Source organism: Sus scrofa, chromosome 1 (assembly GCF_054392235.1).
Source record: "Sus scrofa isolate SSC_HxYL_T2T_F1_AM1 chromosome 1, Sscrofa_HxYL_maternal_Yorkshire_Landrace_v2.0, whole genome shotgun sequence".
In the NCBI taxonomy this organism is placed as follows: Eukaryota; Metazoa; Chordata; class Mammalia; order Artiodactyla; family Suidae; genus Sus; species Sus scrofa.
The window spans coordinates 230,413,325-230,657,117 of record NC_139383.1 but is presented as its reverse complement, the minus strand read 5'-3'; the positions used below and the strand labels follow the sequence as shown (position 1 = coordinate 230,657,117).

Sequence of the window (243,793 nt, the reverse complement as noted above, 5' to 3'; positions counted from 1 at the left end):
AAATGAAAAGCTTATATTACCTAATGTATTAAGCTCTGTCACCATTAGGTTAAAACCATTTTATAGATGATTGGGTTATCTGGCTATATTATTAGTTGCAATTTATTAGCAGTTGGCTGTTGTAGTTTTACTACATTGCAAATTTTGTTTAAGATGTCTTGCCTGGTTAAGAGTTATACTGGCATATCCTCAGGCAGAAAAACAAGTTCTTACAATAGATTCTTCAGGGAATACTATATTCTATTTCTCTTAGATGGGTTATCTTTTGTTGTCCTGAGGTTCACTTTGGGAGAGACAGAAAATTATGAAGCTCAAGTTAACAAGCAAGTAGCAAAGCCTTAGAAGACTACAGGGTTCATGATCCTTGACACTCCTTGCCACTTGAAAATGGTGCCCTTGCAGACTCCTTCTACTAGCAATGGACCAGCAACAGAAACAATTCTTGACATTTAATGACCACACGTAGCACATTGCAGCTGGTGTTCTATCCACAGCTTCTTGTCCTCAACTTAGCCAGTACATAGTTTTAAGCATCCTAGAACTGTATTTCAGACCCATAGCTCAAATAGTCAATTTTGCAACACTAAAATGGTCTTAAAACAGGATTTTACTCTGGGGGGAAAACTCTCAACCAGATAGTCACAGTGTACTTTGAATGACTAATTTAAGCCATTACATTACAAAATAAGGGATAAATCATAACACTACCATATAGGAACAGTTTTAATGTTAAGAGTCAAGCGCCTACATTAATCTGAGTCTAAAATAATAGGTCCTTGATTTAAAATCTCCTAACATTCTTTCACACTTCATAAAACTAAAAATAAAATCGTCTCAGCAAACACTGACCTGTTAGTCCAGCCAAAGTACTGTATTTCAAGGAAAACTGGAGCAAGAGGTCTCAAAACTACTAAGTGCCAGCAGTTTACTGTTTGTAGGCTTAACTGGTCTTAAACGTGGCCTGGAGGCCAAGAGACTATGGACTGGAGAGAAAAAGAGATTTATTCCCCTTCTTAAATCAAAAGCAGATTCCATGCTTCAACTGCCCCCTAACTCGCCCGCCCTGCCCCCACGAGGTTGTTTTCACCTATTTTTGTATATATTTTACGCGAAGATGACAGGTGAGGAAAGGTTAAAGTGCTGTGTCTGGTCCACAAAGTAAACAGAGGGGTTAGGGCGGTGTTATTTATTTACAAGGCATTCAGCCTCTCAGCTGTTTTTCCCTTTTTGGCGTTTGGAAGCTAGCAGTCCTTTAGAAAAAAAAAGACAGTTTTGGCAGGAATGTTCTTTGTGCCCGCCTTCCTTTTTACGGGAGAGAAAGGGAACAGATTTATAATTACAGCCTTGTGGCGGGGGGGCAAGAGAAAAAGTTTCGTGCGGGACATCGATGCCTCTTTTTTTTTTTTTTTTAAATGGCCAATACCTTGCCACAAGCAGCTTTGGTGCCACTCGGAACCACCCGCCCACCCCACCCTGTCGCCCCCTCCCCTTCCCTCTGCAGGCTCGCTCAGGCAGGCGGAGGCGCAGTTAAATTCCAGCACCTTCTTTACATACCCCCAAACTACTACGAGCTATTACTACGGCTGCCCTCCCTTTCGCTGCCTCCTCCCCTTCCCAGCGTCCCGGGAGGAGCCTCGCAGCGGCCCTGGGAGAAGACTGTCAGCATGGGATAACGGGCGCCCAACTCCGTCAAGGCTCTGGGCTTTCCGCATCCTGCGCAGTTTCTCTGCTTCAGGCGCAAACACAGCTCAGAGCCGGCGCCTTGCAAACCCACACGGATCCACGCATACAGTAGAGCTGTCTCGATCCACATTCTTGCACACCGCCCCCTCCGCTCCCCCCCCACCCCCCGAGCTCAGGGAGTCGCTGAGCGGGGCGAGTGACAGACGCGTCCCGCCAACCCGCGTCCGGGCGGGCAGGGAGGAGCGGCGCGAGGGGCCAACAGCGGCGCGTCTTCCGGCGCCCAAGGAGGCGGCGAGGGTGGGACACGGGGCGGAGCCGGAGTTTAGGAAGAGGAGGGGATGGCTGTCATCAATGAAGTCATATTCATAATCTAGTCCTCTCTCCCTCGGTTTCTGTACTCTGGGTGACTCAGAGAGGAAAGAGATTCAGCCAGCACACTCCTCGCGAGCAAGGTAAATATAACTTACAACTCCTTTCTCCTCTTTCCCCTCCCTCTGGCCTCCCGGCTGCAGACGCCGCATAAACCCCTCAGGCACCGCGCCGCCTTCGCCGGGGATCGTTCATTATTATCCTAATTATTATTTATTGTGCATGCACGGAGACCAAAACAAACAGGCGGGCCAACCGCCACAACAACAACAAAAAAAGCCCGCCTCCTCCCCGCGGGCCTCAGGTGGAATGCTCTAACAACAGCTCCCGGGCAGCGGTGGAAGGAACGGGAAAGTTTCAACCGAACCTTACTGTTCTGATAATAACAGTAATAATTATTACTTAAAGGAGGCAAGGGGAGGAAAATCCCACCAAAACACAGCCTTGACCCTAGGTAGGCAGTCAGCGATGCACTGCCAACTCAAGGTTGTAGCACACACATACACTCGGCAAGGTTGCAATCCCTCCATTCCCTTAAAAGCTGGGGTGGTGAGGGAGGAGGCAGGAGGATCGGGGGAATAGGATGGAAACGCGACAGTTCTTCCAGAGCAGTCCTCCCCGGAAGAGTTGGAAGGAGAGCAGGAGAGGAGGGCGAGAAGCCCGGGCTGCCGGCGGGGATCCAACGAACGCGGCTGACACCCGCTTCCTGGGGACTTGTTTAAAGGGCTCCGGCTGCGGAGACGCGAGAGGATCGCGGCGGGAGAAGCCGGAGCTGGCGCGCCAAAGCGGCGGCAGTCAACGCCGCGGGGCCGGTGCGTGCGGGATCTGAGGTGTCACCTCCACTTTGCGCGTTCCCTCGGGCGGGGATGGGGACGCTGACCGGTAGGCAGGCCTTTAGGCAAAAGGGCTGCTGGGGGGCTGTGTCTGGGGCACTACGGACGTCCTGGTACCTGGCGGCCGCGCGGGCTCGGGTGTTGAAGTTCGGGTGTCCGGCCGGGGCCGCACTGCTGGGAGGGAAGAGGCCGGATAGAAGGAGGTCGGAGGTGCCCGCCGGGCTCAGTTATCCGCCCTCTCCCTTCCCGGGTTTGTTTTCTTTTGCTTTGCGCCTTCCCCTAGCTTGAGCCGCGGGAACCGAGGGCGTGGGTCGCGGGTGATCATCCGGGTGCTAGGGGCGCGCTGGGGCCGGGGAGAGCCACGGTGACTGCGGGCCGGGGAGGCCATGATCCGGATAATCCTCTCTGCCTGACTGTCACAAACAGGACCCGCGCGCACCCGGCAGCGGCGGTGGCATTCGCCTGAGAAGGGGAAGGGCTGAGGGGTGGGGGGTGGATAGGGTGGCTGGCGAGGGCGGGAGGCGGGGAGACCGGGTGGGAGCCTCCTCCCAATGATGACACGCTCCCCTTCCTTCTCCTTCCTTGCTTTCGAGTTTGATTTATTCCCATCCCAACCTGGTTTACCCCTTCCTCCGCTCTCCCCCTCCATCTGGCCGTCTTCCCTCCTTCTGTTTGCGTTGCAAAACACGGCCATGCCATCTGCAAAGGTGTCGCGATGCACTTCCCCAAATAACCAGTCCTGCGCGCCAGCCCCTACTCGCCCTCCGTCTGCGGGCGCACACCAAGCAGGGCGCCCCGGGTGCCCCGCAGCAGGCCTTGCAGCCTGGCGCAGTTGCACCGCGCGGGGCGGGGTGCAACAGTGCGGGCTTAAGAGGGACACCAGCGTCTGACTCCCGGCACTCGGGTCGGTTTCCGGTACACGCGGGGAAATAGCCTCCTGCCTATGTCTGCGCGCTCGCCCCCGCCCCTGCCGCCTGGATTGCATTATTATTTTTATCCGGGTTGCAGTTTGCAGCGGATCCTGGTGAGCGCGGGGCTGGCCGGACTGCTAGGGGGGTGGGGGTGGCGGGGTGGAGGGAAGTTGGACGTGGATCAAGCTGGAAAAAAAAGTTTGGCAGGGAGGCTAAGTAGGGAGGGAGGGAGGGAGGGAGCAGCGAGCTCCCACAGCTCGCGTCTCCGCTCGGGGTCGGCTCGAGTGTGTCTGCGCGTGAGTGTGAGTGTGTGTTGTGCGCGCCGGGGCTAGTGCGTTGGGAGCAGTGGCGCGGGCAGCCGCTCCTGCCCGCGCCCTGCCCGGGAGCGGAGGAGGACAAGGCGAGGTTTGGTGGCGGGGGATGGTGGGGGTGGCGTGTGCGTGTGGCTGTGAGTGTGAGTGTGCGCGGGCGAGCGGCAGAGAATCAGGAAGTCACAGCAGCGAAGCGCACACAGACATGTTTGATCGCCGTGACATGACGCGCGCGAGGGAGGAAGCGGCAGCGGCAGTGGCGGCGGGGGCCGGGCGGCGGGCTCCGGCGCGGGCCTAGGAATCCGGCGGGGAGACCCGCTCCGGGCCGCCGGCCGCGCCGCCTCTGTAGGCTCGCAGAGCCCAGTGCCTCTTTTTGTTCCGCGTCCCCCAGGTAAGGAGCCTGCGCCGCCGCCGCCGGCCGAGTGTGGAGCTTTCCACCTCTTTCCCGGCGGCCCCCTCCAGTCTCCCGGCTCGCCTTTCCTGCAAAGTCAGGCAGGCTGGGGAAACCCAGTCCCTGCCCTCAGATCGATCGCTTGGAAAACTTTTCAGCGGGAGGTACAACAAGGGGAAGAAAAAGGCCGCACTGGCTGCTGTCCCTTGTCAGTCCTTTCTCCTCCCGGTCCAGAGTAGATTCGCGGCGCCCTGGGGCTGTTGCACATTCAAACTTCGGGCCTAAACGCGCTTGCAACTCTCGCAGGATTTACTCCAGGAATAAAATTAATATTCAAAATCGCCCACTTGATCCTGCCAGGCTTTGGGATTTTTTAAAAGCAGGAGACAGGTTGGGGGGTCGAGGGAAGTGGGGGTGTCGTGCAGAATCCATGCCTTCTTTAATGTCTGCAGCGGGTGTTATGTAATTTTAGTAGCACATGGGTGCAAAGCCCATACTGGGCTTCTTCCCTTCTTTGTTTATATAACTTCTGGGAGAGTTTTGCAAGGTTGTCGCCTCCACCCCCCCTTCACCTGATGGAGGTTAGTGCTTGTGCTAAAGCAAAGCCACCTGGGTGAGTATTTTATGGAGAGGTGTCATCGGTATCTCCTGGTTATTTTGTAGATTGTGTTCCTAACTGTGTGTGATGTTAGAGCATAAGAAAGACTTCAAGGATACACGTTTGTCTACTGCATTGAGTGCTTATTTTTTTATTTTTTATTTTTTTACTGTCTCTGCATTACCAATAGCAGAGTTAAATTTTAAACTTCCATTTCAAAGGACTTTTTAATTTACACCTGGCTGTGCCATGCTTGTAGGAAGAGAATGCTCATAGGGACAGAAAGATTGTTGCATGTTGAGTGGAAGAAAATTCCTGTCTCATCATCTAGGTAAGACTCAGAAATCTCTGAGAGCTGTCCTAAAATAGAAACCATGCCTAGCAGTTGCTTGTGTATTCTTATATGTGCACATTGAAATGTTTCAGTAATATTTCCCCTCAGTTATAGGGGGGACCACTACCCCAGGCTTGTTTGCCAACACTCCACTTGGTAGACTTCTAAGCCTATTTCTAGCACACTGGTGAAATGTTAAGAGGTGTGTCAGGTTTGAATCCTCCTCAGTGCATTGTTATGCAAATAGAGGCACACTTTCTCTTTTAGGAATCTAATTGCCCTTTTATTCTCTTGGACTTTTTTTTTTTTAATGCTCCCTGACAGCTCAAATACTTGCTACCAGAAAGAGAGGATTTGGAAATACCCATAAGGTACAAAAGGTATTTACTGATGTGACTTGAAGGAAAAAACCAACCTGTAGACAGCCTCCTCTCTTCCTTGTTGGGGGCCTTAGAGAGAAAACCCATCTTGAAGAACATTGTGAAATAAATTAGGAGTTTGTGGTATCAGAACCCTTAAAGAATTGGCAGAAGTGAGGAAATGCTCCCTTCAATGCAGCTTTTCTCTCCTGAGTGACACCAGTTACATCCCAGCTTTGGGACTAGCTGCACTGTGGTGTTTCACAGAAAATATTCACCGCAAGAGTGTGTTCAAAGCAGCCTTAGATCTTTTCTTTTGTTCGTTTTTTTTTAAAGTGGTTTTTGAGCATTTCTTGTCAAGTTTCTTAAAAAGTGCTTTGACCAACACTTGAGGCTTGGAATTGACCAGAAAAAAAAAAAAAAAAAAGTAAAGTGCCTCTGTGCCTGTTAATGTTTGGATTCTGTTTAAGCTATTTCTGACAGTAGAGAAAGTAACACTCTGACAAATAATTGTTTAAAACTTTTTTCTTTGATTAAGATAAGTTATTTTACAGATGAGCATAAAAGCACATCCCATGCTTTTCTAGAGATAATTGTAATATACCCCTTATATTACGGTAATATTTTGACATTTCATTTTAAAGGCTTATTATGTATTGCAACAAGACCATAAAAGAGAAGACTCATTTATTATAAAAGCTGCCATTCCCCAGTGTTTTCATGTTTTTTTTTTTCTTTTAGAAATCTTCCTTTGTAAACAAGGCCTTTGTCAAACTCTCCTAGGTCAGCAGCTTTTTGATACTCTAGAGAAATAATAAATCACTATTTAAGACATCTTGACATGGTGCCATGAGAACAACTGAATTATCACAAATATAATACCAAGGAGTGCTTCCCAGAACTATGTATTGAGACTGTGTTGGTAGAACCTGATTTAGCCACCAGAAGTTTTGATTTTCACTATTTGTGGTTATGATGATTTTAAGGGAAATCGTGGACAATTCATTGCTTAACATGAATGGCATTAGAAAACTCTGTATAAATGAGTCACGTTTCTTCTTTTGCAGTATTTTTTGGTGAATAGATGAGAAAGTTTCCCTAATGTTAAAAGCCATTTTGAGGAGCAACTTCTGATTTTTTTTTCTTGTCACTCTTTTCTGTTAAAAAATGATCATTTCAATTGCTCCTTTTTCTTAAATATGTTCTGAAGATTATTTTTGAACAACAGAGGAGACTGAATTTTCTGTCATCTTTGGAAGGGTTTGTTTATGGAACTTGAATCTCTAGTCAGTTAATAAAGTCATGGATCATTCCAGAAGTAGTTGGGAATAGAAAATATAGATGGTTGTTAAGTTATTTGGTAGAATATTTAGGGAGGCCTGGGATGTTTATTTTTTCTACTTAAAAAAGTCCTGACTTTATATTAACCATGGAGGATAGGAGACTAAAACTTAGTTCTGCCAGAGTCATTATGGAAGATAGAATATTTATTTGCCTAAGATATTTATCACCAAGTTAAATGGGTTCCTGCAACCTGGGTTTGGAGAACTTTACAAATGTATTACTGTTTATTATTACTTTTTTCATATTAATATAGCGCTTTTCCTTGAAAGTGTTTAGATATATTAGAGATTTTAAGTATTACAAGTTTTAAAGATACAATCAAAGATACTTGAATAATTACACTTTAGCAAGACATGTAATACTGCTGATGAAATTCAGGAGCTAAATAGCTGAATCTTTTGAGTGTTGGATATAAACATTAATTAATTTTAATTATGTGTGAAAAAGTAATTAATTCACTCATTTGGAATGATGCTTTAGATGTGTAATACAGGATTTTTGCCTGAAATATTGACATAAGTGGTGCCCTCTGGACTTCGTAATAGATTATGTAACTGAAGCCCACTCTGAATTGTGATTTCTTAGATATAAGGCTTTCAGAACATTCAAACAGTTATCAGAGAATATCCCTGTATGATTTTTAAACTTTTTAAAACATCACAATATTCTGTTTAGTTCTAGGTTTGTAAGCATCCATCTTTTGCCAAAATATCATCTACCTCTGTGCAAGTGCTAATATTTTAGAAACTTTTTAAGAAGCCGACCTAACTTCAACATGGGCTGACTCTTTTATAAACTGATGAATGGAATTTATAGAAGTGACATAAATTTGAAGTTTAAAAGCCATTAAACATAATTATAATATCCCCTCCCCCCTTTTAAAAAAGTGAATTCAGAATTTGGCAATTAAAATTACTTAAAAATAGAAAAAAAATCTTCGGCCAAAAAGGATTGGGTTGTTTTACAGGTTAACAGTAGTTCAAGGGAAATTATCTATCAATTTGTGTTAGGATTGCGTTGTCTTGGTTAGGATGACTATATATTTCTTTTCCTAGTTGATGCTGTATACTCCGGTTTTTACCATCCTACTGGGATTTAAGTCATCAAACTTGGAAATTGAATTTCCATGAGGAAAGCTGGGCCTATAATAGCTTTGCAAATATTTGCAGCTCTTTTGCAGCTTGGTGTTGTGATGTATTCCTACATGTACTAAAATGCTATTAAGCAAAGTCTATAATTCCATAAAAAAATGAACCACTTGCAACTGAGACTTTATGTGTTTTAAAGAATGTGCCTGAACATGTATAAGTAGCATGCACAGACCATGTGATACAGGGGGAGATCAAGGTGTGCTTTCTTGAGTCCATGGGATAGATGAAGTCAGGAGGAGGCCAGGTGTGGGGGTGGTTGGTGCTGATCCTCTGAGATCGGAAGTCCTGAGGTCATAGGCACCCAGCCTAAAGAAACTTTGAGAAGACCAGTGTATCGATTTTGACCTGGTTGCCCAGGGCAAGAGGTTCTAGTTGGGAAGAATTTTCAAAAGGTAAACTTGGAGAAGGTAGAAAGACTTGATTTCCAGGCTAAAGCATGAATATTTTATCCACTGTGTGTTGGAGGCTTTTCTCTCAGAAGTTTGGAGCAAGGGAATTCTTGAACAAAAAGATATGTTAGATTAATCTAGCAGATTGCGAATTCAATCCAGGGTGGGAATTGAAGCCTTTAGAGGGATCTTCATGATAATACACAGTTTTATACGATAGCTCACAAGGTATTTCCATATGCAGTGTTTTCTTAGCTTCATATCAAAATTGAGATTGTACCTGGCTACTCTTATGCCTGTTTTGTAAAAGAGGAACTTGGAATTCAGAGGTCAAATAAACTACGTGGTGATTTATTTTTTAATGGCATATTAACATTGTAAATGGTCATCATTCATTTTAATTGCAGTGAACTTGAAGGGTTCATTCTTGAATTTTTTTGTTGCGGCTCTGAATGTTGGGGAAAGTAGGGCATATCAAAGCTGGTCTGTCACATAACTGGGGTTCATTCAGCATGTAATAGTCAAGTTTACTGCTAAGACAGTGTGTGCCATCTCAACCAGAAAAAGTTTTGAAAGTATGTATTTTTATTTTATTTTTGGCTACGGCTGTGGCATGTGGAAATTCCTGGGCCAGGGACTAAACCTACACCACAGCAGCGACCTGGGCCCTTTCAGTGGCAATGCCTGATCCTTAACCTGCTGTGCCACAAAGGAACTCCTTAATGTACATATTTTAGACTCTTATGTGTTTATGTATAGGTAAAATTACCTTAGCTGACTGAGAAGGAAGTGGCTATCACTGATTCTTATCAGCATCCCAAATGAGGTTGCCTTGCAAAGGCGCCTAACAGAACCTAGGGAGAATGGGTGTATGTGCAAATGCACACGAATTACATTTCAGGGTGTAACGCTTTGCCACTAACTTTGGTTGCTTTGTTTTGGTTTGGATCAATGGCCTAGTAGTTTGGGTTCAACTGAATTTTAGAAACGATAGTTATCTGTGATTGCCTTTGTGACTTACACCGGACACAGGTCCTAGGTTAGAGGAATGCTCCCCTGAAGTCCTTCTTTGCTGGGTGGCTTCTAGTACTTTCGGGTTTTCTCGTAAACGGCGTTTTTAAAAAGAATTTTTCCTCTGTGGAAACATTGGGTGTCCTCACTGAAGAGGTCATCAAATTGCATCACAGGTAGACTCTTCTGAGAAAGCAGCTCATGGTATGTGCAGGGTGATAAAGTCAAGAGCCAGGTTCCTGTTGAGGCAGTGCCTGGGGGTCACAGGACTGTAATTAGTCCGTCAGAGCGTCAGAGCTGGTTGTTCTCTCTCTTCCTGCACAGAGCTGCCAGGTCTGACTCTGGGCAAGGACCTTCCCAAGGCTTTTCCTTTCAAGTGAGGGCAGCAGCTTGCATCTTAATTTGTTTCCTTGACTAAATGATGACGAGCTCACAGAAGCCCTAAAACAGCACACTTCATCCAACCACTTTGTCAAAGGTGCTCGACTTTGAATGGTAAACCTACAGGAATCATTCTTCCTGTTGAGGAAAATGTTTTCGATACTCTTCCAGACGTTTGTGCCAGCCATGTAGAATATTCTCTTTGAGCCCAGGGTGGTTTTTATCTGTGGCACAAATCATATGGTGCACGTCTCAGACCCAGAAGCATGAGGGCTTTGGGAATGTTTCCCCACCTACCTGGAAAACTTTGGCCTCTAAAAAAGAAACTTCTGGTAGAGTGTATTTCTTTTATCTTCCTTGCTGTTCTTACTGACTCTGCTCCCCCATTAAGAACAGCAGCGCTTGTGTTCTAGCTTTTAAGCTGTTGCTACTTGTGAGGAAATTATCAATTAATGTAAAGAGATAGCTACACTAAAAACAAGAAACCCTTCAGGGTCAGGCGAGACAGTCTGAATAGGCAAGCAGACATAAAAAGAACTCTTATCTTAACTATCTCCTGAGCCTTATCTTTCTCCAGAATAGTCAGAAAACTTTAAAAATAAGAGTTATTCTTAGGGATACAAACTGACTCTAACTTTTATTTCTAATATTCCACCTTTGACCTATACCCCAAAGTCTTTCTGAAAATCCGGCCAAGATAAAGATTGCTTGGAATCCAAGATTTTCTGGTGCTTCCTTATTACATTCGATAAAGAGGTGTTGTCTAGTCAAAGGGGCTGTGCTTCCCCCTAACTCTTTTTGTCACTAGAAAATAAAAGTTTCTAGGAAACATCTATTTATTACCTATTTTTACTTCAAGGCCTGGTTCAAATGCCACCTTCTCCAGGAAGCCTCCTGGAACTCCTTTTCCTTGCCTCCAAGCTCTAGGTCATTTCTCTTGCCCTGTGACTACAGTGCATGACCTCTTTTGGTCCTGCAGGAGCTTGCATTTTTTTTTTCCCTCTCTCTCTCCTTCTGATATTTATGGATAAATTCTGGGCAGACTTACAGAGCCCTGGCAAGTCAGCCCTCTGGTCATTTTTGTACATCCTACCTGCCTTGTGCCCAGTGAAGAGCCAGGACATTTGGGAATAGATGGGTAAAACCAGCTCTCTGGATCTTTGATTAAACCTCTTTAATTCATAACATCATCTCCCTTCCTGTTCCCTCGACAGCTTTTCTTCATTTCTCTGTCCCTTCAGAAATTAACCTAGGATCACAGCTAAATCCTAATCCTTGCAAAATCTCCCATTGTTTCCACCTTTGTTTCTCCGTCCTTCACTTCCTCCTGTGCATCCTTGCTCATCCTGAGTGAAAACTCTCTGCACTGCTGGATGGCCTTGCTTGCCTCACCGTGCCAGAGATAAAAAGTTCTACTGACAGATGTGACTTTGGGCAAGCTAGGTGGGCCCTTCCTGCCTTCCTCTTTTAAATGGGGACAAGACAAAACGTGCCCTCAAGTCAGGTCACTAAAATGACTCTGAAGCCCATGTGGGTGTGTTTAAGTGTTTACTCCTGCAAGTGCGGGGGTCTTTCACTTGATTGGAGTAGACAGAAAGGTAGACGTTGTGTCATGGTTGTCATGGTTCTACTGGTGACCCTTAAAATTCCATGAAGTTGAACTCCTTTTAATATGCAGATGGGTGTGCTAAGGCTGTCAGCTAAGGGGAAAGGAAGGACATTGGGGCTGAGGGGACAATGTCTACAGTGGTTGGAGTGGTGAGAAGCTCTGGCAACTTTTATTTTTAAAAGCACACACTCCCCTGTTGTAAAGGCCGGGTCAGGACAAAAAAAAAAGACTGCTGAAAAATTCTTGGCTCAGTACGCAGTGGCCTGGCCCTCAGGGAGTGCTGGTAGAGGGAAGCACCGGGGGTAGGATGGTGGCCTGGCAGTGCCAGTGTGTGTCCCACGTCTGTGTGCTTTACCTCCTCCCACACAGACACATTTTCTTCATTATACTGGCCCCCTAATGGTGGAATGGGTCGTTCTTTTCAAAGTCAATGCAAAAACTCCCTCCCCGCCCAACACAAATTAAAAAAAAAAAAAAGTTAATCTTGAGTGTTGTCTTGTGGAGAGTCGCAGCACTCCTGCCCTGTCAAGGTTACTGGACCTCTCCCGCATCCATCCTGTGCCTCCCCTGCCCCTTCAGCATCCCATCTGCATTGCTTCTTTGGTACCTGGAAGAGGAAAGAAAGGGGTTCGTCTTCCTAGAGACACCGGTGGGGTGGGTGAGGGAGAAGCTGAGTTGGCCAGTACTGGACTAGCAGCCTTAACCACAGTGACTTGGTAATGACCTGCAACTCTCTGCTGGAGACTCACACCTCTTTGTAATTTACATTCCCAAGTCACTTGACTCCATGGGAAAGTTTAATTGTGTGTTGGAGTTGTACAGTGAAGTTGCCACCAGAAACAAGGGGGACAGACTAGGAGGCCAGGACCTGGGGCTTATCTTTGAGAGGTGCTCCTCTTCAGTACACTTGTGTGAGAGTGGGGTGGCATCCCCCTGGGACAGCTGGGTCCTGCCCTGGAGGTTCCCTGATGAGCACCCCATACCCAAGATCAGGGATGCTGCAAGTCATGGACAAGCAGACGCAAGAAGCCTTAAGATGCTCCAATCCAAGCCTCGGGGAAGCCAAGCAACCCCAGAAAAAAGCACTTTGCCTGGGACCCCCGGGTTGGTGGTGGCCCTGAGACTGGCACAGAACCCAGGTCTCTGGGCTCCCAGTGAGAAGCCACTGTCACTTCAGGTTGTATGGTAGTCTAGATCCCTGCCATCCATTAACTGTGTGGCAGGGGACAAGTTTGCTTACTTGTTAAACTATGCTGTTTCTCTGAGCTGGCTTCTCTTGTGTTCATCTCTGCTATTTCTTGGACTCCTTCATTACGTCCGTACTTCTAAGGGTTCTCTTCTTTGAAAAAGTTTCCTATATAACACCTTTCTGTATTAACATCCCTGTACTTGCCCATACTTTTCCGTTTCCCATCTCATTTGTTTTCCCCCTAAGTTTTTTGTAGTTTCTTATAACAAAAAGTGAGGAGCATTTTTATGGAGCTGCATACAAGTAATTACAACATTCTAGGAGATTCCCCAATGAAAGTCATCCTATATGCGGAAGTCATTAGTATTGTGGGATAATTTGTATTATTAAAATGTAAAACATGAACAGTAGGACTCCCAGGCTGGCTGAGCACTTGCTTGTGTCTTCATTGTACAAACTTGTGGTATCTTGCCCTTATAGCTACTGAAGCCAATTTCAAGGTAAACCATAACAGGAAGTAAGCAATTTCCTTTTATTCACTAAAAAATAAAGGCGTTTATTAGTTTGCTGATACAGATGAAAGAACACTGTAACTTGTAGTATCCCTGAATTGACGTCAGCTTCCTAAATTTAAAGTGCTAACTGAATGTTTGTGTGTGTGTGTGTGTGTGTGTGTGTGAGAGAGAGAGAGAGAGGGGGCGGGGTGGGATGCAAAAAAAAAAAAAAGTTACTTCCGCCTGCTTTGTTAATCACAAAGAATAAATAATAACATTTGTCTCTCTAGTGAATTCAAGGCTATAATTCACCTTCCAAGCTTCCCTGTTGTTTTAGAAACCACTTGAGCTGGGTTCTCTTAGTCCCATCTTGTATCAGCAAAACCGTTTGAGTGATCGCTTGCTTATAATCACTCCAGAGTAACCTTTCATCGCTTCCTGTTTTAGCCTCATTCATTTATCAGAGTGACCTAAATTCTTGCCTCCACTTTTAAGCTTTCTTTGTTTGGATGCACCTCAAACACTGCTTGCGCTCTTCATTTTTTTATTTTTTAGTCGTTGACTCTCTGAATAGTTTGCCCTTGCAATTTTGTCTGTAGTTCCTTCAGATCTCTTTCGAGCACTGACCCCATGCTGGATAGAGGTGCTGGGGCTACAGGAACAGGAGTGGAGAAGAACCCTCACTTTCTAGAGATTCCTCCAGAGGTTACAGCAATTAGCTAAGAATGGAAGTAATGTGGGCTTTTGGGTTTTTTTGTTTTTAGATTTTTTTTGTTTGTTTTTCCCCTCTGACCTTTCATTTCACTATGGGAAGATCCCTATTGTGGGCCCTTGTCTGATTTCATCCTTGCCACTAAGCAGGGGTTAAGCAAATCCACTTAGGATTTTGTGAGGTTGGCAGCAGAGGAGGTTTTGTGTGGTCAGGTGTGTACCTCCAGCTGACATACTATGTCACCATGGCTATTATGGGATCGTTGCCCTCCATCAGGATTCAGAAAACAGCTTATTTATTCCTTTTGCTTTAAAACCAAGGTGGAGTTGCACCCACCCCATGAGGCGGTTCTCCAGCGGGGATGCCAGAAAGTCTTGGGACCTGAGCCGTGGTATAGTGCTTTGCCAGAGAACTGGGATTTCCACACCTCGTGTGTGGCAGGCCCCTATCTGGGAGTCATGGAGGACTTCTCTTGGGAATCTTGGGGCCCCCAGGGAGGCCTGGGATGAATCCCTGGCTTCAATTGTCCATGTGGTCTTCAATTCACTGGCCTGGTGGGAGGACCACATCTTAATGTGTCCCTTCTGGTCATTTCTGGTGCAGTAGAGGTGGCAGGGGAGAGGAGTAATGCTGACAAAGAGGGGCTGTTTGTTGTTCCAGGCATAGGGCTATGGTGTTACATGTCCCGCTACATTTCAGTCTCCGCTCATAATTGTATACATGAGTATTTGAACCCATATTTGTCTGACTCCCATAACCTCTGCTTTTCCCATGAATTCCCACAATTTATGAAATTGTGCTTTCCCTCCATTTTAACTATCTGGAATTCCCTATGAAATTCTGAATGCCCATGGCCTTATGAAAATGGGTCTTGGTTGGATATTTTAAGAGTTTTATATTTTAATGGCTTTGGAGGGTTAATGACTTATAAGGTGCCTAAGTAATGGAGAGCATCTGTTGACTTCAGTAATAAATTTTAAGCTTGTTTAGAATTCTGCATATGTGTTAAATCTGGGTTTCTCCAGTGACCCTTTTTTTGGTATCTTAGATGATTTACATCTTTCTGGGGAATCATTCAGAGTTGTTTTTTTCTTTTAAACAAGTGGTCTTCGTAAAGACTAGGGCAGATGGATATAGATCATACTCTCTCAAACATCTGGACCAGATAGGGCAGTTCTTTTTGATGTTTGATACAGAAATGGCATGATCAAATATGAAGGACTGTTTTATTTTTATCTTAACATCATGTTTAAAATGTCCCTTTCTCTTTTCTTCTTTGCAGCGCAGTATCACTCTACCGACTGGCAGAGACAGAAAAGTAGATGTCCACGCCCACAGACCCTGGCGTGATGCCCCACCCTGGGCCCTCGCCAGGGCCAGGACCCTCTCCTGGACCAATCCTTGGACCCAGTCCAGGACCTGGACCATCCCCAGGTTCCGTCCACAGTATGATGGGGCCAAGTCCTGGGCCTCCGAGTGTGTCACATCCTATGCCGACGATGGGGTCTGCTGACTTCCCACAGGAAGGCATGCATCAAATGCATAAGGTAAGAAGACTTCCTTCTCCCTCGTAGTCCAGTCTTGTCTTCTGAGTCATGGATGGCTAATAATCCCTGATAACCTCGTGCTCTTTTTTTCTACTATTGTTAACAAGAGAATCAACCTGGGTCTTTGTCTTATCCTCTGCGTTATTAAAAACATACATTCTAAGGCTCCTTTATTGTTACAGATGTTGCACCAGTCAGGAAGATCAGATCTTTGCTGTTTAAAAATACTAGATACAATATGCAGTTCTGACAGATTCTGTGAATTGTGGGTTGCAGGTATTTTTGGCTTGGTGAATGAGTGTATTCATAAATAAGTCTTGCTTTTTTTCCAGATATATATGTTAAGTAACTTATAGCACCCATGAGTAAATATGTTGAAAATTACTCTTTCCTAAAAAGATCCTGTAGGTCCCAAAGAATAAAAGGAAAATGAGTCCTTTTGAAAAGGATTTTTTCAAAAAAGGCTTGATGTAAATTAAATCGTTTCTAGGTAATCCCTAAAAATGCACTTTGCTTTCTCTGTCTGTGAAATGGCTTTATTCTGGTTTTAGAAGAGGGTTCTGATTTTACAGAGTTCAAATCCAGTTCAGTTGTTTGTTTCTGGACTAAAGTTACAATAATCTTCCATTTATGAAATCCAGATTGTTGCTTTGGGGATGACCATATTGGTATGATTTTGGCATTGTGCCTTTGCAGGAGATGCAAATAGAGAATGGCCTTTTGAGAAAGCAAACAAATCCTCTGTGACAATTTGTTTTGAGAGTTAGCAGTAGTCAAAGAAAATCTATGAGGCCATTGTTATAGTGCCTGAAGGTTAGGCCTGATGAGATGAATAGAGGTTTCGCCTCTTTTTTTGGGTGACATCACAGGTGGAATATGGTGGTGGGGATGCCAGTAGGCAAGTCAAGGAAGATACTGGTTTAAAACAGAAAGATCATCACTGAAAAGAGCAATTTTTTCCTTCAGTTGTATAGGACTGGAGGCTTATATATTTATACATATGTATATATTTATTTATCTATTTATTGGCTGCACCTGCAGCGTATGGAAGTTCCCAGGCCAGGAACTGAATTGGAGCCACAGCTGCTCCCTAGGCCACAGCTGTGGCATCGCCAGATCCTTAACCCACTGTTCCACAGTGGGAACTCCAAGGTCAACTTTAAAGTAAGGTATTGGAACCCAGAAGAGAAGATGCATTTTTTTTTTTTAACAGATTTTGTTATTTGATGTTTTTCAAATCAGGAAAATAATGTATGCTTATTTTGAAAAGTAAAACATATTGACATAAATAAAAGAAATGGTTTATCCCAAGTCACAGCTTATTGCATACGTTTTTTAACACCTTAACTTTTCTCCATCTTCAATAGAAATACCATGTGAGCACGGGTGTGCATATTCAGGTGTGATTTAAAATTTTTTTTCTTTGACCATAACAGATTCATATCATTGCTGTTAATTACTCTGAAACAACTTCTTTTTCATTTAATAATACATCATAAATAGCCCTATAATATCCCCAAGTTCTCTCCCTGCTTTTTTGGTTTATTTTAGACACATTTTTAACTTGTCAGGTATGTAAAGAAATAAAGCTGCTTGTTTTCCATATCATATTCTTCAGGGGACATATCGAATGTACAGACGTATCAAAGTAATTAAATTGTCTTGTATTCATATTAAATTAATTTGGGAACTTTTTAATCTTATTTGATTATAGATCAGATCTGTCCCTTGTAAACCTTAGTCCGAGTGGGTTAAATAATTTTGGAATGGGTTAAGGGTGTTTCACCTCCAAAATGATAGATAATATTTGAAGGAAAATATATAGCTAGCCTTTATTATTATTTAAGCATTCGAAAGTTCGAGGTATGCATGAGTGTTGGGTAAATGTTATGTTTTTATTTATCATTCTATCTTCTGATCACTTCAGTTTTGTCATATTTTCACCTCTTCTCTACCCCCATCAGTATTCTTTTTTGTTTTGCTCTCATTCTGCAAGGTTTGCTTTTTCTGATTCTGCTTTTCCTCAGCCCCTAGCCCCTCAGATAACTTCCTGAGTGAGGACATGGTTAAGTGCCTGGAGTTCACACCTGCTGACCAGATGCCTTCACTATCTTTTTATAGGCAGCTTTATTCCTTGTCTTTCTCCTCTGTTTCCCTCTGAGCTTCAGCTTTTTGCTTTTCAACATTACTGGAAATAAATAAACAAGTGGCCTAAATACATCTGCTGTGTTGCTTTGATTTCCTCTCTATTATTACTATTTAACAGACTCAGAGACACTCTTTATACCAAATTCTTCCCATTTTTCTTCTGAGCATCCTCTTTATGGTAAATTTCTCCTCTTTTCAAGTGCATGCTTTTGACTCTGCAGAAATTAACTTTCCTTTCTCCAAAACTGCAGACACTCATACTTTCTTGCTTGAAGTCATTTGGTTTCTATAAACTCCTGGAAATATTCCTTTCAGGCTGTTTTAAAAATTGCTCTTCCAGTTTGGGGAGGAATAGACTTTTCCTTTCTCAAGCACATGCTCCATTGCCCAATTCTGGATTGGATTAGCGTCAGCTCAATAGCTATTTATTGTGTGTCTGTTGTGTACAGGGCTTAAAGTCCTGTTTCCGGCCTCTGTGGTCTTTATTTTTTTTCCAAACTCTCCCTTTAACCTTTTCGGTCTTCCTCCCGCTATAGTACAGCTTCACCTGTTTCACTCTCTTTCCTTTTCAGTATTTAACCCCATTCTCTGCTCTACCCTGTCTGTTCCTCTTTTCCCAACTGCCATGGAACTTTCTGGTTTCAACTTTTAAACTTTCCCTGGGTCTCTTCCCTCTGATGAAAAAAATAGATCATCGCAGGCATTTCAAATAGTCTTCCTTCAGACTTTGGACTGGCTTCAGCACACAGCAGATTTCGGGACTTACTTAAAAGGGCGTGGAAGCATAGCTGATATCTGTCCATCTTTTGAATGGGACTTCATTTTTATGTGTAGGTTTTGACATTACCAAAAAAAATTTCAACTGTTTGAAGCTTTAACTTTTTACTTACAGGTAGTTTTGCTGACCCTACGGGTATAGTCTTTCTTATTTTATCTCTGGTCCTCAGCTATGAGGTAGTATATAGGATATAGTAATGGATGTACTGTTGGCATAAAAATACACGACCGTCTTGTGGATAATCGATGATTGGGCCACAGTCTTGAAGACTTGATAGGGAGGAGTCTTTGTACCTTGAAGAAGTATCTAACTGATGTCCTGTTAATGTTTCAGCCCATGGATGGTATGCATGACAAGGGGGTTGTGGAAGATATCCATTGTGGATCCATGAAGGGCACCACCATGCGACCACCTCACCCGGGAATGGGCCCTCCCCAGAGTCCGATGGATCAACATAGCCAAGGTTTGTGTCAGCTGCTGACCTGATTTTGGCTTCCCGCCATCGTCTTTCATCTTTCCTATTGGTTACTTTCAATATGGCTTCTCAAGAAAGTGTCTAAGGAGGACTGAATCTGGCAGGTTTCCTCTCCCTGTAGCACTCTTCCCCTTGCCTCACCAATTCAGCTTTATGGTCGATGGGAGCAGTTTTCTTTCCAGAATCTTATAATAGTTTTACTGGCCACCCTGTGACCAAGCCCTCTGTGCTTGGTGCACTTTATGCAGAGTCTTTACCCTGATCTTTCAAGAAAAATTGTTACCCCAGTTTTTTAGACGGAGAGGCTAAAGCTCAGAAATTTAGTTTGTTTTTCTAAGTTTCCGCATCCAGTAAGTGACAGGGCCAGAGGAGAATAGACATGACAGCATAGGCATGAAGGTGGAATGAGCCTGCCGTGCCCCTTGAATTGCACACTCACACTTTGTAAGGTGGCTTTTTTCTGGCAGATTTACCTGTCATTGCTGGTAGGTGGCTGCGTTAGTGTTTTAGCGCTACCATAACAAATTACCATAAACTGGGTGGCTGAAAACAGTAGAAATGTGTTCTCAAATTTCTGGAGGCCAGAAGTCTGAAATCAAGGTGTTGGTAGGACCATGGTCCCTCTGAGGTCTTTAGGGAAGAATCCTATGCCTTTTCCTAACTTCTGGTGGTTTTCAGCACTGTTGGGCATTCCTTGACTTGTAGATCTGCCATTCCAATCTGTGACTTGGTCTCCATAGGTCATTTTGCCTGTGTGTCTGTGTGTCCAGATTTCCCTCTTCTTATAAGGACTCCAGTCATTGGATGAGAGTCTACTGTAATCCAGGATGCCCTCATCTTAACATGATTTTATCTGCAAAGATCCTATTTCTAAAGAAGGTCCCATTCACAGGTACTAGGGGTTAGAGCGTTCACATATCTTTGTAGAAGACAGTTGTTGAACCAACAATAATGGCCAAATCAATATATGGTGTATTTCTCTTCTCCTGGGTGCCATTTCCCTTCATTGTTAAAGGCATATTAAAAATATTAAATATTATTAAATATTAAAAATAGCTCAAAGTTGGATACAGCATAACCTCATTTCAGAATCATTCTATGAGCATTTTAGCATGCAAGAGGCATGGTTAATCTAGCACTAATTAATCCTAATGTGTTACTATCTTAACTCGCAGTGTATACTTTATGTGTTGCTGTACATACGTTTTTGTAATTTAATGTACGTGAGTTTTTTTCTCCATCCGTGGTCAGACCACCTTCCATCCACCTGCGGGGAGATTTTTGACTGTAAGAGAATGGTTTGGTTTAGAGAAAGGTATTCGTGTGTGTGTATATATATATACACACATATGTATAGGGGTGCATCTTTACTAATATTCAGGCAGATTTTTGAAGATCCCAGACTCTGATCTGAATTTCGATAGTAGACAGGCATAAGTGTTGCAAGTGACTCATAAAAATCTTGACCCTGTTAGAAAAGCAGCCTGAATCATTGGGCCTTTTTGCAGTATGGCAAGAAAAAAATTGACCCATTCAGTGTTAAGAATGAATTAAGACAACACTTCCATGTTTATCATTTAAATTCTAAAGAGCCAGGTGTGTTCACAGAGCTAATGTGGATCTCATGTTTAATACCTTGGAGGTGTTGATGAGTTATATTCAGTGATTTTCAAAGCCAGGTGCTTGCTCTGTCTGCTCCTGACTTTGCAGTACCTCTAGTAGTGGAGTCCTAGGAAGACTCCAAAGCAAAATGCTTGAAATGCATGAATTACAATTGAGCATTCTTACTTTTATTATTTAAATATTTCTTTCATGGCTTGATTCCTTTCTTCAACTTCTAGAATGATGATTTTTCTTGGAATTGCCAACTCTCAACTCTCGGCACAGTGTCTAGCCTATAGCTGAATACTTAGTAAATTTTTTTCAGTTAGGTAGAGAAGGGAACTTATGCATTCAAACGTCAACATTTTTAAATAGATCTTAATTTTTATATAATTTCAGTAAGTTATGATTACTTTGAAATGCAGAGGTCTGCTTGAAATGGAATCAGAATTAGCACATAATATTCTTCTCTAAAATAGTAAAGTGCCTTATAAGCTTGGGAATTAGTTATTTAAAATATGCTTTTGAATATAAAGTAGTATTTGTATAATGCAGCTTTATTCTATATTATGATCTAAAGAGAATTTAGATCCCATAATGGCATGTATCTTTAAAAACTCCATTATAGGAAGCTGCTTATAAACACACAGGTACAGAGAGGTGTGGTATTGATTGGAAAACTGCCAGCTTTTACTACCTAGCAACCTATTAGGCTATTTTAAGGTATTGGTTGAGAAGCAAAACCATTTCCTTCAATAAATACTGAATTGTGTACCTTATGGTCCCAATGATAACATTGTTTATTTTTAGTCCATTGGATAGAAAAAGCCTCCAAAGCAAGTATATAATATTTAATGTTTGTATGTGTGTGTATGTGAAGAGAAAATTCATATAAAATTGGCACTTAAAAGTTCAAGACTATTAAAAAGAGAGAGGTGATTGCCTCTCTCAGAGGCAAGGTGAAACTGGGGAGATAATGGCCCTTGAAGATGAGGGAAGGAAAACTGTCCCTTTCTGACTACTTTTAAATGAGCAAATCAAACCAGATTTCAAAAAGAGCAGATTCTGCATCAACCCTGTCATCCTACAGAAAAGTGTATAATCACTCTCGGGCAATTGTGTCACTGTTTTCTCAAAGATAATTATGAAAATATGTTATGTTGTTTTATCATTTAGATTCAGATTTTTCTGAAGTTTTATGGAATGCTAGTCATGGAGACAAAAAGAAATCTCTTTGGCTGAAACACTGTCACATTTTTAATGTCATACTGTGATAGAATGATTCTATTCACATCCCCTAGAAATGCTAGGAAACAATTTTTCCCACCCTCAGTTTCTTCTTATCACATTGGGGGTAAGATTTTGTTGTATTAATTAATTCTGGAAAATGATTTTTATTCCACTCTTAGTTTCTTTCTTAGCAAATTTGAGGTAAAATGAATTATTGAATTTAATGTAAGTGTCTCATCTTGGTAACTTTGCCTTGCAGGGGAGTTCATAGTTTAAACGAGTGATTTGATGACCAGTGTTATACAGTTGCATTTAGATTGGATTGTCTAATGTTCTAGTCCATTGTATTGGGCATCCTATGATTTTTTTGTTCAAGGCTAAGCTATGATGACCTTAGGGAAGAGAAGGGACCAAAAGGCAGGAGACATGACCCATTTTAACACCTGGTTGTATCCTTTCTACCACAAAAATGTCAGCAGCTTTGGTAGGAGGTTTTTCCACCTGTGGTAGATGCAAGGTAGGCCAGAAAGGTGTTAGCCAGGTGCTTTCGTAATGAACAAACTACCATTTTGCACCAGCATTACAATTAGGGGATGAATGTTAACTTCATCAGAAGGAAGAATGTTGATGATGAAGTTACATGTATGATATCGATGGTCTCTAAATGTTTATTGTTAGAAATAACATCCTGGGATTTAAATTTCTGCTCATCTTGCAGACTGATTTCAGGGGCATTTTCTTGGCTAACTTTTGTGACCAACTTGAACCTTAATGACTGTGTGATTTTTGTGCTCCCTTATAGAGTGGGGATTTGGGGAACACAAGTTAGCAGTTTTCCCATTTCTCTTCAGGGCAGGATGACTCTGAACAGAGTTCTACATTTCACCAATTGATAGAACAAAACCTACTCTTGTCTTGGGGGATCCGGCTGAATTTGTTTCCCCCTCCAAATAGCAATTTGAGATAAAAGTAACTGTATCCTTTATTTTCCCTAGTCTTGTGAGCAGTGATGCTGAGTCCTCCGTCAGTGGGGGTCAGATGTTCTTGGACCTCTGATTCCACGTACATGGTGAGAGCTGTTTCAGCTCAGCCTTGAGATAGGTTCAAACACACGGCAGATGTGTGATGATCTTTATGATGACCTTATTACCCGTGTGATGACCTTTATATAATGGTGATTCAGGTGCATTTATTAAAAGCAAATACCTCTAATATTTTATGTTGTGTGTTAGGACACCTTTGAATTGATTAATCAGCACCCAGTTTAAATCGAGGACAACCTTTTGGATTGCAGTAAGCCACTCTATCCTTTCTTTCCTCTTGGATTTCTCTTCAGCAGTGCTCAGTCATATGTTTTTCTAGGAATTCTTTGGCCAAGCTATACAGTTCAACTTTTGAAATAAGTTCCTTGCCATTTTCATGCATTTTGACTTCTTTCTCATGAAAAGTAAATTTCCCATTTAGACTGCTTATAACCCAAGCAGATTAGTCTCATTCTGATATCATATTGTAAGTGGTTCTAGAATATTTTTGAAGCTTTCAAGCCTTTGACTTATTTTTATAAAGCCGAATTAATATTAGACCATGGAGAGAGCCTCCACCTTGGAATCAGACAGACCTTGATTTGAATCTTGGAGTTGCCAAGATCTAATTGTGTGACTTAGGGTAAGTTGCTTCCTCTCTGAGCCTGTTTCCTCATTTTAAAAAATGAGGTGACACAACTTGTCTTCTGGGGATGTTGTGAGGATTGAAGAGAAAGTATATCCTCCACTCACATGCCCTTAATTCTTACCATTTATGTGCTCCCACCAGCCTTTCTATCCACTGGCCGGACTACCATCTCTGCGTCAGTTTACTTGAATCCATCTTAGTCACATATGGCAAAGTCCCTGGGGATGAATGGTCCCCAGAGTCATAACCAGTGACCCATGATCCTGAAACTATAAATATCCCAGCTCCTTCCCTTGGATAGTTTGGAGGCAAGTTATGTACCTTAAATCCCAGAGCTTCTGTGTGAGATTAGTCTTCAGGTACCCACAGCAGCTGGTTTAATCGTACACCCATTATTGGCTGCTGTTCCTTCCTTTTATTACCCTCCCATGCACCACCAATGTCCCTGCACCTTCCAGATGAATCAGCTGGCTTAATCCTTCCATCAGGCTCTGTTCCCGGGAGAACTCAGCTCAGATCGAGTGGCAGTGCTTTGCATGGTGCCCACAAGAGTGGAGGCCTCAGTAATGGCAAATTATTCATAAAGTGCATTATAATGAACAAGTAATAGTGCCATGAAAGACACCTCATTCCCTATTGCAACATAGCAGACACCTTAAGCTTCTGTTCCCTAGGTTGGAGCTTTTTTTTTTTTTTTTTTGCTTTTTAGGGTAGCACCTGCAGCATATGGAAGTTCCCAGGCTAGGGGTCCAATCAGAGCTATAGCTGCTGGCCTATACCACAGCCACAGCCAAGCCGAGTCTGCGACCTACACCACAGCTCATGGCAATGCCAGAGGATCCACAACCCACTGAGCAAGGCCGGGGATTGAACCTGCATCCTCATGAATACTATTTGGATTCATTTAGGCTGTGCCACAATGGGAACTCCCTGGAGCTACTTTTAGTGTGTAACACTGCCCCCCCAATGCCCTTCTTTTAGGTGTACAACAACCACTACCTATATACCTTCTAGGGCACACGTGGCTATTGGTCGCTTGAAATGAAATGTGGCAAGTCCCGGTGGAGACATACCGTAACTTAGTATGAAAAAAAAGAACGTAAAATATCTCTCTTCATAATTTGTATATTTTGAAATGATAATATTTGGGATATGTTGATTGAAATAATATATTATTAAAGTTACTTTTGTCTGTTTCTTTAAAATATATATATGTATATATGTTTGAGACACATACATTTGAAATTATATATAATCCCATAATTATTAAATCACATATGCTTTAAATTTTTATCAGACGGTGCTGTTCTGGAAAATGATCAAAATATTCAGGCGTGCTTCTCTTTCAGGGTCAGTGGGGGCAGCCTGTGATCTCCCCTTGTGTGTTTTGTTCTAGGTTACATGTCGCCACACCCATCTCCGTTGGGAGCCCCAGAGCACGTTTCCAGCCCTATATCGGGAGGCGGCCCGACCCCACCACAGATGCCACCGAGCCAGCCGGGCACTCTCATCCCGGGCGACCCGCAGGCAATGAGCCAGTCCAACAGAGGTCCCTCGCCTTTCAGTCCCGTCCAGCTGCATCAGCTGAGAGCTCAGATTTTAGCTTACAAAATGCTGGCCCGGGGCCAGCCCCTCCCAGAAACACTGCAGCTTGCAGTCCAGGGGAAAAGGACGTTGCCTGGCATGCAGCAACAGCAGCCACCACCGCAGTCCCAGCCTCAGCTGCAGCCGCAGCAGCCGCAACAGCAGCAGGCCCTTGTTAACTACAACAGACCATCTGGTAGGTTAATGTACAACCAAATGAATAATGCCCTGGTCCAACTTGCAGAAAAAGGACTGCTCACTGCACGGAAACACTGGGTCGGTATCGGCCCAGGGCTAGCATATCCTTCTGTACCTCACTGGCCCCCTTGTCTGGCTTCCTTCACTTAGTTGGCCAAGATTCTCGGTCTCTGCCGGGGAGTCCCAGAGCAGTGCTTCTTAACCTTTGGAGACTCTGGTGCAAGCTGTGGATCTAGAAAAAAGCGCACTACCCTGGTGATTTTGCATTCTCTTTCAAGTCGTTCATCGTTTGTTGGAAGCCCATTCACGCACCCCGGGTTCAGAACCCAGTGCATTCTATGGCCCACACATAGGCCTTGACTCTTCTCTCCGTAAGCCATTTCATGTCTGTTGATTTATTTATGTCTACCCCTTTGTGTTGTGAAAAGCATTTGGGGAGGCTTCCAAAAAGCATACCTGAGGTAAAGGAATTCTCAAGTAGAAAATCAGAAACAAAGGGAAGTAGAAACCAACCGAGGTCAGTGAGATCAGGAATGTGGGGGCCACAGGAGCGCTCCTGGTTGCTGCACCTGAGCTTCCAAGTCACTTGAGTCCAACAGTCAGGAAAGGAGACAGGGTCCAGTACCTAATTTTCATCATATGGAAAGAAGTTACTGACCAGTTTTTCAGAGGATGCAAGGTCCTTTCTAGCAGAGAGTATAAAGTAGCTTTCCCAGGTGGGATTATTTTTTAAATTATTGCTGTTATTATTCTAAGAGGCACTGCATGATAGAGGCATGGGTAAGATTTATTCAGAATAAATAGACTGTGGCTTATTTCCTATATATGCGGGCATCAGAACTGAAGCAATGACCTTATGTCATGGCTTCAGATGGGCTTCTCCTTTATATGGCCTTGGGTGGTCTGGCTTGATCCCACTGATAGAATTCAGAGCTCTAGAAAGCTGGAGCATGACCTTCCACCAAGGTTGTTTTCTCTGGGAGGGTTTTTGTCAGCAACTGGATAAGCACAGAGTTTATGGTTCTATTCTAACTAGAGCTTTGAATTCCAGAGAATTTGAATCCTAGGGAATTTAAATTCCAGAGTGCTTACTTGTCACTGACACTCATTCCTGTGAAAGGTTTCCTCTCATGTAGGTAAGCCCTGACATCTGATCATTGTAATGAGTTTGGGATATTGATCCTCTTCCTAGGATTTGGGACTTCTACAGTGTGAAAGGGTTCAGATGACAATTCTTTTTTTAATATTCTACCTTTGGCGTTTGTAAATGTTTCTCTTCTGGTAGAGGAAGCCCTAAGAGTTTCCTTTGTGAACAATAAATTTATCTTGTTAGTTGTAGATGGAGCCTAGGAATGTGTTTTTCAAGAGCAAGAAAGTCTTGTGTAATCTCCAGATTCTCTGTGTGACAGAGGTACTCTGGTAGGTGGAGGATCACATGGGACCACAATAGTGTAGACTACAAAAGCTATACAAGTAAACTGTGCATAAAGTGGTGGTTTGAACACTCTTTGTTTTTAGAGGCTTTAAAACCCCCAAACTCGGAATTCCCATTGGGGCGCAGCAGAAACGAATCTGACTAGTATCCCTGAGGATTCGTGTTCCATCCCTGGCCTCGCTCAGTGGGTCGGGGATCTGGTGTTATACTGTAACGTGGCATTGCAGTGTACCACCACTACAGCTGTGGTGTAGGTCACAGACATGGCTTGGATCCCTTGTCTACACGGCAGTTTTAGCTCCTATTTGATCCCTATCCTGGGAACTTCCATATGCTGCAACCCTAAAAAGCAAAAAAGAAAAAAAACCAAAACCCCACAAAACTCTAGCTCTCAGGAATGCAGCCAGAGAGAAGAAAATACTTATATATGTCTGTGTGTGTATGTGGTGTGCACGTATTGAGTGCTAACCTGGTACTCCATACTAAGCAATAAGCACCTTGCCCACATGGCCCATCCAGAGTGTGAAGAGTCAAGATTCCAATGCCAGCAGCACCACCCGAAAGCCTGGGTCCTTATTCCCCTCCCCACACTGGCTCCTCTGTGACCAAAAGGCTCATTGTAAGGGAAGGACTGTGTCTTGAGGTCTGTGTACCAAATGCAGGAGTTTTTACTCCTGTGTATAGGAAGGAAAAGTGTCTCAGCTCCTTAACTGAGAGGGTTTTTACTAGTACTCCAGACATAATAGCAACAAAATTGGTGATCTGGCTATCCTGCATCTCAGTATATGAGGAGCATTAACTGAGAGTTCCCAGTAGAGGCTGAGTGGTAACAGTCAGATGGTTGGTAATTTAAGGAGGAGGGACCAAAATCTGTGCTTCCCGAAAAAGGTAACAGAGAGGGACCTTGTCACATAGGCATTATTTAAGGAAGCAGGAAGCTGAATGCTTCAAGAATTCGTTTGAGAAATGTTTTCGCCCAAAGTCACAATAATGAGATCAGAGGGAGAGTCAGACTTAAAGGATGAAGTATCAGTTTTCTGGACACTGTGCCTAACAAATACTGCACATCCTAACCAACAAAATCCTGAGTGCATTTTCTGGATCATTTCTAGAAGAGAGGGCTCCATTTTTAAATTTTTTTTATTACCCCAGTTCTAATGTCTATATCTTCCTCGCCATGCTCCTGTCATTAGGGGGAGACAAATTTTCTGTCTAACTCACTGCTCATGTCTTTTGTATTTCCAGACCTTACTTGACAAAGACATCTTTTTTTTTTTTTAAGTTGGCATTTAGGACAAGTCAAAATAAGGCAAAATAATTTTTCTACATTAATATTACTTTTATTAATTATTATTAATTTTTTATCTCCCCTCCCTTTTTTTTCTTTTTTTCCTTTTTATGGCCATACCTGTGACACATGGAGTTCTTGGGCTAGGGGTCTAATCAGACATCCATCTGTGATCTACACCACAGCTCACAGCAACACCAGATCCTTAACCCACTGAGTGAGGCCAGGGATCGAACCCTCATTCTCACTGATACTAGGTTGGGTTCTTAACCCACTGAGCCACAATGGGGACTCTCCTCTCCCACCCCTTTAAAATAAAGAAGTATAATTACCTCTGCTAATAGTGCAGGAAAAAAATCAATTTAATCATGTCTCCTTCTCTGGAGGTAGCTGCGATTCCATTTTTCTTTTGTCCCATTTGCTAGCCTTATTCATGTGTGAAGAGAATCTTTTTGGCTGGGGTGATCTACCTCAAACCACTCCAAAGTTATAATTCACCAAAAATGACAGCATCAGAGCCACCAGCAGAGAATTACGGTTTGACTGGAGGAAGTGTACACTGAACAAATAACTCTTTGGTCCTTGCCTGCTGTGGGCTCTGCTCAGATCGAACCCACCATTTTTTCTTCTAGTTTTGATACATTTTTCTCTTTAGAGATGAAAGCAAAATTCAAAATAGGAACTGAGAAAGTTTGGGGTTTTTTTTGTGGTAGGTAGGAAGGACTTCATGGTAGAAAGTAAAAGTTTTATTGCTGATTTTTTTCAGTGCTTGTCCCTTTCCTGCTTCCAGCATCTCCTTTTATAGTTATCTAAAATTTCTTAGTAAGCTTAGTATAAAAACACTTCTTTATTACATTTACTTTTTCAACCTGTGGAAACCACTTAAATCATTCTTTAATGCCCAGACTGTTATTTGCATAAATATCCTTGTTTGCCAGAAGGTAAAGTGGGAGCTCTGTGCAGAAGATCTGTACAGTGAGACTTAGGTAATTTAGTAAGTTTGTTCACCTGTTTCTTAAAATCAGGCACCTCATAACCTCTCCCCACCCCTCGCTTAGCTGCAGTGAGAGGCCCCTCAGGAGTGTCAGGGCATGTTTCTACCTTGTTCTAAGATGAGGAACACATTTTGTACCTCTGACCATTAACCCTAAATTGTTTATGTTGGGGAGGGAGTAAGAGATAAGCTAAAGAATGTAATTTGTCTTCCATCTGAAGATATCAGGGTGTGTTCTTATCATTTTGCAGACCACGAGCATCTGTTGTTGAGATGCTTTCTGTTGATAAAAAGCAAATCCAGTCAGGCAACTCAACGCCTGAAGGACCAGCAGAGCTAGGGAGTTGTGTTGTGGGTGTGTCTAATGGCAGCTGGCTGCATTCAGTCCCCCAGCCTCTGTAAAGAGAAGGTTTATATCATCTGTTGGAGGGAGGAGAGAATAGACCCAGGCAGTAAAGGAACTCAGCAGTGTTTAGTTAGAAAGGAGTTTGCCTGTGACTCTGATGGGGGATTAGCAGGAGACACATGGCAGGCCGATTTATCTGCGTATTTGTGCTGAGTTGTATTAACTGTGGAAACACTTTGAAGTTTGCTTTCGAATAGCTCATTTGCAATGCTGCTAGCTAATGCAGTACCAAATTTCTTTGAAAGCCTTTTTAAAAAAAAATTATTGAAATATAGATGATTTACAACATTGTGTTAGTTTCAGGTGTACAGTAAAGTGACTCAGTTATATACACATACACATACACATATATAAATGTATATATTCTTTTTTTACACTCTCTTCTATCATAGATTGCTTTAAGACATTGAGTATAGTTCCCTCTGTTATATAGTAGGTTTTTGTTGGTTATTTTGTATATAGTCGTCTGTATTCTTTTGTCATGGAGTTTTTCTGAAAAGCTGAGTAATTAAATGAGATTTCTTTACTTTCATGCCCTTGGTGGCTACAACAATGACCAGAGCTGGGGGTTGAGCATATAACCATGTTAAATCCTTAGAACCCCCCAGGAGGTGGGTTCTGTTATTATCCCCATTCTGTTCGCAAGGAAACTGAGGTACAAGGGGTAAGTAACTTGCTCAGGCTGATAAGGTGCAACTTATCAGTTCTTTTGCAAAGATGCAGGGTACTTTAAATCTGTTTTGTTCATAACAAGTTGTATTTTTAAATTGGAGATTTGAATATCCAAGTCCCTGTTTGGGTTTCTCTTTGCTTCTCAATTTTAAGGGTCCTACAACCAGATAAGAAATGTCTGTATTTATAGATTAAAGAAGCCTAGCTGTGTGTGTATCAGATATAGTTCGTAGTCCTAGGCTGAAAATGACTAGATTCGGAACCAGGGATGTCAGACATGCTCTGGATGCCTTCCTTTGATTGTGTGATTTTAAAAATAGTGACTTGAATATAACTCAAGGAGTCGGTGTGGACTTCTGCATAGGTATTTACAAGCTATAATGCTAAAGAAAGCACCCAGAGTAAGTGAAATGTGTTGCATTGTTGCACTGTTAACAGCAGGAAAAATGCTTGAGAACTGAAATTAGGTAATTAATTCATATGATATTATCTTATCAGCAAGATATGGATTTTCTTTTTATTAAAGGTGCTGGTTTTTGTAGACCGCCTCATTGTGTTAAATTTATTATTTAGTATGCTTATACCAAGTATTCAAATATATTTAATTCTATCAGTTTCTCGAGCTTATTAAGGAAATTCATGGAATCACAGAGAATTTAAATGATTGTTAGGAATCTCTGTCTCCTCTCTTTTGGCTGGATCACATCTAAAGCAACCTAAATGAACGACCTCAACAGGAAAAAAACATTTGAAATGTTCCTCCATAACTCATTCCAATGCTTAACAACCCTAAGATTTAATGTTTAGAAATTGGTTTCTTACATATGGATGAAAGAAACTCTAAATCTAAAATATTATGAAAAGCTATGCATTCTGTAAAAAGCCTCCCATTCAGGAAAAAATGGGAACATTCTTAGCTGAAAAGAATCTCTTTATTGTGATCGTGCATCTACAATGCCTAAGATAAAAAAGGTAAAAAATAAAAAGAAATGCATTTTCCCTCCAGAATTTTTCATCAATCCTAGAACCGGGGCTACAGATTACCTTAAGAAGTCTTATCTAGCCCTAGGTCTTTTGGAAAGTTTTACCTAATTTCAGAAGGAGGGGGAAAAAAGAACAATGCTGCGCGTACACACACACACACTGTAGTTTCCTAAGCAGTTTGTTCTCATTCTTCCCATTCCTTCTATCAAAATATTTGATTATCCTTGTGTTGTCATTTAAGCCCATTTCTAAACAATGTTTGCTGGAAATTGAATAAATATGTTTAATTTTTCATAATGTATGTCTTTGTATGGTTGATTATTAAGTCACTCTGAAGTATAGAGATGATTATTTTTGTTATCATTTAATAATTTTAACTTTTCTCTGAACAGATACAGAAAATATTTGGAATAATGCCTGTGAGAGGTTTTTAACATCTGCTTACTAAGTTTTTTTTTTTTTTTTAATTTACTGACTCCTTTGGTAGCATCACTAATCTTATTCATTACTTTGAAATAAGTAAAAAATCACCTCAGAGGAGAGATGGAACACTTCTTATTTTAGGTCCAGACCTAGCAATCAACTTAAACTCCTAAAGTTTAATGTGGAAAATTGCTTTAAATTAACTTATCAAGTGCATTTTGATAAGCTTAATGAGTGCATATTCCTTTATTCTGATAACATGAGAAAAATGCTCTCTTGAATGTTAATATTTGCTAGTTTTTATTCGATGGCATGAGCAGGTTCTTTCTTGCCTCTACACTGAATGTTTTTAGAAATATTTTCTAACATGTAGTTAAAAATGTAAGTTCTCTATGCACTAATTAAGCCTGAAATACACTTTAAAGCTCATTAAGGAAAAATGGGGTGCCTCTATCCTTTCACATTCAGAGAACCTGTGAGCTGCTGTACCGCATGAGTTCTAAGGGCAGGGCTCTTCCAGATTGGGATAGGTGGGGGTTTACCACGTGGTTGGCAAAAAGACACCCAAATTGCGCCTGACTGTTGGGTGGCTCCCTTGCTTTTTCAGAACTCTGAATGCATTTGTAATTCTTTTTAAGAGCCCACTGTAGACCTACATTAAAAGCAGGGTGTCCATTCTTAGCAGTTTATTACCTAAGAGTCATCTGGGGGCCATTTTGCCAACGTTCATTAATGAGTGGCATTTCCCTTTGGGATAGATGCCAGCTCATTTTTTTCCTTCCTTCTCCTTTCCCCTCTTCCCTTCTTTTTTTTTTTTTTTTTTTTTTTTTTTGTCTTTTTGCTATTTCTTGGGCCGCTCCCGCGGCATATGGAGGTTCCCAGGCTAGGGGTCGAATCGGAGCTGTAGCCGCCAGCCTACGCCAGAGCCACAGCAACCGCGATCCAAGCCGCGTCTGCAACCTACACCACAGCTCACGGCAACGCCGGATCGTTAACCCACTGAGCAAGGGCAGGGACCGAACCCGCAACCTCATGGTTCCCAGTCGGATTCGTTATCCACTGCGCCACGACGGGAACTCCCCCTCTTCCCTTCTTTTCATCTTCCTCCCTTCCCTTCTTTTTTCTTGGGAGGTGGCAGGGGGCGGTGGGCAGACAGGGGGTGGGCAGAGGGCTCCTTCCTTCCTTCCTGAGCTGCCCATGTCGCTCTTTGTCCCGCAGGCCCGGGGCCAGAGCTGGGCGGCCCGAGTCCCCCGCAGAAGCTGCCTGTGCCTGCGCCCAGCGGCCGGCCCTCGCCCGCACCCCCCGCAGCAGCACCACCGCCTGCGGCCGCAGTGCCTGGGCCCTCCGTGCCGCAGCCCGCCCCAGGGCAGCCCTCACCCATCCTGCAGCTGCAGCAGAAGCAGAGCCGGATCAGCCCTGTCCAGAAACCGCAAGGCCTGGACCCTGTGGAGATTCTGCAGGAGCGGGAGTATAGGTAATGCACCCCACCCCGGGGTGTCAGCTGCTGGGTTCTTGAAAGAACCAGCCAGCCTAGGGGGTCTGGTGTCTCCTGGGTTGTGGTCTTTTCTTTGGGGCCAGGGAAAGGTCTAATGGAAATCCCAGAGGCTGAGACTAATGCCTGAGAATGATTTTAGAACAAAGTCACAGAGAAGAGTTTTTTGGCCACTGGGGAGGGGCGTTGAGGGCCCTCTGGGAGGTTCTAGATTGGCAGGACTATGATTTTCACCCATTCTATCAGAAAAGTTTTAACTACCCCTATGACATGCTCAGATCCAGAGTCCAGCCCTCAGTTCCTAAAGATGGAAGAAAGTGGTCAACCCACACTTAGATTATGTAGTGTTTCCTTTTGGTTTGTTGGTTTGTCCTTCAATGGTAACTGAGCTGTTTACTTGTTGAGTGTGTCTGTTGACCTGACCTTCAGGTTAATACCACATCTGGTGATACTAACACATACTTCAGTAGCTTGATATAATGTATTTAATGTATTCTTTCTTTCTTTCTTTCTTTTTTTTTTTTTTTTTTTTGAGCTCCCCTGGTATGTAGAAGTTCCCAGGCCAGGGATCAAACCTTGCCACTACAGTGACCTGAGCTGCTGCAGCGATCATAAACTTGCTGCGTCACAAGGAAGCCCCTGTATTCTTTGATTTAGTTAAAGCCTTTGCTGTCTACGGCTTAATCCAGCTTTTGGGGTAGGCCTTATGTAAGTGTCTTCATATGGGGTCCTTTTTTATTTTTAATTTATTTTTCTTTTTAAGGGCTGCACCCATGGCAAATGGAGGTTCCCAGGCTAGGGGTCTTATTGAAGCTGTAGCCGCTGGCCTATACCACAGCCACAGCAATGCCAGATCTGAGCCCGGTCTGTCACCTACACCACAGCTCATGGCAACGCTGGATCCTTAACCCACTGAGCAAGGCCAAGGATCAAACCTGCATCCTCATGGATACCAGTCAGGTATTTTCACTGAGCCACGACAGGAATTCTGATGGGGTCCTTTTTTAAACTCTTAATCCAGAAACTTGATTTTCATCTGACTTGTCACATGTATCTAAATCAAGCATTGGCAAACCTTTTCTGTACAGGGCCCCAGAGTCTATGTTGTAACTACCCAGGTCTGCCCTTACAGTGTGAAAGCAGCCGTAGATAATCGTGGGCTGGCTGTGTTCCAGGAAAACTTTGTAAGAATGGGCTATAGGCAGGGTTTCGCCTGCAGGCTGTAGTTAGCAGATCCCTGATGTAAATAGTTAATGTCAATCAAAAAGAGAGTCCATTATATTGAGTTAAGAGAAAATGAAGCTAAGATCTTGGTTCTGGAGTTAGCCAGAAAGCATGCTCTGCTATTAACTAGCTGTTACCTTTGTCAAGTTACATCTCTTTTCTGTGACTCAATTTCCTTCTCTGTTAAAATAGGGTATTTATTTTCTATTTCTAATGTTCATTTTTTTTTTTTTTGGCTATGGCCTGCTGTGGCTTAATGTGAGATCTTGTTTCCCGGACCAGGGATTAAACCCAGGCTGCAATGCTGAAAGCCCTGAGTCCTAACCACAAGACCACCAGGAAACTCCCAAAAGAGGGTATTATAGGATCTCTTGTAGGGGGAAGATAAAATCATGTAAAGACTTCCAGAAGTTCCTGCTATGGCATAGTGGGTTAATGATCTGGCTTGTCTCTGTGGTGTAGATGGTTTGATCCCTGGCCCAGCTCAGAGCATTAAGGATCTGCAGTGGGTTAAGGATCCGGTGTTGCTGCAGCTGTGGCATAGGCCGCAGATGCGACTCATAGTCAGTCCTTGCCATGGATGCGGCTGAAAAAGGGAAAAAAAATCTAATACATATTAACTGTTTTCATTGTTTTCCAGGTATGATTTAATTTAAAAGATCAGAGATTAAAAATTATAAAGAATGTTAGTAAATAAGGTCTGTGTTCCCTTTAAAAACATTACCTTAATCTTTACTGGAAAAAACATGACTTACCTGAGTATTAAAATACTCAGTTATTAGCTTTGAGCATTTACTCCAAAAGAAATCACAGTAACTTGCCATTCAATGTGTGTAGCTTTTTGGATGAAAAGTATAACTTTACTCTCATTGCTATTACTAATCCTCAATTAAGAGCTTTTATGTTGCTGTTCCCAGCTTTCCGTTTATCCCTAGAGAGCTAGATACTCAAACTCAATTGATTTTTGAATGTTGGTAGGCAGGTTCTGTTGGGTGAGTAACTGCTGTGTGGTAGAAAGTCAGATATTAGCACTATGCACTCATTTGGGGCAGAAACACTATATTCATATGCAGCCTTTTTTTTTTTTTTTTGATGTTGCTATTGAATGAAAAAGTCAAAAGTGCTTTTGAAAAGACAGTAAAAGGGATAGAGAGAGAATGTGTGGTTACTCTAAAATTCTGATTTCCCAAGAGCTAACAATTTTTACCTACCTTGAAGGTTAGAGAGCTATCAGTCCTTTTGCAAAATCATGTAAACTACCCTCATAACCTAGAAATACATCCGAATTTTCTTCTTCCTTTTTCAGCCTGTGCTGTGTTGTGTGTGTGTGTCTTACTGACTCCTAAATTTTATCATTTTTACCAGAGTTTTATATACACTTCTTTTCTTGTAACGAGCTAATTTTAGCACTTTTTGGGGGGGGGCAGGAAGGGTGGGGAAATGATCTTAGTGGATGGTCTCCTAGAATAAACAGTGTTAAGTAGTACTGTTTGTACCATTTCGCCTATTCCAGTGTGTGAAAAAGCTTTTGTCTTCTATACCTGTGTCAGTTTTTTAAACAATGTGTCTGTCAGTATCTTTTAAATTATAAGCATTGGGGAATGTGGTGGAATGCCTATTTTTCATATTATTATTATTACTTGATAAATGTCTCCTCTTTGGTAAAGCTGCTTGGCTTTTGAAGTGATTGATCTGGTAACCCTGGGTCCAAAAGTCTGGAGGGTCTTTTGGTCTGAATTTTCCCATGGCCATCTTGAAAAGAAGCTTAGGTTTTACATGCGCATCTTTAACTTCTTTACCTCAAGAGCCGTAGCTGGCTTCTGCCTGTACGAAGGTAAATTGTCCAACTGCAGAGGTTAATAAAATTTATTCCTTAAAAAGGGTTAGATCAAGCCCCTTAGGTACCTGTAAAAGTTAGCTAAAAAACCCTTTTCCTTCTGCCCCACTTTGAGAGAATTGCTTACCAGCCTATAGCACTAACAACTGAAAGGGTCCAGTGTATCTTTCCCTCCTGACTGAGGATTTGAGTAAGGTCTTTAAAAAAAAAGAAATCTCTTTTATAATTTCATAAACTTGGTTTGAGCAAAAATCATCTGTCGGGAATGTTCATTTCTTTATGACTGTTGTACTATCATTTACCTTGTCTGTGAAAATTGAAATTGTCAGAATTTTTAAATTTTTTTTTACTTTTAAGTCACTTGACTGTTCATCATAAAATCAGAATTTTGACAAATTGACCTTCTTTATTCAGTAATAGCATAAATAAGATTCTGCATATGAACACCTTGCCTCAGATCTATACAAGCTCTTCAGTGAAAAACATTTTATTCCCATTTACATTGGATCCTTTCTTTTAGACCATCTTTTTCTTATGATAGAGCCTTATTATTTTTTTGTGTTGGTGCCTTTTTTTTTTTTTTTTAATATTTTGGCACACTTTCTTTGCCCTGTCAACATACCTAACTTCAGTTTTTTACATCTCGAGTTAGAGGGCTTGTCAGAAGTGCTCCAGGAATTATCATGCTAGCATATAAGTTAATTCCACAGATCTTTGCATGAGAAAGAAAGGGGTTTGTTTGAGAAGAGAGAGCCTCTTCAATTTATGGGAGCCCTCTTTGGTATCAAGTCAGAATTTAGTATGAAAACTGTAGTGTAGCCTCCTTGCCCTGGGAAGCAAGCATGGTCCACTTTTTTTTTTTTTGGTCCTGCCGTGGTCTCCATCACAACCCTGAAAATTCCTTCTCAAAAACGACCAAGAGCTGCTTCATCAGCAGAGTTACCAAAAGTCAGTTTCCTTCTCTCTCTCTTTTTAAAAGTGTCACTCAGCTCCTTGAAGGAACAAAATGTACCAGTGTCATTTTCTGTTCAAATAACTCTCCTATAGGAATCATAAACTTCTCCTCTGGACCTGAACAAATATCTGTCGCCTTTAATGGAACTCTTTTTCTTGCCAGAACAGTAACCCCTCTTGATTTACTGTTCAATCTGTATGAAAAACCTGAGTGACCTAATTCTGCTTCAATTTTCGGTCCTCGTGAGGACACTAAATGAGTCTCCTGCAGTTATGCAGTATTACATCTGTTGTTGTTTCGGGAAGTTTAGAATCCTGAATCTCTTTAGCGGACTACCTGCTGAATCCCATTGATGGGAAGATGAAATTGTCTGGAGAGAAGCATTATTTAAAATGAAGATTTCTATTAACAACAACAGCTACCACCACACAAAGATAAAATTTCCTACGTAAAAGAAGCCCCTCCTGGACCTTGGCTACCCCTCCCCGCCCTGTACTGAATTGAATGCGTATAATTTTACTTTAGCATCTGCCTTTTTCTCTTCTATCATTCGCACATTGGCAGTTTGTACTTCTTGCCTCCCTTTCATAAAAGAAAGATTCTTTTGTGCTGGGAAATCTGAGATTCATGGACAAATTACTAGGCCCTTTGGAGAAACAGTCATTTCAGGTAGAAGTGCATCCGTCTCCCGCTGCCCGCCCACTCCTAGGCCAAATCACCCAAGGCTTCCTCCACTCCATGCCCCACCTTCCCTCCACTCTGCAACTCCCACCCTCCCAGTTTCTTGTGATTTAATCTTTACACTGTCAGCCCGGTTGTCCTAAGATTATTTATTTCATCTTAGCTCCACAGGTTCTTTAGAAGATGAAGGAAAAAACAGCTATTCCTCTAATATTGCCCTTGACCTAATTTGTCAAAGGGAGTAAAACAATACCAAGGGAGAATTTGAGTTCTGGGCTATTCAAAAGAAAAAGATCTGCAATAAATCTAGAACCAAGGAAGTAGAATAACCATAACATTGACCCTTATCTCATCCTGCTATAATATTTACATTTCCCTTAGTATGGCCTTCATGCCACAAAAGTGAAATTGTTTCAGTTTAGTTTTTTTTTTCCCCTTTAAATTATGTATTTGAGAAAAATCTATAATACTTTTAATATTTTAATTGTTAAGATATATCATCTGCTGCTGTATTTGGGGATTTGGGGCTATGTGTGTATTTAAGAAATTGAATTGGGAGTTCCTGTTGTAACTCAGTGGTAATGAACCTGACTAGTACCCATGAGGATGTGGGTTCGATCCCTAGCCCCACTCAGTGGGTTAAGAATCTGGCATTGTGGAGTTCCCGTCGTGGCGCAGTGGTTAACGAATCCGACTAGGAACCATGAGGTTGCGGGTTCAGTCCCTGCACTTGCTCAGTGGGTTAAGGATCCGGCGTTTCCGTGAGCTGTGGTGTAGGTTGCAGACGCGGCTCGGATCCCGCGTTGCTGTGGCTCTGGTGTAGGCCGGTGGCTACAGCTCCAATTCGACCCCTAGCCTGGGAACCTCCATATGCCGCGGGAGTGGCCCCAGAAATAGCAAAAAGCCAAAAAAAAAAAAAAAAAAAAAAAGAATCTGGCATTGCCATGAGCAGTGGTATAGGTTGCAGATATGGCTCGGATCTAGTGTTGCTGTGGCTGTAGCATAGGCTGGCAGATGTAGCTCTGATTCTACCTCTAGCCCAGAAACTTCCATATGCCGCAGGTGCAGCCCTAAAAAAGAAAAAAAAAAAAGAAAAAAAAAATAAAGGAAGTAGAGGTTTGTTTCATACAGAGAAAACTAAAAAAAAAAAATGATTAAGAATCCATGAATGTAAGTTGTAAAGGAATATGAAAGAAAGCTGGGAGAGTTTCAACAATTTGACCAAGAGAATAAAGCTTATTGCAGTTTGAACTAAGACATTTTTAGTCTGTTGCATGATTAAACTATTTAAAAGTGCTGTTATTTGTGTTGGTATGCATAGTTGAAGTAACAATAACAATGATAATACCGGTAATAACACATTATGATGATAAATCATTCAGTGAATCGAATTAATAACGTATATACCAAATAAAATAGGAATCTGTCATAATATGATATTCAGTGAAGTCAATGAAAAATGATACATTTCCCTTACTGTCATTTTCAAGTTTTGTTTTCATTTTATTTATTTCTCTACCAAAGCAAACAACTATAATTTTTTTCAAAAGCACTCACTTGACTGTAAGAAGAATTAAGATATTTTGCAGCATCTAAGTCATAGAATGTTTTACTTTTTCATGTGAATATACAGCATCATAGAGTTTGACAAAACTATGATATTAATTTTTAACAGAATCTTTCATTATCAAATTTTATAGTTGAGGTCCAAGAGAGTTCACAATTATAATGGATATTTTAGGAGTTCCTGTTGTGGCTCAGTGGTTACGAACCTGACTAGGATTTGTGAGGATGTGGGTTTGATCCCTGGTCTTGCTCAGTGGGTTAAGGATCTGGAGTTGCTGTGAGTTTTGGTGTAGGTCACAGATGTGTCTCGGTTCTGGCGTTGCTGTGGCTGTGGTGTAAGCTGGTGGCTGTAGCTCCAATTAGACCCCTATCCTGGAACTTTCATTTGCTGTGGTTGCAGCCCTAAAAAGCAAAGAAAAAAAAAAAGAAACTGTATTTTAATTATCTGCTATATCACTCCAGTGGTGTTGGCATCAGGTGAATGAGAGTTTCAGTCTTGGCTCTCTACTGGCTCTGTGAAGTCCACATCTTTCTTAATACCTGTGAACTTAAGTTTTCTCATTAATAAAATGGGACTGTTGTAGCATTTACTTTGTAGGGTTGTCTATGTGTGTGAAAGAGAGATACAGAGAATTAAATTGGGCTTTAAATGTACCTAACTCAGTGTAGTTAATGTTAGTTTAACTTACTAGCTTTTACTGTTACTTCTTTATTGAAATCTATCCAAGACAGCCTTGCCCCAAATTTAGGGGGAGGTAATTCTAAAAATAGATTTAGATGGCATATAATTATTTGTGAGAATGAGATCCAGGGAAACTCCAAAACCAGTTTCTATGGCTAACAGTAATAGTATCCCAAATGGATGAAGTCGGTTGTCTTTTATTTTCTCTTCTGCTTTAATCTCGAGGAGATACCTCCAGCTCTATTTTTTGATGATGTCCAGAAAGAGAATCTCTGGCCATTCTTTTCTAGAAACTCTTAGTTTTTAAATACTGTTTACTTTACACTTTATTGCTGCTCCAAACCTGATTTTTAAAAATGCCTGATTTGCTTTTTCTTTTCTCAAGCAAGCACTGCTCACAGAGGAAGTGGTTGTGGTTGGCAGGGCTTTCTCTCTCTCTGAATGTTTTGGGTTGGCTGATTTCTGTGGCCTCAGCACCTAAAACTGCTCTTGTTCACTCAGCTTTAACGGCTGTCATCATCAGCATCTTGGCAAGGAGGGCAAATGGCCTCGTCGCCTTAGGACAGAACTAACTAGAAGTTAGAAGGAGCACTCTGTTGTCTCAGCTCTGTACTCTGGCTGGCCAAGCACTTGGGAACAAGTCAGATTTTCCTGTCTCTGATTTTCTCTCTCTCTTCAGAGGGAACCATGAGGCTTGACTTTGTTCTTATGTAGTCTGAGTCTTCCTGGCTGTTAGAGAGAGGTTGTGAAGAAGGCCAGAGTGTTAAGTCACATATAGCACCCATCTGTATTAATGCAAAGGTAGCTTTTCTCGGTTTAACCTCAGATAATCTGGTTGGGTGTCAGAAATCCGCCATCAGTATCTGGAAGATGTTTTGCCGTGAACTTCAACCTAAGGTTGTTGTCTATCACTTAGGACCAGATCGTAATGTCTATTCTCCCCCCCCCCTTTTATTATCTCCTTTAGACTTCAGGCTCGCATAGCCCATAGGATACAGGAGCTGGAAAATCTTCCTGGCTCTTTGCCACCGGATTTACGAACCAAAGCAACTGTGGAACTGAAAGCACTTCGGTTACTCAATTTCCAACGTCAGGTAATAATATCTTTTCCCCAGCACGTCTAAGATGTAGGAAATAAATGTAATTGTTCCAGAGTGTAATCTGTGCATTTCCTTAAGTCAGCTCAGTATTGTTATAAAGATATAAACTTAGTAAAAGAGTATATCTTTTCGACCAGCAGCATAGAGCTAAAAGTAATGAAGATGAACTGCTTATTATTCTATTTTCCTCTTCTGTATATCAGAGACATTTTTTTTCCTCCCCTATTATGGTTTCCAAAGTCAGAGTTATGGCATTTTGTTAGTGGAGAACAAATGGGGTAGCTCATGTTTGCCTTTATGACTTCAAAGAAAAATAAGGCGATAGATCAGAGCTTCTTTGTAAACAGAAATGTAAAATCCTAGCCATGACTATGAAAATCATTTTAACAGATATGAAAACCACTCTGCTAAATTAATAGCTCATCATTTATAGAAATACATAAAACTATGGTTTATAACAGTTGACTAGTCATCACAAACTACTTTTGGAATATTTGATCAGATCAGACCCCCCATACTGAGTAATCAGTGAATTAATATGTTTTGTTTTTGCTATGGTCTTAGTAGTCACTGATTAATAAAGACTAGCATAGCAGTCTGTTTTATATTTTCTAAATCTGTAGGAGATTAGTGCAATGAAGTAGAGCTGATTTTTATTTTGATGAGTTTTGCCTTCTGGATCCAAAGGCTGTAGGTTTCCTGGTCCTCACACTGCCTCATTTAGTCAAAGGGTGACAGGAATGCTTCCTAACCAGTCAGATGGGCTTGTTGGGTGAAGGTTTTGGGTCATATAAGATGAATTGTCCACGACTAAAAGTAGTTTGAAAGTATGAATTATATGACTTGGTCTGTTGGAGGGTGTGACTAAAATCACAAGGCCACCCTGCCTGCTATTGTCATATGAGTTTGGAAATACATTTGCCTCACTGGTTATAAGATCATAAGAGGACATTGTAGTGACTGGTGGCTATTTGACCATAGGTTTGTGAGAGTAGATTAGAGCTTAAATCTTTTTTAAAAAGAAAAGAAAAAAGAGAAAAAACTTTCGTTTGCTTCTTTCTTAGAGGTAACTTCATAAAATGCATTGATAAAGTATTTAGTAAATTTTATTGAATGAGTATGAATCTGGAATATTTTCAGGAATCATGTTATATTCAAATTAGCTTCACTCTGCTGCATTCTTATTGGTTTCTGATTTTTGCTTCGTATTACTGAAAAATCTCTTATTTATGAAGTTTTCCAATGAAATGAACTATATTGATGCTGATTTCAGATTCAGTCGAATTATTTTAATGCATATTTCCAATCCCCCTCCTTCTATCACCACGTAATATATAATATGGATATTACATTCATGATAATCTAAAAGAAGTCCATGATATAATAAAAAAAATTAAGTATCTTGTGAAGAATATTGTTTGGAGTGGGAAGAAGCCACTGGTATTTCCCTTTTTTTTATGTGAGACAGTGAATTAATATTGTTTCAGTATCTGCAGCTCTTGCACATGAACAGGAAGTGATTCTATTCTTTTTTCACAACACCATGCATGTTAATCTTTAAACTCAAAGAGAATGTTAGCATGGCACTTAAGGTGAAGTAAAAGAGTACAAAAGGCTTATTAGCTCATTAATATCATTAGAATAATTAAATCAAATCAATTGATTTATTTACAAACCAAGACGACCTCTATACTTTTTTACACTGTTAACAGTTCTGTACTTGCTTCTTATCTGAATTATTTGTAAAGAAAACTTAGAGCATCTTTGAAAATACCACATATATCTGGCATGATGTAGTCCCTTCCTTAACCAAAAGAGCCAACTATGATGGAGAAACTTGGGGGAACTAAACTAAAGGGAAATAGGAGCAGGGCCAGGGACAGGGGCCCAGCCTCCTCCGTCTGGGGGAGGGGGTGTTCTCACTGTTCCTCTCTTGACAGCTGAGACAGGAGGTGGTGGCCTGCATGCGGCGGGACACAACCCTCGAGACGGCCCTCAACTCCAAGGCATACAAGCGGAGCAAGCGCCAGACCCTGCGGGAAGCCCGCATGACAGAAAAGCTGGAGAAGCAGCAGAAGATCGAGCAGGAGAGGAAGCGTCGGCAGAAGCACCAGGTGCGGGGGGTGGGGGTGTGTGCAGGTCCCGGGTGCCCTCATGGGACGGCTGCCCAAGCAGGCAACTGGGTGGAGTCAGAACCACTTGAGAAAGGGATGTGGGCAGTGGGGACATCACAGAAAGGATCATGGGAGCATCCGTGGTCCGACCACTCCATTTCCTAAAGTTGAGGAAGCTTAGGCCAAGCCAGAGGCCTGAGTGACTTGCCCCAGGTGACACCAGCAGTCACAGCAGGATAAGGTGGAGGACTGACCCTGCTTTCTGAATTTCAATACGGTGCCTTATTTCTAACCCCATGGGAGGCTGCTGTCTGGGTGGGCATAGGCAGGTTTCCTAGAACAGAATCCTAGGGGAGAGGGAACTTGGAAGAGGAAAGAGGAGGGCAAACAGTTATTTTTGTAACAAATATAAATATAGTATACAGGGGCTTTCAAGGGCCCAGTTGGAGGTTTTCACAGGGGCAGATATTTTAAAACATCCCTTTCTAGGGATTTGGAAATATTTTGATGTAGGATTTGATTTCATGTCATAATCCTATCAATTCTGTTTGGGTTTTTTTGAGCTTAATTTCTGCAATGCTTAGTTTTGTTTTGAAAAGTGTTGGACTTTCGTGTAAATACAGTTATGCGTTTCCTCTCCTTTATTTAAAAAGCAGACACAAATTATGTCTGGTGATTTTACCTTCCTATAAAACTTATTTTGAGTCACAATTCTGAAGTATTTAAGTTAGAGGAGAAGAAACACTACTTCTATAACATGATTCTCACTGGAGGGACTCCTCTCCCCAAGGTTTATTTGAATGTTATTTGCTTTAAATTTTGTCGTCACCATTTTGTGGGTTCCTCTCCATCTTTGATCTTTCCATTGTCATGTACCCATGCCTTCAAGGCCTGGGAGGCTTCTCTTCCATAGGCTGGCATCAAAACAAGCTTTGAGGAGTTGTGGCTCAGCAGTAATGAACGCTACATGGGTTCAATCCCTGGTCCTGCTCAGTGGGTTAAAGATCCAGTGTTGCCGTGAGCTGTGGCCTAGGTTGCAGATGTGCCACCTTGAATCTGGCGTTGCTGTGGCTGTGGAGTAGGATGACAGCTGCAGCTCTGATTCAGCCCCTAGCCTAGGAACCTCTGTATGCATGGGAGCAGCCCTAAAAAGACAAAAAACAAACCAAAACTAAAAAACTTTGAGAAATCATCTATTCTACCATGTGTAGTCCACACCTAAGCTGTGGAGACATACCATGGTATCTATCTCAAAATAGGTTTTAGTTTTCCCTCGCTTTTTGGTCCACACTGAGAGTTTTCCTGGACTATGTTGAAACCTTATATGATATTGGAAACTGGGTTTTAAGCATTCCTTCTCCCTGCTCTGAATCCTTTAGGAATACCTGAACAGTATTTTGCAACATGCAAAAGATTTTAAGGAGTATCATCGATCTGTGGCAGGGAAGATCCAGAAGCTTTCCAAGGCAGTGGCCACTTGGCATGCCAACACCGAAAGGGAACAGAAGAAAGAGACCGAGCGGATTGAAAAAGAGAGAATGAGGAGATTGATGGTAAGGGGCTTGCCTACAGGAATCCAGGAAAATCCCCCCCCCCCCGCCGACCTGTCTATACTGAGATTGTTAAACATGCCATATTTGAAGGAGAAAGTAGAAGCTGCTTATCAAACATGTTAATTCATTCCTTTGAACTTCACAGGGTGGAGTAAAAATATCTTCTCTTTCGTAGACAATGCAGTGCCACAAATCTAGGGCTACTGCTGATGAGTATAGTATTTCCATGTCCTAGGGTGGCACTGCTGTTCAGATGATAGCTTCTCACATAAAGGCAGGTGCTGTATATTGCAGGAGTTTCGATAAGCAGACCTGGAAGGATAGAAACGACTTTTTTTTTTTTTTTTAAAGGATTACCTCTTGGAGACTAATGACAGAAGTTGTTTTGAATGAAGATCTCATTAAGTTGTATCCTAGAATGTAAGAAGTTCTCTTTTTTTGAAGCCTTGGGTGCTTTTTTTTTTTTTTTTTTTTTAAGTGGCAAGAATTTTTCTCTAACAGTGTAAAAAGTGACTTTTAAGTTAATCTTGAAATGTTGCTCTTTTGGTTATAGTCCCGTTACTGTCAAAGGCTGTTCATGAATCACTTCATTTCCACTTTTATTTTCTAGTAGATGTATAAACCTAGAAGGGATCGGCTTATATCACTGACCCGCATATTTGGTTTTATTGACCATTTATTTTTGGAATTGGACCTCAGAGCACACTGTGGGTTTTAGAAAACTGTGTGTGATATCTTTTGATAGGAGACCTGTACATTCTTTCTGGAACATAATGCCTGAGTATTGGATGAAGATAAAATCATTAGCCTTAACCCATAATTATGTCCCTGGAAAATTCTAAGTGACACAGTCTTCCTTGATAGTATTACGGTTTGCATTGTGTTGTCATTCATTTTTTTTTTTTTTTGGATTTCAGAGAGTAAACACCATATTTTCAAAGGCTCTGTGGCCAGGTACTAGTAAATCTTACCATCTCCTCCTGATTTCCTCTCCTTTTTGGGGGAGGGAGGAGACTGTCCAAGAGATCGCTAACTAGCTGGGGAGACCATTTTATAGTAATTTGAGCAGTAAGCAGTCAAATTTGTCTGATTCAACTGAAGTGAAACTAAATTAGAACTTCAGTAACAGATTGGTTTGACACTAATGATTAGGCATTTGCAAATCATTAATTTTTGCAATTAAATGATGGAATATACAGATAACAGAGAAACTGAAGTTTTTTATCACTCTTTCTTCAAGTGAAATCAACCATAGCCAAAAGCAATTAGAGTTATAATAGCATTTGAGATTCACGCTCATCCATGGGGCAGACAGCAGCTAAACGGAGTGATGAAGCCACTGTCATGCAGTCAAATGCTAGAGTGACACCTCTGGCTGAAAACCCTATGCTTCTCTGGAATGGAGCTGCTTCTTAAAGATTTTGCAGTGTGTCCCTTTTATTCTGTATCATGTGAAGAAAATGTTTGTTAGATGTCCTTTTCTTGGGATATGTGAAGATTTCTCTTGAAATCTTCCAGGGTACATTAGAGTTTTTATTCCATTTAACCTCATAATGCTGCTTAATCAGAAGTAGAAGTGGGAATTACTGTGTCTGTTTCATGGCTCAGCAATATCAGCCCTCAGATGCTCAATGACTTGTCCCCAGTCAATCCTGCAGTGCCAGTCTGAGACCAACGTCCCTCTAATTGGACCTTTCCTATCAACAGCAATGTTTGTAACACTTTTTAAGTATAAGAAGTTATTTTTGGAGTTCTTGTTGTGGCTCAGTGGTTAACAAACCCAACTAGCAACCAGAGGTTCGATCCCTGGTCTTGCTCAGTGGGTTAAAGATCTGGCGTTGCCATAAACTTTGGTTTAAGTCACAGACACAGCTGGGATCCCGCATTGCCGTGGCTGTGACGAAGGCCAGAGGCCACAGCTCCTATTTGACCCCTAGCCTGGGAACCTCCATATACTTGTAGGTGCGGCTCTAAAAAGACAAAAGACGAAAACAAACAAACAAAAAGAAATTATTTGTGCAAAGCCTGTTCAATTCGTTCCCCTGGAAATACTTATCAAAATACTTACGAATGAAAGATTATGTCTGGAATTTGCTTAGGACAGCCCAGTTTGGGATTGCAGTGAGAGGGTGGGAGAAGGATAGCAATGAAACCAGAGTCATCATGAGTTAATTTTTGTTGCTTAGTGTTGGTTCTCTGAGAAATTATGTTATTTTCTCTGTTTTTGATTATATTTGGAAATTTCCATAATACAAAGGACAGGCTTCAGATGGTGAATCGTTAAATTTTAACACTTTATGTGCAGGTAAAGAAACACAGAAGAACAAAGAGTTGGCTTAAGATGCTTGATCACGAGCTCCCTTTGTGGCTCAGTGGTTAACGAACCCAACTAGGATCCATGAGGATGTGGGTTCGATCTCTGGCCTCTCTCAGTGGGTTAAGGATCCAGTGTTGCCATGAGCTGTGGTGTAGGTCGCAGATGTGGCTCAGATCCCATGTTGCTGTGGCTGTGGCTGTGGCATAGGCCTGCAGCCATAGCTCTGATTCGACCCCTAGCCTGGGAACTTCCATATGCCAAGGGTGTGGCCCTAAAAAGCAAAAAAAAAAAAAAAAAAAAAAAAAAAGCTACCTTGCCCTGAACTGGTATCCAGGGATGTTGGCATCCAGTCCTAGACTCTTTCCATGCTCCTAGAGAGGGTGCAAGAACTCTGGCAGCTGGATCCTTCCGTTGCCATGCTTACCACCAAAGTTCAGACTGTCAAAGGGAGGGGTGCATGGGAGAAGGCATTGCCTACAAAATTTTGTTATGCTCTGATCATGCTCTTCTTTCCTTAATAGGCTGAAGATGAAGAAGGCTACAGAAAACTGATTGATCAAAAGAAAGATAGGCGTTTAGCTTACCTTTTGCAGCAGACTGATGAGTATGTGGCCAACTTGACCAACCTGGTTTGGGAGCACAAGCAAGCCCAGGCAGCCAAAGAGAAGAAGAAGAGGAGGCGGAGGAAGAAGGCAAGCATCTGAGGGGTTGCGGCTGAATTGGGGATGTGTGATCGTGGACCAGTTTAAGGCATGGCTTGGTCTTTAATAAGTATCCCTTACTCCGTTAATGGGAGACTTAGAAGATTGTATTGCAAACATTGCTGATATAAATGGGCATGAAAGTGCTGATGAGGTATCCTCATCAACATATTGGAGATGGGGGTATCATAGTCAGAATGTATATGTGGGTCATATTTCCACCGCTTTACACAGTATTCAAAAATTCAGTACACATGGTCAGTAAGAAAAGGAAAAACATCGGCACAGAGAAGTGTTTGCTCAAGTGCAGTGCCAGTGAGAAAGGAGACTGTTGATTAAGAAACTGTAATGAAAAAGAAGATGAAAATGCAATGTAGAGATTGAATGTTGCTGGAAGAAGATGTGCAAGATAGCTTTAGAACATATTTAAGCCTCTTTCTTTGAACAAACAGTAATGCCAAGATTGTTCATTCAGCTCAGTTGCCCTGGAGTCAGGGTTTTAGGTAATTACAGAAAATAGTAAATAGTCTGAGGTACAATAATCCTAATTATTATGAGAAGTGAAGCTTTAGAATCTCTGCTCTGCAGATACTATATCTCAATTCAAGTAGAACCTGCTTCCCTGTGTAGACCTATGAATATAGAACCTCTTTGAAGCTTAAGTAGGCTGGCAATGTCTCGGTGGATAGTTTGTTTCCATGGTCATTTCTGATTGTCCCCAGGTCCAAACAGCAACAGGAAGTCTTCCTTAGAATTGGGAAGACTGAGGATTGGTAGCATTTAATCATTTCTTCTCTGGGCCGAATAATTGAATAAAATGTTTTTCAAAAAAATAATTAATTTCATGGCTCCTGGATTCTCATACCTGATTCATAATTAAGGAGGAGGAATAAATGATTGAGAAGGTGCCTTCCGTGCCTGATTTCTTTAGTTTAAGATAGTTGCCCTTATTGTGAAGGTGACTGAAGGATGACTCAGGGTCACCATTTCAACATTTTGTTAGTGAGGAACACCTCATTTTCTTGTCAAGGTGTCATTACAGACGTTGCAAAATCCCAGTTCCCAATTTCTGACTTAAAAAGACATTACCGAGTTTTCAGAATTGCCTACATGAAGAATGCCTGATACCATATAGTATCCTATAAGTGGACCCCATGAAATGGCAGTTTTAGTTTTTCCTAATCCAGGTGTATTTTGCGGAGGCTGTCACAAAAAGGTCACTATTACTATTTGTAGCACTAATGTTCATATTCTGCATTTCTTTGTGATTAAAAGTTAATGGCCCAGATTTGAGCTTCTGGCTTTTAATTAATGGATTCTAGCCATTGTATTAGATTACATCATCATAAGCAAAGATACGTAATTGCATGTCAGTGATTACACCTTTATTTTTGTGTTGATCTGTGCAGAGCGGGGAACCTGTCACAGTATTTTTCAGCTCTGTGTCATCAATAGGTTGGCTCTCTACCTCCTAACTCTTGCTTTCAGGTTTGCTAGTAGCACTTATTTTTTTCTATTTTATGCATTTGCTCAGCAAATATTAGCTGAACGCTTACTATGATCTAGGCAGTGTGCTACATGCTGGGGGAGAGGGAGTGCAATGGTAAGGTCAGTCATTCTTGCCCTCTTAATTTAACCAGAGAGAGAGAGACAGAGAGAGAGAGGGGGATATTAATTAAATATGCACCCGAGTATATACTTATAAACTGTAATGAATGTGGTGAAGGAAGGCAGGTGTTCTAACTGGAGCCTGATTTCCTGGCAAATGAATAATAGGTACCCAAGTGACTCCGGTCGGCCTGGTGACTATCTTTGGGCATCTCCCACTGATGATCTCACATGATGGAATGTGCAGATTTATGACTTTATCATCAGCCCTCTCTTCCCTGGCATGTGCTCAGGATGCCTAGCATCTTTGCCCACTCTGCCCTTAGCAGGACCAAGGATATCAGGCTGTATTTCCTTCCCGGGCCATCTTGCTGGGAGAAGTGGGGCAAAGAAGAACAAAAGAAACTAGGCTCCTTCATAGTCCTTCCTGAAAACTGTCTCCTGAGGTTTTAGGACTTAGTTCAAAGTGAGTTACTGAATTCCAGATGTACCTTAATTCAAGTGCAAAGAAAATGGATGCTTTCAAAAGCTGATTATCTGACACTTTGGATTATCTGCAGTTCTTCTCCCCTCCATTAGAGTGAATGATTGAGAGTTGCTTGTTCCAGCTTCTCTGTAGAGGAGGGAAGCTGCAAGCAGATGCTGCAAAATTCTATGCTGTCCTTCTCAGCATTTCCCGCTGAAGTGAATACCATGCTGTACCTATCTGCTGGGTTTTTTTGTTTTGTTTTGTTTTAACTAAGGCATACTAAATCTTTGTTTTGAGAAAGGCTTCTTTTCCCAGTGAACTAATAGCATTGAGCTGGTGGCAGCACTTGTAGGACAGTTGAGAATCAGGCAACTGGAAGAACTGTGCATTAAAGATGACCAAGGTGAACATTTGTAATTTAATTGGAGAAGGGTAACTTTTTATTTTGTGTTAAACTAGTACATAATTTTTTTAAGAACTGCACCAGTGTGACAGAGACAGTGTTTTTCTTTCTTGGGGAGTTGATTGTGTTTACTTGGTGTTAGTGAATAATGGAGTGGGTTTCCTTTAACCTCTCATGACCTTGGCTTGGTTTTCTCTTCTCACCATTAGAGCTGCTGCTATGAAGCATGCATTTATAAATCACTCTGCAACTTCTCCTTCTCAGCTGGGCCTTCCATTAATGCCCTCGAAGTGGAAGAAAAAGAAGTAAACTCTATGTATCTACTTAAGTGTTAGAGGAGGGGTAATTTTTCAAGTATTGAAATATCTAATTACATGACAGCAGTCTCTACAGTGTGACAGGATGAATCTGCTGTTATGTGCGTTAAGCATGACCCAGAGGTCTTTGTCCTCTGCCTTGAGAGTAGATGTTTCTCCTGGGGGACTCTGGGTTGAAATGGGGGTGTGTTCAAGTAGGATTGACCATGTTAACTCATGAAATTAGAGCGCTGCGTAAATCGCATTTGTACGCAATCTTTTAAATTCATAACTGCGTAAGAAAACATATAATACTGGTTAGATTTTATTCCTTTGTAGGATATTTTATTAAGAGGTCTGTTACTTGATCCCGTAAGAAGGTGATGGGAATGTAGCTACATCCTAGATTTGTTGTAAGGATTATGTAGGAAAGTTTATCCAAAGCACTTAGAATGCTTTGTAGGACATAATAAGTGCTCAGTTAAATATTAGTTATTTTATCAAATGATTTTTTTGGTATAAATGTAGATCATGATGATTGAAAAGGGTTATATCTTTTTTTGAAAAGAAAATCTTTTCCGCCTTTATTGTATATTCTCTGCAATGTTGAGAAAATAAATGGACACCATTTTTTTCTAGTTGAGGATCAAGTAGATGTTACTAGGTAGCATATAATTTAGGATAATGACAGGTCCCTCGGCTGCTGAGACCTGCAGTGGGAAATGAGGATTTATCATATTTGGCAGACACTGCCTACCTGTCCCTCCTCAGCTCCTACAAAGAGAATTTTCTAATTACGTGGCTTCCAATATCCAATGGCTCCTAGTGATAATGAGGTATTTCTTGCAGAGATTTAGGGTGTGTTTTTCCTTAAGTTGTGTGTGTGGGAGCCCACTCCAACCCCCTGACCCCAAACCTACAGCTTAGAAGTCAGGTCATTTCAGGAGTTCAGCTTGCTCAACTATTGACTTAAGGCCAAAAATAAATAACTGATTCACTCTTCCTGATCTTTCAATGAGGTGTATACTAGCAGAACTATACCCTTATTATTTATTGAGACATTTCTTGGAAACCCATCATACTAATGAAAACATAATTAGAGAATCTATGCCTACCCCCTTCCCCACCTGTTCCGGAGCTCTTTTTCATCATGGTCTTGGTTTTCTTTCCGAAACTTACTTTGTTTTCTTTCTCATCAAACACTGTTATAAATCAATCTCAAGTCTGTGATATTTTGGAGGGTAAATCTTTCTGGCATAGTGTGTTTATCAATAGAGTGATAGAAAATGTTGTTTTTATTTTTCGTTTAGATATCCATCAATTAGAAAAGCCTCTTGATATAATTTTCAGTGAAAAGAGCATCCAATGCAAAGTAGTAATGTTGAGACACATGTTTGAAATTCAAGTTACTCTCCAACCCTTCTCAATTCTTTCATCTCTTTTCCCCAAAGATGATTAATTTATTGCAGTTTTCCTCTACAAGTTGATTTTTGTAGGCGAAAGAAAAGTTCTAAGGCAGTTCTGGGCATTTGAGTGTAGGTGACTATTATAATGGTAGGTGAACACAATGCATGATGACTAGATTTATTTGATAAGTTCATTGTCAAAATGGGAGAAACCAGAAGTTTGGATTGAAGTCCTGCTTAATTGGATGGACCAGTTACTTGAGTCAAAATGTTAGAATTGGTTTTCTCTGGAAGGCACAACCTAAGTAACAAGCAATTGCCTGTTAATTTGATATTCTTGGCTATTTTTTATTGCCTGATCACCTATGTTAATGCTCAAAGGTCCTCTTAAGTGGCAGTAAAAATAAGCTAAGTGATTTCTGTAAATCTTAGGTTTCTCTGAAAGCAGAATGAGTCTTTAAGATGCCAGCACATTTGAGTGGTGTTTCGCCGTATTATAACAACACTGCTGGGGATAAAATGTGTTCACTTGACAATACCGATTGTAAAATATTTTGGTGCAAAACTGTTTCTTTACAAAGTGAGGCTGTTTGTGGCCTGTGTTGTGATCTACATGAAGCACCTCATTGAAGCCCATTTTCTAGTGTTCAGCTTCCATGGGATTTGCATATTTGGGAATTCTTTTCCCTCCTCACCCCTTCATTAATTATTTTATATAATCTCTGGAAGGAAGATGGGTAGCTGTGCACATAGCTTTGTTCATGAACATTCCTAAAAGGAAGGTTGACTTGACTTTGGCCTTGGAAATCAGGAAGCCAGTTGTCTCCCAACTTCTCAAAAGTAGGGAGAAGCCAGTGCAAAGTTTTTTTAGTCTTGATTCATGGATGAACTGCAGTGGGTTTGGTTTTTTTGTTGTTGTCGTTTGTCTTTTTAGGGCCGCACTTGTGGCACATGGAAGTTCCCAGGCCAGGGGCTGGAGCTTTAGTTGCTACCCTATGCCACACCCACAGCAACTCGGGATCCGAGCCATGTCTGTGACCTACACCACAGCTCATGGCAACACCAGATCCTTACCCCACTAAGTGGGACCAGGGATCGAACCCGAGCCATGTCTGTGACCTACACCACAGCTCATGGCAACACCAGATCCTTACCCCACTAAGTGGGACCAGGGATCGAACCCTCGTCCTCATGGACACTAGTTGGGCTCGTTACCACTAGGCACAACGGGAACTCCTGGTTTTTGTTTTAATCAATGGAAACAAGCTCAGACATCAGCCAGTGACACTGTCAGGATGTATTTGTAGTCACACACTACGGATTCACTGTATATGATGTGTCCTTAGGCAGCAGATCCCACATTAGCACCAGGGCATTTCACCAGGTGCTCAGACTCTGTCCAAGGTGACCTCCAGTGGTAGCACCACAGTCACAATCTGTTCAGAGTTCTTTTTTTTTTTTTTTTTTTTGCTGTACCTGTGGCATATAGAAGTTCCTGAGCCAGGGGTTGAACCCATGCCATAGCAGCGGCCCAAGCTGCTGTAGTGACAAAGCCAGATCCTTAACCCACTGAGCCACAAGAGAACTCTTGGAGTTATTCCTGAATATTAAAAATGCAAGGGTTTTTTATTTTTTATTTTTATTTTTTGTTGGGGAGAGGACTAGAGTGTTAAGCACCAATTAGATGTGAGAATGTGGATTTATGAAAGCATACCAACAGCATCTCCAAACTGAAGGGATTCAAAGCATGATGGGAGAACTTGACCTCTCTTGCCATAGAGGAGACTGCCATCTGGCTTCCACCACATATAATAACATAGCTGAACAGGTTTTAAGTACAGGGCATGCAAGGGAAATCTCATGGAGTGCCAGTCTGGGAGAAATTGTGCGCGTGTGTTCTTAACTCTTTTATGACTTGCAAATATATTGGTGCCTAATCACAATAATGATAATTCATGGAATGTATGTTGTGTGGAAAGCATTGTCCTTGGTGCTTTCACTCATTCATTCATTCATCAAATGTTTATTTAGTGCCATTTAAGTGCCAGGACCCCTTGAAGGTGTGAGAATACAGGAGTGAACAAAGCAGACAGAAATCCCTGTCTTTGTGACCTTATGAAGCAGTTTTCAGAGAGTGCTATAGCCAATTGTATATAGTTGTAAAAGAATAATAGCCTTGGGACTATCATTGATTCTTTCACATTGTGGAAATTGACAGGCACAGTGTATATTACTTTTAACATTGGATTGTACAGGTTGAAATAGTGATCCAGTCCAGCAGCAGCCAGATGAGGTAGGCGCTGTTATGGTCCCTATTTTACAGCAGAGGGAACCAAGACACAGAGAAGGTGGGCTCAAGATCACGTAGCTAAGTTCTCTTGCACGTAGTGACAGAGCTGGGATTCAAATGTAGTTCGTCTAATTCCAGAACCAAGTTTCTTAAATCTGGTATTACATTGCCTCTCAAGTTTTAAATTTGAGAAGCTATGGGATTGTAAAAATTAGTTTAGAGGGTTTTAAGTAAGGAAAGGGCCTGATTATGAGGCAGTTTTGAGATAACACTCTAGCTATTCTATAGCATTTTCATCGAAGAGTATTCTTTAGAATATTTTTTATTCTATTTTTTATGGTCCTTCAGACCTTTTAATGAACTATTCATTGAAATGATGATCCAGTTCTACTAGCTAGATATTAGAAATTGGCTTATTCATTGTCTCGTTTGATTTTCTTTGTTGGCCAAATTTGTAGCTTATTTCTGATTTGTATGGAAAGAATGGTGGGATTAATTGACTTTCTCCCATTAATTAAAAGAGTTGCCTGAGTGTAGTTCCTGAGAATTCCAAAAATGGAATCTTCAGGGCGGCTGGTAAAAGGGACAGTTCCTTTTCTGAGCCTTTCTGCTGTTGATTTCTGTATCCCTAACCTAGACATAGGGCCTGGTGCTTTTTGATGCTAGTCATTCTTTTTGAGCTTATAAGTATTTTCACTTTGGGTGGCATAAATAGAAAATTAAATTCTTGGGAAATCATAACCAAAGGGGGCATTTCATTTCCTCCTCTTAAGTAGAAGCTCTACATTATGCCTTGTGCTCTGGCATACATATATCCATGGATTTTTTTGGTAAGAAAATAATAAAAGAACTTCAAAAATTTCAAACATTTAGGGAAACGGCCCTTCTTCACTATGGACAAAAGGCTGGATTATCAACACTCACCATTTTCTATAAAAGCTGTTTTGTCAAGTGGCAATTGTGTTATTTTCATGAGAAGCAAAAATGCATTGTACAATCAATGCCTTAAGTAAACAAAGTGGACTTAATATTGATTCTGTATCATTATGTATATTTTTAATTAACTAAAGGGCCCAGGGGAGGAAAACTCATTTTCTTAAATGTCTTGATAAAGAAAATGACTAAAGTTTTTTTTTTTCCCTCACCACACTACACAGAATAACTTTAAAATAAGATTTCTGTAAAGGTGATATTAAAGATTTCACTTGTCAGAGAAGTTGTTATACATGTAAGAAGTTTTAGACTATTTTGTGTTTATTGCAGATGAAGCTCTCTCAGATATGTTCAAAATGTGACATAATCCTAGCTTTTCATTTAGGCTGACTTTGAGGCACATAGAGCTTAATGGGCTAAGATATTGGAATATTTAAGAAATGGAGGATGACGGAATTTTTCATGAGATCATAGTGCCTGCATCAAATTTCCTCACGTACCCACTTTGGAAACAGTATATATTATGAAAGCCAATTAAGTAAAATGAAAAATATTCAGAGAAGTCACAGAATTTTGTATTTTTATGACCCAAGAGCGGTTCAGAGTTCATGCTTCTTTTTTTTTTTTTTTTTTTTTTTTTTTTTTTTTTTTTTTACTGTGCTCGCAGCATGTGGATATTCCCCGGCCAGGGGCAGAACTCACACTAAGCAGCGGTGACCTGAGCCATAGCAGAGACAACACCAAATCCTTAACCACTAGGCCACCAGGGAAGCCCCACAGTTTATTCTTTTCTTTCTTTTTTTTTTTTTAATCCTTTCAGGGCCACACCTGCAGCATATGGAGGTTCCTAGTCTAGGGGTTGAATCTGAACTACAGCTGCTGGCCTACACCACAGCCACAGCATAGTGGGATCTGAGCCATATCTGCAGCCTGCACCACAGCTCAGGGCAACAGCGGATCGCTGACCCACTGAGCAAGGCTAGGGGTTGAACCTGCAACCTCATGGATACTAGTCAGATTCTTAACCTGTTGGGCCACAATGGGAACTCCCAGAGTTCATTCTTTAGTGGGCATTTTTAGAAAATTTGCTAAGGGAATGGGGAAGTTGAGTAGATTATGTAGGATTTTTCTTGGTAGTGCCAAACATAAAGACATTGCAAATTCTGACCTCTGCCTTGATGCTGCCACAACCTAAGTTCTTTGGGTCCTAGAAGACACAGTCCACTCATCTCTAGGAGGCCAGCCCAGAGTCACACCTCGCTTTCAGTAGCTCTCTGCTGCCAGTTGCCAATAAAATATGCACTCTGGGAGTTCCTCTCGTTGCTCAGTGGTTAATGAACCTGACTATCATCCATGAGGACGAGGGTATGATCCCTGGCCTTGCTCAGTGGGTTAAGGATCCGGCATTGCCATGAGCTATGATGTAGGTCGCAGACGTTGGGATCCTCCATTGCTGTGGCTCTGGTGTAGGCCAGCAGCTACAGCTCTGATTTGACTCCTGGCCTGGTAACCTCCATATGCCACATTTTCAGCCCTAGAAAGACCAAAAAAAAAAAAAAAAAAGAAAAAGAAAAAGAAAAAATGCACTCTGTCTAGGTGAAGAAAAGCACAAATAAAAGGCACTAATACTTAAGCTTTGTTGGATGATGATAAGTAGTGATGAAATGCTGTCACACACCATGAGGTCCTTCCTATCCCCCTCTCCTTGGTTCACAGCTAACACTTGACATTGTTTTGCAGAAAGCTGAGGAGAATGCAGAGGGAGGAGAGTCTGCCCTGGGTCCAGATGGAGAGGTAAGGATTTCCAGCCATTCCTGTTTCTACGTTTCTACCATGCTCTGCTGAATGAAGCCCTGCCATTTCTTGCTGCACCATTCTCTGTGTATACTAATTTTATTTTTACTCCGCTCTTCACTTTTAAGTAAACATAGCACTACATTACCATAGTAGAAAATTAGAATAGTCTAAAAGGGATACACTGAAAAATAATCTTCTGTCTCAGACTGCCAATCAGCCGATATTAAATTTCTTGTGTACCATTCCAGAATTTTTCGTGCACATATAAGCATGTGTTTATGAATATACAGAATGTTTAAGAATCTTAAGTGATTCTATAATTACATTCTCCCTGTAAATGATACAGAGGCATAAAATACGAGCCAGTTTCCTTTGTTTACTGCCAATTTGATATTTCATAACTCCATAAGCCAAACAATTTATGTGTTTGGGTAACTATTTTTTGACATTTGCTATAGGCTTAACCCTATAGCTTCTATTTGTAGATTCATCAGCATGTTTTTTAAAATAATGTCTTTACTGAGATATAATTCATGTCATGCAATTCCCTTTTGAAAGAGTACAATGTAGTGTTTTGGGGGGGGGTTATTTGTTTACTTTTGCTTTTTAGGGCCACACCTGCAACATATGGAAGTTCCCAGGCTAGGGGTCGAATTGGAGCTGCAGCTGCTGGCCTACACCACAGCAACAGCAACGTTAGATCTGAGGTGTGTCTGTGACCTACACTGTACCTCATGGCAATGCCGGATCCTTAACCCATTGAGTGAGACCAGGGATCTAACCCATATCCTCAAATCCTCATGGATACTAGTCAGGTTCGTAACCCACTGAGCCACAGTGGGAACTCCCTTATTAGCGTATTTTAAAATTTTATTGCCTAAGATGTCCAGTATTCTCCTGAATTCCAAGACTACAATGATCGATTGATTGGATTTTTTTTTTTTTTTTTTGCCCTCTGAAAATTCCAAGTTCTCTGACAGTTGTTCACACAAGCAGGCATGCCCCCTACCCCCCCACCCCTCAGAGCAGAATGGGAGGGGAGTTTGTTTCCGACTGACTTCTCTCACAAATTCTGATAAACCTGGAGGATTGGGGTCGGTGGAGGATTGCCTCTTCCTGTTCTAGAAGCACTGGGCACAAGAGACGTATTGTGAATGTGAAAAGTCTGGTTGCAAGAAAAAGGTTGAAACCACTATTCCATGCAGAATTCTCTTGAACAATAAATGTTACTTAACCGCTGTAATTCATCATGCGGGAAGAAAGGATCGGGATAAATGTCTCATGGGTAAGCAACGCTCAGTGGGCTGTGTTGGGGGAGGAATGCTGTATATTCGAACACTTAGAAACAACTCTAATTTCTCAAAGCCCAGCCTAACCTAAGCATGCCTTGAGTCAGTCTGTAATTAACAAGCACACAGGGAGAGATTTCATGTGGGAGTGTGATAGCTCTCTTATCTCATATTATCTCATATTATTTCCTGGGAAAATTAGCCACTGACCTTGGGCCTGTGGCATAATACTTTTTCAAAAAATTCTTAACACATGCGGGTGCTATATTTGAAGTGGGCAAAGTGAGCAAATGTTGCCCAGTTTGTTTTGAAATAATGTTCTGATTACATTCTGCTGTGCTCATTCAGTATTTTTGCTGAAGTTCAAACTCCAGCTATAGAGATCCCCAGTTTTCTTTGAGGTATGACATAAGCAATGAAATAAGCTATGGATAATAGTTCAAGATAAAGGAATTGGATTTTTCCAAGGGAGATGGTAGCAGATGGTAGATTTCCTATGATACCACCTGAACCTATACATGACCTTCTACATCAATGAGGAAGAAGCTATCACCTTGACATTCAAAGTCACAGTGTTCATGACCATTGTTTCAGCACCCACAAATGGAAAAGAAAGTCTGGAGTAAGCCTTTTCTCTTTTTTTTTTTTAAGGTTATTTTTGTGGATAATTCCTAAAGTATTATTTCTTATTCTGATAGTGCTTTGTTGGGATAGAAGGGGGAAAGAACCAATTTTTTTGGTAGGGGGGTCATTTCCTACAAAATATAGAAGATAATCTACAGTGTTCTGCTTTTCCTATCATTTTTAACTCCAAATAAGAATAATCTGTGGAAAATTCTTTGGAATTAATGAATTGTCTAAATGTTGAATTTTATTACTTGTAAGAAAATAGATAATGTGAACTACTCACACAACCAGCCTTTCCAAACAAACGTCTCGCCTGGGGGTCTGCTCTTAGAACTACAGTCACCCTATAATCAGTAGCATTCATTTGCATAGGATTACTCCATTTTTAGGAGTAATGTGTTCTCTGAAGTAGGTTAAACACAGCCTCTGCAATTTCATTTATTCCCTTAATTTTCCGAGCAAGCTGTTTTTCATTGAGAGTCTAACAAGGAACTTCAGCTCTGACTTGGTCGATTTACCAGGCTTCCAATGAGCAGAGCCTTTTGCTTTATCACAGGCCCCCATGGTTGGGCAGGTACCTGGTAGTTTGGATTTGGATAAATGCCATTGTTTCTGCAGAAGCCATAGCAGCCAAAATGAGGTGACACAAGTTACCGTACCTCGTTTTTTTCCCCATTATTCTCTCTGAAACCGTGACTTGGCAGTCATCCTTATCTGGAGGGGGGATATTTAGGGGTTGGAGGTTCTTATTTGGAAATGACAAAAATCGACTCCACCTGATGTAAGAAAGAAGGGGACATATAAATAGGATCATGGGTGAGTCATCAGATCTCTGGAGGACTGGAGGACCTGATTGCAGGCTGTGCTATTATTTCAATTATATATTACCTAAGTGTATGCTCCACCTGGCGAGTGAGGACATGATGGCCCTGGGAGTAGAGAGGAGCTTTGCATGGCCATTACCACTGCACTGGCACCCCAGCCACTGGGGTCTGCCTTCCCACCAGTATGCCTGCTGGCCTCGCTTCCCTCTAGGTCCTGACTCAGAGCCTCAGTGAATGTGCCCCATTGGTGGAGCTTGTGCCACTGCCTTAGCTGCAAGGGAGGCTGGCATTTTCAGTTTCTTTAATAGGAGATGACCTGCCACTTCCCACCAGGACTCATTAGGGGATGAAATTTCTAATCACTTGAAAGGGTTGCAAATACTAGGCAGCCAAAAGGCCAAGAAACATCCAGGACAGAATTGGCAGATGATCTTAACACTAAGCAGTGCTGTGTTTTCTCTTCTTTCTAGCCAATAGATGAGAGCAGTCAGATGAGTGACCTGCCTGTCAAAGTGACCCACACAGAAACTGGCAAGGTCCTGTTTGGCCCCGAAGCACCCAAAGCAAGTCAGCTGGATGCCTGGTTGGAAATGAATCCTGGGTATGGCATTAAAGCAGACTTATTGATGTTCTTTGGCTTTTTAGGTTTTTGTAGTCCTTATGAAATCTTGGAACTAAAACAGCATTTAGATTTTCGTGGCACTTATAAAAATCTTGGAACTGAAACAGCATAATTTTTGCTGAGCTGGTTAAAGTTATTACCTGCATTTGTCAATGTGTACATAGAATGTGTCATATCTATATTTGTGTATATATATATATATACACACAGATACATGGTTTTATGATTTAGAGAACTAATCCTCTTCTTCCTCTCCACTCCTTTCTCGTAGTTACGAAGTTGCCCCTAGATCGGACAGTGAAGAGAGTGATTCTGATTATGAGGAGGAGGTATGTATGTATGTATGTATGTATCTCTGATGTTAATTGGCTGAAAAGTTCATGGGGAGGCACCTGTGACTTTCCGTCTCTTCATCCTCCAGTGTTGGCCATTGGCTGACAACTGGAAATGAGGGTTTGCCAAAGCTTTGATGGTGCACGCCAAGTGGTATGGTGACTTCTTGGGGGCTCCTGGCCAATGGCAGAACTTGGTGAATTCTATATTTGTTTGAAACCAAAAAAAGAGAAGCTGGCATTAAATTGGAGATGGTGGAAAGGTTTTCCGAGGAAAATTGGAGATGGATTATCTGGAAAAGGCAATTCCATGCCTCTCAGTGGTTTACACTGAGATTTAACAGCCTAAACATGTCTCAAGTTCTTTTGTCCTTGGACTGTTTGAAGTTGTAAATCTGGAAACTTTGACTAAAAGGGCAACATGTACTTGGTTTAATGAGTTTATTGATCCTCTTGGTTTTTCTTTAAATGTGATTCTTGTTTGAATTCTTTGGATATGCTTGTTATCCATGTATCTCAATCTCTTGGAAGGAATACTCAATAAATCTAGAAACTGAAATGGTCATCTTGGATACTTTTACTAGAAATTAAGGAATAATAAAGGTATTTTTAGATAGAATTGAAAATGCTTAAAATTACATATAGAGGGATTAAAAGAAGATTTTTATCTCCTTGATTAGAGCATGGTTAGTGTGTAGTCATTAAACCTGATGTTTACCCGTGTAGAGGAATCTTGGTTTAAAGAATGCCGTGGTGGGAGTTCCCATCATGGCTTAGTGGTTAAGGAACCCGACACAGATCCTTGAGGTTGCAGGTTTGATCTCTGGCCTCACTCAGTGGGTTAAGGACCCAGTGTTGCCATGAGCTCTGGTGTAGGTCACAGATACAACTCGGATCCCAGGCGGCATAGGCCGGCAGCTTCAGCTCCGATTCGCCCCCTAGCCTGGGAACTTCCATATGTGGCAAGTGCAGCCCTAAAAAGCAAAAAAAAAAAAAAAAAAAAAAAAAAAAAAAAAAAATGCTGTGGAGCAGAAATTGGGGCCCATGCAGAGGAGCCATACCCATGACAGCTAACTAGAACTTTCAGACAGTTGTTATTTCCTTTTGTGTTCTCAAAATTAATCCACCATGGACATTTATTGCTTTTGCAAAGAAGATAATAAAAGTTACTTTTTTTTTTCATTTTTCTTTTTTGGCTGCCCCACAGCATATGGAGTTCCCAGGCCAGGGATCAGATCCCGCCGCGATCCCATTTTGCCACAGCAGGAACTCCAGTTATGTTGTTTTTTTGTTTGTTTGTTTGTTTAAGGCATGCTATTTACAAACAAAGACTTTTAGAAACATGCTTTTTTTTTTTAATTAGGCTACTGTTTCTCTGAGGTATGAAGCTTACAAAATCAATTTTTAAAATGTTCCTTGTTTACTTGGATGAATGGGCCCATGAATGAGCCATTGGAGGAATCTTCTCATTGAGTCTGAGAGCCAGGGAGGGACAGAGACGAGGTGAAGAAGGCTGCTCAGCCCACAGGTGGCATCCCAGGACTGACTGCTGCAGATGGCTCCAGATAGTTGGGACCAGCATGAACTCTGACGAGGGCCTCCAGAGACCAGGTCCCCTCTCATTGCTCCCCTGGATGTGAAGGAGCTGGTCTGATGTCTCTGTTTACCCCTTGTGACTCAGTGATCTGTTATTATAGATTTCATTTTCAGCATTATCATGTCAGTTTGTACAGCCTCATTCAAGAGTGATGGAAGTGCATTGTTCTCATTAAGCCTACTTTTAAAGGAAATTCTCCTGGATTTTCTGGAGGGATGCAGCCTTCACTACCAGTGGGTTAGAGTGGACATTATGGATATTCAGTGAAGCTTTCAAACAGGCTAGAAGGACAAAGTACACAGTTGAGAGGTGGGGAGGTGATGCATCCTTTGCCAAGTTATTCACGGTTTTAATCTAAGTATCCAGAAATGGGAGTTACCCCTTTGGTGCAGAGGGTTAAGTATCTGACTGTAGTGGCTCAGGTCATTGCAGAGGTAAGAGTTCAATCCCCAGCCTGGTGCAGTGGCTTAAAGGATCTGGCATTGCTGCAGCTGCAGTGTAGGTCTCAACTGCAGGTGGGATTCAGTCCTTGGCCTGGGAACTCCACAGGTTGCAAGTGCATCCGTTAAAAAAAGAAGAAAAAAAAAGAGGGGGAGGGAGGAAGAAAGGAAGGAAGGATCCAGAAATGTGTGCTGTGAAGTAGCCATAGAAAACACCCACAGAAAGGCGATGCTGTGAGCTGTGGTGTAGATCACAGACACAGCTCAGATCCTGCGTTGCTGTGGCTGTAGTGTACACTAGCAGCTACAGCTCTAGCCTGAGAACCTCCATATGCCGCAGGTTTGGCCCTAAGAAGACAGAAAGGAAAGAAGGAAGGAAGAAAACACACAGAAAGGCATGTGCTTACAAGCTCCACTCCCTCCACAGTGCCCTGTGGCACCAGAGAAGGACAATGTTAAGAGCTCTGTAGTTGGCTTTGGAAAGAAGGGTATAGAATGTTGCTGGATTAGCAAAAGCAAGTATGGTCTACAGGACTCTGATGACCAAATAATGATAAATATTTGGCTTTTTGGCATGATGTTTACCAGTTTATTCTTGGGAGCAAGGGTTCCAGAGGGTGCTCAGTGGGCTCCTTTTGTTGTTTCATTCTGTGATTAAATAGCAGTGGAGCAGTAGGTGTTGCCTGTTTTAGGTAAGGGTTACGTCCTCCCTCACTTGTACTGACTTCACTTGTGATGCCAAATACTGTTCCCTCTCTTTTTGGAAAATGTCAATCCTAGAGATTCTCTCTTTTTTTAAAATTTTTAAATTTTTTTACGGCCACACCTGTGGCATATGGACGTTCCCAGGCTAGGAGTTGTTCGGAGGTGCAGTTACCAGCCTACACCCCAGCCACAGCAACTCCAGATCCTTAGCCCACTGAGCAAGGCCAGGGATCAAACCTGCATCCTCATGAATATTAGTCGGGTTCTTAACCTGCTGAGCCACAATGGGAACTCCGAGGTTCCCTTGTTGAAACAAGATTTTCCCATGTCTTTTGTTTTCCCAGGATGAGGAAGAAGAGTCCAGTAGGCAGGAAACTGAAGAGAAAATACTTTTGGATCCGAACAGTGAAGAGGTTTCTGAGAAGGATGCTAAGCAGATCATTGAGTATGTATCTCTCAGAATTTTCTCTCTTGTCAATGGCATTTCATGAGAGACACTTTATGAATTTTCTTTCAGAGGATTTTGTCTAAGGAAGGAAACCCACTTCATGCCCACACTGCATGTGAAACGCTGCCCTCAGAGGTCCCCACTGAGCCCCTGGTCGCCAGGCCCCAGAGTGTCACGATGCTGCCTCCTTCTGCCCTCCTCTCCTTCCTGAACCCCTCCCTTCTGGGCTGCTCACCTGTCCTGTGTGCATCTATCCCAGGTGAAATTTGCCCCTCCTGCTGGCTGCCTTCCTGCCATTCCAACCTCCCTTAATGGCATCAGCACTTGCCCAGAAACCCAAGTGAGAGACACCCTTCCTCTTCTGTCCCCGCTGCTATAGGTCATCAGCTTCCAACTCTCCACCCCGCCCCCAGCCTCTGAAACCCCCCAGTCCTGTCCTCCTTACCCCACCTGGGTGCCCAGCTCCATGCCTCACCCTACTCCTCCTCCACATCAGTGGTCTGCACAGGTCTTTGCTTGCACAGCTCTAGTATTAAAAGAAAATTGTAGTGAAACAGTACGCAAGATGAAACACTTTTAAAGAGATGAGTTTTTTTTTTTTTTTTTTTTTTTTTAAAGCAGAAATAGACATTGTAGTGTTTTCTCCTATTTTATTCCAGGGTTGTATGGATGTTATACTTCAGGAACTTTTCTTTTATCCATCTGCCCCACCTTCCTCCCTGAAGGTTTCAAGACCCCCTCAGTGGTTCCTCACTGCCTGTAGAATAGCACACCGGTTCAGGAATAGGGTGTAGGAAGTAGCAAACTGCCTCTCCTCTTTCCTGTCTTCTTACTGTCACCTTGGGTGCCCCCTCACCTGTCTCCCAACCTTTAGGCAGTGTTCTGCAGATAGGATTTATCCTTGTATGTCAAGGGCCTGGGACAGCTTCACTGGAAAAGTGTGAGTCTGCAGGTATGAGTGCTGCAGTTTTTGAGGTCCTGCAGACTGGCATTCAAATCCTGACACCACCACCTTTCACGTGATCCCGGGCAAATTCACAAACCTCTCTGGGTCTGAAGTGAGGATGGTAATCATAATGTCTACCGTAGCTGCTTTTTGCAAGGATTACAGATAATGTGTTTTTTTGTTTTTTCAGGGCTGCACCCCGGCATATGGAAGTTTCCAGGCTAAAGGTCAGATCAGAGCTGCAGCTGCTGGCCTATACCACAGCCACAGCAACACTGGAACCCAGCCACATCTGTGACCTGCACTGCAGATCGAGGCAATGCCAGATCCTTAACCCACTGAGCAGGGCCAGGGATCAAACCCACATCCTCATGGATACTAGTCAGGTTCGTTTCTGCTGAGCCACAATGGGATGTGTTTTTAACTGCCAGGCATGAAGTGGGTGATAAATAAAAGGCTGCTTCCTGCAGCTGTTTTAGGCTCTCCACTCGTGCACAAAATTCTCTTTGTGTGACTCTCCACTCTCTCTGCCCCAGGACAGCTAAGCAGGATGTGGACGATGAGTACAGCATGCAGTACAGTGCCAGGGGCTCCCAGTCCTACTACACGGTGGCCCACGCCATCTCAGAGAGGGTAGAGAAGCAGTCCGCCCTCCTCATTAATGGGACCCTGAAGCATTATCAGGTAACTGGTGTGGTTTGTGTTTTCTTGGCAAATTGTGGTCTTTCACTTCATTGTGATAAGAGTATACCATGCGCATGCTGAGTGCGTGAGAGATTTGACAGCAGCAAAGCATTTGGAGTCACATTGTTTCTAATATGGCGATTCTCTCCATTGTGCCTGTCACTCTTGTTTTAGGGCATTCCATTTTACCATCTTCACTGGGGCATTTTCATCTTCCCTTTCATGGCTTTGGGATGACTTGCGTTTTCAGGAAATTCTGGGTTAACATTTGGAACTATTTTATTGTGCATCTCTTCAAAATGAAAAACCCAGCCACAATCTATGAGTGTTGGATACATATGTGTCTCTTTGTGAAGTAAATGAAATATGTATTTCTTCAAAAATTTTAGTGGTGGCTATAGTTTAACACTATGGATTCATTCTCCTAAGAGTCACTATCCACTACATTTGTGAGTTTTTTTGTTTGTTTGTTTATATTTTTTAAGGCTCAATAAAATGGTGACCATCTGTGCTTTGATGAAAACTAGACTGTAAACATAACAGATGTTTCATTTGACCTGGCTGGAATGAGGTCAGCTCCTGGCTTTTACCTCCTTCTGCTTCAAAGTGTTTCCCAAAGTGTGTTCCTTAGAACATTTGTCCTATGAGATAGACTTCAAAAATAAATAAATAAATAAATAAATAAATAAAGGGAAAAATAGATTCAGTGGTTAAATAAATAATGGGAATACTACCATCTGAAACTTGGTTTGCCATATACCTTTCCATCTGGATACTTAGGAGAATTAACAGGGGCCCTTGTTATTAATTGCAGATGTCACCCAGGACTGTTCTGAGCCAACCAGATATAAGGGCACCCTGGCAGTGACCCCTCTTGGTAATCCTTGATGCACATCAGCACAGTCAACGACTGCAAAAAAGTAAATGCATAGTCTATAATTGCATGTCAGCATCCTGCATTGAGGTAGCTTTAGCTTCACATTTCCCAAGTTTTTTGACCACCCAACTTTATTTTCATGCATCACCTGCTCACATCGAGTAAAATCAGTGTCCTCTGGCATATACTTCAGGAAGTATATGCTTTAGGCCAACAGTTTTCAAACTTTTTGAGCTTGGATCCACAAAACTCTTAAAACCTGGCCCTGTGTTGGCTGCCATTGCATGGGGGTGAAGGACACAGTGGATGTTACCACGGTGCTGCTGTGATTTGTATTACAGCAGTTTATACCCACTATTGCTTTTGCATCTTCAGTGCAACTATCAACACAGTATCAAAGGCAAATAATACCCTACTGTTAATAAGAAAATCATTTTGACCTTGTGGATCTCTTGAAAAGGTCTTGGGGAGCCTCAGGGATCCCTGGAACACACTTTGAGAACCACTGCTCTGAGGGAGTACAAAGACCATGCTACTTTCTGGGGGTTCAGAGTTGTTTTCATCTGACTTGGCCTACCTGACATAGACGTTAACTTGTTGGTTCTGATGGACTCTTGTATGTCTGTATATGGAAGGTGGGTTCTTTAGATTATTTGTAAGTAACTTTTAAAAGAATTTTTTAATTAAAGTGTAGTTGATTTATAACGTTGCGTCAATTTCTGCTATACACATAAGTAACTCTTAATGCCACTTTGAGTTCCTCCAGCCATCTGATGCTTTTTAAGCATTTTTATCGCTGTCTTTTTAAACCCATCCCTCTCTACTTCCATATATGAATTTTATGGCCTTCTTCCTCTCCTGGGCTGAAGTAGGTCTCCTGACATAGCTGAAGCCTTCCTGCTGCTTCCTGTAAAGTCACATAAATTTGATTCAATACCCAGCCCCTCTAATTCCATGGTCTAGGAAAGCCCAAATCACTTCCCACCTTTTGTGCGTGTGTTAATTTCTAGTCCTGTCTGCTGCCAGTTTCTGCCTCTGTTTTATCTGGGATTAACACAGACGCAAAATTCAGCCCCTTTGCCAATTTTCATTGAAGAAAAAAAAAAAATCCACCACCACCGAGTGTCCAAATATTTCTGGCTTTTAGCTGACTTTTCTAAAGATCTGGAGGTCTTGGGATCAGGTTGCAGACATGCAGCTCCTCCCACTCCCACTAAGGGTTCCGGTTGTTCCCCCTCTTCCCTATCTTGTGTGCACCACTCGGAGCCTCCTTTTCTTTCTCTTAGTATTGCTGTTGTTCTCCAAAAGTCTAGGATATATTAGAGACTTGCATGGTATCAGGCACCCTAAGTGGCTTATCCAGGTATTTCTTTAAACCATTGCAGTGCTCTTCCTAAGAAAAACTCTGGCCCATACAATCTCTTTTTTGGCTACCCTGCTGTACATGGAATTCCCAGCCCAGGGATCAGATCTGAGCCATGGTTGTGACCTATGCCACAGCTGTGGCAATGCTGGATCCTTAACTCACTGTGTCGGGCCGGGACTCGAACCTGTGCCCGGTGCTCCAGAGATGCAGATCCCATTGTGTCACAGCGGGAACTCCACAGTTCATACAATTTTACATGTGTGATATTGGCACTGCCAACAGCTTCCTGATATAGGAATGGTTTACTGGCTCCTGTTTGACTGCAGGCTTCTGGAGGGAGGTATACATCTAACATACCGAGGTATCTATCTGCTGGAGCTCATTGCGTGGTCCTCTGCGCAGAATAGCCATTTAGTAGATATTGAAAATAAAAGAATCACTTGCTTTGTTTTTACATAAAGCAAATTAAAATGAAAACATTTTGCTAACCATAGCTTCATTAGCAAGCTAAATTGACTTCGGCAAATATATATATATGTATATATAGAGGGAGAGAGAGCACTCGAGAGTGTAATAATAATAGATTGATCCTGTTATTTAAGCTGGCATCTGTGATGTGGTCGTACAAGGGAACTGGTGGTTGGAATAGGAAAGTTGAACATTTTTGTACTTTCACTCAACCTTCCTTGTGCTTAACATAGGAAATCCAACACTGTGACCCTGGTGCTGTGCTTTTGTACTTAAAAAAATGTTAAACACATTTCCAGGCAGTCAGCTGCCCTTGGGATGCACCTGTATTGCAGAGTTTCCCTACCATGCCTGGGAGCTTTCTTTTCCCAGAAGTGCCAATCTGTGGCCCCAGCAGGTGCCGTTGGCTCCCTGGTCACTCTCTTTCCTCACTTGAGAGGATCCCACCCTGGGCGGGGCTGTTTATGACCAAGAAGGCTATTTATTTATTTACTTATTTATTTATTTTGTCTTTTTGCCTTTTCTGGGGCCGCTTCCGTGGCATATGGAAGTTCCCAGGCTAGGGGTCTAATTAGAGCTATAGCTGCTGGCCTATGCCACAGCCATGGCAATGCAGGATCCAAGCCGAGTCTGCAACCTACACCACAGCTCACAGCAACCCTGGATCCTTAACCCACTGAGTGAGGTCAGGGATTGAACCCAAAACCTCATGGCTCCTAGTCGGATTCTTTAACCACTGAGCCACAACGGGAACTCCCCAAGAAGGCTATTTCTAATGAGTTGTGATCTCTGTGCCAAACCTGCCTTCTGGTTTGTTTTGTTTTAATCCTCACATTGGCTTTTTGTTCTTAGAGTGGTCGGAATGGATTTTCGTTTGGGTTTTCTTCATCTATAATAATCCTAGAATGTCCTATACTGTGAAATGCTAAGTAGGGATGAACGGCAAATCGGATTCAAATCCCGCTAGTAGGCTCCAGCCCATCATTTCTAAATCTGATTAGCACTCCGCACCTGCCAAGCACCAGCGACTCATATTTGAACTTCTTGTGCTAGTGCTTCCCCCACATTCCTACGGTGGGAAATTCCCCCATCCAGCACCGAGGAGTTAAGAAGTCACAGCCTCACTTGAGTTGTATTAGTATTAATTACCTGTGCAGATCTTGGATAATTGAAGCAATTACTCTTCATTTCAGCTCCAGGGCCTGGAATGGATGGTTTCTCTGTATAATAACAATTTGAACGGAATCTTAGCTGATGAAATGGGGCTGGGAAAGACCATACAGACCATTGCACTCATCACTTATCTGATGGAGCACAAAAGACTCAATGGCCCCTATCTCATCATTGTTCCCCTTTCGTAAGTAAAGCCATTTATTCTGAGGTTATCTTTCTTTATGTTGTAGCTAGCTTGCCCTATATTTGTCGTTTATCTGTGTTTTATACTTAAGGCAAGAATTGTAGCCTATAGTGGGTTTGCCAAGAGTGTGTAACCTGGATTTAAATTTTCATTGCCCACCCCACCCCCTAAACCTGCCTCTTTGACTGGCTACTTAAGCGCAGGATGAAGTGATTTTTTTTTTTTTTTTTTTTTTTTTTTGTCTTTTCTAGGGCCACACCTGCAGCATATGGAGGTTCCTAGGCTAGGGGTCTAATCGGAGCTGTAGTTGCAGGCCTACACCAGAACCACAGCAACACCAGATCTGAGCTGCGTCTGCGATCTACACCACAGCTCACGGCAACATTGGATCCTTAACCCACTGAGTGAGGCCAGGAATCAGACCGGCAACCTCATGGTTCCTAGTTGGATTCGTTAACCACTGAGCCATGATGGGAACTCCTGATGAAGTGATTCTTATCAGCCCTCAGCCTAGAGGTCTTCATAGCCAGCACACTGCACAGTGAGTCTCATTCCTCTTCGTGCCCAAAGTGGCTGATGAAGACAGAAGATTTTGATTTTTTTAAAAATAAGATTTCTCTGATTTTTCTTTTTATTCCATTTCCAAAAGGTTACATATATTCAAAAATTATATATTCTTAAATCTCCCTTTAGTGTCTCTTTTAAAGCATATAAAGCAAAATTATAACTGTGAATTTTGTGTTAAACTGCCCTCAGGACGTGCAGTTTACCTTCAGTAATTTTGCTGCTTTATAAAGATGGGTCTTTGTTGTTCTCCACTAAATTCCTGGGGCCTCACTCAGTGAGTGGTTCCTCCTGGGTCTTTAGCAGATACACCTGAGGAAAGGAACACCTGTTTAAATGCCCTCCTTGGAGCGTCTGGCTGTGGGTGTGAGGTTGCAATTCTCTTCACTGAGATCTTTTAGATCTCAGTGCTCTTTACAGACTTGAGAAAAAAAATGAAAATTCTGTTGCAGTATTTCCTTCCAGTTTTGTCTAAAGAGTTACTTGCAGACCTCTTTAATCCATATTATTTGAATCCATGGTATGTAGACATCTTTTCCATATTATCTACATTTTGAAAATATATTTTGCTTTGTATCTGTATTTTGCAAGTTCTGACTTACCTATTATGTTGATGCTTTTAGGGATTTTTTTTCTTTTTAACGCAATCAATATTTTTTCCCTTGCTCTCTCTTGGCAGATTTATTTAGTTTTTTTTTTTTTTTTTTTTTTTTGTAATTTTGTAATTTCTTTCTCTTCGCTTTTTTTTTTTTTGATTTTTAGGGCCGAGGGGTCAAATTGGCATTACAGCTGCTGGCCTACACCACAGCCACAGCAACCCAGGATCTGAGCTGCTTCTGTGATCTAAGCCACAGCTCACAGAAATGCCAGATCCTTAACCCACTGAGCGAGGCCCAGGGACTGAACTCACATCCTCAACAGAACGTAACCCACTGAGCCACAACAGAAACTCCCATAATTTCTTTTCCTTAACTCAACTTTTCTCTGAACTTTACATAGCAGTTTCTAGAGTCCCCATATCACTCTGGCAATTGCTGTTTTTCAATATAACAATTAAGATTTTTTTTATCCTCTATGTTCATGCATTCTTTAATTTTTTTTTCATGTGAACCCACAGATAAATCTCTCATGCTCTGTGGCAGCTTATTTCTAACTTGTACCTCATTTTCACACCTTTAAAATAAATACGTAGTTGAGATTTTTTTATATTCTCTAACTCCTTCTAAGGGGAGGTCTAAAAGTAAGAACATCTTTTTAACCAATAATTTTTATACAAATGTCTCTCTATTTTTTGGTTTGTTTTGTTCTATAGGACTCTCTCTAACTGGACATATGAATTCGACAAATGGGCTCCTTCTGTGGTGAAAATTTCTTACAAGGTTTGGAATACTGTATTTATACATAAATGTGGAAAAGCAGAAAATAGACTCTATTTTCTTCATTCCATATGCACATCTGTGAACTGTATTTGGTTGTAAAGTTTTGTCATGTACATCATGTACTAAACAGTGAGAGTTAATCATCCCAAGAAGATTACTGTAATAAACCATAATTACTTTCAGATAGTGAAATGCAGAAGAAAATTGTTAATTATCATATTGCGAGGTTTCTGATGAGAGTAATACAAATGACAAATATCACACATCCCGCGTGCTGCCACTGGGCCCACTGTTCCTGCAAAGTTGGGCAATTACCCAGGCGCCTGGGTGCTGCTAGATGCTCCTGTAGAGAGGGAGCCTTTCAGCAGAGCAGCAGGTTCCCTGCTACCTTGAGGTCGCCGTAATTTCCTTTTCTCTCCCTGCCCTCCTTTGGTCTGCATTGGGAAAGCCTCTCCATAAGGGTCTGAAAAGTGTCCAGATGTGTGTGCAATTTTGCTAGCCACTTTCTTCTTGGATAATGGATCCATATATGATAATTGCATGTATGTGCAGTCCTTAGTCATGTGACTGGGCTCCATTAAGCCATGAATAGCGAGAGACAACTCACAAGCACTTCCATCGGGTAATATATATATATATATAAAATTTTTTTTTCCTTTTTTCCTTTCCATTCAGGGCACCCCTGCCATGCGTCGCTCCCTTGTCCCCCAGCTACGGAGTGGCAAGTTTAATGTCCTCCTGACCACTTACGAATACATTATAAAAGACAAGCACATTCTTGCAAAGGTAAGTTTAAAAAAATTCTTTTCTCTATAGTCATGAACTATTGCACTGGAGTATAAAGTCTCCTCCAGATTATTCTCACTGGTGTAATTTGATCGTTAGATGGCTTATCTCCCTCCCTCCGTCCTTCTCTCTTTTTTCCCCAGAGTCAGAAATATTAGAGGCATGGGGTTTTAACTTTATGCACGTTTTTTGGGTGGTTGTTGTGTATCATTGATCCTGGGACTCTTAGCTACCCTCTCATAGTTAATGACTTTGCATTTCTTAAAAAAAAATTCGCTTGGGTTTCTTCTGCAACCCCTTTTCTCTCTAACAGCCCTGAACATTGTGCTTGTGGAAGAAGTAATTGTTTTTGTTGCCCTGGGTTATTGTCAGTAGCATAACTTCATTCCTAGTGCCTTTGTCTCTCCAAAGATGAGCAGGCGTCTCTCCATATGGTCCTCTCCATATGAACATTTATCCAAGCCTGAGCTTTCGTGCTGTCCTTGTTTTATGTTTTTCCGAGCAAAATAGTGGGTTATTATCTTTTGAATTACTCTGGGCTGTTTCTGTGACTGTATTTGGCGCTGGGAAAGAGTTTTTTTTACCTGCAACCTACAGGTCTGCTCATTTCTGGGTCCTAAGTTGTCCTTTAGCTAAAAAATAAACATTTTCCCCCATTTATAACATCTTCCTTCCTAATATATTCATATAGAATGGTGGAAGTAGTTTCTGTCATGGAGCAAATATGAAAGCTTAATTTTTTTTTTCATTTAGTAATTTTTTTCTTTACCCTGTGGTGTTTTGAAAGCACTCTAATCTGAAACTAAGTTATGGCCGAAATTGAACAGAATCTCTATTTCTGGGGTCTTTTCTAACTCTGCATTAAACCTTTGCTCTGGGGATGAAGAGTTCCCTTCATGGCATCCTTGGAAATAACATAAAGGAAATGGGTTCCCAGGGGAGGTTTAATAATTGAGATGGCACCAGCGACAATGCTGTGTTCCTATTCTTCATACTCAGAGATGAACTTGGCAGTGTCAAAAATGATATGTTTTCAGTGTAACTGTGGGAATGTGCTTGTACATTTCAGATCCCTTAAAAAATTTTCTTTATTGTATCTTCCGCATACATATTTCAAAACTCATCAGAGGCACCTGGTAACAAGGTGTATGGCTTTTATTTGCTACTGGAGAAATGAAGATCTAGAAAAGGGCAGTAATTTTTTTTTTTCTGAGTGAAAGACCTAATTAGTAGAAGACCCAATAGCAAAATCATAGGCCTCTGATTCCTTGTTTATTATTTCCTAAGCTAAATCAGGCAGAAAGGTAGATTTGGAATATTTATTTAAATATATTTTTATCCCCTGGCATCTTTTCATGCTATTGGCAAGTTTGGGAGAATTGCTCATCTAACTTTATTTCTTAAAACCATTTTCTTAGAGACAGTGGAGGAAGAAAAAACCAGAATAAAACCCTGGTAGTTTCTTTGACCTGCACATTCCAGCCTGGCTGATGATTTTATTCCTTTTCTCTGACTTTTCTGGTGCTTCTAATGAGAAAGGCGAGGATATTATAGAATGCTTTGCTGTCTGCCTCCTCTCTCTAAGAGCTTTGTAGCGGGATCCAGGGACATCTGAGCACCAGATGCTTTTCTTGGCCATTGCCACCGTTTTGTAGGGAATGGATAGGCTTAGTGGAATGTTTCTCATTGTTCTCTTTTTATGAAACAGTGACCTTGAAGAGGGCTGAAGGGTCAGGTGTGAGCCAGGAAGGGGACCGTGTGTACACTTAGGAAGGAAGAGCATGTCATAGGGTCATTGTTCATCCCTGAAGTGATGGTCAGGCTGTAGGAATAGATTGTGTTTCATGCTGAAGTTTTGGCATAAACAGAGGAATGATATTTTAGCACTGCCCTGTCTGCCAATATCCTTTCATTTTAGCTACTTGAAATAGGGGTCCTAAACCTGGCAGGTCAAGAATATGTATGAACTAAGAGAACCCAGGTTGCCAGATCTTGTCATTTTTTTCTTTTCAAAGAAGCTGTATGTCCATGTTTTTGGATTTTTCTTTTTCTTTTTTTTTTGTTTTGTTTTGTTTTGTTTTGCTTTTTAGGGCTGCACCTGCGGCAGATGGAGGGGACCAGGCTAGGGGTTGAATCGGTGCTACAGCTGCCGGCCTATGCCACAGCCACAGTAACGCCAGACCAGAGCTGCATCTGTGACCTACACTATACAGCTCATGGCAACACCAGGTCCTTCACCCACTGAGCGAGGCCAGGGATTGAACCCACAACCTCATGGTTCCTAGTCGGATTCGTTTCTGCTTCACCACAACGGGAACTCTGTGGATGTCCAAGTTTTTGTGTGAAGTAGTCCAACTTTTTAATATTAGCAACTAGTTCAAATTTAAAAAAAAAAGAAAAAGAAAAAGAAAAAGGAACACGAGCTGAACCCTGGAGGTAGTAGTCAGCCAAGATAATAGAAGAAAAGAGTTTTTGGCTCCAGGTACCTGCTGGCGCCATCTTGAAGAAATCAGTCATTCACTTCTGCTTCAGGTGAAGAGCTAGAATCTCTCTACTTACTTTGAGCAGAGGTAACATATCCATTAAATCTGGGATAGCTGTCATGATACAGCATTAATTGGAGTATTGGATGGGGAGACATGGGAGCTAGTCCTGGCCCAACCATTTCATTCTGGGTCCGAGTTTCCTTTTCTGTGGAAGGGTGATTTGAAATCACATTCCACTAGTCCATTCTGCTATTACATGATGTATGCCATAATCTGTCAGGTGTGGGAAATAGACTATTCAGATCCTCTTGTCCTAAGGAGTATCATGCCATATCACGCAGCAAGCATGGGTTCTTTGGTTTTCTGCACCACCGCCTCCCTGTTGGAAGTAGTTGTGTTTTTCCTTGCTCACCCCATGTTGGTCTTTCCTTTTATGTTATAGATTCGGTGGAAATATATGATAGTGGACGAGGGCCACCGAATGAAGAATCACCACTGCAAGCTGACTCAGGTCTTGAACACTCACTACGTGGCCCCCAGGAGGATCCTCTTGACCGGGACCCCACTGCAGAATAAGCTGCCGGAACTCTGGGCCCTCCTCAACTTCCTCCTCCCCACGATTTTTAAGAGTTGCAGCACATTTGAACAGTGGTTTAATGCTCCATTTGCCATGACTGGAGAGAGGGTACTAGTCTAATCTTTATTTTTTTCCCCTGCATGACAAGGAAATGTAATTAAAGGACCTAAAGCTAAGAACATTGGAGCCACAGCAAACCCAGAGGGTGGTTTACATGTTGTAAAGTATTAGGAAGCCAGTCAGTGGACGGGTGGGTTCTCATTCCAGAGATCTTTTTCCATCCTAAGGAAATGGGTCTAGTGATGGACCTGTGATCCTAGGATCCAGGATCTAGGGTATCTTCATCCCATTGTCTTTTTCCAGTGTGTTAACCAGGCCAACACAGCGTGGTCCTGATTGGTGGAAAGCTTAACTGCTATAGGAGGATGAATGCAGAGATATTTGTTGAATTTATCTAACAACAACTCAACCAACTGAATATAAACTTAAATATATATATATATATTTCCTTCAGAGTTCCTGCTGCAACATGGACAGTTAAGGATCCAGTGTTGCACAGTTGTGACATAGGTCACAGCTGCAGTTCAGATTTGATCCCTGGCCTGGAACTTCCATAGTATGGGTAAAAAAAGGAAAAAATATATGTATTTCCTAATTATAAACTTGGGCTTCCCTTCAAACCATTCTACATTAAAAGTGTGTGTAAAATCCTTTTGAAATTGCTGAAGGTGGCAAAATGTGTTCACTATCCCCTACTGATTTTAATGCATCTTAACGTTGGAGAACCTCTGACTTATTTCATAGGATGCCTGTGAGGATTAAATGAAAAGTGAACATGGATACCAGAAACACACTGGACATATAATAAATAATCACTTCCCTCAAAAAAAAAAATAGTGCATAAAACTGAAGAATTTTACACTGATATTCTTTACATGTTGTTTTCAGGTCTTAGTGTGAGCCTCGGTTTCATGTGTATATAACTACTCCTCAAAATTTTTAGAGTAGCCATTTCTGAATTTTTTTATTATCATTCCTTCCATTATCTTCTCTTAGAGCTCATTTATGAAAGGAAACATGGGCCATAGACTGCAAGAAAAGAAGTAGCGGGGGAGTTCCTGTTGTGGCGCAGGGGAAATGAATCTGACTAGGAACCATAAGGTTGTGGGTTCAATCCCTGGCCTTGCTCAGTGGGTTAAGGATCCAGCATTGCCTTGAGCTGTGGTGTAGGTCACAGACGTGGCTTGGATCTGGCGTTGCTGTGGCTCTGGCCTGGAGTAGCCCAGCAGCTGTAGCTCTGATTCAACCCTTAGCCCCCTCCATATGCTGCGGGTGCAGCCCTGAAAAGACAAAAAGACAAAAAAAAAAAAGAAGTATGTGCCTGTCCTTTTGATTAGTGATTTCTTAACGGTAGGAATGGAAAGCCACTTAAAATACTTTGGAGAAACTTAAGTTGGAACTATGTGGCTCTTTAAATCTGAGGTATGTTATAGGTACATTTGCCTTTTGTCAGGAATTCATTGGCTTGCCCATTTGTAGAAAGTAACATCAATCAGCTCTGCCCCCTAGAGGTTAATAGAGGAAGGTGACAGAAAAAGCAAAGGATTTATAGTTGGGACTAAACTTGAAGATCAGAGCAGAGTCAGGTAGAGGGGCTTAGAAACCCACCAACACAAACTAGATCTACTCTTCTTTCCGTGTTCATAACTTGTTCCCTTGGTGTGTTTCTGCATCTGAGACAAAGTTGAGACTGTAACTTAAGGCTTTAATTTTAAGAAAAAACAGATTAACTATTGCCCTTTTACTCATGTTCCACCTCAGACTTTAGTCGGCCTTTATTGCAATCATATCCCATAAAATTCTGAGCTGTTAACACTACTGATCTAAACCTGGTGGCTCTGGGACCTTTTCCCCAGAACTCAGCATTAAGACAAAGACACCCTCTTAAAGGCTTTTTATTACCACCTAGTAGGCAGGTGGGAACAGAATTCTGAGATATATGGGATGGGCATAAACCTGGCCTAAGTGCACATAAAATTTCAATCATATATTGAAACTGATAATACATGTAACATAGTTATTACACAAAACATCCTTAAAAAAAAAAGATCAAATTCATTGAAGTTTCTCTTGTAGGTGGACTTAAATGAAGAAGAAACTATATTGATCATCAGGCGTCTACATAAGGTGTTGAGACCATTTTTACTGAGGAGACTGAAGAAAGAAGTTGAATCCCAGCTTCCAGAAAAAGTACGTTGCAAACACAGAAATTGTGGTTCCTTCCCCTGCCGATATATTTGAAGTACCTGCACCTGCAGTGGTGTTTCTGCAACAGCAGGCTTGTATTTTAGTTCCAGGTATCTGGGGAATCTCCTAAAGAGATTCTTACTTTGTTTGTTAGATAGAAGCCAGAGGAGTTAGGGTAGAGAGAGAAGGGAAATTTCAGCATTTCATCTTGAAAAAGCTTTGGGGCAGATTTTATAAACTTAACCAAATTCACTTTATCTCGTGACACTTTAACTTGCATTAACTTATTATATGAATTAACGTTCTGTCTTAACTTTAAATTTGTTTTTTAATTTTTTTTATTAATCTCCCTGAGTTCACTGTTGCAGGTGCCGTAAAAGGGTTCTGCTTGTAAGCCAAATAAAGTTATGAGTTTTGAGATGTGTGTCATTATCAAAAGGCCTAGTAAACATTTGCCAGGTTTCCCGGAAATGTGTTTAATATTTGATGCTTGTGATGTCACCATTCTGATAGTAAGTGAAAAATAGAGATCCTGCAGATTACAGACACCTCAACCAGTTAAGCTCCTGAGAACATTTTTAGCAAATATTTTTCAAATTACTTTTTTCAGATTAGTGTTCAGTCCTTTAGAATGTCTTTTGAGCCCTTTGCTCCACATTTTTTGGTCAGATTTGGTCATTTGTTTAATATCTTTCTGATTATAGTTTGGAAACACACGTATTAGATGTGTAAATTTCATTCTCCTAAAGATAGTTTGGCATTGTGAACTCTTTGTTGCATGAGAGTTTGATGTGAGTTTTTTCTTCAGACAGGCTAGTTCTGAAATGTGTGTTGTACATCATTGTGTTTTTCTGGGTAATGACTCTTTTGGGGGGGGACAGATTGGTTCATCTTGTTCATTTTAAGTGGGAGTTGACAAGATAGTGTACAAAGTTGATCACTTTGCTAGGAGAGGATTTTGTTCCCTAATCCTCTATTCATTAGCAGTTGAAAAAAAAATTTAAATATTAACAGATTCTTATACCATGCTTATCCCAACAAAAGCCTAAATATTTAAGTATTTTGCTAGGAAATGCCTCTTGGGGATTGAAGATTGTTGATGTTTCTTTGTCTTCCCATGGTTGTGGCATCTGTGGGTAACTCCCTTTCTGTTCAGGGTGGACCTTAGTTACTGAATAAGCTGAGGAATGAGCACAGTGGTCATGTGACTGCCTGGAATTATTTTTTAGCATAATGTTACCAAGACCCTGCAAGTTAAAGAGATGGAATGTTAAAGATTTTAATTTGTCCCATACTTCCTTTCATTTCTTTAGAAGAGTTATGAAATAAAAAGGCAATTAGCTGAAGTTCTTCCTTTATTCACTCCATAAAACTTCTTAATCTGGTTTACTTATTTCCAGGGATGGCTAATATGGATAGATTTTTTTTAAAAAGCACATTGCAAGTTGAAAGTAGGCTCTGTTTTAAGAAAATCTGTTATGTTAAAATCCAAACTTTTGCAGCATGAGGATTATGAGGTGAGTGGTTATATCACAAAGGAATTCTTTACTACAGTATTTCGTGGCGCTTTTCACAAGAAAGCTCCCTCAGTGTTGGTAAATTGAAAAAAGTACTAAGATTAGATTTTCAAGAGCATGTTTTCTGCATAAGGTACTCTTGCACTCTTTAATACCCAGATCACTATATTGAGGTCTGTTAAGCACCCTGTGTATGATATGCAGGCAGATCTCATTTTATTACATTTTGCTCTGTTGCCCTTCACAGATACAGTAGTTTTTACAGATTGAAGGTTTGAGGCAACACTGCGTCAGGCAAGTGTATCAGTGCCATTTTTCCAGCAGCATTTGCTCTCTTCATGGCTCTGTCTCATGTGATTATCTCAGTATTCCAAGCTTTTCCATTGCTGTTTTATTTGTTATGGTGATCTGTTATCAGTGATCTCTGATGTTACTATTGCAAAGAGACTGCCTCATTGAAGGCTCAGATGATGATTAGCATTTTTTAATGATAAAGTACTTTCGATTAAGGTATGTACAGTGTTTTTCAGACATAATGCTATTGTACACTTAATAGACTAGAGTACAGTGTAAATATAATTTATATGCACTAGGAAGCCAAAAAAAATTGTGTGACTCGCTCTATTGCAAGATTCCCTTTCTTTTCTTGGTCTAGTCATGAACCCACTTTATCTCCAAGGTATGTCTGTATTATCTCTGAAGAAGCTACCTTTTCCTGGAGGCAGTTTGGTAGAGGGGAAATCAGGGGCTCTGCCTGTCAGAGTGGACCTAGGTCCTCCCTGGATTTTCTGTCTGTTACTGTGTGAACTTAGGCAAGTCACTTAACCCAGTAGGTCTCAGTGTTCTCATCAGTGACCTGGAAAATACATAATACCTGCTCCATAGAAGAGGATTAAATGAATACAGTCCTTACAACACTATGCCTGGCACATACGTGGTAAGCACTCAACTGGTAATAGCTGCATCACTTGGCATGTGTATGTAGCTGTTGTTGATGTGGTTTAGCCAGTGTTCACTCTTTGCTTTTTCTGCCTTGTTCAGATTTTTTTACCTGGGGAAAATTGGCCATATAAATGTCATGCTTGGGGGTAAAGAGTTTTCTTCTACCACCATCTGCTTGTAGCCACAAACAACGTATTTGTCTTTCTCAGGCTGTACAAAGAATCTAGACAGGGATTGTGGCTGATGGCAGGAAAAGACTAAATATTTTATAGAAGTGATATTCAGTTGTTTTTGTGAAAAAGAATAAGTTAGGGAAGTGGTTTTCCATTTTAATTTTAATCTGCATATAGTAAAACTCACTTTTTGGTGTATAGTTCTCTGAGTTTTAACAAGTGTACAGCTACGTTAATTGTGCCCACAATCAAAATACAGAACATTTCTGCCTGCCTGGTGCTATCACTTTTTAGTCAACCTTCCCTCTATCCTTAGCCTCATGCCTCTGCTAATTTGTTCTCCATCCCTACAGCTTTGCCTTTTCCAGAATGTCATATGAATGGAGTCAGACAATATATCTCATCAGACCTTTTGCATCTGGTTTTTCATTCAGCATAATGAATTTGAAACACATCCAAAGCATTGGATGTATCATTAGTTGGTTCATTTTTATTGCTGGAGAGTGTTCTATTATATGGATGCACTATGGTTTGTTTATCCATTTCACTGAGGGACATTTGGGTTGTTTCTAGTTTTTGACAATTATGTATAAGGCTGCTATAAACATTTGTGTAGAGGTTTTTGTGTAAACATAGGTTTTCATTTCATTTTAGTAACTATCTAAGAGTGGGATTGCTTGGTCATATGGTAAAGGTATATGTAACTTTGTAAAAAACTTCTGAACGCTTTTCTAAGGAGTTTGAACCCTTTTGTAGTCCCACTGGCAGTGAGTGTATGAGCATTCTAGATTCTCATTCAGTACTTAGTACTGTCAGCTTATTAACATTGCTGGCCATTTCAGTAATGGTGTGCTGGTATCTTATAAATTAATTCACAGTTTTCTAATGTCCAGTGACATTGAGCATCTTCATGTGCTTATCTGGTACTCATTTGATGAATACTATTTTATTTTTGGATTATTTCTTTTTTATTTTTTGACTTTTATATATATAAGTCATAAAAATAAAAATAATAAAAAAAAGAACCAACTGTACTTACACCTGACTGTACATATATGTGTGTGTGTACACACACATATGTGTCTAAATATGCTAAAATATGTATATAATGTCTGAGAAGAACTAGAATTGGCCATACCTAAAATTCACCCTGATTTTGATATAATCTGTGTAAAAACAATCAGAAAGCTTTGTTTAGATGGGCAACTTTTATATTCATTGTATAAACATTTGGAGTGCTGATGTAATTAATCATTGCTTTGTTCCTCTCTCATGCCATGGATTCCAGAACCTGGGACTTTCATAAATTTAATCTTCATCGTTTAGAAATCTCAAATCACAAAGTAATATATCACACACAGTAGTTTGGGTTCATTATTCTAGTAATATATCCTTTTGGGAGGAAAATTATAAGTGAGGAATAGTACTGAGGGAGAAACTATGAATAACGCTTAACTACTTCTTCAGGGTTATGTGGGAGGAGGTCTGGGCCAATGGAACCACCTGATTCCACTCCTTGAAGGAACTTGTTTGATCATTTACTAACATAAGAATTTTTTTTTTTTTTTTTTTTTTTTTTTTTTTTTTTGTCTTTTTGCTATTTCTTGGGCCGCTCCTGCAGCACTTGGAGGTTCCCAGGCTAGGGGTCAAATCGGAGCTGTAGCCACCGGCCTACGCCAGAGCCACAGCAACGCAGGGTCCGAGCTGCGTCTGAGACCTACGCCACAGCCCACGGCAACGCCTGATCGTTAACCCACTGAGCAAGGGCAGGGACCGAACCCGCAACCTCATGGTTCCTAGTCGGATTCGTTAACCACTGCGCCACGACGGGAACTCCCTATATTTAGTTTTTTAAGGAACCTCCGTACTGACCTCCATAGTGGTTGTACCAATTCACATCCCCACCAACTGTGTAAGATGGTTCCCTTTTGTCCATACCCTCTCCGACATTTATTGTTTGTAGACTTTTTGATGATGGCCATTCTGTCTGGTGTGAGGTAATACCACATTGTAGTTTTAACTTGCATTTCTGTAATAATTAGTGATGTCGATCATCTTTTCAAGTGGTTTTTGGCCATCTGTCTGTCTTCTTTGGAGAAATGTCTAGATCTTCTGCCCATTTTTTTTGTGAATGGGTATATATATATATATATATATATATGTGTGTGTGTGTGTGTGTGTGTATATACAACATCTCAATGAGATGTTTGTATATTTTGGAGATGAATCTCTTGTCAATTGCTTCATTAGCAAAGATTTTTCTCTCATTCTGTGGGTTGTCTTTTTGTTTGTTTTTTACGGTTTTCTTTGCTGTGCAAAAGCTTTTAACTTTAATTAGGTCCCATTGGTTTACTTTTGTTTTTATCTTCATTCTAGGAGGTAGATCAAACAAGCTATTGGTGCAGTTTATGTTAAAGAGTGTTTTGCCTATGTTTTCCTCTAGTTTTATAATGTCTGGCTTTACATTTAGGTCCTTAATCCATTTTGAGTTTATTTTTGTGTATGGTATTCAAGAATGTATTAATTTCATTCTTTTGCATGTAGCTGTCCAGTTACCCCAGCACCACTTATTGAAGAGACTGTCTTTCTTCCACTCTATGTTCTTACCTCCTTTGTAATAAATTAGTTGAACATAGGTGCTTGGGTTTATTTCTGGGCTCTTTATCCTGTTCCATTGATCTATGTGTCTCTTTTTATGCTAGTATTATGCTGTTTTGATTACTGTAGTTTTGTAGTGTAGACTGAAGTCAGGGAACCTGATTCCTCCAGTTCCAATTTTCTTTTTCAATATTGGTTCTTCGAGGTCTTTTGTGTTTCTCTACAAATTTTAAATGTTTGTCCTGGTTCTGTGATGAATATATTGGTAACTTGATAGGGATGCCCTATTTTACATATAATTTGAAAATAATATCCCAATGGCTCTCATAAGCCTAAGTTGTTGGGAGAATCATCTGTATTAAAGAGTCATAGATTTTATTTCCTACAGCACCAGCATATTTTGAGGCTAATTAAGTGCCATCCCATTTTTGGGCTGTGGACTCAGATCCAGCAGAGTTTAAGATGGTATGATTATCATGGAAACCTACCTCACCTTGACACTGTCAGTCTGTGCGTCTGCTTTAGAAATGTTGAGACTGCCCTTTTCTCACTGCATAGCTCTGGCAGGTTGCTCTGGGCACTGTACAGCGCTTGGGCCAGGCTGGAGGGTGCAGGAGCTCTACCAGAAATTGGAGGCATGGTGTGAGATGTCACTAAACAATGACCTGGCAAGCAAAGGCAGTGGCATCCCACCCCATCGAGATGAGGGATCCAGGCATTCAAGTGCCTTAGGGCAGGGGTCTCTGAATACACACACAGGTGTACCTGTGGGAGTTGGGGTGGGGGGAGTGCTTACTAGTAATCCATTGAGGTGTAGAAAAAAGATTTTAGGACCTCTATTTATATTAATTTTTCTCTTAAAATTAACCAAAATTAAGCATTATTGATTTAACATATAGTCAGACACTGACACCCGTGTGGTATGTATGCACATCGAAAAGTCAAGGTACCTGGCTTAGACTGTGTAGGCTGTGGGGAGACAGGGACAAAATGTGAGAGGGAGCACCCCCACCTTTGGCATCGGTCATCCATTCACCCTCTCAGCCTGGTTCCTTTGCTTTTTGCCTTTTGTGAGCATCGTGGGTTTTCCCATATCCAGATGAAAGAGTTTTAGGATGATCTCATTTTAACTGAACTAACATCCTTGGCCCTCAGAATGGATGAAGGGTTTAAAAAAAAATCTGCGAAGGATCACAGGTTAAAAATAAGATAAGTAACATAAGCATAGGTGGATAATGGGAAAAGGGCAGTCCTGCCACTTTTCCTATCACAGAGAATCAGGTTGGCCAAACTGCCCAAAAAAATTAGATGTCATCAAATTGGCTGCTTGAAATGTAGATATAAATCAAGTGCCTATAACATGGACCCTTGTCTTAAAAATAACTTGTGTTTGAGACTTAAATATAGCACATGCATCTAAGTAATAACTACATTTATGGGTGTGTGGGAAGAGGTGCTTTAGCGCTTTCTGTTAAGGGATTGCCATGGGAAAACCATAATAACCACTTCTTTGAGTGACATGAAAATTGACTTTGGGTGATAGATTGAGGAAGATTTTACACAAAGCCCTCAGGGGAGAGTAAGATTTAGAAAGTAGGCATTACAACTAAGGACCCTCACCCTGGGCCTAGAGAAGAGTACAAAACAAGCAAAAAAAATGGAATGGCTTGGATTTGTTTGGGAAGTTACAGGGAGCAAATGTAAAATGTAGTTGTGAAACTAACCAGCTTCTAGTATCCTAACAGTGCAAGGGAGGAGGGTTGGCAGGGACCTCTCCTTCCTACAGCAAGTCCAGGGATGAGCTCATTTCTCTGCTGACGTGGCTGACGTAGGGATATCTGACATCCCTGTGTGTGTGTGGTGCAGGCCTCCTGCTCCCCAGACTCCCTCCCTTCCAGCTCTTAGCGGCCTCTCACTGATGGGAAGGGGGTTGAGGGTCCAGTCCCTCATTCTGGATCTGCTATCTCCTAATGCGCTTACAAACAAGCCTTTGACATCTTTTCCACATTCAGGAAGGTGTGCACAAGCTGTCTGGCAGGGAGGCCCAGGGGAAGATGAACATCGGGGCAGAACTGGGAAGCCTGAACATCTCCTTGGTCATCCTTAGCTTAAAGCTTGAGAAGTGGGATCTGGTTCGATCCTAACTGCACCAGTAAATAGGTGCATCATTTCAACCCATCACTTAACCTTTCTGATGCTCAGGTTCCTTATCTATAAAGTTCAGACACCAACAAATGTATCTCCTATAGCTCTTGTTTGGTGAAATGAGAGAAGACACATTGAGCACTTTTCACGTGGCCTGGTCCATAGAAACAGCTCAATAGTATTAAGCCTTGGGTGTCTATTTTTTTCTTTTCTTTTCTTTCTTTTTTTTTTTTTTTTGTCTTTTTAGGGCTGTACCTGTGGCATATGTAAATTCCCAGGCTAGGGGTTGAATCAGAGCTGTAGCCACCAACCTACACCAGAGCCACAGCAACGCGGGATCCAAGCTGCGTCTGCAACCCACACCACAGCTCATGGTAACGCTGGATCCTTAACCCACTGAGCGAGGCCAGGGATCAAACCCGTGTTACCACTGAGCCACAACAGGAACTCCATCCTGGGTGTCATTTTTATCATTATACTCGTTAAAGTCTGAAACGGTTTAATATTTTTCTTCGCCATGATCAAATTTCTTTGAAAGTTAACGTTGACGTACTTTACAAACATGATGTGATCAAGTCTGTAAAACACAGAGTCTTTATTAAGTGCCTCCTTATTTATTAAACTGGGAGTTTTTTTTCCCTCCTTTTAATGGCCAAGAAGATCATTCAAAACTAAAGCAAGTTTATGGCAGGTCACTTGCTTTTCTTAACTTTTCTGCCAAAGCACCAAGCTCTCTGCAGTCTGATTTGGTGCATCCAAACGAGTGGCAAAAGGCTATTAATTGCAGTTCCATCTGGCCTGACAGGTTCCTTCTCAGCAACAACTGAATGAATATTCAACTTCTCTTCATCTGTGACCTCCTTGCCCTGGCCCTCAGAGCTGAAAATAACCTGATCATTTTTAATCAGTTTGTTAAACATTAGGCAGCTTGCTGATTTACTTTTAATCACATTCTGCAGATTTCTAGGCATTAATCTGACATTTATGATGAAAATTGCACATTTGTATTCTGGGGATTTTTTTTAATAAAGAAAAACAATAATAGGAAATAATCAAGGAAGACTTTATGCGTTAGGAGCATGTGAGGAATATTGCAGGTGTGTGCGAAGCCACCAGCACGTGAATTCCCTTTAACTATTTTAAATTGGATTTTTCAGTTATTTCGAGTGGGAAGCACAAGAGGCCTTGCCTCTAAAGAAGATGATCATAAAATTGCATCCAATTGTGCCTGTTATCCTTACTAGACGGTATCCTCTCAGCCTTCAGAAGTGGATCTTAGTTATGTGTGGTCAACCTATGGCTCTTATCAATCTGCTTTTAGGCTCAGTATTGGGGATAGCCAACTATGACTATTTTAAAAAATGTCTTGCACAGTTCCCTTTGTGGCTCAGCAGGTTAAGAACTCACTTAGTATCCGTGATGGTGAGGGTTCAATCCATGGCCTCACTCAGCGGATCTGGCGTTCGTCATGAGCTGTGGTGTAGGTTGCAGACACGACTCATATCCTTTGTTGCTGTGGCTGTGGCTGTGGCTGGCAGTTCCAGCTCCAGTTTGACCCCTAGCCTGGGAACTTCCACATGCTGCAGGTTCAGCCCTAAAAAGCAAATACATACATACATACATACATACATACATACATACATAAAATAAGAATTATCTTCCAAAGAAAATCAGAGGATATTGGCCAGGTGGTGTTTCTCTTAAAGCTATTCAATTCATAGAAAAGAATCTATTGGGAAGCAGAGTTAAGATTCAAAACAAAACAAAATTCTGTATTGAACATCTTTGAAATTGAACAGTTTGCAATCTACTCTCTATTTCTGTCTCTCAAATGTGGACCAAGTCAAGAAGTTTCAGAAAACATGACCCCAGCCTCAAGGACATATGTAACCTTTGAAGGTCCCTTCGTTATCGTGTTTCCTTTAGTGATGACTATGGTCTCCTCCATCACCACCATCATCGCACCTTCCACTCCTTGAATCCAAGAACAGGAAAGAGCAGCCCCTTCACGGTTCCAGGAGTGCCACCAGCAGCCATGTCTCCATGGTCTTCTCCAAACAGGTACCTTTCTTCTCCTGCTCTCACCTACTTGTGTTCTTTTTTCTCCAGGTTGAATATGTGATCAAGTGTGACATGTCAGCTTTGCAGAAGATTCTGTATCGTCATATGCAAGCCAAAGGCATCCTCCTCACAGATGGTTCTGAGAAAGATAAGAAGGTACGATGCAGAGGATAATGCAACTGAAGGTGCTGTCATATATCTTCTTAGGGCTGTGATGCCAGATGCTCCCAGGAAACATCCCTGCTGTGGCGTATTAGTCAAAGCAAATTACTGGGCTTTTAGGGGGAGCTCTTGTTGCTGCCAAAGGCAATCTCTTAGCCTTGTACCTGCAAACTGCTTTGGGGCGGTAAGGCATAGACACCATTTTGGTGTTTATATCACCCAAATAGTTACTCTGCTCATGTCAGTTCTGCACAAAATACATCTGTGGGTGGCATTTCAGAAGGTTTTAAAATCCATTTTCATTTCCTGGGCATCTGTTCCAAGCTTCTATCTTCCCAGAATCCTAGAGAATAGACAGTTACTTCACAAAGCCATCAACTGGACATAATTCCGTCTTATAGAATAAGTTATTTGCAAGGAAGATGTTATATCTAATTCAGAAACTACTTTGTAATAGTAACAGGAACTTTGGACTGCAGGAGATGTAGTCACTGAGAAGACCTGTGGCCTTTTGCTCTTTGTATAGAAGGCTACTTTTTAAAAATTGGAAGTAATCTTATCAGTTACTAACTTCTATTTTGACACCTCTCTACTTGTCCTTAGGGGAAAGGAGGTGCTAAGACACTTATGAACACTATCATGCAATTGAGAAAAATCTGCAATCACCCCTATATGTTTCAGCACATTGAGGTAAGTCTGCCTTCTCTGTTGGGACCCTGATCCTGATTGTGCTGTTCCTACTAATGCTATATAGTAAATAAAAGAGGGTTAAAATGTGTAGACATGGAAACAACATGGTCTGATAGCTTGACAGCAGAATTAACAAACCTGAATTTTCTGGATATGGATTCTCATTGGCATCAAACACTTGAGCATCTGGAATTTTATAACCAGGAGTTTAAAGTAGTGAGAAAATGTTGTAAGCTCTGGCTCATTATGTGGGTTTGGATGAGTACTGTGAATTGCACTGTTACGGTAGGAGCTCTGAAATTGAAGATAATGATAAATACATCCAGGTTCCCTTCAGAGGGATGCTGTGAAAATTATTAAAATAATGTATTTATACCCCTTGAAGAGAAAGATTTTCCTGAAATATTTTCTCTGTAAAGGTCACTGACTTTAATCTGTTACTTAAATTTGTATTTTTTTCCTTTCTGGCTTCTGTCATGATGAGGTACATCTAGGCTTTTATCCTGATGCTCTGGTCTCTAGGAAGCTATTTTTAAGAGAGAAGACATTTTCTGCCCTGTTCACTACAAGTTAATGTGTTTCCTAAGTTGACAAAGTTCCCCCTCAGTAGGAGCCATTGAATTGAGCGGGAAGGAAAAGGAGCCACAGTTGTAGGCTCTACTTTTCACTGTTGCCCCTGAGGCATATGATCCTGGTGGCAGTTATTTGTCAGGACGGAGCTTACTTTCCACTATAGATGAGCAGGAGGCATGGGGCAAGTCTCTGCAGCCTCCATGCCTGCACCAATTTAGTAATAAATAAATAGAAGTTTCAAGCATCTTTAACTTTCAGGAGCATATTCCTGGAAATGAGACTTTGACATATTCTTGACTTTGAAGATGCTTTTTTTTCTCTCCTTTGTTTTTTGTAATCATGCTTATTATTGCTCATTCTCTCCCTATCCTGGGTTCCTGGCCCGACTGTGGTGGGAAAGTAGAAAAACTCCTGATGCTGATGGTGCCTTAGGGACAGATATGACCTTTTTTCTTTCTTTTTACAACCACACCTGTGGCATCTAGAAGTTCCCAGGCTAGGGGTCAAATTGGAGCTGCAGCTGAACCAGCATAGCACCACCAGATCCAAGCCGTATCTGTGCCCTATGCCACAGCTTGTGGCAATGACAGATCCTTAACCCAGTGAATGAGGCTAGAGGTAGAGACTCTGTCCTCCCAAACATTATGTTGGGTTCTTAACCCGCTGAACTGCAATGGGAATTCCAGGGACTCGACGACATTTTATAGAGTTAAAAAGCCATTAATCTAAGTCAAGTGACAACAGCAACTACAGTAAAGGGAAAGAAGGAAGAAAGGAAGGCAAGCAGGCAGGCAGGCAGGCAGATTGGTCCCACCAACAAGCCTATTTAGACATGGAGTAGAAGGAGAACCAACTGTGCAGTATTGCGTCCATACCCCAGGCCTCTTTTAGCTGTGATCTGGTGTAAGTCACTCAGCATCTCCAAGCATAGCATATTTGACTTATCATCAGATGGTACTAGATTATAGGACCGGCAGAAGGATAAACTTTAAAAAAAATCACATATGGGAAGTTCCTCTTGTGGCTCAGCGGTAACGAGCCCGACTAGTATCCATGAGGATGTGGGTTTGATCCCTAGCCCTGCTCAGTGGGTTAAAGGTCCAGTGTTGCTGTGAGCTGTGGTGTAGGTCACAGATGCAGCTCAGATCCCACATTGCTATAGCTGTGGCATAGGCTGGCAGCTGCAGCTCCAATTCAACCCCTAACCTGGGAACTTCCATATGCCATGGGTGAGGCCCTTTAAAAAAAAAAAAAAAAAAAGTCACATATGAAGTATCTGGTGAACCAATACTGTGATAAACAGGATGTAAGCCATTAATAAACGAGTGGGAGGGGTGTGCATGTTGAGCTGGGGATGCCAAAAAAAAAAAAGGTCTAATGATGAAAAATGATTGGGGTCATGTCCGGTTAACCTGTCATCCACTGTCTTATTTTTCCTAAAAGCAGTGTTAAGATATTTACTCTGCACAAGTATAGAGGGGTTTGAGAATTTAGAAAAGATGAAAATGAAGTGTCAATCTGACTTCATTTTTATTATCATGCAAAAAAACATCTTGGGCCAGGTCAGGAAGGGGGAGGAGGCCTTCTAGCCTCAAACTTCTGTCTGAAGCACCTGAGAAGGGGTATAGGAGGAGCATCAAAGAAGCTAAGTTTAAGTTTAACACACCCTCCTCTGCCTGCTTAGCTACATTTTAATGAGCAGTCAGTAGAAAGACCAATTTGATTTGCAATGTTTTTTGACATAAAAAACTTTCAGGAGCATGTTCCTAGAAATGAGACGCACAGTTATTGGCAGATGCATCATGGTTGTGAAGCAGAGATGCTGTGTGCCTTTTGCTTTTGTCTTCATTTTGTTTGCTTACACATCCTTTGTTCGTACCATATCATGCCAGAAACCCAGCCTCACAACCAGGCACACTGCCTCCCCGGGTACTTTCCAACCAGCAACATGAAGACGGTGTTTTTAATATGCTGCTGATATCCGGCCTTATCACCATCCACCGACATGTCTGTCATCTTAGAGTCAGGGATGGGGCCTAAAAATCTAGTAAGGAATGGCCACCTATAGAGAGGGAAGGCATGGTTCTTGGAGTCAGGGTAGGGTTTTGGCCCTAGTCCATGGTTGTTAGTTTTGCCAACAGGGCAGCTTCCTGAGGTGCTAGGGTCCAACATCAATGATGGACATGTCTGGGAGTAGAGCCCAAAGGGAAAGATCTGGTTCCCTTGGAGGAAAGCTTCAGTGCTCTGGGAAGGAAGGGGAACAGAAAAGGGAGACAGCTGGCAGTTAATGTGAAGGTGTGACGTGCTCTCCTTCCCCAGATGGTCTCCCTTTCCATGAAAATCACACGGAGAACCACCGTTTATTTCTTCTACATGGTCAGAGAGGAGAGAATTCTGTGATTGAATTCTGTATTTACAGAGTGGAAGCCGGTCATCTGAAGGGGGGTGTACATTTAAGGCCTTATTTGTGTATCGTATAGAAAAGCACAGTACAGAAGAGATGTTAGGATTTCACTGGCCTAAGATTTACAATATATAGCACACAGATAATCATTACTTTTACTGTTAAATATTTCCTTGATTAATCTTGATTTGCTTATAGTAAGCTCTTTCTCTAGTCTAGACAATAAGCTCCTTTGGGTAGATACTTTATTTTTTTTCTGGGTTCCCCAGTACTTGCCTAGCCCAGCCCTGGGCCAGTAAACACTTAATCACAGTTGATGTGTGAACTAACTCCGTCATCTCAATATGAGAGTCTAGAGACTTTTGGCAGCACAAGATACATTTGGCAGAACTGTAGTCTGAATTCAGAGATTTTTGGTTTCTGGTTCATGCTATAACAAGTATTTTCTCGCTTATTCCTTATTGTATTGAACTGGGCTATAGAAATAGGCTGACCTCACCTGGAGAATAATAATAATAATTATTATTATTTTTGTCTTTTTGTCTTTTCTAGGGCCACACCTGCGGCATATGGAGGTTCCCAGGCTAGGGGTCGAATCGGAACTATAGCCGCCAGCCTATGCCAGAGCCACAGCAACTCGGGATCCGAGCCGCATCTGCAACCTACACCACAGCTCACGGCGATGCTGGATCCTTAACCCACTGAGCGAGGCCAGGAATTGAACCCACAACCTCATGGTTCCTAGTCAGATCTGTTAACCACTGAGCCACAACAGGAACTCCTAGAATAATTATTAAGTTAAAAATTATATACCTGTTTTTTAAAATCATGTTCTCTTTCTTTTAAAGGAATCCTTTGCAGAACACCTGGGCTATTCAAATGGGGTCATCAATGGGTAAATCTTAATTTTTTTTCTTCCCCCAAATAGTTTGTTAATCTTACGTAAACTTTTCTCGCTACACTGTTTTCCCATCACACAAGATACATATTGCCAGTCTCCTCAGCCCTCCCCTCTCCTTCGCAGAGGGTACAGAAGTTGTTAACCAGAACGATATCAGCATTCTCTTTTACTTTACTAGCATAAATTACCACATGCCTTGAGCAAGTGGCTATTCAGAGAACATAGATCTCCTTTAATAGACTTAATAGTGTCCTAGTGTCCTAAAAACGTCGTCCGAGCTTCAAAGGGTCATTACTTATAACTAGTAGTATGGCTTGAGCTCAAGGAGAATTTATCCTATGAAATTTCAAGTTGATAGTTAACATGAACATGCATGAGAGGAAATGTCTGATCTGCTATAAATATATATGACTTCACAGTGATTTGTTAGAGTATGATCTGTGTAAGAAATGTTTTTCATTACCTGGAAGAGAATCATGCCTGCAGCACCACCAAAACAGAGCCTTGCATTAATAGAAATTCTCTGTCTGGCTTGTTTGGTACCAGGAAAATTTTTATGAGGATCATGGGGTCCTCTGTGGATCCCAAGGGTAGGCTGTGTCCCCGGTGTAAGCTCCGGGAATTGGAAGCCATCCAGAACCAGTGCCACTAGGCGCTCCCACTTCTCCTTTTCGTCCTTTTCTCTGGGTCCTCTGTTCACTCTTGGTGCCATCACATGGCCTTGGGGTGTTTGGAGGGTGGTTCTCAGCGCAGGGAACACTTGAAACTGTATCTCTTCACTGTGTCATAAAAGCAGCTACCAGTGATACATTTCAATGTCATAGACTAGACCTCACGTGCACTGCTGAGCTTTCCCAACAATATCATCTCTGTAACACATCCCTGTTGATAAAAGAGGAAAGCAGTTTCTTGTGGAAGAAAAAAGCTGTACTTTAGCTCCTTGACAAGCTTCTCTATTTGACAGCCCTCAGCCATCATATTTCCATGTGAATTTCTATGTAACCCTGTCCCCTCCCCAATCACAGTGTACATGGTGATCATTTAAAAAGATGTCACATATTGTCACTGCCCTGTTTAAAACCCATTGATGGCTTTTCATTGCCCTTAAAACTAAAACTAACAGAGCTCTACAGCATCAGTTCTCTCCTCCTACCCTCTTTACCTCCGCTCTCATCCCCCAGTCCCCGCCCCCAAAACACACACACATTTATGCTTAAGCCACACACACACACACACACACACACACACACACACACACACACACACACACACACTGTTTTTTTAATTCCTCAGACTCACCAGGTTCTTTTACTCTTCCGGGCCTTTGCACACTCTCTTTCTACTTCTTGGAATCTCCTGCTCTCTGCTTCCAAGCCTCCCTTTTTCACCTGGTTGTATTTTGCTATTTCAGATTTTACCCTTACTGTTGTCTCTTCAGTGGGGTCACCCTTGATAGTCTAAACCAGTGGCTGCCATTTTTTTTTTTTCTGCACAGGGCCAGATCTCAAATGTTTTCACCTTTGCTGGCCAGAAAGTCTGTGTCTCACCTGCTCCACTTTGCCACAGTAGCAAACTGGAGCAGGTGAAAGCAGCCATAGGCAAGCCGAAATGAGCCAGCATGGCTGTGTTCCAATAAGACTTCATTTTCAAAACAAGTTGCAGTCCAGGGCCAACATTTTGCCAAACTCTGATCTAATCTAAAGACGGTATCACGTGTTGTGATGAGTTCTCATAGCCACTTGCTATTTTTGTGTTTAGTATTTATCACAAGTTGTCATGACCCATTTGGAAAGCAGGGATTCTATTTTGCTTCTACACATGCCAAGCATTGCGCTTGGCACATAGTAGGTCCTCATTTAAAAATGAATCTTAAATGCCCTTAATTAGTAATTTTATGTACTGAATAAGTAGAGATTTAAGGAAATGGCAGTATATAATGTATGTCTGTATTAGAGAGAGGGAGAGAGATTTGAGAGAGACAGAACATATTAGAAACCTAAGGTTTCCTTTTCTTCCTGGACTCTATTAGAACCCAGCATGTATAATGCACTCTTTATGGGTTTTGTTTGAATGTATTTTCTTCTTCCATGAAATACTGTTGGTCATTTGGGGAGTGGCTATTCATTCATCCATTCCTTCACTCTGTAGCTGTTCATTGAAAGTTTGCTATGCACAAGGCACTGTGAGAAATTCAGAGCTCTACTGGATCCTTCAAGAAGACAGCAGTAATACTGTCTTCTTGTTTTGCATTTTTGGGTTCAGGGCCGAGCTGTATCGGGCCTCAGGAAAGTTTGAGCTACTTGATCGTATTCTGCCAAAATTGAGAGCGACTAATCACCGCGTGCTGCTTTTCTGCCAGATGACGTCTCTCATGACCATCATGGAGGATTACTTTGCTTTTCGGAACTTCCTTTACCTGCGCCTTGATGGTGAGTGCATAAAGGAATTATTAGGCTTTGAGTCCGCACTACTCAGTGCAGGGGTGATGGGCACTCAGCGGAAAGAGGGGGAAATTGTTGAAGAATTAACTAGTGGGGTGGAGCTTCTCTCCATAGCAGTTTTTATGTATCCCAGCCCACAATAAGCTGCAATCATTTGCACAGCTGATTATCCCACATACAAGTCCAGGCAAGTGGACTCAGAATCATTTATAAGAACCACAGTTAAACTAAACCAAACTAAAACGTAAAAACCCTCCTGTCCTTAGACCTGTCTGTTACCTATACCCCATATAGAATATATTGATAAGCCTTTAGCTTTTTCTCTGAAGGCATATTTTAAAGGGATAAAGGCTATGTCTCCTTCCATCGGTAACACTGCAGTAGTTCATTTAAGATTACTTCTGTCGTTAAAGCTTCTCCTTTTTTTCTAAGTAGAACATGCTTACATGCTATGTTAAGAGATGGGGCTTTATTGTTTCCTGAATTTCTGCAAACTGTAAAATATTTGCCTGATTGTAAGAGGGAAATTTAAATACAATGTTCTAAAAAAAGTTAATAAGAAAATATGAATGGAAGAAAATAAGAGTTTAGGAGAACTTCCTAAATTGCTGTATGATTTGGATGGCAGCCCTAGTGTTTCTGAGATTAAAGATACCAACATTTTCATTCTAGGGCCAGAGGATGACACTTTTAAAGAGTGGTAAATTGGAATAGGGGCTAATTTACAGCCAGGATGGTGTTGAATCCCTGCATATTGTTACTAATACCACTTTTTTTTCTGATACAATATTCAAGTTATTGTTAAATGGGAAATTTAAAGTTTATGTTCCATTAAAAGGTTTTGTTTTATTTTCAGTCTTACATTTTTGTCCCCTTTTGCCATGAGTTAAGAGATAGCTGAATATATTCCCATCCTCGGACGTGCTGTCTGTTCTCTTACTTGACTTTTTAAGTGAGTTCTCTGTGTAGTCTGCCTCTTAGGGCATTATTGATTTTTAAATTAATTATACCTTCTGACAGACTTGATTTTTTTTTTTTTAAGTCTTAGGAGTTCCCACTGTGGCTCAGCAGGTTAAGAACCTGACTAGCATCCATGGATGCGAGTTCTATCCTTGGCCTCACTCTGTGGGTTAAAGGATTTGGTGTTGTTGTGAGCTCTGGCATAGGTCACAGATGTGGCTCGGATCTGATGTTGCTGTGGCTGTGGCATAGGCTGGCAATTGCAGCTTTGGTTCAATCCCTAGCCTGGGAACTTTTGTATCCACAGGTGCAGTCTTAAAAAAGGAAAAGAAAAGAAAAAAGGGAAGAAGAAAAAACAACAGATAAAAGTCTTTTAACCTCTGCTCCTTAAAGTCTCTGAAAAATACATTCATAAATAAATGTTATATATAACTATATAACATTAAGTTATACAACTATAGTTATATCTGCCACAGTCTGTCTTTTGGCAAATCTGCCTTGTGTCTTGTCCTCTCAGCAGAGGTGTTCGTTCTGCCCTTTCTGTGAGGAGAAAGTTCAGCCCTCCTTCAGCCCCTCACCTGAGCCCTCCTGTACTGTTGCTCAAGTGAGGGGCAGCCAGCTCTATTCCCCTGTATGTATAGCTCCCTGCAGGTATCTTGTAGAACTTTTGTTTACTGCATTGTGGGATTTCTTTTTCAGTCTCTGCTCTCTGGGGACTGCAGCCTTGGAATATTTGAGTCTGGGAAGCTGGCAAGAAGTGAATTTCCTTAAATCTCTCTAATATGTGCTTGCTAGTTTGAGAGAGTATCTTTAGTAGTCTGTTGGTTGCTGTCTTTATTGTTATCAATAGTAACAGTCATGAAAGCTAATGCTTATGGAATGCCTACTATGTGTGGGATGCCAGGCAAAGCACTTCATGTGCATTATTTAACTTTTTCAGCAAACAATCTATTATTATCCCATTTTACTAAGTTATAACTATTAGCCCCATTTAAAGATGAGAAAACAGAGGTTTAGAGAGATAACTTGCCAAAGGTTGTACTTGAAGCAAATGACAAAACCAGGTTCTGAGATCTCTTTGATTGCAAATTAGTTTAGAATCAGTTTTAGGAGATCCAGCGAGGTTTATTCCATTGCTGAAAATGCAGCCTACTTTCCTAGAGACAGCGTTTTAAGAATGATTTTGAACTTAGATTTTTTAATTGATTCATTGAAAATGGCCAGGCCATTTCAAGAGAATGTGCCACTCACTGATCCTGCCATTGAAGGCCTTACTATTAGGCTGGAGGAAACAAGTAAGCACATTCCATTAGGTGTTCCAGGTGGCATCGAGAAGGCTGTATGGGCTTCTACCCAAAAGAAACGGTAGCCACTTGTTTTGGGGTTAGAGGGAACTCATGGGCATCAGTTAATGTACACCTGAATAAGTTAGTACACACACTTCCAAATGTACTACCTTCCAACCACACCTCTTAACCCAGTTATTAGAATGACTTCAGATTTTCTTTTTTTCTTTTTTTTCTTTTTCTTTTTTTGGCCATGCTCATGGCACAAGGAAGTTCCTAAACCAGGGATTGAACCTGCATCACAGCAGCAACCTGAACTGCTGTAGTGAAAATGCCGAATCCTTAACCCACTGGACCATAGGAGAACTCGTGACTTCAGATTTTCATTGCCAAATTGGATGTCCCAGATTTTTGACCTTTGGGGGGGGGGAATTTGATGAGAGCTAAGTATATTTTTTTTCTGCAAAGAGTATGGTTGCATGAGTAGATTTAACCGCTATTCCATTATAGTCTTTGTTTTCACTGGAAATGATTTTTGAGTGAGAGCAAGTGTTGAGGTTCCATCCCAGAAGACATTTTCCAAAAGCAGCTAAAACTAAGTTAAAATGAGTAATCATGAAAGCCTGGCAGTGTGTTCCTTCTGGCAAATTCTGCAATTTTCAACACAATTGTCCTTATTATTAATTGTATTCTTGGTTAGGTTCTACATCAAAGTCTAAAAGAACGTGGACCTGACACACTTTAACTCCTGTGCCACCTGTGAACAGCATTTATTTGCCTGGGGATAAACCCTGACACAGTGCTTTGAATCTGCCTGAGCAACATCCCGAAGATTGCTGATGATCAGCAAAGATCATGGCTTGAGAAACCTTAGACTAGTGGAAATAGTAATCCAGCAAATTCTGAATTGTGTTTTTTTTTTTTTTTTTTTTTTTTTTTTTTTTTTTTTTTTTGGTCTTTTTTGCTATTTCTTGGGCCGCTCCCGCGGCATATGGAGGTTCCCAGGCTAGGGGTTGAATTGGAGCTGTAGCCACCGGCCTACACCAGAGGCACAGCAACGCAGGATCCGAGCTGCGTCTGCAACCTACACCACAGCTCACGGCAATGCTGGATCGTTAACCCACTGAGCAAGGGCAGGGACCGAACCCGCAACCTCATGGTTCCTAGTCGGATTCGTTAACCACTGCGCCACGACGGGAACTCCTGAATTGTGTTTTAAGAAATTTTACAGCTTTTAGAGTTTCTGCTGTGGTGCAACGAGATCACTGCCATCTTGGGAGCGCTGGGATACTGGTTCGACCCTAGCCTGCCACAGTGGGTTAAGGATCCCGCATTGTCACAGCTACAGCTTAGGTCGCAACTGCAGCTCAGATCTGATCCCTGGTCTGGAAACTCCATGTGCTGTGGGGCGGCCAAAAAAGGAAAAATTAAATTAAGCCATTCAGAAAAAAAGAGAGAAATGTCATAGCTTTGCATGAAAAGTAATTCAGTCGTATTTTCCCCTGGCTTTATCATGTGCCAAATTCCAAACTACGTATACACTTTAAATATATACAAGGTATCTGGTCAATCTGTTTGCTTGAGGGATCTAGCATAGTCCCTAAAAACTCTTCAACCAAATAATTTTGCAATTGGTTTCGTATTTCAGTGCTTTCTTTTGCATTTAGGGTTATTTCATCCCAAGTCAGCATATCCACGAATTAGTTTTATTCATATGTTAATACATGTGATTGTCAACTGATTTTTTTTCAGATCAGTGGATCGCAAGTGAACTTCTATCCTCATAGTATAAAGATGCATAGTTTTTGTACCCTGATGTCAGAAAAAAGATGCAACTGGTCCCTCATCCCTTGGTATCCAAGCGGGGATTGTTCCAGAACCCGCACAAATACCAGAGTCCACAGATCTTCAAGTCCCTGATATATAATGGTTCAGTATTTGCATATAACCTGTGCACATCCTCCTGTATACTTTAAATCATCCCCAGATTACTTATGATACCTAAGATTACTTATGGTACCTAATACGATGTAAATACTGTGTGAGTAGTTGCTGGTGCTCAGCAAATTCAAACTATGCCTTTTGAAACTTTCTGGAATTTGTTGTTGTTGTTCCAAATACTTCTTTTTTATTATTTCTTTCTTTTTATAGCCGCACCTGCGGCATATGGAAGCTCCCTGGCTAGGGGTTGAATTGGAGCTTCAGCTGCCGGCCTACACCACAGCCATGGCAATGTGGGATCTGAACAGGATCCTTAACCCACTCAGCGAGGCCAGAGTTTGAACCTACACCTTCGCAGAGACTGTGCCAGGTTCTTAACCCACTTAGCCACAGCAGGAATGCCTATTCCAGATACTTCTGATTTACTATTGGCTGCATCCCTGGATGTGTAACCCATGGGTGCAAAGGGCTGGCTGCACCATTATCTCTAGGAACTCCTTCTTCTTCATTTTAGAGGCTTTTTTGGTGGTGGGAGGGTATTTGTTTCTGTGGCTTTTCCTTCAGTTTACTGGCCCTGGACCATGTGGTGTAGCCAAAAGTTTTCATGATAGAACAGAACATGTTTTCTGTTAGTATCGTGAACATCGATTTCACCATGATCTCACCAAGCCGATTCCGAAAATCACAGATAAAAGGACACCACGTGTTTGAAACCTCACTCCACAAAACACATTTTGTGTCCCTCCTCAAAAATCTAAATTCTTACAGTTCATCCTTGCAGGATTTGACCGGGTTGCTAAACTTGAAATCTGCTTTGCAAAGTAAAATGAGCTCTGAAAAACGTGACTTCGTTGAATGAGGAGAACTCCCCATGCCCCTGGCTTCTAATCCCTATTGGCAGAATTCTGAAATTTTCTTTTTCCCTCCTCTGGAGGGTACTTAACTATTTTTATTAATATGAAAAACAGATTCCCCCCCCATATTTGGGAACTTGAACCTCTGCAGTAACTTGATTCCATTAGCTGTAGTCACTTAAATGTTTTAATCCTTTGAAATAAATGGCTGGTGTATTTTCATCCTTAAAAAAAAGAACACTATGTAGAAATAATATTTGTATAGCGGGCAATTGGGGACTATCATGTAACATGCATATAGATTTCCCAACAGCCTGAGGTCTTTTTCAAAAGTGTGATGCTACACTTTGCTAGTGAAGTATATATATTCACATGAAACATTGTAGGGCTTTTCGTTTCTTTTCTTTTCTTTTTTCTTTTCTTTTCTACAATGCAGTTAATGAAATGACCAGGTAAATACATTACAAATATACATAGTGTGTGAATGAGGGGCTGTTTAAGATGCAAGGCCTTTGTGCCCTAAAAGCGAGCACCATTCTCTGGGATTTGGTGCTCTCTGCTTATTCACTTTTGTGGAGTCTCATCAGCCTCCATGGCTTACCCACTGCCAGGTGTATTACTTGCTGCTGTGTTTGGTTTTAGTTTATATCCTTTGAACTCAACAGTGAAGAATGTCAACATGAGAAACCAACAGACAGATTGCTTTTTTTTTTTTTTTTAAATAATTTTGGCTTCAAGTCATGCTAACAAGGATAAAAATATTCCATTCCCATTGTATGTTTTTTACCAGCCAGATCATGCTCAGTAGCCATCTGAATGGTAAAATACAGGAGAAATCGATTTCCTTTTGTTTCCATTCTCTTGGCATAATCAAGTCCCCACTCCAAAGCCTATTAGCAAAGTAGCTTTAAGCCATTATAATAATCCTTATAGACACGTGTGTGTGTTTAAAATTATTTAGTGTTTTCAAGGATAAAAATAAGTCCAGAAAATGTTTTCATCAAGGTTTAGGTTAGCACAAGAATGTTGTAGGATTTATAAAGTTTCATGGGTGCCCAGTCAGAATGTTGAAACTGCAACATTTTGGAGCAATGAGTAGTAGGCAAAGCATTCCTTTGTGATTTGAGCAAAGTTCCTTACTATCCCTCTCTCTTTTTTTTTTTTTTTTTTAATTTTCAATTTTGTCATTGCAAGATATTCAGGGTTCCTTTCAAAAGTGCAGAAACCTTAGGGGATTTCCTCACCATTACTGAGAGTCTCTTTCTCAAGAAAGCTAGCCTTTTTGTCTAGATTTGGGCCTTTTTCAGACAGGAGTTAATTGGCAAATTTATTTTTCCTATCCCCTCAGGCACCACCAAATCTGAAGATCGTGCTGCTCTGCTGAAGAAATTCAATGAACCCGGGTCCCAGTATTTCATCTTCTTGCTGAGCACGAGAGCTGGAGGCCTGGGCCTAAACCTCCAGGCAGCTGATACTGTGGTCATCTTTGACAGCGACTGGAATCCTCACCAGGTCTGCATATTTCTGACTTGGGTGCCCAGGAGAGAAACTGGAGGATGAGCAGTTCCCTCATACACCTTCAGGGGGCAGAGCACCTTTCTAAACAAGTAGATCATTTCTCCAAAGGGAAAATAGCCCTGCACATTATATGGCTGTTTCCTTATTTCCCTTGGATCATAGATATTAAGATGTCTTACACATGCCTTTGGTGTGCTTTTGAGGAGCTCGAATTTAGGGGACAAAACTCATGTTTCTGCTTAGTTTTAAACCTCTCATACCCCATCTCCTGGGATTGCCACTGAGCAAAGTACATGGGGTTAAGGATAAATCAGAAATGTTCCAAGAAAAAAAGGAAAAACATCCAGTGTTTATTGGACCCTCCTTCTGTGCCAGCCTCTTTATGGTCATAGCTTCAAGTTTTCACAACAACTCTGTGAGGTTGTTATTATTACTACTTGTATCTTTACAGTCAGGGAAAATGAGTCCCAGAAAGCTTTAAGTAACTTCCTCAAGGCCAAACAGTTTGTATATGTTAGTCTTTTATTCTGTATGTTTTGTTTAAAATCATCAAAAAAATAAATTCTATAGAGTGTCTAGTACTACATTGTCTTAGGCAGTTAAGTTTAGAGTTTATCCTTTGAAAGGAGGACTTTGATGGCTAAGAAAAAAACCAAACAAAATAGGTCCCCTGTGGCACAGATTTCCTAAATTAATCTGGGGGTTGTGCACCTGCCTGTAAGATATTGGGTGGAGTGACAGACGTGAGAATTTGATTCACATTGGAACAAAGGTGGATTCAAAAGCAGAAAAAGAACTATAGCTGTCACACAGGAAGGTGAATTCTATGTCAGCCTACCCTGGGCTCTCTCTGTGTCTTGGTTTCCTTACTAAGTTGTGAAGATTGGATGGAAAAGACCTAGGGAAGTTGTTCTTGGCAGCACATGGGGTTCAGAGGTGCATTAGAATTATGAGGGAGCTTTTAAAGAAAACACTCATGCCTGCTTCGCCTTCCCTACCACTCCACCCTTAACTTTGTAGGGTTTTCTATGTATAGTCTGTGTAGACGTCTCCGTCTACACAGCTCAAGCTCCCAGCAGATTCACACACAGGTGTTCTCCCACAGCTGAGGAGCACTGATTTGAAGAGTAAAGCAGTGGTTCCCAACCTTTGGGTAGCCACCAGTCATTCTCTCTAAGTGAAGACATTAAAGTCAAGTTCCTCTTGAAATGTTCTGACCTTGGAAAGGGTTGTAAGTGACCAGCAAAAAGTATATATATTTATCCTATGTTGCATCCCAGAGCACAGGTAGAATTCATAATCCTATAAGAGACCTGCAGTTTTCCTTTTGCCTTGGCGATTCAGTGTCTATTCCACAGACATTATTGAGGGGCTGTTATGTCACAGGCACTGAGCTAGGCTGGTTATTTAAGGGGAGGGCTGTGTGATTTCCCTGCTCCCAGCACTCTCAGATTAGCCTCCCTGCTGCCGCCTAAATCTTCACTGAGAAACAATAACCTGAATACTGGTGAATGGAGAGTTCACTAGGTTCTATCTTTCAAAGTAAACATTTCTGTGGTGTCTCAGTTGTCCACCTTCATTTGCACAGCACTAGTGCTAAGAGCCCAAGGACATCACTGTTCCTAGAAATGCTAGTTTACCACGAGAAAGGATGCTGGGACATCTTTGCATCTCTCTCTGCCCTCCTCTCTCTTTCTCTTCACACACACACACACACACACACACACACACACACACACACACACACTTTTATGACCAGTGGCTAAAAGTGGGACTCCAGAGTCCAAGTAAATTACATCCATAACCAACAGTTCACTTTTAACTACATGTGGACTAAAGTAACAGTTCACTTTTAAGTGTATGTGAACTAAAACTTAGGCAACAAAACACAGAACCCATTTGCTCAGGTCTCATTTACCACAGATTCCTCACATGGGGCCATATATTTCTGCAATGATTCACTTCTATCTGATTTGGTCTGTTAGACTAACCAGATTTTTCACACCTGTCACTTAAACATGGCCATTTGTTTGGGCAAGTTTTTTTTTCTTCTAAAAATCAATGATCTTAGAATGACATAGGAAAGGAGTTCCTGTGGTGGCGCAGTGGAATCAAATCCGACTGGTAACCATGAGGTTGTGGGTTTGATCCCTGTCTTGCTCAGTGGGTTAAGGATCTGGTGTTGCTGTGAGCTGTGGTGTAGGTCTCAGACGCAGCTCAGATCCTGTGTTGCTGAGGCTGTGGCATAGGCCAGGAGCTGTAGCTCTGATTTGACCTCTAGCCTAGAAACCTCCATATGCCATGGATACGGCCCTAAAAAGCCAAAAAAAAAAAAACAAAAAACAAAACAAAACAAAAAAACAAAAAACAAACAAAAAAAAAGATACAGGATGAACACTGGTTGTTCATTTAAAAGGTAGGAGGACTAACTTTTGTTAAGTGACAAATTCTTCCAGATACCTGTGAGGCACTTTGCCTACCTCAAATCCTCAAAGTATTTCATACATAAGGAAACCTGGCAATATATTTTTATATATATTTTTATTCGAGTAGTTGATTCACAATGTTATGCAATTTCTGCTGTATAGCAAAGTTGTAACTCAGTATATATATATGTATATATATATATATATGCATTGTTTCTCATACTATCTTCCATCATGTTCTATCCCAAGAGACTAGATATAGTTCCCTGAGCTGTACAGTAGGACCTCATTGCTTATCCATTCTAAGTGTAATAGTTTGTATCTACCAACCCCAAACTCCCCATCCATCCCACTCCCTTCTCCCTCCTGGCAACCACAAGTCTGTTCTCTATGTCTGTGGATCTGTTTTTATTCTCTAGATAGGATCAATTGTACCATATTTCAGACTCCACTTATAAGTGATATCCTGTGATATTTGTCTTTCTCTTTCTGACTTACTTCACTTAGCATGAGAATCTCTAGTTGAATCCATGTTGCTACAAATGACACTCTTTCATTCTTTTATGGCTGAGTAGTGTTCCATTATGTATATGTACCACATCTTCTAATCTACTCCCCTGTCGATGGACCTTTAGCTTGTTTCCATGCCTTGGCTATTGTAAATATTGCTGCTATGATTATACGGTTGCATGTATCTTTTTGAATTGTAGTTTTGTCTGGATATATGCCCAGGAGTCAGATTGCTGGATCATAGAGTAGTTCTGTGTTGAGTTTGCTGAGGAACCGCCATACTGTTTTCCAAGTAGTTGTACCAGTTTGCATTCCCACCAATGGTTTAGGATGGTTCCCTTTTCTTCACACCCTCTCCAGCATTTGTTATTTGTAGACTTATTAATGATGGCCATTCTGACTTGTGTGAGATGGTACTTCATTGTAGTTTTGATTTGCATTTCTCTAATAATTAGTGATGTTGAGCATTTTTTCATGTGCCTGCTGGCCGTCTCTATGTCTTGTTTGGAGAAATATCTGATTAAGTCTTCTGCCGTTTTTCGATTGGGTTGTTTGTTTTTGTTGTTGTTGAGTTGTATGAGTTGTTTGTATATTTTGGAGATTAAGCCCTTTTTGGTTGCATTGTTTGCAACTATTTTATCCCATTCCATAAGTTGCCTTTTCTTTAATTTGTTTTTTGTTTGTTTTTGGTTTCCTTTGCTGTGCAAAAGCTTGTAAGTTAGATTAGGTCCCATTTTGGAAACCCATCAGTATTAACTGGCCCAGAAGCACAGCCAAGATTCAGTCTGGCTGGGTTTGGGTTTGAATCCTGGCTTGGGGCTCTTTCTACCTTGTAGTCTTGCATAAATGTTGTCTGGCCCCCAAAATGAGAGCTGTAGAGTTCTTTTTATCATGTTGGTTTCAGCATGCATTGAAAAAATTTTTTACCTGTAATTATTCTTTATCATGTTCAGTCAAAATTAAGCCACATTGTTGAAATAGGGGGTTTATTTGACATGGGTGGACACACTGAAGATACAGATCTTAAAGTTGCTAATTGAAGGCCAGCCTCAACGTCGAAGATAGAACATATGAATGTGGAATTGGCCTTGAAACCCCTCAGGGTTATCAGAACTCTCTTTTCCAAACTGTTAGGAGAAACATGGGTTAATACTTTTATGTATTTTGTTCATTTTAACCCATTGCGATGGAGTTGTGTTGTTATTACAGAATCCTCAACCCTATATTTACCTTCGAGGCCCTTTTCTCAGGCTCTGTTCTTATCTTTAGATATAATCACATCTAAACCAGTGTGATGAGGTTTCAGACCACTAAGACCGTGGACATGCTGCATAATCCATTCAGCAATTACAGCCCTTATTTCTTTGTCATAATATCTCCCCCAATATTTGGCTTAGGGGCCCACTGGCTTATCTTGCATAAACTTCTTCAGGCTAGAAATAGTAAATTTTGCTATTTTCTAAATAGATAGATCATCTTAGATATACAAAAAAAAAAAAAAAACAACAAAACCCAGAAACAAAAACATAACAACAACAACAAAAAAAAACCACCTTACCACCACCACCAAAACAAAACAAAACACTAATGGCAGCAAGTACCCAAGGGTTCAGGAACTTGTTACCTTGTTTGTAGATGGTGCGTGTCCTCTGCTTCCTCACCCATCCCATTCTGCTGCCACAGTACTGTGGTATATTGTGGCTTATCAGCATCTTCTGGAACAGGGGTCGGAAACTCCGACCCAGGGTTGAGTCTGGCCTGACATCTGAGTTTGTACCACTTGGCAAGCGAAGAACTGTTCTCACATTTTAAAGTATAAAATGTAACATGGAAAAAGAAAGAAAAATGAATATTAGCCTTTTGATGAGAACAGTTGCCCAGTGTTTTTATTCTAAGCCCAGACAGCCTGGAATATTTACCATTGTGCCTATTTTGGGGATGGTGTATGACCCCTGTCTAGGGCGTCTAGGAAATAAGCAAGAGGCTGATATAGAACTTCCCAGCTTGGCTGCTGCTCAGCCATTCTGGTGAAGCTGTGTGGGGAGAGATGACTGAACTCAGAGCTCAAAGTTTCGTTTCCCCTGCCCCTTTGGATTTGAATGATCCATCTCACTTTCTTGTCTTTGGAAAATAACCTAACTTGAATGAGTCCCAACTGCATTCATGGTTTAGCCCTCCCATATTTATAGTCACTTATTCAAATATCTTCTGAGGAAAAATGTTTTCCCAATTAGTCATTTAATTGAAAGGTCCCTGTTGCAAAGACAGGTATCCAGGAAAGACTTTGGCCTGTTGTGTCCTTGTGCTGCATGGTGACCAGAAAGCTCCTCTGGTCAAGGTGATGGGCTTGCATTTGTGGGGTATCAGCTGTATGCAAATAGGCTGCCAGGGATGCAGGATACCCTAGAAATGTATATGGGTCTAATGGGGGACACATGGAAACGACTGATTAGTACTAGCCTGGAGACCATGACATGGCCCAGGAAGAATGAAACACATCAAGAAGTTTTTATTGCATAGCCTTCAAATTAGGTAACTTTGCTTCATAGCTTTATGAAAGTTCTTATTTAAGGATTTCACTAAAACCATTTTTAACATTATAACAATAATATATGTTCAAAGCAGAAAAAAAAAACACACCACATGAAAGTAAAAGGAAGAGAATTTAATAACACCTATAATCTTATTACCTGAAGATATAAATATTATTGGCTTCTTGGCATTTGTCCTTCCTGCCTTTTCTTGGTAGAGATAAATATAGACATGTATAATCATAATGTATGTACTCATACATAATTTGTGGTTTTCATTTATTATAGCTTTGTGTCATTAAGTGTCTACAATATAATTTTAATGTACTATGTTTGTACATACATACTGTAGAAAACTGTGATTTATTTAACCAGTTTGTTACTGTTGAATTTTTACTTAATTCTCCCTTTAAGAAAACCATTATAGGAGTTCCTGCTGTGGCACAGTGGGTTAGAATCCAACTGCAGTGGCTTGGGTTGTTGTGGACGCATGGGTTCAATCCCCAGCCGGGCTCAGTGGATTAAGGGATAGAGCATTGTTGCAGGTTGTAGCTGTGGCTCAGATTCAAACCCTGGCCTGGGAAGTTTCATAAAAATTTTAAAAATATTCTAAGTAATATGTAATGCTGAGAGGTGCATCCTTATTGTAAATCTTTGTACATATCCATGATTATTCCTTTAGGATACATTTCCAGAAGTGAAATTTCTGAATTAGGGGCCATGCCCAATTTTAATACTTTTGATACACAGTGACAAATTTCTGTCCCCTAAAAGTGGTTTACTACTTGATCGGCAATGCTTTTCATTCCCTAAAGTAAAGATTGAGTCTTTCATGGAAGTAAATCCTATGAATTTGCTACAGTAGCAATCACTATATGTGCAGTGTGTGTATATATTTATAATGTGTGTGTATAATTCAGTGATTTCTGATGAATTAAAAATCATCTTTAACACCTTCCAATTTAAGGTTAGCTAAAGGTTAGTTATAGCTAATATCAAAATCATAATTCTGACATCAAATTTACTTTATTTTTAGTTAGGGACTAATTCTGATGCTGAACCTAGGGGCATATAAAAACATCTTGAGACCTGGATTTCAAAACCTGGAATGTATTTCAGTTGGCTTGGCTAATTTGAGCGTCACCTCACTCAACTAGGAATGACCTTGAAACTTTCCAAGGAGGGTAGCCTGTATATTTTCAAAATATAGGTGGATTGAATAACGCTTCCATAGTTCCCTCTTGGGTGGGCGATGTGTAGGTCCGGTTAATCCAGGTGCAGAGGCACTCAAGTGTTATCTTTCTCTCCAACAGGACCTGCAAGCACAGGACCGTGCTCACCGCATTGGCCAGCAGAACGAGGTCCGCGTACTGAGACTCTGTACCGTGAACAGCGTGGAGGAAAAGATTCTCGCAGCCGCCAAGTACAAGCTGAATGTGGATCAGAAAGTGATCCAGGCGGGCATGTTTGATCAAAAGTCTTCAAGCCATGAGCGGAGGGCATTCCTGCAGGCCATACTGGAGCATGAAGAGGAAAATGAGGTATCAAAGAAAGCCAAGCCTATGTAATCAGTGACCTTGTGTCTCGAAAGGATTAAGAACCTTTTTGTTCTCTAAAGAATTTCCGGGGCTGGCGTTAATTAAAATGAATAAATTAATTGCTATCTTATACCCCAAACACAGAAAGCCTGAGAAAGTTATCCAAAGGACCATCTTAAAAGCACTTACTTGCTAGAGAAACCTGAAGGCTTGGCCAGCAAGGCCAAGCCTTCCTTTATTCCCCTCCTCTCCCCGCCCCAGGTGCAACCCATCTTTGATTGTACTGAGTGCTGCCCCCTGTAGGGGAGATGTAGAACTGCGAAGAGGCCACTAGGAGGGACAAAATTGCTAGATGAGACAAGAGAACACTGGAAGGGTCCCTCCTTGCCTTTTCTTTCTCCATCTTCCAGAGCCCTCTTGCCAAAATAGCACTCTTGCCTTTTGATCCGGGATCACAGCACTTTAATATGTTTGAGAATAAGCCCTCACAGCTTGTCTTTAGCTCTTTGAGTCATACTTTTACTGGAAAAGAATGACCTTAACCTCCACTCCAAATTCTCCTGTAAGAGCTGACCAAAGGCTGAGAAAATTACTGGCTAAAAAAATAATCTCTTTTTACTTGCCAACATTGTTCAAAGAATGCACTGATTATGTTTCTTTTAGGGGATCTTTGGGTGGTTGTATTTTTTTAGCTTGCCAAGCTTAGTAACTCTGTACTAAATTTTTATCCCCAAATGGATTTGAAATAGATGAAAAGACATATATAATTATGTAATCTCAAAAACTGTACAGAATACCAGCACCAATCCTTATAAAATTGGCTCGGGATGGACAAATTTGGTTTGGTGTGCCCCTGTTTGTAAATGAAAACACGAGTTTATCTTATATATTCATGTGGAATACTATTTTCACTGCGTACATTGTATATACAATTGACCCTTAAACAATACAGTTTGAACTGTGTGGATCCACTTATAGGCAGGTGTTTTTCTCTAGTTAACAGCTCTACGCAGGTCTGAAGTTGGTTCAATCCAAGGATGCAGAGAAACTGTGAAAATGGAGAGCCAACTATAAAATAACATGGATTAACCCCAGGATGGTTAAGGGTCAACTGTAGTTTGATTTTTGCCTTTAGTGGGGTGTTTTTGAACAAACCAAATTCTTTTAAAAGTCTCATGTACTTTCTTTTTCTGAAATAAGTCTATGGTGAAGTAGTTGTTGATATTTAAAGGAATCCTGAAATAATTTTTCTTTTTTGCAAATTGAAGAGCCCTTTTCTGTTATGCCTCCTAACTTGTCAGTCTTATGTATTTGGCTGTCTATTAGATTTCATTAAGATGATGGAAATGCATCTGTATGTACATTCATCCATTCACACATATTTTAAAAATTTTGATCTCAGGTAATTCACCATGTCTGATTCTGAAAATTGAATACTTGATTCAGATTTGATTCTTTTTTTTTTTTTTTTTTTTTTTTGTCTGTTTGTCTTTTCTAGGGCCGCACCCATGGCATATGGAAGTTCCTAGGCTAGGGATCCAATTTGAGCTGTAGCCACTGGCCTATGCCACAGCCACAGCAACGTGGAATCCGAGTTGCATCTGTGACCTACACCACAGCTCACGGCATGCCAGATCCTTAACCCACTGAGCCAGGCCAGGGATCAAACCCCCAACCTCATGGTTCCTAGTTGGATTCATTAACCACTGAGCTATGATGGGAACTCCCAGATTTGATTCTTTACATTGAATATTTGGTACAAACTTAAATTAGATTGATTGTCAGGTGATTTTTTTGGTTAGCGTTTGCACATTTGGAAATTTAAAAAATAAAGTAGTAGGGTGAGTGCTACATATTGTCACAAAGCAGCTGTGGGCAGAGCTGTTACTCAGCCCCGAGTCTCCATGACATGTTTCCTTGTTCTATTTTGGGCAGGCCTGTGAAATACTACTTCACCTGGTTTAGATGGAATGTAGGATTTCCTGGAGCCTTCGCACCTTCCTAGGTTTCAGAAATATGTTGAGCTCACCCAGTCCTGAGGGCCCTTGCTGTCCTAAGCATCCAAGGGACATTTAGTCCAAAAGACAATTGGTTCACACCAAAAGGTCCCTGACATTTGGGCCTGTCCAAAACCACATGTCACGGATCAAATATGCTCATGAACATTTTGGATAGGGCCAGATTTCAAGAACCTTTTGGCATGAATCCTATGTCTTATGGACATTTTGGACAGGACCAAATGCCCGAGGGCCACCAGGTGGGGCTGCAGTGGAATCTGGTGCCAGTTGCTTCTGGCTATGAGCAGCCTTGCTAAGGCTCCCCACTTCTTCCAGGCCATCAGTGCGTCAGACAAACATAACCAGTTTCTGAATGGCACATGTCCTGAAGCGAAGATGTTTAGGGACACTGATAGTCTGCAGTCAGGGGCTCTGGTCCTAAAACTCTGAGGCAGCCATCACTGCAGTTGATGGACCGTGGAGCACTAGGGCACAAAGAACCCAGGCAGGTGACTACTTTCTTGACAGCCAGTTTGTCTTCTGTGAAGGCTAGAACACTGTGGGCAGGCTTCCCACCTGTTTAAAAGAGAAATGTCCAAACCCCCCCCCCCCCCGCCCCATTGTAGAGGTGATGAGAGGATAACGTAGTCCTAGGAAGAAGGTAGGCAAAGCAGGACCTCTTTTACCAGAGAATTGACCCGATTCTTTGTATCTTGAAATCTTAGTACACTCCTGGCTAGTCTTTATCATTGTCTTTGTCAGATGAAATGGAATCATATACTTGGACAAACTGCCTTCCATCTAGAGATGAACTAGCATGGAGCATTTTTAACAAGTAATGATTATCTTGAGCCGTTGGTTTTTACTCTGTTGAGTTCCATTCATTTCTGACACCAGGTGTAAGACCTTATCTGGGAACCGACAGAGTCATCTCATTTGAGCTGTTAGTACACTCACACGCTTTCTAGAACAAATTGTCTTGTTTTGAAAGTAGGATTTGGGAAGTTGGATGTTTGAAGTTCTGGGTTTTCCTCTCCTCTCTTTGCTGATGCACTGAAACTCCCCCGTTTGATTTTTGACATGCTCGACATATGACAAAAATAATTTTGGACGGTAAGTTCTGTAGTATCTGCCCAATTTTTAGAATCTTTTTTAAGTGTGAAAATCATAGCATAACATTCCTAAAAAAAAAATTGAGAACTGTTGGCTTCTAAGGAATTTTCAAAGATTTAATATGCCTTGGTATAATATAAAATGAAAATGTGAGGCCTTATGTAATTTTTTTCTTTACATCATTTAAATTATTTTCATTAAGTAGAATTTTATGGGGGCTTGTTAATTGATACCTTTTGAGTTGTCAGGTGCACAGCTGTAATATGAGCATAATAGTGCGACTGAAATACTCTAATTTAATATATTTAAAAAGCTATATATTTGACACACAACATATGCATATGGATGTGTGTGTATTAATGTATGTATAGATAGATATGTGTATACATATCTATGTACACACACACACATATGTATGAATGATTTTTTATGGTCTTTCTCTGGGCATAGTCACTAAGTTTCATATAATTATATTCTTTGTAAGGCTTTGAAAATAAGCATTTATATTGGTGATAAGGTTAATAGAGTTAAAAGAATTAATGTTAGGTCCTTTCTCATGGGGATTTCCTTACTTAAATCCTCTAGCTTCTCTGTGAAGTAAATGTCACACCCATTTTACAGATGAGGTCATTGAGGCAGGCAGGCAGGGAGACATTAAGTAACTTGTTTTAAAAGTAAGAGAATCAAGATACACCCCCCCCCCACCCCCGACCCCAGGAGAGCCAGTGCACCACAATTTCCTCCCTAAATAGATTTTGCTCTGGGAAGATGCTCTGAATAACTTGCAAAATAATAATGCCAAGTGCTCTACCTAGTGAGCCTTCTGTTTTCTCTCTGGCTTGAGAAATGGGGTTGCTCTGGTCTGGAGGACAGAATCACCTTACTCATTGTTAACTCACCCCAGTGGTCCAGCCTCTGTCCCAAAGCCTGTTAAGTGGTTCTCTTCTGTTCTACACCCCAGGAAGAAGATGAAGTGCCCGACGATGAGACTCTGAACCAAATGATTGCTCGACGAGAGGAGGAATTTGATCTTTTTATGGTAATGTCACTGAAAATCCTGGAAACAAATGCCTGATCCCTCTGTCCCTTTTTCTTTTAAATGCAAGATGTCTGGAGCCTTTGTGCCCAGGCTGAATTTTGTTTGTGAACCCCGGGCCTTTCCTTCAGTTCAGAGACTGGAGACTGGCTGGATTTAGCCTGCAGACATATTTTGTTTGGCCTGTGCCATGTTTTTTAAAATTCAAATCTCTTGCCAACATAAAAAGAATCCTGATTTCTGGCTTCTCTTGAAAATTGAGTGAGGGCAGTGATACCAGGCCTGCATCTCTCTGTGGAAGCCTTTGGCTAGGGCAGGAGTAGCAGCTGTGCCCTCAGGACAGGCCATGTGGTCTTTAGCTTACCACAAACACACCCTCACTTCCAGCTCATGTCTAATCCCCGACCAGCGGCCCTGCTGGCCCTCCGCAGAGTTCATAGCTCTTCCCTAACTGACTCCTGAGGGATCCAAACGAATATGCTCCCTGGGGGTGGGTGTGGACAGCAACTCAAATGACAGGCTCCCACCTCCTCATACTGTTGAAGAGACCCTGCTGAAGTAACCTTCCAGCTGTGCATGAAGGTCTAGCCTTCACTTTAAGATCAAAATTGATTGCATTTCACTGATACAAAGTACTTGTAAAACAGCCTTGACATTTGACAATTTAGCATCCAGGATTTCAACCTTGACATCCCAGGATATGTAGTCAACTGTAATTTGGCTGCAACCCACATTTGATTTATGTGGTACTTGCCACAAGTCTAGTGTGGACAGGAGCACACCCCTTGGCTAGTGAGGGAGGCCCTCAGAAATCACATCTGACTGTGTTCTTAAGACATCTGCTATAGCTATTTTATTTACCTCTGTATCTTCAATGCTCAGAACAGTTTCTGACACGTGGTGGTTGCTTAATAAATATTCATTGAATCAGGGGTGGCATTTGCAAAATTTCAAGCCTTGTGTGGCTGTAAGCGTGGGTCGGGATGTGTAAAGTTGTCAGGTCCCCCCGGTACCTTCAGTCATTTTGATCTTTCTAACATTTAGCCCGATCGTGGAGTAAATAAGTATAAACTGTAACTCTGGTGGTCAAACGCTACAGAACCCACCAATTAGAGGTCCCAAATTGGAAGCTCCCAGGTCTCAAGTGATTTGCATAAGTGAAGCAAGTGGACAGGGGTCAGTGGATAGTGATGAACAGGTGGCGCTTTGTCTAGAGGGGCAGAGCCGCAAGCCTCATGTAGCTGAAATTCCAAACTTTCAAAAGAAGCTAGAAAGTGAGGTTTTTATATTCAGTTTCTGGATTTCAAAATCTTTGCAGCTGAATTCAATTTTTTATTATTATTTAACACTTCAAGCCAAACAAAATACAACTTTGGGCCAAATATCACCCAAGGGGTTTGCAATTTCCACCTTTTTAGCCTAGACAGCCTGAGAAGGGTGCGCAGCTATGTGGAGGCTTACGTTATTTTTGTGATTTGTGTCTTGGGAACAGTGATAGTGTTCACACAATGACTGAAGATAAAAGACGTGTAATTCTTTCTCAGGAAACTTTTAGGTAGCCATGGGAATAACTCCTACCTCGGGCTGTGCGCTATTTGTCTCCCTCCTAAATTAACCATCCTACCCACGTAAGCCATTTGGAAGAGAAATGACAGGAAAAAGACTTTACCAGCATGGTCAACATAAGGAGTTCAAAGAACTTAAATTTCTTCATTCATACTGCCGATCAACACCTTTATAGGTTATTCTCTGTTTGGGGAGATTAGAGATGCACACAGGAAATAGACATCTTTTCTCTCCTTGAGGAACTTATTAAAATGTAGATTACTGGGGAATACCGGGGCAAGAGGCCCTTAGCTTCCCTGCCTGATGGCTGATTGGCAAGAATTCAGCACAGCCAAAGCCTCACATACTCTTGAGACCCTGGAAAGGATCAGCTGTCTGCCACTATACAAATTAGATTAGGCCCAGAGGTGATTGCCATCATCAGCCCCAAAATAAGGAAAAAAGAATACTGCTTTCTTACTTTTGGGCTGGATATTTGCAGACATTGAAAGCTTTGGCAGTGTGTGATGCAGGGAATGGAGTGTCTGGTCAAGGCACAGCCTTCTTTTAATTTGGGAATATCTTATCCTGCAAACAGGCTTGGAACAGGTGGAGGTGGTTAGGGAATCCTTTTCTGTAGGCATTTTGATTTTGTGCGTGTTGTGCTTGTTTCTTAAAGGTTCACTTCTCATTTTGGGGTAAGACAGATTTTTTGGTTTGCTTCGTGTTGGTTTTTAAGATTCTCCTCATCAGCCAGCTGCCTTTGGCCAATTCACTATTCATTAGCACCTCCACCAGGGGGCAGGAAATCAAATTGAATCCTTGCCAATTCCCTCAGATTAAAAACTGTAGTGAGAAACAAGAATGGAATGTAAGCTAGATTTGGAATTCAAATATTTAAACTCTTTCTTTATCCCCTATTATTTTTAAAAAGTTAGTTCTCTGGTAAAATTAATACAAATGTGTTATTTGTTATGACATGAGCCACAGGGTAAGTCTGAAATGTAATATTTGATTTTATATCCTGGACCCTGTAGTTAAATAATGCATTAAGCAGATAGTCTTTTTAAAAGAAAACCTTTCTTTTGAACATTTTTATTTCCTCCTTCTAAAAATGTGGCTTCAGAAAGTTATCTCTTACACTGATTACCTATGAATTTTACCTAAAAAAGATCTTTGACCGGTGAAGATACACATCTGAAATACTTTGTTAACATACAAACGTGAAGCTTTTAGCTGCTCTGTTCAATGAGAAGTTTTAAAAATAGTTGTACTTGTTAGCATAAGGTTATTGGGTCTTAAGACAAACATATGCATGTAATATCTGAATAATAAATCAGGCTTACTTGAATAAGCCTGATTTATTATGTAAACTTCAGATTTTGTACTAGTATTCCGCAAGTAGAAATCTCTGAGAAGAGATATCATCATGAGAACTTTAAGCTTATTAAAAATTGCAATAACCCTTCCTAAAAGAAAAAAAAAACAAGTGCAATTTATTGTATATGTATTAGAAGAGATTTATTTTCTCTATTTTTTTTTATGCATGGCCTAAGTCATTTTACAGGTGTTGGAATAGGAAACGGTAATAATCTAACCCAAAATTGAAATGGCAATCTTCTGTCATCTCTGTGCAGTGCATTAACAAAAAATGGGTTTTCTTCTTAGCTTTCTAATAACTATTAGGAGATGACCTAGAGAAGTCCCTCTTTAGATTGCACTGCAACAAGGCATCCTCTGTGTGCTAATTACGAAGGTTTGCTGGATCCCATTTCTTTTTTTTATTTTTATTTTTATTTTTTTATTTTCCCACTGTAAGCAAGGGGGTCAGGTGGATCCCATTTCTGATACCAGAGCATTAGAAGGCAGGATTAAGAACAGCCTCTTCAGCTAACTATAGCACATGAGAGAACAGAATGGCCACATTTATCTACTAATGGGACTCCACCATGCTCCAAGCCTACCCCAATGTTCAAAATACAATCATTTTCAAAAATGTTTAAGCCTAGTTTAAGGAACTTTGAACTTTAATTTTTAAATAGACTCTAGAGGATTAAGAACAGCCTCTTCAGCTAACTATAGCACATGAGAGAACAGAATGGCCACATTTATCTACCAATGGGACTCCACCATGCTCCAAGCCTACCCCAATGTTCAAAATACAATCATTTTCAAAAATGTTTAAGCTTAGTTTAAGGAACTTTGAACTTTAATTTTTAAATAGACTCTAGAGGTCAAATTTGGACATGAAGAGAAATTTCATTTACATTCATTTACATTTTGTTACCAGTTTTAGCTCTTAAAAAAAATTACATTGACTCCCTGTTTCAGTTATGGTAGAACAGAAGGAAGAAAGGGGAAAAGGTAAATCATTTAATGGTTAATGGTCTATTTGCTTATAGAAACTCTCTAGCTAGTGATATGTATATGTAACTAATATATATAGCGATTCAGTGGAGGCTTTATTTGCTTTTTTTGGCTATGAAATTTTTTAGTTATAGGTTAAAGCCAAGTATGTGGCACTTAATTTATGTACTAGTGCACTGGATTGTTCAAAAAGAAAGCAGGAAGTGGGGAAATAGGCATTTTGAAGGCTATGAAAGGATATGAAGGGAAGTCCTTTCATTTGTATCAGTTGAGGTGAGATTACATTTGAAGTCTGTCTCTCTGTGACATAATATTTTCATAAGAGGTAAGCTTTTTAAAAGCTAAAGAATTGAAGGACATTCCTCTTGCAGAGCCCAGGGTGCACCAAAAATTTAATATGTTCGTGGCCAACCAATAAATCAGTTATGTGCCTCATGTCCAAGTCCAACCAAGGGTGGCTATTTTATAGTGACACTTGGATGGCTGATTTTTTTTTTTTTCCTGGTTGTTTAATTAAAAGCAAGAGCCCTATTGTGTAAAAGGAAATTTTCTCAATGAACTCTCTTTCTCTCTTTTTTTTTTCTTTTTAGGGCTGTACCTGCAGCATATGGAAGTTCCCAGGCTAGGGGTAGAATTGGAGCTGTAGCTGCTGGCCTATGTCACAGTCACAGCAATACTGGGTCCAAGCCATGTCTGAGACCTACACCACAGCTCACAGCAACGCCAGATCTTTAACCCACTGAGCAAGGCCAGGAATGGAACCCACATCCTCATGGATGCTAATTAGGTTCATAACCTGCCAAGCCACAATGGGCACTCCTAAACTCTCTCTTTTATATATGCTTGAAGGTTACCTTTATGCCAGTGTAGCAATGAGTTGTATCACCAGGGCTCATGATTTTAAAATACACCCTCCCCCCTTTGAAATGTTCTTTCTATTACTCAAGGGGAAGCTTTGGCACCCACAAAGACTAAGAAAAGGAATTTTTTAAGGAGTATTTTTTTAATGCATAAATAAATTTCAAAGATGGGTACAAAGGAAGAGATTTTGCCTTTGGGATAAGCTAGGACCAGTCAGCCAGGATACAGAGGCTCCATGGGGGAAGCTGAAAGGGACCCTGCAGCCATGGGAGACTTGTGAAAGTCCCATGTACTACCAAGTCTACACTGTACAGAATCCCCTTTCCCTTTGGTGAAACTTTTGTTTATGCCTCCAGCGCATGGACATGGACCGGCGGAGGGAGGATGCCCGGAATCCGAAACGCAAGCCCCGCTTGATGGAGGAGGATGAGCTGCCTTCCTGGATTATTAAGGATGATGCTGAGGTGGAAAGGCTGACATGTGAAGAAGAGGAGGAGAAAATATTCGGGAGGGGTTCTCGCCAGCGTCGGGATGTGGACTACAGTGACGCCCTCACGGAGAAACAGTGGCTGAGGGTAGGTGTGGCTTGCTTCTTGCTACGTGGAGTGTTGTTGGCTTGGAAAAACTGGGGGCCTGAGGCTGGAATTCTCTGAGGGGGGACCAGTTGCCAAGAAAAGGGGAAAGGAGTGTTGGACACAAATAAAGTCATTCTGCTATTTCAGTGGAGTCATTGTATATTTCAGGTCAAGGCCTTGGAATATAGTGAAGAATTGTTTTTTTTGCAAGAGCAGAATTGGCCATTGATAACACTGGATTACTAGAGCTATGAGACCCACTAATGTTTTTATGACTGATGGCCTGGTCATGCCTCACTGTCTCAGAGTTAGAATCAAAATGTGGAAGGGGACCATAGCGGTCTTTTGAATTGTTCCCCCTCATTGATGGTCTTTTCATCAGAGTTTCGGAAGTCTTGAAGAGAGTGTTCAGGATAGCAGCATCTTCTTACTGCCTTGTTATTTCCTAGTCCCATAGAACATTAGCTCTGGAAGTTGCCTTTGTACTGTCTTGGTTTTGCGGATGAAGCAGTGGAGGCCCAGAAAGTTTAGGTGATTCTGTGGGATCATACACCTGGCCAGAAATAACAGAATCAGTGAGTGCTAATGCATTCTCGGCCTCAGTTTTGGCTTGATTGGATCCATCCATCCCAAACACAGACTAGGGCCTCGGACTTGGGTTGCTGATACTTGGAAATGGTATTCTTTGGGGGGGGGATTGTTTTTGTTTTTCTTCTTTGAAAAATGTCAATTTCTCATTTTGACTGAGGAATGTCATCTCCGACTGTTTAAGCACAGAAATGTCAAGGTGCTCCTTGGAGCCACATGCGTGCATGCCTAGGCCAGTGTGCATTTTCCCTTTGAAGGTTTAGCCATACTTTCCGCTCTTGGAAGCAGACGTAGTACCTAGACAGACAGAACAATCTGGGATATGAATTCCAGGCAGGGCCGGTAAATGCACACTGGAAATAGCAAGCGTGATTGGGTGAAAACCAAACAAAATAGAAGCTGTTTTTGTGAGTTGTTCATTTTACTGAAAGGGAATATAATTCCCAAGCTTCGTAAAACATGGATTTTAGGACCCAGGCTGCAAGTAGGTAGGTGGGTTGAAAGATGATGGGGGAAGGATTTTGAGATTGGATAGCAGAGGCAGACAGGTCTTGGCACCACTTGAGATGTGATTTACTCAGGATGTTGTATGATGAGAGAGACGTGACCTGAATTTCGAAAAGATTGAAGTCTGTGGTGTTCTGCAAAGAAAGAGACTAAGAAAGCAGTGCTCATGTTTATGGTTGAACAATGGCATATGAAATGTAACTTTTGTGTGATGGTTTTACTGTCACATCCAAATCTTCTAGTGGCCTCAGAATATGTTTTACAGATTTCTTTGTTTCACTATTGTGAGGTTGTAGTTGTATAATGAAAATTCATTCTGTAATGGCAAGAATTTTTGTTTAATATTCATTTCTGAGCTCTGGAAAATTCTTTTCCCTTTTTCTGTTATTTAAGCAATAAATTAAGCACCTGGAATATTATTACAGGAAATGAGACAACAAGCTAGACCAATATTTTAAAGTCAGTCTTTATTATATATATATATGTGTGTGTGTGTGTATCCAGACACTACAAACAAAATAATCTTGTTTATTGGGCAAGAAGGTAGCTGAATTTTTCTTTTTTATAATAGCTAGTGGAAAATGCTCTTTAAAAAATAACATTACGAATCTTAGGAAATTTTAAAGTTTAGAATACATCATTTTTTTTCTCCCCTTTATTCAGTTTATATCACTGATGATTAGCATAGTACATAGCACACAGTTGAAACTCAATAAATACTTGTGAATATGAAATGATAACCTTATAAGAGGAAAGTGGAAAGTTACTAATTTACTGGTGATGTGAGGATAGTATTTCTCTTTATAGTGTATCTAGTAAACTTCCTTTTTTTCCTACATGGTGCTTTTACTGGACTCACATCTTTTCATCTATAACATGTGTTTCTAAAAGTGGAAAACTGTTTTGTTTTGCAAAATGACATGGTTAAATTGATGTTCCTCATTTTCACCTTAAGGTGCTTTGCAAAGTTCCAAGTCACCCAGGAAGGCCGAAGCTGTTCTCAGTACAGCTCTGTTGTAATGTATCTTTTTGTAATCCAGTCTCCTGTGTCCATATTTGGTATGTCTGGTAGGAGCTGGTAACCTGCTTTGACCAGGCCATGCAGTTAACGCAGACCACCTCGTGGCCTAAGCCTACAAAATAGGTGCTTACTGTCGTTTGTTCTTTTGCTCACCAGCAGCAGTCCTGTTTAATACCAGCCTATTATGCTTTTTTGATAATCAAATGTTATTCAAGGGGTTCTCATGGGCCTGGATATGCAGAGCTATTCTCCACTGGCTGATGATGGAACACGTTGGGCAAACCCAGCCAACACAGCCTTGAAAGGAAATTTGGCAGGGACCGTTGTGTAAGAAATGCTGTAATGGGGCTAAAATAATTCTTCTTTCTCCTGGCAATGTTGTACAACGCCTGTTGGCAGAGGCATTGAAGATACATAGCATCCCAGAGTTGGAAGGCAGCTGAATGGAGCCGCTCCTCATTGCACACTTAAACCACATTCTCTGCAGCCTCTGTGCCAAGAGGCTGGCCGTCCATCAAGGAGGCACTCTGCCTTTTGTCTGCACAGCCCCTCTAGTGGTCAGCCCCAGCTGTCACTTCTTCCTCCCTTTGATTGGAACAGAACCGTCTTTCCTTGCAGCAGCTCCTCCCTGGTCCTGATCCTATTCCCTGGGGTGAACAGAACAATTTTTTTTTCTGTCTTTAGCATCACCTCCCACTGGATAAAACGAGGACTCACTTGCCATGTAAAATGAACTTTCCTCCCCTCCGATTTTGTTTGGACTTTCTTCATCCTTCAGGGCCCAGCCTAATTACCGCTGCTTCTGTGATGTCAGCACAAGTAAATCCTCATTGCACTTTGTCCTGTGCTCTCATGTTTCTCTGTTCTTTGGTCACAGCACAAAGTTTCCTAGTATTCTTGGTAGTTGCTGATATGCCTGCTTTCCTGACTCATGCATTTGTTGGACCTTGTTAGCATTGAGGACTTCCATGTGCAAATAGTAAGTGCCTATTGATTGCCAAGTTGAAATACATCAGCTTGATGTCTAAGACTTTAGCCTCTGATAATGTTCATTCCTGCAACAGATGGACCTAGGCATGCCCTATTCATGGGTCCATCTAAAAAAGACGTAAAAACTCTTCATTTCTCACATAAAAGTTCAAGATGCCTGTTTCTGGTTAGTTGGGGCAGCTGTTCTCCACATGGCCATTCAGGGATCCTGGCTGGAGACCCTGTCAAGCTCAGTCCTCCCCATCCCAATGGGCTGGAAGGGGAGGAAAACAGCATGGAGGGGTGAGTGCTGAGTGCAAAGGACCAGGCCTGAATGGTTCTTCTACTCACATCCCATTGGCCAAAACTCAGTCATCTGACCACATTAGCTGTCAAGGTAACTGGGCCACGTGGTCTGGCCTTGAGCCCAGGAAGGTAAGCTATTGGTAACAAGATAGCAGTCTCTGTCTCAGAACACTTAGGTTAAATTTAAATGATGTGGCCAGTTTCTCTGAACTTTTTCTTTTTTTATGGTTTCATCACAAACAGGTTTTATTTTATAATCATAGTATGCTAAAAATTCCCGCAGTGTCCTTTAGACAATCTGTTTAGTTGGAAGGTTTTTAAAATTTTTTTGTATTCATGTGATTTTAAATGAGGAGGATCACAGTTTCAAACATGGCTCAGTTGTTTTTTTCAAGGATTTTAAAGTTGTTTTGAAACCCCTGTTTCCATTGAGGAAACCTGCATTTCTTTGGTGTTCACCAGTCTCAGGAGAACTTCGTCTTTTGGAGATTGTCAGTTCAACATGCGTGCATGCTATGGGCTGTTTCTTTCTTCTAGAGGCTCCTGTCCCATCTTCCATCCACAAACGGCATCTGGATAAAGGTAGAAGCTCATGTTTTGTCATGGCATTGGGGCAGGTGCCCTGTCCTGTGGATCTCTGCTAGGCTCAGTTCAGGACTACTGGCATGTCCTGTCCCTAGAGGTCCTGACATGTGGCCGGTCCCACCTTATTCTTTTGGAGCCTCTGATGACATGTTCTGTTGAAGTCTGGGGTCCTGGCCAGAATCTCCAGAGGATGGCTTTTCTGCAGGCTCAGAAAACTCCTCATGAAGACTCCCTGCTTCTCCATTCTTGTAGTGATCTCAGCTCTTTTGTGCTTTTGTTGGGAATCTGCAAACTTATGGCTGACTTCTTCTCAGTATGCTAGAACACACAGGCGAGTCTAGCCTCTTTTCTCAGTCACCACCAGGGGGTTTCAAGCTTGTAGCTTCTCAAATCTGAAGATTGGGCAGAGCGGGGAGCTCTTTAAAACAAGCAATATGAAAATGCCTTACTTTGGCAAATTCTGTGAAAGAATGTGACTGTACAAATACATAGTGAGTTGACCCTCCCAGAGCCTTGGAATGAGCTTGTAAAGTGAGAGTCCTAAAGCTCATGCTTCATACTTTTGTAATAAATATACCTCTGGGCATTTTTTGGGCTTCATTCCTCTTGCTCCCTGCACCCTCCTCCCCACAATTACAGCAGGTTTGGAGCCTGATGGGTGGGTATTCCATTTCAGCTCCAGCTAAGTGTACTGAAGTTCAGTTGCCTGCAGTTAGCACAGACCCCACTAGTTAAAGGGCTCTATCCCCAAGAAGACAGGGCTTATTACTTCAGACACCAGCCACACTTTGGGGTCCCTGGGCTACCTGCACTACTGACCAACTGGCTGTAAATTCAAGGGTTCTCATAACCCCTCAGATTCAGTCATTTGCTATAATGAATCACCAGCTCAGGAAAGCACTACTGATGATTATAGTTTGTTATTAAGGATGCAAATCGGGTGGACCAGCCAAATGAAGAGGAGCCACAGGGTTTCGTCCAGGTGAGGACAGTTTCTCTGCTCTCTCCTCTGGGAATCAGGGAGCATCACACCTCACCCTACTGGCACATCAGGAAGCTCCACTGAGCTTCAGTGTGCAGAGTTTTTATTGGGTCTCTTTCCCATAGGTGGGGCTGGCCTACAGCCTATACTGCAGGTAGCAATAGCCTCAGGGCTGACCTTTTACCTCTCTTCCTCTTTGCTTCCTTCCTGTTATATCACAGCCTCCCAAACACACATGGCCTGGCCAGGGGTGCTCTTCACTGTGGCTTCTAGAGCAGTTCTGGGAATCCCCATCCACCAGACTTAGCTCTTGATTGCAAAGAGCCTTTGTAACTGAGGGAGCGCCTCTCCATCAGGGCAGCCTGATTTAGACTACTGTCTGATGGTAGCCTCACAGATCCTATTTTGGAAGTCAGAGTCATTTTGCCTTTTTTGCCCTTGCATACCAATTTCATCCTGTTCTTCCTTAAGGCAATGGATAGCTCTCCTGAAGAGGGAATGATCCCTTTAGAAAGTGTGGAAGAAAATATTAATGGGGTTTTAAAAGTATTATATCCATCACTGTTTTATAGCTTTCCATTGGGGTACCCAAGATGATGACAGTGCCCTATTATGTATTGTGTGTGTGTGTATACGTGTATATTTGCACATACACAATAACTGGCTCACATAAATCATTTCTTGGGAAAACATCTTTATTTATATGAGAGGGCAGGCATTTGACCTAAATTAGCAGACATCTGATGTGCCCAGTGGGCCAGGTGCTTTTGGTTTAACTTTAGCCATGTGAGCACAGACTGTAATATTTCTAGTACTGTAATCATTATTGAAGCAGGGGCTCATAAAAATGGGGTGACTGTAGAGCTAAACAATGGGCAGAGCGTGGATTCTGGAATGTCTACTTTTTCTATTCTTCCTGTTCCTTTGGTCCCTCTGCCAACTTCAGAAATCCCTCCCTGCCTAAACATTTGGTGACATCCCAGAATTTATTTAATTGCTGAGTGAGTGATCTGTGCCCTCCAGCACTTGAAGATAATTGGAATGCATTCTAAATTATATGCTCCATATAGTATTTAATTGCCAGCCTGATGAAGGGAACCAACTTTGGAGAGTCTGCGTTTGTTTCACAGTGGATCTGATGTCTTGCAGCTGTAATCTGGGAAAGGCTCTCCTTCTTTGCTGGTCTCTCGGTGTGGTCCTTACGTGTAAGTTTGAGGATGCTGCTTTTGGTATACTGTATAAGCTCCTGGTGATCGGTTAAGCTCTGTGTTTCTGCAGTGCCCTGTATTGTTGGGTCCCATATCATGTTACATAAATAATGGGGATAAGATGCACTTCCTCAGCTCCTTAAATCTCATGTTAGATAGCTAGTTTTAGAAGTCCTGGAACTTCCAGAGGGATCTTAAGGACAGGCAACAGAGAACACCTTTTTTTCCTCAACCAATCTAGCACAGATTAGAGTTTGAGTTTCCTGTGATTTCAGTGCCTGAATGACATCTCCATAGTTAGGGCAACTAGAAGGATTTGGGGGGGGGTTCCCCCTTCTCACAGATCAATGTGGCGACAACAGAGTAAAAGACTTTTAATCCATATCATACTAGGGGGACCATTAGTAAAGCAAAATGTGGCACGTCTCAGGGGAGTTAACCCATGTGTCTTAAAAAGTTATGTAACCCCAGGTCCAAATATAGGATGGGACCCCCCTGAGTTGGGTTTCCCTTACAACCAGCCTGAAATAAACCCTCCACAGGAAAAAAAGGCAGAGAAATCCATGGAGAGTTAGTCCCAAAGAACTGAAAAAAGTACCAAGAAAGTTGAAAGAAGTTGGGATTTCAAACACAGTATTTGAAGTTGTGTTGAAATGCACAATGAGAAATAACAAATTCTGTCCTCATCTGTAGGAAGAGGATTTTTCTTGCTCCAGAAATCTTCGAAACAGGGTGGCAGCTCCACTCTTTGGGTTGGATTAAGTGGGATGTGATTCAGCCTGAAATCAATCAGGGGCTGGAATTGCCCAACTGTAGTCACAGCTGACAGTGTCAGTGATTCTGGGAGATGTCTCTTTTCCCTAAAAGACCTTATTTTATGCTGGCAAGGTTTGGGGGTTTTTTGGATTTGTTTTTTGTTTCCTTTATCTAAAGCGTAATGTGAGTAATACCTTTATGTTGCTACTTCTCTTTTGTTTTGTCACTTTATATCATCGTTTCTTGCTTTTTGTTAAAAGACATACAAATGCATTTTCATTTTCTTTTACCAAACGGTATTTTTGGCTTTTAAAATCAGGTCAACAGATTTACGGGGGCAAAATGGCTAGCAAGCTGCATTTCCATTTTTATACACAAGGGAGAGCTAAGGCTCTAGAAAATGGATTTGGGTTTTGCCAAATTCCAGGTCCTTCAGCACTTCAGGAAGGAAGTACTGAACTAAGGAATGGCGTCAGAGTTGTGAATTGTCTGGGGAAAACACTTGACTGTAGTAAAAGGATTTTGATAACTGTCTATAATTTTTATTTTGCTCTTAAATCCATCGGCTAGATTGTTGGTTCACAGCGATCGGACCTAATGTGTTTCCTTTGGTCAAAACTCAGTAGGATCGGTTTAATAGAACAAAGTATTCTCAGAGGGCCAACAAAAGTACTAAATATTAAAGGCTGAGACGCAAGAGAGACTTGTTTCTACTGACTTTTAAAACCATGATGCCTGGAAATTCTAGGCTCAAGTTTTTAACCCTTTGAAATCAGGACTCAGTTCTGAAGCATTGAAAGTAACCATCAGAAATTGGTTCTGGCTGACAGATAACAACAAGCCCAAGTGAGTTCACGTTACCTTACCTGGAGCCAAGGCACTGCCTAGAAACAGATGGTCTTAGAAATATGGCTACTTTTCTAAATCAGTATTTGTTTTTTGTCCTATGTATTTTTGCTTTATTCCTTTTTTTTTTTTTAATCTGTGAAGCTACAAGAAGAACCCTTTTGATTTTTTAATTTTTAGCAAATAAAAGGTGTATGTTGGAGTTCCCGTCGTGGCGCAGTGGTTAACGAATCCGACTAGGAACCATGAGGTTGCGGGTTCGGTCCCTGCCCTTGCTCAGTGGGTTAATGATCCGGCGTTGCCGTGAGCTGTGGTATAGGTTGCAGTCGCGGCTTGGATCCCGCGTTGCTGTGGCTCTGGCGTAGGCCGGTGGCTACAGCTCCGATTCGACCCCTAGCCTGGGAACCTCCATATGCCGCGGGAGCGGCCCAAGAAATAGCAAAAAGACAAAAAAAAAAAAAAAAAAAAAAAAAAAAAGGTGTATGTCCTTAAGGTATATTATGTGATGTTTTGAAGTAGGTATTCATTGTGAAATGACTTCATTCTCCCAGTGAGGGGTGAGATGAGTACTTTTTTTGTTTTTTTGAAGTTAGGGACAGGGCAGGGGACTTTGCTGTCACTGTGTCTGGGTGTGAGAACAATGATTTTGATGGCTGTCTCTCAAGGAAGTTTAGGATCATGGTTAAGAACATAAACCTTGGAATCTGATGAAGTAAAGTTCAGACCCCCTGTTCCACTTACTTTGCTGAGTGACCTTGAGTGCCTAGTGAAAACCCTCATGGCTTCATTGGAGAATGGGGACAATAATAGCTCGTTCTTTATGGAATTTTCTGAGGTTTAAATGGGTGTAATGTAGAACTGTGTATATAAGGATTACCAGACAATTAGCTATTGAGGAAAAAGCATTAAATTATTTCAGAGAAAACCTATTTGGTGATAGGAAAAGAAGAAAGAAAATATTTCTGTTGTATGTCTTCAATGTAAGATTTGGGTGACTGGACAAAGGCAAAAGGGGTAAAAGAGGCCCCCATCCTCACTCATTAGTGGAATGAAGGAGGATGAAACATTTCCTTGCTGAATGTGTTCTGGGACACACCCATGGGCTTATTCATCTCAAGCCTGCCAACCTGTACTCACTCAGCTATCAAGTCTCTAGTTTTCTCCTTAACCCCCTGTGGCTGCAGGAAGAGCATGGGGCTAGCGGTCAAGAGGCTGGCCTGGGCTCCTCGCCCTACTGCCAGCTAGGTATATGATCTGGGTCCAGCCTCTTAATCCGGAGCAGAGTTGCATTCTCTTGGGATTTGCCAGATCCTTTCACCCATCTAAAGACAACCTCTGAAATCACAGGAAGCTGCCTTGCTTTTAACTTTTCACTGTGCTTTTAGTAATGATCATCCCTGCTTTCTGATTGGTGGGTCCATTGGTGGAAGAGGCTGTTCAGAAGCACATTCAATGCAAAGCCCATTTATCAAATGTCAAGTAGGTCAGGCTACTCTCAGTATATGGATGGGGAGAGCAGCATTACCTGTCGAGCTTGGTTCCTCGCCATGGCTGGCCCACCTTATTAGTGCAATTAAGAGCCAGAGTTGAGTGACGCTATTAGAGATAATATTGCACACTTAGCCACCTTAAAGAGCTTGTCAAGAGCAGGTCTCCCAGTGTACACAGATGGGACTTAATAGAGATTAAAACAGATTGTGAGATGCTCTAATTTGTAGGGCTTTTAACTATTCAGGAAATCAGGAAATCATACTTTAAACAACATGTATCCTACTTCAGACTAGACTTTTAGTGTCATGTCTTTCGGGACGTTGTTGTGGGTTTTCCCTCCACTCATCCTCAGGCTCTGGAGGACAGAAGGGCAGCTGCCTCTTTGGCTTACGGTATGGCCTCCAGACCCGGTTGACAATGGCATTCATCTGGCGGCTTCTGGGACACCCAAGCCTCCCTAACAGCCACATCTGTGCTCCTGTGGGTTTCTCCCCACCCTGCTTGGCCTCCAGGGGGGTAGCACTCCAGCACAGCACATCCCCCATCCTCCTTAACAAAAGAAAAAGCAGATTGCTGGTGTTTTAGAGAATAGCTTTCCTCTTGTTCAGGATAGTTCATGTGGCTACTCAGAAAGGTCAGAGGGCACTTTCCAGAGCAAACGCCAGTTCTGATAACCCTCTACTCCCAGCCCTACCCCCTGCATCCAGCCCACTAGAGCCCTCCCATTGCAAGTATAATTGAATCAAAGCACTTAAGAAGGTCTCCAAGGCCATGGCCATCTGGCCTCTGACTGGCCCTCGGATCTCATCTTCTCCTCTTGCTCTCTGGGTGGCTGCCACACTGTGCTGTCTTTTTGTCCTGTTCACTTCCAAGAAGGCTCTTTTCCAGGTGGTCACATAACTGTCTCCATGTGCTAATGGTCTGTTTACAGACAGAGGCTTCCTGACCACCCTGGCTGAGTGAGCCAGGCCCTGCCAGTAACCATCCAATATCCCACATAGATTTTCTTCATGGCCCTTGCCATTATCTAAAGCTTATCTCATTGGCCTGTTCCACTGGTACTAAGCTCCAAGAAAGCCAGGACTCTCTGTCTTCTCCACTGATATATTGTAGCACTAAAGCAGCAACTCATATGCATGCCTAGCAGTCCATCAATCCCTGTGAATGAATGAACATACCAGCCAGAGACTATGGCTAGGAGAGGATATTCAGTTACACTCCTTGTCCTTTTGGTAAAGCTGGCAGAATTCTGCATTGTTTTTTAACCAGTACTGATCAAGGTAAAAATTACTGGCATTCCTTCCCCTTAGATTCATGATCGGTGTCTTCATGTAAAGATTTCTTACTTAGGGAGTTCCCATTGTGGCTTAGCGGTAACAAACCTGACTAGTATCTGTGAGGACATGGGTTCGACCCCTGGCTTCACTCAGTGGGTTAAGGATCTGGCATTGCCGTGAGCTATGGTATAGGTCACAGATGCGGCTCAGATCCTGCCTTGCTGAGGCTGTGGCATAGGCCGATAACTGCAGCTCCAACAATTTGATCCCTAGCCTGGGAACTTCCATATGCCATGGGTATGGCCCTAAAAAGACCAAAAAGAAAAAAGAAAAAAAAAAAAAGAAAAAGATTTCTTACTTAAAAGAATTCTAAAGGCATGTGCTTTTGACATAAATGCTCTTGAATGTCTCATGATTTTGAAAGTTCTGTTTTAATTTCAAAACACATTGATGAAGATTGTTTAAATATGCATAAATTGCTTCAATCCAGCTATTCCCTAGGAGTTCTCATAGATTTTACAATAGCTTTCTTCTGGCTTAAATCCTCATTTCTTTTTTGGCAAAAATGGGATCAATACTTTTAATCTAATTCAAAATTAAAAGGCAAGAAAGAAGGCCCTAAATTAATTGGGTCTTCATTTCTATTTTTGTACAAAAAAGTTTCCAACAGAGAATTTTAAGTATAAGGTCCTATACCTTTTAGATGGCTTCCTTTCTTATTTTCTGAAAGAATGTTGAATTGTCAGAATCGTGAAAAATTGTAGATGGAACCATGAAACTTTGCTGTAGGCAAAGCTTGATGCTTGTTCTGCTGCTCCTACTGAAATCCAGTATCAAAGGCCACTGTGTTCATAGTCCATCTTAAAAAATATATTCCACACACATGGCACCATTTTATTTGTTTTGGGGATTTTTTGTTTCTTTTTTATTTCCTTTTGGTGCCATTTTTTAAAAAAATATCTTTCCCTTGGACCTCGTAGACTGTTTTCCAAAGATTATTTAAAATGATAGCCTCAAAACTCCAGTTTTCCTGAGGCTACCAGTAGTTCTCTCCTTCTCTTCCATGCTTGCCTCTCATAACTCAGTGAGCAGACACAGGCCTCAGGCATCAGGAGCTCCGGGCTCTGGTTCCACACCTGGTATTGTTTTGTTGTGTGATGTCTTAGATAAGTCACCTCACCTCCTTGGGCCAGGTTCCTTGTCTTTACATTGGAGACGTGAAGTGAGGGGTGGAGTGAGGAAGTAAGCACGGCCATCTCTCCCCTGTCCCTCTTTGACTTTGTCATGGGTGGTTCTAGAAAGGACTACATGGGTTTGTATTGGTCTGGCTCCCACTGAGACTCTACTCTCAGCAACTAAAACTCAGGGGGATATGGGTGAGAGATTTTTCTCCTTCTCCGTAGCCAGGCTTTCACTCAAAACTGCAGGTTGACCAGGGGTTCTACAGCCCATTGATGGACTCTGTACACCTTCCCAGTGTATGGGACCAGCTGGTTGTTGGTAGCATTTAGAGACTGAGCTGAGTCCTGTGTGCTGTTAGTTTACAATGGACAGGATAACAGTGTAGTAGAGTTGGTGAGGGGATACTTCCGTGCCTCAGTGAGCTGCTTTCTCTACACAGGTGGGTAGGGGCTTCAGCCACTCTGTGCAGATCAAGACCAAGAATTTTATAGCACTTTGTCATCAAGAAGAAACTACCCACCTTATTTTTTTTTTGTAATCCCTTCTACCAAGTAGAGTACATAACAGCCGCTAGACGGATCTGTTTTATTCATCGAAACATATCAAGTCTCCCCGCCAAATTATCAAGATGGAATCTGTTTGCATTCACTTTAATTAAAAGAAAAATACACTCATGTCGTGGGATATTATTGGAAGGTCTGGGAAGGATGTTGTGGCGTCCAGCAGACTACAGTGTCAACATTCCAGGGGAATCCCTGGCTTGAACATTTGTTTTTCAAGAGAATTAACAAACCCAGCATAGGGATTTTATTTGCCACCATTTTATCTTGTTACACAAATCTAATGAATGACTGTTTGTTAGTAGTTTCATCAGTCGTATCTTTCTGCATTTTTATCATCAGCACCCTGGAGCTTAATATCTTTCTAAAAAAACTGGAGTTTAAAGTAGATTTTGAGGGATTTTTCTCCATCATAAAAGTGCAGTGAGAAACATGGAAGAGTGAGGGGAAGAAAATAGAATCACCTGTAACCTCATTGACCTTCACATACCCAGCTTGGAGAAGGAGCCAGGGAAAATCATAGACAGGGATTACTCTGGTGCCATTACGTTCAGAATTATTTTTAACCTGTTATGAGGCTTGGCTCTTCTGTAGCAGTTCCAGTAAATCCTAACCCATGATGTCCATCAGGCCCCAGCCTGTTGTTAATAGTATTTGCATGTCCTTCCACTTGATTTTGAGAACACCCTGTTTTCCTGTGCACCCGCTGCCAAAGGACTGATTTTTTTTTTTAGGATCATTAAGGGATTTGTGGGGGCATGCCTTCCCAACACTGGATAGTGATTTTTGCTTCTTCTTACAAACAGGGCTTTTCTTTTTCCACTTTTAAGTTTCACAGGCTGTTTTTCCCCTCTCTTCTAAAGATGGATTTTCAACTCCATCACAAAACTGTTAGAACTCAATATTAAGTGAATTCAGTCAAGTGACAGGGTGCAAAAAACTGGTTCTCAAAAATCGGCTGTCTGTTTCTATTCACTAACCACAAATTATCAGAAAGAGAAATTAAGAAAACAATCCTCTTTACAATTGTATCAAAACCCATAAAATATCTAGAAATAAATTTAATCAAAGAGGTAAAATACCTATACACTGAAAACTATATGTCACTGGTGAAATAAATTGAAGAAGACTCAAAGAAATAGAAAGCTATTTCATGCTCATGAATTAGAATTAATCGATAATATTAAAATGTCCATATTACCCAAAGCAATATACAGATTTAATGCAAAGCTTGTCAGTTCCAGTGACATTTTCTTACAGAAATAGACCAAGCAATCCTAAAAAATTTTTTGGAACCACAAAAGACCCTGAATCACTAAAGTCCTTTTGAGAAAGAAGAACGAATCCAGAGGCATCACTCTCCCCAATTTAAAATATATCACAAAGCTGTAGTAATCAAAATGTTACTGGTATAAAAACAATACACAGATCAGTGAAACAGAATAAAGAACCCAGAAATAAACCCATGCATGTATGGCCAATTAATTTATGACAATGGAGGCAAGATGGGGAAAGGAAGGTCTCTTCAATAAATGGTATTAGGAAAACTGGACAGCAGAACTGAATTCTTAATCCAAGTTCATTCCCAAGACTTTTCCTTCAGGACTCTTCTTGAGCCAGACTGTTTCTCTCAGTTCCTACACTGTCCCCTCCCTTTTCTATACCAGACAGTGCTAGGCTGGGTATTGTAAATACACTTCACATTTTAATCCCCTAAAGACTTGGAATAAGTATTATTTCTCCCATTTTAAAGATGAGGAACTAAGCTTCACAGGTCTGGAGGATGTTTTGTTTTTTGTTTTTCATTTTATGCTGCACCTGCAGCATATGGAAATTCCCAGGCACGGAGTCAAATTGGAGCTGCAGCTGGAGCCTGTGCCACAGCCACAGCAACATCAGATCTGAGCTGCATCTGTGACCTATGCTGCAGCTTGTGGCAATGCTGGGTCCTTAACCCTGAATGAGGCCATGGATTGAACCCACATCCTCACAGACACTCTATTGGGTTTTTAACCCTCTGAGCCACAATGAGAACTCTGAGGATGGTTTTTGGATTTACCATTTAGTATATGGCAGGTATATTTGTGTAATGTTGAATGTATTGCCTTTTGGATCTTGAAAATGTACATCAGAGCACGTCTAAGGGAGTATGGGGTTTGGCAAAAGACAGATCACACCCCAGTTCACAGCCCCTTTGCCTGCTGAGGTTGCCTCCTCCTGGCTTGTGAATTCAGCTGCTTCTTGAAAAGGTGCAGGAGTTCAGGTTACATCAGCAACATGTGAATCGCTTGGTGACCCTGGGGGATTGTTCCACTCAAGACAGCCTCCAGGAAGGGATGTAGGACATGCCTTGTGAAGGCTATTAGTCCCTCAACTCAAGCAACTCAACTTGGAAAAAGTCTTCTTTGCAGACCTCCTTACCCAGCAGCAGGCTCTGGGGGCTTGCAGGGACTCAGGTCGGTATTTCCACCCAAATTGTTGCTCGTTTCTAGGGAGGCCGGAGCCCTCCCTTTTTTCTCCTCACTGGTTCACTTGAGTTGCCCACATGGCTCTGCCTCTGAGCTGAAAAGGGCCGTTGAACTTCACTGTTAGTCCATGTTAGAGGGTCCTTTCTGCCTGGGGTTGAATATCTATCTCATTTAAACCATTTAACTCCCAAAGCGGGAGCAAGACAGAAGATTGTATAATTACTTGTTAAAATAGAAGCATTTTAAAGAGATAGGCTGGAGCCAGATACATGAAAAACAAAAATCTTCATTTTGTCTCATTTATCTGACTTAGTTTAATTCACTGTATAATCCTATAGCCCTCCCTTGAACAGTGATCTTTTAAGCCAGACCTTCAAATGTACTGCCTGATAAACCCTGTCATTTTGAGAAAGCAGAGGAGTAAACAATAAAGACTTAATTTTATTTCAACAAGATTTTGGGGTCCCGCTGGTGAGCAAGGCATCAATCTAAATGCCGTGGGAGGCTTTATTTTATTAAAATGACTTTTTAAAAAAATTCCAAAAGAGATTTCAGACTGATAAGAGATTCAGACATATTTTAAGACAAAGCCAAGAACTCATCCCAAGCAGATTTAAATAGTGAATAAAAGGACCTGTAATATGCTGTGAAGGATAGAGGAAAGGAGAGATCAGATACAGTATTAGGAATGAAAGGGCATTTTAGCTATTTCTTAAAAGATGAGCAGGATTTGATGGGCAAGAGGGATCAGGAGAAGCAGGGTGCCAGTGTAAGGGAACCACAAAGAGGCATGAAAGTGTGACTTATGCTTCTGTGACCCTGTGTGTTAGGAGTGGAGAGGAGAGTTTCTATAAGGACAGGAGTGGAAAAGAAAAACAAGGTGGAGGCTGTGCACTGACCGAAGAATCTGGGCTTCATCCCCTTCTATAGAAAGAACATTTCCAAAATTAGAGAATGAATGATGTGTCCCTCCTTTTAGGCAGAAAGAAGATAACTATTTACATTATAAAGGATGAATTTAAAGGGTCTGAGAGAGGGGGAGAGAGAGAGGGGGGGAGAGAGAGAGAGAGAGAGAGAGAGAGAGAGAGAGAGAGAGAGAGAGAGAGAGAGAGAGGATGCAGGAAACCCCTAAGGGAGGCAATTGTATTTGACCCTGGGGAGAAAAGACCAGACCCAGAACAAGGAGACAGAAGGGAAAAGACTGTTGATGAACTATTTTAAAGTGCAGTGACTGGCAGGCCACGGAATAATAAGGGAAAATGATGACTTCTTTTTTTTTTTTGTCTTTTTGTTGTTGTTGCTATATCTTGGGCCGCTCCCGCGGCATATTGAGGTTCCCAGGCTAGGGGTTGAATCGGAGCTGTAGCCACTGGCCTACGCCACAGCCACAGCAACGCGGGATCCAAGCCGCGTCTGCAACCTACACCACAGCTCACGGCAACGCTGGATCATTAACCCACTGAGCAAGGGCAGGGACCGAACCCGCAACCTCATGGTTCCTAGTCGGATTCGTTAACCACTGCGCCACGACGGGAACTCCGGAAAATGATGACTTTAAAGGTATCTGGCTGGGATAACTGAGGCGGGTAGTGGGGTGGGGGATGGTGCTGCCTTCCCATGAAATAGAAGGATCCAGAAGAGAAGTATTTGTTCTGCTGGAAAAAAAGTAACGGATTCAATTTGGGACTTCCAGTAGGAGGTTGGAAATCCTGATGGGTAACTCCAAAGAGAAGGCCAGGCTAGAGAGGACTTTTGAAACTGAGTGCCTAGAGTTCACTTCTGAAGCCAGGGGCGGTTTGGATTAGAAGATTCTACACCCAGAAGAGGGGATTAGACTCTTCACAGATACCGACCATCAGTAGTTAGGGGAAGCTCAGAAAGCACTGGGCACACTGGGGGCTCTGAGTCTGCATTCAGGCTCCCCGGGGGAAGGAACCCCCATCCGGGAGTGGTGGGGCTAACACAGGCCTCGTGGGGTGAATCTCATTCCCCATAGGAAAGTGGTTTGGAGGTCTGAGCAGCAAGTCCTCCCAGACTTATTAGGGGACATCTCACCTGTTGCTGATCAGGACATCAGACCTTTTAACAATGCCTGCTGTGTGCTCAGAATGAACAGCTGACCACAGGCCTACTTACCATCAGTGAGATTGAAAATAAGAGGGACCAGGAACTACTTGGGGAATCTTTATTGAATGGAAGGAAAATGTGATGAAAAAAGGTAAGGAGTCCCAAGACCAGAGTGTTAAAGAGATTTTTAAGGAAAGAGCCATGGAAGAGAAAGTAAATAAAACAGGCTTTAGAGGAGATGGACAGATACGGGATATAGGGAGCTTTGGGCAATTTTTGAAAAATATTGGTGTCCTGATTGCTCAGGGAACTTTACTGTGTGGTCAGGAAGTGGACACATCAGGATGGATGACTCTAGAAATTGATAGTAAAGGGAAGGTAAGAAGTGAGATGATGACTAGAGGGTGGTGTACGGAAGATGGAGTTTGACCCTGACCTCATGTTTGAAGATTAACAGAGAAATACCTAGGACAAACACACCTGAACTCGATACTACTATTCAGTGAGCTGGTAATTACCTAAGAGCAGTTTTCTCAGGGATCCCTGCCTCAAAGGTGAATTTGCATTCAACTGTATTTTTACTCCCTCATTTGCCACCCCCCCACCCCGCCCAATAGTATGCTAGAGACCAACGGGGAATAGAGGACAATAAGGCATGGACTCTGTAAGGCCAGAAATGACCTTTCACAGCCGGGGAGTTTCTGAGGAGAGGGTTGATCATTGCAGCAGGGGTGGGGTAGGGGGACCGTGAACTTGGGTACAAGGGGTTGAGAAAGGCACACAGGTGCAGGCTGTGTGAAATCACAGAGTGGGAAGGAGCATGGCGGGGCTTGCGTGGGGAGGCTCGGATTTGTGGCCCTGTTGTTCTCGATATGTTCATGTACCAGCAAATCAAGCAGGTCCCAAGAGGGAAGATCAGGTCCTGGAGATCCCCGGGGCCCAGGCAGGAGACTTGAAGTGACACACTGGGGAAAACCTCAGAACCTGAGTAGTGTGATCACAGGATGCAAGAAGGATGTAAGATCTGGCCAATGGAGAGTAGCCCATAACTATTTAGGAAATAGAATAGAGCTGTTATGTCCATAGCAAGGGAGAAAAGGACTGGGTGACATAAAAGAACAAGTAAATGTGACTTTCCTTGTGACCCCATTCCAAAAGAATAAAACAGCAGAAGCTGCCTTCACCAAAATAATCAGAGCCAGTAGCAGATCTGTCAGTTAAAATACTGGTTGAGGTGAGAAAATGATGCCTACATTACTTGTATGTAGATGAAAACTGTAATGAAAAACATAAGGTACCTGACTTTTCCACATTTTTGATATAAAGCTGGGATTTCCTCTGAGTCTGCTTACTAGAATGCCGTAGTCTATCTCGAGTAAGTGACACCCATTATGTATCACCAAGGATTGCCAGTATTGCTGTTTTTAGAGTGAAAATCCTTTTTCAAAATTTCAAGCTTGATTGAGGTATAAACCGACAAAATCGTTAAGATGTAACGTATACATTGTGATGATATGGTAAGTGTATACATTGTGAAAGGAGTCCCCTCGTTTAGTTAATTAACCCATCCATCCCCTGAGCCAGTATCCCGATTCTTTAGAGCACACCCAGCACAGGCTCTTCCCCAACTGTCTACCCCTTGCTGAAGTCAACCGTATTTTGTTTTGTTTTGAAGCACCTCACCTTTTATGGAGTCATTGACTGTACTCACTGTTTGTAGAAATAAGAACCCTATTTCTTTTCACAGCTGTATTTAGTTTTATGTAACATTGAATGAATTGAATTCTGTAGTTCCAGTAACAAGCATAAATGGCATCAAGATTTGGGGCAGCACAGCTGCCTGTTAGTACAGAGCCAGGTGGAGAGAGCAGAAGGTCCCCGCTGTGGGCAGTACCTCAAGTGGAGGTCCAGGGAGGCCCCCTTCACATTTGCTCAGATGGGCACCCTCTCTAAGATTTTCTCTCAATGCTCTGTATCGGGAATTCACTGTAGGGGGTATCTTCTCTATAGGAATGCCCCTGCCCATTAGAGCCAGTCTCTTTGTTTGTCTGTCCCATTGCTGACCTTGTCTGAGCAGACCAGGTCTCTGACTCCGCTCATGTTGATTTCAGCCTGGTATTCCCAGCAGAACTGCTAGTTCTGGCTTAGGATACCATGAAGCTGTGGAAACCACACAAGGCCATGAGAATGCTCAGTGTGTTTACTAGTAAAACATGGTCATAGTTACCTATGTTCGTTCGTTCTTTCTTTCTTTCTTTCTTTCTTTCTCTCTCTCTCTCTCTCTTTCTTTCTTTCTTTCTTTCTTCCTTCCTTCCTTCCTTCCTTCCTTTCTTTCTTTCTTTTTTTTTTTTTTAAAGGGCTACATCCACAGCATATGGAAGTTCCCAAACCAGGGATTGAACCTGAGCCACAGCTGCAACCTATGCCACAGCTATGGCACCGCCAGATCCTTTAACCCATTGCATCAGGCTGGAGGTTGAACCCAGGCCTAAGCAGTGACCTGAGCTGCTGCGGTTTCATTCCTAACCCTCTGTGCCACAGTGGGAACTCCTGTTTTTGTGGTTTTTTTTGTGTTTTAAAATTTGAGATTTATTTTAAAGTTTATTGCATTGCAAGTTGTGTTTGTAGTATATATATATATATATATGGCTTAGCTATGGCTTAGCTAACTAGGGATCGAAATTTTGTTTAGAATTTCTGGCTTTGTTGACTTGGCATTAAATAAAACAAGACCTTCATCTTTGACAAATAACCTTGTGTATAACGTAGTAGTACAGTATAGATACAACTTGAGCAAATCCAAACCTGAAAATATTGTATATTTCCCAGTTGTCTTCTCCTCTTTACCTGGAATCAGACATTCCTCTATTAACACTCTAATTGTGTGTATGTGTGTGTGTACCTACATATATTTTGGTGTAGTCAAATGCATGCATCTATATAGCCTAACCAGACACTTGTGTGTTGTGTATATGCAATTACAGCCTCCCTGCGACCAGCTACTCTTTCTCCTTCACATAGAATACTCTTTATTTATTTTTTTTTCTTTTTTAATTCATTTATTTTTTTATTTTCCCACTGTACAGCAAGGGGGTCAGTATACTCTTTATACATCTCTTGTTGCTTCTGTTTGTTGTTGGCTCTTACGCAATGACATCTCAGGACTATATGCAACCTCATGACTTGACTCTTCATTTGGCTTCAACTCCTGCACCAAGGTGGACATGCTTTTTAACTCCTGTAGTTCAGATTCCTAAGACAAGTAAACTGACTCAGCTAGTCACTTGTGTTTTTGCAGAGACCCTCAGGCCAGGCCCTGCACAAGCCTAGAAAGAGGCTATCCTGAGAACAGGGGCCCATTCCCAGACCCACCAGCTGAGACTAGGGCAGGGAGAAGTTGCCTGTTTTAGAATATAGCTGCCAGGCAGTAAGTGCTGAGGGCGGTGCAGTTTCCCTTCCACTCCAGGATGTCAAGAAAGACAAGGTTGCCATCACTTATTCAAAGGAGTGTGTGTGTGTGTGTGTGTGTGTGTATAGACAGTCTTTGCTTTGCCCCATTGCAGTACCTACAAATTTCCACTATTGTGATAGTTAAAAAACATCAGTCTCCCTGTAACAAATTGCAGTTATCATATGTATTAGTTTGCTAGGACTGCCATGACAAAATACCACTGACTATTTGGCATAAACAACAGAAACTGATTTTCTCACAGTTTGAGAGGCTAAAGGTCTGAGATCAAGGCATTGGCAGTTTGTGTGTCTGTGTCCTACTCTCCTTTTAGAAGAACACCAGTCCTGTTGCATTAGGGCCCACCCTGATGACCTTATTTTGCCTTTTTTAACCTCTTTAAAGGCTCTGTCTCCAAATACAGTCACATTGTGAAGTACCCTGGGTTAGGACCTCAACAAAAGTATTTTTCAGGGGCACACAATTCAGCCTCTTACACCATGGTGTGCTAACTGTGAGTGATTTTCTAAATGACAAGCTTTGTTACTAGCTCTTCTGTCCACAAATCACTATGTAAATTACGTATGCATATTATGGTCAGTGACCAATCACATCACTTCCCAAGTGTGCTGGTGATTGGGTGCTGAACATCTCTTGTGTGCAGTCCATTTACAGACACCAGAGCCTGTGGTTCTGATGCCTCCTCCTTATCTCCTAGTGATAAATCTGCACAACGTACTGCAAAAATAATCAGAAAGGAAATTGGCCACCAAATATGAAAGTGCAGCAAAGAAACTAAAAGTAACAGCGCAGGAAGTGAAATTGGATGCATTCAGAAGATTTGAAAAGTGTAACATCCAAGTGAAGATAGGAGTCCTGCATGAAACTATAATACATACCATCTTGAAAAAGCCCAATGAATATAAAAAACAAGCTAAAGTCACTTTACCATATTTCAGTTTAAATTGCACTCAGAACATGAAGCCATTTATGGTTGAATTGGGGTGTTTACCTTGGATTGAACACTATAATAATGAAAGCACCCCAGTCGATTTGCCTAGTGTTCAGGTCAGTGTTGAAGTTAGTTGCTGCATTGAAAGAGGATGATAATTACAAGGATACTAGCGAAGAACATTTTCCTATCAGTAAAGGCTGGTCTCATTATTTCAGAAACTGGCATGAATTGCTGGGTGGGTTTGGTGGTGCTGCCAAGACATGGCTGTGAAATTTGCACCCAGGTTCCAAAGATGAGTTAAGGCAAGAGGTTATGATGATTACAAATGTTTACTGCTGATGAGACACATCTTTTTTTGGAAGACAAACATATCAAGGGCTTAAGTGAAGAAAGATGTAGGATCATGAAGTGGCCTTTTGGAAGTGACTCTAGATATGCAGCCAGAGGAAGTTAGTGAAGGTGAACTTAACTGGTATAATGAAGAAAATGATTGTGATGAAAAAGATGAAGATGTCCCAGAGGAAATGCTACCAGCAAAAAGAAAAACTTCCCATTAAAGGAGCTCTGAGAGATTTCACGACGACTTCGAAAGGGCAAAAGATAAAATTCAGAAGCTACCCTTGGCCATTTGCCAAGGCATAGAAAAGACTTTTGCTCTGTATCCTAAGCTATTTGATGAGGAAAAAAAGAAGCCAAGTGCTAGCCAAATATCTTTGATACATTTCTTACCAATTTAGTGCCATATTTCTAATGTTTTAGTGTACTAATATTCACTTCACTATGTTTTCGGTTGTCCTGTGCACGCATAACCCACAAGAAGAGGTTTGTTTGTTTTTTTGTTTTTGTCTTTTTAGGAAGTTCCCAGGCTAGGGGCCCAATCAGAGCTGTAGCCACTGGCCGCTGCCAGTAACGCAGGATCTGAGCCACATCTGTGACCTACACCATCGCCCATGGCAACACCGGATCCATTGAGTGAGGCCAGGAATCAAACCTGCGTCCTCATGGATGCTAGTCAGGTTCTGTTGCCGGAATTCGGCCCGTCTGCTGGTGCCAAACTAAACGCAGAGACAGAGTTTTGGGTAAAGGAGAAAAAAATAGTTTTATTGCTTTGCCAGGCAAAGGAGGGCCACAGCAGGCTAAATGCCTTAAAGACTGTGCCTGTGCCCCCCCACCCCCCTGTCCCCTTAGAAAGAATGGCAAGGAGTTTTATAGTAAAATGGAGAAAAACAGGTTTTCAAATAGGAATCAGGATCGGGACAAACATGCATTCTTCGTTCTTTGGAGGAATCTTAGTCATCAAAGTGGAGTCAGGAGACCTCAGCCTGATCATAGTGACGGTCTTCTGGGTTATTGCCTGGAATTATGGTACTTGCGAAAAGGGCATATTGATCAGAGATTAGAACAAACTAGGAAAGTTCCTGAAAAAGATCATGTACTAATAATCTTTAACCCACAGGCAATTATGCTCAGAGTGCCTAATCTTTAGCTTATGGGTGATGGTGTTTAGGGTGTGACTAAGTTAGGGAGAAGGACAAGGAAGGGATCTAAGCTGTTCAGTTTCAAAGTATTCATTTCAGAAAGAAGCCTAAGGGATATAACTTTTCTCTCAGGGGTATGAGGCACCTGCATCAAATTCACCCCTTGTCTTTGATACTCCTCAATCTTGAGAACAGGTATTGTGCAAGAAAGGGAATAATCATTTTGGATAGAACTGTTAATCATAAACTCAGCAAAGGAACTTGGTATTAGGGGGAGCTTAGTTTTAAATCCCCACTTTTGTTTTATATTTCCCCAAGTTTTCCAGGGAGTGGGGTGACCACCACTCTGGCTACTTCCTGCTGAAATGGGGCATAGTCCTGCCTCTCTTTGGGAAATGGGCACCAAATTAGAAATAATCCTGAGTTCCAAGTCCTGTATCTGAGTCTCGTATGATTAAGATCTCAATCCCTTGAACATTCTAGTGCAACAGACCCAGTTAGAAATAGGAGTGACAACTGGAACTTCAGTAGAAAAACTAGACCTCATTCCCTAAGAATTCAGGAGAATTAGCCACAAACCAAGTCTGGAACTGTCAATTTGGGGAGAATTGTAGCCAGGTAGCCAGTTGTCTACTTTTTGTCTAAGTACACTTTTAAATTCCAGTGTGATCTTGACATATACACAACAGGAGGTATTGGCCATTGCATACTTCCTTTTTTTTTTTTTTTTTTTTTTTGCTGCTAATATATCATCTAAAGCAATTTCATTGTCTAAAAATTTAATGGTTACAAGAAGATTCCTTGAAGCCATAAGGTTGCAGCTACCAGCAGACAACAGACATTTCTCTAAGAATGGCTGGTGGCATCCCAAGTCTGACACCGCTCAGAACATTTGCAGCAACACAAGAGCTTGTCTGAAATCACAATCCTAATGCCGGCTAGCATTGCTTTGAATGTCTGAACCATAGGTACTCCATTTTTAATAATATTTTCTTAATGGCCAAGACAGATATCATTGGTAATGATTTTAGTGCTTTTCTAGATACGAGGAGATGTAAGAATTGAGCTCATAAAATATTTCCCTGAAAATACCTGTCTGAAGACCTGTTGTGCCAGTTTTCTCAGAGCACAGAGTGCCTCACTCCTGATTTCAGCCATGAGCTCTTTCAGGGGTATTGAAGGTCGCAGCTGTGGCTCATGATTCAGTCCATGTAGGGGCAGATGGCAAGTGCCAATCTCCAGTTCATGGGGCTCCCTCACGGTCATAAATTCGACTGTAGTTTTGGGAGGCATTTCATGACCATTTTGTCCCACGGTGCTAGGAATGCTCATTCCCAGGTCTGGCAAAGTTTTTGCTGATAGGCCACTCGATGTGCTATTAGTGGTCTAGGCCTTATTACAGTAGCCAAAAGTCTCTGGACCACCTGTCTTACTAGTCTGCTATGGTCCAGGAAAATAGTCCCTCTTGTTTCATCTTCCCATATCTAGACTTATACTATTGCAATAAAGAACTGTTTCAAGTTGCCCAGTCTTAAGTATTTTTCTTGGAGGCTCAGTCACACATTTGGTAAAGTAAGGAAGACAATCAAAATACAAGCAATATAGCTAATAGAGTTATAAGTAAATATTTAAGCCAATAACTTCCTACTCCAAAACAGTTTTAGACTATATTGTCAAGACTAGGGAGCTGGTCATTTAAAGCAGCATTGGACCTCAGAGTTCAGTAGGCCAATAGCCTGGTTACTATCACTTATAATCTGTTTACTGAAATTCCTCAAGCCTTCAATGTGGCTGATTATAGGCTCCAGTCCTAATGACAGTGCAAAAATAGCTGTTAAGTTGTCGTGCTAGTGGAATACAGTTATCTTGACCCATTGGGCTCTTCTTACCAATGGTAGATTGGTTGGGGTCATCTTTAAGTTGTTAGGTATATGACCTTGAGTCTGAGGGAGTTCTAGAGTACATCCTTCTATCCATCCTAGTGGATGCCAAGGCCATAAATAAGTACTATAAATTCACTGAGTTCCATTTGGTGCAGCCCAACAAATCTCTGGTCATCAGACCCAGCCTGTTCCACACCAGCCATGATCTCCAAGGGTAATAATATGTAGACATTGTTCATAAGGCACTCAGCCTGTTTTCCTAATGTTACTTAGGCTGATCATTCTTAGTATGATTTAATCGTTCTCAACATAGAGGAACCTTTAAATTTAAATGGTCATAGCCTGGCATTAGCCACTAAATCCATCTCACAAGTGTGGGAGGTCCCTTTCTAATAAACAGGAGATTACAGTTTTTGAGATTTAGCTCATTGTTCTGACTGGGTTTGAGTGACCCCCGGGGAAAATTCATATTTATGGTCAGAATCAGAGGAGGTACCATTAATTGTCCAAGTGAGAAAAATCTCATCTAGTAATATCAATACTGGCCTGTAGAGGACTAAATTTTCTTTCTTCTAAAATAAAATTTCCTAAGGGCCATGCAATTAGAAACTTGGAGGGGAGAAATCCACCAAGGTAACCTAGAAGTACTGAATACAGGTAGTTGCCACAAACCCAACAATTTGGATTGATTTTAAAATTAGCATAAGATCATGCTCATGATGGAAAAACTTTTGATTCCTATGCAAAAGCTCAAAACGTCAAGAAAACATTATGTCATCATGTGAGTCAGATACAGCATCTCAGGCCAGCTACTTCTGATGTCATCGTCATTGTCGTCGTCGTCATCTTCTGGTCCTAGTATAGTTTCTCCTCTAAGTGAGCATTGCTTTAAGATAATTTTGAGGTCCAGCAGTCCAGTGCAGGGGCCTGGTGAGGCCCTTCCTTTTGGCTTGGAAATAGTCCTTTTCAGTGTGCACAGTCCCCTTGTGGCAGGTTCTGGGGCATCTGATTCTCATCCAAAAATAGATCACTGAGGTAAACTTTAGAAACAAGCTTAGAATGTCCTCCTAGAAGCTCAATTAAACTTTGAAACAATATAATAGCAAAGAACTATCTAGGAAGTAAGTCTTAGTGAATACTGACCACAATTAACAGAATTAGATTAACAGATTAATAGATGTCCATTGAAACATCTCTTTCTCTCTAAAATTACTCTCATTTTATCAAATATAGCCAAACCAAGACTAATTCATTTGCCAGTTAAGTCTGGTGTCAACAAACTTGGCCTGATGATTTATGTAAATATAATCTTATAAGGTTTTATAAAAATTGTCTTTGCTAGAACTTTATATTTTAGAGTAATCTCAGAGTAAACTTTTAAAAAGGCATCTCAGGCCGAGGAGAGTCATGTCAAGATCTTGTCAGAAATTTTATCTTAAAGATCAAGATGAATTCCTCCCTTTTCAAAAACCCAAAATACCTTGTGATTTCTACAGGCTACCTATAAGGTGGTCTTCCTAATTTCTCTGATAAAGCTGCTGGGAACCTAAGAGTTTCTAGACTTTGGAGGGATCAGATGGAGAGGAGAGAGAAATGTTTCAATTCTGCTTACAAAAGTATAATTTATCAAATTACTATAAGTCATAATTAGCTTAAGAGGAAGAGTTTCTTTAAGCCTGGATGACACAGATTAAAAGCCAATACTATTTCAGATAGAAACCACAAAATTATAACCATATTCACCTGTTCACTCAGTCCAAAGTAACCAATCCTTTTTGTTTAACTGTTTATGAAACCATCATCAGGTTTTCTTTCAGAATTCTTTAATTTCTTACCCAGTTCAGCATTTACGGTCTGAAAGTCAGAAACTCGTATTATTCAAAAAATTATTCCTATAGACCTTGAAGAGGAAACATTTTTGCAAAGGCATCAGAGTAAAACCATGTAACTGTCTGTAAAGTTAAGACTGAAGGCACATTTAAATCCAATTATAGTTATAATTGACAAAGAAACTTGGTTACTTTTGTGACATCATACTGTAGAATCTGGAGATGCTTATCACTCATTTGATACTGCTTTCCTGTGTTTTCCTAATTAATTTAACTCTGCCCCTCCCACCTCTGGGATGCCTCAGGGGCCTTATGAACCATCCCAAAGTTAGCAAAAGTAAAAAAAAAAAACAAAAAAAAAAAACCTTTAATTAGAATTTGATAGGAACTTCATTAAAAACATTTGGACAAATAGAATTATATGTCACTGTGGATAATACTTTTCCCAAAGTTACAAGAGATCTCAAAAGCAAACAGAGATCACGTAAAGACAAAGGACTTGACATAATCTGTTGTCAGAAGTGGTATTCCAAGAAAGAGAAGCCAAATTCAAGTTTTGCATCATCTTACTTTTAAAACGAATTTACTCAATTAAATTTATTCTAAACTTAGTCCCAGCCACGCAGAAAATTCTTTTCTCAGTGTCCACTTCCCACACACCTTGCATCACTTTCTGTTTCCATATTAGTCTGCCCCTTATTTTTCCATCCAGAGCAACAAGCTAAAGACAGACTGCCATTCTTCTTCCTTAATAAAATGTAATTCCATTCCTCATTCCGTCTTTACTGAAAGCACACACATTCTACTTTCCTAAAGTAACCATGGACTCTCTTTTATAATCTAAAAACATGTGTTTTTCTTATAAAGAACATCTCAGGGTGGCACTAAACATATTGATTAATAGTCCTAAATACCTTTAGTTTCTGTTTAGTAGCTGATGTCTCACTGTCTCATTTGACTTCTATTAAGTCTAGGTACAATAAGATATTATACTTAATGTTGATAACTGTTAACAACATGTCTGTATTAGATCAACAAACTTCAATTCTAATACAAGATATTAATTTAATATGAATATTTCCCAGTTCCCGTGAACCTAAAATTAATTCTAGCCAGTTACCTTCCATATTTTTGAGAATTTATATGTGCTTAATTTCCTTTAAGCCAATTAAGTAGAGCTCACTTGCAAATTATTTCTGATAATACTACCCGAAAGTTAAGACGTACATAATGCACATACAAACACATAGGGAGACACAACCAGAGATCTCATAAATTCATTTTCTAAACTTAGTCATGAATTAGATATCACAAGTAAAACTCACTAGTTTAAAATAACAGTTGGAATAAGTTTTAAAAAGACTTCTTTCCATTTTTTTCCATTTTCCATTCCTTCAATCTAAGGCATTAGAGATGGTCTAGATAAGATACGTCTTCCTGAGAGCCCGGGTCTCAAGGCATAGGGTAAGAAAAGCAAGTTCTCCTGGAAGGACTTACTCCCTCAAGGTCAGAATCCTGAAAAGATGCTTTCTCAAGCTTGCTTTTTTTCTTTAAAGGTTTCCAAAGGAGGAAAAGAGTCCAGCTCGTGAGAAGAAGGGGGAAAGGTCAACTAAGTCTCTTGTCCCTTACCAGATCGGGGCACTCTGGCCAGTTGTCTGAGTCAGGAGGAGACCGGGGATCAAAGGGTCCTGGTTGTGGCCACTGGGTCTGGTCTATCGGCAGATGAGCTGGTCCTCAAGTACCCTGAATAATCAGGATGTCAGTCATGGCAAAGAAGAAATATCTCACCAGTGTTTTGAATTCTGAAAAGATTTCTTTTTTATCCAATCTAGTTTTCTCTAATAACTGCATATGCAATAAAAGAGCCCATTTTGACTATTTTTAGAGCAAATTTTTTCCTTTAATAATTAAGTAGATACTTGCAAGTATAAAATTTTTACTACATAAATCTGGCTGAGGTGTAAGTTGGAAGCTGGCTTTCTGGCACTTCTCGTTTTTCTGTTTGAGACTATTTCCCATTTTAAAATTGAATGTGTCAGGGACAAAGGTTACTAGTGGCATTGATGGGCCAGTGTGCTGCTTGAGAGCTTAATTCCTCTAGGCTTTAGCCCAGAGTTGCTTCAGTTCTCTCTTACAGGTCTCAGGTCTCCCAGTGGCATCTAGGACACCATGGGTGCTCAGATCACCGAATGGCCAGTTCTTATTTGCGTCCCTGGTTGAGCATGTTTTAATTAATGAGTGGGTTTCCTTATGGGACCACTGCATGGCATGAGAACTCAGCCTCCACCAACCCCGTTAAATTTCTCAGTCACCTGAGAAAACCATAACCGGCTGGGAGGAGACTTATCCCTTTTCTTTGGAGAAATGCTCTTATGTAATATTTTCACCCTTTTCCGACAAATTCCATTAAGTCAGCCAAAGTGAGGAAAAGCATCAGATCAGCCTCTTACCAAAGCACTCAGCCCAGACCCCTCAATCTCTTCCAAATAAGCAAGCTGCGGTATCTTACTCACTGGTTCATAAATATAAGTCGACTAGTTGCTTGCAATCTTCTCCAGGGGACTACATGATGGAATTTCAGAGATGTTTCCCAGATTGGCTTTGTTTTTCCTTAGCTCACAAAACAGGCCTAGGCTAGGAACGTCTGTCAAAATCTTTTCTAGGGTACCATCAAATGGAATTAAACACTCACACACAGAACTGAAAGGAAAACGGGAATCCTCGCCAGCCAAAAGGAAGCCACAGAGTTACAAAGGGATCTCCCAAAAGGAAAATCCCCTAAACAGAAACCAAAGGTTCCCCAAATGGACAAAAGTCCAAGGGGCCTTGGAGTGCATGCCGAGGGACTTAACCAGATGCTGGCAGAGGCGTCACAATGTCCCAGATGCTACTTTTCTCCTTCCCAAAAAGGTTCCTGGAAGTGGGAAGTTCGGGTATACAGGAGGAGAGGGAAGGGAGGGAATTCCCCCAAGGCCAGTGGAGCCTTGGCAGCTGCTGGTGTGGTCCTTACCTTCCGAACACTTTTCTGGCCCCGAGTCCCAGCTTCCGAGATGACCAGTTGGGTCTGCTTGGGGCCCGGCCCTGCAGCAGAAAACTCTCAGCAATCTGGCCTCTGAAAGAGTCCTCCAACCCTCCACTCATCCAAAGGGAGGCTGGCGTGGAGAGAAACCTCAGAGCATCAGAACAAGCCAGAGAGCCCTGCGGGGCCTCCTGCCCACAGGTAGATCCCAGGCGAGCCCCCAAAATTGGTTGCCGGAATTCAGCCTCTGTCTGCCGGTGCCAAGTTGAAATGCAGAGACAGAGAGTTTGGGGTAAAGGAGAAAAAAAAAATAGTTTTATTGCTTTGCCAGGCAAAGGAGGGCCACAGCAGGCTAAATGCCTTAAAGACTGTGCCCGCCTCCCTCCCGCCCTTAGAAAGAATGGCAAGGAGTTTTATAGTAAAATGGAGAAAAACAGGTTTTCAAATAGGAATCAGGATCGGGACAAACATGCATTCTTCGTTCTTTGGAGGAATCTTAGTCATCAAAGTGGAGTCAGGAGACCTCAGCCTGATCATAGTGACGGTCTTCTGGGTTATTGCCTGGAATTATTTTACTTGCGAAAAGGGCATATTGATCAGAGATTAGAACAAACTAGGAAAGTTCCTGAAAAACATCATGTGCTAATAATCTTTAACCCACAGGCAATTATGCTCAGAGTGCCTAATCTTTAGCTTATGGGTGATGGTGTTTAGGGTGTGACTAAGTTAGGGAGAAGGACAAGGAAGGGCTCTAAGCTGTTCAGTTTCAAAGTATTCATTTCAGAAAGAAGCATAAGGGATATAATTTTTTCTCTCAGGGGTAGGAGGCGCCTGCATCAGTTCGTTAACCATTGAGCCATGGTGGGAACTCCACAAGAAGAGTTTTTAGTGCCTTGGCATAAAATTGTAAATGTCATGGAATGGTCAAAAGTTTCCCATTGATTATCAAAATGACTTCGTTCACTTTCATCTTGCATGGTCATTTTTATGGTCTCTGACTTCCATACAAAGCAAAGAAAGACTGTGTGTGTGTGTCTTTGCTGATAGTCTTCCTGAGATGTACCATGTTCTGTGTTTTTTGTTGTTATTCACCTAAGCCTAAGCATAATTTGCCCTTTTCCTGATGGTTCAGTGTCATCCTTTCTGCTATAAAGTAGGATAACGTCCCAGTTAAGGGCATAGTTTATGAAGCTAAACTTCCAGAGTTCACATCCCTAGGTCTGTGACTGACATTTTTTAATTGAAGTGTAGTTTATTTACAATATTACATTAATATCAGGTGTACAGCATAGTTATTCAGTATTTTTTTTTACAAAAGTTATTACAAGATAATGGCTATATTTCCCTGTGCTATGCAGTGTATCCTTGTTGCTTCTCTCTTTTATACAGAATAGTTTGTATCTCTTGATCCCATGCACTTCATCTCTCTGTGCCTGAGTTTCCTCATCTGTAGAGTGAGGATAACTGTACCTTGTAGGGTTTTGCTTGGGATTAAATAGGCAAATGTGTGTAAATCACGGAGCACCTGGCAGCATAGCAAACAGTGTGTGTGAGCTGCTGCTGCTGCTGTCCGTGTGATGGTGGCAGTGGTAGAAGTATTCACGAGGCCATGTATCCTAAGATTTAGTGAAATTGAGGTTCTTCCCTTCTATGTAATGGCCTCAAATTACTATGCTCTTGATTTCTTGTGATGCTTTACTTAAGTGTTCTTCTCCCTTGTAACTTGGCCACTGGTGGGCTCCTTTGCATCCACCTCAAGCAGAACAAACACCATCTTCTCAACCCCCATCTCTTGGAATTGGATGCTTTAACCACTGGGTGTACAGATCAGAGAATTGCTCTTGCAGTGGTGGTGTGCAGGCCAGGGTGAGGCTCCATTCTTTCTGGATGGTTTATCATAGAGATGCCCTGAAGAGTACCATTTATTTGGCTCAAGGACCTGCCATTCACCGTTTGTCATCATCTCCAAATGATATTATACCCCTAATTATTGTGTTTTACCTATCTATCTAGACAAAAGCATTGAATTATTCTTTGTAAGCAATGAAATGATACAATATATGCCACAGTATATAATCTACTACCTTTTTTGGGCACGTCTTCATTTATTAGTATCCCGACAATTTCCAAGTACACAGGTGGTCCAGCCCCCCCTCCCCCCGCCCCCTGCCGAGAAGCCTGCTCTTGAGCTGAGTGGATAGAGTTCTGGCCATTAGGAGTAGATAGGAACTGGATGAGGGTCCCCAGATATGAAAGCAGAGCTGTAATTCCTCAGATTCTCCGCTGTTGCTCTGAGCCTCTTCCAGGCTCCCAGGTTCTCTCAGGATCTGTGATTGATTCCTCCAAAGTTGCTAGAGCATAGCATGAGCCTTGCCTGTAAGGACAAAGGTGATAACACATTATGTCTGTAATGTGATGGGTCTGCAGGCCCAGAGGTTGGGGTACACCCCCACTAAATCTAAAAGTCAGTTTCTGAAGAGATAATTGTGCTTCCCCCCTCCCTGTCTTTTGTCTTTTTAGGGCCACACCCATGGCATATAGGGATTCCCAGGCTAGGGGGTCTAATCAGAGCTGTAGCTGCTGCCTACACCACAGCCACAACAACGCAGGATCTGAGCTGTGTCTGCGACCTACACCACAGCTCACAGCAATGCTGGATCCTTAACCCACTGAGCGAGGCCAGGGATCGAACCTGCAACCTCATTGTTCCTAGTCCAATTTGTTTCTGCTGAGCCACGGCAGAAACTCCAACAATTGTGCTTAATATGCCGCCAAGGTACATAGTTGATCTTGTGGCTGAAATAATTTTTATAGTCCTTATACTTTTTATTCCCAACCTCACATTTTTTTTAACCTTAATAATGTACTAGTTTACCTCTTTCCCCTCCTCCTCCAGGTTGCTCTGTGTACCTTCCTGATGCCATTAGGGTGAAAAAAAAGCACTTGGTTTATCTTTGCACAAGTGATCTAAAGTTGTCAAAAAAGAAACTGAAAAGCTCTCGGTACCAGAAAGTCAGTTAAACTGAGGCTCCATTTACCACCCCTTAAGGGCCAGCCTTGTACACTTCTGTGCCCACCTGGAGAGAGCTGAGGATATAGCTGGCATCCAAGTTCCCCAACAAATGAGTGAAATAAAAAAGGAGGGTCTGGGCAGTTCCCACAGTGGCTCAGTGGGTTGAGAACCTGACTAGTATCCTGGAGGATGTGGATTCCATCCTTGGCCTTGTTCAGTGGGTTAAGGGTCCGGTTTTGCCATGAGCTGTGAATGTAGGTTGTGAATGCAGCTCGGGTCTGCCGTGGCTGTGGCTGTGGCTGTGGCATAGGCCAATGGCTGCAGCTCCAATTCAACCCCTAGTCTGGGAATGTCCACATGCCACAGTTAGGGCCCTAAAAAAATAAATATGTACATATATACATACATAAATTAGGAAGTTCTGTTAAGGTAATTCATCAATTAATTGCATCCCAGGGAAAAAATTTAAGAATTATGCTAAAATCCTTAGCCTTCAGTTTAACTTGTTCCTTTTCTTGAGGGTTTGAGGCATTTGTTAACAGAAGTATAAAGCATGTAGAATAGGTATGTCCTGTATACAGGTATTTTCTTACATCATGGATATTTACTTACTAACACCAAATGAATACTTAAGGATTTTTGAAAGGCTTCTTTCTAATCATTGGCTAGGACAAGACCAAACGTGCTTCTTGTTGAAATACTGTAAGGTTTGAGTTTGGAAGGAAAGCTAGCAGGATTTCACTAGCATTGTGTGTTGAGCTGTTAGGAACAGGTATGAACCTGCTGTTGTTGAGGATTTTTCTTTAAAGAATTTCATTCCTTTTTCAGGGACTTTTTTATTGTGGTTAAAAAAACATAGAACATAAAATTGATGGTTTTAACCATTATAAGTGTACATTTCAGCACACTGTTGTATAACTATCACCCTTCTTCACTCCAGAACTTTCTCATCATCTCCAAGTGAGATTCTTACTCATTTATCAGTAACTCCCCTTATTCCTGTCCACTCCACCCCTGGGAAGCGCTGTTCTCCTTTCTCATATAAGTGGAATCATGCAATATTTGTCTCTTTGTGTCCTGCTTATTTCATCTCTGGGAATTTGAGTTTATGTGTACTTTTCTAACAGGTTGCTTTGGGGGAGTGGTAATCATTGACCTCAAAAATAAAACAATTATTTTACCAGCAAAAATGAGCTTGCTTGGGAACAGCAGAGAATTGCAATTCAGGACAGGCATGCTGTAAAAAAGACCGTAAGCAAGTCTAATAAACAAAGAAGAGGAACGTTATTTTTGTTCCAAGGAAAAGGAGGAAGTTGGGAGGGATTGTTTTGAATAAAATTCCAGTGGAGAAAAGGGAGATAATGGTTTCTCACTGGCTGAGTTGCTGGGGAAGTGGATTTCTTGTAGGAGATGAAATGTACAGTTGACCCTTGAACAAAGCAGAGGTTAGGAACGATGACTTTCCCCGTGGTCAAAATTCTACATGTAACTTAGAGTCAACCCCCCACACCTGCATGTCCTCTGCACACAACCAGAGACGCAACTAACTGCAAATCATGTAGTGCTGTAGTATTTACTATTGAAAAACATCAGTCTGTAAGTGGACACACACGGTTCAAACCCATGTTGTTCAAAGGTCAACCATACATCTGTTCCTGGTGACTCCTGAGAATGCTTTCCTGTTGATGGTTCTTTCCTTGGGGTCTGTAATTGACAATCCCTCCTATAATTGTTGTGAAGAGATGTTTTGTGAGAGCTCCCTCTTCTGGCTGCCTGAGTCCATGAGGCTTCATGAGGCTTCCCTTCGTTAATTTTCACATAATAATCAAAAACTTAGAATTATCCAATTTCAGCCCTGGGTCTGAAATTCGGTATCCCAAAGCGCCGCAGTCTTTATTTAAACGAGTGACTATAATGATGTGGCCTTTTGAACAAGAGCTCCACATTCAGGTTTTTTTTTGGTGTTAAATATTCCTATTACAGGAAATTTTCTCATGCATGAAATCTTATATTTTCTTAAAAATTCCACTTTGGGCTTGTTGCTGCTGTTGCTACTGCTCTGGTTGTTTGGAGGTATCATTACCTGTATTATTTGCTTCCAGGTCATAGCAGGGCTTGAGGGAGGTTTAAGTCTCTGATACTGGAATTGAGTTTAGTGATGTGTGAGTGGTCTGCAGGGCACACTAGAATTGACATGTAATTGGCAGCAGTCCTCACTCTTTACTGCTTCGCCCTCAATTCTGTAACCTCTACCCCCAGCAGCATCCTAAGGTCTTCTCTGGAACCCAAGTCCTAAGGGAGGAGGATCCCCAGAGAGAGAGACAGAGACAGATACAGAGACCTTGTCATGGAGGTGGAAATGTGATATTGAAGTATCAGAGTCAAATTAGAATACTAAATTTCCCATTTCATATCCAAGAAATTTCCCATGCATTGTCTAGATGCCTTTCGAATTGCTCCTTTCAGTTTTTCTTAAGATGCTCTGTTCCAATGCAAGGGCTGTGCCATACTGCTGGGTGGATTCGGAGATGCTGAGTGGAAAAGACAAGCACAGTGAAACAATGCACCCTGAGTTGGCTTGTGGCTTTTGTTTGCTCGTCCCTGTTTACCTCTTCACAGTCATGGATTCGTTCTGCTGCTGCGTGGTATTGTGGAGTTATGTACGAGAGCACCTCGCTCCACCCCGGGTTGAGAAGAGTGAGGATAATGTATACTTTCTGGACTGTCCATCTTTCACTGGAGGACGTAACGTGTATCAGGATGACAGAGAGGGGCACGGCTGGACCCACGTGCGGCTGATTCCTGGGTCTGCCATGTGCTTTGCAAGCTACAAAGTGTTTCCTTTAAAACAGCTAATCCTGCACGACCATGACTGACCGGCTCCTGCGTTTTGTTATCAGAGCCCACATGCTGCTTTCTCAACTAATTGGTTAAAGAGCCACTCTGTATCTCATCCTGGCACATCCTGTGTCATGATCATGTATTCTTTAAAAAAAAAAAAAAAATCGAGAGAAAGAAAAAGATGCGGTGGGGGGGAGGTGGCGGTGGTGGGGTGGGGGGGGTGGAGAAGGTTGCCATCCAGTGGAGGAACGAGTAGTTCCCAGCTTCATTCAGGAAAAACGCAGGCTGAAATTATGCTTAACTATTTTAACTTGGCTGGGGATTTTTATCACCAGAAGGGTTTTTTCTTAGTGACACGGGGAGCCAAATGGGTGCCGTGTGCCTTTAAGGAAAGAAGTGCCTCACCAAACTTCGCTAGTTGTGTCTCACCGTTTGGGTAGGGAAGGAAAGTGTTAATTTCTTATTTGTACACTTTTTTTCCCCCGACTTCCTTCCTATTCACTTCATTAAATCTAGAGGCAGTTCAGCATGGGAGCCGTCTGTATGTTGAATTAGGGCTCGCACTCTTGGGCAACACGTCACCAGTCGGAAACTGGGGGTTTGCTTCTGTGATTTATTTCAATATTGTGCTGGTAAAAGGTTTGGAAGGGAATTCTTTTTGGGGTAGTGCTGGAGCATTGTGTAGCAAGTTTTGTGTGTGTGTCACTCGCCCCTAGCCCTTAGTGGTGTCAGTTTAAGCCAGTTTAATAAATGATTTTTTTTTTTAAAGAGAAGAACAGTTTTAAATTTGCCATGAATAATTTTACTTACAGGCAGGAGTAATCTGACTCCCCCCTCTAAGTGCGAAAAGCACCGGGAAATATTTAGTGCATTGATTTCCATTAGAAAAAGACCCTTAGAAATCCCTGAACATAAAGCACTGCATATGGATGTGTTTGGGGTCTTTGGGGAGGAGGGAAGATGTTTTGTAGCTCTCTGCATTCCTGCATAAAACCTTAATTTAAGGGGAATAATGGTCAGTACTTTGTGTGTTTCCTTGTGATTCCAAAACCTAAATTTAATAAGAATCTGCACGTATTAGCAATTGTAATAAAAATCGTTTCACTAGTTCTTTTTGCAGTTTAATTTGTTTCGCTTCTTAGTTACTCACAGATTTAGAGATTTAAAAGTCCAAATATCACAAGCTTATGCTTTGTTCCTTTTTTTGCAAAATTAAGGGGGGTAAGAGTAGAAATATTCTCTTCACAACTTCCCCCCTCTTCATTTATCCCACTGAAAAGAAAAACAATGAAAAATTTTACAGCATGAAACTGAAAGTGAAGTGTCAGAGTTGTTCGGGATTTTCTTTAAAGAGAATAACATATTGTATTAAAATATTCGAACTTGAGAACCTGCACATTGCTTTTCCTTAGCATGCATTTAATGAAAAAAAAATTTTTTTATCCAAAATAATCATCTTAGACTGCTCCAAAACCATGCAGCCTATTTTTTAAAGCATTAAAATGAGCTTTAAAATACCCCAAAAAAGCTTACCTTGTTTTAATTTTTTCAAATCAATTTGAATATTAATTTGTATTCTTATTGGCTTAATTGTTAAAATGAGAATAAGAACCAGAAACCACCTGAGCTAAAAATCTCTAATTCTGCTGCCTGGAATAATAAGGGGGGAAAAATATGATAAGTAGTTGTCAATATTAAAACAGGCTGAAGGAGGAAGGCTTCGGGCCTTGTAGTAGGTAGAATGAAACAGCAGATTTGAGTATCCACAATCCTTTCAGTATTAAATTTTCAGTAAAATAAAATTACTTGTATATGAAAACATAGCCTTTCCCCAGCTCTCTTTTTTTTCCTGATCAGCTGATGAAGAGACTAGCAGCTCGCTGCTTTGCTGGCTTGTTAATTTTATCCCCACTAACTGTGATTTCCGATAGCCGGCCTGCTGATAGTGGTAAGGTAAATATCCTTTTTCGTTGCCGTATTGAAGATTCAGTAGCAGTACATGCCAGGCATGTGTAGGTGTGTACCACATCAAAAGCCGGTGTTCTCCGTATTTCTGTGTGTAACTGGGTGCTTGAGGAGAGCAGTGCCATTAACTGTTGACAGCCTCGCATGCTGTATTTATTATTAGCATGTTCAGCCTCCAAGATTTGGGGGACAATTTCCTTTCCTTAATCTTTGCTTTAGCTGCAGTGTGTTTAGCTGGATAGTGGGTGTCCTGCTTTTGAGGCAAATGAATATTAAGGAAATAATGTGGAGCTTTTTTTCTTTTCTTTTCTTTTCTTTTTTCTTTTTCCTCATAACTCATCAGACCTCGCCTCCTTCATAGTGGTTATCTGAACACTGTAGGATCGTGATGGAAATTGTCTTTTGATTATTAAGGCCTAGGCTCCAAGTGTCCCTTAGGATTCTGTCTGGGTGCATGTTGCTTCTCTGGGTTTGCACATAGGAAGATGCATAGAAAACATTTTTTTTTTTTTCCTAATCCCACTGGCATTTTTAACATGCCAGGTTGTTTTGTGTTCTGCACCAGCTTTTCTTCACAAAACCTTTCTTTTTCAGAAGGCATTGTACACAAGTGAAAGAAATTATGTCTGAGCTGTAATCACTCTTTATATTGATTGTTATACTCACATGATCATAAATATTAGCCATGTTTGGTGCTGTGGAGAAATGAAGGTAATTGCCTTATGATTAGAGCTCTTTCAGCTACGAGAAAGGATTGATTAGCATTTGCATACTGGAGGCAATATTGAGAGGCAGGGGGAACAAATAACAACATCAGTTACTTTGTGTGAGAAACCAATCCTGAAACGTAATTTAAAGGTCTTTTTCAAAATTTTCTTTTCCATGGTCACATTTTCTCTTATCTATTGTTTTTTTTTTTTTCTTTGCAGTTTTTTTTTTCCCTTTATTTTTCTTAAGTTTTAAGATATACCAGGAAAATAAAAAGTTTAAACTTCTGGGTCTGTCACATGGATCTTTTAGCCATTTATGAACAGGTTTCTTTTTATACCTGGTTGTTTTTATAGCTATTTTATTATCTCTCTGCATTAGTGCTGCTGGCTCTGGTTTAAAGCAAGCGTTTGCAGGTAATTGGAAAAGTGTTTTTTGTTTGTGAGTGTGTGTGTTCTTTATCGGATGATTTAAGTGCGTTTACCCAGGAATGTGGCTTTGTACTGCCCGTTGCCTTGTTTACTAATTGCTACATTAGAACAAAATCTGGATGGAGTTTTGATTTATGTTGTGAATCATGAAAAATCCTTGAAGAAGAAAAGGTCAAAGCTTATATGATTGTAAAGGTATATTCTTAGGGAATTTTTGTCTTCACTCACCCCCCCCGCCTTTTTTTTGGTTTACCTTTTATCCTCTTTCAATAATGAGATAATAAAGGTCTTTTTCTTTTCCTGAGCTAATATGTCCTTTGGTTTTACTTATCTTCAAATACTTAAATGTACATCTTTTTATATTTATCATATTCTTTGCTGTGTTTTGGGCCTTCAGCATATTTTGCTCATGAAATAGACTTGAGTTAAAGATGCATTTATCCAACATGGTGGGCTTCTATTTTTCTTCTTACTCTACTGATTACTGTGAACTATTTTTTTTTTTTGGTCAGTTTCATTTTATTCTAATTATGGAAATTGTTGTTTTGTTTTGTTTTGTTTTTTCCTTTTTGGTACTGTCTTGAATTTTTCTCCTTCATTCCCTATTAACAGGCCATTGAAGACGGCAATTTGGAAGAAATGGAAGAGGAAGTACGGCTTAAGAAGCGAAAAAGACGAAGAAATGTGGATAAAGATCCGGCAAAAGAAGATGTGGAAAAGGCCAAGAAGAGGAGAGGTCGCCCCCCAGCTGAGAAACTATCACCAAATCCCCCTAAGCTGACCAAGCAAATGAACGCTATCATTGATACTGTGATCAACTACAAAGACAGGTGAGCCTTTCCTTCTGTCACGGAGACCACAAGTGAGCTTCCTGCAGAGCAAGATCTATCATGGTGTCCTTGGGGGTTCTCAGGCCCTTTCTACTTCCTGTCTCATGGCTTTTGCTCCCAAGGTATCCGTAAACCTGTCCTCTGTTCAGAGAGGCTGCTCTTGCTATTTTGAATGATGCCTTACCAGGTATTAAGAGATTTGGAAGCAGTAGTTTAGATGACAAAATCAAAAGAACAGATGGAAGCTGGAGAAGAATCCTTAAGGATTTCTGAAATAACATCCTTCATGTGGAAGGACAGGAATGAGAGAGTGAAATTAATCCTTTTGGGTTGGGTTGTTAGAGGAAAAAATGAGTCCTAGGGTATTTAAAGTGAATATTTCATGCTAAGACTTTGTTTTCAACCAAATAGACGCTTTCGAAAAAAATGCCATTCCTTCTCTCCTTGCAGCACATTTGAGTTTCTGAGTACTTTGGAGCCATCTCCTTCTTCCTAGTAACCCTCCCTAGACAGGATGGTGTTTCAGCAAATGTACCTCTTTTTCATGGAACTTTTGAAGGTGATGTGAGCATTTTAAACAAGGAACAATTATTGGGAAACTGAAGTAAAGATGTTTTAGTGTGTCAGTAGCCCTGTATAGTCGATAAACTAGTTAGGTGACATTTTGGTTAGTTGATTTGATTTCTACCTGATAATCAGGTGGTGCAGTTTTAATAGAAAGATCACATCTCATTTCAGTTGAAACATTGGTAGGGGGAAAATAAATCCCACATTTATTTCTCTCAGTTACAGAGTGGTATGAATCAGCTTTTAGTCACCAGAAATTTTTGACATTAGCTGGTGTATGCAACCTGGAATTGTTTACCACAAATAAGTTGTGATTTTAGTTTCTCATTGTGACTTTTGTGCATGTTTTATACAGGAAAGCAAACCTCATTATAAAGATTAAGTAGTATAAAAAGCAAGAAACTTACAATCATTTTTTGATAAGTCTGTTTTTATTTTCTAAAAGTTTTCAGAAATGGCGAAAGGGGAATAGGAGCAGATAATGCATGAAAGGGTCAGAATTTCTTATTACTCTTCACCCTAACCAGGTCTCTTTGGTTCTTTGCATATTCTTTTCACTATTTTCCTTTTTTTTTTTTTTTAAAATCTCTGCAAATTCTGACTGGCCACAAAGGGTAGCCCCATTACATTAGGTTTGGATAAGCTGTTCCTTGACACAGGGGAATGACAGCAATTCCGGAAAGAAAATTTGGCCATGAGTTCATTGTTTGCCCAGATGAACACGCAAACTTCCTTGTAAACCAAGAATTGGTAACTTTCTCTGTCAAGTTTCTGTTTCTCCCCAGCTGTACTGGTAGTTCGGCTGGAATTTTTTCCAGGAAGCCAGCTTGGACAATAACATCTTCTTTTATCAGCCCCGGGTATAAAGAAGAATAAGTAGAGGGCATCAGTTTACATATACCTCTTAGCTTTTTTGCCTTTGGTCTCGGGAGAGGGAAACAGTCTATGGCTTGGACCAGGTGTGCCTGGATATAGAACAGGCACTATGTTCATTACCTGCTGAGTGAGTCTAGGACCACTGCCACACTGAGAAGAGCCAAGGATGTCCTTAGAGGCTTAGAAGTGTGGCCTTTTATTCCAGGTGATGGCTGTCTCCTCCTTTAATGTTATAAAAGGGGTCACCAGCCGGTGGACCGCATATGGCCAACAGATTATTCTAGTTCATGTTTCTTTTTCTTATTTTTCTCCCCCCCCCCCCCCGCAAGCAAACACATACGGCTGGAGAGGTTTGTTATAACATGTCAGGGTCCCCTCCTCCCCACACCCCAACTTGTAGGAAAAACCTTAAAAATCTGCCTGGCCTTTCCTAAGGTAACATTAGAAGTGAAGAAGTGACCACACATTGTGTGCAGACTGTCCTGCTTTAGGTGGCCACCACCCAGTGCTCACTGTCATCACTCTAGTATGAACGGTCAGTTGCCATTGACCATAATTTTCACACCTGGCCCACTTCTCTCCTTTGTATCACCTACTGGCTCCATGGCCCTTTTGGTTTGTGATTTCCTGATGCACAGGACTATGGGCTCAAGACTTGTCTAGAAACCAGCCCCAAATACAGGGTTGTATGAAGTCATGTCCCTTAAACCTCAGCTAAGCATAGCATAGTAGGTTAGGGCATAAGCGCTTGTCCTGTCCTGGTTTAACTACCTGCTCTGGAATCCCAACTCCAGCATTTACTACCTGTGGGGCAGCTGGGCAATTTACTTAACCTCCCTGACCCTCAGTTTCCTCATCCACAAAATGGAACGATTACTGTACTGGTCTCTAGAAGCATTTGGAGGATTCAGCTCTTTGAACAGTTTAATTATTAATAATTAGCCTGTCAGGGAGTTCCTGTTATGGCTCAGTGCTAACAAATCCGACTAATAGCCATGAGGACATAGGTTCAATCCTTGGGGTCTCTCTCAGAGGGTTAACTATCCAGCGTTGCCATGAGCTGTGGTCTAGGTCACAGCTCAGATCCCATGTTGCTGCGACTGTGGTGTGGGCTGGCAGGTGCAACTCCAATTTGACCCTTAGCCTGGGAACTTCAATATGCTGCACGTGTGGCCCTTAAGAAAAAAAGAATAATCAGATTTTCTGACTATTTATAACAAATCTGGTGGGTGAACAGAGCTCCAAGCACTATAAAGAAATTATCCGTGATGGTATGGTTTTCATCTTTTTGTTTCCAAAAACAGAAAATGCAGTTTCACTGGAGCATGTCTGTGGTTGTACTCTAGGGAGAGGATATTTAAATATTTCAACATTCAGACAGTGAATAGTTTGGTTCCTGCACCCACCCCCTTCTCCGGTTTTATTTATTTTACTTTTCCTTCTAAAGTACCCTGATAAGGCCCGTTCTATCAGTGCCCACATTTAGGTACATTCTGGATTCTGGGGAGTATGTTCTAAATTCTCTCCTGCTGCATGTTTCATGTATATTTCATGTTAGTGATCCTCTAGAAAAAAAGCACTTACTCTATTTATGTTTTTTTTATGTCTCTTGCCAAATTTGGTGTTCAAGTAGGAGGCACTCAAATTAGGAGGGCCTTAATTAGATACATCGTCATATTTTTGGTTGGTTTTAGAAAATGCTGCTGGGAAACCGTACCTCTCCATGTGTTGAGATTTTTGCACCAGTAAAGTCAGCTACTAATATAGTAACTCAGCCTACCTGTGAAAGAAATACCACCTGGACTAACCTCGCTCCCATCACCTCAGTCAAATGTTAGGGCTCTGACAGTTGTGTAGATTAGCAGCGTATTAAATAAGAACTGCCATCTATATTTAACTGATAAATAAGAATTAATTAGCTCTCATGAGACAGGTTTTTTTTTCCCCCCCCAAATTTCTTGCATGATTCTGGGACAGATGTATCTTTATTTTTTACAAAGAACTAGGATAATTTAAGTGTTTGTTTTTTGTTGCCTTTGTGTTCGGTGCCAGGCCTCATTTTTTTAAGGGGGGGGTACTTTAAAAAATGTGACCCCAAAAGGCCGATGATTCTGTGTGATTCACAAATGTAAAATCTTTCTGTGGTAATCACTGCTAAAGGTAGCACTGATCTGTTACCATTCCTACCATTTTGTCTCCCCAAAGAGAAAACTTGGAGTTCTCTTGTGGCGCAGGGGATTAGGGATCGGGAATTGTCACTACAGCAGCTTGGGCTCTACCCCAGGCCCAGGAACTTCCACATTTCATGGGTGTGGCGGAAAAAAAAAAAAAAAAGAACATTCGATCTCCAGTATTAGAAGGCTTTGTTTTGACTTGTTAAGCATGCTTAAGTAGAAGGCTTTTAAAATTACACTGTCAGTTTATATAATGTTCAACCTAAGATTCTTTATTTCTTTGAAAAGGGATTCATCCTATTTTGCTTCTAAACCCTTTCAAATCGCCCCTGTGAAGAGATACAGAGCGAGAGGCAGAAGAGGAGGTCTGGTGGAGCCGTTCCAAGTCTGGAGACGTGGCTTACAGTTACTTGGATAAGGAGAGAGATTCCTAGATAAGATTCTTAGCGGTAGAAGGGGTTTTAGCTCTGTCTGGTCCAAGTGCCCACAACCCAGATGTGTCCCCTGCACCGCCTCTAGCAGACCTTCACCTGACTTCGTGTAGACACCCCCAGTGTTACCTCGCTGTGGTAGAAAGCCGTTCATGACACTGAAGGGCAGCTCTAACCACAACAGGCATTTCCTATGTTAAAACAGACTCAACCCCGAGACTTGGAGCTATTTGTACTACTTGGAGCTTCAGAGAACCAATGTGTTCTCATTCCAGAAAAGTCCTGTAAAATATTTGTAAATGTATCTGCCTCAGGACCTTCTCCTTCAGGTCAAAACACCTCACCTGGCTACGTGGTTGATTCCTGGACTTCCACCATCCTGCCCCCCTCCCCGCTTAGACACATTTCACCTGCCTGGTTCCCATTTAAAACATGGCACCCACAGCTCTAGAGATATTTTGATGGTGGCTCATTGCATGGTGGTTGGCCGCCTTATTCTGGACACTGAAATTCTGCTAACCTAACTTGAGACTGTGTTAACTTTTTCCACCAAACTTGACTCACTGTTAACTCCCGTGAACATGTGGCTTGTTAAAAAACTCCCTCACCCCCAAACATACACACAACTCTTTTCTCACATGAATGCTGCCAGAGCTTACCCTTGAGCTAAGCCTCTGATGTTTTTGATCCTATTTCTACTTATTCTTGTTCCTATACAGTGTCATCTTACTGGTTTTTGTGTCATCATTCCAATGCAGTCTATTGAAGTAATGCTGAATGTGGTGCCTTTTTAAAGAAACCCATGTTTACTTGTCTTCCTGAGTTGTTGTCATCTGAAAATTTGCTATAAGCTATTGCTAAGAATCTTCTAAAGGGCAAAGGACAGGTTCTCTCTAACATGCTTCCAAACATCACTTCAGGTTGACACGAATTTATTCCTCTGTAATCTTTAAGTTGATGAACCATCTGTGAACTCACAGGACTATCATGCTATCATGTCGCTCACGTACATCTAGCCTTTCTCAAGGTTATCAAGAAAAGCTAAAACCAAGATATACCATGTCGGTGGCCTCTCCAATCCATCAACCTAGAAACCCTGCTGAAAGAATGAAATGAGGTTAGCTTGCCATGGCTTTTCTGAAAAGACCCCCTGCGGGTACTTAATGATGTTATTTATCTTCTCTAAATAGCCCCATGGCATCTGAACAGCTTCTTCTAAATCTTGACCCAGGGTCCGCATGGAGCACAGCTGGCTCACGTTCCCTTTCTCCTTTTGAAAGTAGGACTTATCTCTTAGTCTTCTGATTCCATTTCTATTCTCTGATTTCTCCAACATTGTGAGCAGAAGCAATCTACATACTCTTTCAGGTTGTAATTAGTTTGCAACTGGGCACCTGAACTCATTCGAAGCAGCCTGATCTGCCCAATTGACTCTCCTATCCATAGCTTTTGTTCAGCGTTTGTTAGGTTCACTTTTCAAATCTGAGCATTGTTCACCTAGCTGAAGAGTCTGGACACAGAATGTGAGGAGGTCATGGCCACCTCCTCTTCCTCTAGCAGTTGCTTGAAGACTATGGCAGGACCATGGTGCAAGACTGGGCCCTGCTGTCTGCAGAGGGTCTGGTCTTGCGGTTCAGCTCTGAGGATGCATGTGGAAAGAAGTAGGGAAGGCGGCACCCAGCAGAGCAGCTCCTCTGTTCCTTCCTCCCTGATGCCCTTCAGGTGCTGCTTTCTCTTCCACTTTCACAAGGCAAGACTGTCTTCTTCTTGCCCCTCGTTTTAACAAACCCTGCTCATACCTCTAGGAATGGCGAAAAGCCTCGGCTTGTCCTGAATCTTAACTTTCCCCACACTGTAGAGAATCATTCATTGATCCTGGAAATATTCATTGCTTGCCCCACTTCTTTCCAGCTCTGAGGGCCAGAGGGTAGAAAGGCTCCCAGAACTTGCCTGAGCTAGCCGGCCTTGTAGGGTGGGGTGGGGTGTTAGTGAACAGGTGGGTAGCCTGGGGGAGTCAGGGAAGGAGGGGGCATGTGAGCCCCTTAGATAAGCATGTGATAATATTGTCTCATGTGTTTGTGGCCACTTTGAGGGGAAGAAAATACTATCAGTACGTTTACTTGGGAAAAGAGAGCCAACCTTTCCTCCCATTACATTCTGGTACCTTCTAAGGACAGGATACTACAAACCTTAGGACTAAGTGTATTCGTTTAAATCCTTTATACAAATTCCTACATACAAATGAAAAGTCACTCAAATCATTTCCCACATTGTGAGTAAGGCTGAGCTACTCTTCTAAAGGCCAACAGTCAACCAATATTCCAGAAGGGATAGGCTCTCACTTTAAAAAGTTGCCTTTTCTTTTCTTTTTCTTTTTTTGGCCACCCCTCCTCATACAGAATTCCCAGGCCAGGGATCAGATCCGAGTTGCAGCTGCAGCAATGCCAGCTCCTTAATCCACTGTGCTGGGCTGGGGATCAAACCTGAGTCCCAGAGCTCCCAAGATGCCATTGATCCTGTTGCACCACAGTGGGAACTCCAAAAGTTGCCTTTTCTTATTCTGTCATTTTCTCTCCAAAGTGCTTTACTGAAGTGCATTTAGGTGTTTACTCTGTTGAAGGCATTCCCTCAGTTTTCATCATCCCGAGGCTTCTCTCCAAGGTGGTCTGATCATACCAGCTTTCAGACTGCCTTTTGAGAAGAGATTGGTAGTAATGCACATTTTTAAAGCCAGATCCACACCATTATTTAATATGCTTTTTTGTTTTGTCTGTGCTTTCTTCTAAGCCAGTCAGATTGCGGCCCCAAGTAGGTCTGTCCCCACATGCTCCTCATCAGAATCCTTTGAAGTTATTCTGCTGGAATCTCCTTTGTTCAGAGCCTCCCATCCCTGATGATGTAATCTCCTCAAGTCTCAGATCATAGAACCTACCCACCTTTGTCCGAAGTGTTTGTCCCTTCTGTAAAATGTCCACAGTAGTATGTGTCATCTCTAGGCTGCACATTCTGAGACAACCTGGTCTATCTCAGCTTCTGTCAAACCATCATCAATTCAGGGTCCCAAATGTGTAGTGAAAACAGCATTCCTGATCCTGCGCCTGATTCCTAATACTCCCTTAAATAGAGTTGCCTCAGTGTCTGGCCCAGGCCACCCACCACTTCCGTGCCGTCTGCATCTGGCCCTTAGCCATTATCGCTGGCCATGCCTGGCCGGCTGCATGCTTTCTGTTCCTCCTCCTGCTTTCTCTCCAAGGCTGGGTTTCCTTATGTTAGATGGGTACTTCAGAACTTGCAGTGGCTTTCACTACCTACCTGATGGTGATCAGACTTCCTACCGTGAGAAAGAGCCTTCCACAGTCTGGTTCTAGGACCTTCCATACTTCATTTTCCAACATGCAGCTCTCCCTTGTATGTTAGACATTCTAGCTGACTCTCTATTTCCAATGGAGCCTGCACTTTGGCTGGGTTTATGCTTTGCCCTCTCAGCAGCAGCATCCCCTGTTCTCCCAGGGCAAAACTGGCAGTGGCTCTGAGAAGGGATCTATAAGTGGCCAGACACACGCTGTGTGTGCCAGAGGCTCTGTCTTTGCCTAGAGTAAAATCTAGAGGGGCTGGAAGGCTTTCCCAAGGTCCCTCACCCCTCTCAGCCACTTCCGTGCCACCACACAGAGGGACATCAGTAGAGCAGTTTCAAAATCCTTAACAGAAGAGACTTCCCTAGAGGCCTACAGGTGGCCCAGAGACCCTTGGTGGTTGATGGTCATTTCCAGTTGAAGATCATTAACTTGGTGATCTACTGGAAGACAGTGGAGTTCTGGGAAGTAGGGCCAAGATGGTATTCAGAAACCCAGTTAGGGAGTTCCCTTGTGGTTCAGCAGGTTAAGGATCCAGTGTTGTCACTGCTTTGGCTGGTGTCACCACTGTGGCATGGGTTCGATCCCTGGCCTAGGAACTTCCACATCCTGTGGGTATGGCCGAAAAAGGGAAAGAAAGCTAGTTAGGCTGTGGTTTGGTGCACCCTCTGTGTGCTGGCTGCTCTAAGAGAATACAGGATCCTATTAAATTTTCACAACAATTTTCTGAGGTAAGTATTGTATTGTCCCCATTTTGCAAGTGAGGAGCTAGACGCGGATAAGCTAAAGTTCCATACCTAAGACTACCCCCGACCCCTACCAAGCAAATGCTGCCAGTCTTCCCCTCACTGCCTGTAGGACAATGGATGGAGGTAAATGTGCAGAGTGAAATGGAACCAGAGCAACAGGTATTCACATGTTCCGGAGAAGCAGGAAAAGTCCCCAGAGAGGTTTGGAAGGCTTTTCTTTTTTATTTCTCCATTTCTAGAGGATAGATTTTTTTCAGAATGAGATGTCCAGCATAACACTGTGTGACCTTCCCAACTATTCCATGAGGCAGGCAAGGCAGGTAGGTGAGGAACATAACATGAATTAGCCCAGGTCGCCCGACCTCGGAGGAAGGAGCCTGCTGGGACGCGGACCCGGGTCTTCTGACTCTAGTGTTCTTTCTACTCTACGCAGGTGTAACGTGGAGAAGGTGCCCAGTAATTCTCAGTTGGAAATAGAAGGAAACAGGTCAGGATCTGTCTTGTATTCCCATGTCTCTGAATACAGGTATTCCTTGGTCCACAAAACAGACCGATGCCTAAGGACTTGGCCTTTGGAAGCAAACACCCCTCTCCAATGGCCTCCTGATCACCCCTCCTCGGAGTGGGAGACGGAGACACGGATATTCTCAAACACCTGCCGGGGCTTTTGACGCTGTTTGTGATGTGCTTTGATTTGGGTGCGTCCATCCTGTAAGTGCACTTCTTACCAGGAGGCCAGGAGCCACCACCAGCAGGACAGTCCTACCTGCATCACTTGGAGATGGGTCTCTGTTGCTTTCCCTCCCTTCCAGCGCAGCTTCTGTCTTAACATCACACGCAGGCCTGTTAACTCCGTATTGTCTTGGTTTTTGAAGGTTAATGAAAAGCACCTGGGGTGCCTGGCTCTCCCGCAGCGCCATGAAGCTGTGTGCACTTGGCAGCTGCCTGTGACATTCTGGAGTCAGTCATGTCTGCGTGGAGGGGGGCGGTGTTCAGGGTGTGACTTCTGGGTTTCCCTGTCATGTGTGGTCCTAGGCATCTCAGGCAATTCAGCTTAATCTCTGTGTGCCTCTGCTTCTGTTGGGTGGAAAACAGAAATGCTTTTTTCCTAGAGGTTTTGTGAAAATGAGATGATGTTTGTCAAGAGAGAGCGAGGGATGTACATGATCTGCCAGGGTTAGGAGTTGTTATTAATATATTGAAAATAACATTTCTTTGCCCCTTTCAATTGAAACAGTAACATTCTTTATGGCATTTTTCCCCCTTACTAGAAGAGGACCTACTATAGGGCCAGGAGGAAAAAGCAGGGAGGCTGTATCCTGTATTTCAGAATGAATGCTATCACCAGTTGTGGCCTTCCCCTTTATATAGGGAGGTTAAACGTGGGGGTGATTTGTATCTCACCTGTACGTGTGTGGAGGTGAAACTGTCAGGCAAGATTGTCAAGTTTTAGTATTTCTTATTAGTCTTCAGTAAACAATGGTCAATCCTGGAAGCTAGACACACAAACCATAGGGTATACTAAGAGATGTCGAAACTTGTCTTCTGTTTTTGCCATTGTGAGAAGGAACTCAGTCTGGATTTGAATTTCCGAATTGAAACAGGAAACACTTAACCTGATTATTTGGGGCTTGAAATAACGAACTATCATAGTAAACCTTCCCACCGCAATGATGTAGAAAGGAGGCATTATAGTCTAAAAGGTATGATGTAGGCTAAGCCCCATCGTGAACAAAAACAGGCATAAGCACCTTCACCCTACTTCCCCTCTTCCATCAAAATAGTCATGTGACCATCAAAAGTGGATCAGTAACTTTAAAGGTTATTAAGAGCCCCTAATGTCATGCATGAGCTTTCTGAGGAGATGAGATGACCGTATATTGTTAGGACCCAGACAAACCTTTTTACCGAAGACTCATTTAAACGGTAATTTTCAGAGGCATAGACAGGGCTTGACATTTGCTTGCTCAGGACTCTTCAGAGTCTCTCTGGTCCCTTCCTGCCACGTATGTTTCCTTTCCCCAGAAGCCCCAGTTTAAGACATACTGTTCAGAGCTTGCATTGTGATTAACTTTAAAAAATTAAAAAACTCCTCCAGGTTTTCAAAAGCAATGAGCATTTTCTTCATGTCAGTTTCTGTGCAAGTATTGAGAGTTGCGGGTGGGGGGAATGAATGACGTAGAGTGCCTTAAAGCATAGATGGAGAGAGCTATATACAGGAATATTGCAGATATACTGTATGAAAAAAGTGTATGCCGAGCGTGGGAGGGTAGGAGTGGGGAGAGCAAAGTCAGTTGGTGGCTTATGGGTGGAGTAAGAACCCCCCGAGTAGACCTGGGGGGAGGGAGGGGCCTGGGCATTCAGATCCATATGTGTAGGAAGAGGTGTGGAAAAGCAGAACCCCCTCTAGAGACCATGCATGTCTCAGTATCAGGCACAATGGAAGAGGGCCATAGCATGGGGCACAAGTATGCTGAGGTATGACTGACAGGTATCAAGGGCAGACCAGATGCCAGAGGAGGAGGAGGAAAACTTTATAAAGATAACTCCTGGATCTCTGTCCTGATGGTAAGTGAATGTGGTGCTGTTTGCACTTAGAGAAAGAAATACAGGTGGAAAGAGGTAGCACATGGTACCTAGCCCCACATACTCCATCCCAGGAAATCTAAATTCTCTCCATGGCTATTAACAGCCGTTAATGTTGTGATTATGTTGTTAGTATCGACAGTCCCTTCAGGACCAGCCAAGAAGCTCTTTTAGACAAAATTTATTTTTAGCAACATTGGCATCAGACATTCCGTATTTCTTTATTGAAATGGGGGAGGGAGTCTGTGGCCAGATCTCAGGCTCAAGCCCCTTTGCCTTTAATAAGATTACAGAGAAATCATCATGAAAGGGAAGTGTGACCAAGTAGATATACTTAGAGAATCTTAGCCCTTCACAAGGTGAAGGGCTTGTCTTCATTTATTTTGTTTGGAGACTCTGGGCTCAGCCACAGGGTCTGCAGTCTCTCCCGGGTAGTGGCAGCCTGGTGCAGTCAGAGTCTTGAATGATGTCCAGCGTGCCACTTCCTCAGAGTGTAGTCCTCACACTGTCTGGTCCTAGAGCTTCTTGGAGATTTCCCGGTGCCGTGAGAAGTTCTGGGGAGTTGTGCTGGAAAGCGGCCTGTTGAACTTGATTTAACCCAGCATTTCCCAGACTCATTTGACCAGTAAAGCCCCCCCCCCACTTTAGGGAACACTATTAATAATCCGTTCGGCTCGTGTTCCGTGGGAAATGCTGTTCCAGTGGGAAATGCTGACTTAGAGCTCTGGGGTTGCATTTAGTCCAGGGAGAATCAGCTCAGGAAAATGTGGATTCCACGACTTGATTTTGCCCTCATGACAAGTATTGATACTTTCAGATGTCTGTTGAAAAGGGCTGCTTTGATTCCTGGTGACCTGACACTTACTTATGATGCTCAACCAATTATACCCACATACAGCAGGTGGGCAGCCTGCAAATACACTTGGCTGGTCTGCTTTCTGAGGCACAGAAGGCCTCCCTGAGGCTTCCAGCATCAGCCTGGCCCGGGAACCCAGGGTCTCTGCCTCTCAAACCTTCAGGACAACCAGCATCAATGACCTCTCTCTGAAGGAGGGGAGGCAATCCCAACTGGAAACAATAAAACAGATTTTCTTACAGGGCTGATAGACTGTTGTCAAAACCGCTGTCTATGTCTTTTGATTAAAAATGGATTGCTCTGAAAAAAGGCAGTTATTCGGGCTTAGATACTCTTGTATATTCATGGGAAAAATATTCCTCCTCCTTAAGAATTTGCTAAGACAGCCATTATAGAAAAAAGTGGTGGTCTGGGTACCTGCTAGTACACACACACACACACACACACACACACCTTTAACTAAGTGACATTTGGGATCTACAGCACAGGTAGGGAGGCATCTGATTTTATTGGCCTGCGAAAGCTTTGCGCTCTTGAGTTTGATCACATTTCAGCCAAAAGCTTTAAAGTTTTTTGTTTTGGTTTGGTTTTTTTTTTTTTTTTTACCATTACAAAGTAGAGACCCCAGGAAGGATCAAAGGACAGAATATTTAGTGGAAGGGGAGTGAGTCTTACCTTTGAAAGGAAGATATCCTCCGAGTCACTTCCAGATCTGTAAGGTCAGCTGACAAAGGCTGGAGACATGGCTGACCAAGGAAGCAGAATTCCATTGAGACAGGTGGACAGTTAGAATTCTCTACCTACACCTGCTGTGATGAAATGTTGTGAGAAAAAGGGAAGAAATTAGACATTTTGAGTCGGTATTTCTAAAAAGTCAGGTGACAGATGATAAATCTTCTCAAACATCTCCTACAATCCATATCTAAATAAACAAGTAAACAAATAATACCCTGAGTCTTATCTCCTGATGATCATTCTGATTTGTAGTAATAAGTTCAATGAGAGAATTCTAAAGGAATAAGTAGGAATTTTATACAGTAGATTCCATTGGTTGTAATACAATAAATAAATTTTTTATGGAATTATTCTATCTGGCTTCATATGGGAGAGTTAAAAAAGGTGCCACCTGATGTACTGTGCTGTTTATGGTGATATAAATGAAGGTTGCTCATATGCCCCTCAGACGACATTTCTCTGGGAAAAATCAAATAGATTTTTGACTTACAGCATGTTTTCAAAGAAGGTAACTCATAAAACTGTTTGAGGCCTACTTTATTTATGGATGATAAGATGGTTCCAAATTACATTAGGTTGTAAATCTTCATTTTGTTGAACAAGAGTACATTATTATTAATGTTTATTTATGCTCTGGTATTTCTTCTTCTGGTCCTTAGCTCATGCCTTTTTAAAAACCTATCTGAAGTTGTATTGCATTTATAATTTGATGTCCTGTTTTTTGTTTTTTTTTTCTCCCATGGAATGTCAATGCATTTTTCTGTTTTTTAAGGTACATAATTTAAAAATACATAATTTTAGACTCTAGCATTCCATTACTTGTTTTTCCCCTGATTGTTCAACATTCTGACTGCTTTAAATAATGCTGTGATGAACATCTTTACATGTACACATGAAATATATATATATACACACACACACACACACACATACACATCTTTATCCATATTTCAGCCTAGAGTAGATTACCAGCAGCAAAACCACACATCAGAGTGTGATTGCACTGAACTCTTGTTAAAGGCTTGGTGCTTCTCTTATTGAGCTGAGCAAGCCCTTTAAGTCACCTAACATTGGGACATTTACCTCGCATTAACCTGATGTAACTTCATTTTGGTTGATGACTCAGGCACATTAGATATCTAGTCCTTAGCACAACCCGTAGGGTGATTCTTAACAGCTATCCAGTCTACTACCAAAAGCAAGTCTACCCTCATCCCTTTCTCTTTTGCAGCCACCTCTTGTGTATGCTTCAAGAAGCTGGACAGTCAGTTTTCCAAGCTTATTAGGAAGACTGATTCTTCTCAGTCAATTCTCAGTAAGACTCAGATGAGTGGTCTCAGTAGTGAATGCAGAGTACTGGTGACTCTGACACCCATTTTGTGACTGGCTCAGGTTTCTGGGGATTCTCCAGCTAAGTAGGGTGCTATTCAGGTCTAAGTGCATTTTTCAGTGCTATTTATTAAACTCTAATATGACCCTGAAAAAAAGGAAACATGCTTTCCCCTACTGCCCTCCAATGCTGACCCAGTTTTAATGGTTTTTCTTCCCAAGTGATTTCTTAGGCTTGATTCCTTTAGGACTGCAGTAACTTTTCTGTAATAACTCTTCCCACTACCAGTGGGGATTCTAGATCATGACATCATTTCCTTAAGGAGGCAAGATAACCACGTTTTTATATTCATTAACTAATATAAACAAAACCTATTTCAGCTTTAGTTAAGGTTGCTTTTTCGGAGGGGTCCATTAGAAATTCTTGGCAACAGATCAGCTTTGGCAGGTAAAAAGAAAAATCCTAAAGCAGCCCCACACACCCCCAGCCTCCAAAGGAAAAAAAAAAAAAAAAAAAAGACTCTCAAACAGTATCATATATTCTTGGCTTGGGCTTGTTGGAATACTAGCCAGCATTTTAAAGGAGCAGGTTTCTTAGCTAGTTTTTGTCTTCTGCACTCTTTCAGTTTGACCTAAACTATAATGAAAGTTAAAATGGATATTTACGTGATATTTATACTGTCTGTAGTCGTCATTTTAAAGTCATTGTAGTAGAGATGTGAAGTTCTTGGCATTTGGTTTGGGAAGGCAATGGGAGAAAAACTGGTTCCCAAATGAAGCCTAGCAAAACAAATCTCCTGTGTGTGTGTGTGTGGTAGGACTTTTCTGTGAAAACATCACCCTGTGTCCCTTTGCCCTTTCACCCCTGTGGAGGAGAGGAAATATGTTTGCCCAGCAGCACCTATAAACTCTTAAGTGCAGTGGGTTTCTTTACACTCGTATTTTAGGTTATTCTCTTCCCACACACATGCTATGTCTTATCAGGGCCACATTTCTTATTCTTTGCTGGAACACTGGATGCAATAAGTCTGAAATCAGACCATTTTGGAGGAGTGGGACAGGTAGCATTTTTGTCATGGCAAGCAGCAACACTTTGAGATAACGATTTATGCTTAGGCCTTAAGTGTGTAAAATGACATAATGGAAAATACCTTGGAGGTAGGATAAGCATTTCAACAGAAACGGAACCCCTTTTGCAAACCATTGTACAATTAGTCCATTGTTCTGTACTTAAAAAAAAAAATTTTGTTTCTGTCAGTGAAAAATAGTGTTTGAAAAGATATATTGAAAAAGCCTTTGCTCAGCTTAAGTTTGAGAAAGAAATGCCAAGAATTCAAAACTCTACAGGCTGCTTCAGTTACTTTTTTTTTTTTAACTTACTTTAAAACAAAACAAAACAAAATACATTTAATTTAGGGGCAAATAAGTCACTATAGCGATCATTTGCAAGCAGTCCTACTGCCCCAGTGCATTCTATGGGTGATGTCTTCCAAAACCACCTGACCTTTCCCAACCAAGCTTTGCCTCTGAAAGAGCTGGGGGAAGGAGTTTAAGTATATGTGAAGTGTTCCTACCCTCTGTGGAGGAGAGGAAAAACAACCTAGGTGGAACTAAGTTCAGAGCAGAGAGGCACCAAGAGTTGGTTAAATATTGAGCAAGATTTCTTCCATTTTCATGGAGGAAGGGTTCTTGCTCCTGGGTGGGTAGTGGAATATTTGAAGGGAAGAGAGGATAGAGAACATTCCAGCCAATGGAGTGAGAGTTGGGCAAGGCTGGAGACTTGGAATTAGCTGTAAAATGGCCATGGCATGGGACTTTTGGTCCATGGGAGAGAGGCTGTTCTGACCAGAAGGGTCAGGTCATCAGTACAAACTGTGTTTGCAGAGAAGGAGCTGAGGAGACATTCAGAAGCCAGACTAAGGGGTCTGAATGAAGATGGTTCCAACGGAGCCACAAGAAGACTTCCTTAGATGGATTCCCTGTCCTCCTTCAACTCATGCCTTCGGTTTTTAGGAGGGGGAATAAAGGAAGTGGGATAGGACTATTAAGCCATGTGAGCCCTTATTTTTGAAAGAATAAATTTACGTCATTTTACAGTATTGGCGCTGAGTCTCAGAACATTCAGCTCTCTCCTTTGTAAGCACAGATAACTCTGGACTTGTCTCCTTATAGGGTCTAGAATTTCTATGACCTGACAGGACAGGACCTCAGACCAAGATTGTTTTAGCCATTTTGCTCATTTTGAAAAGAGCTTTAGGAAGTTCCCACTGTGGCTCAGTGGTAATGAGCCCAACTAGTATCCATGAGGACTTGGGTTCGATCCCTGGCCTCTCAGTGGGTAAAGGATCTGGTGTTGCTGTGGGCTGTGGTATAGGTCACAGACATGGCTTGAATCCCGTGTGGCTGTGGCTGTGGCTGTGGCCAGCAGCTGTAGCTCCAATTTGACCCCTAGCCTGGGAACGTCTAAATGCCGCAGGTATGGCCCTAAAAAGCAAAAAAAGAAAGAAAGAAAAGAAAAGAGCTTTATTATACTCTTGGTGCAAACTGCTTATTTCTTATTTCACTGGTAGCATAGATGAAATTAAGAGTATGTCCATCACAGGTGTACAAAGCAAAGATGTACTTGTAATCCCTCAATAGAAAAATGACACCATCTGTTGGCAATGTAGAAAACGACACTGAAGATGCCAAGGAGGGTCAGGCGTTAAATCCAAGATTACAAAGAGGTCTGACTCTGTTGCTAGGGTATAAAGAATGCTAATTATAAATATGTTACTGATCGAAATAGAAAAATGGCTATCTATAAATTGCTCTCATTGCCTTTCAGATATTCATTTTCAAACTGGTAAAATGTTTATGTATTTAAGTCTCAGAATGGGAGACAAAAAAAGAACAGACCAGAGATGTATGTATATCACCTCTGTTGAAGGTGACAGCAAAGGAAACTAGTTTTTGTCATATACTATGTGTTGTCATTTATGGCAGTACAAATGAATTTCTCAACCTGGTAGGGGGGCTGAGGGTGAGAGAACACCTTAGTTCTTGCCACAATAATCTTAAAATCCAGTTTCCTGTTAAACTGCAGTCTTCTTAAACCTTTTGTGTTGGACCTTGGTTTTAATATTCATCAGGCCCATATATTCATTGAAAAATAAAACAAAACACTGACCAAGTAGCACAGAAAAACTCGCCCATCCCCTTGACAGGATTTTCAGTTAATTTATGCAGGCCCCTTTGCACTTCAGCATTTTCCCCACTGGTTGCTAGGCAACCATTTGAGTTACTGCGCATGCCTTTTTTATGATAACTGTCATTATGATTATTTTTTAATTATACGCCTGGGACCGTGGATTAAAACAGCATATTGTCACTCATTCTCTGCCGCTGCTTCTAACATTCTCACACACTCCTAGAATCACCTTCCAAAATTTACATGGCAGTGATTTGTGTTTTTTTTTTTTTTTTTTTTTTCTGGCTTCACAAAGGAAGTAGAGATGGCATCATAAGGGAAGCAAGATTTTTGTAAAAAAAAATGACTATACCATATCTCCTGAGCTGTTATTGATCTGGATAGGCTGAGTCAGATATTAGGATCCTAGACTAAATTATGAATATCTTGTTCCTCTGACCATGTCTGCTTCTAACATTAAGTGATGTTAAATGCTTATATTGCTTTGTAGTCTGTTTCTGAAAATTACAGAATGCTAAGCGTGTGTTGCCATTCAGCGTGCTCTCAAATAAAGCTACCGTGAATTTGGGGGTGGGTATAGCACTAATCCCAGGAACAGGAGGCAGCCACACTTGCTAGACATCTTTCTTCTTTTCTGCACAAATTATTCCACATGGAACACAGGTGAGAGAGAGGGGTTCCTCCGGCAAATAAGATAAAGGTATGTGTGGTTAACAGTATGTAAAAATGCTCTAAAAGGAATGCGACCAGAAAGATATAGTCCCAGGTACATACAAAAGCATTGCATTTTGAGTTTCCAGGGTGTATTCTAACACAGTATTTTTCTGAATATAAAGTGAATTTGGAAAACAAGGGAGTATGAAAATAAAGTCAGTGGATTCATTTATTTTTTTTTTAAATCAACTCAGTTACTACTCATTTAGAAATGGAAATTTTGGTGGAATAGGCTATTTTAAATATTTGTATCAAAATGAAGGGGAGAGATTCACTCTGAAAGAGAAATCCATGCATTCCCATATGTATGACAGAAATGGGGACCTAATGGTATTTTAATGGGATTCTGAAGTTAGCACCAGGGGCATTAATCTCCAGCACAGTTACAGGATTCTCCTTGATTTTAAGAGCCCCATGCTTATATGCATGGGATGTCATTTGCTTTTTTTTTTTTTTTTTTCTGAAATAAAAGACAAGTTTTTCTTAAGAGTGCATAATCTGTTATGTTTTTGTGTATTTCTCCCATCCTACAGTTCAGGGCGACAGCTCAGTGAAGTCTTCATTCAGTTACCTTCAAGAAAAGAATTACCAGAATACTATGAATTAATTAGGAAACCAGTGGATTTCAAAAAAATAAAGGTAGATCTTTCATTTACAAACTTTTTTAAAGTAGAAGTATAAATTCATTGAAATGATGATGTCAGACGGGGACACACCTGTCTGACCGCCACTGATGCCCATCCAGGGCTTGGCACTAAAAAGGTTAAGATGTCCTTGTGCCTTTAAATGGATGCTATTTATTTAATCATTCTAATGAGAGCTAATATTGGCTATAAGTGCATTTTGTTTAAGAAGTTTCAGGCTCCTCCCTCTACCCCACTGTTGCTCCTGGTTCCCATCCAATGTTCCTAAGAAGAAATATGAGGGGGAATGTGGTCTCTGTGCAGTCCACTGCCTTAATGGGACTGTCTGCTGGGAAGACAAAGGGAGAATCAGGCTTTGTTAACCAAGTAATGATTGTGGCATCTCTCCCCCTCCCCCCATTACCTCTGTTTTATCCAAAATTCTCATCAGGAAAGAATTCGTAACCATAAGTACCGAAGCCTGGGTGACCTGGAGAAAGACGTCATGCTTCTCTGTCACAATGCTCAGACGTTCAACTTGGAGGGATCCCAGGTGAAAAATGTTTAACATGCTTATATTCATTTAAGTAAAATAGTTCATTTGCTCCTATTGCTACTATCCTGGAAGAAGATGAGGAATTATCAAAGCCTGTATGTTCCCTGGTGCCTGTGTAAGCAAATTGAGGCTTTGGGGCAATTTCAAATTCATGCTGGCTCCTTTGTACCACAGCTATGCTAGCTCCTACTCACGCTTCCCTTAAAGGATTGGCCTCTAATCAGAGGAGGAATTTAAGTAAATAACTTAATGTAATGTTTAAAGGCTGGAGGTACAGTTTTGACTTTTATAGAGGTGGTGTATTTGAGTATGTTTACCTTGATTTTTCTGATTTTACTTTGAATCAGGAGCTGAAACTGTTGTGATTTAAAAAAAAAGTATAGAAAAAAGATAATCATTGCCCTATTGATTACAAAGAAATGTTCTTTATCAGGTCAATTGCAATTCTCTTTACTCTTCCTTCCCTGTAGTCTGCAAGTGTAAGAATATATAAGTGACACTCTGAAAATAACTAGGCGGAGAACACTTTTCACTTTAATTACACCTCAATTTCTATCTGAATTTCTGGTCTAATGCTCTCATCCCGGTGAACTAGAAAGAACAAGAAGAGAGTCAGTGTCTGCCAACCAATACAGTGTCAAGCCACCAGCAAATTCCTTAAGCATCTTTCCTGATCTGGCTTTTTTATCTTCATGTCAATTCCAGGCACCTCGTTCAAGAACATGGGACTCCTCAGAATATGCCTTGAACAGACTATTACATTTCCGGTTAACAGGACTGAATAGATAGGAGTGTTATTTTAACCCAAACAATAGGTCTGGAAAGCAAGCCTTCTCTTTTCAAGACACTCTTTCGAAAAAATTTAAGATGAAAACTAGGGTTCCTGCTGTAGCGTGGGTTCAGTTCCTGGCCTGGGAACTTCCACATGTGGAGGCATGGCCAAAAAAATTTTTTTAATTGAAATGTTGCTTTACCACAGTATTTGGTTGTTTGGGTTTTTTTTTTTTTTTTTTTTTTTTTTTTTTTTTTTTTTGTCTTTTTGCCTTTTCTAGGGCCACTCCCATGGCATATGGAAGTTCCCAGGCTAGGGGGCTAATCAGAGCTGTAGCTGCCAGTCTACGCCAGAGCCACAGCAACACCAGATCCAAGCCATGTCTGCGACCTACACCACAGCTCACTGCAGCACCAGATCCTTAATCCACTGAGCAAGGCCAGGGATTGAGCCTGAAACCTCATGGTTCCTAGTCGGATTCGTTAACCATTGAGCCACAATGGGAACTCCAAGAAACAGTTTTATAAATACTACTCTTGCTATCAAAAATGAGAGGGTACCTTATGAAAGAGCGCCTTTCCCTCTCAAACATGTGCACACACATTGAAATCATTTCACCTGCATGCTGACTTGTTCCTATGAAAATATGGGTATAGATTTGAGTTCAGTGTTTTCCTGCAGGTGTAGACACTCACATTGACATTTCTACTAATATTCACCTAAGATAAAGCTGGGATGTTGCATAAGGATAGACTTCCATTGTGAGTCTCGGGCCCTCAGCTTTCAGTTTTTAACAGGTGCCACTTTGACCCTTTAGATCTATGAAGACTCCATCGTACTACAGTCAGTGTTTAAGAGTGCTCGGCAGAAAATTGCCAAAGAGGAAGAGAGCGAGGACGAAAGCAATGAAGAGGAAGAAGAGGAAGATGAAGAGGAGTCAGAGTCAGAGGGTAAGTCCAGGCATGTGGTTTGCCTTTGTCTTTGCCCTTGGCCGCCTGCATTGATGTTTCCACAAATGCTAACAGGGCAAACATTCAAGTCCAGCAGATATGGATTCCAGGGCTTGGGCTTCCTTGTCCTTGCTGAGCAAGGATCTGAAGAGTACTTAACCCTTTTCAAGCTCAGTTTCCTCCTCTATAAAACTTAAGGTGCTAAAAACTATGCCAAGAGCTTAGCACATGACCCAGCTGACAGCAAACACTGAACGTTGCCTTTGGAAATCAGTGTAATATATATCTTCTACCAACCTTAGTGTTTATACCACCTGTGGGGGGCCTGAGAGTCAGCATTTCTGACAGGTTCGCAGGGGATGCTAATGTGGCTGGACCCAGAACCCCACTTTGAGAACCACCACTTAGGAAATAATTGTCAAACTCTGGTCCATTTTATAGGCATGGATCAGATATGGATCCTATATATTTTTTTAAATTCCTAGTTTAATCTTTTTAATTTCTTAAATTTTATTGAAGTATAGTTGATTTACAATGCTCTATTACTTTTTGCTGTACAACATGGTGATTCAATTATACATAAACACATTCATTCTTTTTCAGATTCTTTTCCCATATAGGTTATCACAGAATATTGAGTTCCCTGTGCTATACAGCAGGTCCCCAATGACCCTCTATTACCTATACAGTAGTGTGCATACGCCAATCCTGAACACCTAGTCCATTGCTCTCATAATGGTGTATGATCCTTGTAATGGATTATTAGATTAGGTTTGTTAGTGTTAGGTTGAGGATTTTTGTGTCTAGGTTTATCAGTGATATTGGCCTATAATTTTTATGTGGCATCTGTGCTGGTTTTGGTTTTAGGGTGATGGTGATCTCATAGAATGAGTTTGGGAGGGTTCCTTCCTCTGCAATTTTTGGGAAAAGTTTTCAGAAAGATAGATGTTAACTCTAAACATTTTTTGGAATTCATCTTAGACTTTTGTTTGTTAGAAATTTTCAAATCACAGTTTCAATTTCAGTACTTGCGATTGTTCTGTTAATTTTTTCTGTTTCTTCCTGCATCAGTCTTGTACCTTTGAAAGGATTTTTCTGTTTCTTCTAAGTTGTCCATTTTATTTATTGCATACAGTTGCTTATATCTGTTATGATCCTTTGTTTTTACAGGTGTCAATTGTAACTTCTGTTTCAGTTCTAATTAATTTGAACCCTCTCCCTTTTTTTTTTGTGATGAGTCTGGCCAAAGGTTTATCAAGTTTATCTTTTCAAAGAACCAGCTTTCAGTTTCACTGATCTTTTTCTGTTGTTTTGTCTCTATTTCATTTATTTCTGCTCTGATATTTACGATTTCTTTCCTTCCACTAATCTTGTGTTTTGTTTGTTCTTTTTCTGTTTGCTTTAGGTGTAAGATTAGGCTGTTTATTTAGGGTTTTTCTTGTTTTGCTATAAACCTCCCTCTTAGAACTACTTTCTCAATGTCCCTAGGTTTTGGATTATTGTGTTTTTGTTTTCATTTGTCTCTAGGTATATTTTTTCCCCCTTTGATTTCTTCAGTGATCTATTGGTTGTTTAGTAGCATATTGTTTAGCTTCCACATATTTGTGTTTTTTGCAGTTTTTTGCCTTGTAGTTGCTTTCTATTTTCTTAACTTGACCAAGCCTTGATTTGTGGCCCAGCATGTGATCTATCCTGGAGAATGTTTCATGTGCACTTGAGGAGAATGTGTACTCTGCTGCTTTTGGATGGGATGTTCTGTAAATATCTATTAAGTCTATCTGGTATAAAGTATCCTTTAAGGACTGTGTTTCCTTATTGATTTTCTGTCTGGCTAGTCCTCCCATTGATGTATGAGAAATGTTAAGGTCCCCCACTATTATTGTGTTACTGTAAATTTCTCCTTTTATTGCATTTATTTCCATTTGCCTTACATATGGAGGTGCTCCTATATTGGATGCATATATATTTACCATTGTCATATATTCTTCTTGGATTGATCTCTTGATCATTGTGCAGTGTCCTTCTTTGTCTCTTTTAACTGTCTTTGTTTTATTTTTTATTTATTCATTTTTTTTTTTATTTCTTGGGCCGCTCCCGCAGCATATGGAGGTTCCCAGGCTAGGGGTCGAATCGGAGCTGTAGCTGCCAGCCTACGCCAGAGCCACAGCAACGCTGGATCTGAGCCGCATCTGCAACCTACACCACAGCTCACGGCAGCACCGGATCGTTAACCCACTGAGCAAGGGCAGGGATCGAACCCGCAACCTCATGGTTCCTAGTTGGATTCGTTAACCGCTGCGCCACAACGGGAACTCCCAACTGTCTTTATTTTAAAGTCTACTTTGTCTGATAGGAGTATTGCTACTCCAGCTTTCATTTGATTTCCATCTGCATGGAGTACCTTTTTCCATCACTTCACTTTCAGTCTCTATGTGTCCCTAGATCTGAAGTGGGTCTCTTGTAGAATGCATATATACAGGTCTTGTATTTGCATCCATTTTAGCCAGTCTGTATCTTGGTTGAAGTATTAAATCCATTTACATTTAAGGTAATTATCAATTTGTATGTATTTCCCTTGTATATCCCCTTTCTAATCCTAATCCCAGCCCTGATTGATAACCCTAATATTTTAAAAGATAAACCTGCCTTCAGAAATCTGAAATTTTTTCTTACCTATGTTTTCACCCCATACCTCCTCTCAAAGTGATAAATCCTATGTAAAACAGTAAGGATAGGCTTTATATTTTTTATTAGATTTTTTTTCCTAATAACATACTTAGTACAGACAACTTGGAAAATACTGTTAAGGAAAATTTTGTGTAATTCCATAACCTAATGTACATTTGACATTTTGAAAAGTCGTCTTCCAATTTTTTTCTATACATAGTTTATTAAAGTATAGCACACTGTTTTGTAGCCTTATTTTCTATTATGACCATTTCCCCATAGCAATGAGTGTTTTCATATGTTGTTTTCATAATACTGTCCTGAAAATTCTTACCCATAAATCATTGCACACATTATTAAAACATCAGATGCATACATATTGCCACACAGAATGAAGTTTATATCCTTTTCAGCAGTGCACCTAAGTGTCTGTTTTCCTATATCAGAATCTGATCTCAGTATTATTCTTTTTAGTGATTCTACTTTTTAATTATTAATTTAATCTTTTGAAGTTCATATGGTTACTCCCTAGGTTTAATATCCTAGCATTTGATGATTAAGTCTACATAATCATATTTTAGCTAAGTATTTCCTTATTTTAGAGCCATATTTGTAAACTGTTTTCAAATAGCTACCTTCTTATCCCACTGGGTTGAGTTTCTTTTCTCTAATCTCTCTCGAGATTTGGTCTATTCACTTTCTATGGCCTCTGTCACAAATTACCACAAACTTAGTGCCTCAATACAACTCACATTTATTACTCTCACACTGCTGTAAGTCGCAGGTTTGCTGTGGGTTTCTCTGGACCAAAATCAAGGTGTCAGTGGCCTACCCTCTTCTGGGGACTTAGGGAAGAATGCATTTCCTTTATCTCCCTCTCATGTTACATCTTGTTGACCCTCTCTTATGCCTCCTCTTCTTTACTTTCTTTTTTTGTTGTTGAGGTATAATTAATATGTAATATTAGGCTCAGATATACAGCCTAATGATGCAATATTTGTATATACTGTGAAATGATCAAAGTAAATCTAATTAACATCCATCAACAAAGAAAACTTTTGCGTGATGAGAACTTTGAAGATTTACTCTCTTAGCAACTTTCAAATAAGCAGTACAGTATTATTAAATATTCTCACCATGCTGTACCTTAAATCACTTGACTTATTTATAATTAGAAATTTGTACTTTTGACCCCCTTCAGCCAGTTCCCACCCCATCCTTTGCCTCTGGCAACAACCAAATCCGTTCTCTATGAGTTCAGGTATTGATGGATTGATTGATTGATTGATTGTCTTTTTAGGGCTGCACCCACAGCATATGGAGGTTCCCAAGCTAGGGGTCCAATCAGAGCTGTATCTGCCAGCCTACGCCACAGCCACAGTGATGCCAGATCTGAGCTGTGTCTGCGACCTACACCACAGCTCACAGTAACACCGGATCCTTAACCCACTGAGTGAGGCCAGGGATCGAACCTGCAACCTCATGGTTCCTAGTTGGATTCATTTCTGCTGTGCCACAACGGGAACTCCTGAGTTCAGTTTTTTAAATTTTCTTTTTTAATTTCACATGTAAGTGAGATCATATAGTATCTGACTTATTTCACTTAGCATAATGCACTCATGGTTGATCCATGTTGTCACAATGTCCTTTATTTTAAATGGCTGAATAATATTCATATATATGTGAATACATCTGACATTTTCTTTAGTCATTCATTGTTGGACACAAGTTATTTCCATATCTTGGCTACTGTAAATAATGCTGCAGTGAACACAGTGGGGCATACATCTTTACAAGATAGTGATTTTGTTTCCTTCAGATAAATACCCCAAAGTGGGATTGCTCAATCATATGGTAGTTCTATTTTTAATTTTTTGAAGAATCTCCATATTGTTATGGCTGCACCAATTTACTTTCCCTTCAACAATGCCTAAGGGTTTCTTTTTCTCAACATCCTCAAACAACACTTGTTATTTCTTTCTTTCTTTTTTTTTTTTTTTTTTTTTGAGAATACCCATTCTAATATGTGTGAGGTGATACCTACTATAGTTCTGATTTTCATTTTCCTAATGATTAGTGATGTTGAGCACCTTTTCAAGTGTCTATTGGCCATCTGTATTTCTTCTTTGTAAAAATGTCTGCTCAGGTCCTCTGCCTATTTTTTAACTGGATAGTTTGTTCACTATTGATTTGTATAAGTTCTTTATATATTTTGGATATTAACCCTATACTATGGCTGTATGACTTGCCAAAATTTTCTCTCATTTAGTAAACTGCCTTTTTATTTTCTCGGTGGTTTCCTTTGCTGTGCAAAAGGTTTTTAATTTGATGAAGTCCCACTTGTTTTGTTTTGCTTTCATTGCCTTTGCAATTGGTGTCAAATCAAAAGATCATCTCCAAGCAGATGCCAAGGAGCTTACTGCTTATATTTTCTTCTAGGAGTTTTATGGTTTCAGTTCTTGTTCCATTTTGTGTGTGGTATAAGATAGTGGTTCAGTTTCATTCTTTTGGATGTGGCTGTACATTTTTCTAATACCATTTATTGAAGAGCTGTTTTTTTCCTCATTGTATATTCTTGCCTGCCTTATTGCAAATTAATTGACTATATATGAATAAGCTCATTTCTGGATTCTCAATTATGTTCACTCATCTATTTATTTTTTGTGCAAGTACCGTACTATTGTTATTAGTATAGTTTTGTTAGATAGTTTGAATTTAGGGAGCTTGATGTCTTAAGGTTTATTGTTCTTTCACAAAAATTTCTGGCTACTCAGTGTCTTTTGTGGCTTCATACAAAGTTTAAGATCATTTGTTCTAATTCTGTGAAAAATGCCTTTGGAATTTTGCTAGGGACAGCATTGAATCTGTAGAATATTTCAATGTGAATATTTTAAGAATGTTAATTCTTCCAGTTCATAAGTACTGAATACCATTCCTTTTATTTGTGTCTTCTTCAGTTTTCTTCATCGTTGACTTACAGTTCTCAGTGTACAGATATTTCACCTTCTTGGTTAAATTTACTCTGAGTTGTTTTTATTCTTTTTGATGTAGTTGTAAGTGGAATTGTTTTCTTAATTTCTCATTTTGATAGTTTATTTTTATAGTATAGAAATATAACTGATTTCTGTACATCAATTTTGCATGATGCAACATTAATGAATTTGTTCATTAGTTCTAATGGTTTAGGGAGAGTCTTCAGGTTTCTATATATAATATGCCATCTGCAAGTACCAACAGTTTTACTTCTTCCTTTCCAATTTAGGTGTTTTTTACTTCTTTTTCTGGCATAATTGCTCTGGCTAGGACTTCCAAGGTTGAATAAGAAAGGGCATATTTATTTTGCTCCTGATCTTGGAGGAAAACCTTCTAGCTTTTCATCATTGAGTATGATGTTAAATGTGGGCATGTTATATGTGGAGTTTATTATGTTGAGGTACATTCTGTCTCTACCCATTTTGTTGAGAGATTTTATCAGAAACAAATGTTGAATATTTTCAAGTGCTTTATTAGCATCTATTGAGATGATCATATAAGCTTTATCCTTCATTTTGTTAATGCAGTGTATCATGTTGATTGATGTTGAACCATCCTTGCATCTCTGGAATAAATCCCATTTGATCATGGTATATGATTTTGTAAATGCATTGTTGAGTTCAGTTTGGTAATATTTTGCTGAGGATTTTTGCATCTCTGTGCATTGTGGATATCAGCCAGCAACTTTCCTTTCTTATGGCATCCTTGTCTGGTTTTAATATCAGGCATAATGCTGGTCTTATAAAAAGAATTTGGAACAGTCCCCTGGGCTTCTGTTTGGGAGGTTTATTTATTTATTTATTTTAACTACAGCTTCAATTTCCTCACTAGTAATTGATCTTTTTCTGTTTCTTTGTGATTCAGTAGTTTTGGTAGCTTGTATGCTTCTACATATATGTGCGTTTTTCCTAGGTTGTCCAATTTGTTGGGACATACTTGTTCATATGTCCATATGACTTGTCCATAGTCTCCTGTTATTGTTTGCACTTTTCTGATAGCATTGTAACATTTCCTCTATTATTACTCTCTCTTTTCTTCTTGGTGAGTCTAGCTAAAGGTTTGTCAATTTTTGTTATCTTTTCAAAGAACCAGCCCTTAGTTTCATTGATCTTTTATTGTCTTTTTACTCTCTATTTGATAGTTTTTGACTCTGATCTTTGCTCCTTCCTTCCATCTACTAACTTTGAGCTTCATTTGCTCTTCTCTTTCTAGTTCCTTAAGGTATAAAGTTAAGTTGTTTGAGATTTCTCTTGTTTCTTGATAGAGTCATTTATCACTGAATTGCTCTCCTAGGGTTGCTTTTCTGCACTCCGTAAGTTTTGGTATGTTTTATTTCTGCTTTCATTTGTCTGAAGGTATTGTTTTATTTACCTCTTTGGTTTTTTGTTGATCCTTTGGTCGTTCAGTACCGTGTTGTTTAGTCTCCACATAATTATGCACTTTCCATTTTTCTTCCTGTAATTGACTGGATTCATACTGTTGTGGGTGGAAAAGATAATTGATATTTCAGTCTGCTTAAATTTATTAAGACCAGTTATGTGGCATCACATACACTCTGTCCTGGAGAATGTTTCATGTGCACTTAAGAAGAATGTGTATTCTGCTGCTCTTGGATGAATTATGTATGTTAGTGCTTAAGTTCCTCTGATCTTGTGTGTCATTTAAGGCCATTGTTTCCTTACTGACTTTTTGTTTAGGTGATCTCCCCATTAATGAAAGAAGGATTTAAATCCCTATTTTTATTGTATTGATGTATATTTGTCCCTTTATATCTGTTAGTAAATGTTATATTCTCTTTTTGGATTGACCTCTTTGCCATTATATAATGCCTCTTTATATCTTTATATCTTATTACAGTCTTTATTTAAGCCTCTTTTGTCTGATCCAAGTAGAGCTATCCCCCCAGCTTTCTTTCAGTTTCCATTTGCCTGGACTACATTTTTCCATCTGCTAACTCAGTCAGACTGTGTCTAAACTAAAATAAAGTTGAAGTGAGTCTCTTGAAGACAGGACTTGTTTATCCATTCAGCCACTTTGTGATTAAAGACTTCAGTCCATATAAATTTAAAGTAATAACTGGTATATATTTACTGTAATTTGTTTATTTTCTGACTCTTTCATAGTTCTTCTGTTTCTTCTTTTGCTTTCTTCCCCTTTTTGATGACTTTTTTTAGTAGTATGCTTAAATTGCTTTCTTTTTATGCTTTGTGTATCTATTATAGGTTTTTGCTTTGTGGTTACCATGAGGCTTATATATTGCAACATATATTTTTCATATTCTCTTTCAAGTTGATACAACTTAAGTTTGAATGCATTCTAAACCTCTTCATTTTTACTCCTCCCCCCCATTTTATGTTTTTGATGACACATTTTGCATCTTGTTACCTTGTGAATATACTTGTGTATGCCCTAATTACTATGGTCATTTTTACTACTTTTGTCTTTTATTTTATTACTTCTGGTCTGGCTTTAGAAATGATAAATCCATTACCTCTACCATGTATTTTCCTTTACCAGTGAGATTTAAACTTTTATGTTTTCTTATTGATAATTAATATCTTTTATTTTTAGCTGAAATAAATCCCTTTAATATTTCCTGTAAACCTAGGTTACTGGTGATGAACTCCTCTAGTTTTTGCTTATTTGAAAAACTTTTTCTCCCCTCAATTCTAAATGATAACTTTGCCAGGAAGAGGACTATTGTTGTTTGGAAGTTTTTTTTTCTTCAGTATTTTCACTGTTTTATGCCACTCACTTCTGGACTGCAAAGTTCCTCCTGAAAAATCTGATAGCCTTTGAGGGGGGGGCCTTTTGTACCTAACAAGTTGTTTTTCTTTTGCTGCCTGTAAGATCTCTTCTTGTCTTTAAGTTTTGATGTTTAATCATAGTATGTCTTAGCGTGGGTCTCTTTGGGTCCCTCTTTTTTACGACTCTCTGAGCTTCCTGGATCTGGATGTATTTCCTTCTGCAGATTAGGGAAGTTTTTAGCCATTATTTGTTCAAATAAGTTTTCTTTCCCTTCTCTCTTTTTTTTCTGGGAGCCCTATAATGTGATTATTGGTCCACTTGATGTTGTCTCGTAAGTCTCTTAAGTTATCTTTACTTCCTTTCCTTAATTTTTTTTTCTTTCTGCTGCTCTGGTTAGATGGGTTCCACTCTACTGTCTTTGGGTTCAGTGATCTTTCTTCTGCTTCATCTTGTTTGTTTTTGGAACCCTCTAATGTATTTTTTCAGTTCAGTTTTTCTTCAGCTTTGTGACTTTTGTTTGGTACTTGCTTCTACAGTTGACCATTAAACAACACAGGTTTGAACTGCTTGTGTCCACTTGTACATAGATTTTTTTTCAATAAATACATACTGCGTTACTACCGTCTTCAGTTGGTAGAATCTGTGGATGAAGAATTGGAGATATGGAGGACCAACTGTAAAGTTATACACATGTTTTCGACTGCATAGGAGTTGATGCCCTTAACCACTCCCCCCAAATATTGTCCAAGGGTCAGTGGTATTTTCTCTTTGTTGAAATTCCATTTTCATTTTTCTTCTTCTCTCAGGTTCCATGAGTATCTTTATGACCATTATTTTTAACTCTCTCAGGTTAAGTAATTGATCTTGGTGCTATCAAGGATTTTTTTTTCTGAGGTTTTATCTTCTTTCATTTGGAACATATTCCTCTATTTTCTCTGACTCTCCCATTTTCTAAAACAGCCTTCTCTCTCAGTTTTGAAGGAGTGGCATCATGTAGAAGATGAACCTTATCATTCAGCCCTGTACTCTTGCCCTTTGTTGTCTCTCAAACCTTTGTGATTTCCCAAGCTGCTTATTTTATTTTTTTATTTTATTTTATTTGTGGTCTTTTTGCCTTTTCTAGAGCCACTTCCCGCAGCATATGGAGGTTCCAGGCTAGGGGTCTAACTGGAGCTGTAGCCGCAGGCCTATGCCAGAGCCACAGCAACATGGGATCTGAGCTGCGTTGCTCATTTTATTTTTTAGTGGCTCTCAGTAGTTGAAGGTGTGCCAAGGACTTGCCATGTCCCAAAAGGGAGGATCTCAGTCCACACCTAGATTCAAGCTGATTGGAAGTCAGATCCTGAGGCAGCATCTTTTTTAAAGTATGCAGTTATACAGTCCCTGAGACCACAGGTATAAGTCCTGGTTGACCACAAATAGGCACTATGGAAGGGTCCCTTGTGCAGCACATGTGTGTCAAAGCTCCCTTCCACGGGACACTGGTGCTCTGGAGTGTGGTGCAGGGAGAATACAAAAATATCACCTACCCTCCCAGGTCTCTGGAAGGGATAACCCTCAGCTCTTAGATACCTGCCCCTTGGAAGATGCTTGAAGATAAGCAAATAAGCCTCTTTTATGTAAAGACTGGGTGCCTCTCAATCAGCTGAGTTTGGGCCCTGGAACAAGTGAGTCTGAGCATGAGGCTTTTAAGAGCCATTTCTGAATTCATTGTAGTCCTGTGGGTCTTGGGGACATGAGCCCTACTGGTTTTCACAATCAGTTTCTCAGGTGCAGGTTTTAAAACTTGGAATGTCCCAAAGGGGCTTCAAACTTTCACTTCTCAGGGAGAAGCTTTGGGTTTTGAGTTCCTTCCCAATTGCAGGTCATTGCACCAGGGATGTGGTTTATCATGAAATTGTGTCTTGGCCTCTCCACCTTTCTTACCTGCTTCATTCAACATGGGGTTTTTCTCCTTTGCCCCATGTGTAGATGTCACTTAGCTAGTTTTTAGCTCTTTTTGAGAGGAAGTTGTTCCATATATAGTTTAGATTCTGTGTGTCTGTGGGAAGAGGTGAGTTCAGGACCTTCCTAAGTCATCTTCTTGAACCAGAACCTCCTCTTCTTCCACTTTGAAGGACTGCTGTAATTAGACTGGGCCTATCTGCTTCATCTAGGATCATCTCCCCCATTTCAAGGCCAGCTGAATCCCTTTGGCCATGACAAGTAACATAGTCACAGGTTCTGGGGGTTAGGCATGGACATCTCTGGGCAGCCATTCTTCTGCCTTCTACCCTTGGTTATTGGAACTTTTCATGGGTCCATCAAGTGGTATCCTAAAGCCTTAGGATGCTACTTAAAGGGCCCATCTGATGGTTCAGTTTATTAGCCTAATCACCCTGGCAGCCTTTCAGGTGGGTTTTTTGGAGGGCCATATCCACTGACTCACAAAGTCTGGCAGCTTTCCAGTGTCCCAAAACCCATTGAGTTTTTGTTTTGTTTTGTTTTGTTTTGTTTTTTAGCTTTTTAGGGCCACACCTGTGGCATATGGAGGGTCCCAGGCTAGGGGTCAAATCGGAGCTATAGCTGCCGGCCTACACCATGGCCACAGCAATGCCAGATCTGAGCTATGTCTGCAACCTACACCACAGCTTAGAGCAACGCCGGATCCTTACCCCACTGAGCAAGGCCAGGGATTGAACCTGCATCCTCATGGATCCTAGTTGGATTCATTAACTGCTGAGCTATGATGGGAACTCCCCATTGAGCTTTTAGATTATGTTCTTGAGGATGTTTTTTATCTTTAGCGTCAGTCTTCTGCCCTCTCACACCTTGCATGGACTTCCTGTACTCCTGTGTCAGGAAGAGTTATACCTGTATAGATAAACATATTTCACTGTTGCTTTTCAAATTATTTTTAAAATTTTAGAACTCTTCATATCTTCATGTATTTCCATTAATAGGTAGACTTTTTGATCCTCAGCCTTTGCTTCTTGTCCTAAATTACTCCACCCAAGGCAAGAAAACCCCACACCCCGGCCTTATAGCTCACTAAGTATCAGAGATTTGGGTATGATAGCTAGAAGCCTCAACAAGGAATACTCTTTTGTGTGCTATGACTTGTCAGCCTCTGCCCGATTCGGGATGGTGGAAGGCCATATACTGCCCTACACTTCAGTTCAGAACAGCTCTGCTCTCATTTTTTTTTGTGCACCCACCCTCCCATGGAAGACTTCATTTCTCTAAATGTTTGTGGGTCCCTCCCTTTCACAAAAGAGTCCAAAAACTTCTCATCTCTTAATCTCCTTCCATGACAATATCTATTTCTAGGTGTCTGAGACCCATCGAACACAATAGTTTACCAAAACTGCTTTGAATAAGAGACTTTCATTTTCTCATTGAGAGAATGAAAGTGACTTCATCATCCAGTCTTAAAAATGCTATTCTTTTGACACCCAAAACAGCACCAGGGAATAGGTTTTCTGTTTTCCTTGGGACGTACTTCTATAACTGTGGTCTGTAGCCCTTTGAACTCTTCCAAGTGTTTTTATTTCTATCCTCAGACTAGCCCTGTGAGCGTGGAAATATGTGCCATCTTTTTAATGGCTAATTTGGCAGAACACTGTTAGAAATTTGCCATATGGATATGTCCAGCATACCTCTCCCAAAGTCTGCCAAGGTCTATCATTGAATAGCTTTATAGCAGCTTTGTTTGTAGTGGCACCAAAAGCTGGGAACGTCAGTACCCATCACTAGGGGACTAATTAAATTAACTAAAGTGCACCCATAAGATGGAAAACTTTCAGGCATTAAAAAGAAATAGGCAGGTATGCATTAGCTGAGGCATAGAAATGTCCCACATATGTGAGTATAAAAGCAAAGTATGGAATATGGGCATGTCTAAAGATCCTTTGGGATAACTACATAAAGCAAGTACAGTCATGACTTAGTATATATGCAGGGGATTGGTTTCAGGAGCCCCTGCAGATTCAACAAGTCTGTGGATTCAACCCACTGTGGATCATGTGGTACTGTGGTATTTTTGGAAAATATCCCTATTTAAATGGACCCATGTAGTTTAAACACATGTTGTTCAAAGGTTGACTGTGCATGACCTTGAAATTCTTTATATTCCCTCTATACAGAATTATATATATGGAATTTTATGCAATCTATAGAGGATCATACACACACATGGATAGATATATTTACAAATATGGGCACATACATTTTTTTCTGGAAATAATCACCAGAGAGAACAGTAGGAAAAGAGACTAGAGATGGCAAAGAAAGCTTTCAGGTTCATTTGAGTGTTTTGTTTTTTTGTTTACTTTCCATTTTGTACCTCTCTGTGCTATTGAAAATATTGAACTATTTGAATTTTCTTTTAAGTCAACTAGTTATCTACACAGTAAAATTACTGGCTTTTTTTTTTTTTTAACCCTTTACATTCATGAACGCTTTTTTTTTTTTTTTTTTAGGGCCTCACCTGTGGTATATGGCATATGGAAATTCCCAGGCTGGGGGATCCAAGCCACAGGTCGCATCTGTAACCTACACCACAGTTCACAACAACTCTGGATCCTTAACCCGACTGAGCAAGGCCAGGGATCAAACCCGCATCCTCATGGATACTAGTCAGGTTCATAACCTGCCGAGCCACAGTGGGAACTCCCTCATACACTTTTTCATGTCCAAGTTCTATTTAGTATGTGCCAATACTCCTCCGCACAGTAGGAAAGGCAGTGCTGCTCCCTCCCCTGGTTAGGAAGTTCCCTGTTCAGCCATTAAGAGACTAGAAAGGACCCAGCCTGGCTTCCCTCTGTGGGACCTCGTTCCTCCTTGTTGCCTGTTTAGGGGGACTCTGTAATTTATGATGCAAACCGAGACATGCTTGTAAGTGAAAGAGGTGCTACCTATAACTAGATAGAACAATGAAGATGAGGCATTAATCAAGAAGGTTCTGGGTACTTGGGGATGTTAGGTTTGTCACCTGCAGGTGGTCATTTCACTACCTGTAAAAAGATTTCCCTGTGATGCTTCATTGCCATCTGTTCTGGTTTTGTCTTAGCAAAATCTGTTAAGGTGAAAATCAAGCTCAATAAAAAAGATGAGAAAGGCCGGGACAAAGGAAAAGGCAAGAAGAGGCCGAATCGAGGAAAAGCCAAACCCGTAGTGAGCGATTTCGACAGTGATGAAGAGCAAGATGAAAATGTAAGTGGGGCTGCCTTGCCCGAAGCTGGGAGGCCCCCCGCCCCCACTTCTGCTTCCCTCTCGCAATCCCATGCCCCTTCCCACCGCTGCGCTTTATTACCCAGAAATGAAAATGTAAAGATTTGGTGAGATTTCATTATTGAGGGATGGGAACTGCACTGCATGATTTACAACAAGGAATTCGAGGCTTTGTTTATTGCCTTTTTAATAGTCTTCAAAAATGAAAAACTACTAAATCAAGTTCCCTTTTCCCCTTTCTTATCTTCTCAGTGCCTTCTTACAAATAGAGTTTTTCCTCCATGGCCGCTTAATATTTTATATCCATAACACCCAGCATAGTGCCTCGTATATAGCAATAATAGAGGAAATAAGAATTTGACGGAAGAATGAGAAAAAGTGTTACGATATCAAAGTTTGGGGTTTGAGTTGCTACATGGAAGAAAAAAAAAACCATCAGACGAATCTTTAAGTACCTAGAGGTGTTATTTTTAATAGTTGAAAAGTTCAGAGAACGTGGATGGAACCAGGCCCTGAAATAAGTACCTTTCCCTATGGTACCATATGGAATGCTTCTATTAACATCCTAAGAGGTCACTCTCAACATATTATACAAATCAGTGCTTAGGTCATGTGTGTTTTGCTGCAGGCCATGTAAGTAAATGGCAGAGACTGAATTCAGACCCAAAAAGCACAACCTAGTCTGGTGCACTGTCCTTGGTGGCACAGACTTCTAATACAGTGCCTTGTGAAGGGCCGTCTGCTTCCTTCACTTTCTGGAGGACCTCCAGTTTTCTATCACCCCCCCACTCCCCCCCCCCAGAAAGTTAATTTTCCATGTGTGCTTGTTTGATTTTCCTTCAAGATAGTGCCCTTTGTGCCTATTAGGAAAGGTTCAGTGTTCTTATCCCACCCCACCCAGCCTTGACCTGGGCACAAGCCTCCTCAAATCCATTTAAAATCCTATGCTTTCTTTAAGTACCATGAGTAGGCATCAAGTGCATGGCCCTTTTATCTTGATGAATTTTCTAAAAACATAGTGCTCGGCATAGAAATCATTAGCCATGAACTTGTACACCCAAGTTCAAGAGAGAAGACTGACGGCAGGCACGGCTATGGGATTTCCAAGCAGCAGCGTGCCCCTTTTCAGCATCAAAGTTGTCGATACCCCTTTGTTAACTGTTTCCAGATGTTGTTTTTTTTTTTTGTAAGTCAGACAAAGACAAATATCATCTGATGTCACTTATATGTGGACTCAATAAAAAATGATACAGAAGAACTTATTTATAAAACAGAAAAAAAAAAAAGTTTTAAAGTCAAATTTAGGATTACCAAAGGGGAAACTGGGGGGATGGAATTGGCATGTCCACACTATGTTCAGAATATATAACTGGAGCACAGACATGCTGTATAGCATAGAGAAATCTATTTGATACTCTGTAATAACCGATATGGGAAAAAAGAATGCAGATAGATAGATATATATAACTGATTCATTCCATTGTACACCTGAAAGTAATACAACATTGTAAATCACATATACTCCAATAAAATTAAAACCAAAACAAAAGAAAAACAAAATGTCCTTTCTTTTCTACAGTGCCTCTTGGTAGTTTCTTGTCTTTTTTTTTTTTTCCTCTTACATTTTTTTTCTTTTATTTCCATTTCTAGGAGCAGTCAGAAGCAAGTGGGACTGATGATGAGTGATCAGTATGGACATTTTTGTCTTGGTAGAACTGAAGTCCTCCTCCCTCTCTCTCGTTTCTACCCAGTAAGTTCATTTGTCACACGGGCGCTGGGTTGTTTCTGTATCATTATCATCTATAAACTAGCTTTAGGATAGTGCCAGACAAACATATGATATCATGGTGTAAAAAAACACACGCAAATCTTTGTAACATATTGTGACCACATGGGCCTCAAAGATTCCAAGGTTAAAACAAACAGAAAAGCTTTTGATGGAAAATATGTGGGTGGATAGTATATTTCTATGGGTGGGTCTAATTTGGTAATGGTTTGATTGTGCCTGGTTTTATCACCTGTTCAGATGAGAAGATTTTTGTCTTTTTGTAGCACTGATAACCAGGAGAAGCCATTAAAAGCCACTGGTTATTTTATTTTTCATCAGGCAATTTTCAAGGTTTTTATTTGTTCGGTATTGTTTTTTTTTACACTGTGGTACATATAAGCAACTTTAATAGGTGATAAATGTACAATAGTTAGACTTCACCTACATAGACATTTTTCCATTTTATGCTCTATGATCTGAAAAAAATGCTTTTTGAATTGTACAAGATTTATGTCTACTGTAAACATGGCTTAATTTTTTTGCTCTTGATTTACAAAAAAAAAAAGTTTTGTTGAAACCGCTATTGAATATTGCAATCTATATAGTGTAATGGATGGCTTCTTTTGTCAACCTGATCTCCTGTGTTACCATTGTGTACCGTCTCCTTCTCCCGAAAGTGTACTTAATCTTTGCTTTCTTTGCACAATGTCTTTGGTTGCAAGTCATAAGCCTGAGGCAAATAAAATTCCAGTAATTTCCAAGAATGTGGTGTTGGTGCTTTCCTAATAAAGAGATAACTGAGCTCAACAAACATTGCCTCTGGTTTTTGAGTTCTAGGGGATTGAAACCCTGGCGCCTAAGTAATAGTTTCCTGCCAAGAGCTGGGCAAGGAAACAAATTTAAAAGAACTGTGAGATTCCCCCAGAATGAACCAGGTGTATCATGAGAGAGGCATCTCTTGCTTTGGTGACTTGAAATTTACTCAGCAGGAGAGATGCTGCCATGGACCCAGTCACACTAAGCCTCTGCTCAATGCGTTCCAGTGGCTTCAATTCTGTTCACTCACCGGAAAGTCTACAGGCACACCTCAGAGATATTACAGGTTCAGTTCTAGACCAATAAAGCGAATATCACAATAGAGTGACTCACATAAGATTTTTAGTTTCCCAGGGCATCTCAAGTTCAGTTTACACTCTACAGTAGTCTACTAAATGTGCAATATCATTATGTCTAAAAAAATAACCATGCACATAGCTTCATTAAAATATACCTTATTGCTAAAACAAGCTAAGCGTCATCTGATCCTTAGTTAGTGCTGGTAGTAACACCAGATCACCAAAACAAATGTGATAATGAAAAAGTTTGAAATATTGCAAAAGTCACCCAAATGTGCCACAGAAAACATGAAGTGAGCAAATGCTGTTGCAAAGTGGTGCCAATAGACTTGCCTGAAGCAGAGTTGCCACAAACCCTTTGTAAAAAACACAGTATCTACAAGGCACAATAAAGCAACTATGCAGTAAGATGAGGTAATGCCTATATATGATAATATGTATTTACAGTATTGTTTAGTATGTAATAAATCTATATTCATATCAATTTAGGAAGATATCAGAAAGACTGGTTCAGTGAACACTCTTCTCTCCTACTAAAATTTAAGTTACTAATCTTCCCCCCAGCCCTTGTTTTTTTTTTTAACTAAACCATTTGAAATATGGCAGAACCATGACAACACTTCACTCCTAAATACTTCATCACAAAGCCCCTAAGAATAAAGATATCTCCTGGCTAATCATAATACTACTTTCCTAACCAAAGAGAGTCATGGTAATTCCTTAGTATCTCATATAAAATCCATCATCACATTTCTTCATTTGTCCCAAAATTATCTCACAATTGTTTTAAAAAGTTTAGCTTAGCCCATTCTTTCTTATAGAAAAAATGGAAGAGTTTTCTCTCATCTCTAAGGGCTTGGTGAAAACTTCATATCTTAGAACTGTCTAAGGAGAACTCTCAGATGCTTACTTTTGTAATATGAAGAATTCCCAATGCATTTTTTTTTTTTTTTTGGTCTATTTAGGGCCACACCCTTGACATATGGAGGTTCCCAGGCTAAGGGTCGAATCAGAGCTGTAGCTGCTGGCCTACACCACAGCCACAGCACCTTAAGATCTGAGCCATGTCTGCAATCTACACCACAGCTCACAGCAATGCCAGATCCTTAACTCCCTGAGCAAGGCCAGGGATCGAACCTGCATCCTCAAGGTTGTTAGATTCTTTTCTGCTGAGCCATGATGGGAACTCCCAATGCATCTTCCTTTGAGTCTTGATATGTGACCCACACAAAACGCAGTCCTCTTGAGAAACTTTTGTCCCTCTAAATGTTCACTCAGGTCTGAATTCCCAGTTAGTTTGAACATTACAGAATGTTTTGAGTTTTCCTTCTTGGTTTGTTTACAGTTTTCTGACCACAATAGGATTGTAGACCTCCATGAAAGAATAAACCACGTTAGTTTTTCTTACTAAAATGATTTGCTGTCAGTTCAAAGAAATAGTCTTACTTCACTGATTTCTTTTCTGTATTTCCTGTACTTGGTGTACACCTTAGAATCTCTTCTCAGACTAAGAGACACCCAAACCATTATCTCCATGGTTTAGGATTTCTGTCATGTGAAGAAGGTTCTAATTTCCCTTCTGCTGTCTTTGGAATGTTTTTCTCCCTGGCTATAGTAGAAAGGAAGGGCAGGAGGATGGCTCTTTTTGTCTTTTTAGAGCCAAACCCTGGCATATGGAGGCTCCCAGGCTAGGAATCTAATTGGAGCTGTAGCTACCAGCCTATGCCATGGCCACAGCAACGTGGGATCCAAGCCATGTCTGTGACCTACACCACAACTCATGGCAACGCCGGATCCTTAACCCACTGAGTGAGGCCAGGGATTGAACCCACATCCTCATGAATACTAGTTGGGTTCATTAACCACTGAGCCATGACGGAAACTCCGACATCTGCCTATTTTTAACCTGGTGGTAGCAGCCAGCTTGTTCAGCTCCAGTAGCTGAACTAAGCCTAAGCTCTTGGGCTTAGTTCTTCTCAAGAGCAACAGCTTCTAGAAATGGAGGAAAGTAGCTAAGAGCAGCAGGCAACATACTTGATCCTTTCCTAGAATTATTTAATTGCAAGAACCCTGGGAAGAAGGCATAGTTCTTATTCCCTTTTTACCAATACAGATAATGCAAATAAGAGACTGAATAGCTGTAGCTAGTGCACCAAGCAGAACTTGAAAGTAGGACATGTTTCCAAAACCCATATTCCAGGCAACTTTCCCATATCCCCAGTGAGTGAGACCCAGAGCTGATCTTACTGGTAAGTCCCAGGCACCCATTTTGCTTGATACTCGCTTACACAACCAGGCTTATATATAAGTCTCTGATTTCTATGGCTGAGAATGGAACTTTCCTCTAAGATCATTTTCCTTGCTAGGCATCTTTGCTATCCTGGTTACTTCTTAGTAACAAACCACTCTACGAGGACCAGGACCTAGTTCTTTATACCCCACCTGCCACTGGACTCTAAAGGCTACTGAGATCCAGCTGACTTGGGTGGCACCAGTACCCTCCAGGTGATGCTGGTGTGTGCTGAAATTGTGGAAGCACCACTAAATCCATCAGATTCTTAATCCCCGTTATTTCATTCCTGGGAAACAGTAGGAGACCCTGTTGATCCTGATCTTTTCTTTCATTACCGGTACCAGCATATACATCCATCACACTATTGTCATTCTAGTAAAACCAACGTAAGTGGGAATAACTGAAAAGGCAGACTATTCTTTTCTGTCTCTAACACAGCTTTCCTGTCATGTGTGTAACCAGCAAGCAAGCTTCATTTGTGCTTCACTTGAACTTCATTCGGAGTGATAAGGTATAATACTTGGGGGAAATTATTTTGGTCTGCTTAGCAGAAGGGGAGAGACATATTCTCCCCTTAAAGAACCAACGTAGTTCTCATGAGAATTTTATATTAACAGTCATTCTCAGTATACAGATATCTTCCAGGAAAGGCTAATTGTATTCTTCTTTTTAAAATTTACTAAATAACAGCTGTATCAAACCAGATAAAGTCAAAGTTCTGTCCTTGTCCATACATAGTCATAGAGTATATGAATCTCTGAGGATCAATCTCTGTTGTACTTGGGAAGAGGTCATCAAAATAATGGGGTGCACAGTGTAAGAATAATGACCGATAGGTCTGGAATGATAGATCTCTTTCCAGGAGAGCTATAGTCATCACTGCTGTGGTTTAGGACATTGAATTTAATGGAGGGTGGAAGTGACATGTTCAAAAGACTGAGCCCTTTAGGCAAAAGTTATCTTTATTCGGCATCATTTTCCGTAAGGATTTTCCAGGTTGAATAAAGCAAGACAACTAAGTCAAGACTATGAAGAAACCGGTTTCCTGCTTATAAACATTTTTTTTTCTAAATATATATACTGGAAAGAGGCCTCTATGAACCAAGACCTCTTATGAAAGCAAAGCTCATTGTGGGATTATAAGCCTCAAAGGGAACAGACTCATAGTCTCCTCAGCAAATACATGCATTTTTAAATTCTCTTGTAAACACTTTAATTTCTCTTCCAAGATTATAAAATGGATACGTGTCCACCATAACTCGTAAAATAATACAAAGACAAGCAATTTAGAATTCACCCCACCAGGCAATTGGCTTTCATAGCCTGATGTGATTATTTCTGCCTGTTTCTTCTTGTTCACATAAAAAAATACACAGAATCATATACACTGTCATATGCCAGTTCCTCAGCTATCCCCAAAGTAACCTGTTATTAAGATGCAGCTGAAGTCATTGTTTTCTGCAGAAAGGGAGATCACCACCTTAATGGAGCTTTGGTTAGTTTATTTGAGAAGGAAAGTCAAGGTTGAATTTTACTGAAATTTGATTTAGAGCGTGTACCCATTTAAACACAAGAATTTGGTTAGGATCATGATATAATAGTTTAGGATTGATGGAAAAGGTAAGGTATGGATTTTGAGGGGGGAATCAGAAGGTTTTGTGGGGTAACTATAATGCATGGAGCTTTCTACTGAAGTGCTGATGTATCTCACAGCAAGCTCATATGATGTATCTGGGCAAGCCTCTGCTGGAACACTTAAGTTGTGCTAATGATGAATATGGAATTGTAAAGTCATGTTACTGTGAGCTGTGTGTGGTGTAAATATTTTTTAAGTACCATACAGTTCTCTGCAACTTGCCTTATTTTCCTCCAAGTCAACAGAGACTAAACACATTAATTTTTTTCTCTATTATGAGAACGGTTCTTTTTTCAATAAAATAAATATATGCCCATAAGAAAAGTTAAAGACACAAGTGGGAAGAAAAGTTAAAAATAAAACACAACCAAAAAACCAGAAAATGCTGATACGATTACCACCCACGGAGAAGCACTTAAGATTTCCAGTTTCTTAAGCAGGATTTTAGGAGTGTGGAAGTCATCTCTGCCAGTAACACAACAAGAAAAAAGCTAACACACTGAAAATCAACAGTTCTTCTTAGTTCTACCAGAGAACTGAGGTCATAGGGTAAACCTCTGCCTCCCAAGCTGAAGAGACAGGCAGATACAGAGAATCACAACCTACTGGAACAGAAGGCCAGTGACAGAAAAATCTTAGTAACCAGTACCATGAGTGAAATTACTCGGTGATATGGTAACGATGTAACTTTAAAAAATAAAAGCAACTGGATATCTGTATGTGGGGAAAAAAAGAACAACCACAACGTTTACCCTTATCATATGCAAAATTTAACTCAAAATGAATCAAAATGTATCTCAAATTAAGAATTAAAATATATTTCTAAAACAGGAGAAAATCTTTGATCTTGGTCTAGACATAGATTTTTTTAAACATGGCACAAAAAACACGAATCATGAAAGAAAATATTAAAAAAAAAATCTTTAAAATTAAAAACTTCTGCTCTATGAAAAACACAGTTAAGAAAATGATGAGACATAGAGTAGGAGAAAATATTTGCAAGAAGATATGTAAAGAAGAGCTTGCTCCCAGAATGTATATTAAGATCTCTTACACTTCAAGACAAGCTATCCAATAAAAAAAGGGTGAGCAAAAGATTTGAACACACTTCACAAAAGAAAATATATGAATGGCCAATAAGCACATGAAGATGCTTAATATTCTTCATCACCAAAAAAAAAAAAAAAAAGCAAAATAAAACTGCAATGAAAAACCACTACACACCCACTAAAATGGCTAAAATTTTTTAAAAATTGCCAGTGGGAAGTGTTCACAAGGGTATGGAGCAACTGGAACTCATGCTTTGCTGGTAAAAATGCAAAATGGTAAAATCACTTTGAAAGTAGTTAAAGAAAAATAACTATATGATGTTCCCATGTATGTGTATCATAATTTACATAACATTTGCTCTTCTAAAAGATACTTGAGTTGATGCCAGTTGGGATTTTATGCCAATTATAAATAATTCTAGAAAGTAATTAAACCCACTCTAATTACATTTTTTGTCTCTATTTTTAAAAACAAATTAGGAGTTCCCATCGTGCTGCAGTGGAAATGAATCCGACTAGGAACCATGAGATTGTGGGTTTGATCCCTGGTCTCACTCAGTGGGTTAAGGATCAGGCATTGCTCTGAGCTGTGGTGTAGGTTGCAGACGCGGCTCAGATCCTGCGTTGCTGTGGCTCTGGCATAGGCTGGTGGCAACACCTCTGATTAGACCCCTAGCCTGGGAACCTCCATATGCTGTGGGTGTGGCCCTAAAAGACAAAAGACAAAAATAAAAAGTCAGCAGAACTAGGAAATGTCATTTGTTTTAAAGAAATAAATAAAAACAAATTAGCCGTGTTACCTTAACTGAAAACATTTCCCTTCCAATTACACTGGATTTTAATAAAAACCAAAAAACTAAAGGTGATTGCTCTTTTTTCTTAGTCATGTTTATGCTTGATCAGTAAAAGCTTCAAGGCACTTATTTTCATAACACTTCCATCATAATATTTTTAAAAAGGCCCTGCATTTACCTTGTATTTTTTTCCCTCAAGCCCTTAATTTTTTAAAGGAGATTCTGAATTTAAAAGAGATGCTTATGCTTCTTAATTTAGTTGAATGTGGAAAAGGCTTCTTCAGAAAACAAAGTACCCATATTTTCTCATGTCATTGAACTTTGCATAACAGTCAGAGCTGATCTCAAAGTTCCAAGAAAGCAAAGTCTGGGAACTGCAGTGCCCTGAGACCTAGTTCTTTGCCCTGAGCTAGCAAGAATCTCAATACAAGGGAGTTCTCTTGTGGCACAGTAGGTTAAGGATCTGGTGTTGTCACTGCTGTGGTATGTATTCGATCCTGGCTCTGGGTACTTCCACATGCCGTGGGCATGGCCAAAGGGGGGAAGAAAGAAACTCAACACAAGGTTATTCTCCATCCCAGTCTCTTAAAGAATTTTCTCAGCCTACTGCTCTTGAGGAAGTTGTCTCATAAAGGTCATACCAGCAATCAGTTGTCTCTCTGTGGTGAGGTTATGAGTTTATTGTTTGCTGAGGTTTATTAGAAATACCACAATTTCTCTCTTTTAAGTAGGTTTAGTAGGTGGAATACTTGAGGTGAGTGTAACTCTTAGGGTAAAATCCATCAGAGAAGGGCAGCATGATGTAATCATCAACATTTAAGTAATTCCCAAGAATTCATACTTATTCTAGAATTTTTAAGGCTGGTTTATTTGACAAAACAATGGAACTTCATAAAAGAGCTTTCAATATTACACTAATTCAAAGCATGGGCCCCCTATATAAATAACTACAACAGACAGTCTGAACTTAGGATGGTTTGACTTAAAAAGTTCTTCAACTTTCCGATGGTGTGAAAGTAATACCCATTCAGTTAAAAACCATACTTCAAATTTTGAATGTTGATCTTTTCCCCATGATGTGGTATTATTCTCTCATGATGCTGGGCAGTGGTCATGGGCACAGTTCCCCATCAGCCACACCATCTCAAGGAGAAACAACCAATACACTTAAAACCCCTCTGTACTCACATGACCTGTCTGTCTGTCCTCCCTGCCTCTCCGCCTTCTTACCGTCCTTCCTCCCTACCTCCTTCCTTTCTTCCCTGTCTCTGCAGTGTATGCAAGTTCCCAGGCTAGGAGTTGAATTGGAGCTGCAGCTGCCAGCCTACACCACAGCCACAGCAACATGGGATCCAAGCTGAGTCTATGACCTATACCCCAGCTCATGTGGCAACACCAGATCCTTAACCCACCGAGTGAGGTCAGGGATCAAACCTGCATCCTCATGGATACTAGTCAGGTTTGTAACCTCCAGAGCCACAGTGGGAATACCCACAGCTGGTCTGTTTTCCACTTTAAGTACAGTATTCCATAATCACATGAGATTTTCAACACTTTATCATAAAATAGGCTTTGTGTTAGGTAATTTTGCCCAACTGTAGGCTAATGAAAGTGCTCTGAGCACATTTAAGGTAGGCTAGGCAAAGCTGTAATGTTCAGTAGGTTAGGAGTATTAAATGCATTTTTGACTTATATGTTCAGCTTACAGTTGGTTTTTCAGGGCATGACCCCATTGGAAGTCGAGGAAGATCTGCAGTTTCAGAAAAGGACTAGCCGAGTAGAATGTCTTAAGGCACAATGCGGTTTCTTTCTCTTAGAACAGCATGAGGTTGTAGTACATTGGCAGGGAAGGATGAACTTGAGGTGTCTAATTCTGAGCACACATTCCTTCAGTTTGAATCACCCCACAGGACTCTACAAAATTTCTTTGGACTTCCCAGGACATTTCCTGAAAGTCTGAGTTCTTAATAAACCTAAATTGAACTTAAATTCAGGGAGTTTCCCTGGAGTCAAATACCAGTTTCCATTGCTTAGTCTATTCCCACTTTTCTGCCTGTAATTCTCCTTTGATGATTTTATACACGACATACAGAGAGTATTCCACACCAGGTCTTATGCTCAGTATAAGAGAAAATATCAAGGAGAGTAAACTCCAGTAACTGTTTACATCTCCCCTAGAACTAAGAACACTTCCTGCCCACTCTGCCATAAACCAATTCTTCCTGTGAAGCCAAGGGTCTTATTAAAGGGAGACAGCCCAGCTTACCACTCGTGCACTGGTGTCTCATCACCTCCTGAGTGCCAGACTCTTTGGCCTTTTTTAAAAGGCTGAGCAAGTGAAAAACACAGCATCTCTTCTAGTTTCCAGAATGGAAAGGAATCACAACTTGGACTTGGTTCTAAGTTGTTTCACTGTTTACTCCCAAACAAGCAATCAATTAGTGTAACGGTGATACTCTGATAAAGAGACTAGTAAATCAACACACTGGATAAAGATACTGACATGAGAACATGTCACTCTGTGGCCTGTTTTGGCTCCCGGAGGTGTGTCTAAAGTTCCGTGGTCAACACACCTTACACAGAGAGGAGCCCACTGAGCAGAGCAACTCTAATCTCCAAAATTTCTACAAGATGTAATAATAACTAGTGATAGTCCATGTACATAAAAAGCATGCCCAACTATGTCATATTTTATCAATTCTAAAACTTATATTTTTCCATCCTTGAAAGACATACCAATATCTTTTAATCTATGTTGTCATAAATTTGATTGGCAACAATTTTTCCTAGTGATAAAATAATAATGTATGTGTAATTCTTGGCATCTTAGAGTCAGTAAGACATTGGGTATTTTTTTTTCTTAATACACAGTGTGTGTAGCAAAGTTATATAAACCCTTCCACATCTTTTTCACTTAATTTATCTTGAAGAACATTCCAATCAGTACATAGAGAGCTACCTCATTCTTTCTAACCACTGCACGTATTCCATCATGTTGTTATCATAACTTATCTAGGCAGTTCCATATTGATGGGACATTCTGGTGGCTTCTGGTCTCTGTGTATTCATTGTTGCCAAAAATGATGAATGCTTTGAAGAAGGGTGAGAGCCAAGTGCTGTGGAGAAAATGTGAAGGTTTTGTGGAAGATATGCAATCAGGTTTGAGACTGAATGGGGTGGGGGTGAGACATGGAACAGGTCAAACTGTTCCTGGGATTTTATCTGGGTACGCCAAGGGAAAGCTGCTCATCATCTTTCATGGGAAGACCATGCTTGGAATGTGCAGATTTCAAACAATTCACATGAAATGTCTCCCCTGGAGCTTCTTTTCCTTGCCCAGAGCCCACTTAGTGATCACAGAATATGAATGCCAGTGTCACTGTCCTGAAAGGACATTGGAAATAGTCATTACTCACTGCCTTCTTTAGGCTCACATAGGGCACAAGGAACTAGATCTGCAAGAGTAGATGGTGAAGGTTTTTAGCTACATGACAATGATGATGACTGGGATAAGACTGAGAAACGTGCAGTGGGTTCCTGAAGAGGAGTGAAAGCACGAATGCTGAAGAATGAAGACCAAGGTGAAAGAAACTAACAAAATGAGGAAAATGAAATCCAAGTGGCCCAAGCTTAAGACATTTTATCCCTCCTCTCTGCTGTCTTCAGTTTTGGGTAGGCCAGGATTTGAAAAGAGTACCAGCTTTCCAGTTCAGAACAGAGAGTGCCTCATTCCTTAACTCAGCTTTTCCTTTCCCATTCCAGTCCCCCTTGAGGAGTGATCATTGCAATTGCTTTCAATGAACACTGCTCTAAGCTCTCAAAGACAGATCAATAAGTTGATAGATTAATAGATTAGATGGATGGATGGATAGAAAGATGTATAAAGAGGCTCATTTAAATCTTTGCAACAACTTTATAAGGTAGGCATTATTATTATTCCTGTTTTACAGACTGGAAAACAGAGATTTGGAGAAGTGACCTCTCAGGATCATTCATTTAGTCAGTACTGGAGCTGGGATCCAGTCTCTAGGCCGACCAGTTCCCAGAGTCTTCACTGTTAACTAGCCCTTCAACTACAACCCCCACCTGCCGCTCAGAGTCCCTTCTCTGGGCTGGACTGGACACTCCTTAGAGGATACAGATTGTATTATTCATCTTTGAGTGAGCCCTCCTCCTCCACCCAGCTACATAATATGCCCTGAATCAATACATTAACTAGAACACGTATATGCCCACGCCAGAACAGAATTCACTATCAGCTTGCTCCATCTGATCTCAGCACACAGCACCTTCTACTGCATGAGCCACTCCCCAGGCAGGTTCATCCAAAACATCAATCTGATCATACTTCTCATTAGCTTAGATCATTTAAGGTTTCCTAGGGGCAAATTATAGGTCTTTAACACAGCTTACCAAGTCCTATAAGGCCTATCTCCACATCACTGCTTCAGCCTCTCTAACGCATGCTCCCTGCCCCACAAACTATAGTGTAGACTAGCACTGGACAATGGAAATGAAACATGTACATAGTTTTAAACATTCTAGTTGCCATAATTTTTATTAGAATATAGTTGATTTACAGTGTTGTGTCAATTTTTGCTGTACAGCACATTTACCCAGCACATTCTTTTTCTCTCATTATCTTCTATCATGTTCCATACCAGGAGATTGGATATAGTCCCCTATGCTATACAATAGCACCTTGTTGTTCATCCATTCTAAATGTAATAGTTTGCATCTACTAAACCCCAAATTCCCCGTCCCTCCCACTCCCTCCCCCGCCCCTTGACAACCACAAGACTGTTCTCTATATTTTAAACCATGAAAAGCAGCAGGTGAATTCAATTGTAATGATATATTTTACTTAACCCCCTATGTTGCCAAATATTATTTCAATATGTCATCAATTGACATATTGAGTTTTTTTTTCATACAAAATCTTTGAATAGCAGTATGAATTTTACACATGGAGTACATTTCAGTGTAGACGACTACATTTCATGTGCTCACTGATCACACATGGCCACCATATTGAATGGCACAGCCTAAACTATGGTTCTCAGACTTTAGCTGCATCACATTCACCTGGAGAGCTTGTTAAATCAGATTGCTGGCGCCATGCACCCCCTCAGAGTTTTTGATATGATAAATCCAAAGTGGGCCTGAGAATGTGCCTTTCTGGCACATTCACAGGTGGATACCAATGGTGATCTCTGGACCACACTTTTGAGAACCACTATTCTAGATCAGAGATTAGAAGCTAGTAGGCACAGGTTGGATTCCGCTAGAAAACCATTTTATTTGGACCACCACACAGTGGGTTTTTTAAAAATTTTAAATAATGACCAACATTTAAAAATAGCTAGATTTCTCCTAAAAATCTATACTCCAAGCTTCTACTGAAAAAATGTATAAAATTATATAGGACTGTAGTTCTGCCTGGCAACAAACACAAGAAGCAAAATCACACGGGCCTTCTCTGGAAGGACCATGAGGGCCACTTGATTCTTTTACAATACTCAGGCCTCTGCTGTAACTGAGTGGTCATCCCCAAACCTAGGCCTCCTGGACTTTTCCCAGTTCCAAACTACACAAAGCTCTCCCTTGCCTATGTGACATTGACACATAATTCCCTCCTGGAACATTCTTACCAACACCATCACGCCCACCTGGCTAATTCCTTCTTATCCTGCAGGCCTTGGCTGAGATGAAACTCCCTCCAGAAAGTCTGTTCTGCTGACTGAATGTGTCTCATCTGTGTGCTCTCCTAGAAGCCTTGCTTCTCTGGTTAAAGCTATCACAAGGTACTGTAATATTTCACTAGCTTCCCTGCCTCACCCATCATCCTATGAGTTTCCTGAGGGGAGGGGAACCATTTCTTTCTTATTGACCACTATATTCATAGTGCCTAGTCCAGTATCAGGTCTTCAATAAATATTTGTTGGCCAAATGAATGAACAGAGACATAAAATAGCTAGGAGAGCTTTAATGCTGTCTAGCCTTTGACTTTCTCCTAGGTGGCTGCAATGGAATCTTAGCTTTATTCCTAATTCTAGAGGTAACAACTACAGAAATGAAAATTACAAATTTTAATTAATTTTCCCTTAAAACTGAAGTCCAAACTGAAGTCTTTCCTCAGATGAAAACAGTCAAAATTGTTTTAGGGATTATCAGAATTTGGCACTCAAAGATGACAGGAGAGAGAAGAAGGAGGAGAGCAAGAGAGATTGGTATTTCACATCCTTACTAGCCAGTATAGTGGGCATTTAGGAAATCATACAGTCATAAAAGGCAGAAATTCATAATCTAGTGGAGAAGATAAGTCATGGACACAAGTGTAACAAAAGATAGGAAGAGTCAAGCATCATATGGAGGTAAAGAATATCATATAAGAATTGAGAGGGAAAAAGTTCTTCCAGCTTGGAGTGAGATCTGGAAATCTTACATGATATAGGTCACATGTGACCTGATCCTGCATTAAGATTTAAAAGCTCTATGTTCTTCAACAAATTACATTTCTTCCCGAGCACATTCAAAAATACATTTTAGTCCCTTTTTAAATGTGTAATATATGAGAAAGAGGGTTAGTTTAAGAAAATAAAGTATGAAGACCCTAAAGAGCAGGAGTTTGGATCTAGCTTTGCCAGGAGCTAGTTTGTAACCTTCAGAAGTTTCTTAATATTTTTGGACTTGAGTTTTCTCATCTGCAAACTGAGCAGATAATAAATGATCTCTGAAGTCCTTTCTGGCACTAGCATTCAGTGAGTGTCTATAGTCTAATCCTTTATGCTGATTAGACTTTTGTGGTTAAATGCAATTAGTTTTGCTATGTGCTTCACGATAAATTCAGGCTCTGCAATTCTTCATTATGCACAGAGGCAGTCATGTCTTATTGCTTAGTAGACAAATGAATTGTCAATTTTATATGAAGAAAATTATTAGAGATTATGTGTCTGGAGGGAAAGAGTAACTCTTACATTCAAAAGTGAAATAATAACTTTGGAAGTTCTTGAAAAGACTATTGAAATGTTCTTTGGAGTCATATAATTAAAAAAGGAAGATTGCATGACTAGGTTCCCAGACGCTGCAGAAATAGGCAATGTATGTCATTAAGTAGATGTTATTTCATTAGCCCTGACTAGGTGAAAGGGGGAGGAAGAAAGAACATGCTGATATATTTTGTCCAATTTATTAAATCCTTGGAAATGGTATTCAATCTATTTTAAGAGAAATCTGCTAATGAGAATGACCAGAATTTACACCCTTTCTTGTTTACTTAACACCTGCTTGTCACTAGTAAGGGTATTTGCTTTGAAGCAATGCTCAAACGAATGAAATTAAATAGCCCAGGAACAGGTAGATGGAAAATCAATTGGAAAGCCCTATGTAACTTCACTCACTAGTGTTGTTTCACTTAACCTGGCTATATACCAGGTAGTATTCAGGTACCCTTTACAAAGATGGAGTTACTCTTGGTCCTATCAAAACAGCTCTCTAAGAAGTAAGCCTGTGGACGTAAGAAACTTCAAACTGATTTCTTACTCTTAAGATTCAGTTGCTTTGCTGAAAACTGAGACTATAGAGAAGATTCTCAGACAGTGGGATAGCCAAGTAGCACTGATGTTTCAGTGTCTTGCCTTTGGAACTAGAGTATAAATATACCCTTCTCCCTGATCCGTGAAATGCAAATAAGTCACAAGCATGAGGAAGTATACAGCTCAGAGAACAACCTAAGCCTTGGCTCTTTGTTCATCAAAACTCAGGCACTGGCCCAGCTGCCTCACAATGGACTTGGCAGTTGAGGTAGCCATGGCCAAGAGGGTAGAGACAAGCAGTAAGCACAGTGGGACTTCAAAGAAACAGGACCAGGACACTGAAGGGCTTGAGTTGTCTGGAACTGACTTTAGTGAGTTGCCTAAAGAAATTCAAGAAAGCTAAAGTAGAAAACAGGAGGACAGAGGACCAGAGAAGTCACCCAAGGTCAGAGGATGAGTAAGTGACAGACAGTGGACTGCAGCTCATTATCCTGCATTCTTACTTGGTTCGCTGGATAAAGATGGGCAGGGACTTTATTTAACTTGGAAGAGAAAGTGGCATGGTGAGATTTAGAGTCACACAGGCCTGTGAACTGTGTGGGGAAAGGAGTGATGCACTCAAAATGCCTGGCATGAAGGTGACACCCTGTGGGCATTACCACCAGTTTCTCACCACCAGTCCCAATGAACAGTCCAATGGAAAACCTCACTGATAATTATTTTGGATTTTCACCACAAGGCTTAAGAATAAACTTTCTTGACCATATATGTAAGCACGTGGAAAAGACAACCCATGTTTACTAAACAGTGACGTATTATTTTTTTAAGCTTTTTACCCATTTGTTTTTTTCTTTTAACCCAACAATGATAATACCTGCTTACTTTAACTTACTCTGTACTAAACACAGGTCCAAGTGTTGTTCTAGAATTAATCCTCAAAATAAGCCAACAAGGCAGAGACTATTATGCTTTCTATTTTTCATATGAGGACAGCAGGCATGAGGTTAAACAACTTATCCAAGGTCACTTAGTAAGTGGCAGAGCCAGGACTCAAGCAGACAGTGTGCTGCCAGAGCCCTACCCTGTTGTTAATCCCTCTGCAAGGCTGCCTCCTGACACACACATGCTATTCTTTATTAAGTGCACAGAATGTAGACCTAAGACATTATTAAGCTAGATTCAACAGAAACATGAAACACTTAAGCGCACTTATTACCAACTTTAGAGACTAATTAAAATTTATTCTGGGGAAAGACTATTTTAGAGTGATGACAAATCCACAATAAATTAATTGGCCTGGAGCTGTCAATATCTCTCTTTTCACCAAAGCTTATGTTTCCACAAATGCGTCCTCAAAAGAAGCCAAAGTCCAGTGAATCACATGTTATCCTACCTATCATCATTCATTCGACAAGAATTATTTAGCTCCTGATATGAACAGAGTATTGGGTAAGGCTTGCTAACACATGCAGGCCATGAAAACAAACAGGAAGCATGACTTTGTCCAAAATATTGAGAAGCCTGTGATCATTACTCTAGCCAGCATGATAAATGAAATAAAATTAAATATCACTCTCATTATAATTTTGGTTCCATTCAGCACAGTAAACATTTGCCGATGAAGAAATTGAAGGGGAAGGTTATTCTATTTAAGAATAGAACCGGAATCCCCGTCATGGCTCAGCAGTTAGTGAAACTGACTAGGATCCATGAAGATGTGGGTTTGATCCCTGGCCTCACTCAATGGGTTAAGTATCTGGCATTGCCATGAGCTGTCATGTAGGTCACAGATGCAGCTTGGATCCCAAGTTGTTGTGGCTATGGCACAGGCCAATGGCTACAGTTCAGATTGGACCCCTAGCCTGGGAACTTCCATATGCCATGGGAGTGGCCCTAAAAGACAAAAAAAAAAAAAAAAAAAAAAAAAAAAAAAAAAAGAAACTTCAAGCAGCCTTAAGCACTTTAGGAGCACCATAATAATAGCTATCCTGGTTATTAATAGATATTCAGTATTGATATTATGTTTACTCCTAAGTGTCCCTCAACAGATCAATGAATAGATATGGTTCATATATATAATGGAATATTTGCCATAAAAAAGAATGAAACAATGCCATTTGCAACAGATGGACTGAGAGATTATCATACTATGTGAAGTAAGTCAGATAAGGACAAATATTGTGTATCACATACATGTGGAATCTAAAAAAAAAGTACAGATGAACTTATTTACTAAAGAGAAATTGATTTATAGACATAGGAAACAAACCTATGGTCAACAAGGGAGGCAGGGGAAGGACAAATTGGGAGTATGGAATTAATAGATGCACACGAACATATATAAAATAAACAACAAAGATTCACTGCATAACACAGAGAAATTTATTAGATATCTTGTGATAAATTATAATAGAAAATAACTTTTAAAAGAATATAGATATATACATGTACATATAATTGAATCACTTTGCAATACACCTGAAACTAACACAGCAGTGTAAATCAACTATACTTCAATACAAAAATCAGGAAAAACACTATGGCTGCTATATTTTTTGTCTCACCAGCCTATTACTCTTTACTTGGAACTTCCCTTACCTCAAAACTCCAGTGGAGGAGTGAGCTTGGTTGCCCATCCTTCTGGCCATGGCCAATTGGATCAATACATAGACTCAGTAAAGGCCAGTTGAATTTTCCCTTCCTTGGAAATTTAAAGTGAAGACACAGAGAACCACATTTAGGTATTGCTGGAGTTGGACTAATGACAGCACCAAAAAAGTGGGAAAATGGAGAATCTGAAGTTGGAGAAAGGAGCAGATGCCCATCAGTGTTGAGGGTCAGGTGATCCTACAGACTCTGGAGACCCCTAAGAATTCCTAACTTCATAGTTTCAGTTCCTCTGAGACCCATTTGAGGAAGCAAAAACTTCAGACTCATAATTTTACAAAATAGCACTTTTCTCAGGCAGTCCTTCTGAGTCGGGCTGCATTGGGGAATAGCTTCTTGGGTTCTCAGTGGTGCAGCTAGCTGCTCAAGCCCTCGTGGGGTGCTGCACTCCCATGTAACAGCTGCCTAGCACAGCCAGCCCCCTGCAAGAGCCCCACAGCCCAAAAACACCAGAGCAAGCTCTGCCCGGTCATGTGAAATCTGCTTCCATCGTGATGCGGACCTCCCAGTCCTGTCTTCCCTCAGGAAGTCCTCCTTTGCTTCAGAGAGACCCTGTCAGCCCCACCAACACTCCAGAAAAGCCACACTGCCTCAAAAAAGACTGACCAACAACGCCAGCCCTCAGGAAACATTCCATGGCAGTGACAAGGCAAACACTGCCTGATCACGGAGAGTACAACTCCCTCAGGAGAAAGAAAACAACGAGCAAGATGAAGAAGCTGAGAAACCACCCCCAGTTAAACCAACAGGAGAACTCACCTAAAACAGTCAACAATGAGACAGATCTCTGCAGTCTGACAGACCTGGAGTTCGAAAGAGAAATAGTGAAAATACTGAAGGAATTAAGAGAAAATATGATATGCAGATACCCTCAGAAAGGAACTAGAAAATATAAGGAGAAGCCAAGAAAAACTAGAAAATTCATTTGCAGAGATACAAACTGAACTAAGGGCAGTAAAAACCATAATGAATAATGCAGAAGAATGAATCAGTGATGTGGAAGATAGAATAATGGAAATCACCCAATCAGGTCAGCAGACAGAAAACCAAATCAAAAAATGTGAACGCAATATAAGAGAGCTATGGGATAACATAAAGCGGGCCAATCTACGCATAATAGGAATTCCAGAAGGAGTAGAAAAAGATAAGGGGATGGAAAATATATTTGAAGAAATTATTGCTGGAAACTTCCCAAATCTAAAGGATACTGAGTTCAAGATACAGGAAGCACAGAGGACCCCAAACAAATTGAACCCAAATAGACCCACACCAATACACATCATAATAAAAATGGCAAAAGTTAGTGATAAAGAGAGGATTCTAAAGGCAGCAAGAGAAAAGCAGAATGTTACCTACAAGGGAACCCCCATAAGAATATCAGCTGATTTCTCTACAGAAACACTACAGGCCAGAAGGGAATGGCAAGAGATATTTAAAGTGCTAAAAGGAAAAAATATGCAACCTAGAATACTCTATCCAGCAAGAATATCATTTAAAATAGAAGGGGAAATAAATTTTTTTTCCAACAAACAAAAGCTAAAAGAATACAGCAACACAAAACCAAGGCTAAAAGAAATACTGAAAGGGCATCTCTAAACCAAAAAGAAAGGAAGGGAAGAAAGGGAGAAAGAAGAAAAAAAAAAAAAAAAAAGAAGAGGAAGAACTAGGATTGAGGAAACCACAATCAGAGAGCAGTCACTCAAATCATCCAACATACAGATTTAATAATGAACATGTTTCAAACAAAATAAAATTAAAAAGAAAAAAAGAGTCATAAAAATCATAAAATGTGGGCAAGGGATGTTAGGAAATAAATAGACCTTTGTTTGTTTGCTTCTCTTCTTAATTTTAGTATAGTAATGAAGTGTTTGAACCCACAGGACCATCAGGCTAAAACACACAATTATAGGAAGGGGTTAGCATACTTAAAAAACAGGGCAACCACAAGTCAAAACCAAACATTGCATTCGTAAAAAACAAACAAACAAACAAAAACACTCAAGCAGATAATAACTGGACACCATCCAATCAAAAAAAGAAAGGAAGAATGGAGAACCATAGAATCAACTGGAACACGAGGTTCAAAACGGCAATAAATAATCATCTATCAATTATCACCTTAAATGTCAACGGACTGAATGCTCCAATCAAAAGACACAGAGTGGCTGAGTGAATAAAAAGGCAAAAACCTTCAATATGCTGCCTACAAGAAACTCACCTCAGGACAAAGGATACATATAGATTGAAAGTGAAGGGGTGGGAAAAAATATTTCATGCCAATAGACATGACAGGAAAGCAGGAGTTGCAATACTCATATCAGACAAAATAGATTTTAAAACAAAAGACATAAAGAAAGACAAAGAAGGACACTATTTAATGATTAAGGGATCCATCAAGGAGAGGATGTTAATATCGTCAACATATATGCCCCAAATACAGGAGCACCCAGATACATACAACAAATATTAACAGACATAAAGGGAGAAATTGATGGGAATACAATCATAGTAGGAGACTTTAATACCCCACTCACACCAATAGACAGATCCTCTAGATTTAAAACCAATACAGCAACAGAGATCCTGAAGGAAACAATAGAAAAGTTAGACTTAATTGATATCTTCAGGACACTACATCCAAAAAAATCAGAATACACATTCTTCTCAAATGCACATGGAACATTCTCAAAAATCGACCACATATTGGGACACAAAGCTAACCTCAACAAATTTAGGAGCATAGAAATTATTTCAAATATTTTCTCTGACCACAATGCCATGAAACTAGAAATCAACCACAGGGAAAGAAATGAGAAAAAACCTACTCCATGGAGACTAAACAACATGCTACTAAAAAACCAATAGGTCAATGAGGAAATCAAGAAGGAAATTAAAAAATACCTTGAAACAAATAATGAAGACACAACCTCTCAAAATCTATGGGATGCTGCGAAAGCAGTGCTCAGAGGGAAATTTATAGCGATACAGGCCTTTCTCAAAAAAGAAGATCCCAAATTGACAACTTAACCCTCCACCTAAACGAATTAGAAAAAGAAGAACAAAAAAGGCCTAAAGTCAGCAGAAGGAAGGAAATTATAAAGATCAAAGAAGAAATCAATAAAATAGAGATTCAAAAACCCATAGAGAAAATTAATAAAACTAAGAGCTGGTTCTTTGAAAAGGTAAACAAAATTGATAACCCCCTGGCTAGACTCACTAAAAAGAGGAGAGAAAGAACTCAAACAAAATTATAAATGAAAAAGGAGAAATCACAACGGATACTGCAGAAATACAAAAAACCGTAAGAGAATACAATGAACAACTATATGCCAGCAAATTTGACAACCTGGAAGAAATGGACAACTTTCTAGAGACTTAACGGCCTGCCAAAACTGAATCAAGAAGAAACAGACCTACTGAACAGACCAATCACTAGAAATGAAATTGAAGATGTCATAAAAACACTCCCTACAAATAAAAGTCCAGGACCAGATGGCTTCACAGGCGAATTCTATCAAACATATAAAGAGGATCTGATGCCCATCCTCCTTAAACTCTTTCAAAAGGCTGAAGAAGAAGGAATACTCCCAAAGACATTCTATGATGCCACCATCATCCTAATTCCAAAACCAGACACAGATAACACCAAAAAAGAAAACTATCAGCCAATATCTTTGAGGGATATAGATGCAAAAATTCTCAACAAAATCTTAGCCAACGGAATCCAACAACATATCAAAAAAATTATACACCATGACCAGGTAGGGTTCATTCCAGGTTCACAATGATGGTTCAACATATATAAATCAATCACCATCATACGCCACATTAACAAAAGAAAAGTCAAAAATCATATGATCATCTCAATAGATGCAGAAATAGAATTTGACAAAGTCCAACATCCATTCATGATCAAGACCCTCACCAAAGTGGGTACAGAGGGAACATTCCTGAACATAATCAAAGCCATTTATGATAAACCCACAGCAAATATAATCCTCAATGGGGAAAAACTGAAAGCCTTCTCACTCAAATCTGGAACAAGACAGGGATGCCCACTCTAATCACTGCTCTTCAACATAGTTTTGGAAGTCCTAGCCACAGCAACTGGACAAACAAAAGAAATAAAAGGCATCCATATAGGAAGAGAAGAGATAAAACTGTCACTGTATGCAGATGACATGATACTATACATAGAAAACCCTAAGGACTCAACCCCAAAACTACTTGAACTGATTAATAAATTCAGCAAAGTAGCAGGATATAAGATTAACATTCAGAAGTCAGCTGCATTTCTGTATACCAGCAATGAAATATTAGAAAAGGAATACAAAAATACAATACCTTTTAAAATTGCACCTCACAAAATCAAATACCTCGGAATACACCCGACCAAAGAGGTAAAGGACCTATATGCCGAGAACTATAACACTTTACTCAAAGAAATCAAAGAAGATGTAAAGAAATGGAAAGATATTCCATGTTCCTGGATTGGAAAAATCAATATTGTAAAAATGGCCATACTACCCAAAGCACTCTACAGATTCAATGCAATCCCTATCAAATAACCCAGGACATTTTTCACAGAACTAGAACAAACAATCCAAACATTTAGATGGAACAACAAAAGATCCAGAATTGCCAAAGCAATCCTGAGAAACAAAAACCAAGCAGGAGGCATAACTTTCCCAGACTTCAAAAAATATTACAAAGCCACAGTCATCAAAACAGTGTGATACTGGTATCAAAACAGACAGACAGACCAATGGAACAGAATAGAGAACCTAGAAATAAACCCTGACACCTATGGTCAATTAATCTCTGACAAGAGAGGCAAGAAGATAAAATGGGAAAAAGAAAGTCTATTCAGCAAGCATTGCTGGGAAACCTGGACAGCTGCATGCAAAGCAATGAAACTAGAACACACCCTCACACCATGCACAAAAATAAACTCAAAATGGCTGAAAGACTTAAATATACGATAGGACACCATCAAACTCCTAGAAGAAAACGTAGGCAAAACACTCTCTGACATCAACATCATGAATATTTTCTCAGGTCAGTCTCCCAAAGCAATAGAAATTAGAACAAAAATAAACCCATGGGACCTAATCAAACTGACAAGATTTTGCACAGCAAAGGAAACCAAAAAGAAAACAAAAAGACAACTTTCAGAATGGGAGAAAATAGTTTCAAATGATGCAATGGACAAGGGCTTAATCTCTAGAATATATAAGCAACTTATACAACTCAACAGCAAAAAAACCAATCAACCAATGGAAAAATGGGCAAAAGACTTGAATAGACTGTCCAAGGAAGATATACAGATGGCCAGCAAACACATGAAAAAATGCTCAACATTGCTGATCATTAGAGAAATGCAAATCAAAACTACCATGAGATACCACCTCACACCAGTCAGAATGGCCATCATTAATAAATCCACAAATAACAAGTGCTAGAAGGGTTGTGGAGAAAAGGGAACCCTCCTGCACTGTTGGTGGGAATGTAAACTGGTACAGCCACTATGGAGAACAGTTGGGAGATACCTTAGAAATCTATACATAGAACTTCCATATGACCCCACAATCCCACTCTTGGGCATCTATCCGGACAAAGCTCTACTTAAAAGAGACACATGCACCCGCATGTTCATTGCAGCCCTATTCACAATAGCCAGGACATGGAAACAATCCAAATGTCCATCGACAGATGATTGGATTTGGAAGAGGTGGGTATATATACACAATGGAATACTACTCAGCCATAAAAAAGAATGATATAATGCCATTTGGTGCAACATGGATGGAACCAGAGACTCTCATACTGAGTGAAATGAGCCGGAAAGACAAAGACAAATACCATATGATATCACTTATAACTGGAATCTAATATCCAGCACAAATGAACATCTCCACAGAAAAGAAAATCATGGACTTGGACTTGTGGCTGCCTGACGGGAGAAGGAGGGAGTGGGAGGGATCGAGAGCTTGGGGTTATCAGATACAACTTAGAATAGATTTACAAGGAGATCTGCTGAGTAGCATTGAGAACTATGTCTAGATACTCATATTGCAACAGAACAAAGGGTTGGGGGAAAATGTATACATGTAAGAATAACTTGATCCCTATGCTGTAAAGTGGCAAAAAATAAATTAAAAAATAAAAAAAATACAAAAAAACCCCCCAAAACCACAAAGATACAATGAAATGTTAGCCATAGAAAAGAATGAAATAATGCCACTTGCAGCAACACAGATGGACCTAAAAACTATCGTGCTAAGTGAATTTAGACAGTGAAATACAAACACTATATGGTATATCACCTATATGTGGAATCTACAAAAAAAAAGACACAAATTAACTTATTTGCAGAATAGAAACAGACTCACAGACTTTGAAAAACTTATGCTTACCAAAGGGGACATGTAGGGAGGTGGCAGGGATGGACTGGGGGTTTGGGATTGGCATATGCACACTGAGGACTGGTAGATGGAACACCAGCCAATGGAGACCTGTTCTATAGCCCAGAGAACTCTACCCATATTCTGTGATAATCTATGTGGGAAAAAAATCTGATAGAGAATGGCTATGTGCATATGTGTGACTAGGTCGCTTTGTTGTACAGCGGAAATTATCACAGCCTTGTAAAGTAACTATACTTAAATAAAACAAAAACAAAAACAAAAAATAGCACTTAATTATATGAACTGCATCACCCAAAGAAAGCAGGAAACTGTTCTCTGATCATCGTATGGTCAGCAGGAACAAACGCCTTAGAGATGCTCAGGTTGAGGGGAGAACTTAGGTTCTTCTGCTTGGATGGGGAAGGTAGGACTTGAGGCAACATGTTTGTACATTTTAAAAGGGCTATTCCAATACTTGTCATTATATTTATCATTGTGTTGAGAGTATTAGTTTCTTTCTCTACTGACATGGAGTGCAGACTTATTATAGATGGGTTGATTTCTTTATCAACCTTGGTTACTAGTCCTTACATGTTCAAAAATATCATCTCTTGTAGCCTTCCATTAATTTCATTCCAATTTGGGTTCTCCCAGAAGTAGAACTGAGACAAAGATTGGAGTGTAAGTTGTTTAAGAGGTGATCCCAAAAATCAGGAAGTAGGATTAGGAAATTGAAATAAAGAAGGGAAGATAGCCAGTACAATGTATATTCATGAGTTGCTGCTGTGGGCCACTGGTGTGCAATCCCACTGGGGAAACTCTAGGAGGTGATGTATAATGTGCCTGAGTTGTCCTATCAGAACAGTGAGGAGCTGAAATATTTATCTACCAACTCTTGCCTGACATTGTTTGAGGAGCCTCAGCAGAGATTGTTAACTTCTTGACACTCTGTCCTGTGGCCAGAAGGAGCCCTTTAATGGACTTGCAATAAGAAGCATCAGCATGCAAGGATCAGGAAGTACACAGGATGTGGGAAGGGCATCGAGAGCATCTACTGTACTCACTTCTGTCTCTTAAGCTAGAGTGAGTCCCTCTTTGCAACCAAGCAATCTCTTACCAGAACAGTCCTACAGAAAAGTCCTTGGTAGCACAGTTTAATTCATGGTGTTTCTTTAAAGAAATAAATCTTCACTTCAAAAAACATTTTCCTGTAGCACTATTCAGAATAGCCAAGACACAGAAACAGCCTAAATGTCCATTGACGGATGAGTGGATTAAGAAGATGTGGTACATACATACAATGGAATACTACTCAGCCATAAAAAAGAAAAAAATAATGCCATTCGCAACAACATGGATGCAACTAGAGATTTTCGTACCAAGTGAAGTCAGAAAGAGGACAAATACCATCTAATATCACTTATATGTGGAATCAAAAATATGACACAAATGAACATGTCTACAGAACAGAAACAGATTCCCAGACACGGATAACAGACTGTGGTTGCCAAGAGGGAAGAGGGGCGGGAGTGGGATGGATAGGAAGTTTAGGGTTAGTAGATGTAAGCTATTACACTTAGAATGGATCCTGCTGTATAACACAGGCAACTATATCCAGTCTCTTGGGAAAGAACATGATGGAAGATGTTATGAGGAAAAAAATGTATGTATATGTATAACTGGGTCACTTTGCTGTATAGCAGAAATTGGCACAACACTGTAAATCAACCATAATTTTAAAAAATGAAAAAAGAAGAAAAAAACACATCTTTCATTCATTCAAATTGGCTTCCCCTCTCCCAAGCCCCCATTGTTTGAAGTAGTGTCACTTTCTTGTATTACTAAAAGTTGATTCTACATTGTAAAAATTTCAATAAAAAGATACAGGAAGGGAACTGAAATTGGACTTAAATCTAATGGCCTGACAGTTGCCTTCACGAGTAGTCTCCTTGCATTAATTATTTATGGGATGGTGGCAGCACTGTGTCATGAATCAGGATAGCTGCACAGGCCATCCATCTCCTATTGAGAATTAATGGCAATGTGAGACCAGATAGAGATGGCTAGACATGTGATACGCAAAGTCTCTTAATGTTTACTGTAAAAAATAGCAAGACGGATCACAGTCAATGAGAAAAAAGGTCCATTTTCCTGTACTGAAAAATGGAAGTGACTCAAAAGGCCAAGGCTCAAATGTCACTAATTTATAATCTTACCTCATCATTACTCTTGCTACTACAATGCGACTCATCCCTTAACACTGCTAGGTATTATTAAGACACATGTTGACCCAACTATTAGATCAAGCAATAGATTTTATAAGTTATAGAGTAATGACATAACTCAAGACCAGGCTGAGAATCACCAGGGTGTGGCCTATTGTTTAGAACTGAGGACCCAATAATATGTTTATTGTCTGACTAAATGAATGAATGACATGTGCAAGCCTTCCAATCTAGGGTGTTTCTGTTGTAGCAAAAATAAACTATGGGAGTTCCCATTGTGGCTCAGTGTAACGAACCCTACTATTATCCATGAGGATGCAGGTTCAATCCCTGGCCTCGTTCAGTGGGTTAAATATTCAACAGCTGTGGTGTAGGTTGCAGACACAGCTCAGATCCTGTGTTGCTACGGCATAGGCTGGCAGCTGAAGCTCCAATTTACCCCTAGCCTGGGAACTTCCATATGCTGCACGTGCAGCCCTAAAAAGTTAAAAAAAAAAAAAAAGAGTCCTCTATAACATCTTTTGGAAACCAATTATATCACACTATTTAATTCACTTATCTAGAATCACCCAGAATCATCAAGAATCTGTGGATTGACAAGGACCTCAGAGTACAATGGGATACAGTGGATAAAATAGTAGGCAGAAATTTAGGGGCTAGAATAATACTCTACCTCTAATTTTATGGCTAATCTTAAATTTGTCACTTCCTCCATTATAGTAATTGAGATCTACTGATCTTTCCAGTTTTGTTATGTCAAGCAGTGTGTCATCAAGTCAACCCTTCACATCATTCTAGCTTAGAGGGGCAGGTATCATATATTACAGTGATGATCAAGATATTATAAGCCCTAGTGCTCAGATGTTTAGCACTGACTACTAAACCCTTAAAGTAAAGAAGATCGCCTTTGGTTCTTGCTTTGCTCTGTGATGGGCAGTGCCTTATAGTGAGGCTCCAGAGCCAAAGGAACTTGAAGAGTCACCTAAATGGCCTTTCTGCAGAAAGGACCCTCAAAGGGAGAGGCTGCTGATGGCTTATATCTTTGCCTTGCTCTCGTCAGTCTCAAGGCTTTAGTCACTGCTTCCCAACTGGGGAATGGGATGCTCTGGATAAGTTAGCATTATCAATAATTTTTTAATAACTTGACAGCCAGAAGTGGGTGGTAAACTGCTACATTCAAATTTTAAGCACGTTCTGTCTTTTGCTGGCAGCCAAATCTTGAATTCAGCTCATTGGAGCCTGTGTTGACTTCTGTGGGGAAATATGAGATGGGGAAGATCATTTTTGAGGCTTTTTGTCTTATAAAGCTAAATCCTTTATGATGACACAGTTTGAGACTTGCAGGATGTCAATGTTTCTACATTATATTGTTTAGAATGTTCTCTATATTATATATGGAAAATGTTGTCTATGGGTGGAACTGCAGATCTTAAATACATTTCCCTTAAGAAACAGAGTGTCTTTTAGAGTACTTTTAGATTCACAGCAAAACTGAGCAGAAGGTTCAGAGATTTCCCATATACTCTCTGCCCCCCACCACACAGAGCCTCCCTCATTATCAACATCCCTGCCAAAGTGGTATACATGTTATAACTGATGCATCTACATTGACACATCATTATAATCCAAAGTCCATAGTTTGTATTAGAGTTCATTCTTGGTGGTGCACATTTTATAGGTTTTGACAAATATATAATTACATGTATCTATCATTACAGTATCATAAACAATAGTTTAACTGCCCCCAAATTTTTCTATGCTTTACCTATTCTTCCCTCCTTCCCCTTTAACCCATAGCAGCCACCAGTCCTTTTACTCTTTCCATAGTTTTGCTTTTTCTAGAATGTCTTAGGTTGGAACCATACAGTATGCAACCTTTTCAGATTGGCATCTTTCACTTAGTAATATGTTTACTCAATATCTTTCATAGCTTAATAGCTCATTTCTTTTTAGTCCTGAATAATATCTCTTTGTTTGGATATACCACAGTTTATCCATGCATCTCCTGAAGGACATCTTGGCTGCTTATGAATATAGTGAATGTAAGTGGCCATAAACATCCATGTTCAGTCTCTGTGTGGATATGTTTTCAGTTCTTATGGGTAGATACTATGTAGTGCAAGTGCTGGATCATGTGGTAAGAGTATGTTTAGTTCTACAAGAAAATGCTAAACTTCATTCCAGAGTGGCTGTACCATTTTGCATTTTCACCAGTAATGAACAAGAGTTCCTATTGTTTCATACACTTGCTAGTGTGTGGAGTGGTCAGAGTTCTAGATTTTGCCCATTCCAATAGCTGTAGAGTGGTATCTCACTGTTGTTTTAATTTATATTTCTGTAATGACACATGATACTGAACATCTTTTCATATGCTTATTTGCCATCTATATATCTTCTTTGGTGGGGAGTCTGTCTTTTGCCCATTTTAAAATTTAGGTTGTTAATTTTCTTATTATTGAGCTTTAAGAGTTCTTTGTATATTTTAGATAATAATTATTAGATGGGTCTTTTGCAAATATCTCCTCCCAATCTGTGGCTTGTCTTCCCATGCGCTAGACATTGTCTTTCTAGAGCAGAAATATTTAATTTTAATGATGTCTAGCTTATCTATTATTTCTTTCATGATCATGACTTTAGTATTTTATATAAAAAGTAATCACCAGGAGTTCCCGTTGTGGTGCAGTGGTTAATGAATCCGACTAGGAACCATGAGGTTGCGGGTTCGGTCCCTGCCCTTGCTCAGTGGGTTAAGGATCCAGTGTTGCCATGAGGTGTGTTGTAGGTTGCAGACGTGGCTCGGATCTGGTGTTGCTGTGGTTCTGGCGTGGGCCCTGGGCTGCAGCTCCGATGGATCCCTTGCCTGGGAACCTCCATATGCCGCGGGAGCGGCCCAAAGAAATAGCAAAAAAGACCAAAAAAAAAAAAAAAAAGAAAAGAAAAAGTAATCACCAAACTCGAATATTTTCAAGATTTTTCTCCTATGTTATCTTCTAGGAATTCTATAGTTTTGGTTTTATATTTGTCTGTGGTCCATTTTGAGTTAATTTTTGTGAAAGGTGTAAGGTCTGTGTCTAGATTTCTTTCTTTTTGCATATGGATGTCTAGTCATTCCAACATTATTTGTTGAAAAGATTACCTTGCCTCCATTGTATTGCCTTGTTTCTTTGTTAAAGACTGATTGACTATGTTTGGTGGGTCCATTTCTGGTCTCTCTACTCTGTTCTATTTATCTATTTGTTTCTTCTTTCACCATTACCACACAGCTGTAACTACTGTGACTTTGTAAATCTTGCAGCCAAAAAGTGTCAGTCCCACCAACTTTGCTCTTCTTCTTCAAGATCGTGTTGGCTATTGTGGGCTTCTTGCTTCTGAAAACAGAATTTGGAAGTATTTTGTCAATATTCACAAAATAACTTGCTAGGGTTTTTATTGAATCTATAGATCCAGTTGAGAGTAACTAACATCTTGACAATATTGAGTGTTCCTATTTATGAGCATAATATATTTCTCACTTAGTTCATCTTTGTATCCTTTCATCAGAAGTCTGGAGTTTTTCTCATATAAATATTATACACATTTTATTACACTTATACCTTAGTATTTCATTTTGGAGGGTGCTAAGTGGTATTGTGTTTTCTATTTCAATATAATATTTTAATATTTCAAATTCTATAACTTCATTACTGGTAAGAAAGGGCTTGAACTTTGTTTATTAAGCTTGTATCCTGCAACCTTGCTATATGTACTCATTAGTTAACAGGGTTTTTTTTGTTTGTTTGTTAATTTTCTTGAATTTTCTACATGGACAATTATGTCACCTGTGAAGAGAGACAATTTTATTTCTCCCTTTCTAAACTGTATACTTTTTGTTTCCTTTTCTTGTCTTATTGCATTAGCTAGGACTTCCAGTATGATGCTGAAAAGGAGGAGACATCTAGCCTTGTTCCTGATTTTAGGGGGAAGCTCCATCATCACCATTAAATATGACATTAGCTATAGGGTTTTGGTAGATGTTCTTTATCAAGTTCAGGAAGTTCCACTCTTCCTAGTTGGTTGAAAAATTTTATCATGAATTGGTGTTTGTCTGTACCTACTGAAATGAACATGTGAGTTTTTTTCTTTGGTCTTCTTGATGTGTGGGCTACATTATCTGACTTTTGAATGTTGAAGCAGCTTTTCACACCCACTGGTTATGGGGCCTGTGGAATTCAATTTGCTAGTATTTTGTTGAGGATTTTTGTATCTGTATTTATGAGAGTTATTGGTTTGTAATTTTCTATTCTTGTATCTGTCTGGTTTTGGTATTAGGTTAATGATTTCCTCACAGAATGAGTTAAGGAGTATTCTTTCTATTTCATATTCTGAGAAGGACTGTAGGGAATTGGCATAATTTCCTCTTTAAATGTTTGGTAAAATTCACCAATGAATCTATCTGGGCCTGGTACTTTTGTTTTAAAGGTTTTTAATTATTAATTCAATTTCTTTAACAGATAAAGGCTCATCGAGATTGTCTGCTTCTTTCTGAGTTTAGCAGTTATGTTTTTCAAGGAACTGGTCCATTTTATCCAGGTTATCAAATTTGTTACATAGAGTTCATAGTATTTTCTATTGTCCTTTTAATGACCACAGGATCTATAGTAATGTCTCCTCTTTCATTTTTAATATTAGTAATTTGTGCCCTCTTCTTTCTTCTTTCTGGTTATAGGCTAATTGATTTTATTTGTATTTCAAAGAACCAGCTTTTGCTTTTATTTCCTCTATAATTTTTTAAAAATTTCATTGATTTCTATTTTTATGATTTCTTCCTCTTATTTTGGATTTAATTTGTTCTGCTTTTTCTAATTTCATACAGTGGAATTTAGATTATTGATTTTCTTCTTTTCTGATATGTGCATTCAGATATATATTTCTTCTAGGCACTGCTTTTGCTTCATGCTACAAATTTTGCTAAGTTGTGTTTTCATTTTCATTTTGTTCAAAATATTTTAAAATTTCTCCAAAGATCTCATCCTTGATTCATGCGCCATTTAGAAGTGTGTTGTTTAATCTGTGCAAGTATCTTGGGATTTTCTGGCTTCGTGCTATTGATTTTTAGCTTAATTCCATTATAGTAGGAAAAAAGACATTGTACAATTTCTAATCTTTTTGATTTATTAAGATGTGTCTGATGGTCCACAATGTGGTCTATCTTGGTGAATGTTCCATGTAAACCTGAAAAGAATGTTTTCTTCTTATATGGGATGAAGCAGTTAATCCGCTTCAATTATAGCCAGTTGATTGATGGTACTGTTGAATTCAATTAGGTTCTTACAGATTTTCTGCTTACTGGATCTGTCGACTTCTGATAGAGAGGTGTTGAAGTTCCCAACTATAATGGCAGAGTTATCTATTTTTCCCTACAGTTCTATCAGTTTTTGCCTCACATAGTTTAACGACTCTGTTGTTTGGTGCATATACATTAAGAATTTTTGTCTTCCTGGAGAACAAACCCCTTTACCATTATGTAATGCCCCTCTTCATTCCTGATAATTTTCTCGCTCTGAATTCTACTTTCTGAAATTAATGCAGTTACTCTCATCTTCTCTTAATTAGTATTAGCATGACATATCTTTCTGCATTTATTTACTTTTAATCTGTAGATATCTTTATATTAAAAGTGAGTTCTTATAAGTAATATATAGTTGGGTCTTGTATTTTGATCCTGACAATCTCTGTTTAGTTGGTGTATTTACACCACTGGCATTTAAACTGATTATTGATATAGCTGGATTAACAAATTTGCTACAATATTGTATTTGTTACCCTTGTCCTTTGTTTCTACTTTTGCCTTCCATTATTCTTCTGCCTTTTGTAGTTGTAAATGAGCATTTTAAATGTTTTAGTATCACTGCTTTCTTAGAATATCAGCTATGTTTTTTTTTTGTTTTTTTTTTTGTTTTTTTTTTACTTTATTGGCTACCCTAGACTTTACACTATCTTCAACTTATCCAAATGTGCATTCAAATAATACTACAGTGGTTTGTGGGTAGTGTAAGTACCTTATAATAATAAAATAATCCCAATTCCTCCTTCCTTTCCCTTGTATTGCTGCTGTCATTCATTCCATATATATATAATTGTACATATAAACAATATATATGAGCACATATGCATATATAAGCAATATATATTGCAATATATATATATATGACCATATACAGTGTTGCTATTAATTTAACAAACTGTTACCTGTTAGAGCAATTAAGAATAAGAAAAATAAATTTTTTTTTCTTTTCTTTTTTTTTTAATTTTCCCACTGTACAGCAGGGGGGTCAGGTTATCCTTACATGTATACATTGCAATTACAGTTTTTCCCCCACCCTTTCTTCTGTTGCAACATGAGTATCTAGACAAAGTTCTCAATGCTATTCAGCAGGATCTCCTTGTAAATCTATTCTAGGTTATGTCTGATAAGCCCAAGCTCCCGATCCCTCCCACTCCCTCCCCCTCCCATCACGCAACCACAAGTCTCTTCTCCAAGTAATGGAAAAATGGGCAAAAGACCTGAATAGACATTTCTCCAAAGAAGATATACAGATGGCCAACAAACACATGAAAAAATGCTCAACATCGCTGATTATAAGAGAAATGCAAATCAAAACTACCATGAGATACCACCTCACACCAGTCAGAATGGCCATCATTAATAAATCCACAAATAACAAGTGCTGGAGGGGCTGTGGAGAAAAGGGAACCCTCCTGCACTGCTGGTGGGAATATAAACTGGTACAGCCACTATGGAGAACAGTTTGGAGATACCTTAGAAATCTATACATAGAACTTCCATATGACCCCACAATCCCACTCTTGGGCATCTATCCGGACAAAGCTCTACTTAAAAGAGACACATGCACCCGCATGTTCATTGCAGCACTATTCACAATAGCCAGGACATGGAAACAATCCAAATGTCCATCCACAGATGATTGGATTCGGAAGAAGTGGTATATATACACAATGGAATACTACTCAGCCATAAAAAAGGATGACATCATGCCATTTGCAGCAACATGGATGGAACTAGAGAATCTCATACTGAGTGAAATGAGCCAGAAAGACAAAGGCAAATACCATATGATATCACTTATAACTGGAATCTAATATCCAGCACAAATGAACATCTCCACAGAAAAGAAAATCATGGACTTGGAAAAATAAAATTTTTACACTTCCTTCTTCCTTTTATGTAGATCCAAGTTTCTGACCTATATAAATTTCTTTTTTCTAAAGAACTTTTAATATTTCTTGCAGATATATTTCTCAATTTTTTTTTTCTTTTTAGGGCTGTACCTGCCACATATGGAGGTTCCCAGGCTAGGGGTCTAATAGGAGCTACAGCTGCTGGCCTACACCCCAGCCATCGAAACTTGGGATCTGAGCCACATCTGCAATCTACACCACAGTTCATGACAATGCCAGATCCTTAACCCACTGAGTGAGGCCAGGGATCAAACCCACAACCTCATGGTTCCTAGTCAGTTTCATTTTTGCTGTGCCATGACAGGAAATCCCCACTCTCAATTTTTGTTTGTCTGAAAAAGTCTTTATTTCTCCTTCACCTTTAAAGGATAATTTCACAGGATATAGAATTCTAGGCTGGTGGGGTTTTTCTCTTAATATTTCTGTATTCTACTCCACTCTCTTTTTGCTTACATCATTTCTAAAGAGAAGTCAGATATAATTCTTATCTTTGTTTCTCTACAAGTGAGGTTTTTTTTTTCCTCCCAGCCTTTTTAAAGACTTTTTCCTTGCCTTTGATTTTCTAAAACTTGAGTATAATATGCCTAAGTATAAGGTTTTGTTTTGTTTTTCATTTATCCTGTTTGGTATTCTCTGAACTTCCTCTATCATTCATTTGGTGTCTGATATGAATTGGGCAAATTTTCTGTCATTAGTTCTTAAAACATTATTCCTATTCCTTATCTCTTTCTTCTCCTTCTAGTATTCCCATTACATGTATATTACACCTCTTGGAGTTGTCAAAAGATATTTAGACAATTTTTTTACTTTTTTTCCAGTTCTTTTCTCTTCATTTTTCAATTTGAAAAGTTCTGAGACATTTTCATACTTTAGTGATTTTTATCTTCAGCCATCCATCCTCATTTCTGTTACAGCGGTTTTTTTTTTTATATCTAGCATTTCTTTTTTATTTCTTCCTTAGTATTTTTAATATTTTTAACTTTCTACTTACATTGTCCATTTGTTTTTGCATGCTGTCTACTTTATCCATTAGTGTCTTTAGCATATTAATCATAGATGTTTTAAACTCTCAATCTGATAATTCCAACACCCTTGCCATATCTGTGTCTGTTTCTGATGTGTGCTTTCTCTTCAGACTATGCTTCTTGCCTATTAGCAAAAAGGCTTGATAGCTGGATATAATGTACTAGGGAGAAGGAACCACTATAAACAGTCCTTTAGTAATGTGGTAGTAAGGTGTAGTGTGAGGGAAAGCACTCAGTAGTGTTATGATTACCTTTCAGTCTTCTAGCAAGTCTGTGTCTCCAGACTATGACCTTAACAAGAGCTTCTCAGCCTCTGCCTCCAACTCTAGGTGGAACAGGATGGCTAGAGTGGGATGGAGTTGGGTGGTTCCCTTCCCCCCAGGTCAGTTAGGCCCCGGTGAAACCCAAGAAGGTTAGAATGTGGTTAGTTTCTATTGACAGCAGAACTTATTAAGATGAACAAAATGCTCTGCTGTAGTTGAAAATGGCTTCTCCTCCCCTCCCCCATCCCCCAGAAGCATGAGGGGATTTTTCTCTGATACACTGTGAGAATCTGTTCAAGCTCCTGGAGGTTACACTCACAAAAATATGGAGACCAGCTTATGATGGGCCTCTGCAGAAGCTTTTAACTCTCAGACTTGTCTACACTGAGCCTCCAAAATATTTTAAATTATAGTGTAGGTTTTCCTACATGAATGCTGGTCCCTATGGAGGTGCTTGCTTATGGGTTTACACTCCTATTAAGTCATGATTCTCATTACTTGCTCACCTGTCTCTCCAATCTCAGGAGCAGTAATTTTCTCTGTGATCACACCTTGCCTATAGATCTAAGGAGAGTTGTTGATTTTTCAGCATATTCAGCTTTGTGCTTGTTTTTAGGGTGGAGTGATGACTTTCAAGGTCCTTACATGCAGGACCAGAAACCAGAAGTCTTCTTCTACTTTTCACTCCTCCATCTGCAAACAACAGAGATTTAGACTTGGGTGGAAGAGACATAGTGAAGGCACTCCTGTTAGAGAGAAATGAGCTGGCCTCTGCAACATGGTAGGCTGCCTGGCTCTAAGCAGAAAAATGCCTAACAGAGAATCCTATAGCAAGTATTATAGTACCACATCTATGTCTAATTTGAAGTTTTCCTTTCCACTCATGATTCCTGCAGTTATTCCCTCATGTTCAGAAGATTGTTCTAAATATTATAGCCCACTATTTTCTGTGTTTTGATGAATTAAGAAATGTGGTAAGGAGAATTAATATACCAGCTTGGGAAAAGTGCACTGCACATGACCAAAAAGCTGAGCACTGTTCAAGTTCACACAGGGGGTGCAAGTCACACCCACCTTAATGTGAACGTGAATGGCAACCCTCAAACTTGCAAAATCACATAACGTGAACTTGTAGTAGCAGAAGTCCTGGAAAAGCCATAGGCTCAAAGCAATAAGCAATCATAATGTATTTGGATGCATCATTGGAATGTTCCAGGAATACTTTGGGTAAGAAGTCAGGGAAGGAGGGGGGGACTGGGCTTCAAGATGTCAAGGGGAATGAGACTTTAGACTTGTGCCCTTTGGGCATTAAAAGGGAAGAAGTGTGACCACTCAGGGCTGAAGATTTGGAGACATCTAGGTTACACCAGTCCATACTCTTTAATCACTCCACTCGCTTCCTTTTCTTTTTTTTTTCTCATCACCATTATCCTCATACTCCCTGCAAGCTGGTAGCCTCACTCTGGCTCTTTCGTCTCAGACCACCTCTCTAGAACACTGAACTCTCTAATGAGATGCTGGGAAAAATTTCACCAGTCTTTTCTTTCTCATCCTGAGAATCCTATGAGCCCTCAGGCTATTTTGCTTCTAATTGTATGTAAAAGTGGGCACCAAGAGTGATAAACTAAAGAAATAAAATCAAGAGGTATGGTGTCGTTCTGCAGCTTTGCTTTCCGATTTAATATGGGCTTTGTCTCTGATGAAAAACCCTATTTATTAACCTATGTGGTAGCATATTCTATAATGAGAGCAAAGTCAGATTTCCCTAAGGAGCTTTCATGGATGAAATGATGACCTGAAAATACTTTCAGGAGCTACCTTTCCAGCTCTAAAGCCTCATACAGAATTGGAGGTCAAGAGTACCTACCAGTATGGACAACACATAATGTACATTTTTGTGGGCCAGCTCTATGTCAGCATTGTCACAAGTCACTAAGAATTATCCTTGATGGTTGTTCCCTTACATCTCATTTATGCTCCATCACTAATCACTAATGATGTTTCAATACCTCTTGAGTCTCTTTACTTGAATTTGCTTCACCTTCTCTTCCACTACCAACATCTCTTAAGAGGTTAATGGTCTAACACACATTAGCCTCTTACTAGTTTTCCCCCCATTCATACTTGCTCTCCCACATCCATTCTCCAGACAAAAGCCAGAAAGATCATTTTGAAATACAGATCTGATCATGGCACCACTTACTAAAAGGACTTCAGTGGTGAACCACAGTTCTTAAGACCAATATCAAAATCTTAACATAAATAAGAGGACCCTGCGTGATATGGCCCTACCCATTTCTTCAGCCTCTTCAGTCTACCATTCAGTCTACCATTTCTCTTATTTTCTCTGTTCCTGTCTGATGCATATTTAAATTCTTTGTTTACCATGTTTCCTCCTGCAATAGGGCATTTGCACATGCTGCTCCCTCTGTTTGGAATGCTGTCCCTCCCCTCTTAACACAGCACCTCCTGCTCATCCTTTGGATCTGAGTTCAAAACTCACACTCTCAGAAAGCTTTCCCTAATTCCCCTGACAAAGTGAGACCCTACTGCTGATGCATGATGCATGCTCATAGTATCACACCCCCCTGTAACATTTCACATGGTAGCAATTTAAAAATCTCAAATCAAAAAATAGCACCTATAATAATTTGTTTACTGTTAAAAAAAATCTCAAATCAAAATAACTCATGAATACACTTTGAATAAACCTAACACAAAACAGAAAGCCACACTTGACAAATTCAGTTTCATGATATTTCACATGATGGACCTACTCCATGTATGTTCAAGTCAAGAAACATTATTTCCAGTATTCCAGAAGCCCCCCCTTTCCAATGACTATACCTCCCCACTCTCTGCCGAGGGTAATGTATGATTTTGATTTACAAGTGCTTTTTCGTTTTTAAAAATTCCTACAATTCACATCAAGTCTGAGGCCCCACCAGGCCCCTTCCCACAATGAGTTTGGTATGTATCTTCTCATCCCTTTTTGAGGCATGTATATATACATAAATGGTATACATGTGGAAATGCATAGTTTATCATCATTGTAATTTCACATTTGTGGGACAATTTCATTTTCTGTCTCTGCCACTGAACTTTCAGGACCACAATGATTAAGCCATTGGTAGTATCTAATTCTCATTTTCTCCCTAGCACATAATGCAGACCTGGCCACAGTGCATACTCATAAATGCATGAATGGTTATGCCAGGTACTGGGATCACCAGAGTGAGTAAGACCAACAGGTTCACTGTTCCCATTCTGGTCTAGCTTATAAAGTGTAACTACCAGAAATTTGTCTTAAATCCTCCCAAAAGCAATGTTCTAAAGCCACAGTTATCTGTCCTTCCTCCCAGAGATAGTCCCTACCTCAGAGAGCTCTTCTGGGCTGACTGAAACACCTACCCTGGGCAAATTAAGGGGTCTTTTCTCCCTACATGCTTTACACCAACTTCCACTGGGCTCAACCCCTACTCTGGGCCCTCTGTGTGGATGCCCCTGGAGGGGATCTTCTTTCTGCCTTCATCCTACAAAGCTCAACACATCCCCTAGAATTAGCTAGTGAGACAGATGTGACGGAAAGTGCTCTGCGTGTGGAGTTAAAAGACATGGGGTCAAGACCCATTGCTTTCATTTTCTGGCTGACCCTGGGAAAATTGTTCCACCTGTCTGGGTAAAAGTTTACACATTTATTAAAGGAAGAGTCTGAACTGACAAAAATTCAAGTGTTCCTTTTTAGCTCTAATAATCTATGATTTTTATGATGGAAGATACCTATACCTAAGATTAGACAGCTCTTCTCTCTACAGATAGCCCTAAGTCCCCTCAATGATTTAATACCCACTAGGGAGGCTTAACACTTCTGCAGCCCTATTTGGTTTCTTCATTACACAGGTCAGTTCCAGTCCCACTGTCCACTTCCATAAGACATACTACAAATAGCAAGAGAAGGTAGGAAAACAATTCTTTAGGAGGGTTGACAAGGATGATCAATGACATCCTTATAAAATCCAGCAGTTTGGGGATTTTCTTTTTTAAAAAAACTCCTTTTTTAGAAAATTGTCTTTTGAAACACCATGACCTGATTTTCAGGGAGGGACCAATTACAAAGCCAAGGGTTCTTGCCAAGGCAGCATGTTTTTGACTCCCACTTAATGATTTAAGACTAAGAGAAAAGCAAAACAATGAAGTTTTACATCCTTATGTGATTATATCAGGCTGGATTGAGATCCATGGAAACTGAATCCATTGTCTAGAGATGAGGCTGGCCAGTCAGCACGCATTGCAGGTCGACGCACCATGAGAACCCCAGATTCCATACTCAGGCTGCTTGGCATCTGGCAAGCCAAGAGTCCCCCTGTCCTGAACCATTCTAGCCCACGTGGAGCTACTCCAGTTCTCAGGATGTGAAATATTCTCTATGTGTGGATATAGCTTATTCTCAACTTTCCTCACTCCCTCAGACTCCAAGGACCTTACAGGTTTTAGGGACTGAGCACATGCGTCCTTATGAATTCTGTGGGCCATTTGAATCTCATCTCTAACTTATTGCTCAATTTCATCCTAACAGAAGCATTAAAATTATATAGTCTTGGACCCACTTTATAGGTGAGGAAATTTAAAGTCATTTTTCCAAAGTCAAAGGTCTAGGACAGAACAGAATCAGGTTTGAACTCATGTCTTAGGATGCTAAGCCTCATGATGTCAGTCACACCAAAGAGAGCTACAAGGGGCTGCAGCTTCCCTCTCCCCTGACCCCTTACTATGAGAAATGTCCAGGACACATGGTAAAGTCTGTCATTCAGATTGGGCAGAGTAATGCCGGGCTCACTCTGCTCCTCAGGGCTTCTTATTCATCAGAGAGCAGGAATGGGGGAATGGGGCTGACTGGGTACCCCTGGGGGGCGCCAAATCACTAGGCTCTTGAGGACTTTGCCCAAGGCAGGAAATTTGTTGTAACAGCAGTTCCTCTGATGTTTCTGTAAAACAGAGTTAAGTGATGGAGCTGGAAAGACCAGGCTTTGAGTGAAAATGAGGTTAAGGCAGAAGCACACCTTGAGTGGTTTCCGAGAAAGATTTTGCAGAAGATGGGAGAGTTCGGGTTTTTTTTGTTGTTGTTGCTGTTGTTGTTTTTAATTATTTTTGTTCCAGAGCCTAGCACTGAGCCTAGTACTTAGTAAGGGAGTATAGATACATGAATACATCAATGTGTGAATGCATAAGACAGTTTCATGAGGAGAAGCCCCTCAGAACACATGATCACTTTTCCCCCTCATCTTCCATTTGGCTCTGTCATCTACTAGCATGTTCAGGCATCCCTTATCCTTGAATACAAGCTCAAAATCCACCCAACACGGCAAGCACCTTGAGCTACTCTTCCCTTTACCATGAAATTTGTGGAAAAGAAGAGTTTACAGTCACCACCTCTAGTTGCTCATCATCGTCTTCTTACTCGTTAACGTTGTGAGATGCGGCTCACCCTGAGAGAAAAGGACTGAATAATTATATGCTTTGATTCCAAGTACCTGGCACATATTTGATGACATGGAGGGGCCCTGCCTTGAAAAGAGTCTGTGTTCTCTAAATGTGTTCCTCCTACTCCACACAGAAACTAGACCCCTGCTCTACAAGCTCCTCTAAACTGATGCCTTCAGCTGCCAAGGTACAGTCAAGGTAAAGCCCTAGGAAAAGGAGAGGCCTAGAAAACACACTCTGTTCCATATGAAGTCTGCTCTTCCCATGCCACCACTCGAACTAACTTGGTTGAACTTAAAAGTAGGCAGTTGATCTAAGACCAAGGTCTGTGCAAGCTAGATAATAGCCTATGCAGTGGCCTGGACAAAAAGGTTCTGCCCATACAGGAATCAGGTGGGCCAGTTAAATGTTCTACCCCTTATGCAGCTGAATTTAAAAATATGGAAAGAACCAAATGACAGTGGAATGTGAAAGGTCATGAGTGAGTGGTAATCATGAATAAGCCAAAGTTTTAAAATAGCCAATGTTCTGAGTAATGAGAACATTAAGATTTGGAAGTTCTAATGGAGCTAGAAAAAGATCAAGAAATATCCTGGAATCAGGAGACAAAATGGAAAATCATGGCAAAAATAGTAGAGACTCAAGGAAGTGCTGAATTTCAATTATGTAAAAATGTTAGTGTGAAGATCCATGAACTTCTAAGCCACTGAGATATCAGCACAGTAGATAGATGTGGATCTGGAATGGACTGTTGCCAGTCACAGCTTAGGCGACTCGACCATAGAAACATCTCTCTGGTGCATTAACAGGAAGATTCCAGTCCCCCTTTGGGCCAATCCTTCCTAAGAAAAACCTTTAAGCTGAAACTGTCTGGGGAAACCCTGTCCCTTGCAAACACAAAAATTCAACCCAGGTGGGTTATGCGGAAGTAGATGATTTCACAGACCTCTAAAGGAAAAAGTTAATATTCCAGAGTGCTTGAAATTTTATAATTGGCCATTCCAACATCTCTCCACAGGACATAAGGCAGGTCAAATTTCCAGTTTTATAGAAGTATGGGAAAGTGATTTACATACATTCAAAACACCCAATGACAGCAGGTGTCATGATTCTCAGCCCAAGGTCCTCTTCCTTAAACCCTAATCTCAATGATACTGGCCATTTCCCCACCCAGTTCTCCCCCTTTTCCTCAGTTATCTGAGAAAGCTCACAATTGCAAAGATGTGTTCACGAAGCCTTAATACCATAGCTATCAGGGAAATGGCAGCAAGAAGAACTGGAAAGTCTATTATTAGGACTGACATTTTAACTTGTGTGTTTTTTGAGCCACTAGCATACAATGAAGATGGTGAATCTGCAGGTATTAAAACAATTTGCCCCAGGGAAAACATTTAGTGGCTGCAGCCTTTGCATATTCTGTAGTTTGTGAACATCAATACCAAGCCAAACAGTTTAAGCACACTGCTGCCCTATTCACAGTAACCAAGACATGGAAACAATGTAAATGTCCACTGACAGATGAATGAATAAAGAAAATTTGGTATATATACACAGTGGAATACTACTTAGCCATAAAAAACAATGAAATAATGCCATTCACAGCAACATGGATGCACCTAGAGATTCTCATACTAAGGAAGTCAGAAAGACAAATGCCATATATCACTTACATATGGAATAAAATATGACACAAATGAACATATCTACAAAACAGATTCAGAGACAAGGATAACAGACTTGTGGTTGCCAAAGGGGAAGAGGTTAGGAGAGGGATGGACTGGGAGGTTGGGGTTAGCACATGTGACTATTATACATAGGATGGATAAACAACAAGGTCCTACTGTATAGCACAGGGAATTATATTCAATATCATATGATAAACCATAATGAAAAGAATATTTAAGAAGAATGTGTGTGTATGTATATATATAACTGAATCCTCTTGCTATACAGAATTAACACACTATAAATCGACTATACTTCAATTAAAAAAAACCCACTGCCCTGCTATACCACCTCTCCCTTACTTAGACCACCAAAGTTGAAAAACCACACACACTTTCCATTCTCACACTCCTTGTAGATCATGAAGCAGATGCTCAGCTTACTGAATCAAATCCAGAGCAATCATCAATCAACTGTTTCTTAAGTGGCTCCTTCTTCCAGGGAACTCTATTTTCTCTCCCAAGGCCTGGCAAGGCAAAGGTAGCATGACCTTCATAAAAGAGAGATTTGAGATTCCGCTCAAAGGAAAAACCTGCTGATTAAAATAAAGTCCAAAATCTTATTACAAGTGGAAAAGGCCTTGAGCTAAGTGATTTAGAGCCAGGGCTGAAGCACTGGTACTTTCTTTATAATGCACAGATTCACTGTCAACCTCTGCTAGGCTTATCTGGTGGATGAGATGACCTCCAAAATTTAGGAGGAGCAGAATCCTTCAATATCAGACTGAACCCAAAGCAGGTTTTCCAAGAGCAGGAGTTTCTTCCCTTCCAACACCAAGGGGTAGTTTCTGGGAGAGGGCATTATAATGACCTATGTCAACCTCTAGCCTCTTAAAATCTATTATGAATAAGCACATAATCCAAATAAATATAGCATGCTAGCCACGTAATTGGAGATTCAAGTTTCCTAATTTAACCTTCCAACAATCTTCTGAAACCTGGCATAGAAATTCCAGGCATCCCATTGCTTTGGAGGTAGTTAAAAAAAAAAAAAAAAAAAAAGCATATTCTATCTACTTGGAATAGAGTCCAATGTAACTTTGGAAGTCGCTGATTTTAACCTCCATTTTCCTACTGCAGATTCTAACCTGCTATGCATTTAGTTCACTAGCCTGGAGAGGGCACTAAAACGAGGTTGACCCTCAGTCTCACCTGCCAGTTTTGTTTTCTTAGCACCTGGTAGGTAGTATTTTGCAGTGGTTAAGTGAACAGTCTCTGTTCGATTGCTGTTACTAATTATTCAACCTTTGCAAAAGGATGAGAGAGTAAAATGAGTTAATGTGCTTTAAGTGCTGAACATAGTGTCTGGCATATAGTGAGGGCTCATAGGAGGCTAGCTAACATAATTGGTCCCTCAAGGGGTTCTTTCTAGGTTTATAAGATGATGCCTACCAAAGGTTTAGCACCATACCTGGCATGTCATGCTCAATAAATGTGTTCTAACAGTTTTACGGGGAGAGTGGGAGAATGGCGTTCTGGAGTTCAGACCATTTACAGATCAGGGAGAAAATAGTGCTGGAGATTTTTATTTCAAAGTGAGGATATTTTAAAGAATTTTCAAATTTATAAAATATCAGACAGAGAGCAACTGCCAGAAAAGCCTTGAACTTCCTTTTAAGAGGGTGTTTAAGGGAATTCCATAGCAATATCTGGCAACCATACTTCCATTTAGCAGGGGCATCCAGATGGGAGTTCAAGGGCATCCTTGGCCATATTAGTTAAGAATTATGGCTAATTTCTTGGTAAGAAAGATTGAAAGAGTCCCTTCATAGTCCTGGTTTTGGCTTTCAGCACTCAATGAATATCATCATGTTTAGTAAACTCTATATTAATTCTCAAACCAGAGTGATGGCTCACATCATCGAGAGGTCTGCCATCATCAACTACTGAGTTAACAGTCTCCCAAGTGCTTATGAAGTAGGTGTCTGGACTAACTGGGGTCCAGCTATAGTTCAAATCGAAGTTTTGGAGCCCAGAGTGGGGAAAACAAATCAGAGGTACTAGTTTCCTGATAAGACTTATCTCTAGAGGGGATCTTCACAGTACCCAGATCATTTATTCTCACCCTTACAGCTCTCAGTCTTGGTGGAGAGAAAGATCATTTTTCCCAAGAGTCTGGTAAAATTCCTATAACTTACTTTCATTGGCCTAGCTGGAGTCATAGGCCTGACCCTGAGTCAGGTCTCTGTGGCCAGACTGGTGTCAGAACGGTGACAAATTAATTTGACCAGGTTAGGTCATGCATTCCCCTTGAAAGCTGGGAACCTGGGACTAGCCTCATTCAAACCACATAAATAGAAAGAGGATGGGTGGGGAGATCCCAGGGAAAATCTTGGGATGGTTCCCAAAATGGAAAGAGCTATGGATGTTGAGCAGGTAAAACCAAAAGTTATCCATTCTACCTGGCTTTCCTACTACTTGCTCTGTAGGAACTTTGTAAACCACTTGAAGTTTTTAGGACACAGTTTATCTATAAAATAAGAAATTTGGGCTAGTATACATAGAAGAATCCTTGAAGGACATTAAAACACAGTTTCTTGGACCCTATCCCCAGAGATTCTAATTCAATAGGTCTGAAGTGGAACCCAGCAATCTGGCTTTCATTCAAGTGCCTGGGTGATCCTACTGCTGCTAGTCTGCTGGCCACACTTAGAGTAACATGGGCTGGATGATGGCTCAGTTCCTGGCATGTAATAATGCCTTGAGCAATTAAAAGTCTTCATTTTTTTTTTTTTTTGGGCCACTCCCGTGGCATATGGAGGTTCCCAGGCTAGGGGTCTAATTGGAGCTGTAGCCACCGGACTACACCAGAGCCACAGCAACACCAGATCCGAGCCGCGTCTGCAACCTACACCGCAGCTCATGGCAACGCCAGATCCCCAACCCACTGAGCAAGGCCAGGGCCCGAACCTGCAACCCTATGGTTCCTAGTCAGATTTGTTAACCACTGCGCCCTGACGGGGACTCCTAAAAGTCTTCATTCTGAGGTTCACAGCTAGGGATTCTGTTTCTCCCTCCACTGTGGGAAGGACAGTGTAAATTCATGACATAAACCTAAGAATGACAGACCTGAATTTTCATCTTGGCTCCCATCACTGGAAATAGGGACCAAATCGGATTTGTCTCTTTAGTAGTCACTCATTCCAAGAAGGTCACAATGCCTGGGCTGGGTGGGGTGAGAGCAGGCAAGGCCTCTGCCTTCGCAAATCCAGAGTCCCCTTGGGACCACATCTGTTCTTGATCTACACAGGCCTTATTCAAGTTTCTGCCAGGGCAGCCTAAGGAAATGGAGTTTTCAAGGGGAAGCAGTAGAGCTTTCAGGTTAAGGACACAGACCTTGGCGACAGGCAGACCTGGACTCCAGTATTCATTCTTCCACTCCTTAAGGACGGTGAGACCTTGGGAAAACTGCCTTATCTAACTCTTAGTTATAAAATTGGGTATGTGTAGGACCTACATGTGGGGTTATTGTATGGATTAAAATCAATGAGATAAATAAATCTTAAATAAAAGAATTTAGTACAGTGCCAATAAATGCTCAGTAACGATTTAAGTTCAGGTCCAGGTTGTCCCTGTACAAGCCATAGCTGAGCTCTACTTAAAAAGGTTTACTCATATCCATCCTCAATTATTAGTATTTTCTTAGAATATACTATTCCTATCCCCCCTCTGGTTGTGTTTTGTTTTGGGGGGCTAAATGTGTTTGAGAAATGCTAGGCAAAAGAAAGTTTCCTCTGGGACTTCTCAGAGTCTTTTACTATGTTTATTTGCACTGAGAATCTCTAAGAGGGACATTTATATTTGGAGATTTCCAAGTCTACAGAACCATGGAAACTTTTATTTCAAGGAATTCCCACTGACACATATTAAGTATTCTAGCACTTTGCAGAATGCAGGATGGGAAATTGCTCTGGACCTAATCCTATCCAAAGACATCACAGGTATCTTCAGAGATGTCCTATCATTATAAGGAATCAACACTGTGAATGCCAGGTAAGAGCTGTCATGATTAACTGGATGGTTTCCATGCATTCCAATATGTTCACAATTGAGGGTCAAGATCATATTTTGGCAACAATTTAGAAAATCACTCCTTGACCAGAGGAGACAAATTTTTCAATACTAAGGTGCTAATGCTAGACTCTGCTGTGATTGGAGGCTGGGGTAGGGGTTGGAGGCATCTGGGGTTGCAGATGTCCTTGCCTTCAGTGGGAGGAGGAGGAGGAAGCTGGTTTTGAGAATGCAGAAGTATGTGAGTGGCAGCAGGTCACACTTGGCACAAGAGGGGAGAGGGCAGAAGTGCCTCCCTCAGGCATAGGCAGCAGCTCTCCTATATTCCTGATACTTGTTGTAGGGACTTACAACAGCTCCAGCAGGTTTTTTTCTCTCTGCCTCCAATTATTAGACACTTCTAGGTCATTAGCCAAACTTAAATGAAGTAAAGATTATATCAGATTTATCTCAGCTATAAAAATAGGATACTGATGATTCAATCAGGAGAGGAAGTGGCTCTCCCCCCCCCTTTTTTGGCTCTTTAGGGCCACACCTACAGCATGTGAAGGTCCAGGCTAGGTGTTGAATTGGAGCTACAGCTGCTGGCCTACACCACAGGCAACATGGGATCCAAAGTGCGTCTGTGACCTATACCACAGCTCACACCAATGCTGGATCCTTAACCCACTGACTGAGGCCAGGGATTGAACTTCCTTCTTCATGGATACTAGTTGGGTTTGATACCACTCAGTCACAAAGGGAACTCCGTGGCTGCCTTTTTTGAATAGCACCCAATTTAACAGGGATCTTGGGCGGGGGGGGGGGGGGGAATGAAATGTGGAAGATACTTAGGTCAGTTATTCTAATTTGCAGTCTCAGAGCTCAGTCAAACTGCCACATCAGTGCACTTTCCCTGGGGTTGTGTGTGATTTGCTGAACTCTCTCAAGAACATAAAACAACTAATAACAACTGTGACAACCCACAAGCTTCTTGCGCTATACTGCCTGTGTCTGGGTATCCCCCCCAATTAAGACAAGCTGCAGACTAAGGAGGTCTTGAGAATAGAAAACAGGCCACTCGACTGGAAGGCTCATCATTAAAAAATAAACACATGGGTCTTCCTGACAGCAGTAAGGCTGGGATTGCCAGCCTTTCCCCACTGCTCCAGGCCCCAGCGCTGACCAGCTGGCCTGTCTTCTTTCTCTGCATTAGTGCAGGGTTGAAACGTTCCGCCACAGATGGACTTGGGATTGGGAGTCCTGCCACTTAGATCGACAGAAATGGAATGCTTAAGTTTTTGAATGAGAGCCGGAAAGATAGTGCTTCTTAATTGCAAGAAGTGGTGTCTTTAAGGCAGTGGGCATGCCTCCTGGGAGGCTCAGCCGAGGGAGCCTCCTTTAGCGAAGTCCATGTAGCCCAGGTCAGAAGTGGCTGATGGAGCTCTTGTTAAGCCATCTTTCAGCTGCCCCCTTCCTGGATCTGGCTGCCTTTTCTCTGGCTCCTGGATGCACTTGTAAGGACAGCAAATGCTGAGCCCATGCTGGGCACCGACTGGCTTTGCCTGCTCCACAGAAGAGGCTGTTCTAAAGGCACCTACACAGATTGTCCCAAGAACCTTCAGCTCTCTTGCATTCTGATGGCAAGTTCAGCTGAAAGAAACCACATTTTATTTCTCTGTGTCACTCAGAGGGAGTCCTAAAAGCCACTGCCACAGCGCTTCTCAGAGAAAAAAATGAGTGAGGAGAACCGGAGAGCAAAGAAATACGGAGAGCAAAGAAGGAAGAGCATTAGCCCCGCTCCTCTGGATTATGATAGGATTTGCTCGAGATGAACTAGAGGGAAATGGGAACTGGTCATTTCAGATGAGGGCTTAAGATGGTTCAGTTCTTAAAGAATGAAACGGACAATAATAAGACACAGGATTTGCCAATACATCTGCCTCACCAACTGTGCAACACCCATGATTCAGCATTGCTTTTCACCAGGAGCATGTAACTGGGAGCAGAGATCTAGGCACTCAGGGGCCCACTCAAGAGCTCACAGGTGCTTGCCCTTCAGTGAGCTTATATGCAAATCAAGAACCTAGCACTGATCAAGATAGTGTTGGCTGACAGAGTCCATTGCTGACAAAACTGCTCTGTGATCGTTTATTTTAACACAGAGAATGAATCAGTGATTCAAAAATGAAGACTGTTCTAAACTGCAATTCTTCTATTAGATACATTGCTTGGGGTGCCTATTTTTTATTTGGTCCCCATGTGATGGCTTGCCCACCTCTTATCTTTTGTGGGGAAAAGAATCCACATGTAGTGAAAACCACCAGCTAAGACTTGTTGGCAAGAAGGCTGTCAGTGTGAGTTCACTGAGGGCAGAGCCAGTGTCTTATTTATGTGGGGTTAGAGGTAGAGGTTAGAGGTAGTGACTGGGATGTAGGTGACTAAGAAATATTTGCTAAATGGATTACCACTACCTTTCATTTGTATACATCTTTAATGAAACAGCTCTACAACATATTTATTCTTCCTGGAAACTTGTGTGGCAAAACAAATGTTTTTCAGTTCTTCAGAAAAGAGATGAAAACAAATAAAAATCATTATTAAACGAGAGAGAGAGAGGTGAAACCAAAGCACAGATGGGTTAACTGACTTGCCCAAAGGGACAGGCAAGTGAGTGTCAGGGAGGCATTTGAGCTGGCTGCTGAGGAGGGGGAGGGGAAATTTAAAGAAGTGGAAGAGTTCCCTGGTAGTATAGTAGTTAAGGATTCTGAGTTGTCACTGCTGAGACTCAGGTTTGATCTCTGGCCTGGGAACTACTTCTGCATGCCACAGAAGCAGCCAAAAAGAAAAGAAATTGAAAAAATAATGAGACCTCCTAGGCTCCACATTTGTGTCCTTTAAACTCACTTATAAGTCTTTAAATTGGTGTTGATTTGGAGCACCTTAAGAAATATCAAGTTGGAAGTTCCCTTGCTGCACAGTGGGGTTAAGGATCTGGTGTTGCCGAAGCTGTGGCACAGGTCACCACTGTGGCACAGGTTCCAGTCCTGGTCCAAGAGCTTCTACATGCCATTGATGCAGCCAAAAACAAAACAAAACAAAAATCAGTTTGTTTGTTTTTTTTTTTTTTTCAGTTGTAAAGATGAAAACATAGAATGATAAATATGTAGTGGGGTATGGATGAATAAATGCCCCCTCTAAGTTAAAACACATACTAAGACTTTATTAAATTTGTGAGTAATATTAAGGTGATCAGACATCACCATAAAGCACAAGACTCCATCAGAGAAAAAAAAATCAATTTTGTTAATAATGGAAAACAGAAATAAGCAGTGCATAATTGGGAATTATTTACTACAGAAGCAGTTGCTTTTGCTAGGAAAGTGCGCATTCCCACTTCTCTCCAGCACTTGCCTAACAGCAGGGGATCATCACGTCTGAGAGCACCCTCCTCAATTAACATTATCCCTTAATTAGTACTGAAAACCATTAACCACATAACCAAGTGGATCAGTAGTCACAGTGCTTAATTTTGTACCTCCAGTCTTATGCTTACAGAGGCATTTTGCTTTCCTAGAGTAAATTAACACTCCTGAATCTCAAATGGTACCAAGTCATATTTTTGTCATTATAAACAATTCTCTAAATGTGAATTCTTATTCTTTAGAGCATGCATTTTCAACATTGCTGATATTCCCACTGAGGCGGCAAAAGTTAGTTCTTGCAGTGGGAGGGGTAATAAAATACTACCTATTTTATGCATAAGGCACAGATTGATATACAGTACACCAACACATATAAAGTATATGTGTATTAAAATCCTCTGGAGGGAGGGCAATTAGGAAAAAGATTTATCTTGAAAAGACTCTTTCTGTGGCGGGGGTGAAGGATAGAGATAAAATAAAAAAAGGTTGAGAAACACTGCTCAGTGGTTCCCAAACCCGGCTGCACAATGCAATCTCCCCGGAGTCTTAGGAATACTGATAACTAGGCCACAGCCAGGTTACTGATGTAATTGGTCTGGGGTGAGACCTGCACTTGGTACATGTAAGAACTCCCCAGATGAATCTAAAGGTGAGTTTTAGGACCATTGCTCTAGACTGCAGGTGACATAAGTCCCACTACTTTCCAACCCAAGCTATGGCAGAGGTAACCAAAGCATCATGACACTATTCCCCACAGAGCCCAGGTGTGGCTTTGCAACTTTTTCCGTACAGTACTGCAGTCAATTGGCGTTGACGTGTGAAATGAAACCTATTTGCCATCCCTGCTCTAGATGGCCCCCTGGACTAGAACAGAATCCATCCAAGTTTTAGCTCCCAAATATTTCTCATTGTCATCACATCTATATTCCCTTCATTATTCTTTTATTGATCCAGGTTAGGAGAGAACCAAAACTGGTGGTGAGGAGAGAGAAGTTGGTTGAGTATTAAAATATAGTTGTGTAAATATCTGGTTGTACCTAGGAAGCGGTGGCTGATATTCTGTTTTCAACATAAAATAAAAGAGTCAAATTGCCTCTTTTTGGATTTAAACATACAAATCCATCAGGTCGAGGGAGAATCCCAACAGGTCTCATATTATGGTAGGCCTCTTTTGGAGGATAGTTATTCACTTTTATGCAAGCATCTATGGTTAAAATGTCTATCATTTAATAGGCAGAAGCTGAATTATCATTACCAAGAGTAAGGATTAATATCAGGTTTTAACGAAGTTATCTCTTCAAGTGGAAAGTCAAATCAAATAATTTCAAGAATAAGAGTTTCTAACCAGCTCCTTAGATTTAAAAAATGATGTCTATGGAGTTAAATATAAACAATACAACAAAAATTGGGACGCCAGAAAAATGACAAATTTCTTTGAATTTGATGATTGAATAGACATAAAATTTGATATTTTGATCACTTAAAGGAATCTGAACTATTCATATATACACATGGGCACATGTTTATGTGTGCGTGTGTGTGGGGGGGAAATAGCAATTAATTTTCAGAAACAAAAGGGCCAAAAAGATTTGGAAAGCTGCATGCTTCATTAGTCATTGGGGCACTACAATAAAAATAAAGCCACCATGTGGGCAAGAGTTTAAAAAGCTGAAAAAACCAAGTTTGGAGAGAATGGAGAACAAAATGAGTTTTGTCTGGTGCTAGGGAAAATGCAAAATTGATTTTTTGCAAGGACTTTGGAAAAATAGTATAGCATTATCTAGTAAAGATAAAGACAACCATACCTTATGCCCCAGCAATTTTACTCTTTGGGATTTCCACTAGAGAAATGTGTTCAACACATTGTTGGGAGGCATAATAAGGGTGCTCATAGCAGCATGGTTTGTAATTGCCCCAGTGGAACAGAAACAGAGTAGATAAGTAATTGTATCAAGTTCACAAATGTACTACCATACAGCATTAAAACTGATAAAACTTTCTTTTTTTCTTTTCTTTCCTTTTTTTTTTTCCCTTCCAGGGCTGTACCCGAAGCATATGGAAGTTCCCAGGCTAGGGGTCAAACCAGAGCTGTAGCTGATGACCTATGCCACAGCCACAGCCACCCCAGGTCTGAGCCACATCTGTGACCTACACCACAGCTCTGGCAATGCCAGATTTTTAATCCACTGAGCAAAGGCCAGGGATTAAACCCCAATTCTCATTGATCCTAGCTGGGTTGGATAACCCCGAGCCACAAAGGGAATTCCATCAAGCGACCCTTTTTATAGGATGTGCTCATCAGATACCTTGATCAATGTCCTATGTTCTGGGTCTCTCCCTGAAGATCCCAGTTCCTGAAAGAAGAATTTAGCCTAGTCATGTGCCTTGGTGGTCACATGACCTCCCCAACCAGAGCCCTGTGGAGTCGGGGACACAGAGGGAGGGAGGAGACTGTGCAGATGAAAACCATCTGTGCTGACCACAAGCTGGACACTGTCAAAGCCAACAAATAGAAAACACCCAGATCCAAGAATGTGTGCAGACAAGAATCACAAGCAAAGACAAGACTGATTAGTTTTTTTGATGATTATCACTTTGTTCTGAAGATTT

The 243,793-nt window shown here is 40.7% G+C and overlaps 1 protein-coding gene and 1 long non-coding RNA gene across 15 annotated transcripts; one reads left to right on the top strand and one right to left on the bottom strand.

Moving 5' to 3' along the window:
- The first annotated feature begins 2,011 nt into the window (after nucleotides 1-2,011).
- On the top strand, nucleotides 2,012-193,126 carry SMARCA2 (SWI/SNF related, matrix associated, actin dependent regulator of chromatin, subfamily a, member 2). 14 transcript variants are annotated; one of them, XM_021064313.2, is made up of 35 exons: nucleotides 2,012-2,135; nucleotides 2,777-2,864; nucleotides 15,352-15,616; nucleotides 18,876-19,005; nucleotides 24,917-25,300; nucleotides 32,723-32,978; nucleotides 40,909-41,035; nucleotides 42,982-43,155; nucleotides 44,535-44,708; nucleotides 47,547-47,717; nucleotides 56,872-56,925; nucleotides 60,139-60,269; nucleotides 60,562-60,619; nucleotides 63,709-63,809; nucleotides 65,295-65,442; nucleotides 69,347-69,510; nucleotides 71,387-71,453; nucleotides 72,129-72,239; nucleotides 75,168-75,410; nucleotides 77,439-77,552; nucleotides 87,034-87,141; nucleotides 87,751-87,837; nucleotides 91,663-91,709; nucleotides 93,978-94,144; nucleotides 100,546-100,709; nucleotides 107,496-107,723; nucleotides 111,792-111,869; nucleotides 116,996-117,214; nucleotides 156,210-156,427; nucleotides 165,011-165,064; nucleotides 174,521-174,626; nucleotides 175,062-175,163; nucleotides 176,756-176,888; nucleotides 190,387-190,529; nucleotides 192,198-193,126. In XM_021064313.2, exons 3-35 carry the CDS (start codon nucleotides 15,392-15,394, stop codon nucleotides 192,231-192,233), a joined length of 4,722 nt encoding a protein of 1,573 aa, XP_020919972.2. In that variant the 5' UTR covers nucleotides 2,012-2,135; nucleotides 2,777-2,864; nucleotides 15,352-15,391; the 3' UTR covers nucleotides 192,234-193,126. The 14 variants fall into 14 exon arrangements, with proteins under 14 accessions (XP_020919972.2, XP_020919991.2, XP_020919950.2 ...); XM_021064332.2 differs by having other exon boundaries at nucleotides 2,777-2,934; XM_021064291.2 differs by lacking the exon at nucleotides 2,777-2,864.
- LOC146407045 (uncharacterized) lies at nucleotides 140,676-147,056 on the bottom strand. Its single transcript, XR_014822427.1, has 2 exons — nucleotides 146,631-147,056; nucleotides 140,676-145,363 (listed from the first exon to the last, which is right to left on the bottom strand). It is a non-coding gene; the product is annotated as an uncharacterized LOC146407045 (long non-coding RNA).
- Nucleotides 193,127-243,793: the final 50,667 nt, after the last annotated feature.

Coding starts and splice junctions, on each gene's coding strand:
- SMARCA2 (XM_021064291.2), top strand. CDS start 15,392: ATGTCCACGCCCACAGACCCTGGCGTGATGCCCCACCCTGGGCCCTCG. Junction 65,443..69,346: donor GGACCCTGAAGCATTATCAG/GTAACTGGTGTG, acceptor TCTTCATTTCAG/CTCCAGGGCCTGGAATGGAT. Junction 100,710..107,495: donor GCGACTGGAATCCTCACCAG/GTCTGCATATTT, acceptor TCTCTCCAACAG/GACCTGCAAGCACAGGACCG.